The 288358-nt window shown below is 46.4% G+C and overlaps 5 protein-coding genes across 5 annotated transcripts; 4 read left to right on the top strand and 1 right to left on the bottom strand.

The window, feature by feature from the left end:
• Window positions 1–69272: 69272 nt before the first annotated feature.
• On the top strand, window positions 69273–142857 carry LOC144930932 (integrin alpha-11-like). The gene is made up of 7 exons (XM_078854707.1): window positions 69273–69349; window positions 90832–90943; window positions 132878–132987; window positions 137336–137427; window positions 138872–138986; window positions 140876–141003; window positions 142849–142857. The coding sequence occupies exons 1-7, from the start codon at window positions 69298–69300 to the stop codon at window positions 142855–142857; spliced, it is 618 nt and encodes a 205-aa protein (XP_078710833.1). The 5' UTR covers window positions 69273–69297.
• Window positions 142858–142974: 117 nt separating this feature from the next.
• ITGA11 (integrin subunit alpha 11) lies at window positions 142975–218025 on the top strand. The gene is made up of 25 exons (XM_078854706.1): window positions 142975–142983; window positions 143839–143987; window positions 145248–145392; window positions 147084–147249; window positions 148031–148101; window positions 152346–152490; window positions 155467–155615; window positions 159533–159673; window positions 164179–164382; window positions 167382–167512; window positions 169738–169904; window positions 173083–173225; window positions 176036–176146; window positions 178124–178209; window positions 180501–180708; window positions 190209–190307; window positions 193724–193800; window positions 196600–196689; window positions 203390–203480; window positions 204448–204561; window positions 206153–206239; window positions 208485–208595; window positions 209952–210047; window positions 213469–213582; window positions 216811–218025. The coding sequence occupies exons 1-25, from the start codon at window positions 142975–142977 to the stop codon at window positions 216880–216882; spliced, it is 2976 nt and encodes a 991-aa protein (XP_078710832.1). The 3' UTR covers window positions 216883–218025.
• Window positions 218026–228711: 10686 nt separating this feature from the next.
• Window positions 228712–241174, bottom strand: FEM1B (fem-1 homolog B). The gene is made up of 2 exons (XM_073304449.2): window positions 240210–241174; window positions 228712–231758 (listed from the first exon to the last, which is right to left on the bottom strand). The coding sequence occupies exons 1-2, from the start codon at window positions 240455–240457 to the stop codon at window positions 230123–230125; spliced, it is 1884 nt and encodes a 627-aa protein (XP_073160550.1). The 5' UTR covers window positions 240458–241174; the 3' UTR covers window positions 228712–230122.
• An 8611-nt stretch (window positions 241175–249785) lies between these two features.
• CLN6 (CLN6 transmembrane ER protein) lies at window positions 249786–267055 on the top strand. Its single transcript, XM_073304448.2, has 7 exons — window positions 249786–249956; window positions 253133–253247; window positions 254251–254349; window positions 257265–257453; window positions 257560–257615; window positions 260561–260683; window positions 263759–267055. Exons 1-7 carry the CDS (start codon window positions 249874–249876, stop codon window positions 264045–264047), a joined length of 954 nt encoding a protein of 317 aa, XP_073160549.1. The 5' UTR covers window positions 249786–249873; the 3' UTR covers window positions 264048–267055.
• Window positions 267056–270005: 2950 nt separating this feature from the next.
• Window positions 270006–283872, top strand: CALML4 (calmodulin like 4). Its single transcript, XM_073304446.2, has 5 exons — window positions 270006–270134; window positions 270235–270265; window positions 275439–275579; window positions 276984–277172; window positions 282488–283872. The coding sequence occupies exons 1-5, from the start codon at window positions 270132–270134 to the stop codon at window positions 282583–282585; spliced, it is 462 nt and encodes a 153-aa protein (XP_073160547.1). The 5' UTR covers window positions 270006–270131; the 3' UTR covers window positions 282586–283872.
• The last annotated feature ends 4486 nt before the right edge of the window (window positions 283873–288358 follow it).

Below are 288358 nucleotides of genomic sequence, written 5' to 3'. Positions count from 1 at the left end.
CCCCTCCTTACCATCATCTTGGCTTCTTCCACACCTTCACTAGCCAAGCTGGATACTTAGTGTTGCTATTCATATAATATGGGACTTCTTTGGCTGTGCAGGTCACTGCATTTATCTGACTATTCACTCTAACCATTAGTCCCCCCAATGCTCTAGAGGACTGATCAAATGCTGGTCACCAGAAATCCTACTGGCTGGGGGCTGCTAGGCTTGAGGTGAGCTGATTTCTAGCATCTGGCTCAGAGCCCCTCCCATTGTTGTGAGGCCTGACAACATAGGCTTAAATTTGAGGTCTGGAGTGTTAGTGGTTTTCCTCTTAGCTGCTTACTCTCCTCAGTAAGATGGTCACCATCTGTAGGAAATACCAGCTGGCAATAAAATGCACAGAACTGGTTTCTTTGCTTATGTAAACCGGTGTAGCTCCATTGAAGTCAGCGTAGATCCACTGACTTCAGCCACCTGAGATTCCAAACCTTAATTGCCCGATGTATTTCCTAGCTCATTCATGGTGAGAAGGGAATTTTACCTTTCCAACTCCTCGGCTGAGTGAAATGGGAGCAGAATTTTTGTAAACCTTAAATGTTGCTAAATTTAAACTTTCAATAAAAGCCTTTGACAACTCTTGAGTCCAAAGGTGAGATCCAGTACCCCAACAAACACTTCTGTGACGGAGGAGAGTACAAAGACCTCAAACTGCTCCAGGGTGGATTAAAAACAGCTCGATAGCATCTGGCTTCTGTCTGTATACAGACAGAATAAAATAACCCTGTTGACTGGAGAAATTGTGCTCTGGATTTCTACCCACTGCAGCCCTCTCCTGGCTTCATTGCTCTGCAGCGTCTTGTCCAAACAACAGCTTTTGTTCTTGCCTACTCCAGCACTGTTATGCCACATGCTTTTGCATGCCTCTCTCCTCAGCACACTCTCAGTAATCCTCATTCAAAGGCCACACATGGATAGCACCATTAGCAAGTATTTGAACTGTGCAGGGGGATTCCAGGAATGCTGAACGGAGCTGAACAATGCTGATCTATTTATTTTTTTTAATGGTGATCCCTGCATTTTGCTTAGGAAAAGCCCCTCCCTCTTGCTAGAACAAAGATTGTATAGCTACTACCTTGGTCTGTTAAATTCTGTCCCCACTTTTATATAGAGACAGGTAAACAGAAGTACTCTTCTGTCTCTGCAGGTTTACAGGCTGCACCCCTCACTAGTGTCTGTTCCCTCCCGATAGGGCCTTAGATAATCTGGCGACCAGGGCCCATGGAAGTGCCTAGGTAGCTTTGAGAGTTCCGCTATTGCAATCCTAGTGAAAGGTGCAATCCTGACATGCTGTCTTGACGCTGAATGTGAGAGTTTCCAGGACCATGTACCGGGGCAGTGCAAGGTTCCCCAAGTTACCACTCACGTCAAACTAACCGTCTGTGCTCATATGAGGGTAACTTATTCGGCCCATTCAGTCCTGACCCTCTTGGCCAAGCCTGCTATGAAATTGCCAGAAATGGCTGGTGTTTGATGAAATGGGTCCAGACTCAAACGTCACCGAGTACGAGTAAGGTCTCCTGCTGGAAAAAGGTATAAATCTAACTGGGAAACAGAGCTATGGCTGCAGTAACAATGACAGGGGGCTTGACTGGTGAGCTGTGCCTGGATGGCAGAAGGACGGTGCAGGAAGCAATGCAGCTGAGCCCTGACAGGAATCCTGGATTTGGGTGGGGCGTGGCTGGCTTGTATGATTTAAGAAGTGTTTTCCAACTCTAGCTTTTGGTTAGTCTATGAATGTCTGGCAGCATGGCCCAATCCACATGTTAAAGGGAAACTTGAAATTCCCCTCCCACCACCCCCTGAGATATGAGCACTCTCCAGTCTCGCTGAGGTCAATGGGAGTTGCAGGCTCTCTAAAAATGAGCCATGTTTTCACGGTGTGTCACACGGGAGGAGGTTCTCGTGAACAGTGACCCAGGTCACATTCTCCTCCTCTGAAACTTTCCTGCTTGCCGGCAGGATCTCTGCCACACCTCACGAATACAGTCCTGTCACTCAGAAAGGGATCCTGTCTCTTGGAAAAGCACCTGTCGGTAGCTGGAAAACAGTGCTGATGAAATAACAATAGTGACTGTTTGGGGCGTTATAGAAAGGAGCAGTAAAAGCAGATGTGAATGGAAGAGCTCAGTAGTTGTAAGGAGTTGTGTGTCTATATACTAAAAACTATGTTCTGAACACCTGTGAAGTGTCCCTAGCCTCTGTTTGCCAGAAGTCGGGAATGGGTGACAGGGGATGGATCACTCGATGATTACCTGTTCTGTTCATTCCCTCTGGGGCACCTGGCATTGGCCACTGTCGGAAGACAGGACCCTGGGCTAGAGGGACCTTTGGTCTGACCCAGTACGGCCGTTCTTATGTGATGTAGAATTCTACCAAAATTCAGCTCCATGTTTGTAGTGATCCCTAAACCAAAAGCATGAAGGGCCTAGTCCTGTAAGGTTCTCCACTCCACTGCCATCCCTGGGAATGGTGGTGGCTTGCCATGTCATAGAAGCAGTGTTTTGGGGATGGGGGTTAACAAGTCACATTGGATGATGGAAGAAAAGGGCACTGCTCAAGATTCAACCGGGGGGCCTTTGGCCTACTCTGCTTAGTAGGATACAGTTTGCTTTCCCTCGTGTGGCTGGTCAGCTCTGACTTCACTGCCTTCAAGTCCCTTCGAGGAGGCAGATGCCCCAACATGGAGCTAGCTGGGTGCTTGGAAGGGGGCCATGGCTGTGATTGCGTGAGTGGGGGCGGGGGAGGGAGGAAGCATATTGGAGGGGAAACCTCCTTGTGTCCCCCACCCCTGCACCAGGTACAGTGCAATAGGACCCTCTGAGTTAATCACACGTAACTGTTAAAGCTGAGACATGACTATTGGCAAATCGCCACGCCCCAGCAGCACAGATTCCTCCACCACACCCTGCCCCACGTATTTGATTTGTCTGTAGGGCTTTTCCTTAGCCCTCGTCACCAGCTCTCCAGTTCTCTCCCCAGTGCAGTGTTCAATGACTCTGGCTGTGTGGCTCCCACAGTTCTCCTGTAGGGCAGGCAGCTGGCCGTTACTCTCGCCTCTGCTCTGGGAATCGAACAAGCTGTTGGGAGGAAGGGTATGAAAGGTCTGGTGCCCTCTGGGGCTGCGGTGAGCTCATGTGACTGAGCAGCAGCTTGGGGAAGCCGGCCCTGCTCTTGGAGCCAGGGAGCTGTTTGCATCACTGGTCATGAGCTGTTTCCTGCAGTTGTCAATGGATGCCCTGAGGCAGTTGGCACTGGCCTGGGTCAGTTAGGGTATGGGGCTGGATGCAGCAGGTCTGCTCTGCTCTTGGAAATTCCCATGTTCCTGTGAACTCCACTCATGGCCCTCAGGAGGAACTCTGGGCAGGGGATGGAGGCCTTTAACAGGGATGTTCTAGGGTCTTTGCCAGACCCATTCAGGCTACTTGGGTAATAACACTTGTTACAGAAGCAGCCAATTGCAATTGTTTGCAACCTGAGCCCAGTTCTTAAAAACACAAGGGAGAACATTTTGTCAAACAGCTAAGCCCCATTCAGCTTCGGGAGTACTTGTGAGCTGTTTGCATCAACTCTTAGTTGACTCCCACACAACTCGTCTAAGGAAGTCTGACGATTCTCTTTCTGCTCCCGCAGCGGATAACTGAAATTCTTTCCCAAGCCAAAGGTCAGATAACAAAGCCTTGGCCTGCATGAATTTCAGAATGGCTAAATACTTTGGCTGAAATTTACCAAATGTTCACAATTCCCAGCCGGTTCCCTGATGGAAAACTGGAGCAAACTGAGCCTGGTGCTTCTCTTGTGACAACATTTGTGAATCAGCTTTTGTCTGTTTGTTCAGTTCTAGGGCCTGACTAGGCTTCCTTACTGGGTGGCTCATCTGGCTGCATATTCAGCATGTGCTCGCTCTTTCTCTGGGGCTCTGGGCACTGCCATCCCAGTTCCCACCCTCCCAAAAGCCTTACCCTTTGTCTGCGGACAAGCTGACTTCTAGGGGGATGTGTGCCGTCCTTTAGTGTTTGGGAGCCCTCTAGTGTCCAACTATAATAGTACAATGGTGCTGGGTTCTTTAGTTAACGCACAGAACTCCCTCCAGCTGCTAGACAACACTACGCCACTCCAGCAGCCCTCCAGTCCAGACACGGCTTACACTGTGCCGTAAAATGACCCACTCGAGCAGTGCCTGGAGTCTTGCGCCTTTGCACTGTAATTTCTAGATGAAAGAGTAAAATTACATTCTAGCACTTTCATCAAACTGCACAACCCAGTGTATCCTTCAGTGACACAGTGTGGCAGAGCTCTGGTTGTTGTTGTTTTTTTGTTGTTTGTTCATGAGTTGGTGGGAACATACAATTTGTCTGCAGCAGCCATTGAAGCCGAATGGGAATTTGTGCCCTTAAATCTGAGAGCAGAATTTGGACCTAATTATTGTTCGAATAATATTTTCTTTTGATGTCGGACAATAAAAACCGGCTCTGAGCACCTCACCAATACGTCTCCAAATACACAGCTTGAGCGGGGTCTCCCTTTCCCTAAACAGCAGGGCTTCATATAAACTCCTAATCCCAGAACACACCTAATGCACCTCAGACACTGTGGTGATGAACACAGTATAAGAACCTCAACATCCCTAATTGTCCCTCTAGGGCCTGGTGGAACAAATATGGCCCTGCAGTCCACCTTCAAAGCCAACAGATTTTGGACGTGGGGCAGGAGACTATAAATAGACCATCCCTTCCACCATCAAAAGATGGGTTTTTGTTCCTGTAGGAACATTCCATTCAAACTTTGCTGATGCTTGGCTGGGTAACCGAACACAGGTTAAGGTTTTCAGCAAAAACGTGCTGCCCCAAGCCCTGGGACTCTGGTTTCCAAACTCGGAGTCCCGCCTGCATGAACTGGCGCCATGTAGCTATAGGCCCTTGGCTTTAGTTGCTCAGTCATTCACTTGTTAGTAACCTGGAGCAGCAATGGAGACCATCCTAGGTTCACATCCGTGGACCTCTTAGTAAAAGGATGGCAAGCCAGAGCTAAATCATGCATCAGAAATTCACTGGCATGTATTGAGGAAATAGTTCACCAGTCGTCCTAAGAAATATAATAAATCCATTAAACAACGGAGCTATTTCTATTTCTGAAATCTCTGCTACGTGGTTAACCCTTTGCTATAAAGGCACATTATCTTGCCACCCCCAACCTGAGAGAACTCTCTAAATACCCTTCTCCCTCTGTAAAAAGCTGTCTGCTTCGTTTCTAAATGAGATTTCCATAGTTCATTCTGAACTATGTCAGCCTGTGGAACTCCTTGCCAGGGGATGTTGGGAAGGCCAAAAGTATAACTGGGTTCAAAAAAGAATTATATAAGCTCATGGAGGACAGGTTACTTAGGGCTATTAGCCAAGATGGTCAGGGATGCGATCCCATGCTCTGGCTGTCCCTAAACCTTTGACTGCTAGAAGCTGGAACTGAACAACAGGGGATGGATCATTTGATAATTGCCCTGTACTCCGTGGTGCAAGTGGTAATAATTTCTTGCCCGTTCCCTGCATTCATGGGAGGGACACAGGGCGGGGCGGGGGGGCATGTGGCCTCCCCATGTGACTCCTCTCTGCCCCCAGCTCAGGGCCCCCCTGCACTCTCCCCATCCCCTCTCCATGGTCCACATCCATCCCATGTTACTTGGCGGAGGGAGGGCTCTGACTGTCCTCCTCCCGCTGCGCCAGAGACTTCTGCTGTACAGACCCCAGGCATGACTCAGGAGATGCAGCTGCGTGGAAGGGCTGAGGTCGGGCTCCTGTGTCTTTCCGGTACACTATACCGGCTGTAAATCCCTTCCTGGTACGGTGCACCGGATTGGACCGCCCTACCTGCACCACGGCCTGTTCTTTTCATTCCCTCTGAAGTATCTGGCACCAGCCACTGTCAGAAGACTGGATACTGGACTAGATCAACCACCGGTCTGACCCAGGGCAGCCGTTCTTATGTTAATGATCAGGAGACCTAGTGGGACATACCCAAACAGGGATCTTCCCTACAGGAGAGTGCTGCAACTAGGAGAGTTGCTAGCTAGGAGTAGCTGACTCGCTCCATCCAAGGTCACAGACCAGAGAGCAGGGGAGTCAGACAGATAAAAGAACCAGCAGAAAGGTTTGGAAGCAGCAGTGGCTGTCCGGACCCTGTGTCTGCAGTGGGGAGCCCAGAAGAGAACCAGCTCAAAGAGCTGGCTGTGGGCAGAGTCAGCTGAGTAGCTTTTGGAGAAAAGCTCCTTGAATCCAAGTGGCCAAGCACAACAGAGCGCCTGCATCTGGCATGAGGAGAATGGAGCCAGGACTTTACATATATTAATGTTCCTCCACCGCTCTCCACACCCTCATGTTCTAGCCCTGGCTTGCAGCTTAAGCTCTAATCACCAACTGCTAATTGATTGTTAATGAGCTTGCTGGTAGGGGGCAGTTCAATGTGCAGTCACTCAGCTCTTCAACAAGTTGTCCGAATTCATCTGGAGCTGCAGCTGCTGAACCTTAACCAGCAACCTCCAAACAGAAGCCTTGTTGAATACTTCTTCTCCCTGCACCTTTTTCATCAGGCTTCGATCCACAGACTCTGGTGGGCAAACGGTTTCCCCCGACGCATCGGGAAGTGCTTTACATGAGTGGAGCTGGCGCGTCATAAAACCTCAGATACCAGACCCTACTATGGGAAGCTCGGCTTAAAGCTTTTATGTTAAATAGATCAGCTGACGCCGGACTGCGTGGCTGGCCAGGGTCGGGGTCCCAGGGCGGTGTTGCTAATGGAAAGCACACGCAGTGAATAGTTTCTTTCCCATTAAGAGCCTGATTCCTCCCAGGGACGCAGAGAGAGGAATTTTCTTTGGCATGCTGTGTTTGGGGGCGAGCACCACGCTGGCCTCCGTCTGGGGCCATGCTGCACAGCTCAGCTCCTTCATGCCCCATACGCGGCTCGCAGCACATATGAAGACGGGTGTTGAGTAGATTTCCAGCTCTTGGAGTGACGGATGCTGCGACTAATCCCCACTTTGTGCTAAAAATGTCTCTGGAGCTGCAAGGCCCAGATCCCACATTCAGGGATGCTTTGCCAGCTGTTGTGCACTGGGTGTCCTTGTTTCTCCCTGAGGCGACTGACTCACCCACCAGTCCTGATGGGAGTCATCTAGGCCCTCTCTAGGGCATGGAGACAAAGCCCTGGGGCAGGCAGTGCTGCATCCTCCTCAGTGCTGCAGAAGGCCATGTGTCGAGAGAGGAAGGATGGTTTAGTGGTGAGGGCACTGACCTGGGACTTGAGACCTGGGTTCCATTCCCTGTTCTACCACGGGCTTCCCAGGGGAACTTGGGAAAGTCCTTTAGTCTCCACAGGCCTTCGTAAGCTGTATGTATAATGGAACGTACTTCCTTTCCTCACAGGGGTGCCGTGAGACTAAAGCCGGAGGCACTCCGATACTACGGTAATGGATGCTGGAGAAGTGCCTTGGATGGAGAGAGGTCCTTTTCTCTACCCCTCATTCCACGCTCCGTTTCCTCCTCCTCCCTCTACTACACAACTGCTAAACTTTGTCGCTCCCCTAGAGGCCCTGGCTGCTCGAACCCATTCTGAAGAGCCCAGGAAGGAACAGGAATTGAGACCGCCTTAACTTGCAAAATTTGGACCCAGACTCTCCACAGGCTCCCGGCAGAGGACAGATTAACAGCTGAAGCTCAGGTTCAACTCATTACATACCTGTATCCTCCAGAGCAGGCGGCATTAGAAGTGTGTCGGCTGCAGCAGGCTCACCAGATCTGCTGGCAAATCAGAGAGGGTCTGGGGAACTCCAGACTGAGTTTTAGTTGCCCACCTCTTCCCTTTCCAGTCCCTTGAAATGCCTCCCAAGGACAACCCCGAAGGGTTGATCGTTATCGTTAGAGCTGGCTGACCAATGGAAAACCGGCTGTGTGAAGCTGTTCTCATTTTGGCGGACTAGAAGTGGTTTGAATGCTTTCTAAATGATATTTCAACACTTCAGAATTTTAAATTCCTCCCCCCCCTTCTTACCTGGCTTTTTGCCACGAAACGTAATAATTGGAATTACAATATAATTCCAACTATCTAATTTCCTTTGTCCAGAAATCCTAGTTATCCGAATCCGCAGTGTGCCCCTGTGTTCGTTAATCACATTTCTGTTTATCCAAATGTCCACTTAGCCATAACTGTTGGGTGCCCCCAGGGTCACTGGGAAAATGGCAGGAGTGTGTTATATATACCAAGGAGGGAGGTTCCGCCTTTTTTTCTTTTTGCTGCTGTGTAACTTTGCCAAAGTCAGGGAAGTCTTAAGTTAAGGTGGTAAAAGAAATTTAAAGGAGGCAAGGGGAGGGAGCACATTTTATTGCATTCAGGGGAGGAAGGGAGAGTCAAACTCAAACCGTTTGGGATTTGACAGCCTCCCCCTTGTGAAGTTTTTGTTTTACTTCCCCCCCCCCCCCGGTCCAAAAAGCGTTTTGAAAGAATAATTTCAAACCCGCCCTTCCCCTCCCCCACTATTTTCAAAGCTGGCCTATGCACGAGGCACAGTGTCTCAACCCAGGCATTGATCTAACGCTGAACTACAGGCCATAGTGACCCAATGATCCCAGCAGTGAGGGGCCTGTAAGGTGTTACACCCTCTGTAAGATCAAAAGCTGCCGGCCAGCACACCTCACAGCGTGAGGCATGGCTCCATTCTGTTAGACATTAGCTGGCAAAGAATCACAGAAGATTAGGGTTGGAAGAGACCTAGGAGGCCATCTAGTCCAACCCCCTGCTCAAAGCAGGACCCACACCAACTAAATCATCCCAGCCAGGGCTTTGTCAAGCCGGGCCTTAAAAACCTCCAAGGATGGAGATTCCACCACCTCCCTAGGAAACCCATTCCAGTGCTTCACCACCCTCCTAGTGACAGAGTGTTTCCTAATATCCAACCTAGACCTCCCCCACTGCAACTTGAGACCATTGCTCCTTGTTCTGTCATCTGCCACCCCTGAGAACAGCTGAGCTCCATCCTCTTTGGCATCCTCCATGCCACTGATGTGTCGTGGGCAGGGCGGCACCTTGGAACTAGACAAATTTACTTCACTCCAGATCTGCTATGAAGAGTTTCAGGCCAACCATTTTCTCCCCTGAGTGTGGATTCTGTGAGCTCCTGGTACCCCAGATCTTTGTGTTGAGAGAGCTGTGCACGCGTTCATGCAGGGTGAGCAAATTCTTGTACACTCAACCTTGAATTGTGCTGGTGATATTTAAAATTGAATTAAAGAGCGAGCCCAGAAGAGAGAAAATACACACCGGCTACCCCCCCACCCCACCCCCACAGCCGCTGCATTCAATCAGGCTACAAATGCTGGAGCTATCAGACTGCTGCTCCAAAAAAAAAAAAAAAAGACTTGAGGCACTGCCATCGTGTGGCACGTTTGAGGTATAACTCCTCAATAACGTTGCTGATAAGCTGGGCGGGGAGAGGGAATTGGTGCTTTGGCTCAAGTTTTGCCCAGTGCAGCTCAGCTGAGTTTGACGGGGATGCAGGGTGTAATTCTGGGTTGAATCTGGCCCTTAGAATTTTTGAAGCAATTTCTATTTCCAAAGCTTTGTACAAACGAAAGCCAGTGATGTGAACGAGCTCTTCCCTCTATCTATTGAACTAGGGAGAAAGGACCTCAAGAACAGAGCTGATTTGCATAGTACTTTGCCTAGGTGATCAGCAGACAGACCAGCTTTGCCAAAGTGATAATTTTGGGCTGGTTTTGGGGGTTAAAATGCACCCAAGTCTCAGATGCAGGGGTAATGAAATCTTATCCTTCTTGTATGACTAACGGGCAGCAGAACTGCACTTAATACACCCTCCGGGGTGGGGGGTGTCCTATCTATAACCTCACTTGCTAAGCCAGATCCACGTGAAAGTCAGAGGGGAGGGCAGGTGTTCCTACATAGAATCATAGAATCATAGAATATCAGGGTTGGAAGGGACCCCAGAAGGTCATCTAGTCCAACCCCCTGCTCAAAGCAGGACCAATTCCCAGTTAAATCATCCCAGCCAGGGCTTTGTCAAGCCTGACCTTAAAAGCCTCTAAGGAAGGAGATTCTACCACCTCCCTAGGTAACGCATTCCAGTGTTTCACCACCCTCTTAGTGAAAAAGTTTTTCCTAATATCCAATCTAAACCTCCCCCACTGCAACTTGAGACCATTACTCCTCGTTCTGTCATCTGCTACCATTGAGAACAGTCTAGAGCCATCCTCTTTGGAACCCCCTTTCAGGTAGTTGAAAGCAGCTATCAAATCCCCCCTCATTCTTCTCTTCTGCAGGCTAAACAATCCCAGCTCCCTCAGCCTCTCCTCATAACTCATGTGTTCCAGTCCCCTAATCATTTTTGTTGCCCTTCGCTGGACTCTCTCCAATTTATCCACATCCTTCTTGAAGTGTGGGCCCCAAAACTGGACACAGTACTCCAGATGAGGCCTCACCAATGTCGAATAGAGGGGGACGATCACGTCCCTCGATCTGCTCGCTATGCCCCTACTTATACATCCCAAAATGCCATTGGCCTTCTTGGCAACAAGGGCACACTGCTGACTCATATCCAGCTTCTCGTCCACTGTCACCCCTAGGTCCTTTTCTGCAGAACTGCTGCCTAGCCATTCGGTCCCTAGTCTGTAGCTGTGCATTGGGTTCTTCCGTCCTAAGTGCAGGACCCTGCACTTATCCTTATTGAACCTCATCAGATTCCTTTTGGCCCAATCTTCCAATTGGTCTAGGTCCTTCTGTATCCTATCCCTCCCCTCCAGCGTATCTACCACTCCTCCCAGTTTAGTATCATCCGCAAATTTGCTGAGAGTGCAATCCACACCATCCTCCAGATCATTTATGAAGATATTGAATAAAACCGGCCCCAGGACCGACCCTTGGGGCACTCCACTTGATACCGGCTGCCAACTAGACATGGAGCCATTGATCACTACCCGTTGAGCCCGACAATTTAGCCAGCTTTCTACCCACCTTATAGTGCATGGTGGCGTGGGTTCTGTTTAAAGGTTTCTGGGTGGGGGTTTAAGCTGGTTCTGTTTCTTAATGTTAAGAGGAACACTAAATATTGAGCCCATCCCTTGATGCTGCTACACCACCTGGCAGAAGGGTTCCAGAAATATTAACACACAAATACTGACTAAATATGTAACACAGGTTTTTAAAGAGTAGCTTCTGTAGTCAGATGAATTTTTGAGAGGCAGGTAATTTAAGGATGGATTTGCCAGTTTCACAAAACATCAGATAGGAAATTGCACCTGGTGGTTACAGCGGGAGCGACAGAGATCTAATTTTGTAACGTCTATTCCTGGCTTTGCCATTGACTTACTAGGCAATGCTTCTTGGTGTCTGTTTATCCAAGTGTGTCATGAAAAATACTTCCCTCACAGTGGTGCTGTGAGCTTGCTGGAGTGCAGTGCAAGTGATTTTGAATATTGTTAGATTGGTAGGTAGATGAAGTTGGCGAACAAATCCTTTGCTGATCCAGAGCAGAGGTTAAGCCAGAGATTTGGTTCCAGCCAAGTGTAGGTCCGCCTGAGAAGTAGACAGTATGTCAGTGCAACTGATGTGGTTAAAAACAGGGGATTGAAAAGCCCAGATGCATGCTAATGGAGAAAACAGAATTCTCTGGGAGGAAAAATAAATGGTTTGGAGATGCTGCAGCCAAACAGTGCACGCTTAACTGAGATAGAAATACAGTGTGCCATCCAGCAGTGTAACTGGAAACTACCAAATCCCATCAAACGGGCTTCCCCTCAGCAGAGGAGTAAGCGCTGCATTGTAAGCACTGTTTTATCCAGTCTGTCTGTGCATTGTCACTGTGTAGATTTTGCTCCAGTTCTACCTCTTTGCATCAAGGTAGCGCTACCCATGGGTTTATGATACCAATGCAGTTGCCCCAGAGAGTTGATGGACATCAGTTATTTGGTGACTTCCATGCCCTGCTGCCAAACAGTTGGTGGCAAGAGACAACGGCCAATGGACAGTCTGGCTTCTGTATCCTGCACACCCTACGCACTGCTCAGCCTTTGTTCCTTTCCCATTCATCTGAAGCTAGAGCCACCAGCTAGCAAGGGACCATCCCAGAGAGTTTCTCACTCACCACCTCCCCTCCCTGCTCCTGTCTGGCAGCGTTTATAGAACCCAGCAGGGGAGCTGGGCCAAATTGCTTGATGATCACTTTTTTCTGTGGTCAAAAAATGCAGATTCAGGTCAACGGAAACATTTCACGGATTTGTGTGGACGTCAGCGAATTGTTTCAGTTGAAATGTTTTGTTTTGACTTTCTCAGAACAAAATATTCTGGCTTCAAAATTACCTTTAATTTTTTTTGTAAAAAAGCTCTCAGTTGAAATGAAAGCTTCAGTTTCAGGTCAAATGAAATACTTGGCTGGGCCCAAATTACCAGTGAATCAAAACCTGCACTACTCACAGATGCCTCCTCGGTAGCCCCGGTGCTGACATTAGACTGGTGGTTTCCGGAGGGTGGGTGGGGCAGTCACAGGTGCAGAAGGAGGTGTAAATCTCACTTCACGTTGTGCACTGCACCCTGGGGACCACTCAGATTCCTTCGAGAATGGCTGCAGTGGCCTGTGTAGCATGCATCTCTTGTCAGCTGATCCAGGAAGCTGTCTGGTGCTGCTTTCACTTGTAGCCCCCTCCCCCCTTCCCATGCAGTCAGAAGTCGGATCCTCCAGGATAAAACTACAAGTGCTAAGAGAAGGTGAGTAACTATGATGTATGTCCATGAGCCTCTCCGTAGAGCTTCTGAAGTCCACCATACTCCTCCGGAGAAGCTCATGGCTCTTCATGAGGTCTGCCGTCCATCTCCTTCCTTCCCTTCAATAAGCATTTAAAGTACTTGACTGTCCCACCCAAGCAGTCAGCAAGTCTGGTATTCCCCTGCTAGCTGCCTCTAAATCAAGGGCTGTACTGCCTTTCCATGCCCAGTGCTCACTCTCCTTTGGGCTTCTCTGGCTGATCAGATGGTGCCTGAATGAAGAGAGCAAGGCCCTGCTGGCATGATGCACAACAGGGGAGTGATGGCCTCGTGGGGACTCGCTGCAAGCTGAGCTTCTAACCAGGTCCTGCCTCTCAGCCACCAGCCCAAAACTTGGGAAATCAGCCAGGCTCCAGGTGACTCTCTACCTGACAGTAAAGACTAAATAAGTCCCTGCTGCATGGGGCTGCGGCACCCATGCTTGTGGACTCTGTATTTCCAAGCCTGCCCTTGAGCATCCCAACTGGGGTTTACAATTGCTGGACCTGGATGTCTCTGTGGCTTGAGGTGCAGCCAGACTGTAAAATAGCAGGGCCAGGACCTGAGTCGCATTAAAGGCGTTTCTTGCCAGTGGGAAACTAAAGCTGGATTGTTCTTAGTGAAATTCCAGGCCATCCAAGTAGAACTGGGTGATTTTAATAAACTAAACTGAACCTCCCTAATATCTAACCCTGCCAGCACTAGCAGATGACATTCTCATTAGCAGATGTTCTTCCTGCCACGCTGGAAATTGCCCACTTCATATCCCACTGTATGCTGCTCTGCACAGAGGTACTTTGAACATAGGCCTATGCAGGGTGCATGACTAGTCCTAGCCAAGTTTCTCTTGAAGAGTCGCTCAGGCCTGGCCTACACTAGCAATCTAGGTCAGTATAATTATGATGTCACTCAAGTGTGTGGGAAAAATCCACACCACTGAGCGATGCAGTTAAATGACCGAAGCCCTGCTGTAGTCAGCCCGAGGTTCACAAGAGATCCTGCCGACCTACCACCTCCTGGGGAGCTGGGTTACCTGCGCCAATGGGAGAACTTTTGCCTGCAATAAATGGTAGGTGCAAAACTAGAGGCTTTTATTTTATTTATTTATTTAGACCAAATGCTTCGTATTTTAAATGGCTGCCTGTGTCTCTGTAGTTTTCTGATGTCGAAAGCACTTATGTCCAGCCCCACACGCTAGGAATGTCTAACATGCAATTCCCAAGCAATGCAGACCCTAATCAAACCTCTGGAGGATTCTAATGGCATCTGTTATAGAAATGTTTCTGATATCAGACTCGGATAATGCACATCCCTTTGTGGTGACTCATGTTCTAAGCGCATCCTTATGTAACGTCGGCTCTGCCAAATATTTCTGAGAAAAGCACTGTAAATTGCCATTTTTTCTGTTTCTCTTCCTTTTTATTTTCAGCCTTTTTTCCTTGCTTCTTCTGTAATTAAACAAACTCCAGAATTCAGACAGGAATTTTATCATGGGTCACCCACATGCGAACTTGCCAGATCCCTTCCGCACCTGCAAACAATGGAGAGCAATGTAACAGTAATCTAACCTTCTCTCTAATCACTATCCTGGGTTATCTAGGTCTCTTCTTTGGCACCCATGACTGTAGGAGTGTCCAGCACTTCCACCAAACAAACTAAAGCAAAAAGGAGCCCAAGGATCAGATTAAGTTCTTCCCTTTTCCCTAGAAGGCTTCATTTTAACCTCACAGGGCCAAATCTTGGGATGTCTACTTGGTTTCATCCAGGTCTCACTTGTGCAAATTCCCAGGGCCTGGCCCATAATCTACTGGCTCCCTTTACAAGTTACCCAGGTAACCAAGAGTCTACCCTCCACCAAATCCTATGGAGTCCCAAGCACCGCTCCTGGCAGAGGGGAGCCCTCAAGCATTGTTCATACCAGCAAGTTAAAAACATACCTATTACAAAAGGCCTGTAAAGTAGGTACACTAAATTGGCTGCTAGTCCTTGCTCCAATGGCTGACTTATTGGCTGTGAACGTTCATATCAGTTTTACTTAGCCTGTGCACAGTGGTGTTGCTGAGGTATAAAGGCTCTTTCTGAGCATGAGAATGAGATGAGTACATTGTAATTCCCTTTCATTGAATTCCTCTTTCAAGCACCTGCTGATGCTACTTGCCCAGCACTGATGGACCAGAGCAGGGCTGATTTTTCTGTGAAATAGACACACAAGGTGGGTGAGGTTATGTCTTTTTATTGGACCAGCTTCTGTAGGTGAGAGAGACAGACTTTCGAGCCACATAGAGCTCTTCATCCGGTCTGGGACTGGTACCCAGAGCATCACCGCTAAATGCAAGGTGGAATAGACTTAGCATAAGTTGTTAGCACCTATTCTAAGGAGCTGTAATGGTTCTCGCTTGGGGGTTGGTTGGGAAGCATGGCCTAGTGGGCAGGGCCCCAACCCATGACCAGCAGGAGGACTGTTGGTAGGGGAGCCCGGGCCCTTTCTCTTCACTGGGCTCCGACCCAGGGCCGTGTGGGGCTACCAATGATCCAGTCACCAAGGCTACTTAAAGGCTGCCCTCCCTGGGCCACTTCCTGTCTCTTCACCCCCAGCCAGCTCAGTCCAAGGCTTTCCCCTGCTGGGCGAGTCCCAACCAATAACATAAGAGGGGATTGCCAATGTCCGGTGTCCACAAGCAGAGGAGAGGGGGATGAGTCCTCCCTTGCCTCAGGGAGGGCCCTTTGGGGCAATTACGTCAGAGACTTCGGCCTTCCCTCTGCCGTCTACTGCTGGAGCCACGGGTTACAGGTCTACTCTCTTCCAGACCTGCCCCCAAAGGAGCGGTTTCCCTGCCTTGTCATTCCCCCACCAGAGGGCGCCTTTGCTACAGGTGGGGCAGGGTGGGCCCAAAATAATCCCTTAACCCTTTGTTGCCCGTTGTGGGGTCTGTGGCCAGGGAAACACGTTCCTCAATTTGGGATGTTTAGCATCTTGATCTCCCTCTTTGGTTTCAGCTTCCAGGGACTCTGACTGCACTGCAGCATCTGGGAGGGTGACGGGCTCTCAGACTCCTCTATAGTAGAGACCACACTGAAATCATCCGATGAAGTGAGCTGTAGCTCACGAAAGCTTATGCTCAAATAAATTTGTTAGTCTCTAAGGTGCCACAAGTCCTCCTGTTCTTTTCACACTGAAATAGTCTCCCGGAAACCTTCCCAGCTGCCATCACACGGGCAATTTGCAATCCCATTGCATCTCTCTGGAAATGGCAGCAATTGCATACCCAGTAAAGCGATGTCAGGAGAGTATTGAGGTATTTTGGCTGCCTTTTAATATCTTTTAATAGCTGGAGAGAGGAGGAGGCGTTGTCCCCATGCAAGCCGCCAGTTGCAGACTCCTTGCAGATATTGTAGTACAATCTTCGCCCCGGCAGACACAATTAACAGCAGGCTGATAGACTAAACATCTCCCAGCAAGGAAGACGTTTCCCCTGGCAGCAGGACCATGTGAAAACCCTTTGGACTGCTCTGTTCAAATAAGGCAAGAAGGCAGAGTGTAGCAGCTAGAGAAGTGAGGCTTTAGACCTGGTTCGTTCCACCGTCAGCCAAATGTTTGCCTAGAGGCAGCTTTTTGCAGAGGAAGGCTGAATTTTCTAAGCCGTGTGCAGCGCTTTTTATAGACTTCCATCCGGACTTGGATTCAATGCTCTGAGCAAGCTTGTGAGATCTGCTGAGATTGTCTAGCCTGGGTATTAGGAAGTTGGACTGATCATAATGGTCCCTTCTGGCCTTAAAATCCACTGAATCATTTCCAGTTACTCCTGTGAAGCCTCCAGTTGCATGGAAATACACAGCCCACAGTACAGGTAACCTCCCAGTTTCAGGTTACTAATGCACTGAATGAAAACACCCTTGTCAACACTGCTCTCCAAAATGGCAATGCTAGGGCTAGTTACCCTCGGAAAGATTCGATTTTTAGCAGTAGATGTTGATTTTTACCGTACACACACAAACCAATCAAAACTATTTCCATCAGTGGTCATCAGAATGTGCAGACAGGCAAAGCAGGGAAAATGCTGCTTGAGAACATAGTTTGATTTAAGGCTAATTACTTTGTATATTTTGACAGGTGAGGTTGACGATTTGTATATTAATGGTTATAAAGCTTTAACTTTTTAAATCTCAGTGCCTGCTGTCATTAAATTGTCTGTGCCTCCCAATTTCCCACAGCTGTGAAAATTTAAAATTGAAAAAATGCTTAAAAATAAGCACTGATATTCATCAAAATTATGAAAATATTAAAAACTTTGGGTTTTGCTAAAGGTGCAGGGTTGCTAGCCTAGAAGCACCAGCCGCTGCTCCAGAACTCGCTCCGCCAGAGTTTGGTGTTGAGAACATTGTAGTTTAACTCTCCTCATGGCATCAGGTGGTGAAAGGAGGGCAGATGGTGTGTCAGGGCAGTGAGTGGTTTATTTCCCAGACATCTCATGAAATTCCTACTGGGTTCAAAAAAGGGTTCCTGGAGGATAGGTCCATCAATGGCTATTAGCCAAGATGGCAAATCCTTTGACTGCTTGGTGCTGGGACTGGAAGACAGGGGTGATCACTCAGTAATTGCCCTGTTCCATGGCCCTAGCTACTGTCAGGAGACCAGATACTGGACTAGATGGACCATTGGTCTGACCCAGTCTGGCTGTTCTTATGTTCTCCTCAGACAGAACTCCAGTCTGTCTGCTAGCTGCTTGGGTTATTTCCAGGTAGCTCAGTGAATCTCTGCACTGGAGCAAAAAATAAAAAACATACTTCTATTGTTTTGCTTTTTCACCACAGAAATCTTGGAGCATTCTCCTGCTCTGGAAAATATTCTGCCCTCTTTGAAGTTGCTACATTTCTCTAAAATGTTGAATTGCGAGGGTTGAGCTGGTGACTGGTGTATAAAGGTGAAGAATAAAGTTCCTTAAACAAGAGCAAGACCCGCTGGCCCTCCTCTCCGGAAGAAAATCCTTCAGTGTGGTCTGCTCCCTCTGTCCCGGGATGTGGGAAGATAAGATGGGAGTTCTTCAAAGTCTCCTTTCAAGAACCCCAACAAAGGGGATGAGGTGGAAAGTGACTGGCCTACTTCATCTTCTCACTATTTCATTCACCAATTAAACCCACTGCTGTAAGGTCAAACTCGGCACAGGTAACTTCATTCCCACATTTTCTTATTTATTCAGTCCAACCTCAGCCCAGACCTTTGAGATGTATCAGTTAGGTCTTTTTGTTTGGACTTATTCAATTTGTCTGTCTGGTTCTCTTGCACATATCTGGAACATGCATTTTTGAAAATAATGTGATGTACTTTTAATCATCCATTCCCAAGCAGGCAAAAATTCTAGGCCCAGTTGTCACAACCCTACTCAGCACCTCTGAGTAGTAGGCCCTAAATCTTGAGCATTATGTAGCACCCCTCCAGTTAACTGAGCTTTGTCCAGAGAGGCTCCTTATCTCCTGACCCCATGCATTCATAGCACAAAGCAGGATTTGGCCACTATGTTCCTTGATATGGTTAATTGTCTCTCAGCCGTGGATAGCTAATGATCAATAGGGAGCTAAACTCATGGCTCCTCCAGATCTCTCATGGCAATTTGTGAAGCCCCAAGAGAAGATAGAAAATCTGAGACAGATGTTGGCTATGGGGCCAATATGCAATTTCTTTATCTCTGTATTGGAATATAATAATTGCTATACTGGGTCGGACGCAAGGCCCATGTACTTTGGTAGTTTGTTCTCTGACAATAGCCAGATTCAGAGGAAGGTGAAGGAACTCCACAATAGGCAGATGTGGGATAGTCGCCCCCAGCCTCATCCTGATTTATAGTTAAAGATTGGCTTGAGGCGCAATGGATTGTGGACCTATTGATAATCCTAGGAACGGAGGCCTGTCTCCACAGAATGGGCACAACGCAAGATTCCCCATTCTGCCCTACCAGTGCGTCCTCTACGGGGAACGGTCTTTGCTGTACCCATCCCGTCCCGGCTTTGATCTCTGATGACACTTTGTCAAGGTTCCTCCCCCACTCTGAACTCTAGGGTACAGATGTGGGGACCTGCATGAAAAACCTCCTAAGCTTATCTTTACCAGCTTAGGTCAAAACTTCCCCAAGGTACAAAATATTCCACCCTTTGTCCTTGGACTGGCCACTACCACCACCAAACTAATACTGGTTACTGGGGAAGAGCTGTTTGGATGCGTCTTTCCCCCCAAAATACTTCCCAAAACCCTGCACCCCACTTCCTGGACAAGGTTTGGTAAAAAGCCTCACCAATTTGCCTAGGTGACTACAGACCCAGACCCTTGGATCTTAAGAACAATGAACAATCCTCCCAACACTTGCACCCCCCCTTTCCTGGGAAATGTTGGATAGAAAGCCTCACCAATTTGCATAGGTGACCACAGACCCAAGCCCTTGGATCTGAGGACAATGAAAAAGCATTCAGTTTTTTTACAAGAAGACTTTTAATAAAAATAGAAGTAAATAGAAATAAAGAAATCCCCCCTGTAAAATCAGGATGGTAGATAACTTACAGGGTAATTAGATTCAAAAACATAGAGAACCCCTCTAGGCAAAACCTTAAGTTACAAAAAAGATACACAGACAGAAATAGTTATTCTATTCAGCACAATTCTTTTCTCAGCCATTTAAAGAAATCATAATCTAACACATACCTAGCTAGATTACTTACTAAAAGTTCTAAGACTCCATTCCTGGTCTATCCCCGACAAAGGCAGCATAAAGACAGACACACAGACCCTTTGTTTCTCTCCCTCCTCCCAGCTTTTGAAAGTATCTTGTCTCCTCATTGGTCATTTTGGTCAGGTGCCAGCGGGGTTATCTTTAGCTTCTTAACCCTTTACAGGTGAGAGGAGCTTTCCCCTGGCCAGGAGGGATTTCAAAGGGGTTTACCCTTCCCTTTATATTTATGACACACTTGCAACAAGAAATAGCTTTCTTAAATTCTTTGGGTTTATATTAAATCCATAAAAATAAGGGTCCACTCTATAGCCCGCTCTCCCGTATCATGGAATTAGTATTAGAATTAGTAGGGGAAGCAAAAGCGGTTGGGAACCTGAAATGGTTGAGTTCAGGATCCTGACACAAGGAAGAAAGGAAAGCAGCAGAACTATGGACTGGACTTCAGAAAAGCAGACTTTGACTCCCTCAGGGAGCTGATGGGCAAGATCCCCTGGGAGAATAACATGAGGGGGAAAGGAGTCCAGGAGAGCTAGCTGTATTTTAAAGAATCCTTATTGTGGTTACAGGGACAAACCATCCCGATGTGTAGAAAGAATAGTAAATATGGCAGGCGACCAGCTTGACTTAACAGTGAAATCCTTGCTGATCTTATACACAAAGAGGCTTACAAGAAGTGAAGATTGGACAAATGACCAGGGATGAGTATATAAATATTGCTCGGGCATGCAGGAATGGAATCAGGAAGGCTAAATCACACCTGGAGTTGCAGCTAGCGAGGGATGTTAAGAGTAACGAGAAGGGTTTCTTCAGGTATGTTGGCAATAAGAAGAAAGTCAAGGAAAGTGTGGGCCCCTTACTAAATGAGGGAGGCAACCTAGTGATAGAGGATTTGGAAAAAGCTAACATACTCAATGCTTTTTTTGCCTCTGTCTTCACGAACAAGGTCAGCTCCCAGACTACTGCACTGGGCAGCACAGCATGCGGGGGAGGTGGCCAGCCCTCTGTGAAGGAAGAAGTGGTTCGGGACTATTTAGAAAAGCTGGATGTGCACAAGTCCATGGGGCCAGATACGTTGCATCCAAGAGTGCTAAAGGAATTGGCGGATGTGATTGCAGAGCCATTGGCCATTATCTTTGAAAACTCATGGCGATCAGGGGAAGTCCCCGAAAATTGAAAAAAGGCTAATGAAGTGCCCATCTTTAAAAAAGGGAAGGATGATCCTGGGAACTACAGGCCGGTCAGCCTCACCTCAGTCCCCGGAAAAATCATGGAGCAGGTCCTCAAGGAATCAGTTCTGAAGCACTTAGAGGAGAGGAAAGTGATCAGGAACAGTCAGCATGGATTCACCAAGGGAAAGTCATGCCTGACTAATCTAATTGCCTTCTGTGATGAGATAACTGGTTCTGTGGATGAAGGGAAAGCAGTGGACGTGTTATTCCTCGACTTTAGCAAAGCTTTTGACACTGTCTCCCACAGTATTCTTGTCAGCAAGTTAAAGAAGTATGGGCTGGATGAATGGATTATAAAGTGGATAGAAAGCTGGCTAAATCGTTGGGCTCAACGGGTAGTGATCAATGGCTCCATGTCTAATTGGCAGCCGGTATCTAGCGGAGTGCCCCAAGGGTCGGTCCTGGGGCCAGTTTTGTTCAATATCTTCATTAATGATCTGGAGGATGGTCTAGATTGCATCCTCAGCAAGTTTGCAGATGACACTAAACTGGAAGGAGTGGTAGATACGCTGGAGGGTAGGGATAGGACACAGAGGGACCTAGACAAATTGGAGGATTGGGCCAAAAGAAATCTGATGAGGTTCAACAAGGACAAGTGCAGAGTCCTGCACTTAGGACGGAAGAATCCAATGCACCACTACAAACTAGGAACTCAAAGGCTAGGCAGCAGTTCTGCAGAAAAGGACCTAGGGGTGACAGTAGACGAGAAGCTGGATATGAGTCAGCAGTGTGCCCTTGTTGCCAAGAAGGCTAACGGCATTTTGGGCTGTATAAGTAGGGGCATTGCCAGCAGATCGAGGGACGTGATCGTTCCCCTCTATTCAACATTGGTGAGGCCTCATCTGGAGTACTGTGTCCAGTTTTGGGCCCCACACTACAAGAAGGATGTGGAAAAATTGGAGAGAGTCCAGCGAAGGCCAACAAAAATGATTAGGGGACTGGAACACGAGAGTTATGAGGAGAGGCTGAGGGAACTGGGATTGTTTAGTCTATGTAAGAGAAGAATGAGGGGGGATTTGATAGCTGCTTTTAACTACCTGAAAGGTGGATCCAAAGAGGGTGGATCTAGACTATTCTCAGTGATAGCAGATGACAGGACAAGGAGTAATGGTCTCAAGTTGCAGTGGGGGAGGTTTCGGTTGGATATTAGGAAAAACTTTTTCACTAGGAGGGTGGTGAAGCAATGGAATGGGTTACCTAGGGAGGTGGTGGAATCTTCTTCCTTTGAGGTTTTTAAGGTCAGGCTTGACAAAGCCCTGGCTGGGATGATTTACTTGGGATTGGTCCTGCTTTGGGCAGGGGGTTGGACTAGATGGCCTCCAGAGGTCCCTTCCAACTCTGTTATTCTATGATTCTATGGCAAAAACAGCACATTAAAATAGGCTACGTTTCCTGAATCATCACTATCGGATTGCAGTGAATGTCCTGTAGGCACAGAGCTGTCAGAACTTCCTCTCTCAAGCACATTTCCACAGGCTGAAGTGGTGGATGGTCCCTTGCCAGCCTTGGCTGGCTGCAACATGGGAGACTTCTAGGCTCAAAGCTAACTTGGTAGAATCGTGGCTTCTCTTTTTAAAAAATGTATTACGATTCTAAACACTGAAAGATGCATGTACACACCTGTCCCTTTAAGAGGGAAGAAGCCCGTGCACCTGCTACTGGGTAGCTGAACCCCAGTTTGGCTTAAGCAAGGCTACCTGGGCTTTAGAGGGGAGGAGACCTGGAGAGTCCAGACCTGAGAGGAGTCAGACAGGAAGCAGCAAGGAATTGCTGGATTTGCTTGGGGGAGTGCCTCAGGAGACCCAACAGAGCACAGTTGTTGCCCAAAGCTGGGAGCCCCTGACAAGCGGGAGCCTGGGGCAGCAGCCCCTAGGGAAAGGGGAAGATCCAGCCTGACTGGGGGAAGCCAAGCCTGGAAGCAAGGGAATTTGCTATGGGAGGGTGGATCCCCCTTAGCATGGTAGGACTCAGGCAAGGAGGTGTAGGGAGAGGAACCTGCAGAGAGATCTCGGAGAGAAGAGCTGAGTGAAAGGCTGCGGGCAGACTGGTAGTTGTTGGGTAGGGGTCTTGGAGAGTGAGACCCAGGAGCAGAGGCCAAAGAAGCTGGGAACAAAGTGCTGCGATTGCCTGTGGGCAGGTGACTTGGCGGGGGTGTCCCTGGAGAAGGGACGGGGAAAACCTCTTGTGTCTTTAGGTGTTTACTGTGGGAACTGGAGAAAGGTTTCATTACAATGTTTGTGAGGAATTACTGCACTGGTGGATATGAATAGAGTGTGCCCAGAAGCAGGCTTTGTACCAGAGACTGAGACTATTCCTTTCTTGGGCAGAATAAAGGGGAAACCGAGGCAGGTACCTGCTCAAGACAAGGCCACCCTATGACAACCCCCTAGTGGCTAATGCAGAGGGACCATGTAGATGGTCAGATAGCAGCCAGTCTGCAGAGTTTTGAGATAGTCTCAGTGGTCAGGTTTGTGCCATGAGGCAGCTGTCAGGATTGAATGCAGGATGGAGGGAAGGAGGAGGAGTGACTGATGTCTGAGTGGCAGGTGTGTGAGGCCCTCATTCTTACAGTGAGAGCCATCCATCAGATGGCGGGAGCTGAAAGTATTCCCAAAAGCAAGAGGAATCCTCTGCTAGGGGCTGGGTTGGTCTGCACAGCAAATGGACAGCCCTTAGTCAATACAGGTAAAGGATATGGGAGTAGCTATAGTAGTTTGCCATTCAAAATCTTGCAACATATGGCTTCCAGTCTGTCCATGGTGAAGGCTTGTCAAAGCTGAAGTTCTCTGGGGCATTGAAGAGCAGCATGTTGATGAGATCCTGCAACATTTTGTTGCTTTGTTCCTTCTGTTTCTGTTCTCAACTTACTTCTGACGCCATGTCATGTCCTTCTGTACCAGATGTGGACTGGCTACAGAGCTTGCTTATACTCAACAGATGGGTTCATCAAAGATTCTTTAATGATCTGCTAGGAATGGCTTTAAATAAAGTATTTTACACTGTCACCTAGTAGCAGAACAGTATAATACAGTTTTAGCATTCTATTACAGGGGGCCCCCGGTATATGTCAGGGTTGCGTTCTTGCAGCGAAAGATACTGAAACGACAGATACCAGGGAATTTTTCGCCATAAGAAATAATGGTCCGCCTGCCTCTTCCTACCCCCCCGCTTCCCTTCCTCTTCCTGCCCAGTTTTGCCCCCTCCTCCAAGCGTGCCCTGTCCCCGCTCTTCCCCTTCCCTGCCAGCACCTCCTGAATGCTGCAGCAAGCACCCAAAGAAAAGCCACACAAAAGGTGAAATGATGGATATGCAGATCGGGACTGACGTGAATCAAAACACATTCCCCAACTGATGAAGGACGGATACGCGAAACAACGGATAAGGGGGAGACATATACATAGAGATTGAGTGAGAGAAACAGACAAGGTTGGAAAATGACCTGACTTCAGTTAAGGAGCAAGAAGAGGTGAGTGAATTTTGTTTGTACCAGAGGCTGATCAAACCAGAATAATCATCATCTCTGGATTAAGATCAGGCAGTAGGTGGACGGGAGCCATAGCTTTGACACCGACGTTCCTGTGGGGGCTGGAACAGTGGTATGGAAAGCAGTGCTGCACAAAGGTGGCTTAGTTCACACCGCACGCTCCCATGACAGGATCCAGCGCCAGGGCAGGCTTGCTGCCCTGGCAGCCCCTTCGGAACTGCTGGCTTGAGAGGGAATAACACCGGCTTTCAAATAACTGGATTGTCTGTGGTTAAAGTCAACCTGCACCTTAAATGTAGGAAAGGAAATGAGCTGCTGATGAGGGGGAGAGGAGGAATGCAATTAATTAGGATATTTTTTTAAAAAAAAACTTCTGTGGCTATAATTAAAAGCCTTGTCACTGCTGGTGACCTCTTTGGGTATGTCTTCATACTGCCGAGTTCTTGAGTCCTCATTGGTGCTGTGCTCCCCCGGGGGGTGTTCAGACTTCTGGGGCCATATCCCATGGTCCTTTGTGCTGGAGCAAGCTGAGCTGCTCCAATTCTTTCCTAGTGAATTGTGGGAACTTGTCTGTCCTTCAGGAGATTGGGGGAGGGTAGGGTTGGGGAATTGTGGGAAGGCATTGGAGGACCGTCAGCATTCAAGGAGTTTGCAGTGAGGATGCAGGCTAAAGTGAGCAGGGTACCACCCTCAGTGAAAGTGGCACCCAGGCGCTGATCTGTATCCCCAGCTCTGCCGGCTAGCCCAGGATGAAAGTTGCACTAAAGTCAGTGAGAGGGTTTTTGTGTGTGGATGGGCAGAGGGTTGGGGACAACACCCAGGTAAGAGCTGGAGTGAAGACAGATCTCCGATGTTGGCCCTGACACAGCATTGCAAGTCAAGACTCTTATGCTTATCCCTACAGAAAAGACACCCAGGTACCTTCAGCCTGGGTTAATGCTACTGTAGATTGAAGGAAGCAACAAAGTGAGAATGAATAAAAGGCTCCCCAAGAGCACGATGTGTGCCCCTTCCCTGTGACATGCTGCCTCAAGCAAGCCTCAGGTGCCTCTACAGAGCCCTAGCAGGGAGATTTTTTTCTAAGGTCCAAATGGGAGCCAGGTGCCCAACTCCTATGGACTTTCAGTGGAAGGTGAATGATGCAATGCACCAAAACCAAAATCCTAGTTCCTAAAAAGAACAAAGATTGAGTCAAAGAAGCTGCATCCCGTACTCCTGGCTCTTAACCGAGGGGGACTTACTCTTCCTCTGAAACAAACGTGCAAATAGCAAAGGAAATTTCCCTGCTTTTGAGTGTCTGCTGTGGACTGCTCCCCATGAAGGAGAGACATGAGACATTAGTTTTCTGAGATCTTCTTTGTTTTGATTCAAAACACTTTTTCTGTAATCACATCAAGATGCTCCAGCTTCTTTGCCAGTGCAGCAGGAAGCATAAATCGTTGTATCCTACTCGACTTCACTTCACGCCCTGCTTTTCTGCCCGAGGTCATGGTGCTGCAGGCAGCCTGTCACGTGAGGAAGGACAGTGGGATGGTCTCAGAGTCCCCAAAGTGCATCTGTGGCTAGTGCTGGGAAATCTCCACTCCCAGCACACTAGCAAAAGGCCCAGTCCCAATTGGCTGGCACGTGCTGACTTTCACAGCTGTGCAAAGGATGTTGCTGAATGCTTGTGTAAGTTTGCTGTGCAAGCATGTGTGGCAAGCCCAGTGCACCGCCAGCTGAGGCTGCTGCAGGGACCTGTTCTTCCTCTTTGTTACAGTAATCCTTTATCTCTTGTTGCTGTCACTGTTTGCTGCGGGGAATATCTGTCTGGTTTTCAACTCTAGTAACGTAGAAGTTATCAGCACGTAGGGCTGACTTTCTCCGAGACTGCTGTGTACAGAGAGTTGGTGAGAATTGGTGGGTCTGCACCAACCTCTTTCCAACATGTCTCTGTTCTATAGCAATTAATGGCTGGGGGAGGGTCCTGCTGAATGCAGTCTGCTTTAAGCTAGCACATTGCAGTAGACTCCCGGTCTCATCCTTGGCGCTTTTCATCTCCTGGCACTGCTGTGGGGTGAGAAATCTGAGCCATGTTTTACAGATGGGGGAACTGAGGCAGAGAGGTGCCAAGGGAACAGAAGGAGATAGCACCAGAACCAGGATTAGAATGGAGGCGTTCTAGCCTGTCTTCTGCTCAGGCCACTGGAGCTTTCTCAAAACTTAGTAGCCAAGAGCATCTCCCTAGCTGGGCAGTCTGCACAACCCAGTTCCTCTTTGAACCCTCCACTGCTCCCCCTTCCATGCGACGGCAAGTTCAAGCTCCATGGCACTATCTTCAAGACCCTGCATAACTTTGCCCCTACAACACAGCAGCCAGGTAACCATGGTCAGACTGAGGTAGAGCTGACCTGAATTAATGTGATCTATTTAAGAACACTTCGCCAATTCAGCATACTCAAGTGGTGCACAGAGCTGGCCTATAACTATGTGGTCTTACGTATGCACTCACTAGGGCTTCCCAAATACTCTGGAAAGACTGTCCCTTTGCTAATGGGCTCAGTGTCTAAGGTCTGATTTCTAGTCCCTATGTTCTGCCCTCCTGCTCCATCCTCGATTTGTTAGCCTCACTTGAGTGGTGCTATTCTTTTACAGTGGTGCAAGGTGAGAGGAGAATCCACTTTAGGAAGCAGCTGACAGCACGTCAGTTCTACACAATTAGGGCTTCATTTTTCAGGGATAATTAATTTCATTTTGGGGGTTTATTTTTAGTAATTGTTTTAGTTATATCCAAAAATCAGGATTTTCTGGGCTTTCTCTGACCTTATACATTACTAGTTACAATAATCTATATACTATAAAGAGCAATCTCTTTGTACTGTTCCCTTGGGCACTTTCACATAGCGCTGTTTCAAATAGCACTAGGTTTAAAGGGCACGAGGGAACCTTTAGTGCACAGCAGCAGGGTACATGGACCAATTAATGCACAACACCTAAATGCGCTTTAGAAATACCATCCCCAGAGTCCCCGTTCTTGCTCTGTGTAGACAAGCCTGTAAATACAAGTAACTGTTTCTGACGTTTTCCCAGACTTTCACTTTTTTCTTTTTAAATTCTACGGATGCTTTATTGGTGTGTGTTTAAAACCAAGAATCAGAAGCCCTATACGTAATCAAAGATGTACACTGAGTTGTGTACAATGTTGTGTACACCGTATGTCTGTGTGCACACATGTGAAATACCAGAGTTATGTGCCCAAACTTTCCACAATGTGCCTTACATGTAGATTATTTGCTCGCTGTTGTGCAGATCAGTTACTGGAGCCTTAGCATTTTGGGGGCTGACCCAGAATAAGATTCTTGCTATGTCCCTCTCCCCACAACCTAACTGGTTCCTTCTCACCATGACCACATGGATACATACAGGGCCGGCCTGAGGATTGTGGGAAAGGTCAGCAAGAGAAGGCTTTGGGGCACACCCCAAATTTCACTGACACCGAATCTCGTTGGGAAAATGTCAACAAAACATTTTGTCGGAATTTGCTGATTGATCGAAATCCAAACGACCATGCTGATTTTGATGAAATGCCACCAGAAGCTGCACAGGGTTCCGATGGAATCCTGTCTGCCTGGTTTCAGGCTGCTGCCTCCCGGCTCTCTGGGGAACCTGGGCTTCCAGGCTCCCAGCTCCTCAACACCCCACCTAGTTACTCCACCCAAACCCATCAACTGTGACCCATCAGCTGAGCCCAAATCTCGGAAAGGGCCAGCCCATGTGACCAGTGGGATATAGTGAAACCCCATTCCTGGCAAGCTTGTCTGGAGAGAGCTGCTTTCCTGAAAGAGAGGTCCAGAGTCCACACGCAAAGCATGTGGAGGCTGAGGGCTAAATAGCTGGAGATTCCTTTTTTTAACACGCCTGCCTGTAGTTTTTTATTCACTGTCCTGTAGGAAAGTACCTACTTCTTAGCTGTTTTCACTGGTGATTTATTTATAGCCAAAGGTAGTTGGCTGTCCTCACTTCTAAGCTATGTGCTCCGGGGTAGCTCTAAATAATAATGCCCTCGTTTTCAAAAAGTGACTACCTCCCATGAGCACTTGCACCTGCCGCTGAATCACAAGGGAGCTCTGGCTACTCAACACCTTTGAAGATCAAGCTAACGCAATACCTTCCAGACCAGGGGCTGTATTTGTACCTGCCTCTTTGTGCCATTCCTGGTGTATCTTACTACTTGTGAATATTACACCAGGCTATTTACCTTGCTCTTTAGTGTAGAGCCCTCTGCATGGCTTCTGCCCCTTCACCCTGTCTAGGAATTCTACCAAAAAATCCTTGCCTCTTTGAACAGAACATTGCTTGTTTGCTATCCTGGTATTCTCACTGATGGGACAAGAAGAGAAATCGATAATGCAGGCTTGGATTCAGAAAACCTCCCACTCCTCACCATACGCTGCCATCTGCAAAGTTGTTTTTTCCCAATGGTCCTTTTCCCCCAGCAGTCATCGTATCAGCAATGTATCATGGTCTGGGTAATGCTGCCAGCCCTGCTGCAAAATTCATCCTGACCAGAAGTTCACACTTTAGTCTCTTAAATCTACCATGCTCTGCAAGCAACATCCTCTGTGCCAGTGAGCCAAGCCCTCAGGGTGCCACAAAGCTTTCCAAATGTTTTTACTGTTTCTTGCAGAACAAGAGGAAGTAGTAAAGGCTCTGTCCTGGAATGAAAGCCTTGGTATTGAGACGTGGCTTGTTTGCCTAGGCAGCCTCTTTGTTTATCGGTCAGTGTAATACGAAGAAAATAGACTCTTCTTTTTGCCACTCATTGGAAAGATCCATTAGAATAATCAAATATCAATGGTGCCACTTGCAGGGAGAATTGCTCTATAGTGTGTTTTTCGTAAATCCCGATTCAATATAAAATCCAGATTTAAATGGAAAAACTCTGCAATTTGGGGGGCTCAAATATTAGGTGTTGTGAAAATATTTTTCTAAATCCCAGGCAAAGGACTTTGAAATAAGACCCTGATACAGCAAACCACTTAGGCCCAGATTTGTAAATACATTTAAGTATTGCTGCATTTTGTATTGCAATGCCTAAGTCTCATTTTCAAAAGTGACTTAGGCAGTTAATGAGCCTAATGAGCAGCAATGCCTAAATACCTTTAAAAATCTGGGCTTTAACCACTTGCTTAAATGTTCAAATGTGTGCCAAATTCACTGGCATTTAAGCATATATGTGAAGTAAAATATGCTTTGCTGACTAAAGGTGGACTGAAGTGTATGCCTGATGTGCAAGGATTATTCATGATAGGAGCTAGCCTCTTGTGCAAGATGATGTGATCCTGGCTGCTACTAGTAGCTCTAGTAATGACTGTCACTGTCAGAAATAAATCATTCATGGGAGTCGTCAGGGGCCAGAAGAAAGGTGAATGAGGCTCCAAAGTATCGAGATCTCAAGCCAACAGCGTTCTTTTGCCGTTCATACAACCATGCCCTTTTTTTATCTGGTGTGATGATGTAGATCGTGAGTGTAAAGTCCTTCTACAGACTTCCAAATTTCAGTAGAGAGGCAAATCTCATCCAGATAGAGGAGGTGGGTCCCATGCAATTGGTGATAGGTTTTTGCCAACCAGCTGCTTCTGACCTGGGTTCAATGATATATGGAAAGGAAGTTACAACAAAAAATGTCAGCACAGTGAAAATTAGAGTCTGCACCAAACTCCTTATTACAGTGCAGGTCCTTTGGGATCTGCTGCCATTTCTTTATTTAGATTTTTATTCACAGCACTGATATTGGTAAGCGTCAGAAAGATCTGAGGTTCTGTGTATTTGGCATTTCAATTAGACATAACAAAATCTGCTTCAAATTTGCCATTGGCATATGGGTAGCACTTTAAGCAAAGAGTAAGAACACTCAGGTGAATGCAAAAGTCATTCCAGCCATATGACTTAAATAGTGTATTAAATTGATACAATCAGCTAAGTCTGTGCTTTGAGTATTAATCTAGGAATACTCCTAAAAATGTCCCTTTGCATAAGAGCAAATTTCACCTGAAGATGCCATCAATGTGGATAAATAGGCTAGTTACCACTGATGATGTCTTCAGTGTTTTGTCTTCTAGGTCATTCCAGCTGTGCCACAAGGCACTACACTAACGTTCTTTCTTTAGCCACATGGATCAAGTTGTTTTCTTTCTCAGTAAAGAAGCACTTTATTGTGAGTAGGTAGGAAAACTAGTATTCTAATGTTCTTGTGAGCTCTGTTTTCTTTGAGAGAGAGACAGGGTTTCTGCACAATTTCTATGATGGGTTGTTCTAATCAACAATAATTAGAACAGGTTGATTACTCTTTGTCAAATAGCTCTGGGTAATAATTAGCACTAGTATCAAACTTCTGATTTGAAAACGTTAATAGAGTTGGTCAAAAACTAGGAAAATGTAAATTTTTATAAAAATTTCCTTTTTGGTTGAAATTTTGAAATGCAACAGTTTTCACTGAAATTGCAAAATTTTGTGTTTTTCTCCTTGATATTTAAAATTTTGATGAAAGATGTTAAAATTAAATACAGAAAACTCTGACAGCTCGACTAATTAATCCTTACAAAACTTGTAATGTAGATACTTGAAACGTTATTGGTCTTTCTGTTCAGCGGGGGAAAACTGAGACACAGAGAGGTTAGATAATTTACCCAAAGTCATAAAAGGAGATGGGGAAGACCAATTACAACTCAGGTGTTTCTGGCTCCAAGCCCCAATTCCCAGATCACTAATCATAGAATCATAGAATATCAGGGTTGGAAGGGACCTCAGGAGGTCATCTACTCCAACCCCCTGCTCAAAGCAGGGCCAATCCCCAACTAAATCATCCCAGCCAGGGCTTTGTCAAGCCTGACCTTAAAAACCTCAAAGGAAGAAGATTCCACCACCTCCCTAGGTAACCCATTCCAGTGCTTCACCACCCTCCTAGTGAAAAAGTTTTTCCTAATATCCAACCGAAACCTCCCCCACTGCAACTTGAGACCATTGCTTATTGTTCTGTCATCTGCTACCACTGAGAACAGTCTAGATCCATCCTCTTTGGAACCCCCTTTCAGGTAGTTGAAAGCCGCTATCAAATCCCCCCTCATTCTTCTCTTCTGCAGACTAAACAATCCCAGTTCCCTCAGCCTCTCCTCATAAGTCATGTGTTCCAGTCCCCTAATCATTTTTGTTGTCCTTCGCTGGACTCTCTCCAATTTTTCCACATCCTTCTTGTAGTGTGGGGCCCAAAACTGGACACAGTACTCCAGATGAGGCCTCACCAATGTTGAATAGAGGGGAACGATCACGTCCCTCGATCTGCTGGCAATGCCCCTACTTATACAGCCCAAAATGCCGTTAGCCTTCTTGGCAACAAGGGCACACTGCTGACTCATATCCAGCTTCTCGTCTACTGTCACCCCTAGGTCCTTTTCTGCAGAACTGCTGCCTAGCCTTTGAGTTCCTAGTTTGTAGTGGTGCATTGGATTCTTCCGTCCTAAGTGCAGGACTCTGCACTTGTCCTTGTTGAACCTCATCAGATTTCTTTTGGCCCAATCCTCCAATTTGTCTAGGTCCCTCTGTATCCTATCCCTACCCTCCAGCGTATCTACCACTCCTTCCAGTTTAGTGTCATCTGCAAACTTGCTGAGGGTGCAATCCACACCATCCTCCAGATCATTTATGAAGATATTGAACAAAACCGGCCCCAGGACCAACCCTTGGGGCACTCCACTTGATACCGGCTGCCAACTAGACATGGAGCCATTGATCACTACCCGTTGAGCCCGATGATCTAGCCAGCTTTCTATCCACCTTATAGTCCATTCATGCAGCCCATACTTCTTTAACTTGCTGGCAAGAATACTGTGGGAGACCATACCAAACGCTTTGCTAAAGTCAAGGAATAACACGTCCACTGCTTTCCCCTCATCCACAGAGCCAGTTATCTCATCATAGAAGGCAATTAGATTAGTCAGGCCTGTAATCTAATTGTAAAGGGTTGTAAGGATTAGATTTTTGATCGGTAAATGTTAAGAAACATCTGTTTCATCACGTACACACACGGAGAGACTGACAAAACTACGTCCATTGATAATTGAAACTTACAGCTAAGTAAAAAAGGTGCTGCTTGAGGACTTTAGTCAAAATCCAGTGATTTAGACATCGGAAGTCGGCATGTCACAAATGGACTATGAACATGTCACATGTCACAAATGGACAAATGAACGGATGGCCAGGATCCCCTGGGGGACTAACTTGAAGGGGAAAGGAGTCCAGGAGAGCTGGCTGTATTTCAAGGAATCCCTGTTGAGGTTACAGGGACAAACCATCCCGATGAGTCGAAAGAATAGTAAATATGGCAGGCGACCAACTTGGCTTAATGGTGAAATCCTAGCGGATCTTAAACATAAAAAAGAAGCTTACAAGAAGTGGAAGGTTGGACATATGACCAGGGAAGAGTATAAAAATATTGCTCGGGCATGTAGGAATGTTATCAGGAGGGCCAAATCGCACCTGGAGCTGCAGCTAGCCAGAGATGTCAAGAGTAACAAGAAGGGTTTCTTCAGGTATGTTGGCAACAAGAAGAAAGCCAAGGAATGTGTGGGCCCCTTACTGAATGAGGGAGGCAACCTAGTGACAGAGGATGTGGAAAAAGCTAATGTACTCAATGCTTTTTTTGCCTCTGTTTTCACTAACAAGGTCAGCTCCCAGACTGCTGCGCTGGGCATCACAAAATGCGGAAGAGATGGCCAGCCCTCTGTGGAGATAGAGGCGGTTAGGGACTATTTAGAAAAGCTGGACGTGCACAAGTCCATGGGGCCGGACGAGTTGCATCCGAGAGTGCTGAAGGAATTGGCGGCTGTGATTGCAGAGCCACTGGCCATTATCTTTGAAAACTCGTGGCGAACCGGGGAAGTCCCGGATGACTGGAAAAAGGCTAATGTAGTGCCCATCTTTAAAAAAGGGAAGAAGGAAGATCCTGGGAACTACAGGCCAGTCAGCCTCACCTCAGTCCCTGGAAAAATCATGGAGCAGGTCCTCAAAGAATCAATCCTGAAGCACTTGCATGAGAGGAAAGTGATCAGGAACAGCCAGCATGGATTCACCAAGGGAAGGTCATGCCTGACTAATCTAATCGCCTTTTATGATGAGATTACTGGTTCTGTGGATGAAGGGAAAGCAGTGGATGTATTGTTTCTTGACTTTAGCAAAGCTTTTGACACGGTCTCCCATAGTATTCTTGTCAGCAAGTTAAGGAAGTATGGGCTGGATGAATGCACTATAAGGTGGGTACAAAGCTGGCTAAATTGTCGGGCTCAACGGGTAGTGATCAATGGCTCCATGTCTAGTTGGCAGCCGGTATCAAGTGGAGTGCCCCAAGGGTCGGTCCTGGGGCCGGTTTTATTCAATATCTTCATAAATGATCTGGAGGATGGTGTGGATTGCACTCTCAGCAAATTTGCGGATGATACTAAACTGGGAGGAGTGGTAGATACGCTGGAGGGGAGGGATAGGATACAGAAGGACCTAGACCAATTGGAAGATTGGGCCAAAAGGAATCTGATGAGGTTCAATAAGGATAAGTGCAGGGTCCTGCACTTAGGATGGAAGAACCCAATGCACAGCTACAGACTAGGGACCGAATGGCTAGGCAGCAGTTCTGCAGAAAAGGACCTAGGGGTGACAGTGGACGAGAAGCTGGATATGAGTCAGCAGTGTGCCCTTGTTGCCAAGAAGGCCAATGGCATTTTGGGATGTATAAGTAGGGGCATAGCGAGCAGATCGAGGGACGTGATCGTTCCCCTCTATTCGACATTGGTGAGGCCTCATCTGGAGTACTGTGTGCAGTTTTGGGCCCCACACTTCAAGAAGGATGTGGATAAATTGGAGAGAGTCCAGCGAAGGGCAACAAAAATGATTAGGGGTCTGGAACACATGAGTTATGAGGAGAGGCTGAGGGAGCTGGGATTGTTTAGCCTGCAGAAGAGAAGAATGAGGGGGGATTTGATAGCTGCTTTCAACTACCTGAAAGGGGGTTCCAAAGAGGATGGCTCTAGACTGTTCTCAATGGTAGCAGATGACAGAACGAGGAGTAATGGTCTCAAGTTGCAGTGGGGGAGGTTTAGATTGGATATTAGGAAAAACTTTTTCACTAAGAGGGTGGTGAAACACTGGAATGCGTTACCTAGGGAGGTGGTAGAATCTCCTTCCTTAGAGGTTTTTAAGGTCAGGCTTGACAAAGCCCTGGCTGGGATGATTTAACTGGGAATTGGTCCTGCTTCGAGCAGGGGGTTGGACTAGATGACCTTCTGGGGTCCCTTCCAACCCTGATATTCTATGATTCTATGATTCTATGACTAGCAAATGAAGAGTAAACACCTGTATGATTTGTTATTTTAAGGATATTTATGTTGTATATTTTGACAATTTGTATTTTAACACTTCATAAAGTTTTCACTTTCGGAATCTCAATGTCTAGAGTCATTAAACTTCTGAGCCCCCCCCCGCCATAATTTCTTGGGACTGGATGAAAATTTAATTGATTAAAATGATTTAAATTAAACATCCACATTATCCATCAACATTACAACAAATTCCACCCAGTCTGCTTGAGTCTGCCACTGCTTCCAGCTATGGGGCAAAGTCCTTTGCCCCTACTGACTGAGCCTGATCCCTTTAGCACTGCAAGTCCTGGGCTCAAACACCACAGTTTAGCCCAACTGGGGCCAGGTATAAACTGGTCCCCCATGTGAACCATGAACTCTGGCAAGCCTCATCTGCTTGGGCTGGGTTCCCCCTGTGTGGAGGAAGTATGTAACCCCTAGCAGGAGAGTGTGTGTGGGGGTCTCTGTCCCGTTCTAGGGGCTGTTCCCTGTAAGAGGTTTAGGAATCACAGAATCATAGAATATCAGGATTGGAAGAGACCTCAGGAGATCATCTAGTCCAACCCCCTGCTCAAAGCAGGACCAATCCCCAATTTTTGCCCCAGATCCCTAAACGGCCCCCTCAAGGAATGAACTCACAACCCTGGGTTTAGCAGGCCAATGCTCAAACCACTGAGCTATCCCTCCCCGCCAGCCCCCGGAATTATAACAGACAGCATGGCTGATGTACCAACACCGTTCCGCTAACGGGGTGCTGATGTCAATTGGGCAAATCCAGCCAGCCCTCCTCTTCTCCTAGCAGTACTGTGGGGGCCAGCAGGGGCTGCACGGCCCCGCCCTGGGCGCAAGGCAAAGGGTGGGTCAGTGGGGCTCCGGCACTGCTCCTCCCTTTCTGTTGCCGCAGTGTCACCAGCTCTGGTGACTGTTGTCCAGAGTGAGGTGATTGTGGTGCCAGCAGGAAACGGTCACGTGCTGACCGAAGTTCCGGCCTTCACGCCTGCGTAGCCCTGTCCCTGGGGAACCCTCGCTGGGGGGCTGCTCTCCCCCAAGCACCAGGAAGGCAGCCAGCCAGGGCTGCTGCAGGAGGCAGAGCTCTTCTCAGTGCCTGACGGGAGGGGAGGCATTTGGGGTAGGGGCAGGGGAGAGAAGGGAACAGAGAGCCCAGGAGCTCACGGGGGCCCTGTTTCCTCCTTCCGCCCTCCCCACTTAGGACCAGTGGGCCAGTCTATTCCTTCCTCCCCTTCCCTGCAACACCAGGCGTGGGAATGGGGCAGGGGTGATGAACACATGGAGCTGCCTCCCAAGCCTGGGAAGGGGGAGAAAAGGAACCTGCAGCAGCTACTCCCCCCACCAGGCCTGGGAGAGGGGAGGCAAAGAGCCGCAGGGGAGCCGAGGGGCAGAACTGAGGAGTGGGCTGGGAGGGTGTATAATTAATTGCTGGGCAGGGGGAGGGGAATGCAGAATGAATTGGGATGTTGGGGCTTAGGGGGATGCGGGAAGCTCCGCACCATCAACCTGGGAGAGCTCCTGCAGCAGGAATTAAAGTGGGGGAGCTGGTGCGTCTCACACGGCAGAGCAAACCAAACCCTATAAACTTTTTCTAAAACAACCTCCTGGTTGTGGGGCCAAGCCCATGATGGGGGGGGTACTATTGCCCCCGAGGCCACCTGCTTGTTGTAGCTCGTCTGGTCCAGTGCTTCCTGAGCTCCTCAGCCTGAGAGGATCCCTGTCTCTTTGCCCCTGTGCATCTGCCCAGTTCCCAAACTAGCTTCTGGGGCAGGACATTGGCAGGGCGACTTGAGCCTAAATGAGGAATAATCTTAAACCTTCCAATCAGCGTCTTGTGTTACGGTGCTATGCAGTGAATTGCACGGCTCTCCCATTCTGCACCAGATTCAGTGCTCCTAGTGACCTCCTGTGTCTGATAAATTAAACGCCCGTTTGAACGCGGCAGGCCATGAGTGTCACTTGAAAAGTGTCCACGAAAATCATTGCTTAAGTGAGCATATAGTCGCTGCATTCACTCAAAAAACAAAAACAAAACAAAAAACCCCACAGCTGCTGAATTTGAAAGTGTGCAAAGTTTTAATACAATAAAAACACCTCCAATCATTTGGGAACCCTGTGTTTTAGATCAGGGCAGGTTAACTTACACTCCAAATTCTCCTGGCATGTGGCATGGATTTAATCTGGCATTCGGCAAAGATTTCATATGGGCCCTGCAATGAATACCCATTGAAGGTCTGGAAGAAGATATAAATAATCACATTGTAACACGTATGATTTGGCACCCAAGGCAGCTCTGTCAAACTGTGGTCAAAGGGAAATAGAATTTTGCTAGCAGCTATTCTAAAGGGCTGATCTAGATGCATTCCAGAACTGCTCATTTATCCAGACTTAGCTTCCTTCTGTTGAAATTCTTTATTTTATGCAAGCTGTTGATTTTTGCTTTGAAAATTTATTTGACATTTTGGTTTCGGGAAGAGGGAAAAATAATTCAACAAGCCAACTATAAATTCCATCTGCCATTGAAAAATGGATGGAATGGGACCTGGAAAACAATGTACCCGGGAGAAATATCAGTGCTGAGAAAAACAATAACCCATAGAATAAGGTTTGTTCATATAAAAGATTAAATATATTATGAAGATGATTTTCCTGCCCAGAATCAGTCAGAGAAATCTTGGCCTGTTTCTGCATATTTTGCTGTGATTTTCAAAAAAATTCTTTGAAGAGAAATTTATCAGTGAGGATATTGTAAATCTACCTTGTGCCTGCAGTTGCTGCCGTATTAAGTAAAAATAGGACTGACAGGTTTAATAACTGAACCAGAGATAAAGAGCAAGAGAAACTTAATCCCTTCCAGTCACACTGAAACCTGCTGCAAATACAAAACCTCCTCTCCAGAATCATCCAAAATGGCACGGAAACTCCAACTAGAAGCATAACCAAAATAAACACCTAGGAAACTGGAAGGAAACGTATTTGCTTTAAAATGTCCATCATGCAAGGAATTCTACCCGACTGCCGTCTGTGCAAACACCATAAGGCTCTGATTAGCCACATCAGGAGCTGGGTGTCAGCATGGATGAAGTCAGCCTCCTTCCTTTGCCAATTAGTAGCAAGATTGATTTTCATCTCAAGGTACCTCTCTGAGATACTGCCATTGCTGAGCAGTGTTTGAGTCGCACTTGCAAACTTGCGCACATGAATGAAATCTGTGCTGGACATTGGTGTGACTCCAGAATCTTCAGTAGATTTAGAGCAGGGGCGATGTTGGCCCATTGTCTCTAAACCAAAAGAGGCACCATTTAGTGTAACCGCGTGTTCAAAGAATTTGCCTATTTATTTTGAGTACTTTCGTTGAAAATGCCTCAACATGATAATTTCCCTTCCCCTCAGCTGTGACCATGTCTCCCATTTGCCTAAATCTCTGGTTTCCCCTCTTCCATGTACATTTCAACCGACGGCTACTCCCTTTCAAAGTTCTCTGTGACAGATCTTCTGTCACACGCATCTCTGCCCTCAGCTCCTTCTACCCCACAGGCTCTGCGTCATCCTCAAGGAGGGCTCAGTCGAGCATGCAGAGACACTTTGTACCTGCACCAGCAGGTAAAGCAGAGGAAGCTAAACAGGTTGCATCCATATAGTGTGATTAAGCTGCTACATTGCAGCAGTGCTTTCTTGATTTTGCTGCATGCTTTTCAAGTTTGAATCCAGTCCTCTGGTTTATTTTCTCGACAGCGTTTTTTTTCTTGTGTGGCTCAAGCCCCAATTAGCCAGTGTTGTAACAGGACGTGCTAATGTACGCGGCTTTTGTGGCATTAGCATCCCTGGAATAATGCCTGCCCTAGGAGGAGCACCAGCATTCTTCACAACTCACCCACTCCATGTAACAACCTTCCCAAACTGTCCTGATTCCAATTCCCATAAACAAAAGCTGTAGATCTAAAGTGCTGTGGAACGCGCCAAGTCCTGAAGGGTCTGGAAACCCTGGAAAGGATGTTTCATTTGGAAAGCCCCCTCCGGTGTCTTTATTTCTCCTTTGTGATTTCCCCAGGTTAGCCGACAGGCTGCCCCACTGATAAGTGAGCACTCACGTGCCAAAATCAATCCACCTGTAAATCCTCTTTGGAGTCAGCTGCTGCCACATGCTTTGGTGAACAGTCAAGAGGGTTTAAATAAATGGCCTTCAGTGGCGTTGGGTATGCCTTTGATTATAGCGCTTTTCAAGTGTTTTACAAGTCTAAAAGAATGGAAAATGCCTCGGATTGACAAGTCATCTCAGCTCCTAGCCAAGGAGCTCCACTTCTAACGGCATTTCTAAGAATCCTAGAAAAATAGGGGGGCAGTAGGGAAAGCTTGACAGGGCCAGTTCAGAGGCCAATTCATTGCTCCTTAGACACGTGTCACTCTCATTAGAGAGAGAGAGAGTTGGATGGAAGGGCATGACAAATGAAGGCTAGAAACCCACAATTAATTGGTATCAAAAGAAAGAGGGTGAAACATGTCCCTCGTCATTTATAAGTAGCTTTATATTGCAGCATCCAGCATTTGTCTATAAATTCTCCTTGTTAGGAATTACATTTTTAGAAGATGTAGGGCCAGAGTCTCACCTACTATAAATCAGGATAATTCCATTGTAGTCAGCAGAATGGGGCCAATTTACACCAGCTGAGCATCCGGGTCTCTTGACTTCAACTTTTGATATTTATGAGGGCAGCTTGAGTTACCTGTAGCAGAAAGTTTTCACCTCCCTCACGAAGATGCTGACTGAGCAGTTGCGGCTCCCACTGGCTGGAATTGGAGTTGTGAGTGCTCAGCACCTCTGAATCAGTCTGCGGATCAATGCTGCCTCAGGCTTTTTGGTCTGACACTTGAGATCTTTAACATAGTGTCCGCTGCTCTTAACTGCTGTTTTTGTGATTTTTGGATACCCTCCCCATATTCACTGATCAGAATTGGGGGGAGAGAGGTGGGTAGAGTTGGCTCTAGCCTGTTTGGACTGAATCCAGTTTAGGAAGTGAAAGCTGGAACCTTCTAGTGGTGGTTTGATGGGTATCAGTTCAGCTCACAGCAGACAGGTGTCAATCCACCTGTAAATCCTCTTTGGAGGATTACAACACAAAGAGCACCATCCCATTTGGTACTAATTAGCAACCTTGTTGGTAGCTTCAGCAAAGAAGCTGTAGACTGAATGGGCAGGAGCTCTTACCCCTACTGGTGCTACCTGCTGGCCATGGCTGAGGCAATTGGGAGGACCTAAAGCTCAAGATTCAGCTCTAGATTTGGTTCCAAACTTACCCAAAGTTCAGAGGTGGGTGTTTTTTTTTTTGGTGAGTCTATGGTTTTGATTCAGCCTCTTACTGAGTGTAGAGTTGGGATCTGGCGCTGGATTCCCCAGAGCGAGGCCCATTTCTGCACCTTAGTGGCTGAAAGCTCTATTTTCTCGCTGAGATTTGTCTTTAAAGGTCACTTTCTGCCACACAAGTTACGACATTTCCACACGGGTAGCAGGGTTCCCAAAACAGTTCAGAGAAAACAAAACTTGTCCTAAACCTTCACCCAGAACTGTACCTGAAACTCTTTTCCAGATAAGCGGATTCATCTTTCTTCATTTGCTTGTGTCTCTTGCAATTTCCTGTTTTGTCTAGGATTAGAAGTAGCTCTCTCCAAGTCAAGCCCTATCATATTCTATTTAGGTTCTTATCCCATGTTCATCACTGGGGCGTCTGGGAATCCTGCAAGGATTCTCACAGGCAAACACCAAAAATACCAGAGATCCCACAAGAGGATTTCTTCTCAAAGATTTCCTGCCCAACTTCAGATTTTTTCCATTATGTGTCCTAGAGGTTCGTGTGTCTGCACTGTAGGGTACAGAGCTGGAGTTTTAATCCCTTCACAAAACTCATGGGTGTTTGTATGTGGGGTTTCGCTTTAGTCTATTGAAATTACAGTCCAACACAAATTTGGTTCCGGGTCCTGATGGGACCTATCTTCAAGGGAGTTTGGATCCAATATGTTGGTACAGGCCCATCTTTAACATATAATATGGTAATAAAGAGGGGCTCACAGTCTTTGTTGTGAAAAGGTTATAAAAGATTCCTCTCCGACAAAATCATCCAGATTAAATGTGAGCCTGAAACAGACTGCCAAATGCTACAGAAGAGAAACCAATCTACTTGGTCTGGCTTGATTTTTATAACAGACCTAAGTTCAGACTGCAACAGAGCAATAATTTAGAATTCTTGTAAATGGCTTTCAGGTGTGAGTGGGTAATGTAACATAAAATATCATATTGAGTGAAAGGAATGACTTTGCTTGCTTGAATGTATTAAGAATACATCAGCCTTAAAAGAAATCTATACTTTAATCCAAAAAACGTTCCCAATTTACGTATCAAACATCTTTGCCTTTAAATATTTATATATGAGAGGAGCCTGGAAAGAATCTAGATGAAGCAATTTTATCCTGGAGAGGTCTTTTGTTATGCATTTAACAGAGTTTCTGAAGTGGAGGACCCAGGGTAGCCCAGGGCATAGGACAGGGGAGGGCAAACTATGTCCTGAGGGCCGGCTCTGGTTTGTCAGGGCTTTCAGTCCAGCCCGCGGGATTGCCAGCTCCATGGTGCAGTGGGGCTAAGGCAGGCTCCCTGTCAAAAAATGTGCACACCCTTGGCACAGGACTTAACAGGGATCAGTAGCATCTTATGGTCCCATGGAACAGATCTGAGTAGGGCTGGGCAAAATCTTTCCGGTAAATTTGTGGAGAGAGGTATTTTTCAGGACACTGAAACTATTTGTAAATTTGGGTCGAATTTGGCAAATACTTTCAGCTGGAAAAAAACCCTGAGTAATGTTGCAATGGTTTATTTCAACATCGTTGAATAGAGATTCAAAATCTTTCATTCAACCTGAAAAAAAATTTTTTTTTTTTTTTTGGTTTTTCATTTTGGTGAGGAAAACCAAAACTAGATATTTTTGCTGTGAAACTAAGTGATTTTTTTTTCAGTTTGGCCACTGAACCAAAAAATCAGTTCTTTGCTCAGTTCTGTTCTTGAGATCTGGGTTCTATTCCTGGCTCTCCCACTGACCTGCTGTGCAGCTCTGTGCCTCAGTTTCCTTCCCCCATCTTTTGTCTTGTCTAATTAGCTTGTAAGTCCTTTGCAGCAGAGACCGTCTTTATTGTGTGACACTACAATGGATCTCAGCTGTCTTTTGCGGATTTTGGCTGCTACTGCAATACAGATAATAAACACTTTATAGATCCTGGAAAATGTTTTTATCCTGCCTGTTTTCCTGTGAGCATGATACAAAGTAAATATAATCCTCATTACATTAACATCAGAGCTCTGACCCACTGGAGGTTTTGTTCTTCATTATGTAGGGCACCAGGCTGAACATTTTAAATGTGTAGTGTTTGCACAGCATCATTCGAATGTTTTTTTTTTTAAATAACAAACAACGAAATCTGCCTGTGGGAAGACTATCCTCAGGTAGCCTACTTGGGAGAAAGAACAGGAGGACTTGTGGCACCTTAGAGACTAACCAATTTATTTGAGCATCAGCTTTCGTGAGCTACAGCTCACTTCATTGGATGCAACAGACTTTTCTTTTTGCGAATACAGACTAACACGGCTGCTACTCTGAAACCTACTTGGGAGAGTCTAGCTTAGAGGAAACCAAAAAAGTGTCTACAAAAGAAGTATTCTTCTCATAACGGCGTTGCAAAATCTTGTTTTCGTAAAGTGCTAAAAACAGAATCTTGCCAGGGTGGAAGTAGCGATGATTCTGCCGTGTGCGGGTCTAATGAATCTCACGTGCACTGCAGGAGAATGAGATGCCATGGTACAAACAGTAGATGGTCGCAGCAACAAAGCTTCAGGTGGACAGTTACCCAAATGCTTTTCTGCTGTTCCCATGTAAGTGTACGGGCAGCGGAGAGAAAACAGAGCAATAAGGCGGGACGGTTATTTATTTTTAAATGTTTAAACCAGAAATTTTTTGAAACCACAGTTTCTTGGAATCTAAGGTTGCCAGTTAAGCACCATTTTTTCTCCTACAAAATGTGTGGACTGGGGTGTGTCAGCCCACGGCATTTAAAGAGACTTGGCTTAAAACCCAAAACTTAAGGAAACCCCAGTTTACAAACTGGTTTCAAACTTTTTAAATTGGGATTGCAAAAAAATTGCAGCACTCTCACAAGTGTGACTTCTTGCCAAGATGCTTACAGGTAACTACACTGAATTCAAGAGCCGAGAAACTCTTAGACGCGTCATAAGCCCTAAGCCCAGCATCACACGCCCTGTGGTTTAGAGATCTTTAAGTGCTGATTTTTAATTATAACATAAAATAAGAGTGAGATGGGAGGTGCCTTTGGACCGCATAAAGAATCTCATTTAGGCTTGAAAACAGAAGACAACTTTGTAAACTGTAGCCAGAAAGATTGATCCATATAACCTGGGTAGGAAGTGCATAATAATTGCATTGTGTGACACTGTGCTAAACTTGACATGATTTTATTTGGTTACTGTAGCTAACTGAAGTTGGCCTTTAGTACATACTGAATGCTGGCCCTCACAACAGGTACTGCACAAAGCTGGCATTCAAAAAAATCTACTTGTCTATGGAAAGAAAGAGGGGACTTGAGCTATGCTTCCTGTCCGATTTATATATTTTATGAAGGCATTCCTTTACCGTGGTGATGCATGCAGCATAAATACCTAGAGAGACCCGCATCATTTTTCATCTACAGTATAACTTGGAAGGTACTAAATTGACTGTCTGGTTCTGATTTTTGATACATGAACCTTTTATGATAGTATTTGATCTTCAGCTTGTTTAACGGATGCCTGAGAGGTAATAACTGTCTGCATCTATTTGCGAACACGGCTTCTGAGCACCAGCGCCACAGAAGGAGAGGAATTGGGAGTCATGGCACAGAACTGAGCGAAGGACGGGTTAGGAAAAATAGCAGGAAATGTTTTCAGAAGGTGAGAGCTAATAGACTGTGTCATAGCCTGCCAAGGGAAACAGTAGAAGACCAGGGCCAGACTAGGTTTGGCAAAATGCTTGATAATATGTCATAGGCTTCAATGCTACATGGGCCCAGAGGGTATGTCTGCCCCGCAATGTAATCCCAGAGTTAGTAGAAGTCAAGTTAGCAGAGTTTGTTAACCTAGGACTTGAGCATCTATACTAAATTGTAACCACAGGTTAGGAGCTGTTGAACCCTGGAACACAACCTGAGGCTCCAGTTCTACACTACATGATGTGGGCCCGAGTCCAACCACCCATATCCCAGACTGTGCTCAGAGTGTGAAATGATGAGTGGGAAGAATAGTTTACTTACAGTTAAATCATTCAGTTTTGCAACTGGACATGTAGAGCCAGCGTGGATGGGCACAGGTCTATTGATGCCAATTGAGCTGTGCCCTGGTGACATTCTAACTTTCGTCCTGTATTGCGGGATGATGCTAAGTGTGCCGTCCCACTCTCCTGTCTCCACCAGATGCGGTACAGTGGCACATTTGCACCGGTGCAGCTGTGCCAATGTCGTGCGGTAGTGTTGAGCTGCCCATAGTGGTATAACAACCCTGTAGTCGGGACTAAGTCAAAAATCTGTTCCTGGTTGTTCAGCCCTCCGTGTAACAGTCTGCGGGAGCTCCAGTCTTTGATTGTTAAACAGATATTTGTGTGACTCACGAGTGGTTTGTTCAAAGTGCCAAGAGACTTATGATGTTGTGACTTTAAAAAGAATGTATAGAAGGAGGTGAGGTCGCTGGTCTCAGATACAGAACGCTGTACTTTGTGAATGTGACCTGACTCGCTTTGTATAGGCTAACCATAGCTCCAATGGCGGGCTGAGTAATTCGTTTCCTGTTGGTGGGTTTTTCCTTCATAGCAAATGCTTACATGAGATATTGTGTGACAACCGCAGGTCTCCCCACTGTTCGTTTTATATAGAATGCCATGCGGGAGGCCAAAATGGTAGGTAGAAGAGAGAGAAAATCTGGTAGACCTGTTAGTCTAGTGTCTCTAGTTAAAAATGTGGACGGGATGTAACTTGTAGGGAATTCCCAGGCAGATACAACAGCAAGAAGCTCTCAAAGTCAGCTCAGAGTTAGTTTTATTTGAAGATACTCCTGTCATGGGGATGTCTTTTCAACAGCTTTATGGATTGGAGAAAGAAAGAGGAACCATCTGCTTGATGCGGTAATAAGTTGTTTAACCTTGGAATATTTCTCATTTGGCATCACAGCACTAGTCAAAGGCATTTGTTTAAGAGTTTGGGGGTTTTGAGGGTTTGGGGGATGGTTTTGTCCACTGAATTGGAGAACTTAGCTGGCTCTTGGTTGTGTTTCCTGGTCTGTGGATGATACTGTGTCTCAGATCTGGATTTTTAAAAACATGGGAATTTGTTTCTGTGGAAAATGATAACTTTCTGATGGAAAAAAATGAAAACTAGGCAAAAACAGAGAAATGTTCAGGCATTCCGTTTCTCAACGAAAAATTGTAAATTTCTATGGAAAACAGACACCTTTCATGAAAACATTTTGTTTACTCAAAAACCCAATTTTCCATCAAACAGTTTAGATGGAAAATTTTCAATTAGCCCTCATCTCGGATTTGTGAGCAATACTCAAGTTGAGAATGATTTCTTTGATCCAAAACAAAGTAGGCTGTCTTTGAGCAGGGTTCAAAAAAGAACTAGATAAGTTCATGGAGGATAGGTCCATCAATGGCTATTAGCCAGGATGGGCAGGGATAGTGTCCCTAGCCGCTGTTTGCCAGAATCTGGGAATGGGCGACAGGGGATGGATCACTTGATGATTACCTGTTCTGTTCATTCCCTCTGGGGCACCTGGCATTGGCCACTGTTGGAAAACAGGACACTGGGCTAGATGGACCTTTGGTCTGAACCAGTGTGGCTGTTCTTATGTTCTTATATACGTGGTACATTGCCAGGATGGTTCATGTGTATTTCTTTACATCATTCACACTGCCGTTAACCAAGACCGTGCGTATAATTCCCCGTGCGCTGTCCCGAACATATATATACTCCATTATCTTACATCTGAAAGGCACAACATGTTTCAGTACTTCCTGTGTATCCTGACATTCAAAAAGCAATATAAGTGTACGAGTGGCTTGTCCTTTTCTTTTTAAACAAATATCAGCTGCATTATCAATACACTTTCATCCAATAGCTCATCAGTTTCTTTAGCAGAGCAGACATCCGGGAGAACATACATACGTGTGTGTGTGAGAGAGAGAAAGAGAATTTCTCCTGACAGTGGGCCTAATCCTGTTCCCAGTGATGTCGATGCCATTCACTTCAATGACAGCACAATGAAAATCATTTTGCTGTTCTCAGACGTGCACCTGAAATTCACTGCCACGGGAAAGCTTTTGTTGTTCTAAAAAAACCAAAAGAGGGGCAAAGCTAATTGCCTTACCTGGCACTTACAATTATATTTACAAACAGGCAAGAGCTTTTCAAAAAAATCCATAAAAAGCAATGAGTGAAATTGTTCTATATCTATCTCTGTGTAGAACATTCTGTTCTGGACACTGAAAGCTATGAATATGAAACAAATCATGATTTTCTCAGCATGTGGCAAAAATGTTCATTATTAGCATCCTTGCCAGACAGGCCACTGCCAACTCATGTGGGTAATTCAGGCCACGTTTCCAGACACATTGTCTGAGACAAAAGAGAAGATTGGTCTCATGGGGAAAGGGTGGGGTTTTCAAGAACACCTAAATGACTTACGAGCATAAGTCCCATTGAAAGTCTACAGGAATTGTGCTCCTAAATCACATAGGTGCTTTTGAAAATCCCAGAGAGTAAGGAAATCTATGTTCTATTCCAGAATGACCTTGGACCAGCCACCGGGGACCATATTTTCATGAGTGCCTACTAATTTTGGATGCCACTGTTTGGAGGTGTCCCATTTAATGCCTCAGGTTGGGCATCCAAAAACCATGACTCACAGGGTCATGAAAAGATTGGGAGAAGTTGTGGGACTTGCATGATGTTTGTAATGGGGGGAGGAGGGGCAGGGCTGCACTATAACTTCCACCCAAACACCCCTCAACTTTTGGAGTGTGTTAAATCTGTATCGAAATTATGAAAAACGGCTCTTCTTTCTTGTGGGTTGACCCAAAGCCCAGGTTCCAAACATCCCTGAACTTAAGTGCCTCAGAGACGTGGATCTGATTCGGCTGCTGTGACCCAATCTTTGGTTTGGGAAGCTCTTTCGGATGCTTCGTGGGAGTGCTGTCGAAGTACAATGTGTTCTTTACGTTACTACGGTGACACCTCGGAATTCTCAGTGTGGTTATTTTTTTGAAGTGGATGTTGCCTGTTCTGGAGAAATGACCACAAGTATTTGATCCCTAATCTGCCTCTGGAAGAGTCAGAATTCTTGGTAAACGTCAAATGTGGGCTTCGTTTACAGGTCTGACATGTACTCCTGCCACTGCACATTCCAGAGCCTTCCGATCGCAGCTTGCTTGGAATCTAGTAGAACAAAGTTGGGGAAAAGTCTGGGTGACTCATGCTTTAATATTGGTTTTGGGTTTTGTTTTGTTTTTAATCTCCGTCATTCACCATATGAGAGGTCAAATCAGATTTCCCATATTATTTTCTTAAGTTTTCAAATCCATTGCCATAGCGACTGTTTTGCCCTCCTCAAAGCTGTCATTAAGACATGACATTGCTTTCCTCTGGGAAAGAAAAATGGCTCCTTGAGCTCATTGTAAAGAGCGCATATGTATTTTTTTAACCTTTCATAGAGCTCTGCTCAGCAAAAATTCCAAATTCCGTGGCTCTGGCAGTGCACAAGAATCCCTAGTTCAGCTAATACCAAACTTAATCCCCATCCAGAGACCAGGAGCTATGTATCTTGCCCGCAGCATTTGTAATCTTGCCTTCTGCTTTAGCTCCCAGACTGCAATGCGAAGAGAAGCCACATCTGTCCACTGTGTGCAGTGTGCTAGGTGTGAGCATACCTACCATTGCTGGGCAGCGACTTCCCCAGCTGAAGCTAATAAATAATGAAGTCCGTATTCCTGCAGGGAAATGGGAACCATACATAAGAGTGTGTTTCATTGTTCCTCGGTTTGGTGGGACCAGTAAAACTTGTGGTTGTGCACTGCAAATGGCTTCCTCTGGGCAGCTCTTTACATCAGCCCTTAGCAATCCCCGCCAGATGGGAACAAAGGCCTTTCTTCATTTTGCAAGCCCTGCATGTGAGACACATTCCTGGGTGAACAGCAAGACACCCCCATGGCTGTGATAGTTGGCACATCTACAGCACTTGCCTCCAGGGATTGTGGTGTGGTTGTCCATGGTTAATGGCTGTAGTCAATTTCCATGCAGTGCTGCTTATGTGGGATTAGGATCAGGCCACGCTGGGGCATGGAGGGGTTGGTTACATTGCTTGTCACTAAACCCTACAAGTGTACACCAGCAGGGAGTCTAGAGATGGGGGAAGTCACAAGAACACCTGTATTGTAATAAGTGATCTGCAATACGGAAAAGATTTGAGAGCCATTGCTCTAAAATACACATCTTTGCTAATCACGCTAGTAACATCCCCTGGCTGTCATTCATGGGGCAACATGATTTACCCGCCTTCTATTCATTGCCTGACCTTAGCTGCGAGGTACCGTGTGTTCTCAGTATAGGTAAAGGTGAACGTGTCATCCAGGAGCAACATGTGTGTAAGCAGTGTCAGGATGAGCTCCACCCTGACATCTGGTGGTGAGGTGTGGCAAGTTGTGGAAAAGAACTTCAGGGGCCGATCTCATTTGCATAGGCACACCCACCACGCCTAGAATGAGACCATAGCTGCCCAAATGGTCACTTTGGCTGCTGTGGGATCCCCAGTGTCTCTGTTATTGGGGCAGGAAGAATAAATTGTTATTACCCTGATTATGGGAACTGTGCTTGGAACTGTACGTGGCCTTTTGTTATGATGGAGGGATTCACCATCAACTAAGTAGCACTCGCTAGGCAAGGGTCATGGGTTCCAAAACTGTGTGAAGGGAGAGAGGCTGGGGACAAGTATTAATACTTGGTGGTATGGGCCCCTTGTTGAGGGCCTTACATGCTAATTGCACTTCCTCCTCTCTCCACTGTGGAATATCAGAGCTAATTTTGATTTCATTAGAAGTCTAGTTATAGGCTGCTGAGCTCACTTTGGGCTGACAGTACACCAGCACTGGGGCTCCCCTACTGCAAGCTGAATTTACCTAAGAGCTGAAATCACTGAGTGTTGTGTTAAGCAGTGGGGGAGCCTGAAGATATATTGTGGAGCAGTTTGCGGGACGGCTGGAGTGCCTTGCGGACTGGCTGGTGAAGCAGTTCGACGCGGAGCAGTTTGTGGATGGCAGGAGCTGCTTGTGGGCCGTGGAGCTGAGCGAAGGAGTTCGTGGGACGGCTGGTGGAGCGGAGCTGAGCGAAGGAGTTCGTGGGGCGGCTGGCGGAGTGGAGCGCAGCTGAGCGAAGGAGTTCGTGGGGCGGCTGGCAGAGCGGAGCGCCGCTATGGAGCTATGGGGCGGTCAGCTTCAGATCATGTAAGGTGCCTCTTACCCCCGTCCCATTTCCACCCAGGTTGGGAGGTAAAGCTCCGCAGATAAACTTTCGAACTCTGGGGCTGCTCTGACCAGGGACAGAGACTTTTTGGGGCATTGGACTTTTGGGACTTTGGGTGATTTGGGGTTGCTGGACTCAAGAACCAAAGGGAAAAGGGCATGCCCCAATTTGCTTGGGGTGGGTTTTTTTTGCTCATGGGTTGTGTTATGAATCCGGTTGGTGGTGTTTCCCCAACATAATGCCACATTGTTTCTCTCTGTTATTAAAAGGCTTTTGCTACACTCAGACTATGTGCTTGCGAGAGGGGAAGTATTGCCTCTTGGAGGCGCCCAGCGGGGGTGGTATATATTTGTCCCAGGTCACTGGGTGGGGGCTCGAGCCGGTTTGCATTGTGTTATTAGAATGGATCCCCTAGATATTGAACCCGGCCCTTGTTGCTGCCAACTCTGACGGGCAGAAGGATTACATGTGCAGCTTTCCTTTCGCTCTTCTTTAAAGGACAACAGACACCAAGTCCAGCTGAACCTGCTGCTCAGAGTGAATGCACGAGTTGTGAACTTGTGCGCTCCCCTGGGGTGGAGCCAAACCCGGAAACATCACGAGCCAAACCCGGAGCTCCCGTAAGCATGTGCACAGACATACGAGTGGTTTTGATGCACTGTGGATAAGTATATTGGGCCTGATTCTCCTACAAGTGTAATGCTAATGAAGTCAATGGAATTACTCTGGAGTGAGATCAGAATCAAGCCCATTGAGCTGAAAGTATGATAATGATATTTCCACCCTCTCACATGTTTCTGAGGAAAATTCCAGTGCGAGTTAAAATAGTACCAGAGGAGAGAAGAGCTGATGATGAATAGTCTGGAGGAGCCAGAGGACTCATGTCATGTTTCTTTTGAACAGGTTTCCACTTTCTTTGTCAGACAGAATGGAAAGTGATTTGAAACATTTCTCTTTCCCTCCTTGCAAATTATTTTGCGGACTAAGTTACTTTACTGTCACATTTTCCCCTTCAGCAGGGTATGAATCAGGCTCTCCTTTTATGTTCTGTGATTTTATGAACTGCCAACTGCACAAAGCCAGTCTGGCATCTTCTCTTACAGATCCAGCTTGAAATGGCTTTCCCATTTGTATTTGGGACTTAACTGTGCATGTTGCTTCGGTAGAATTGAACTAGAGGAAAGCAAAAAGAATTCATATTTATATTACACAGCAAATGCCTCTGTTCTGGGAGTAGTTTCTCCAAGCAGACGAAAGTCTGTAACAAAAATGTACAGCTCTGAATAATACTGCTGCAGAGCAAGAGAGAAAATAATATTCAGTAATACAATGTACATTTCCCCTACATTTTTATGATTTTTATGGGTGTGGTGATTAATTTCTTTTTTGTAAATTAAACTTATCTGAGCAGCTCTATGAAGCGTAATGATTTCCATTGTCGGTACTTAGTGGTAACAGTAATAGCTTTACATTTCGGGCAAAACTGCACCTTCAGTGGAAGGAGGAGAAGTCTGGCTTTCCTGCGCATGTGTTTCTGGTTCTCCTGCGTTCCTCAACAGTAACTCGCTCTCAGAACGAGGGGGTTGGGGTTTGAAAATGTCTCGGTGCATGGGGTAGAGGTTTGGAAGAGAAGAGCCCAAGCCTGTAAGGTGATTGAGTGCCTTTTGAGGGATCCTGAGCATTTTCAGTTCTCACTGAATTCAGCAGCCTGTACCTCGCAGGATCAGATACACGAGCATGAGACTGGACTGGGAGTTGGAAGATCTGAGTGCTGTTCTCATCTTTGCCACAGATTAACGGCTGGGCGACTGTGGGCAGGTCATAGGCAGGGTTCTTTCCAAAGGTCCTTTTCTGGGTGCTCAGCAGGGGATCTGGCTGTCCAGCTTGGGGGGCTCAGTGTACCAGGCCAAAGTGCAATGCCAAAAGGGGGTGCTGCTTTTTCTGTGAAAAATCTGCTCTTAAATTCCTCTCCCGTGATCCCACACCACATCTGTGGGCAGAGATGCAAATGGACTCTGGATCGTCTAACTTCCATGCTTGTGCTGTACTGACTAAGACATGCTTCCTGGCTGATTGTAAACTCCTCCTGACCAAGAACTGAAATGAACTACTGCAGGCCACGAAATGGAATTTATATCTGAGTAACCCAGAGCTAGCTTTTTCCCAGGGGAATTTTTAATAACCGATTTATTAGCAAGGCAGCACAGATGACTGTTGACTCAAAAGAAGAAATAAACAAAAAGAGACTAAAGAAAAAAGAAAAAATGCTGGCTAAGTAAACAAGTAGAAATTCCTCAGTAGCAAACACTTATTTTAAGGGTAACTGTGTAAACACGGCATTTGAAAAGATGCTTTAATAATGAGGCAACCCCTTGTCTAATATCAAAGGAAGTGCATAAATTCCCTTACTTTAATAGCAGATTAGCAGCTGTTTTGTGCATTGGAGAAAACAGCCCTGCATGAGCATTAAATATAACTTCCTACCAATGCTCACAGTAGAGGTTGGGACCAAGCTGCAAAGCTGAGATTTGGAATCGAATCTGAATCCGAACATCCACAAAGCTCAAGAGGGTTGGATCCAGGGGGCCTGTAGTTAATAGGTGGCCTTGAAGTTTTGAGTCTTAAGGTATATCTACGCTGCAGTTAAAAACCCACAGCTGACTCAGCCAGCTGACTGAGGCTAGTGCCAGCTGACTCAGGCTAGTGGGCATCAGGCTAAGGGGCTGTTCAACTGCAGTGTAGACATTTGGGCTCAGGATCCCGTGATGGGGGAAGGTCTTGGAATTTGCCCTCCAGCTTGAGCTTGAATGTCTACACTGCATTTAAACAGCTTCTTAGCCGGAGCCCAGCTAGCCCGAGTCAGCTGGCACAGGCCAGCCACGGGTGTAATCGTGATATAGACAGACCGTTAGTGAAAACATCAGTGGAGTGTCCAATCCTTTTCTAAGGTGTCTCTATCCTTTTAAACTCCTTCAAATCCACTGCAGTCCAAATTGTCCTTGGGTCATTATTGCTTTCAGATCACTGGAATTAATTACTCATTTAGGAAGCAGCATTGCAAAAAGTTTCCATGCCGAACAGTCAGATCAGAGGAAATGAGGTACAATGGTCACATTTTCAAAAGCGTCTTCCATTTGGAAAGCACCTGCCTCTTCAATAGATCCACCTTATACTTAAAATGCAGAATACCAGTGCAACTGGTAATCTATCAAATAGGTAGAAACTTGTAAGTTCATCCACAATACAGCACCTCAAAGTAGGAATTATTAAGTAAGCTGTCATTGTTAGGCAGAAATGGTTTTCCCATCTAATGAATATTTCTGAGAGTTCAAAAATGTTTACTGTCCAGAACACGGATGAGAAGTTGAAATCTCAAAAATTTTCATAAGCCAAAAGATTTTGATTTTTTCCCCCCATTTTGGTCAATCAAAATGTTTCATTTCAATAATTATGAAATGTTTTATTTGGATTTTGACTTTTTTTCTTACCTCTTTTTCAGTCTAATTAGCTGAAGTGTCTAAACAAAACATCATTTTGAGCTGGAAACCTGGCATTTTTTTGTTTCGAAGATGTCAAAACAAAACTTTTTGACAATTTTGAAACTTGTTTCAATACATTTTTGAGTCAGGAGATTTGTCGAAATCAATCCTGTTTCACAAACAATTTTCGTTTCAATGAATTGGCATTTTTCAACTGCAACAACAAAAATAGCTTGTGCTGAAAAATTCCTGACCCAGCTCTACTTAGAGTAGGATCGAGTGTCCTCTACTGACTACAGCAAGAGACAGTAATTTTGATTCTATTCCTACCTCTTCCCCAGGTTCGTTTTTGACCTTGGGCAAATTTCTTAACTTCTCTGTGCCTCACTTTGTCCACCTGTAAAATGGGTGTAATAGTAATACCTTAGCGTCATGGAAATGAAAATGGAAAAGACTTATTCATTCATTTAGTCAATTTTCTAGCCAGTGCGGGCTTATTTGGTCTATACAGTCCCTTATGGTAGGCTGGGTCAGAGCTTTATTAACTCAGGTTGTGATGTAATTTCAAGATCCTTAAAGAAAAGTTGCTTTTCAGAATGCAAAGTACTTTTATCTGCAGTGGATGTTTATGTCTGGAGATTACAGCTGCCTTTATTGCCAAGACAACTTAAATTTGCTAGAATGTTTCTCAAAACTGTTGCAACTTTATTTTAGTTCTTATGGAAGAACATTCTTCAGTTATCTGCAGGGACTTCCTGGCTTTGGCCCTATGCGTATTGCAGCATGAGGCCTTCTGAAATAGGGAAGTCGCATGCCTGTTGATTAATAGTGCTGGTGCTTTCCTACCTGTTATTAAAAGCTTTAGGCCATGGGGGCGGGGACTGTTTCAAATGATGCAAAAGTAGAGGGCTTCCTGTTAGGAGAGAAGCATTTTGGCTAAGAGACTAATAAATAAAGCTGATGTGCTGGGAGTCCAGTGCCAGAGGAATTCCAAACAGAGCAGGTTCCAAATCTCTGTTTTCTTGAGGTCAAGTTGCTTTTTAAGAAATACTGAAAAAGCAAATCGTCCTGAGCAGCACTGCTACCTCAACAGAGTTTTCTCTTTGTTCCTTCCCAGTGTTACAATTACACGTCGAGTATGTTTTCTGTCCTCCAAGACAGCTTCTGGAACTGGGCGCTGGTGCGGAGTGCGGCTCGGAGACTTGCAGGCCCAAGACTTCTATCCGAACGATCAGCCTGTTTGCAGGGAGGAGGTAAGTTTTACTACAGTAGCACTGTGATGCCATCGCTCAGAGGTAGATTCGCTGCCTCAGCCAGCCACAAAAGAAGCACTGGAGGGATGCTATTGTACAAGTCAGCCATGCTAATCTATCCTCTTGGCCGCGCTAGCTCCAGGCTAGGTTCACAATCTTCGCCTTGCTCTCTATAGTGGTTCTGCTGGAGGGTCAGGGCCCTCTGTGTTGCTATTTTCTAATCAGCACTGCAGCTTTGCAGACTAATTTCCTGCCATTCGGATCTTATTGTCTACATTAGATTTGACATGAGAAGAGATTCCAATAAACAAAGAGAGAGGGAAGGGATATGGGAGCATAGGCTACAACAGCTGAAGATCAGGAGACATGCTTAATATTCTGCATACTTCTTGCTAGATCCTCTTTGGAGTTTTAAATAAATGAATGTAACGTATTGGGATTGGGGACCCAGAATGGTTATGGTGGGAGTGGGGACCAAGGGGCAAAGCCAGGCCTCTTTATTTGCAGGTGGTGAAGAAATAGTCCCCAGTTATGGATGCACTTTATTTTTCATTCAAATCAGACAACAGAGTTTCTGCTGAGACTGCGTGTGTAGGAGTCAGGGGGCCTGTTTCTCCTTCGTCCATGAGTAGAGAGTGGAGGTTGGTGCCCTCTTGAAAAGAAACAGTGGCTGCGAATGGGAGCGTGGTCTCACACAAGCGCAGACGCTGGATGCTGTGTTAGGGAATACCCACTCCCCTGCACCATCAGTGTGAGCAAAGGCTCAGGGAGACACCATGAATCTAGCACATGGTAAAGACAAACATGCACCCGAAGGCTGCAGGAATATGCTGCCTGACCACGGCAATGCCAGCATTCATTGGTGCTGTGACAGCTGACTGAAAAGCATGGGAGCTTAGCACGGAGTTCTAGCATCCTGGTGGTACAGTGGAAATAAATGCAACTTTTTGACCATTCTGCACAGAATACAGAATTCCATAAGGAGATGTGTAAATTTACTGTACGCATGGGATTTGTTTCCATTTTTGTATTCCTACAGTGCTCCTGCTGGGGACATTTGGTTTACTATTTGAATATTAGACTTGTACAGCTTAAGATCCACCATTTCCTGGCTTCATATTAAATTGATAATCTCCGGAACATTCCATCTTTGTACAGCGAGATCATGTGTTGAATCCTGACCAGTTTCACTCTTTGAAGAATTCCAAACTACTGGACAGTTCTGGGATAGTCCTTGAGTATTTAGTTTAATCCTCAAAATGAATTGTGGTGGGAAAAGTCCATATTATCAAACAAGTTGAGGGATGGCTTTTAAGAGTAATTCAGCTGCATTTCATTTTAGTTAGAGATGATCTGAACAGCAAAGCCTGGAGTTGTGTCTGAACTGTCACAGAGTTCCGGGGGTGAATTCAATGACAGTTCTTCATGATTGAGTCAAACAAGATTTGATCTGGAAAGTGATATTTTGTTGGCTAGTGAGTGGCAGGAACTCCCTTCCATTAGAAGTGCTAACATGCTGTGTACATTAGTCCACAGAGTTGACAGCTAATTTAATGTTGCAACTCCTTTCTTAATGACTATGGAGATACAGGGCTGCCAATGCATATCAAACTATGCCTCGTGAGCCAGACACCCAGGCTTGGCCTTGAGCTAACAGTGTCTATGGCAAATGAATTTGACAAATCGTTCATGTGAACAAAATTGATCCTGTGCACTGTTCACAGTGATTCAATTATTCAGTATCCAGTATTTGCACTTCAGGCTGTGTGATTACTTGGCTAGGTCACCTGCTGTTGGTTTTGCTCTCTGATTTGATGATCTAATCTTTATAAATGGCTATTGTAAAGTACTTTCATTTAGTCACACAGCCAATTCTATTTCATGATTAAACAAATTCATTCTGTTGACGTTCATCTCAGTGAAGCTTCACGCACACGGATAGTTCTGCAGAATGAACCAAAAAAGGGTCTGGATGTCACCAGATCAAAATAATATTCAGAATTCACAGCCCTACCAGTGAATGCTTTCCCGTGCTATTCACCCAGATTTTCATGGAGTATTTAATTGGTTTGTGTTCTTCTGCTGAAGGGCCAAAGAAGGTTGGTTTGGGCTTTAAACCCTCATCCTAAGTGTAGCTGGAATCCATTTCCATTTTGCCTGGGCCATTAGAGTTTTTAGGTAACGTAACCCTTCTGCCTGTGGAGCCAGCAACAACAAGAGGCACCCCCGGATATTAAACCAGGCCCTTAACAAGACAAAGCAGAACCAGCTTGAGCCACCATCCACGAATCTGGGAAAAGTAGCCTCCGACCCCAGGCGAGTGCTTCCCCACTTGCAAGCCCTGAGACTGCGCAGAACAAAAGCAACCGTTTATTAAAAGGGAAAGGGAATCCTGCATTAACTTGGGAAAACATGGCAACCACCATCTGAAAGCTGGTGCCCCGAAGCAAACGCCCACCCCACAATACGCTGGGCGGTGTCCTTTGCCTCCGTTTCCCGCCTTGTGGTGTGAAAGTCTGACGACCGCATGTCCCTTTCATACATCACTCCCTCTCCCTCCGCCATGCCCACTCACAGGCTGTTGTCCTGGGTCAGCGAAGGCCAGAATTCAGAGTACGTTCAGGTGGGTTTGCCGTCGACCCCCCCAGAGGAGGTGCGGGACACACGCCGAGCAATGCCTCTTCTGCCACCGCCACTGTACTCCCCCACAGCTTGCCACAGCTGTTGCCACACAATCTCTACCATCGCTGGGCACTTGCTTCTGCCGCCGTTCAACTCTGCCACTCCTGCAATGCAGCATCCCGAGGGTCCTCCACTTAGCCCAGCTCCTAGAGATTTCCCTGGGGAGCAGGGAACCTCTCAGCAGCTGCCTCTTCGTTCTTTCAGTGCAGCACTGTCTGCGCACTCGGTCTAGGACTCAGTCCCTAGACCCACTCATTAGTGATTTCAGTTCTAGTAATCGCTGAACAGAAACAAGAACTTTCAAATGAGTCAGATCAGCTCTGTCTTTAAACAGTGGAGACGCAAGGGTCAAACAGTGTCTAGGACGCTTCAGGTTCATGTAGGAACATCTGTCCCCACCCCCTCTCATTTTCACTGTGATTGGGCATCCCTCCCTCCTCCTGCTTTCCAGTGAGGTTCGGTTTAGGGTGAGCCCCTCAAACCGGGCAGGCTAAGTCCATTTTGGCTGCCCTTTACTCATGCAATAAGGGTAACAACATTTCATTACCCCTGCAGTCAATGCTAAAGTGAATTGTAACCCAAAGACCAGCCAGAATCGATCACTTTGGCAAAGCAGCTCTGTCTGCTGAACGCCTCCGCGGAATAGGTGTGTATATGCAAACACGGTCTGCTCCTGAGGTCTTTTCCCTCAATTTGTCCCTAGGAATCAGGGGCTCATTCAGACCCTCCTTAGAGTAACATTAAAAAGGTTTCCATTCTGCTGCATCACTGTTTTTACTATTGTTACAATGAGCAGCAGTCACGCTACTGAATCAACGTTCAACAAACCAACTCTTAATTCATTTGGTAGGATCAGTATCTGCACCTGACTAGCCATCTCAATGTACAGCACAATATGCAGAGATGAACAGCAGGAGACCATTATCCCAGGATGGACCAGTCTACTCCAATTATTGCAGGTGTATTTTGGATGATATTTTTGTCTTTCCTCTCCCGGTGCCTGGCGTTGCTTTCCTGACTGTGGGGCTTCCCCTACATCCAATAGCTGAATTGCATTCAGTGCTAGTAAACTACAGGATTTGCTAATGGATTGCATGTTCTGAACATGATGCATTGCATAGCCACTGCTAAAATTGCCATTAAATCACAATTGATGCTAACTTCATGAGAAACACCTGCATAGTAACCTGCATCACTGATCTCCCATTAACTCCCAATTACTATATGATTAGTTTTATCATTTTATGAAAGCAGTCCTTACAATGAAGAATGACTGCATGTTTCTGGTGCAGCTGATGGTTAAAATACCTCAAAAATATCCCCACAATAAATTCCAGTTATTCTGACATCTGTATTAATTTACTGCAGCCTTTTTGTTTTCATTCCTAGACTCTGTGTCTTTACATTCCCTGTATCCTAGTTTAACTCTTCAAAAACCCAAAGAACACAAGCATCCAGCATATCAAGCATCAATTGTGAGGACGTGTCTGCAGGAGGAAAACCCGAAGTTTAGGAAAGAAATGAGTGGTTGTGAAAAAATGTACAATGAACTTCTGTGACCCTCTGCTAGCTTCTGAGTATCTTGAATGGAGGGAAAATAAGATCACTCAAATCCATGAAGTTGGTAGACGTGGGCTTTCTTCCGACTTGAGATGGGCTGGGGTGGGGGTCTGTGTTGAGCTCTGGATTCATTCTAGGCAAGTTTGGCCTGGGAGTCAGGGCCGAGGCATTGTATATAAATCAAAATTTTGGGACTTAAAATTAGTCCTTTATTTTCGTAGGGACATCTATTGAAGTCAATTTCCATTGGGCAAGCTGTGTGTGGTTTATTGAGTCATTCATATTTTTAGTAATTATATATTAAGAGCCTAATTCTCCCCAATGGGCGAATTCAGGATTAAGGGCTGCAAAATTGACTCCTTAGTAAATGAATTAAATAAAGCCAAATTCTGCCCTGTTACACTGGTGTGAATCTAGAGTCTTTCCACCTACAACAGAGACTGCAGCTTTACATCAATGTAACTGAGAGCAGCATGTTTCTCCTGGTGTTGTTTTAGCATATTAACTGGATTACACACTACTTAATTCCAAGAAATTAAGTATTCATTCCCTTGATGAAAACCAATTCTACCTAATTCAGCTACATGGATTTAACATAAATTATTGAACATTTCTTGCAGAAAGGAAACATTCTTTTACTTTTGAGTGGATAAAACACAATATCATGGACCAATTCATGTTAGCAGCAAACGATGAGTCAAGCAATTAAAATGAGCCCCAGCTTTAGGGGTCGGGTATAGCCTTGGCAATGCTGAAATCTCATGAGTTTTCTGCTATTGTGGACAAACAATCCAAGTAACGGCTGGTGTCATAAACTTTTGTTTGTTTCAGATGGGATCTGGTCCCCTGTTCTGGCCTGGAACTGAAACCTTCAGTTCAGGTTCAGATCTACAAATTTGTTCGATTTATATTTCACAAATGACCAGTGTGACTCCCCCAACCAAGGGAGGATGGAACAAAGTAGTTAGATGAGTTACTTTAATTTTTCTGCTGCCTCCATGCTTTTTGACTACTCACCATGGATTTTTTAAGGCTCTGGTATTTCTTAACAGAAATGTAGTGGGGTAGGTAGGCAGGGCCTAGCACAAAACTTGGATTCAGATTTTTAACACCAAGGAGTTTGGAGGGTTTTTTTAGCCTGTTAGAGAATGGCCAGTTGAATTTGGGGGTCAGACCCTGAACCCCGCCAAAGCTCAGAGGAAGGGCTGGCTGAAAACTTTTCATCAAACCTTTTTCCAATGGAAAATTAGGCTTTTGAGAAAAACCAAATTTATTGCAAAAACTGTTGGCTTTCTGCAGAAAAATTAGAGTTGTTTTTCTCAAGACCAAAATCTTCATCTTCCGCCAAAAAGTTTCAGTGTTTGGCTGAAAATTTTGGGTCTTGTAAAAACAAGAAAATGACAAAAACAACCCCTCCACACACACCAAAAAACCCCACAAGTTAAATTTTCTGCAGGAGAAAAAAAAAACATTTTCCAGTCAGCTCTGTTCAGAGGTGTTTAGAGCCAAGGTTTTATTTCTGGCACGTCTCTAGCTGTTGGTGGGAGTTAAGGGACTGAGTCAATGGCAAAGCCTCCAAGCGAGCGTATCAATTTATTGGGCCCGTGGTTAACTTGGGGGAATGACTCCAAAAAGCGCCTGCAATGTGCACAGAACCTCTCATTCTTGTCATCTGGGAGCCTGCTGAGAACCGGGAGTGGGTAAGCCCCCAAGGGGCTGATAAGAACAAAGGGCATGAGAATAGAGAATGCAGGGGGGACAGGAAGTCATCAGCAATAGAGGAAAAGAGGGAAAAGGGAGCCTTGGCAGAAGCTCATATACTATGGTCAAGAGGTTGTCATGGGCAGTGCATGTAAGTAACGGATGAAGCTACTACTGCAGAGCTACTGTGCAAGTATTATCTGCTTTACCGTAGCACCTGGTAGCCCCAGTCAAGGACCAGGACCCCACTGGGCTAGGCACTGTTCAAACACAGAACAAAAAAGACAGTCCCTGCCCCACGGCGCTTCCTGTCTAACAAGAGACAATCGCCGGATATAGACAGTTGTAGTCTGAAAGAAATCAGCGGAATATATGAGTTTGGAAATGTAGCAGCAGAATAAATCAGAAGCCTAATCTGTTATTCAAATCTAAAAGCCTCTACCAGATGTGGCAGCCCAGTATGGAAAGAAAGAAATACACGCAAGGTTCACAGGAAATATATGGTAGTACATTTCTATTCTGCCATCAATAGCGCTAGCTTGTGTTAGAGATGAACTCCCCACCCCCGTCTTTTTCACTCTGTTGTAAAAGAAATAAATTGTACTATCACTGTAATTGCTTGTACAAAGCCAAAAAAAAAAAAAAGTGGCAAAGCTTTTCCTAGTCTAGTTCCAAACATCTGATGGTTTTTGTTAGGGATCAATTGTTTCTTTCCACAATCAGTTATTTGTGCGAGAGATGTTTATACCCTCTCTATCTTCATTTCCCACAACGAAATATTGCTATCAGCTCACAAATTTTCCTCCAAAACGTATAAAAATGTTGAGACTCTCCAGCGTTGCCGCTGCTGCTTTCACTAAGGATCATAATCAACTGCTGCAATTTAAAAAACAATCAGCTCTTTCTGTTTAAACAATAAACTTTGGCAGAGAGAGAGCACATCCGTCTGATGGTTGCATCCTCTTCTCCTTGTTCTCATACAAAGAGGCGTAAATCTAACCCCAGCCGCTGGGGAGATGCATTCAGCTCAAATTTGGCTCTGCTGTAGTGAAAAAAAATTGGAAATGACTATCTGGCCTAGATTAAATAGACCGCTGACTAGGACAATGATCCAGCTACAAAAGAGGAAGATAGTTCTTAATTTGCACCAATTTTTTCCTCCTGTGGGATTAATCCCATCAGATGACTAGCAATGAAAACCTTCTTTTGCAGTGTCTGTAACCCAGGATAACCTATGCTGTTTAATTTTCCAGATGGGTACAGTGCCATGTCACCATAACAGCTCAGCTTTTCTGAAGTGATTTCGTTTCCAGGTCCCTCCCTTGTCATTATTTCCTTCTCTCATTTCCCCATAGATCGTTTCAGCGAACAGTTGTTTACATTTTCAAAGTATTACATCAATATTATCACAATGAAGCTTTATTTTCCTTTGAACTTCTGGCATTTCTAGCTCCTGCCAAGAAGATCAGCAATATTAAGATGTCTGAATGTGATTTCTAATAACACAGCAAAAAGGACTCCTCAAACCAATATAGCCATATGAATCACTGTAAAATGCGAACTATGCAAACGCTGGCTTTTCAGCAGATCTACCAAATAAGGCTACATCCTGCATTAATTGATGAATCATTCTGAATAGTGGATAAACTTGGGAGATTGGCAAGCTTCTTACAGCCAATTCACAAGCAGAAAAAGTGACAAAATTTATCTAAGCAACTTCTTCACCCCGCTCTACCTAAACAATTTGAGAAAAAGATTCTCTTTGCCTTCAGAGCTGGTTTTAAACTCAAAACCTATGAGGATCAACACAATCATCTCCCACCCTTTCCCAGTTATTGGGGTCAACATGAGGTAACGTGGCTTCCTCAGATGTTGAATTAGTCTGTATGATAAGAGAAAAGGCTCACAGAATTGCTCATCTGCAGTACCTTTTGGTGACAGATTGGAGTGTGGTATGATCAGGCCTGCTCACATGATACTTACATTCCCATTCAAATTATTAGAGCTGCAAAATTGGGGGAGAGGGGGAATTTATGAAAAAAATCTATGTATAGCACACAAAATGGAATAATATTTATTTTCTTTAAAAAAAATTTGTGAAATATCTTTTACTCCCCCCCTTCCCTTTTTATTTCCCTTTTTGCTGTGGGGTTCAACACAATAAGTAGTGTCCATGGGGAGTGGGCATTCTTTACTTTTTACTTTTTCCCCTCTGTAACTTTTCCAACCTTCCTCCTCTCTCAAAAAGTTCCAGGGTGGTAGAGTGACCGAATTCCATTGTTCCTTTTGCCACGTGTCACTTTTCCAAAGTTACAGAACATCCAGCTGAGAGGGCAGGTTCCTTGTGCGGAGACTGGGAGGGGAGCTTGTTTCCAGGAAGTTCATATCAGATGAGGCTCCCCAGAACATCTATGAATCTAGACCCCAGTTTGTGCAACTGTGACTCTTGTGAGTTAGGAATTGTCACACCAAGAACAGAGTGATCTGCAGCAACCTTTCTGAGCCATTTATACTGGGCCAAAGTGAAACGCTTTTTTCAGCCCCTTTTCTGAGCTCTTCTCTATTGGGAATTCCCTGCAACGGCAACCACTTTAAACAATGGGAGACCCTGGAAATTTCTGCTTCCGCTGCTCAGTTTCTAGAGGCAATTATCCCAAAGCTTAGCTATTATCTGAGTTTTCCATAAAGAGTGTTAGCATCATTAATGAGTATGATGTGAACTCTGGGAAAGTGCTGGATTTTTCCTCTGTCCTGAAAGCAATGAATGTGGCCACCTGCTCCTGCCTGGAAGGGCCTAAAACAGCCCTGGGAGAGGGCTGGGGCAGGGGAAAAGCTGGGCTCATTGGCAGAGCCGTCATAGCTGGGGGCCATGCCCCAAACAGATCCAGCGAGCCTTATGAAAGCCAGGAACAGAAGAACTCCCTCTCTAGCCCTGAGAGGGAGGGACCTGGCTGTAGAGACGTGAATAGAGGACCTAGTTTGGAGCAGGGCTGGGGAAAGGCCAAGGGAGCCGGAGAGCTCCAGCCTAGGAAAGCCCCAGGCTGCAGGCCTGGGAAGGCCTTTTAGGTATGGGGGTTGCAGGGGCAGCAACGGGTAGGCAGAGGCAGCAGGTCCAAACCCCCTTGCCTGTGATGAGTGGCTTATATTGCAGTCTGCCCCAGGGAGCGGGGGCTAGTTGGTGACTGGCAGTAGCCTAGGACTGAGGTGAGGTGGGGATAGTGGGTGGTGGTTCCCCTGGGAGGGGGAGACCCAGACCTGTGGGGTACTGCCAGGGGGCAGCACCCAGTTGAAGGGGCACTGGGGTCCTGGGAGGGACACGGGAGTCAGCAGCAAGGCGAGACACCAGCCAACAGAGGGCGCTCTGGAGGCTGGAATGCTAATTCCCTGAGACGACCAGCAGGAGGTGCTGCCAGTGAGTCTGAGCCCGGTTACAGGCACCCTTGGCACCAGTGGATAGTTAGGCAAACTCTGGGAACTAGAATGCAGTCCATTTCATCAATAGGCATGTCGTGTGAGATGCCAGGTGCAGAATTACCGATGTACTTGCCATTCTGTCATGATTTACTGCATTTATTGAACTCCTAGATATTGCCAACTTTGTTTGAGAGGTTCCAGAAATACAGAGGATGGTTGTTTAGAAATCTTGGCAACTTTTACATGCTAATTCACAGGGAAAATGCTATATTGATTACATTCCCCCCCCGAAATGATTCACTGTGAACAAGTGGCTGGAGAAGTCAGCGCCTACTGCAGAAGCTCATTATGAAAAAACAACTAAAATCATTAGTGGAGTACAACCTAGATTGCTTAGCAAACTGAATTGGATTCATATTTCTAAATAGGGGTCTGGTAATGTATTTGCAACAGAATCATAGAAAGAGGGCTGGAAAAGACCTCGGGAAGTCATCAAGTCCAGCACCTTGCACTGAGGCAGGGCCAAGTCCAATCTTTGGAAGTTTCCAAGTGCTTCCATGTTGCACATTGGACAATGTTATTGTGAGGGTTTTGTTGGCCAGAGAGCTCACATTAATATGCCCGCTGTTTGCTGTGCAGGGTCCCAGTTACACAAACAGAGAGCTTGGGCCGTTTGCCATCACAAGCTACAAACCCTGCCTTTCCCCACATGACAGCTGATGTACCTGAATATATCTCTCCAAGTTTCTTTCTGCATATGTCACCTTGATCCCACAGTGAGTACCGTAGAGCGATTTATGGAGACATTTTTATAATACAGCTACGTTGTCCACAAGAGAATCTGAATTCGGATGGAAAATCTGTACTAGATTTGGAAGAACCTGGTTGACAAGGCGTATTGGCTAGTGATTCACCTAGGGGACTGAAAGTTGTTGGTTTTTCGTCCTGGCTCGGCCTCGGGCTAGCTTTGGGACCTTGGGCAAGTCACTTTGGCCTAAATTGTGTCACGAAGACACAGCAGTGTGTTGCTGTCCCACCCCAGGACCATCCTGAAGAAAGAACTGAATATTAAAGAGCCACAATTTCCTGCTTGCACTCCACTTCCTCTAGCCTGTGTCAGCAATAAATTAGGATACCACCTATGCTCGCTCAGTTGCCCAGACTGGTGCTTATGCTCTACCCACTCATTCCCAGCGGGAAAAGAGTAGTGGGTGCACAATGCCCGCTCATTCCTGCATGCCTAAACCAAGTCCAGGTAGTCTATTTAGGGAGGTTCTTCTCCCCACTGCATCCTTCATAGCTGCGCAGCCCAGGGCACAATATAGCCATTAATGTCTATGTACTCTGTTTACCCATCCGTATCATAGAATGTACCTAATTGTGAGGATTAACTGATGTTTCTAAGTTCTCTGAGATTCTCCAGTAGCTGTCACTAAGTCAGAACAAAATGTTGCTAGGCTATTTTAATATTTTCTAACTCAAGGTGACCTGGAATTGAAATCCTGGATTCGAAACCCCCCAAAGTTCACATCTGATTACAGTGGCAAACTTTGTGGCTTGGGCCCATCTTTTACTATCTATGGTTTTGATCATGTCTATAACATCCAACCTTACCCACCCCATTCTGCTTTAGTCCACAGAACAAACTTATCAGGCTGGTTTGCCTGCTGGCCCTTGCTGTTTGATATTACTGGAAGGAATGGGGAAAAGACTGCTCTTCTTTCTGGGTGTTACTTACTCTGCTGTATTTCTTCCTATCTCTAGGCTGGTCATAATTAAGACTTCATTGACCAGAGTAATGTCCTAGGATATGTGTGTGTGTGTGCAATTCTGTATATTTTAGCATTGCATGAATGAGGGGCTGTTTACTTAGATATCTCCCAGATGGGACAGTCACAGAAGCTATGCAGTGTTAGCACAGGTCATGGTTACTTTCTGGAGACTTTAGCTAGACTTTGTAGCCTCTCCTTTTGAGCTAATAGTATTCACCACTATCCATGTCAGAAACTGCCTCTGCCCCCAAAGCAGGAACATCTTACGATGAAAACCCTTCCTGAAAAACCGCAAATGTCCATCATCTTCCACATATGGACTTGCCCCTTGGTTAATAACAGCATTCACTGAAAACACACTTTGTGTAAACACTGAAAACTAATCACATTTGCTAGAGTCGTGGCATGTCACAGCTATCGTTTCTGGAGAAAGTACTGGAGGGAACTTTCCCATACTTGTTGTGTTTGGCTGTCATGTAGCGCGCAGACTCTCACCATATAAGACTGTGGCAGTGTGGAGCTGGTGCGTCCCCCTTTTCTGGAGAATTTAGATGATGACAGCAATTAATTACTTCTCATCTCAAAGCCACAGTTTGCAGCAAGTACATTACTGCCCCATTTATCTAGTAGTTGGAAGCAAATTCCAGATCTCTCAAACAGCTGTCCAGTTTTGAAAAGACCTAACACCGGTGGTTGGTGGAGAAATGCTGGCCAGGCCATACTGCACAATGCCTGTCTAGCTTTGTACCTGGGAGGGGTTGAGAACTGAGTGTCCTGTATCTGGGAGTACAGGTAAATTAGGTTAAGTTAAATGGTGGTACAGGGGAAGACCTATGAGGAAGATATGGTTCATTGAAATTAGTGCCCTCTCTCATGTTGGGCCAGATTCTGCCACTTTTGCAGTGAGGAATACCCTGCTCTGCAAGTAGTCCCATTGATTTCAGTGGGACTATTCCTGGAATAAGTTGTTAGTCAGTGGCAGTAAGGATTGTCAATCTGACCCATTATCATCAGACTGTATTTACTTTCGGTACACATTTGCTGCACCACTCCGAGGTGTAAGGTGATGCACACATTCTAGTGGCATTGAAACCAAGCATGACTGCAGCTTTTTGGACATTTGGGGCCGAACATCTTGTAAACAGGCAGATTTCAATCTGCTGAAGAGCCCAGTTGCTCTGAAGCTACAACTTAGAAGGAAGTTCTCAGTTAATTTTACCGTTCAAGTCACTAATAATCAAAGGGTATCATTTTTTAAAAACTCCTTTGAATTTATTCAAACCTTTTGGGAAATGTTCAGAATACAAAGTAGAGAGACAAGGCCGGTGAGGTAATATCTTTTATTGGACCAACTTCTGTTGGGGAGAAAGATGAGCTTTCGAGTCACACGGAACAGTTCTTCAGGTCCTGTGTTGCTCGAAAGCTTGTCTCTCTCCCCAACAGAAGTTGGTCCAATAAAAGATATTACCTCCCCCACCTTGTCGCTCTAATATCTTGGGACCAACACGGCTATTACAACACTGCAGAATATAAAGTAGTGCGATGTGACTTGCAGTTTTTCCATACAACTGATTAAATCATAGGTGTGCTGGTTGGTAACAGTGATGTTCCCAGGGGACTTTTTGTTGCCACTCAATAGTAACCCATCTTCCTTCTCTGAGCATCTTGCCCAGTAAAATATGGGACATCCTTCGACTTATGCGTGTATTTTACTTTACTTGCTGTGTGTAATCCCGCTGACTTTACAGTGTTTAAAGTTAAGCATGCGTGTAAGCCTTTGCAAAACTGGGGATTTACTGTGGAGCATTTTACTGGCCTGCGTCAAATATACATGCGTCTAAACCACAAAGTCTGCTGTTCTGAGACCCTTACTGGGATCATGGCTTGTAATGTTGCATTTTTATTTAAATTGAATAGTTCTTATCCACTGTTGTCTTTTGTACTTCAGTTAGTCCATGGTTAAATTTCCTATGTACTTGTGTATAATTTTGTATTTTAATACTTTCCTCTGTTTGTTACTCCCCAAAAATAATGATTACAAAATCATATACTACAAAAAGAAAAGTATTGTTTCCCCTCAGCTTTTGATCTCCCTTGAAATTCTGATTTTTTTTGGTCGAAAACTGACATGGGGAGAGGCAGGTGGGAAATTCAGGAAGAAAACTGAAAATGTTTAATTTTATCAAAAAGCACTTAGCGCCTGGAAAGAACCGGATGCAAACCAATTAGAAGAGCATGCACACATTTGAAATGTTCTGGATGCTGCTGCTGCTTTGATCTCGGTTCAAACATTCATCCTCTCCAGTCTGGAGTCCCCAAATGTGCATTTTCTGTGGAAAGAAATCAGCTCTCCCAAATGTTCTGCTTCATCCGAGAATGTCTGGAGCAGAGCTTAACTTCTTTCTTCAGATCCTGTACCCAGTTTGAAAAATAGCCAATAGACAGAGATAAGTGTCTGACATTTGGACTAATTTCAAAAGGTGGTTGTGGTGGTTGTTAAGTGGGGTGATTGAGAGGGAGGAGGGAATTATTTAGGCCTTGTCCTCTCCATTTTCTGCTTATAAGGACTAGCTCTCTGTGGGTGGAACATCCCTTTCAATATCTCATTGGTCAGCAACACGACCCATTCTGCTGGCTGGTATTGTGCTTTACCAGAGTTCCTACTGTGCAAATGGTAATTCTGGTAGTAGGTTGGTACAGAAAGGAGAAAAGCATGCAGCAGCGGCAACACGAAGAGCTGACATGATCTTATCACTCTGACACTGCGCCAACCCCCCTGATTTGTATTCATGTCTAGTCTGAATGCACGGCCAGATCCAAAGCTGCTATAAACAAGAGCGACACTGATTTACACTGGCTGACAATCTGGCACTCAAAGTCTGGGTCTTAATATAAAAACCCCTTAGTGGGTTGGGACTTGACTCCCTATGAATGTTACCTAGATAGGTATAGCTACATCATCCCTGTAGAGCAAAGAGAGCCAAGATAATACTCCCCAGTGATGGGTGGTGGGACCCCCGCTGTGGAACTCCATGCCAAGGGAGATTGGATTGACCTTGAGTTTAGCTGTGTTCAGATCAAATAGTGAGGCTGTCTTTCTTGCTAAAGCCACCTCCACAGTCGTCATGACTCCTTCTACACCAAAACGACCACCTTCCCCAACACTGCAGGAGGTGGTCAGGGAGCAGAGCAGCCTTTGGATTTTGCCGTGCTTGGCTGCTGGAGGCAGCTCAGGTGCGACAGGTACCTCTGAACTGCCGTCGATAAGTCAGATCCGCCCAGTCGTTACTGGGCTGATGGTGACCAAGCGAAGCGGCACTTTGTGCACAGCGGAGGGGAGAATCAGGTCTTGGGGGATTCGTCTCGGAGGGTAGGGGGATGATCGTGGCTATTGGACAATTGTGAAGCCTTTATCTCTCCCGGGTCCCCTGTGAGCTTCCCAGCTATGTTGTGCTAGGTGCCTGGCTGGGAGGCAAGCACGGACTTCAGGCTGTAGCAAAAGTGCTGAATAACAATGAGACAAAACTTAGCCTGAACACTCGCCTGGCAGGCATTTTCAATAGAGACCTGCACTGTTCCAGGTCCAGCCAGGTCAGTCCCTCAGGAAGAGTTCCCTGCTAAGCCCTGGCAACCCAGCGGACTGCTCTCTCTCCTACCTACCAGGAAGCATAATGAGAATAGATCTTAACAGAAGGTAAATGCAATGGCTCAGACTGAACCCTGGTGTAACTCTCCAGTGGCCAGCAGGATCAAGAGCCAGCACTGATCTCGGCTTCAGCTGTATTATTTTGTCATCAGAAATGATTGTTCTGTGTAGGAAGAAATAATCTTTCCTTGCCATGGAAGGCATAAGTGCCCTCCCATTGACTGACTGCCTCTCGATGCTGCCCAGGCTGGGGTATCTGAGCAGGAAGTCTGGGGGAGAGGGGTCCTGGCAGGACAGGCAGTCAGGGTGGACTCTCTGCAAAGCGTGTCCTCTCTTCAATCCGCTCATGCTGTACCTCCTACAAGTTTAGCTTGTCCCTCCCACTCATTCCCAATGAGCAGCTTCTGGCAGGGAGCTGGGAAAGGCTGGGGATAAGTGGAAGCTTTTTTCAGAGTAAGGCTACCACTCTGGCTCGGTGCCTCAAGCGGATGGTAGGGGTAGGGTACCAGAAGCCTCTAGCACTCACATGGACTTCTACAGAGGGCTCTTTCTAGCCTGGGCTCTCAGCCTCCTACCAGGTAAGCTCCCTCTCCTCTCTACCATCTGCTGAGCTCTGGAAAGCTTCTGTCAGGGCTGAAGGCACCGATGGCAGCAGGCAGCTTTAAAAAGGGGGGAAATCGATTTTTTGCTTATGTTAGTAACCAAAGGAAAAACAGCCTGAGAAAGCCACCGTTGACTAAGGCCGTTGGTCAATTAGTGAAAGGTCTACAGTAAACGAGGAGGGGATTTTTCTCCAAAAAGTTGAAAGGGATAAAATCTTTCACTCGGCTCCTGAGGGATGACTGGGAATGACGGCGAGAAAACTCTTTTCAGTAAAGCACTCACAGCTCGTCATCTGGGCTACAGTTGCATGTGGGATTAGTTTGTATCTTTTTTTTTTCCTTAAGGAGAAAATGGAGAAAATACTTTAAAACAAAAATGAAGTCTCGAAGACTGTGCTAAGTTTGGGGTTGTAGTGGCAGCTTGTCTTCAGCCGCACAAAAGGGGGCTGAGCATGGGGAAGGTGTCAGGGGCTAAATAACCTCTGGGTGCTGAGATTTTAGGTGCTCATTTCATTTTAAGATGTGAGTTTGCAGCCTTCCTTCACATATGGTTCACTGTGTGGCTGCATAAGCCGTATTGAGTTACAGCGGGGGGGGGTGGATTCTGCTTATTGTTGGCCACATGCCTGTGAGTTTAAGTTCAGTTGTTACAGAAAGTGAGTCCCCGCAGTAGTCAGTTTTGCTGCCATTAGACTTCCCAGCTTTCCAGGCACAGCCCTACCTCAGGAGCAAAGGGGACCGTGACTCTGCTTTGCGCTTTAGAACAAAAGGAAATCTTTCTGCCAGCTAGGAAGAAGTTGCTGCTGTTGCTAACTACATTACACACCTCAATATGCTGCTAAGGGCCGCACTGGGGTCTCGTCTGCTACTGTAAACACTTCTAAACATCCTGAGGGAATGCGTACCTATTTTTTCTAATTGCACAAGTACTTGATGAGCTAAGGAAAGCTGCAAGGAAGCTGCCTTTCTTTTCCTAATACAGAACATGTGTCTAAGCCTTGCACGTGGACAAAATGTTGTCCGCTTTGCACACAACTCTAAGTGAGATCTGAGAGGTTTTCACTTTGGACAGCATTCTGCGGTTACTTGCTGCATTTCAGAGATATTACTTCTTACTGTTCTTTTAGACTATGGCAGACTTGCCTTTGAAAATAGGTGGATCGAGTTGCTCTGACATTTGGACAATAGGCACTATACTTGAAACTGCTTACGTGTGCTTTAAAGTCTGCAGCTTAAACTCTTTAAGGAGATCAAGTTATAGACTTGGTTTTATTTTGTATTTTTAGACTCCACTTATGGAACACTGTAACTTTTTGGATCTTTGCCTGCAGGCCACACAAATAAATTTAAACCTGACTATTTCATTATATGTACACTCCAGATACCATAGTGACATCTGCTGGTGATGACAGAACTCTTTAAGTACAGACATCTGTGGTAAACAGTCTGATGTTTGTTCAGACGGGCAGCAAAAAGAATAACTGAAATAGCAAGAGTCAATTTTTAACTCCCTCTAAAGGGTTCAATGGTATCCTTGGTCTGGCATTCCTGTACGTCTTGTCTTGCAGTTAACCCAGGTGGGGTGGGATGTGGGGGGACAGGAAACTGATGAAGGCTCATTTGGTTTTGTATGCTTGATGCACAAAGATAAGACCAACCTTAGAAGAATCATAGAAGATTAGGGTTGGAAGAGACCTCAGGAGGTCATCTAGTCCAACCCCCTGCTCAAAGCAGGACTAACCCCAACTAAATCATCCCAGCCAGGACTTTGTCAACCCGGGCCTTAAAAACCTCCAAGGATGGAGATTCCACCACCTCCCTAGGAAACCCATTCCAGTGCTTCACCACCCTCCTAGTGAAATAGTTTTTCCTAATATCCAACTAGACCTCCCCCACTGGAACTAGAGACCATTGCTCCTTGTTCTGTCATCTGCCACTACTGAGAACAGCTGAGCTCCATCCTCTTTGGAACCCCCTTTCAGGTAATTGAAGGCTGCTATCAAATCCCCCCTCACTCTTCTCTTCTGCAGACTAAATAAGCCCTGGTCCCTCAGCCTCTCCTTGTAAGTCATCACAGCTTATATCACAGCTGTGGAGCAGTAACATAGGCTGAGCGTGAAGCTGCAGGGTGGAACCAAATCTAAGTATGTATATGTTGAAATAATTATTTTATCCACATAGGAAGCCATCACATGTTCACAGCTGGATATTGTGTCATGATTTATGTTCTAGGTGTAAAGTGCTGTCATGTGGTGCCTTCTTAGCACAGAAAGAAAGCGAGGACTTTATTTAAAAAAAAACAAACAAACCTACTGCATCAAACTTACTTTGTCTCTTTCACCTTTTAAATGGCTGTTTTCAGGCATAATTGGTTTGTGGAAACTAAATATATTTACACTCTAATTATAAAGACATTGGAAAATGCCATGGCAGCCACTGGGGTATATCCCCTGACTTCACTGATGTTTATCCCTGGGATTGATTTGGCCTAGTCCATCTCTATATAACAGACTTTAAAACTACTTAAAGAACTCATTGTCCATATCAGTGTGTGTTCCTTTAAGTCAGTTCAGAGTTTTTCAGTGGTGGCATGTGTGTCATGTTACTATGGAGTTACTATGGTGATTAGCTAATGTAAATAAATAGCATTGGTCCAACTATTACATACATGACCAGAAGAGTCAGGCCACTTTCTCTTTTCAGCTGACTGCCACTCTTCCTGAGAACATACCTTCCAAGGAACTCCATGGAGTGTAATGTCTTGTGCACAGGCAAACAGAGTTTGGTGAACAGTGATGATCCACCAGGGACCATTACTTCATATCTGGATCTATGGAGAGCTAGTCTTAGGGCATACAAACAGTAACACTCCCTTCTCAGATGATTAGAAACAACAAATAGGGCCAGCTCCTGTTCCTAATGAATTCAGTGGAACAGAGATCAGGCCCACATTGGTTACTAACATTGTGGGTAAAGTGCTGCACATGGGCTTAATAGAAATGGCTTCTCTACGTACCTGCTGATATCAGCTGGCTCTGGATGTGCAGAGTCAATAGATCATGTTGTTGATCACTGACAATGCAACTTGCTGTGACAGGGAGAAGTTGTGTCAGTTGGCAACACTTCCAATTGCATAAATCAAAGACCCATTTGAAGAAAGCCGAGAAGGCTTTCCCTGATTAGAGAGTTTAGAAAATACCCAAAGAGGGGTCACAGTTCTGTCTTGCATGTTTGCATCTGGCTGGTTTTATCTGTATGACACATTCTGACATAGAGCACCACTGGAACGTTCATAGGTGGGGAAGAAGTCTGAATATAGATAGTAACCTTATCCAGTAGGGTGCTTGGACCTGTTGATAACCTCTCTTGTTATCTTTATTTGTTGCTTTTGTTATGTAGCTAGTTCTAGACTTGTGTAAGTGAGGGGCTCATGAAATAATAGAGCCAGGCATTTCACAAGGCTATCCCTACAGCAAATTAAGCACTGGTTTTGTAATGTAGACAGATGTCCATGGGAGAATAGGATGAAGCCTCCTGACTCGTCTTGTGGCCTAAGCTGAGTTTGAACCTAGGACATTAGGCATGCACTAGACTGCGTCTGGCTAGTGACCTAACACTGCGCCACCCAGCCTCCACGCTGCTTTATTTCACTATGAAAGATTTAGTCTAACTTTATATTTTTTGTTTTCCACTTCTCCCTCTACCCCACCTTTCTGTTAATCTGGGTGGCTAGAATGTCTGTTTCTAGCTGGGCAGCACATGTGCCGGGAAGGCCCTGACCCCACTGGCATGGGAACGGTGAGCTCTGTGACCATGTTAAAACATTGTTGTCCTAGCGAGCTTCCAGCATGATTTTCCTGACCAGTGTGCACAGGATTTATTATTCATCTGGGAAATGTGCTGGGGTTATTATAAAAGTTTGCTACAGAGTAGCTAGGGGCTTGTCTTCATTACATAACCTTATTGGGCTTGAATAAAATTATCAGAAGGTCTGTTAGCTGATACGATACTGACCACAATTTTGTGGTTAGGCCAGATCATATGCAGTATCGGCCCCCAGTGTTTTCAGCAGAGTTTAACCTGCCATGATGGTGAATTTGATTCTCTTTGGTCTACCCTGCACACAAAGTCATGGTCAGAATCATATCCTTTAACTTGAATGTACCCAGTTCTGATCAAACACACTAAGATTATTAATGTTGATAAGGCTTAGGGAGCTAGTCTATTATTTGGCTTGCATGGTACAGGGAAATCCCCTTTGAACCCTGATCGGCACAGATATGCAGCTGGGTCGGTGTTTACTTGGATCCCAAATGCAATGGGATACCTCTGCCAGTGCAGTAGGCATTAACTGGAGCACTAGAATTTAAATTTTTGTAATGACTTTGTCGTCCCTGCATCCCCAAGAATGATATTCTCGTGGCCCAGCATTTTAGAATAAAGTAACTTCTCTTTCGCTGCTTTTTGAAGGCCAATGAGCTGTAATTGGAAAGTGCTCCTACGGTTAATGACCTGTGGCTGCTTCCTAAAGATCTTGTGGGTAACCACAAACGTTACAGAACATTAATTTGTAATTAGAGATTTTACATCTATGCTTCTTATTACCGTGTTTTCGATCTACACCCATGTCAGCATCCATAAAGAAAACTCATTTTGTTCCCTAATCCCACATGCTGGACAATGGCTTTTAAAGAACTGGAGTCTGAGTTTTAGCCTTTTTTGCCTATAGTATATCAAATAGTTTAGGAGCTTGTTGGGCTCTTTGCTGACAAGATCTTGGATATTTTAATATTTTCAGCATTTTATTTCACTTGTAGGCGGTAATGGCTGGGTTTACTGCAAGGTGATAAATTGTAGTCAGCTAATTTCTATGTGTTGTCATCATTACTGCTGTGTGATTCATTGCCACTGCTTTCTAAGTTTTCTCCCCGTTTAGGGTTGAGTAGCAGTACCCACATGTATACTTTGCTACAAGGGATGCTGCACCTCAGATCTGGGCTTTAGTGACTGGGTAGGACCCAGAAGTGAAAATAGTCCATTGAGGTTCAAGTCCCAGACCAGGATGTTTGACCTCAGCATTCACCAGGCTTTGTCCAAACGTGAACTCCCCACCTGCCACGTGCACAGTCCTCGTCTCCACATCTCGGGAAAGGGTCGACCCTTGATTCTTTGGAGCCCAGTGGGATCTATCCTAGCTCACGTTGTTGTTCCAATTCTCCTCTTCAGAAGAATTTCCTTAGCTTCTTTTAATTTGTCAGTGTCCAGAATCCTCCAGCCCCTGAATCATTCATCTGCTTCAACGGCAAACTTGTGGGATCCCTCTCCCAGAAAAAAGTACCTGGGCTTGGGCCCTGCGGGGAAGAAAACACCACCAGGCTCCTCTCTACAAGTCCCTGTCAGAGGTTGACCCTCTTCCCCCCTCATCTCCACGGAGTGGGCAATGGTTAGCCCCAAACAGAGGTGTCTGCTAGAAGCACCAGCCCTTGCTTCACTGTTCCCCCTGGCATATGTAAGGGGACTGTTGCTCCCTAACATTCAGTGGGGGTGTTTTGGTTGGCTAGCTCCCAGTACTAAAAGGGGAAGGGTCTATGGGAAACCAGGACCCTGAGACTGATAGTCCCCAGGAACAATGGGGAGAGGCCAATGCTCCAGGTCAGCCTGAATGACAGGGCGCGCAGGCTAATCAGGGAGTCAGGAGGCCAGGGGGGTCCCGTCCTCCCTGTAAGCTGGATTTGCCTGGGTCAGACAGAGTGGGGCCGAGCTAAGGAGAAAGCAGGGCCCCAAGCTGAGCCGGGGAGCAGAGCTGGGCCAGATCCAGAGGGACCGGAAAAGCAGCCCAGAGAGAGCAGACCCTGTCCTGGGAGCAGAGTTGCAGCCCCAGAGCCAGAGGCACAGCCCAGAGAGAGCAGACTTGCCCTGACGTTCCAGAGACACTGTTTGTGATGTTCCCCGCCACAGAGCGGGGTGATGCGTTCCCTTTAACCTTTCCCATTTTTCCTTATTCTTTTTAAAATTAATTGTTGATTAAATAACTTGCATTTGCTTTAACTTGTATGTAATGGTCAGTGGGTCAGAGAAGTGCCCAGGGCAGAGAGAGTACCCTGGAATGGGGACACCCTAGCCCCTTTCCTAGGTGACTGCAGCAGGGTTGGGGGTCGAGCCCCCCAGGAATCCTGGGCCCAGCCTTGTTGGGGTTACAAGGACTCTGCCAGACAGGAGAGTGGAAGGGGAGTCCTCAAGGGCAGGGAGGCCACTGGGTAAAGGAAGTGGGAGCGAGGACTCAGATCCTTTCGCTAGCCCACTTCACCGGGGCCGTGCAGAAGCCAGGAAAGTTCCCCACAAGAGCGGGACTATTCCCCCGCTTACACATAGGAGAAGGCTCAGGGGCAGGAGGGCATCCCTCCCTACTGGCTATCTCCTGCCACATGCAAGGCCAATAGATGCCCTGACAGTCAGAGCATGAGCTAAGGTAGGGTTGAACACAGCCCCAGGCTAGAGCAGATGCTAGATCTTCTGGATGCCTGAGCTTGGCTCTGCCCTGGCTTCTAGACCCCTACTCTTCCCTTTCTCCTGGGAGCCACGCAGCATCTCCCCGCCGCACTGCTACTACGGCGCCCCCTCAGAGGGGTACCCCACTGTGGGAAGAGCTGTCCGAAAAGGTCAGCAGCCTCAGGCCACGTTAACCCCTTCACGGTTTTACCACTCGTTGTACAGGGAGGATCACTGTGTGTTACTCCCAGTGCCGCTCATTTCCTCTCCTTCAGTCCAAACTTCTTCCTACTCACAGAGAGCCCTTCCCCGGGCCAGGGCAGGCAGAGAGGGGCCACAGAAGCTGCTGGCATCCCCTTGTGCAGATGAAGTACCCAGGGAAGAGGGACTCAGCTGAGACACCTGTTAGGCTGGGTAGCTGTAGCTCCCTTCCATAGCCTTTTGCTTCATTCCGCATTTCTGTCACGCTCGGATTACGCAGGGACCGCTCTCCAGTTCCGCCCTGCTCCCACTACACGAACTTTTAAAGCGCTGCAGCCGCACCTGTTTAGCTTAAGTTGATACAGAGTTGTTATCACCGACACGCTAACCTCAAAACATTGCAACAGGCCACATTTTCATTAACGTCAAACAAGACTGCTCTGTAGCGCTGTCTAGCGAGTGGTGAGGTCTATGTTAGAACCAACATCGTAGCCGGTGCAGAGCAAACACCAGCTACCATCAATAAGAAGACACAATTTGAGAGGCAAAGGCTCAAGCGTTAACCTTCCTTTAGAAAAATCTAGCTCGAATAGCATCCTGATTCTCGAAAACCTAGCCAAGGGGTAACCCCGAAAACTGGCCAAATCTTACCTTCATGGTGTGTGAGCCACTGAAAAGTAAACCGAGACTGCCTAGTTTCTTTCCACTCATAGGCACAAGTAGGAGGGTGCCGTGGCTAGAGTGATAGATGGGGGCTTGGAAGCTGTGGATTCAATTCCTTGGTCTGCCATAGACTTCCTGTGACCATGGGCAAGTCCCTTAGTCTCTCTGTGTCTCAGTTTCCCATCTGCACAATGCGGATAATAGCACTTCCCCTCCACTTTAGAGGGGTTTTGCGAGAATAAATCCATTAAAAGATTGTGAGATGCTCAGATATTGCAGGAAAGAGGGTCACAGAAGCACTTTAGATAGATATACACATTGCATTTCTCCTCTCCTGTCTGTTCTCTTCTTATGAATCCTGCTCTATGAAGCCCTCAGAGACACACTGGGAGTAGACCTAGAGAGGACAGAACGCCTCAGTGTTGTGTGTTCCTTTAGAAGAAAGTCCTTCTGACAGAAGATGCAAAGCTCCAGTCAGAAGGGAATGGAAATGAAGATGGGGAGAGAGATTTGTGCAGGAGAACTTTTTCTTTCGGAGAAAATGGTAGCTTTTCTTCCCAGTGTTTCCCAGATGAATTTTTAATCTTGCATGCTTGAGTTTACGCGTATCAAGAGTTTGTACTAAAGAAAAACTCCAGTACGGACAAGACATATTTGAGGCTTCCAGGTTTGACAGCATTGCAAGCTAAACTTGTGGGATTTGGGCACTTATTTATGACTATGATGTCACTTCTGACAAGAAAATAAGGCGTTGTTCTTCAGATTGTTAACCGTCTCCTTGACAACCTTTCACAAGATTTGTTTTAGTAATTTAATCCAGTTTGAACAGTCTCAGATTTTTCTTTTTTTGCCTTAAATGCTCTCCTCAACATCTGCGTACATTTTTGAACAGCTTTCCCTCCAGTATATGACGAATTCCACTGACTTTGCCATCTATTTTGTAAATCTTTCCTCCAAATCATTTTCTGTTTTTCACCCCAGATGTGTCACCAGAATCTCACTAAAACTAAATGTTTATATGGGGTCTATGAACCTGAAAGATTCCTGTGCTATATTCATAGAGTATACCACCACTGAAATTCAGCTACCCATGGTTTGCAGGGAAGACCCAAATGGCCCGACAGCGTGGAGAGGGAATGTTTGTTGACCTAGGGTACTAGGTCATGCCCATTCTCTTACAAAAGTGTCATCTGCTCTTTAGATGCTCATCTTGCATCATTGAAGTCAATGGGATTTTTGCCCTTGACATCAGAGTCCCAAAAGCCATTCAGGCCTCTGTTTGTAAGCCTGTGTCTGAAAGAAACCCTCACACAGAGAAAGCCACCTGGTGGTCACTTCATCTGCCTGGGGAGGATGAAGAGCTGAGCTGACCCACTCAGCCAGTGTTTGACCCTGAGACTCCAATGAACCTGGGTGTTCCCAGCCCGATGCTCCTACCCCTAAACATCCCCTCTGACGTTTGCTCTTGTCCTGCCATTTTTAATGTCTGGGGAGTTTTCAGCTGTTGTTTGCGTCCGTTTTTTGAAGCTGGCATTTGTTGACCAGCCTGAGAGCAATGGAGTCCTTTGTGAATCTAATTTCTGACAGGCCAGGAGGAGTTTACATTGGAAAAGGCTCCACTGCTGAACAGTGAAAACTTTAGAAAGTTTAGTAATTAAAACGTATTCCAAAATCCATCAGCCACCATTTCTCCTTCACCAAAGAAAAATGTATTTTGTTAACTGACAAAAATGCCTTGACAGTGAAACAGGCGTGCCTGATGAAACGTAAATGACTAATCCCAAAAACAGAGGAGACTTTCTACCTACTGCCAAAGAGTCACCAGTGCCGTCGCTATGTTGTCAACAATGGTAGGTGTGGCTGGAATAAGCAGCAGATGGGGAAACTTTGAGTCTTAGGGAAGCAAGAAATACAAATTCCTAATGAATCAACTGCATGTAGCTCTGGGAGATAAGAGCTGAAATTGTATCTGATATTATGGGATTGATTCGGCACCACTGAAATCTATGGAAATTTTGCGTTGACTCATATGGGGACAGAAGCAAGTTCCATAGGGTACGTCTTCACTGAAGAGTTAGCCCGGGCTCTTCCTTGGGTGTTGCCCCTTACGACCCTCCTATCCACACACAAACCTTCTCACCTGAGTATGGGGTGCTTTTAACCCAGGCTGTCTGGCCCAACTGGTGATATAGGCTAGAGCCTGGTTTCTGCTTTCACTCTGCCCAATAATCAGTGAGGACACAGGTAAAATCTCTTGAGTGCCAATAGTCTTCCAGTACCTTCCCACAATTCCTCCTGTGTGCCCAGAAGGACAGACACATTTTCCAGCAATGCACTGGGAAAGACTCATAGAATGGCTCTTCATACCTCAGCACAGAGAACCAGAGGGTCTACCCCCAGAAGTCCTAGCTGGAATGCAGCACCAGTGAGGAGGACACAGTAACATGAGTCTGGCTTTGCTGTCTGGCTGCACACTTGGGCTAGGCTAACCCGGGTTCTGATCAACCGAGTTAACACACGTTGATAAATTTGATAGTCAATTACTTGACCACACTTTGGTTCATTATGAAATAGATTCAAGAGACTGACTCACACCTTCTTGTCAACTGTTGGAAATGGGCCACCTTGATTGCATTGGCCTCGATAGCACTACAAAAGTAATTTTCCCTCCCTTGGTATTCACCACTTCTTGTCAACTGTTGAGAATAGGCCACTTCCACCTTAATTGAATTGGCTCATTAGCACTGACCATCCCCCCCCACACACACACTTGGTAAGGCAACTCCCATCTTTTCACGTGCTAGAATATATATTCTTCTTACTGTACTTTTCACTCCATGCATCTGATGAAGTGGGTTTTAGCCCATGAAAGCTTATGCCCAAATAAATTTGTAGTCTCTAAGGTATCACAAGGACTCCTCGTTGTTTTTGCAAATAACCAGTATCAATCAGGTTGATTGCTCTAAGCCAATAACAATATAGTACAGGAAAAAGGTTCCATACTATATCAGTCTCTGGGAAACCAACTGGTAAAGCGGTGTTACAGCCACCTTAGGCAGAAGATGTGCTCCCCAAGTTACACCCCAATGCCTCCTTTTTACACCCTGCTTGTTTACAAGTAAAAGGTATTGCATACATCGTCTGAAACTAGACTGAACCAGTCGGCTCTTTGCTTTGTTTTTCTGGCATCATGGTGTACCCCTTATCTCTTTGTTCTGAACACATGCATTTCAGGCACCAGAGGGCGTGAAGGCACCTGCTAGGTTTGTACTAGGGTAGGACAATCATGTGGCTTGTCTTCTTCCTTTGGGGCATTTCTGGGTACAGGCCTGTGAGAGTAATTCCCATTCGGTTGCTATGGTAAAACACTCACCTGTCCGGATCTTAACAGCTTCCCTGTTTGCTCAAGCCAAAACTTACTTCAGTGAATGCAAGGGGTTATGGGATACTTAGCATAAGTGAGCAGGGTGATATAAAATTCACAGGCCAGTTTAAGCTATATAGCTGCTATAATATCGGTACTTAATGCTATTTATGCTTAATGCATATTAATATATATATGGTGGGGATAATCCATATTATTGATAGAATATGTACATATGATAGCCAGCATACATTAGTCAGTATTCTGACATGAAAACCTACCTTAAATGTCTCCCTAGCAATTTTCACATGAGCAAGAATTTGAACCCAGTGACCCTGATTCAATATTTCCTCTGCTGGGTAGCACACTCTCTGCAGCTTGGGAACTGCCATTCACCTCAGAAGTAGGTGCAGTTCAGTGGCGTGGTGCTTGGAACGCCTTTGGGGGTGAAAGGGGCTGTAAAGATAAAATAGCATTTTCTCCTGTGACAGTGAAACAAGGAGATGGCGTACAGTCCTCAAGTAAATATTGCTGTGATTGGTTTTTAACATGGTCTGTATTTGGGGATAGAACATGGATAAGGCTTTCCAAGTCCTAATGGAAAAGAATTAACTCCTCACTGTGTTTAATTTTGTACTGAATATTGGCTCCAGCCTAGCATCACTTTACAGTAAAACAGGTTTTATACAATCTCTCTTTTTCCCTGAGATCCTGCCAAGGCTGTCTTGCTCTGACAAAGACCAGACACCATCTTGGTCTCTCATTTTTGGTAAGGATGTTATAGGGTACCAATTACATATGGCACAGTTAACAGCTAATCAAAACATCCATTATAATTTCTTTATTCAATCCCATTCACCAACTACTGTCAAGGCAATTAACAATCACAATGACTTTTTCTGGATTCCTAACTTCAATGCCATACTTCTTCACAGTGTTCTTCTAATAAAAATGTATCATCAGGAACATGTTTTGGCTACAGATGTGCTAGGCTGTGATTGTGTGATGGAGTGTTTACCCCCACACAGGTTGTGAAAGAGTTATTATGGTCCTGAGAGGTAACCCAGTGGCTTGGGACAGACCTGGTTAGAGATAAAGCACAGCTGTGGGGAGAGCAAGTGCATTTCTCTCTTTCTCCTGCCCCAAATAAAGAGCTGTTAAAAGACAGAGACCTCAAAGGAGAGGAGGTGTGGTGTTTGCACTCTCTGGGAAGTAGCTTGGAAGCAGAGCAGGCTGGTGGGCTGTCTGGTTTCCTTCTCCTGGGGTGAGCTGGAAGCCTGAGTGGAGATGGGTTCTGGGGAGCTGTAGCCTGCCTGAATCCCTTAGCAAAGGGAGGAGTGTGCCAGGTGCTGAGCTGTGGGGTTGATTGCAGCACAGAAGCCTGTGGTGAGACAGGAGCACAATCTAGAGCAGCAGGGGCTGTTCTGAGGTGGTTGCCAGCTGAAGGTTTGGCTGATTTTATACTTCTGTTGGGCTTTGGTAAAGGATTCTGTGGTTCTGGAAGCAGCGGTCTGGCTGGAGGGCCAGGACTCTCCTGTGGCTGGAGTAGGCCCAAGGACAGTGGGTGGGCACTGAGGCAAAGGTATTGCAATGCTACATCTAGTTATAGGCTACAGCTGTTGTGGTGGCCACCTTGCTTCAGATTGTCTTTGACAACTGTTGAGAAAATGATTATAAATCCTAGTGTAACAAGGGCAAAAACCAGTTCTTCTCAGCGCATGGGAGAGGCAGATAGATCCACCTTTCATGCACAGCCTGGGCTCTGGCTCAGCAGAGTGTGGTGCAGGGCCAGAGATGGGAGGTGTGTTATGCTATCTTTGGGCTCACCCAGAGGGCCAGCTTGCCCCACGGAGTAAGTTAGTGGCCTCAGGCTGGTCTAACTTACAGACACTTGCACGTGCTTCCAAGGGGCCATTGTAGAAGCTGTAAGGTGCCACAAGCACTCCTGTTTTTGTAGAAGCCTGGGAGCACCAAATTACAACATGTTGTGACCACAGCCACTCCCCTGCTAGCACTCCCTGGCATGGTCCTTAAACCAAGCACAGAGTTGGCAGTGTCCGCTCTACAAAACCAGGGATCTCCTACCCCAGGGAAATCCAGGCAGCAGGTGTGAAATTCAGGGGAAAGGGCTTCACACACTTGTGATTCCCGTTAGGAAATAGGATTGGCAGGCACATCTCAGACTTGCCCTCTATGTGTAGTGTAATAATATCCATGCTTTAAGGACAGCCTGGCCACTCACTGTATTGCTTTGTCTGTCACTTGACTCATATGAAGATTCTCCCTCATGCTGGGTCCACCCTGAACTTAGGAAAAGTCCCTCTATTGCAGACCCTGCTGCAGCTCTGGTGTTGTCTTAAGGGTGAGGTGAGAATACAGAAGCCCATGCCACCTCTTCTGGCCTCCTGATGTCATGGCCCTGAATATAGTCTTATTTTTAAGACTAATTACAGAAGCAGAGGCCCATACTTCATGGGATGAGTGTGGCTTAGTGTGTATGTCACACAGAGCTGGTCTTTCACAGTGTTGCCAAGTATTGGGGATTTTTACCATGAGCTTTCCAATATTTTAGGCTTTTCTTAAACTCCAGATCCTGGAGTCTAAGGATTACATGAGAATCTCAGTTTTCATAGTTTTTGTTTTTTAAAAAAAGGTAATTTTTCAGCCTTCATGCGTGTGGAGGAAATCTTGAAACTGTGACCCTTAAAAGCTCAAACTCAGAACACGAATAAAAAGAACCCCACATCCATTATTTTAATCTTATGATTCTGGAGAGGCTGACTCATGATTTGTGAATGCATGGGGCTGGCAATGTTGTGTCTCACACAGGATTTTCCCAGAGATCATTTGCAATGTGAGGGGTCTTTTCCCAGCCCGAGTAGTAAAATGTAACCAAATTGCATCAGTTTCCAAGTCGGTCCCCCTGATTAAAATTTGTGCCAGTCTTTTGGGGGCTGGCTGGACCGTGCCTGGGGAGACGGCCAAGCCAGAGCATGTTTTTTACAGTTTGCACACGTGTTAAATTGCCCATTTTACACTTCTCCCTAATAGATTTGATGTACGCACTTCAGTGCTTAACGAAGCTTTAATGCTATTTTTTTGTTCTAAATTGCCTTTTATGAATAGTCACAATGGATTGATTACCTTTCTACTGCCCTGTCTCTCGGAGAAGATATGAGTGGTGGTTGGGACCAGGCTAGGGCCATATATTAGGCCTGTATGGGTATGTCTACACTGGATTGAAAGACTTGTGGCAGGGCCAGATCAGCTGACTTGCGCTTGCGGTGCTAAAAATTGCTGTGTAAGTGTTTGGGCTCAGGCTGGAGCCTGAGCTTTGGGACCCCTTCCCCTCATGGGACCCAGCTGAAGGCCAAGAGTCTCCACTGCAGTCAAACAGCTCCATAGCTTGAGCCCTGTGAGCCCAGGTCAGCAGACCCCAGCCAGCTGCAGGTGTTTAATTACAGTAGAGACTTACCTTATGTGCTAAGGATTTTGTCTTTAGTTGTTCTTTGGAATAACACAAAGCAACTATGTAAGAGCATCCTTCTACAGGAGGATAGCCAGGGACAGATTTTGTGCCCAGTGGTCTGCAAGATTAAAGGTCCATACGTGCAGATGCAACTGTATGCTTAAGTCCTAAAGCAAGGAAGGATGGTGCTGCACTCTTCCTATGTTATAAAATTGGGAAAAGTAGAAAACCAAGGGCCCAGCATGTCAGTCTTCAAAAGACAAAACTCCCATCTCTGTACACTGAGACCTTTATCTATGTAAGTCTCACTGGTGTAAAACTAGAGAAACTCTGTTGAAACTCAAGCATCCAACCTATGCAAAGGCAGAAGGGAGCTCAACTGTGTGTTATATCCCATCGAGCACTTACTCTGTTGACTACAAAAATATAATAATCTAGGGAGCTAATCTTCTTGAATGCAGTTTAGTTACTGACACACATGTACGTGGAGGTGGATCTTGCTATTTTGCATGTTTGAAACTAGGGATGTCTGAAAATTTTCCATCTAAACTGTTTATCAGTTTTCAATTTTTTTCATGAAAACTCGAAATTGTAATGTTTTCAGCTGAAAATTCTTTGAGTTTTGGTGTTTAGAAGAAAAGCTGACATTTTCCTGTGGCGAACAACTCCATTTTCCGACCAGCTCTCATTTAAACCTCATCCGTTAATACTGGGCCTGATTCTCCACAATCTGACACAGGTGTCAATTTTCCGTAACTCCCACATATAAGCCAGCAAAAGGAAAACGAGCCATTAACTGAGACTCTTAAAGCAGCCAAGGAGATTTGGTTGCCCCATTGCTGTTAAAATACCCCAGGCAGCTTTGAAAATCCCAATCCTTGCTTCTGTTACTTTTTGACAGAGTTTTTGATTCTACATTCAGGAGCAGATTCTTCTCTTGCTTACACTTCTGTGAATCAGGAGTAACTGCACTCTGCACTGAAGACAGTGATGTTACACCAGTGTAAATGGATCAGAGTCAGGCTGACTATGCTAGATCTTCTGTCTTGTTTTTTCTTCATGATACCTTTTGGATTATACTGCTATTGGTAATATTGCCTGGATTGCATCCAGCAGGTATTGGATAAATTGCAGCACTTCTTAGTTAAACTGGATATTGTTTTTAGCATTTAAAAAAGATTAGTCTAGCCATAAAATTTTGTATACAGTCTCCATGTCTCCTCTTCTGTGCTGTCTAGAATTTCTTCTAACTGGTTTTAAAGGGAGTGAGAGAACCTGGATTTGTGCAGGAAATGGCCCACCTTGATTATCATACACATTGTGAAGAGAGTGGTCACTTTGGATGGGCTATTACCAGCAGGAGAGTTAGTTTGTTGGGGGGGCTGAGGGTGAGAAAACCTGGATTTGTGCTGGAAATGGCCCAACTTGATGATCACTTTAGATAGGCTATTACCAGCAGGACAGTGGGGTGGGAGGAGGTATTGTTTCATGGTCTCTGTGTGTATATAATGTCTTCTGCAGTTTCCACGGTATGCATCCGATGAAGTGAGCTGTAGCTCACGAAAGCTCATGCTCAAATAAATTGGTTAGTCTCTAAGGTGCCACAAGTACTCCTTTTCTTTTTGCGAATACAGACTAACACGGCTGTTACTCTGAAACCTGGTTTTAAAGGGTCTTACCTCCATTTTCTTTGGCTAGACTCAGGAGTTTCTCTACTCATGAAGATCGGTTTCAGAGTAGCAGTCGTGTTAGTCTGTATCCACAAAAAGAAAAGGAGTACTTGTGGCACCTTAGAGACTAACCAATTTATTAGAGCATAAGCTTATATATAATCTTCTTATTATATGTTCCATTCTATGCAGCCGACTAAGTGGGCTGTAGCCCACGAAAGCTCATGCTCTAATAAATTTGTTAGTCTCTAAGGTGCCACAGGTACTCCTGTTCTTTCTGCTCATGATGTCAGTGTTGCAGATTAGTTACTATGGATACAAAGGAACAGATTTACACCTCACATTCTTACCTGTAAAAACACTTTTCCATCCTGCATTTTCATCTGAGGAACTCCAATCTCAACCTCTGGCTGAGCCCTTGTTTTCCATTTAAAAAAGGCTTGCCCCCCAGGACATGCTGTTGCCAAGTAGTCACCTTTAAAATGGTCATTCCCCAACCATTACCACAACATAGAATATGAGACCCTGCAGCTATTTTCTGCCCAATGGGGAACAGAAATTCTGTCGTATGCTAGATACCTCACTGGAGTAATGTTCACTTCTTTTAATTGTCCCCCCGAGGCTGCCTTTTCCTATTCAGTTCTCTGATCATATGCATCTAATGTAAAGAGATGCAGGGTCTCTTTTCAGGTGTTTGGGTGCCTACAGGTATTTGTGAGACGTCTTTCAGCAATAAAGAGTTCTGCAAAGGAACAAACGTTAAAATGACCGCATTAGGATGGAAGTCAAAGTGTGTGATGTGGCTCACAAAATCCAAGAACCAGGACTTTGCTGGTTTGAAGATATAGGAAGGATAGCACAGCAGGAGAGGGTGGTAGGAAACCAGAGGAAGCAATAGATGGATTGCATCAAAGAAGGTGGTAAGCAGGTGGACTTTAGTGCTGCCTCGGACAGATTAAGATGACAGATGCTTGGGATAGGGGGAAAGAAGAAATAAAGAGATCCACGGTGAAGATTATATTTTAAACAAAATCTCCTCTAGGAGGTGAGCAGTATGTATACATATAGGAGGTTGGCATTGCGTTCAGACACGAATCAGCCTGTATATGACTTGTGCAGCATAATACTCTTAGCAAGAGATAAACTGTTTCTTCTGGGCAAGAAACAATAAGCTGTGTGTCATCCATATCTGGAAGCCAGACCTCCAGACAAATGCTGCTAACAGTCTCACATATGTATTGAATGAGAGAGGACAAGATGAGTTTTCTCTCCAGGAATAACAATTGCTAAGCACAACACTTTGGGTCTTGACAAGAAATAGGAATGAGTCCATTTGCAAGCAGCCCTGTCTAATTCTCCCAAGATCTACAGATAGGTCGGCAGCATCTTACGATTTGATTATCAGAGGCAACAAATAGCTCTAATCGTATTAGCATGGATACTTGACTTTTTCATCCATTACTAGAAGGTCATCAGTCCTCCCCACTCATGCAGTCTATTTACCCATCTCCATACCCTGCCTGTCAAAGGGTCAAGGAGATCTGAGAGAATTGTCTGGGCATAGACAATCTTTTCCTCTAAAGGGCCGGTTAGAGGGTAAGTCAAGTTTCATGAGCGTAGGTGGAGCCAATGCTGCTTTAAGAGAGGCCAGCAGCTTGCCCTCCTAATGAGTGGTGGTACCAATCTGCATGAACCGTGGGCCAGCACCTCCTCCCTGGCCTTCCCCAGACAGAATGTAAATCTGGAACTCAAGGGGTGGCCCAAAGTTTCCCCCAAAACCTCGAGAAACCCAGAGAACACTACTGGCCAAAACTCAAATAGACCTGACGTAGCGCTTGTCCCTCCAAGGATCTAGACAGGTTGATCTGAATCTTCTCAGTGAGAGGAACTCAAATTAGCTAATAAAGTGACATCGGCACGCCTAACCAACCTGTCCATTGTTTGAAACAAATCTACTGAGATTTGTTGGAGGCAAGAAAACTGCTCTTGCAGTATTATCCAATCAGGTTTCAGTGATCCATGCAAAGGTGGGGCTTCAACTTCAAACAGGGGCAGCCCTGTGGACCCGTGACGTTGGTATACTCGGCATAAGCAATTGATCCTTGACGTTCCAGCCTCCTGAGAGAGGCACAGCCGAAACCTATAGAACTGATTTCAAACTTGGCTCGTATCTCTTTTATCCTTTTGGCAAGCGTCAGCGCCCTTCTGCTCTGCCCGCCTGCAGAACACAAAAGAAGAGTACACGTGGAGAGAGAGAGGAAGGATTTGATCTGATTCCGTCACGTTATGCACGGTGGTTAATGTTTTCCCTGTAGCACCTCCTCTGTTGCTGTGTCCCTGTGAAGTGCACGCTGGCTTAGAGTTGTTAGGGTGGCTCCATGGAAACAGCTGACTATGATCAGAAAGTCTGTCTGCCAATTAAGCATTTATCTTATTTAAAAAAAAACCCCATACTTTGTTGTAGTTAAAACATTGCTGATGGTGATGTGTCTTTACAAATGATAAAACCAAGACTTTAGATTCCCAGGGATGATATGGGTGCACACAGCATAATGGATGCACACAGCTAAGAGAGCGTCAGGAAATGTCAGATTATTCTTCCATTTTTATAAATCTTTGCATACTCCATTATGGATTTATACAGCAAAGAAATAGCCATTTACATTTGTATCTGTGCCTGGCCCCAAATTTCTGGATGACAAGAAATGCCCCTTAGGTTAGCAGGGCAAGCCAGAAATAGATTATTCACACTTTCTGTACAGAAGAAAACACTGGAGACCATAGTACAGCACAAATAAAAACCAGACCCCTTCATTTCACTCAGAGCAATTACAATTCTTGAACTAGATCAAGACGTATTTCATCATTCCTTTTCACAGTCTGGACATGGTAAGAGAGAGAAATTTTCACATCCCATTGTCAGTCTTCTTTCTATCTACATTCCAGCTCTCTTGAGCTCATATGCAGCAATAAAATAGGTCCCTAAAGAAAACCCTATAGCACACAAAGAATTTAGTGTGTTGGTTTATTTTAGTGACCACAAAATACCACCCATACAAAAATGTGTGTGCTGCCATATTTTGACCTTGCCTTTCTTAGACAGTCAAAGTTCTGAGGGTGAATTCGGTTATCATTGCAAGCTAACTATTTTTATTCTTTTTGATTGAGTTCATTACACTGCAGACATCCCACCAGGTTTGTATCATAGTAGTTCTTTGCTGATTTAGATGGGGACTTGGACCAAATGCTTATGCAGTGGAATACGGGGGAGGAAGAAATGATCTAAAACCTGGGCTGGCTACTTGGCTCTTGGAGCAAAGGAGAAAAAGGGCATTGTGCACCTGCTTACCACCTCCCCCATGCAGGTGACTGGGATGTAGGATGGGAGGGGCAGGGAAGGGCTGGAGCCTCAGTTATCTCCCAGTGTGCGAGTCTGGAGAGTTGAGCCACTCAAGGACTAGTACAGACCATCAGCAGTGCCAGCATCCTAATTCTTCTCCAGAGCCAGGTGAAAGAAGGGAGAGAACTGAGTCTCCGAAGCACAATGTCTCCTGGGGTGATGCAATTTTCACATTGTCCCTTGCTCAGGACTGTCCTAAAAGCACAGCTAATGCTATAAACAAAAATGCACTTTAAGCTGAGACTGGTCTGAGGCACAAAGCCGGGCCGGGCATGGAGATCCAAGCCGGTCCTGAACTTCTCCCAACTCTGCTGATGGTCACAGCAGAGGGGTTTGGATTCTGGACCAGCTGTACTGCAGAAGGGGGCCTCTTAGTGAAGACAGCAGGTTTAAGCATACGTTTAATAGACATCCTTTTTAAACAAACGTCTGAGCCTTAAAGATCACACGTTTCAGTGCTTCCAGTCTCCATCTCAGAGCATCCTTCCACCTGGGAGAGATCTCGCTTTAGAGTCCATCAAGACTGCTCCCTATCTGCTGGAGAGAGCTCGCTAGACGTTGGCTTCTTTTCCCACTGGAGCTACAACAGCCCGCTCCCAAAGCAAGACTGAATTCAGCCAATCCATTTGCTTCTCCTGGCAGAGCCTCAAACCACCATTAAACCTTCTGGAAGGATTGTCTAGGGGAGAGAGCACTGGTTTGGGATTCAGGAGATGACAGTTCAGTGCCTGGCTCAGCCACAAACTACTTATATGGCCTTGGGCAACTCACTTAATCCATCCCGTCTCTGTTCCCCCAGCTGTGAACTGGGGCTAGTTCTTCTCTACTTGACAGGGGTGTTGTGAGAATAATGACTCTGGGGCATTCAGACATTATAATTATGAGGACCATATAAACCCCAAGATAGGAATCCAATCTGTCAGAATAGTGACCCTGCATTTGGAGGGAGGTGGTTGAAAGGTGCAGGTGTGCAAGGAGGGTGTTCAAAGATCTTTTTTGTTGTTGTTCCTGATCCTGTCCTGTCAGCTGTGGTTTTCCAAGGTGACTTGCTCTTGCATGGCCTAGGATAAAAATGTGATTGTCTCTCTCCTATCTTTGCTTAGAGGCTGCCTTTGCAGCTAAGGAATTCCTTACAATGATTTCAGCACCCAGACGGGTTAAACATCTGTGCCGGCCCCAGATGGGCTGGAGAGCAGAAACAGGCGTCTTCCTTCAGACTTCTGCAGCTGTGACCTCTACACCCGAAACAACGTGTTTAAAACTAGTTCAGCTCCAGGTCAGCCAGCAGTCTATTGACGCGGCACCCTGCTGGGGAGCCAGGGTCAAGGCTTGAACTTGGGCCCTTGCTCCAAACAAAGGCTCAGCCCGTGCCTTTGCCCTTCTGCGTCAAGGGAGCTGACTGGTAACGGGGGAGCTGAGCTGTAAGAGCTCTGGCAATGCAAGGGAGCTAGCGTGCTCAGAATCTCCCAGGGTCAGACTCTGTGAGCTGCACTGTGTCCTTCCCGGATGTGTGATCAGGGAGATGCTGATGGTCCCACTAAGCGGTAGGAGAATAGAAGGAGCAGATTCCCTATAATCAGTGTGGGGAAGGGCAGGGGAATTCCATGCAATAATTATTGGGCTACAGAACATTCCTGCTGGGGCCTGGGGGAGAGGAAGGGGAAAGAACAGGACCATGTTAGGCAGAAATAATGCTCAGCAAATGGATAAATGAAGTGCAATGCCTGGGGGTAAACTCTGTCCCAATATCCCCTCACTCCCAATACCCAGTGTTCTCCTGTGGGTCAACAACCTGGCACACCCAAGGCAAGTCCCCACAGCAGCCCGCTGGGAGTCTGGGGAAGCCCTAAAATGGAGGCAAGGTGGACAGCTGAAAAAATGAGTTCTTAGCTGTGTGCCGCACAGGTGGTATCATAAGATTAAAAAACCTGGAAGCAGTTTTCCTGGCTAGTTTCTTCACTCATAAGAAGAAACAGAAGGCACAGGCTCACAATGGATATACCTGAGAATGAGATTTTTCCTTTCAAACAGTGTAAGGAGTAACATGCCTGCATTGTATTATTAATTCCGTGTGTTGGGTAATAGTTAGATTTCATGGTCCTTTACGCTGCAGGTCAGTGTCATTAAGGGAAAGATCTCCTCCTCCCCACCCGGGACTTGAACTGATTAGACCTTTTTTTTTTTTTTTTTCCCCTGCCTCAGGATTCTGCGACACCTTCAATATTGACACCAAAAGGCCCCGAATTATACCAGGCTCTAAAGAAGCGTACTTTGGCTACACCGTGCAACAGCATGAAATCGCTGGGAAGAAATGGTAAGTGAGTGCCTCTTGTCACTGGGGCCTAGCAAGAGGAAGGGGAGCCATTCTCTTAAAGCCAATCTATGCAAAACACTGTAAACTCGCTCCATCTCGCTAACGGCGTTGCCTCAGAGAAGGCAGCTTTGTGACTTGCTGTTCTGAGAGGGACTACGAGGCAAATTCTGCTCTCCTTTACGCTGGTGTAAATCTTTGACCTTCCCTAGCGCCTTCCATCTGAAGCGCTCCAAGTGTGATTCACATGAGAGGTTCTGTCAGAGAGAGAGTTTGTTTCCCTTCCATAGAAGCTGATGGGTGTCGAGTTTCCAGGTCCTGCTGCTGCCTGTCATGTGTACATGGCACTGACATTCGAGATGTACAGCACCTGGCTGCTTCCATTCCCATGAGCATTTCCTTCGATCCTCAGGTGGGCTCACACCTCTGGGGGGTTCTCTTTGAGTTTCAGAGTCTGGGACTCGGAGGGAAAACTCTAAAGCCTGGCTTCTGGTCAGAACTGTCAAGTTTTACCTAGTTTCCACCCGAATGCACATCGGCCAGGATACTTTGGGTCGGGTGTGAAAGATGAAACTTGGATGAAATTTTTATCTGGCTTTAGGTTTCCTGGTAAAAAGTTTCACGCCTAGCCAAGGCTGGAAAATGCAAGGACTGCCCAGGATAATACGATGATTCACCAGATGTTAGAGACGTCACTTAGTGCACGGCTAGAAGGCACTCAGATATTACAGCAATGAGGGTAGTATGGGAACCTATTCAATGTCCCAAAACTTCATTAACACCGAGTTAAGGTTGCCCAGGGGTGCCTAGCGCTCCTCCAGAATAGCGGACCTTAAATCTCTGAAAACCAGGATATGAAGAATTTATGGTACAGGCCTCTTCCATTTCCCCCCAATCCCCAAACTCCCTCTACTATGTCTCTTTCCCCCCCACTCCATTCCTCCCATCCGTTTCCTACCATTTCCCTTAATCCCCTTCCCTACCACTCATCCTTATTTATCCCATTCCCCTTGCCACAGCCCGAAGCCCCTTCTCCCCTCCCATCCCTGGACCCTTCCAAACGCCACACCCCTGTACAGCTCCCGCACCCCAACATGTTCTCCAGTGCCCCTCCATATTCCTTTGATTTGCACCAAAAAGTTATAAGACTCTGAACAGGTTAGGAGCAGCTCATGTTGGCAGGGGGTGGGTGTCTCTATGTACTAGGTCACCAGAGACTTGCTTTCCTTTGATCACACTGTCCTATTGCTCAGGAAAGAGGATGACATTATCCTAACTGCTTACTGGAGTTTTTCTCCTTGCCTGTATTGAAGTTTAATGTTCATTTCCTTGACAATGCTTCGAAAGGGAAATCTGAGTCTGTGTGTGGATTTTAAACTGTCGCTCTGATTGTATGTCACCGTGAGCCAGCCGAATACTGTGCCAACAGACTGCCTGGACACTCGCGCTTCAACAGGGCCCTAATCTTGCTGCGTGCGCGCAGCCCGCTCTTTTCGGCCTTTTGCTTTGGTACCTGCCAACCCAGAGTGACACCCCTTGCCTTTACTCGCTTTTTCAGCCAACCGGAAAGGGGCTGTGCACCAGCTGAGCTAAGACCCAAGCAATTGAGATCAGTTTGGGGAGGATCGGAGCCATAATTTGTGCTTTAGGTGTATGCAAAAAAGGTGGTCATGATAAAAGAAAGATGATGATTTTGTAAAAGGCGGGGTTGGGGCTGTATATTAAGAGCCCCTTGTTCAAATTGGACCACTGACCCTATCTGGCACCTCCATGAGGCCCAGCACATTTCAAGACAATCCTCATCAGCATGTGGATTTTAGAGCATTTATAATAGCCTACAGCCAAACAGAAAATGACTCTCAACCTTAACCAAAGCAGAGAGAGTGCTCTACTATTCAAGAGAATAAACCAGACCACACAGCGTATTGTCCTGCTGCTTTCTGGGACTCGTTGCCCAGCTATGCTTGGTGCTCCTCTCCCAGATGCTGCTCTCTGTCCCATTCTGAAGATGCCCACACCCAAGGAGATCACAGTCAGCGTGTGCATATGAGCTGGGGCAGCCAGCGGTTTGTGCAGAAAGTTTGCAGGGTGCAATGGGGAGGTGTCTAATGACTAGATAAAGATCTGAGGCTTTGGATCTAAATGCTCAGTCATCTCTACGTGTGAGGGTGGCTTTGTGCACACTTTCACCATGTTCATGTTGGGCTTTGCTGTCTCAGTCTGGGATGATTGCTCTGATTTATTAAGATATTCACATGTGAGAAAACCCACCAGATGAAAAGTCCTTCCCATGGCCCCCAGATCTTCAGAGAACCCGAGGGAATTATCTCTCTAGTCTCTTTAGAGGCACACGTTCTCTCTTACAGTTTGGCCTCACATGCCGTAGAGTTGGTGTAGTGGCTTTTAGGCCTCCCCCACTGCCGTTCTCATGCTCTGCCATTCCCTCACTCTGCTGCAATATGGCTCAGTGGCTTCTTTTCCTTGTGAGTTAATGAGAGGTTCTGACTTAACCTTGGATTCCCCAGCTTTTGTCATCACAGCCTTAACATATTTAGATGCAGTTTCTTTTCTGTTTAATTTAAGGTTCGTGATCTTCCCAGACAGGCTGTCCTGTGGTGAATGACGAGTCTGGCTGGATTTATGCCCTGATTGCCCTGAAGCCAAAGGGATGGCGTGTTTTCTCCCAATTAGTACCATATACTGCTTTAGTTAGAGACAACTGCTGGGGGCTGGAGACTTGTTAGAAACAGCAAAGGGTGACTCTGTGGTCACAAGACCAGCCGTAGGAGTACATGGTGGATCAGAGCTCAGGGCCGCTGCTTATGACACCAGAACTCCTAGCTGTGATTCTTCTGAGATGTTTGCAGTTATATAAAGCATGGGTGTTTCCACTCTGGCCTCTGGGTTTGCTCACCCTACAGGAGGGGATTGAATTCTGAGATTCAGAGAATGTAGATTGACGTTCCTGTGAGAGCCGGCATTTAGGGACTGGTTTGAAAGGAGAATGGAAGCACTATTATGCATTCACTGTTGCCAATTGAAAAGGAAAGTATAGGTATTTAACGGTGCCCTGTAAACTTAAAACTCTTGGCTGAGCCTTTCAAAACTGGGTGCCTGTATTTAAGACCTAGGTATTTTCCTACTGCTTACATGGGACCACCAGAATTCCCCAAATTACATTTGGCCCTAGCTCTACATTTTCAAAAATGACTAATGTTTTTTGTGTGTGAGCGCCCAACTTGAGACTCCTTATGGGGTGTGTCTTTCAGTGGGTGGGAGCTCAGCACTTCCTGAAAACCAGGCCCCTTTAAGGCATCTCAACCTGGGCAAAACCACTTTTGCAAATGTGGGCACCCATGAAAGCAGCCTGATGTTCAGAAGTGCTGTGTGCCCCCAGTTCCCCTTGACATTAACTGGATTGCTGGGCGTTGAGCCCCTCTGTTGATGAGAGTCCACCTTCTTTCCATGACGCCTGTCGGCCTGTCTTCCCTCTCCTTTGGGTCACTTTATCTATTTTGGAAAGACAGAAGAAATCCTCTTACATCCTGGTATCAATGTGTGGAGACCTGTGGTTTCCATCTGAGGTGGCAGATACTTCTACTGCAGGATTTTGGTGGCTGGCGTTCCAAGTGCCACATTTAAAAAGCTCATCCATCGCATCCATCTGCCAGCAAAGCCAGTGCAAACGAACAAAGAAATGAGAGTTGCCAGCTATTTCTGTTTACTAAGAATTAACGTTTCACTCGTCAAATTCCTTGTGGCTCAGGGAACAACAATGCAGCTAAGGAACCTGCTAAATCAACACCAACTGTTATTCAGCACGTCTATTAATCATACATTTTAAAATTAAACGTGGGGAAAGAATAAACTGCATTCCCCAAAAGCCACTGAATTGGGGATTTCACTGCCATTTGCAATTGTTTGGATTATTTTTTCCCCTCTAGGAGCAGCCAGGAACACTTCTCTTCATTAAACAAGAAAGAGTGAAAGAGAGGATACTTGTATCCACATACAGATCTCCTTATTGGGATGTAAATGTTGATATTTGCCTCCACGATGGTCTTTCCCCAACATTTTGGGGAACAAAAGACCCTCTGTATGCATGCTCACGGAAAAGCCAATAAAATGAGGAGCAAGCATAACTTGCTCAAATAATTGTGAATTATTTCCTGACTATTCATCTTGCTCGGGTAGAGGAATAGGTAGGAATTGGCCATGTTACAGTAACATTTTCTGTGCCCAGCACCTTCTGGTAGAACTTTAGTCCAACATGGCAATAGCCCCTTTTCTGTCATGATTCAAAATGCCACCAGTGTTTACATGTGAACTAGATCATACAGCCTTGAGTTAGGCTTGGATCAGAATTTCCTGATGATTGGAGTGTCCAGAATCCAAATCTTTCTCCTCGTGCCAATCTCTAATATAGCCAAAGCTGAGTATGAATCACAGTGCATGGTGTATTTCTCCCATCTGATCTCCTGTGGTAGGTGAGCCAGCAATTCTAATAAAACTTACAACCATAATCAATCTCGGGCAGGCTAAAGCAGTAATTTCTGCCTGCTAAGGCTGCATATCTCTGGCAATGCTGATCTTTAATCACGATTAAAGTCTTCAATCCTGATTTATATCCGTATGATACACTGCTAGCAATTGCAACTCTGACTGCTCCTGATTGCAGCACTCAGTCACTGTTGAGTGTACCACTAACACCTTGGCAACAGATACAGCAGGTGCATTGGTATATAAAACCGATAGACATCTGGTTTACAATGGCCTGAAGTAAGATACTTGTGTTGGAGTTTCATTCTACCATTTGCTGGCCAACTAGCCTAAGTCATGCCATCTGCCTTGTGGTGTATGTGGCGGGCGAGAGCTAGGATGAAGTATCTGTTTTCTGTCAAGTTTGTCCTCACTGGAGGTAGTCACAATTTTTCTAGATTTTATTTTAAGGCCTGAAGGAACCACTGTGATCTTCTAGTCCAACCTCCTGTCTAACACAGGCCACAAAACGTCACTTCCTAACTTCTGTCTGAACCAGCTAGAGTGGATCATTTTAGAAGAATGTCCAGTCTCTATTTAAATACTTTAAGGGACAGAGAATCCACCCTACCCCTTGGTATGTCCCTGGACTGTTTGCCCAGCCGAGTCACTCCATCATGCCCCCGTCCTCACCCCAAAGGGGTTGTAGCCAGCTGAACTGCAGGTGGGGCCAGGGCCCTGACCCTAGCTGGGCACCTAGCAGAGGCCCAGGGCTCAGTGTAGACCATGTTTATCAGTTCCAGGTTTAAATGCTGCTGCTTGGCATGTTCTCTCCAGTGCCCCAAGGCCTGCATCTGCCCTGAACAGATGGAATTCATCGGCAGGTGCTACATCTGTTCTCCCTCCCTGTCAGCCTCCAAAGGGCAGGGTTTAGCCCATGGTGTTTATCTGTCTGAAGGAGCTAGCGGCTATGTGGTGAAAAAGGGTCAATGTGCGATATAGAAGCAGGCTCTCCCTGGCAGAAACTCGTGATTTCGCTTTGCTTCTAAAGCAAATGGCAACGTGCTTCACACCGGTGTATGTCTTTAAACCACGGGGAGACTACAGCTGGCGTTGAACACAGCTGCTCGCTTACTGAGCAGAACATTGCCTTGAGAGCACTTGAGGCCAGTGTTCTGGGATCTGCACTAGCAGCTTATTGGTCTTTGGGTGGAGTTTCAGGTATTGGTTCTGACCTGGCTTACCTGAAGGATTGCCTCCCTCCTTGGTGGTGAGCAGCTGCGCTCAAGCTGGATCCCCTCTTATAAAAGAGAAGGGGCAGCTGGCAGCGTGTTCTCTGTGAGGGCTCTGGGACTTGCCCCTCTCCCCCAGTCCAAAACTGCCTGAACTTAGTGACTTAGCTCAATACAAAAAACACCTATTTGAGAGGGGTTTTTGGAGGGGCTGAGGGCCTACGTTCTGGATGATGAAGGGGGTAGATGGCTGGCTAAGTTCCTGTGGCATCTGTGACTTCACTGTTACTGAGATTTAATGAAAGGGCCAGATTCTCATATTGGTGTATGACAACCCTCCCCGCCCCCTTTGCATGCATGCACTGAACGCATGCACTTGGGGATTTGAGAGCCAAAAGGGTGTGCACACTTTCCTGTATTCCCACTCACAATCAGAACCTTAAACTAACACAGCAGAGTTAATTTTTAAGGGGGTATCATCCCAGCCACCTGTTTTGCAGGTGCAATTTTTGCACCCACAAGTGACTGTCGGTGAAAATGATGTATTCCAATACCTACTTGCCTGAGGTGGCAGCCTATCAGGTAGCTAGCTAGGGAGGTAAGTGTTATCATAGAATCATAGAATATCAGGGTTGGAAGGGACCTCAGGAGGTCATCTAGTCCAACCCCCCGCTCAAAAGCAGGACCAATCCCCAATTAAATCATCCCAGCCAGGGCTTTGTCAAGCCTGACCTTAAAAACTTCTAAGGAAGGAGATTCCACCACCTCCCTAGGTAACACATTCCAGTGTTTCACCACCCTCCTAGCGAAAAAGTTTTTCCTAATATCCAACCTAAACCTCCCCCACTGCAACTTGAGACCATTACTCCTTGTCCTGTCCTCTTCTACCACTGAGAATAGTCTAGAACCATCCTCTCTGGAACCACCTCTCAGGTAGTTGAAAGCAGCTATCAAATTCCCCCTCATTCTTCTCTTCTGCAGACTAAATAATCCCAGTTCCCTCAGCCTCTCCTCATAGGTCATGTGTTCCAGACCCCTAATCATTTTTGTTGCCCTTCGCTGGACTCTTTCCAATTTATCCACATCCTTCTTGTAGCGTGGGGCCCAAAACTGGACACAGTACTCCAGATGAGGCCTCACCAATGTCGAGTAGAGGGGGACGATCACATCCCTCGATCTGCTCGCTATGCCCCTACTTATACATCCCAAAATGCCATTGGCCTTCTTGGCAACAAGGGCACACTGCTGACTCATATTCAGCTTCTCATCCACTGTCACCCCTAGGTCCTTTTCCGCAGAACTGCTGCCTAGCCATTCGGTCCCTAGTCTGTAGCTGTGCATTGGGTTCTTCCGTCCTAAGTGCAGGACCCTGCACTTATCCTCATTGAACCTCATCAGATTTCTTTTGGCCAATCCTCCAATTTGTCTAGGTCCCTCTGTATCCTATCCCTGCCCTCCAGCATATCTGCCACTCCTCCCAGTTTAGTATCATCTGCAAATTTGCTGAGAGTGCAATCTATACCATCCTCCAGATCATTTATGAAGATATTGAACAAAACCGGCCCCAGGACCGACCCCTGGGGCACTCCACTTTGACACCGGCTGCCAACTAGACATGGAGCCATTGATCACTACCCGTTGAGCCCGACAATCTAGCCAACTTTCTACCCACCTTATAGTGCAATCATCCAACCCATACTTCTTTAACTTGCTGACAAGAATACTATGGGAGAAACAATACATCCACTGCTTTCCCTTCATCCACAGAACCAGTAATCTCATCATAGAAGGCGATTAGATTAGTCAGGCATGACCTTCCCTTGGTGAATCCATGCTGACTGTTCCTGATCTCTTTCCTCTCATGTAAGTGCTTCAGAATTGATTCTTTGAGGACCTGCTCCATGATTTTTCTGGGGACTGAAGTGAGGCTGACTGGCCTATAGTTCCCAGGATCCTCCTTCTTCCCTTTTTTAAAGATTGGCACTACATTAGCCTTTTTCCAGTCATCCGGGACTTCCCCCGTTCGCCACGAGTTTTCAAAGATAATGGCCAAAGGCTCTGCAATCACAGCCGCCAGTTCCTTTAGCACTCTCGGATGCAACTCGTCCGGCCCCATGGACTTGTGCACGTCCAGCTTTTCTAAATAGTCCCTAACCACCTCTTTCTCCACAAAGGGCTGGCCATCTACTCCCCATGCTGTGATGCCCAGCGCAGCAGTCTGGGAGCTGACCTTGTTAGCAAAGACAGAGGCAAAAAAAGCATTGAGTACATTAGCTTTTTCTACATCCTCTGTCACTAGGTTGCCTCCCTCATTCATTAAGGGGCCCACACTTTCCTTGGTTTTCTTCTTGCTGCCAACATACCTGAAGAAACCTTTCTTGTTACTCTTGACATCTCTTGCTAGCTGCAGCTCCAGGTGCAATTTGGCCCTCCTGATTTCATTCCTACATGCCCGAGCAATATTTTTATACTCTTCCCTGGTCATATGTCCAACCTTCCGCTTCTTGTAAGCTTCTTTTTTATGTTTAAGATCCGCTAGGATTTCACCGTTAAGCCAAGCTGGTCGCCTGCCATATTTACTATTCTTTCGACACATCGGGATGGTTTGTCCCTGTAACATCAACAGGGATTCCTTGAAATACAGCCAGCTCTCCTGGACTCCTTTCCCCTTCATGTTAGTCCCCCAGGGGATCCTACCCATCCGTTCCCTGCGGGAGTCGAAGTCTGCTTTCCTGAAGTCCAGGGTCCGTATCCTGCTGCTTACCTTTCTTCCCTGTGTCAGGATCCTGAACTCAACCAACTCATGGTCACTGCCTCCCAGATTCCCATCCACTTTTGCTTCCCCTACTAATTCTTCCTGGTTTGTGAGCAGCAGGTCAAGAAAAGCTCCCCCCCTAGTTGGCTCCTCTAGCACTTGCACCAGGAAATTGTCCCCTACACTTTCCAAAAACTTCCTGGATTGTCTATGCACCGCTGTATTGCTCTCCCAGCAGATATCAGGAAAATTAAAGTCACCCATGAGAACCAGGGCGTGTGATCTAGTAGCTTCCGCGAGCTGCCGGAAGAAAGCCTCATCCACCTCATCCCCCTGGTCTGGTGGTCTATGGCAGACTCCCACCACGACATCACTCTTGTTGCTCACACTTCTAAACTTAATCCAGAGACACTCAGGTTTTCTGCAGTTTCGTACCAGAGCTCTGAGCAGTCATACTGCTCCGTTACATACAGTGCAACTCCCCCACCTTTTCTGCCCTTCCTGTCCTTCCTGAACAGCTTATATCCATCCATGACAGTACTCCAGTCGTGTGAGTTATCCCACCAAGTCTCTGTTGTTCCAATCACGTCATAATTCCTTGACATCACCAGGACCTCCAGTTCTCCCTGTTTGTTTCCAAGGCTTTGTGCATTCGTATATAAGCACTTGAGATAACCTGCTGATCGCCCCTCATTCTCAGTATGAGGCAGGAGCCCTCCCCTCACAGACCTTCCTGCCTGTGCTTCCTCCCGGTATCCCGCTTTCCCACTTACCTCAGGGCTTTGGTCTCCTTCCCCCAGTGAACCTAGTTTAAAGCCCTCCTCACTAGGTTAGCCAGCCTGCTCGCAAAGATGCTCTTCCGTCTCTTCGTAAGGTGGAGCCCGTCTCTGCCCAGCACTCCTCCTTCATGGAACACCATCCCATGGTCAAAGAATCCAAAGCCTTCTCTCTGACACCACCTGCGTAGCCATTTGTTGACTTCCACTATTCGACGGTCCCTACCCAGGCCTTTTCCTTCCACGGGGAGGATGGACGAGAACACCACTTGCGCCTCAAACTCCTTTATCCTTCTTCCCAGAGCCACGTAGGGGATCATGTGTTATCATGTGTTGTTAATAAGGAATTATTAATCTTCTTGTTTGCAGAAACTGCTTCCTCTTTGAAGGCTTAAATTAGCTAATTTTAGCACTCAGTAAAGTTGTGCAGTCTGTTATCCCACAGAAAAGTCCTTTGGCAACTGGATGGTAGAACAATTCTGCTAGGTAGCTGACTTAAATCAAGCCTCCATTGATGGTGACCAGAAGTCATTGCCATCTGATGGCTATGTGTGAAATGAGCTGTGTATCTTAGTTCATTTCCTAGAGAGCAGAGATCACATCACAAAATCGGGGCAACTGCCACAAAATTGGCATCCTTAGTTGTAGCCTAGGCAGAGAAGTCAAGACCCAGGCATGGAAGAAGAAGGATCCTGTGACCCCTACAGGTATTTCCTCAAGGGCAGGACTGAGGCACAGAGACAAGTTGACTTGGCGGGGGGTAAGGGGGGGTCTCCATTTTCCAGGGCTGCTAATCTGACGTCTTTCACAAGCACTGCCTTCTCACTTATAGAGACACCTGCTGTGGGATAATAGATGAAATACTGTATTTGCGAGGACCTGATCCCAAGCCCATAGCAGTCAATGGCAGTCTTTGCACTGATGTCTGTGATCTTTGATTTAGGCCCTAATAGACGTTTGGTTTCTGCAAAGAGTTTTCTGATGGGTTGGTTCTGAGCTCAGGGACTTGTGTTTGAAGCTGCAGGTCTCAGAATTAGATAAGGAAGAGTAAATAAGATGCGTTTCCTTTAGCTTCCTTTCCCCGTTTGCTTTGGACACACTCCTTTTTCGAAAATCCTCACTTTGAACTTAAAAGTACATGCCCCCCTTAGCAAACTGTACTGTAACAGAATGCAGAGGGCATGCAAGCGTGTGGCAATCCAGATGTTAATTAGATACATAGCATATTGCTCCAAGCTGATGTGCCAAACTGCTCCTCAAGCAGTGTTCCTCATCTGACTGTACACGGGAAAGACTACGACAGCTGCTGGAAAAATCCACCATGGGTGGCAACTACAGTGAAAATGATTTAATTTTAAAAATCTCTTCTTCAGGGGTGACCCTGGTGTATTGGGGGGGGCGTATTTTAGCAGAGCCTGCCTACTGTCCTGTTCAGATATTAAGAAGCTTGAAAGAAGAATACCGTCTGCAAGAAAAGTTAGTGAGGCTCTTTCTCCAGGGGGAGCTCCACTTCTACCCTTGGATGCATGGCCCTTATTCCTATAGGGGTCATATTCTATCTCATGAAGTCAGTTGTTCCTAAGTAATTTACGCACTGCACTGAGCCTATGGCTGTATTTTGTAATCGTTCTATCAATGGCTACCATCTCATAACACAAGAAAAGTTCCTGTCTTCAGAGTTCCTACTCTCCAACTGGGTATTTATGATGACTAAATGTCCAGTCCCTGGTATCCTGCCCCTGTCTTTGCAAAGTCTTCCTTTGCAAATAACAGCCTCCCTCGTGCAGTTGCTTAGCCGGGTTCATAGAGTATAGTGCACGTCTCTCAGCTCTTTCATTTTCTGGCAGAGGCTGGGTCTGGCTCTTTGTTCACATGGACAAAATGAAGCAATTTACGCTCATTTCAGCAGCCATTTTGTCTCAAGGTTTTACTTATCAAAAAACTCCAGGCTTTTGCCTGATGGGGTTGAGAAGTATGATAATAAATGATCCATTAGTTGCTTAAAGCCTCAGACCTGTAAGTGAAAGACCAGTTGTTTGCTAATTATAAGGACTGATTTTTCTTAACCCCACCCCCGCCCTCAAGAGGTTTTTATCCTCGATCTCTCTTTGTGAAATAGAAGGTCTGTGACATTCCCCAGGGTGAACTGCTGTGTCCCCTTAGCTCTCCAGCCTGGAAAGCCTTTAACACGGCTTTGCTAGTGAACACCAACCCTGCAGAGTCCTCCCAGCTGAGTACATGAATGCTACGCCCAGCCATCCATGAATAGATACAGGGTGACACCCGCATATCCCACAGTCCCAGCCTTGCCCCCCAGAAATACGTGTCTTGTACTGTTCAGTAACTCACTGGACGGTACAAGCTCATTATTTTAGTCTGTCATTCCAACAAAGGGTAATAAATACACCAGCCTTGTTGACCTGAGTAGAGATGTCCCAAACACTTCAGTCAAACACACTGGTTTAGATAAAGCAGTAAAACAAATTTATTAACTAGAGAAAGATAGATTTTAAGTGATTTACAAGTGATAAGGCATAAAATTCAGAGCTGGTTACAAAAGAAATAAAAATATAAACATGCAAGCTAATTCCTAAATTTATCACAGCTAACAAATTTAAATAAAAAGCAAATAGGTTTCTCTTACCCAAAAACTTTCAGTAATCTGTACTGGCTGCAAAAACCTGCAGGCCAGGAACACTGCCCCCAGTTCAGTGATGAACCATTTGTCTTTCAAGTGATCTTGCTGCCGTGAGTAGAGATGGGGAGGAGAGATGAGGAGGAGATCTCTGTCTCTCTGTTTTATAACCACCTCCTCTCTTTGAGGATTACCCCCCCCCCCCCCCCCCCCGTCCACTTGGGAATAGGCAAAACAGTCCCCTGTGCACATGAGATTCAAAATGTCTTTCAGGTGAATTGCAAATTTCTTTGTTTACAGTCTCCCCTGTTGGCAAATGGTTGCTTCAGCAGTTAATAGTTTTCTAACACCTGTGGTCAGTTGTTTGCTGTCTCTGAGAAGCTAGTCTGGGGGCATTACCCAGAATTGCAACATATTTCAGTAACGAACATATAGTAAAATCTCATAGCTTTACACAATGTTGTTACACACTTTTTAACAGGACAATGATGTTCAGCAGATTATGAGTTTTCAAATGATACCTCACAAGGCATACTTTATGCAAAATATATCCTAAATGTACAAAAGTGGTGAACATGGGGTACAGGGTGTCACAAGGTCCTTGTAGACTGATAGAGAATGTTTCCTTGATTTTTTTTCAATATAAGGGCATATCGAGTGGGATCCCACAGGGGTCAGTTCTGGGGCCAGTTCCGTTCAATATATTCATCAATGATTTAGATAATGACACGGAGAGAGAAAGAGAGAGTAAAGTTTGTGGACAATACCAAACTGGGAGGGCTTGCAAGTGCTTTGGAGTATCGGATTAAAATTCAAAATGATCTGGACAAACTGGAGAAATGTCTGAAGTAAATAGGATGAAATTCAATAAGGACAAATGCAAAGTACTCTACTTAGGAGGGAACAATCTTTTGCACACATACAAAATGGGGGACTGTCTAGGAAGGAGTGCTGCAGAAAGGGAGCTGGGGGTCATAGTGGACCACAAGCTAAATATGAGTCAACAGTGTAACACTGTTGCAAAAAAAGCGAACATCATTCTGGGATGTATTAGCCCAGGGGTGGCCAACCTGGGGCTCCAGAGCTGCATGCGGCTCTTCAGAAGTTAATATGCGGCTCCTTGCAGAGGCACTGACTGACTCCGGGGCTGGAGCTACAGGCACCAACTTTCCTCTGCTTACCCCAAGGCCCCTGCCCTTCCCGCCTCCTCTCCTGAACCTGCTGCGCCCTTGCTCCTTCCCCCTCTCCCCCAGAGGCTCCTGTACACTGTAACAGATGATTGTGGCAGGCAGGAGGCACGGGGGAGGGGAGGGGAAGTGCTGACTGTCAGGACTGGAGGTGCTGGGGGTGGTGGGCTGATGGGGGCTGCTGATGTGTTACTGTGGCTTTTAGGCAATGGACATTGGTAAATTTTGGCTCCTTCTCAGGCTCCCCTGTATTAGCAGGAGTGTTGTAAGCAAGACACGAGAAGTAATTCTTCCGCTCTGCTCCAGGCTAATTAGATCTCAACTGGAGTATTGTGTCCAGTTCTGGGCACCACATTTCAGGAAAGATGTGGACAAATTGGAGAAAGTCTAGAGGAAAGTAACAAAAATGATTAAAGGTCTAGAAAACATGACCTATGAGGGAAGATTGAAAATATTGGATTTGTTTAGTCTGGAGAAGAGAAGACAGATGGGACATGATCACAGTTTTTGGGTACATAAAAGGTTGTTACAAGGAGGAGGGAGAAGAATTGTTCTTAACCTCTGAGGATAGGATAAGAAGCAATGGGCTTAAATTGCAGCAAGGGAGATTTAGGTTGGACATTAGGAAAAACTTCCTGTCAGGATGGTTAAGCACTGGAGTAAATTGCCTAGGGGGGTTGTGGAATCTCCATCATTGGGGATTTTTAAGAGCAGGTTAGACAAACACCTGTCAGGGATGGTCTAGATAATGCCATGAGTGCAGGGAATGGACTAGATGACCTCTCAAGATCCCCTCCAGTCCTATGATTCTATGATAATCATTTTATAGCCATTAATAGTTCATGATTTTTAGGTCTTGACCCAATGCCCACTGAAATCAGTGGAACGACTACCATTCACTTTGTCTCAGGTCAGGAACTGGAGTGAGCAGGATAGCAGGCAACGAGGGGTTCAAGGCAGGGGCAGGACAGAGGCAAGGCTGGGTAGCGGGCATGGGCAGCAGGCAAAGTGGTGGGCATGAGCCCTGAGCAGCCACCAAACTGCTGCTGCTGGCCCCTGCAGCCAATCAGGAGGCATGGCCAACCGGGCTGCCTGCTGCAGGCCACCTGTACTCCTGAGGCGGCCTGGAGATTAGTCTTGCCACTGGCCCTGAGTCCTGAGCTCCAACCCCTGAGACAGTTTGGTTTCTTAGCACTTGTTTCCAGTTCAGTGCGGGTCTAGAACGTTTGTCGTAGTCAATTATGTACTTATGTGGTTCTTGTTGAATTAATAAACTGCTGATTGGTTACGAATAACCAAGTGTCCTGGTGTGAGAAATACTGTCTAAAGCAAATGTAGACCTGGAAAGAACCTCACACTAAAATTAGTAAGATAGGGCTCCCTGGACTCGATCCATTTTATCCAGTATTGGCTACAACACTTACCAAACTGGCAAATGTAGTTGGTTAGATTTCAGTTTTAAAATCTAACTGGGACCATGGCAAAGTCATTAAATTGGCCCCTATTCATGCTTACATGATTCCTTCACACTCACCCAGACATGCCAAACCTGCGAAAAAAATGCAGAAATTGGGCTTATTTTTGGGTTAATTGGCTTGTGAGTTGCTTGTTGTCTAGTTTTTGGCTTTTATCTTGTTGCTTGTTTGGCTTGTAGCTTGTTGTAGCTTGTTGCTTCTTTTTTTTGATTGGCTCCCGGCAAGCAGGGGCAAGGGTGCACTGCAGGCCCACCACAGTACCAGACTGCACGCCGGGGGGATCTAGTCACATAGAGTGTTGGAGTTCTTAGGGATAGGCTTGTTTTGGCCTTGTTTTGAAATGGGATTAGCTTGATTTTTGGCTTACTGTGAAAGTCGGGGTGCTTATTTACCACATGAAAGTTGGCAATTGTGCACTTACCTATCTTTCAGGGGTGATAGTTACCTGCGTTGCACCTCATGTAGTTACTTCCAAGCAGTGTGGGGATGACTGGGGCACTCTGGAGGTATAAAGTGGCATATACTGCCAATTGAAATGTAATTTTACTTATGCTTCCAGGCCATCACCTATAGCATCATGAAGGAATTTTCACCGCATCTATCCAATGGTTCAGTAAAGCTACTCCATGTTCCTCAAGCCAACATCCAGTGTCTGCTTCTTTCCATGTCTTTGCAAGAATATAAATGGATATCCTGAGGCAAGATAAATAGGCAAAGGTATTTTTATTAAAAAAAAAACAAAAAACCACCATGAGTCACTCTGGTTAAAATATAAATCATTGACCAAACAAAGTGGCCATAGTATAAAACCGGCAGACACACTGTAGAGGAACCCTATTATGTGATTCATAATAATGGTGTAGGACCTCAACTGGCAGGAGGCAGATGAAATGGAAATGATGAAATGCAACCACAGCTTGTTGGCGAGGCGGAAACCAGACATTCGTTCCTGAACAACAGCCTCCAAAAGGTTCCATGAAATCTGCTGAAAGGAAAAGGGGTGCCAGGAAACAAAATGACAACCTCAAAAATGCAAGACTATCTAGGAGCAATTGCTATAACAACACTCCCAAAACTTTGCTGCCAAATACCAAGTGTGGAATCCGAGTACTTTGGCACCTACGCTAGTTTCTAAATATTTTAATGGTGCTTTTGGCCAGTTAGATGATTTTTAGGAGAATTTCAAACGTTATTATATACATAGATATGTATGCACATTTATATATATACCTATGGGTGTGTTTGTGTAAATATGTACTATGTATATTTTTGGTCAGGACTATTTTCTTAGGGCAGTGAGCCAGATATTACACACTTTCTGGGTTCTAACCATAACCCCCCATAATCAAAAGTTTGAGAGGAAAGACTCCAGAATACTAAATTCTAGGGGGAGGGGGAGGAGTTTGATTTGTAATACTAAAAAAAGGTCAATGTGTGGGATCAAGCTTCTCTGTTCATTGTTCTCCCAGACCAGCAAGTTAATGGCAAGCGTTTCCTCCTCAAAGTTTGGCTCCTTTTAAAAAAAACTCAATATCTTTCCACTGAGCGTGTGAACGGAATAAATAGCAGTGAGCTATCAAGCCTGACAGAATCATGTCATATAATTTTGCACAATAGCAATGGCTGAATTGCCACAACACTGTGGAAAACTCCTGCATGCAAGTTGTGCTTATGCTCGGTGGTGCTGGATCAGCGGAAATACCCAGCAATGGGCCACAGCGGGCCCTCATTGACGCCTAGGAATCTCCACCGAAGTCATTGGGGGTGCCTGGGTGTAGTGGAGGGCAGAATACACCTCCTTCCATATGGCTTTTGCCCTTGGTATAAAGTCGGTTTATATAGTTTTCAGTTGAATGAAGCCGAATTTTGTTAACAAGATATTGTTAAGGACATGTATAACTATGAGACCCTCACGTTGTAGGTAGGATGGGCGGTAGTCCATTCCCTGGAGGTGAACTGCACCTCATGGGGCAGGCCCTCCGCTAGTGTGAGTCGCTGTAGCTTCAGCTGGCGAAGCTGACCACCGTGACCGCTCGCGGGAGCAAAGGGTACGTAAAAATCCCATCACTAGGCATGGCTGCAACTGCTTGGATAAAGTAAGAAGCGCACACCTCCCCTGCCCCAACACACACACACACACACACAGATTCACACACTTCCTCCTGCCCCAGCACACAAACAGACCCACCTCTCCCCACGTACGCATACCCACAAACACCCAACACACACGGAGACACACACCACCCCACATGCACACGCTTGTGTGCACACATCACACACACATGGAGATGCACGTCCCCCCCCCCCCCCGGCACACATACAGTTTTGAGTCAAATACAAACTCAGTCTTTTTGAGATTCAGAAAAAAAGTTCTTAAAGGCCCACCTTGAAGGGAAAGAAAAGGGGGAATTCTTGTGAAGCCACAGCTCTGGTCTGTGGCTAAGGGGTGCATGGTGAAGTGCGAGGGCCAGAATCTCTTGTTCACAGAATATCAGGGTTGGAAGGGTCCTCAGGTCCAACCCCCTGCTCAAAGCAGGACCAATCCCCAATTTTTGCCCCAGATCCGAAATGGCCCCCTCAAGGATTGAACTTACAACTCTGGGTTTAGCAGGCGAATGCTCAAACCACTGAGCTATCCCTCCCCCCATTGTCCTCAGTGGAGTTACACCTGATTTACACAAGCAGGAATCTGGTCCAGTGGGTGAAATTTACTCTTGGGGCAAACCCACACACGAGCTAGACACCACTTCAGCCCATCAGTGCTGAAACTAGAGGTGCTGGGGGTGCTACTGTACCCCCTGGCTTGAAGTGGTTTCCATCATACACAGGGTTTACAGTTTGGTTCAGTGGCTGTCAGACTCCCCACTGTACAAATTGTTTCAGCCCCCCTGCTTCAACCCTCACTTTCCATCCTGTTCTGAAGGCTTAAGCAGGAGTTTTCATTGTGAGTTGAACCAAATCCTAATGTGTTTTGAAATTTTCAGTGAATCAGAAAATAAAATATAAAATTATTGCGGGTTGAAGGAAATGTTTTGTGGATGCCAAAAGGAAACACTTGTTTTGATTTCAAGACTTTGTTTACATTTAGCCCCCGGGGTGTAGTCTGGGAGTGTGGGACTGCTGTGCCCCCTGAACTCTCTCCAGCCTGGGCTGTCTCTCACAGGGCCTCGATAGTGACCAGCAGCAAACCCCGCCAGGCGCTGTGATCACTCAGCACAACTGCAAGTGGAGCCCCACGCCCAGCTAGATTGCATGAATGCGCTCAGAGCCACTCACGAATCACACAGAGAAAGGCACCAAAGCCAGATTGCTCCCAGCACTGTACCCCAGGAATATACCGTCTTGCACTTCTCAAGATGAGCAATACAGATTTATTAATTGGTTCACCACTTCATCAATCGATTGTGGACATACACCAGCCTTTGTCTTTACCAGTGAGTTTGTATGAACTGTGGGGCAAATCTGCTCAGGTTTGACAAACAATTAAACACATTTATTGACTATAAAAGGTTGATTTTAAGTGATAAGCAAGAAGTCAGAGTTAGTTACCAAAAGAAATAAAATATAAGCCCGCAGTCTTAACTCTCAATGCTATTAGACTGGGCAACATCTAGATTAAGCAGTTTTTTTTCACCCCACTGGATATTGCAGTCCTTAGTATACAGGTTGGTTCCTTAAACCTGGGCCAATCTCCTCTGTTGGAGTCTTGTCTTCTTCTCAGTGTCTAAGGGTATGTCTACACTGCCCACGTTACAGCGTGGCTGCAGCAGAGCTGTGACGTGGGCAGTGTAGACATGCTTTATCATCGGGGGAGAGCTCTCCCCGGCAATAAACAACCCCCACCCTGAATGAGGGGTGGCAGCTTTATTGCCAGGAGCGTGGTTCCTGGTGACAAAGCCTTGTCTGTACTGGTACTTTTCAGTGCTAAAAGTTTTTTTTCAGCCCCCTGAATAACTAAAGTTCTGAGGCTGAAAGTGGCAGTCTAGACCCAGCCTTAGTTGCTTGCACTGTAGGTGGGGGAAGGAGAAAGGCCAAGCATATGGCCACTCTGTCTGTTTTATACCCTCAGTCCTTGTGCTTGGAAAACACAAGTCCAGGCATGTCTGGGCGCATTGCTGAGGCTACGTCTACGCTAGAAACTTCAAAGCGCTCTCGCAGGAGCGCTTTGAAGTGTGAGTGTGATCACGCGTGAGCGCCAGGAGAGAGTCTCCCAGCGCTCCTGGTAATCCACCTCCATGAGGGGAATAGCTTGGAACCTGTCCACACTAGTGCTTTAAAGCACTCAAACTTTCTGCGCTCAGGGGGTGATTTTTCACACCCCTGAGCCAGCAAATTAGAGGGCAATAAAGTGTAAGTGTAGACAAGCCCTGAGTCTCCAGGCAAAGTTGAGCAATTCCCCTGGTGTGGCCTCATGCAGGTGAGTCATTGCATCCTAGCTCCCTTGCTGGACCATGGCTGTTGATGGGTTGATTGATCCCCCACCCAGGTGTTGGCTATTTTCCTTGCTGTTGCGTCTGGGGAGCTAATATCTGGCTGATTTCCTCCAACTTACAGCATGTTTTAGTGACCACCATACGACACAATTCTCAGAACTTAATAATACACACATATGGACAGAGAAATGACTTTCGGCAGATCATAACCTTTCCCCTGATACCTTACAAGGCCTGCTTTATACGTAAGATCACAATCATATATAAATGACAACTATGGGGGTTCCAGGATGCTCCCCCAAGGTACAGAATGTCACACACATTCCTTGTTCACCATCCAGAGGAGGCCCAGGAGACGTGCTGCTCAGCCACTCGGTGCCTCGCTCACCATCCGTCATCTTTCCTGCGCGCTCCTCCCATGCCTTCCTTTCACAGGGGTGTGTTGTCAATGCTGAGCAAAGGATTAAAAAGTTCCCTAGAGGCTTTGCTGTCAGATGTTTCAAATTAACCCATTTGTCTTTCATGTCTCCTCTCGGAAAATGACATCTCCTAACAATTGCAGTGCAGGCTCTGAAAAGAAAAGCAGCCTTTCGTCCAGACAGGTTAGACAGTGAAGGACTCTTGCATCAAATGTGTTTTTTTAATTTAAGGCGAGCCAGGGCTGATTCAATTACCATTGCTTCGTCGAGCTGCTTCATGCCTCAGGCCAAGGGAATGCCAGACAGAACTTTCCGCTTCCACACTCCAGACATATTTCTAGTCAAAATTGAAAGACAGGTGCCTCTCCCATCCCCCCCACACACTGGTGTTTAAACCAGAAGGGTATATTTTAGGTACTCTACACTGAATGGCAAGCTGGTAAATTAATTGGTATTGAGGGTTTGCTATAGTCGGCTTTACGCCATCCATCCTTCCCCCAAGTGTAGGAGGGTGCTTCTGCACATAGCAGGCAGATGGCCAAAGTGTGCTGCCTTCCGGCCGTCCCCAGCCAGCAAAGCAGCTTCTCAGGGACTTTTCTACCTGGTGAAACGGAGCGCAGCTCTTAAAGAAGCTGAAGTTACACCAGGGGTCAATTCAACCTTACATCAACTCCAGGATCAGGGCGGGGGAAAGTGTCTTAAATCTACCGTCCCCTCTACCCCAGGTCCTGTGCTGAGCAGGCAGGCCCTGGGTGCTTCACCCTAGGGTGCAACCTTCACACGTGATGATAGCGATGGCTGTCTTTACGCCTGCAGCGTCCTAAGTAAACTGGATTGATGTGGGAGGCTCCTCAGCCTTAGATGGCTCCAGCTTTTTAGTTGCAGAACCACTAGCTCCCTTTGACAATGTATCGTAACGATGCTGCACGTCATTAGCGAGCGAGCTCTTGTTCCAGCACTGTTTCGGTGCTCTGTAGAGGAGGACAGGTTTATATTCCCATTGGTCAGTGTCAGCAATTGTTGATCTTTCCCTCTTCCCAAAAGTCAACAATTTTTCCCCACTTCTTTTTAATCAAAATGGGCAGAAACGGGCAATTCAAAACATCTCCGTTGCACTTGTGACAAACTGGTGCCATGTTTTGCTGTCCTTTTGAGCTGGCACACAATACGAAACTATTATGCAATATTCTGATTGTGAATTATATTTGGGGCTTCTAAATCCATAATTAATCTTGAGTTACAGAGTCAAGTAACTTTTCAAAGCATAGCAAAGAGCGTCTGGTTAACATTTTTCACTCGTGCAAAGACAAAATTTGATAAAATGTTGAGGGTGGGAGAGTGGATTAAAGACCCCTTGGCAATAAGCCTCAATTTCCATAAAGAAAACAAAATCAAATCCTAACCATCCCATTAGAGTGAGTTGCACTGATGATGTGTTACTGGCAAGGTGGCCTTGTTCATGATCAAACACAGAGCACTAGCAGACTCAATCCGTTACAGCAGAAGAGAGCCAGTGGGCCAGCTTTTCAGTGCCTGCTAGGAACTAGCTAACAGAATTGCTTAAGCAGCCCTGTTGTTTGCCCCAAACCCAAGCCCTGTTTCCTTGCTATATACTTCACTGCTTATGGACCAGATGTCACCTAACCTTTGCACCAGTCTCCTTTGTTCCAAGTGAATGGGTGCAAGCAGCCTTCTCCCCTGTTCAGGGGCCAGTGCAGTTAAAATTCCTGCTGTCTCCTGACTGCTCCTAACAGAGGCCTTCTGGCCCTGTGTGTGTGCACTCCTCTGACTCTAATGAAAGAGGCGAAGCTGGCGACCCTGCTAGTCCCCAGCGACTGCTCCAGGAGCAGACATGACGTTTTCAGTCTGACTGTAACCGAAAAGGAGGGGGGAGAAGAGAGAAAATCTGCTCTGAAGATTTAGAGCCCTAATTGTGCTGATCTGGAAAAACAGCTAAAAGGCTCGCTCTTTCTCTACTACTGCAAGAGGCCGTCTTGGCTGCAGTCTTCTTGTGGTCTGGCTAGTACATGAGCGTGCTGATTCTTTTGGTGAAAGGGTACATGACTGCTCAGCATTCTTTAAATAGGGGAATAACATCTGCCCTCAGCTAGATCCATCCCAGGCTCCAAGCCTGTCCACCTGGCTGGAATTGCAGGGCAGAATCTGGCCATTGCTGGCTGGCCTATTTCCCATCTTTCCGTGTATATATTTTTTCTCTCTCATCTTTAGCCTTTCAGAATTGTTTCTCTCCTAAGGGGTGTATCGTTTTGTCGTTTTCAGCTGCAGAGGGGACATCAATCACAGCTGCCTTTTGGAGCATGCCCGATGTCAGTGTCTCGTCCATTTACCAGGCTGATTGATCCTAGCAAGGCTTCTTTACACGTGAACTGCCAACTGTCGGAGACCCACTCTGTGGCTATTCTCATACAGGAAAACACAGCCCTTGTCTTTGTTCAGATCGATTTACTGTGCTGAATATTCCTTTTTTTCCCTTCTCGGCTGAATATTCAGCACACACTTGATTAATAGAGAACAGTCAGCATCCTTTGGAATCCTATCACATCCTGTCACTCAGATAAGGATGCAGATTAGCACCTCCTAGGAGTCAGCCTGTAACATGCTGAGTATGCTCCATATCCTCAACTCTTGGAAATCAATGTAACTCCATTGCAGACAATGAAGCACTGAAGACCCTGAGGTCTGGCCATTTATTTTTGTGAATGATTTAAGTTTTGCAGAAGATCTCCTCAGAATGATGGATCCCAGGTTACGCAGCCCTGTAAGATATGGGTGCAGCTGCACACACATAAACCCCACCAGCTTTCAGAAGAGACCAGTTTATCTCCATCCTTAGTTACTTGGGGTCTGATTCTCCTCTCACCAACATACCAGTTTTATACCAGGATAACGCCACTGAGTTCTGGAGAGTCACTCCTGATTCACGCCCATCTCAATGAGCAGAAAAGCAGATCCTCAGGTCCCTGTTCACTGACTTGGCGGAGCTACTGGCTATAGCAGATTACCATGGGGGGACGGGGAGAACAGCCAGGCATATGTCACATACCACAGAGAGTAAAAGGGAAATACCTTAGGGGCTCTCTTGTGCAGGGCTGTCCTTACCCATATGCAAAGTACACAGCTGCGTAGGGCACCAGGAAATTTGGGTCACCCTGGTGCTCCAGCCCATGCTCCGGCTCCTCCCCAGGGCCCCCACCCCCGCTCCGCCCCGCCCCTTCCCAGCCCTGCCCCCACTCCTCTGAGGAGTGCAGCAGGGCCGGGGCTGCACTCACTGGCGGTGGGAAGTGCAGCAACCCAGTCCCAGCCATGCCACCGGTTTCCCCCTGCCCCCAAAGCCAGCCCCTCCCCACTCCGAGGAGGCCTGAGGCCCTCCCCCCTCCCACGGAGGCCTGGGGCCCATTCCTCCCCTGCCCAACCTCCCTTCCCCCCATGGAGGCCTGGGGCCCCACACCCCATACACCCCCGCCGGGGGGCTGCGTAAGGCCCCAGAATAGCTAGGGACAGCCCTGCTCTTGTGTGTGACATTCTGGCACATGATGCTGTCTTGGATTGCCTCTGCTTTCCCAGTTACAGATAGTATGTGGGTAATGAGTGGCTGGCTACCCTAGGGGGATGATGAGCAGCCCTGCATCCCACAGCTGTATCTTTGTGTTAATTCACACAGAAGCTCAAAGAATTCATTGATCGGGGGATATTTTCACTGTTATTGACCGTTGAACTCGGGCAAGGCAACTACTCCATCCCTGTCCATGCCTCCCAGATCTGCTATGGACTAAAGGACCAGTTGCCTGCAGGAGAAAAAAAGGGGATATCAAATTGTAAGCATTCAGCAAAAGGAAACGTGTTCTGGATTCTTCCCTAGTGAAACCGGCAGCAGCTCATGTACAAATGGGTGTTCAGAATATGCAATGGACCCTGGCTCTCGGCTTTCCATTTTTCTTCTGCTTTTGCCGCTGGATTGACAGTATTTGCTGGGCACGTCTGACTCCTCATCTGTATCTGCCTTCCACGCCTGCAGTTAGCTACAGGCTGTGTAATCTCTTGTGTCCTGGAAAGGCTTTACATGTTCCCTTTTAAGTGAAAGGCCGATTCAACATTAGCAGCCCAAAGCAGTTGAATCTGTGTTTTGCAGGTCTGCTGCCGCTTCTGCTGCATGATACCAGGCTGCCTTCATTCTTCCTTAGGCTCCTGAAACAAAAACAAATCCGTCTTTTCCTAGCAAAGTGCAAAGTTAGCATTTTTTGACACTCAAGTTATAAATTCCCCTGCTGACATATGGAGGCTCCGGGAAAGGTTTGTCCTGTTGCATCAGATTCCATTCGACTTGGCTGAGAGAGTCCCCCGATGGAATGTAATCTCCTGTTATTTGTGTCTGTGAGTTCCGAGACCACGTTCCCATGGGTCAGGCCAGTCCTCATGACTACATGGCTATCGTTGTGTTTCTTTTCAGTTCCAATGCTCAGAGCTCCGGCCCCACCAGCAGAACGTCAGTGAGGGAGTGTGATCTCCTCTCAAGCAGTACACTAAAAACACCCCCTAGTCTGACGGCTGTGAGGTTGTTCATTTAAAGGGCCAGGCTCTCAAAGGCAGGCATGGTGACCATTCCGGACCTGTGCATGTAGACTAGGGAGTAGGACAGTGTATAAGGGCCTGTTTGTGTGCCCAGAGTCTTGGCGGTGCCCGCCGAGCGCGATCCTTTGAAAACTGGACATTTGTCACGCTAATGAAAGGTCCGTTCTCAGCCTGGTGCAGCAATGGCCCTAAACCTCTTTAGTAACACTTCTGCCGTGGCACCATGGCAGGCCGAACAGCAGGAATGTGCTGCGGCTGCAGTTACACCCTATCCTGCACCACCCTTCACTCATGCAGTGTCGGTCAAGCAGCTAAACCCATGGGGTCCAAAACCATCTCTGTGGTAGGAAAGGAGGCTCCAGGCCCTTCCAACCCTCACAGAGGTTAGCTGTGGGAAGCCCATTATGTGTTCATAAAGTTCACATCTGGATCACTTAGTGCTTGGGACCTAATGCCGTGAATATGATGCCATGGACTTGAAACATTCAGGGGCAGCTGGGTGAAATTCTGAATCTTGGTTATACAGGAGGAGAGACTAGATGAGCAAATGGTCTTTAAAAGGTATGAATCTGTGAACCCTGCAGAATAATATTAGCCTCTGATAACAAGTAATGTGGAAAACCAGGAGTAGCAGCAGACCCCTCTGGAGAGGTGCTGGAGTCAGAGGTCAAGGTGTTGTTTCAAATCAGTGGGGGTGGCAGATGGAACCCCAGGCCGGCAGCAGACTGAGCCGCTCAGCCCGCTGCTGGTCTGGGGTTCTGTCTGCCAGCCCCTGCCAGCCGGGGTCTCGGCCACCGGCCCCACTCAGGCCTCTGCTGGCAGTGGATTCTGTCCATCAATGTTCAGCGAGCCCCTGAGACATGCTTTGCATCGTGTTACTTTAGGGAGCGCTACAGTCAGGTGGTTTACTGTAATGTCTGTTTGTTGTAATGCTGTAGAACATGTGCCTTATTGAAGCGGGGGTGCTGAAAATGTTGTTGCAAGGTCCCTTCTCACAGGCTGCCTGCCTAATCTCCGGACCAAAGAGGCTCAGATAAGCTTTGCAGTAGCATCCAAACCAAATCTCTGAACTTTTATGGCTCTGCCCATCACTAATTTGCAGAGGCTTTGACACTTAGTGTTCAGTCTGTTCAGTGCAACACTATGCCTTGTGACTGTAATAGACAGGGATTTCCCTCGGCATACTCATCAGCACTTTGTCTTTTTATATATCATTACTCTGCAGAAAATCAGAGTGGCCTTTGTGTGCTTATAGAAGAGGCTATGCGTCAGAATTGCTGGGGTCTGTTCCCAGATTTTCCACTGAGACAATGTGTCACTTAAGCTTCCAGAGCCTCATCTGTAAAATGGGTGTACTAATTCTTTCCTACTTTCCAGGCACATTCTGTGCGTTAATTAAAGTCTGTGAAATCCTTTCAAGTGAGAGTAAAACACTGTCAAATCAGATTTGCACAGGTGCAATGACTACACCTGGTGCAAGGCCTGATCAACATGGTAGCAAAGGTACCAGAAGCTCCTCAAGCCTTGTCTACACCAGGGCACCCACTGGCGTTGACACTAGTGCTATTCAGCCAGTGGTACAAGCAGTGGGGTTAATTTTGTTTTAATTCCTTAATATAGACACGGCCCTCAATTCAGCGGGCCTGATTCTGATGTCACTGGCAGCATTTTAAGTCAAGACTAACTCTGTTGTAGTCAAGAGAGTTAAACTGGTGTAAGGGAACTGGTATAACCATTCACTGCCGTTTGCAGAACTCCCATCACCTGAATATGCTGTTAGTATCATACCCCATTACAGGTGGATCCATTTTATCATATCTGACATTTCCCATTATATATATGTGTGTGTGTGTGTGTGTGTGTTCGTGCATCTGTGTGTGTCCACTTAAAAAAGAAATGGGTGGAGGGATTGCTAAAACAAGCCTGCATTGCCACGGGCTGAATTAGGAGATGTGTTGCAGGAACGTACTATATAATTAGAACTATACATTCCAGTCTCAAACCCACTGTCACTAAGAACATCTGTTTAAATTACAATCATGTTTATGTTTCCTTTTGGGATGAGAGGGTTTGTTATAAAACAGGAAAAACACTGATCATTGCTTAGAAAAACAAACCTAGGTCTCCTGTTGGTTGTAAAAGATTAAAGGAAATATTCTCGTGGGTGACTTCCATTAAAATGACAATCCTCTCACACCATTGCTAATGGGTTTTTCCAGAGAACAAAAATTGCTCATTAGGAAGGTAATGCGAGACAGTGACAGACTGCGGAGAGTATGCCAGAGGCGGTCCTGCTCCAAAACCCAGGGCCTGAGCTCTCTTGAATGGTGGTCATGTTCAGACAGGCTGACCCACAGAGTTCAATACATATCTCTTATTGCTACAGCATGTATGTGGTGTAGGATCCGACGGAGGAGAACTAAGATCAACCTATCAAAGCAAGGCTTTATTTCATTCTGTCATTCTCGGGACAGAAGAGTTCAGCACCAATGACCCCATTTTCAGCTGCTCTCAAACCAACTTCCAGTTTCATGCAGCTGCTTTTCCATGTGCAACTTCTGCATCATCAACATAAGTAGGCATGCAGCCATAGGACTGTTAGGTGCCCAGCTGCTGAATCTGCACACGGGCAATGAATGTGTCTCCATCTTTGTGGGCACAATCCAGTGCATGCCTGCTGAATTGGAGGCTTGGGCAGTAGAGTGCCTTGTTAATCCTGCCTGCATACCCAATTGCCCCTACCTACATGCTACATGCCCCTACCTACATGCTACCTGCTACATGCAGGTGTCAATGGGAATGCTGCACAGCGGAAGATAGAGGTACAAAAGGAGATGCAGATGATATTTTTAAAAAATGTAGTTGGCTTTTTTCTCCCATTGACACACACATGTAACTGCCACTGGCTTCACTGGGAGTGATATGCGAGCATTAAGGGGAATCTACAGACCCAGGGTTTGATTTTCTGGGCTGGATTAATCCTCTGGCCCCTATAAAATAGGGGAACCAAGGTTTGCTCTGCTATGATTTTTGCTATGCTGTGCTATGCTTTTCTAAAACAGCTACCTAAGTATAGCCAATTAACATGACTGAAGATACGGGTAATGCAGCCAGCAGTGTTCAGTATAGTCCTGTACATTTGCCAGACCAAAATTATGGGATAGCCACAAATAGTGATGGTAGAGATGCCAAGACACTCTAAACTCTGATCTTCAGCTCAGCACAAGCTGGATCGCTGCTTTCTAACCATCTGAGTCCCTCTCGGACAGATCATTCAATGCCAAAGGGTTTCCCTGTTCTTCTGTGTCTCTGACACAGTGTCTGTGTTTAGGTTTCAGATGGACATACTCCCTTGGACGTTTGGTTTTTTTGGATTGTCCCAGCTAGGCTTCCTGGAAAAGTGTTTAACCAGGATTATTTAGCAAAGGCTTTTCTGCAATACTCCTGCCATCCCAAGTGCTTGATGTTGTCTCTTTGTCAGGGCTAAGCTCTTCCCATATGCTCTCTGGGAGCCGAGTTTGTGTTGACAAGAAGTAACCCTTTGAGTGCCTGAATATAGGGCATCTAGTGTGAAATTCAGCACCTGTAGCAAGGGGCATTACAGAACTTTATCAGCCACGCTAATGCTTTGGGTCCCTTCTCCTTGTGCAGGGCAGCAAAGGAGAACCCTGTGGTCCCCACCCCAAACACCAGCAGGCACACGTGGGGCAGAAACCCACCCCACAGGAGGCTGATTCGTGTCACCGTGCAGTGAGCCAGTGGCACATCCTAATACTGTGGGAGCTGCTCTAGGGCTCACTTCTGCTGGGCTTCTGCAAGGATGTGACGGGGCAAGGAGGGAGCGAGACTCCTTCTGCCCTCTTTCTTCCCAGGGCATGTGCACAGGAGCATCCGGAAAGGAGCCCACAGATAGTGTGCGTGGTCACTGCAGGGTCCCAGATCTCCTGAGCTGCTGGACGGTTCTAGCTGAAAATGCTTTCGGGTAAAGTCCTAGCCATGCCCAGAGGAGAAGGTGGTATGCTGTGAACTGTAAGTGTCAGAGATTGGTCACGTTGGCTCTTGAGGGGCCAAATCCTGATCTGCAGCTGAGACATAGTTAGTTCAGGGGGGAGGGTTTTAAACTGCCTTTGAAGCCCCTGAGCTGGGGCCATCCAACCACGGGGCTGGTCACTCCAGCTGCCGCGGGCCACCCCAGCTAACGCCATGCCTGTGGTGCTGGGGGGCTGTTCTCCAGCCTCAGCTGTGTTTTAAAAGAAATAGACAATACTAACTGAACTTACTGTGACATTGGGAGGAGGAGCTCAAACTGCCCATGACCAGGACTGCTTGACCTGCACATGTTTTTGGGCAAGCCCTTTTGCTGTCTGTCACGTACACCCCTTTCTCCTCATGGCAAGGTGCAAACGTCTGGAATGTTTGGGTGTGGGTAGTAACTGCAGCACTGTTCGCCAGAATTAATCCTCACTATGCACAGTGACCAGGAGGCAGTGAGGCCAACAGCTTAGCAGTCCTTAGGTTTATTTAGTCCTTGCACATTTATATGGACAAGTGCATCCAGAGTTACGGTAGTAAGGATTTAAAAATATAAGCATTTAAGGGACTGAAATGCTCCTGGCTTCAGGGCATCAGCCGATCTCTAGCTATGGGGGTGAGGAAGATTCTTTCCCTGTGGGTGGGTTATCCCATCACTGACTACTACAGGGTAAGGCCAATGGATTGCATGACATTCCCAGGACCACCCAGAGAGCTGTTGTCAGATCTAGGTTTAGATTTTCTGCTCCCCCAGTGCTGCGCTCTGCCCTCGTTCTCAGATGAAGTGATGGACACCCTTGTTAAAGTTCTCAATTGTTTCTCTCCGATTGAATTTCCTGTCGCTTCTGGGGTTTTTTGACCATTGCTAGTGTACAGCAAGCATTTCAAGTCCATTCCCTCCCCACTTGCTAGCAAAGATCCCCACTCCAATTTAAAGTTTTCCATCACTACCCTCTCCCTCTCCTGACTCTCCATAGTAAGTAGTTTCTCCAGTTCCATCTTGAATAAATTAGCTGCAACTGAATTTGTACGGCAGGAGATTATGTGTTCCACTGATTGAAGCCCCCAGTGAAAGGAGTAGTTGCTTCTTTGTTCATTCTTAATTCTTGCCTTCCAAAATCACCAGCTAGACATACCTTCCATTCCTGATTTTTTTCAGTTTAATCAAAACATTTTTGGAAAATCCAAAAATATTGAGTTTGGTAACTTTGTCGCTACCTCCCAAAGGGCTTTTTTATTCCAATGGATCGTTCCTGTAGGAGATGGGCAGCTGATTGGATGCAGAATTCAAAACCAATAGGTTTGGTTAGATAGCAATGTGTGGATGGCTTTTAGAGGTTTCTAAAACGTTATTCGCTTTCGTGTTGGACTCATGGTACTAAAGCAGCCTGGCTGTACAGATGGAGGGATATAAAAAGTGTACCAATAAATACTGTCAAACTCTCTCGTACATTTTCTCAAAGAGATTTTCTGCAATCTATGAGGCACATACAGAATACATGACAAGGCAGTGTGGCTTCAGACTTGATAGCACTCATTTAAGGTGACCAGCATAACCAGTGTGGCCATCTGAAGCTCAAATCAGTAAAACCTGTAGATCACAACATTATCATGTATAATCATTTTTGCATCTGCCGTTCAGGTCACCTAGACAGCTAAGACCTGTAGCTGTCCGGCACTTGCCCTCAGGTCATTAGAAATCTGATGGCCCAGTCCTATACTGTTGAAGTGAATGGAAAAACTCTTTCTGACTTCAACAGCAGTTGGCCTGAACCCTTAGACCAGGGGTGGCCAACCAGTCGCTCCGGAGCCACGTGTGGCTCTTCGGAAGTTAAGATGCGGCTCCTTGTAGAGGCACCGACTCCGGGGCTGAAGCTACAGGCGCCAACTTTCCACTATGCTGGGGGGCGCTCCCTGCTCAACCCCTGGCTTTGCCCCAGGCCCTGCCCCCACTCCACCCCTTCCTGCCTCCTCCCCTCAGCCTGCCGTGCCCTCACTCCTCCCCTTCCCTCCCCCAAGAGCCTCCTGCACGCCACGAAACAGCTGATGGGGAGGGAGAGGGAGGTGCTGATCAGCAGGGCTGCCAGTGGGCGGGCGGCGCTGGGAGCCGGGTTGGAGGAGCTGATGGGGGGCTGCTGACGTGTTACTGTGGCTCTTTGGCAATGTACATTGGTAAATTCTGGCTCCTTCTCAGGCTCAGGTTGGCCACCCCTGCCGTAGTCCATTAAATTGTAGGTGTCAAATTGTCCCCTCAACAATTTGTACTCACAATTTGAAGGAGGAAAACCGGAGAGCAGCCTTTCAAAATTTGATCTGTACATGCAACATATGTATAATTAATTTCCACCAAAAACATTGGGTTTGGGGGGGTTTTGCGGTTACGGATAAAGATATAGGCTCAGGCTGAAAGTTGCCAGCAGCCTGCTCAGCCAGGAGGAGAGTGACTTTTTTTCTTTGCACAATTGAAAAACAAACCCGCGAATGAGCATTTGAAAAGAGTTTATCTTCTGAAGCCGCCTTTATTAGCCAAACAATGACCCAAGGCCCCATCCTGCCACCTTCGCTGGCAGCTTTGCCTGTCTAGGATCAGTCCCTAAGTCAGGATATTATAAATATCTACAAGGAGCGAGAGGAATTATTGAAGGTGACCCAAGGGTGCATAACTAGGATTAAAGGGGAAGTACATGCATCCGATGAAGTGGGTATTCACCCATGAAAGCTTATGCTCCAGTACATCTGTTAGTCTGTAAGGTGCCCCAGGACTCTTTGCCGCTTTTACAGATCCAGGCTACCCCTCTGATACTAGGATTAAAGGGGAAGCCAAGGGGAATGTAGCTGGAACAGCAGAAACCGGCTACGGAATACTCTGATGAATGTTGGAAATGTTGATGAATGGACTGCAGGGACCTGTTCTGCATTAACAGAGGATAGCCTAGTTAATCTAGGCTTGAACACATCCCAAATCTCAAAATAAAGCTGAGGTGAAATCTGGCCATTTGGGCTGGTTTCCCACTGAAATCATCTGCCATTTGAATTTCCTTGGGTTCTGAGACAAAACTGGCAAACCTGCAACTCAGCCCGGTTTCACAAACCTCCCCAGAGTTTCAGACTCAGATCCTGGAAGCAGGGGAGTGTCCTGTGGTATCGAGTACTACTGCAAACATGTGGCCGAAGGCCACCGCCACCACAGCCAGGCCACCAGGGAGTGGGTATGAGCTACTGGCCCATAAGAACGGCCATATTGGGTCAGACCAATGGTCCACCTAGCCCAGTATCCTGCCTTCTGACAGTGGCCAGTGCCTGTGGCTTCAGGGGGAATGAACAGAACATGTAATCACTAAGTGATCCCTCCCCTGTTACCCATTCCCAGCTTCTGGCAAACAGAGGCTAGGGACACTCAGAGCATGGGGTTGCATCCCTGCCCATCCTGGCTAATAGCCATTGATGGGCCTATCCTCCAGGAATTTATCTCATTTTTTTTTAACCCTGTTCTAGTTTTGGCCTTCACAACATCCCCGGCAAGGAGTTCCACAGGTTTACTGTGCATTGTGTGAAGAAGTACTACCTTTTGTTTTGTTTTAAAGCTGCTGCCTATTAATTTCATTGGGTGACTCCTAGTTCTTGTGTTATGTGAAGGAGTCAATAACGCTTCCTTCTTCACTTTCTCCACACCAGTCAAGATTTTATAGACCTCTATTACCAGGCCTCCCTTAGTCATCTCTTTTCCAGTCTTTTTAATCTCCCCTCACAGAGGAGCTGTTCCATGCCTCTAATCATTTTTGTTGCCCTTCTCTGTACCTTTTCCAATTCCAATATATCTTTTTTGAGATGAGGCAATCAGAACTGCGCGCAGTATTCAAGATGTGGGGGAACCATGGATTTATATAGTGGCATTATGATATTTTCTGTCTTAGTCTGTATCCCTTTCCTAACGTTATCTTTGCTTTTCTGACTGCCACATGAGTGGATCCCCCTTGGATAAGCAGAGGACCCTCCTTCCCCCATCCATATCACATGGGTGAGATTTTTCAATTAGAAGCCCAAATCCGACTGAAATCCAATGGGGCTTGTGCTGCTAAGTGACTTAGGGGCTTTTAAAAATCCCGCCCCCCCTGCCCATCCAAACCCATTTGTGTCTCTTTCTGCCCCTTCAATTGTCCTCCTCTCCCTTCCACCAAGCTCATTATTTTGCATAGATTTAAATGTTCCACTTGTCCCCATTCTGTGTAACTGTTGGCCCACAGTAGAGCTAGTCTGGAAGCAGAACCTGCAGCAGAGCCTGTCTCTGGGTAATCTAATGAGTGCAGCTGGCCTGTGGCTAGGCTGCTTGCTTGGTTGTAAGAGTCAGCAGACCAGCTCCTAAGCCCAGCTGTCGATCAGCGACTGCTTGAAGCATTCACCCTCAGCTGCGATAGCTGCTTGTTCCCAGCCCTGCTCTCATCTTGTTCCAGCCCAGATCCTGGCTTGGCCCGAGCCTTGCACCTGCTTTTCCATACTCCAGGTAACCTGGTTCTGACCCTCGGTTCCCATTCCGGACCTCAGACTTTGCCTCTGACACTTGACTCTGGCACCTGGACTCTGACTCTGAGCTCCGATTCCTGGCTACTGACTCCTGTTCTAACCACTAGGCATGACTCCTGCTCCAACCACTAGGCATGACCACCCATGTCCAGTCACATGACAGTAGCGTGTTGTTCTTTGTGACCCTTCTTGCCAGCTGGAGACTCAGAAAGGCCCATTTTGATCACTGCTCTAATCTCTCCAATGCACCATTTGCAGCTGGCGCGAAGTGCCTTATGCCAGCCAACCATTCGGTATGCTGCGATTGGCCCAAATGGAGCAGGCATCCTTTCAGGGCTCGTGCCATGTACCTGCAGCCCCAGGCTGTGCATTGAACTGGGCAGCCATCACACAAGTGCTGGTTGCTTCTCATTCCCAGGTTCCCTCAAGCCATTAAAACATGATCTGAAGGCCCTTGGACTCTGGACTCGGACAATAGCTGATGTGTGGCATTGCTTTGTGTGCCGGAGTTGGTCTCTGGAAAAACGAAATATTATCTTACTCTAAAGGAGAGTCTAACAGCTTTAACGGGAAACAAACAAAAAATAATTTTATGCATCGAGTTTTGCTGCCATGGAACAATTTACAGAGATGACAAATACAGTTGGTGACTCTCATTAGCTCCTTTTGTTGTTATTTATTGGTTTCCTTTCCCAGATGTGTTTTCATGCTGATTTGGGACAGGATCTTATTTTTAGACAAGCATCTAGTGCATGACTTCATAAACCACAATAATACCAGCAGGCTTCTAACCGACTTGAGAATGAAGGATTACATGATTGCCACATTCTAATAACTGCTCTTGTGAACATTAGTCTACATTCCTGTGTCTCCTGTAACTAAAACTCTGTCCACCTTTTAAATAGCCAGAAAAGCATTTCTTTAGCTGCCAAGTTTCCATGTAAGTTTGATGACTGCAGCTCAGTGACCATTTAAAGTTAATCCGAAGTGGAAAACAATGCCATTGTATTTCAGAGACTAAAATGCTATTTTCATTAGCTTCTGATTTTCATTACCTTTATTGTTGTGTCTGTAGATATTTTTGGTTTCCCTGTAGCTTCAAGCTGTGAAATTGACTGGGAGGTATGTGGAATGTATTGCTTTAGAGCCGTGACATTTTTGTGTTCGTATGAGAGACCTGATAGGCCTGATAGACAGTAATGTTAAAGTATGGGGCTATGATCTGTTGGTAGGTATTAGTTTAGCTGAGCCTTGAAAGGAAAGATCCTTCCAGTAGGAAAGTGTTTGAGGAAGTTAGGAGTGATCTGATTCTGGAGCTGGTTTTCTTTGGTGCGACTATTGCTAAGGCTACGATTTAGTCACGGGTATTTTTAGTAAAAGTCATGGACAAGTCACAGGCAATAAACAAAACTTCAGGACCAGTGACCTGTCCATGATTTATACTAAAAATACCTGTGATTAAACCTTGGAACAACACGGGGGGGACGGACACACGAGGGGGGCTGCTGCTGTGGGGGGGTACTCGGGGTCAGCGGCACCAACTGCTGGGGGCCACGGACTGTGGCTGCTTCAGCCAGTCACCCAGGGACTGCTGGCAGGGCCAGTGGACTTCAGCTGTTCTGGCTGGCCACCTGGGGACTGCTGCCGGGGCCAGTGGACAGCGTCTGCTCCAGCTGCCCTGGGACCACTGCCAGGGACCCCTGGAGAAGCAACTGGTGTGGTTGTCCCCAGGGCCGCTCCTGCTTGGGCAGCCCTGGGGTCAGCCACATTGGCCCCTGCAGAAGTCACGGAATCCGTGACTTCTGCGACCTCAGTGACAGACACGGAGCCCTAAGTATTGCTTTAGGAGAATGAATTTGTGTAAATGATGAACTCTGGGAGATGCTATTACATCTTGTTACTGAACTCTGTAACTACTAACAGAAAAGTGCCTTAGCTTTGTATGTGGAAGTGGAAGAATCTTTTTAAAGTCTCCAATCGCGGAAGCACGCCAGAGAACTTTTCATAAAGTTCTCTTTCTTCTTGGGAAGCAAAAAGATCTAAAATGAAAATATCTGCCCTTGTTCGTGGGGAATTCATTGGAGTGTGATTAAAAATTAGAAATGGACCAAACACCGTTTTTGAACCTCTTTCTTTTTGTAGGCAAGATTCTACTCAGCTTTTCCTTCTTTTGAAATTTGTCTCTTTGCTACCAATATCCCTGTTTTTTCACCTCCAAAGTCATGGCCTCTCTGCCCAGGCCCCCTCTCTAGCTGGATAGAAGTTTCACGGTACCTGGAATTTCCCAGTCCTGGTGTTGCATGGCGAGTTCTCCAGATTTCATTCAACTTCTGAAAAGTGTGGTTTGGGTTGAGTTGGAGGCCCGGTCTACGCTACAAAATTTTGTCAGCATAGTTGTGTTGGTCGGGGTGTGAAAAAAACACACCCATTAGCCAACGTAGCTACACCGCAAAAACCCAGAATAGAGGTAGCTAATGTCATTCAGGGAGGTGGTGCGACTCTGCCGACAAAACTCCTTCTGTTGGCGTAAGCTGTGTCTACACTAGGGGGCTCTGCCGGTTCAGCTATACTGGCAAAGCAGTTGTAGTATATAGTAGACGATGTCTGAGTTATTGATGGTGGTTCTAGATAGTTATTACTTTCTCCTAATTAGTCTCCTTATTAGCAAAGTGGCATAACACAGAATGTTTCATTTAAAAACCCCAAATGCTCATTAGACTTTTGGAGTGTCCAATTTGCTGAGCAACCCCATTTTACTGCAAGGGAATTAAAGAATTAGTTCTTGATGCCTTTTTGGAAACAATGTTGTTAAAAAAAGATAATCATTCCTGGTATAACACAAACCAGCTGTGCTGAGGCTAGTTGTTTTCCCAGCTGTTGTATAGCACCATGCAGAACAAAAGAGTTTCTGTTCATTTACAGATCTGGATGTGGAGTTGAGCATGTGCATATTTGAGCATCTTACTGCTGCTAGCTGAAACCACCTATAGAGTTCCTAACGCAAAGCTCTCCACATTTCCATAGCCGATACTCAGTGCTCAATATTTATTTAGGGTTTACAAGTTGGGATTGAAAGGTGTCACTTATCCAAGTGTAAGCAGGGGAATGGTCCCCTAGGAACGTTCCTGGCTTATACACTACCCTGGTGAGATGGGCTAGCGAAAGGACCTGAGTCCTCGCTCCCACTCCCTTTACCCAGAGGTCTGCCTGACCTCAAGGGCTCCCCTTCCACTCTCCTGGGTGGCAGAGACCTTGTAACCCCAACAAGGCTGGGCCCAGGATTCCTGGCTCGACCCCCAACCTTGTCGTGGTCACTTAGGACAGGGGCTAGGGTGTTCACACTCCAGGGTGCTCTCTCTGCTCTTGATGCTTCCCTGAGTTCCACTGATCATCACATATAGTTCAAAGAAGATACAATTTATTAAACAGCAAACTAATGAAAAAAAGAAGGAAAAGGAAAACACATCACTCCGCTTTGTGGCCTTGGGGACACCACAACCAGCCGCTCCAGGAATATCTTTTATTTGGACCCACTTCCATTGGTGAGAGAGACAAACCTTCGAGCTACAGAGAGCTCTTCAACCCATCTGGGAAAAAAGAAAAGGAGTACTTGTGGCCTCTCCTCATAAGTCATGTGTTCCAGACCCCTAATCATTTTTGTTGCCCTTCGCTGGACTCTTTCCAATTTATCCACATCCTTCTTGTGGTGTGGGGCCCAAAACTGGACACAGTACTCCAGATGAGGACTCACCAATGTCGAATAGAGGGGGACGATCACATCCCTCGATCTGCTCGCTATAGCCCTACTTATACATCCCAAAATGCCATTGGCCTTCTTGGCAACAAGGGCACACTGCTGACTCATATCCAGCTTCTCGTCCACTGTCACCCCTAGGTCCTTTTCCGCAGAACTGCTGCCTAGCCATTCGGTCCCTAGTCTGTAGCTGTGCATTGGGTTCTTCCATCCTAAGTGCAGGACCCTGCACTTATCCTTATTGAACCTCCATCAGATTTCTTTTGGCCCAATCCTCCAATTTGTCTAGGTCCCTCTGTATCCTATCCCTGCCCTCCAGCGTATCTACCACTCCTCCCAGTTTAGTATCATCCGCAAATTTGCTGAGAGTGCAATCCACACCATCCTCCAGATCATTTATGAAGATATTGAACAAAACCGGCCCCAGGACCGACCCCTGGGGCACTCCACTTGACACCGGCTGCCAACTAGACATGGAGCCATTGATCACTACCTGTTGAGCCCGACAATCTAGCCAACTTTCTACCCACCTTATAGTGCAATCATCCAACCCATACTTCTTTAACTTGCTGACAAGAATACTGTGGGAGACCGTGTCAAAAGCTTTGCTAAAGTCAAGATACAATACATCCACTGCTTTCCCTTCATCCACAGAACCAGTAATCTCATCATAGAAGGCAATTAGATTAGTCAGGCATGACCTTCCCTTGGTGAATCCATGCTGACTGTTCCTGATCTCTTTCCTCTAATGTAAGTGCTTCAGAATTGATTCTTTGAGGACCTGCTCCATGATTTTTCCAGGGACTGAGGTGAGGCTGACTGGCCTGTAGTTCCCAGGATCCTCCTTCTTCCCTTTTTTAAAGATTGGCACTACATTAGCCTTTTTCCAGTCATCCGGGACTTCCCCCGTTCGCCACGAGTTTTCAAAGATAATGGCCAAAGGCTCTGCAATCACAGCCGCCAGTTCCTTTAGCACTCTCGGATGCAACTCGTCCGGCCCCATGGACTTGTGCACGTCCAGCTGTTCTAAATAGTCCCTAACCACCTCTTTCTCCACAGAGGGCTGGCCATCTATTCCCCATGTTGTGGTGCCCAGCGCAGCAGTCTGGGAGCTGACCTTGTTCGTGAAGACAGAGGCAAAAAAAGCATTGAGTACATTAGCTTTTTCCACATCCTCTGTCACTAGGTTGCCTCCCTCATTCATTAAGGGGCCCACACTTTCCTTGGCTTTCTTCTTGTTGCCAACATACCTGAAGAAATCCTTCTTGTTACTCTTAACATCTCTCGCTAGCTGCAGCTCCAGGTGCAATTTGGCCCTCCTGATTTCATTCCTACATGCCCGAGCAATATTTTTATACTCTTCCCTGGTCATATGTCCAACCTTCCACTTCTTGTAAGCTTCTTTTTTATGCTTAATATCCGCTATGATTTCACTGTTAAGCCAAGCTGGTCGCCTGCCATATTTACTATTCTTTCGACACATCGGGATGGTTTGTCCCTGTAACCTCAACAGGGATTCCTTGAAATACAGCCAGCTCTCCTGGACTCCTTTCCCCTTCAAATTAGTCCCCCAGGGGATCCTACCCATCCGTTCCCTGAGGGAGTCGAAGTCTGCTTTCCTGAAGTCCAGGGTCCGTATCCTGCTGCTTACCTTTCTTCCCTGTGTCAGGATCCTGAACTCAACCAACTCATGGTCACTGCCTCCCAGATTCCCATCCACTTGATGATTACCTGTTCTGTTCATTCCCTCTGGGGCACCAGGCATTGGCCACTGTCGGCAGACAGGATCCTGGGCTAGATGGACCTTTGGTCTGACCCAGTCTGTCCGTTCTTATAACCAGGTCAGGCAGAGTCACCCTAGGACAAGGGTAATCCTCCAGTGGCCTAGAGCCACCTCCAGGGCTCCCGCACCATTCCCCACCCTACAGAAAAATAGGTGTGGCCACGACAACCTAGTGCCGTACAAATCCTTGGTAGTGGTTATGGCCTCTCGTAGCCATATGCAGCGGGGGTAAGTTAGAGCAGTCTCAGGGATGCTCCAACTTAGTGCAGATGGACCAGCCCAACAGAGGGCTGCACCAGGATCAGGGAAGTGCAAAGGTGAGAATTAAAGCATGTTTGCAGACAGGCACCCAATTGTTTAGTGGTTATTGATGATTAATTTCCAACTAATTACTAATAAAAAGCTGAGGGATTGTAGGGGTCTAGGCACAACAGAATCCAGGTTATTAAGTTTAATATCTGGGCAGGAACCGCAGGACGCACAACACCGACACTCCCACCGAGGGCACAGCGAGGCTTGAATCGCTTTTATTATCACAATTAGTAAAGATTCAAAAGTGGTACAGCAGTAATACAGGGCAAATGTGATCTCTTGCACCATCCCTCACATGTATACTCACACTCCTTCTTGGGGATCTGCTGGTAAGAGGCATAGGTCCTGCTCTGTCCTTGGCGTGCCAAATGAGTCCGATGGTCCAGGTCCTGGTACAGATCCCTCTTACACGGTGCTCTGGCCTATTATAGGGGCTGTCATGAACATTCATACAAATGCCCAGCCTCCCTTGTCCATATCTAACTTCCCCACACTAATTCTATAGGTTAGTATATGAATGAATCTAACTTATCACCATGTACGTCAATCCATTGCCAAGGCAAGTTCGCAGGTAAGCATTCACCAACATTTTATCCTAAAATATCCGAACCTAGTATCAGCTCCATGTTCCTGTGGTTACTTGTTATCATTTTGTACTAAATCCCCCCTTTAGAACACTGTTCCCAGTTCCCCAAAACTCAGGGTGGCTGTCGGCTATTTCAGTGATTCTTAACCAGAGGTCCAGGGCCCCCTGCGGGGCTGCAAGCAGGTTTCAGGGGGTCCGTCAAGCAGGGCCAGCATCAAACTCACTGGAGCCCAGGGCAGAAAGCTGAAGCCCCACCACCTGGGGCTGAAGCCAAAGCCTGAGCAGCTTAGCTTCATGGGGGCCCTGTGGCATGGGGCCCCAAGCAATTGCCCTGTTTGCTACCCCCTAATACCGGCCCTGGCTTTATATGCAGAATAACAGTTGTTGTGACACAGGTGGGCCGTGGAGGTTTTATAGCACTCTGGGGGGTCCTCAGAAAGAAAAAGATTGAGAACCCCTCGGCTACTTATCTATGCCAGCGTTCATAGGCCTCAAAGCCTTGTGCTGATGGCTTAAGCTCGTGCCCTACAGGATACATGCCTGCAGGTTTCTTGCATTACAGCTAGGTAAAATACAATGCTGAAGGTAGCTCTATGGGCTACAACACACACCTCTGGCCAGAACCTTGAGCAGATCAGAAACACACCCAGGGTCTGGCCCACAGACTTTCTTCTCGTTAGCGCATTTTAAACCCCAAACTTTTATTGGCATTTGCTTCGGCTTACTTGCAAAGATCTTAGGCCTTGGCTACGCTTGCAAGTTACAGCACAACAAAGAAGACCCGGGCGCACTAGCTCGCTCCCCGTCCGCACTGGCAAGGCACGTCGAGCGCTCTGCCTCCCCGGCTACAGCGCGGCTGGTCTCCTCCTTGGCGAGTGGAATAACGTTTGCTGCGCCCCCGCTGGAGCGCCGCGGCGCCAGTGTGGACGAGGTGCTGCATTACTGCGCTCTGATTGGCCTCTGGCAACGTCCCATAGTCCCCTTAAGCCAAGTGGCCACTCTGGTCATTGTTTTGAACTGGCTGCAGGAATGCGGATATGCCCTTTGAAAGCTCCGTTTGACAGCCGGCTGCTTATCTGCTCTGAGACAAAGCAACCATTAGTGTGGAATGCCGTGTGTGAGAGAGGGAGGCGGGGGGGAGGGGGGTCTGCTGCTGTCCGAATTTACAAGACAGCATGCTGACATGCTCTCAGCCCCCCAAAAACCCACTCTCTCTCCCCCCCACATACACACAACACACTCCCAGTTACACTTCACCCCCGTTTGAAAAGCACGTTGCAGTCACTTGCATGCTGGGATAGCTGCCCATAATGCACCGCTCCCAACGCCGCTGCAAATGTGGCCACACCAGTGCGCTTGAAGCTGGCAGTGTGGACAGACTGCTGCACTTTCCCTCCTGCGCTCTCCGAAGGCTGGTTTAACTCAAAGCGCTCTACATCTGCAAGTGTAGCCCTGCCCTTAGTTGTTGTTCTAGCCTTAGTCCAATATGTGTGGCATCAGCTCTTTGAGTCCTTCTTCTCCATTCCAGCCTGTCTTGAAGCAGTTGCTCAGAAACTGCACAGAATCCTTTGATATGGTACCCACCCATCTAGTTTTGGGTCTTCCAACCTTTCTCATACTTTCCACTTCTATGTTTAACACCTTTTTCATATATATTCTTCCAATTTTCTTTTCATGTGCCCCAACCATCTAAGCCTGATTCCCTCAGCTTTTCTATAGTTGGTGCCACATTGTCTCTTCCCCTAACTTGTTCGTTCTGAGCATGGTCCATCCTTGTCACTCCAAGCGTCCATCTCAGCATTTTGAAAGGCATTCTCCTATTGCAGATCGTTCCCCGCACATCTCTCCATTTCACCCATGCCTTTTCTGTTCGGCTTGTAAGTTTGTCATTGAATTCACCATTATCCTGCACTATATAACCTAGGAACCTGAACTTCTGTACCTTTGGTGGGACTGGCCCACCAGACTTACCTTGCAGGAAGACAACAGAACTGTATCATCGAGTCTACAGACCATGGCCTCCATTTTATTTCTTCTGATTTTCATGCCATTTCCTTTAAATACTCACCTCCATCTCTCTTAGATCTTACTTTCAAACAGAAATTATACGTGGTTATAATACTTTAATGTTCCCTGATGTGGTAGAGAAGTTAGATCAAATTACTTGTTTTGCTACTTGGTTGGATGCAGAGAATGATCACATCTCCCCTCTGGCTATTCAGAGGTGGAGAAAGCTTCCCCTGACATGTCATAACAATGTAGGAAATATTTAAGGGGAATGAGTTGTTGGTTCTTTTCCACCCAAGGTTATTAGCCTCCCAGGTTGTCTGGATGTTTGAACAACAAACCAGTCACATAGACTGGGGATGAATTCACAGATGGTAGTGAAGAGTGGAGAGTTATGAAGTCATTTATTGTGGCAATAATACAAATATGGTAGGAAGGAGCCATTAAAATGTCAATATTTGCCAGCTGCTGAGCTTGCTCTTTCTGAAAATCTCAGCCACTTGTGGGATTAGGGATCCAATTCTCATTACAAGTGATGGGCATCCATATCCTTTAGGCAGCTTTGAAAATGCTAGCCTCAATGCGTATACAACACAGAGTCAAATTCTACCCTCATTTATATCCATTGGTTTCATTTCACAGAAGGGGAAAATGGTTTCCTGAGTACTTTGAGGGAATTTGTGTCCACTGAAATGTTTTTTTCCACATAACAAAAAGTATTTCATTTAAATCCAGCTTTAATCATGTAAATCTTAGGGATGTTTCCTTCAAACAAATACCATACATGTTTCTTCTCTGCGTTAATTCGCTAGCGCTGTATATTGTTTCTTTGGGATTCTCAAGAAATGATCATTTGAACCATTCCTGGGTGTCTCTGATGTGGTGACTCAGGGTTTGGTGCTGAAATGTGTGTTCTTTGCAAGTGCCCGCTCATGTCTTGACGGAACATTCTCTTGTCCAGGCTGGTGGTGGGAGCCCCCTATGAAACCAATGGACAGTTGAAGACTGGAGACGTCTACAAGTGTCCGGTGAATGGCGAGACGAACGGCAACTGCACCAAACTCAACCTAGGTACCACACGCCCTGCCACTTACGCAGTACAGCTAGCCCGAGTGTTAGAAAATTATGAGTTAGGCGCACACAGATCATGAGATAATATATACAAAATCTTGTGATTTTAAACTCATATATAAAATAGTGTGTGTGTGTGTTTCTTTTTATTTATCTTCTGTCTTTTGAGCCTTTAAAGGTGCACTCCAGTCATGTTTTCAAGCTTTTCTCCATAATTGTGAGGGCGAGAACCGTTTTTTTGAAATGGCAGCTGAGATAATCATATAGTCACATGACGGCTGGAGCTGGGGCTTTAAGAAACACTAAATCTTGTGAGATTAAAATGCTTGAGCGGCCTCCAGAGGGAGCAGAATCAAAGAGCCAGACTGGTTCCAGAGGTGGTGCCTGTTCATTATTGCCCTCAAGTTTTGCTTTTTTTTTTAAACAAAAATCCTCAGCTGGTGGAAATCCGTGTTGCTCCCTGACTTCGGTGATTTAGGCCAGCTGAAGAGCCAACCCCATTGTTCCACATAACCTAAAATGAAAGGAAAAGTTTCCATCTTTGTAAAAAGCATCAGAGTGGCTCCCCAGCGGGTGTGGATTGTTCTGGGCCCAGATGGAGCTCTTTCAATTTACACCAGCTGTGATTCTGCCTCAGAGATTTTGGCTGGGAAGGATTTAAAACCTCCTCTGCCCTGTGTGTGGCCTAAATGGTATGTCCCTCCGACAGAAAATGAAACTGACTGGGAAACTGACTGCTCCATTTTCATCGTTCTGGCTGAGTGTGAACACACAGTATGAACAGTGAGAAGTTCGTCAGAATGAAAAAAACAATCCCTAGAGACAGGTTTCAGAGTGGTAGCTGTGTTAGTCTGTATCAGCAAAAAGAAAAGGAGGACTTGTGGCACCTTAGAGACTAACCAATTTATCTGAGCATAAGCTTTTGTGGGCTAAAGCCCACTTCATCAGATGCCTGCAGTGGAAAATACAATAGGAATATATATATATTTTCTGCATACAGGGCTCCAAGAGATCCAACACCTTCTTGTCAACTGTTTGAAATGGGCCATCCTGATTATCACTACAACAGTGTTTGTTTATTTTCTCCTGCTGATAATAGCCCACCTTAATTGATTAGTCTCGTTAGAGTTGGTATGGCAACCCCCATTTTTTCATGTTCTCTGTATATATATATATAGCTGTCTTCCTACTATATTTTCCACTGCATGCATCTGATGAAGTGGGTTTTAGCCCACAAAAGCTTATGCCCAAATAAATTTGTTAGAGTCTAAGGTGCCACAAGTCCTCCTTAATCCCTAGAGAGTTAATGATCAGAAGTGTTACCTATAACACCGGCAGAGACATTTGTTTATAAAGTATAGAGAGCCCGGCCATGCCCTTAATATTACACACACAGGGGAGACCCTCTGTATTTAGAGAGACCCCCACATCCCAGGGGAAGTCACCCCACCCTATCTGTCTTAGGTACTTATATGGCCCCATCAGCATAGTGTATAGGGCCCCATCAGCCCTCAGTCTGTTTATCCTCACAGCCCCCCAGGGAGGCAGGGCAGGGCTGTTATCCCCATTGGGCAGAGGGGGACGGAAGCATAGAGAGACTAAGTGACTTGGTCAAGGTCCTACCGGAAACCTGTGGCAGAGCAGGGAATTGAACCAGAGTCTTCCAACTGGCTAGCGCCCCAACATGAACTTCTGTCTAGAGCTGGTTGGAAAATGGGGGGACGGGTCTGCAGAAAATTCCAAGTTTTTGTCAAAAAACCCCAAATTGTTTTTTTTCTCTCAAACCAAAATATTTTTGGCTGAAAAATGACAAAAATTGAAACAATTTTAGTTTTCAGGTTTGGGGTTTTCTGACAAAAATCAATTTTTTTTTTTCTGAGAAAGTCCTTTGCCTCACAGGTTCTGTCTCCACTGTGAGTTGGGTGTGACTCCAGGCTCGGGTAGACACACTCGTGCTAGCTCTCATCAGGCTAGTGGACTAAAAATGGTTGTGTTAGTGTCACTGGGGTAGCCTGGTAGCAGCGAGCAGCATCATGGACAAGCCACACCAAGTCTGTACCCACGGGGGTCAGGCGGGTTTGAACTCAGCCTGGAGAGCTGGTTTCAGCACGCGTGGATGGCGGTGCGACCCCAGGTACACTATTTTTAGCACGTTAGCGCGATGAGCGAGAACAAGTACGTCTACCCGAGTTGGAATCAAACCCTGGCTCCTAGTATAGACATGCCCACAGGGTGGGTCTTGAACTAAAGATCAAAGCTGCTCTGGAAACTTTGGGTGTCCTGTAACGCACGTCAGTAATGCTTTGAACCCGCAGGATGAGAGTAAACTAGACTCTGAGTTGAAAGCGAGGAGACCCAAGTACATTTTGTCTTCCCTTGGTGCCCCTGGAGTAGTAGGAGTTGGGGACAGGTTCCCCAGCAATTTGGAGGCTCTGGGGAAGAGGTAACACAACCATAAGCTTTGCGGCATTGCCAGCATGTTCTCTGTGGGTGTCTTGGGGCTTGATGTGTGTACTAGTCACCCTGCCTTGCCCCATCTGTCCCCTAGCCTGCGCTTCTCCCCGGACATGGATCGCTGACCCCAGGGATACCGTGTACAGGAGACAAGGGGAGTGGTGACTAGAGGAGACATCAGCACAGAAGGTTTCCTCTGTGCATGGATCCACACAGAGAGATCAGGGCTTTTATTTTCATGTACAACAACCCTCTGCCCTTCATTTCCCCTCCAGCACTGATCCTGCAGAAAAGTTCAGCCCCACAATATTCATAGATCTATTCTCCTGCCCTCCAGAAGTCTAATGTGGTTGAGATTCCTGGCAGGGATGTTCTTGGCCTGAGGAATCCCCTGGTAGTATGGGACCAGCATAGCACCTCTTACACCCTGCATGCTTGTCCCTACCCTAAGCACCTGGGGTGTGGCTAGTGAAAGTAGGTTCTGACTGGGAGCCACTGTGTCCAGCTGCTCCCCAGATGCTGAAACAATCTGTTGGAGGCTGTTACCAGCCAGTTCGAGGTAGAGCAACCCTGAGGCTGATCTAAGTTGCACCTCAGTACTGTCCCAGTGACCACAGGATCAGGAAGGCATAAAAATGGCTTTGAGCCCCATCTCCATCTGTGCCAAGTGCAGGAGGGCCAGTCCCAAAAGTCCTGCCAATTATGTTTCCCAATTGTAATTGATTATGAACAAATACAATTCCAGTTACACTAGAAAATATCCTTTAAATTGTAGGTGGGCCGGAGGCATGACATGTACATCTGGCACTGCCCCATGTATGAGCTTTCTCAAAGTTCAAGGGTTCAGGAATCAAGCTTTTTATATGGGCCGAGTATTCAACCTACAAAGTTCAGCTCAGAGTCTGGGGTTTGGGATGGGTTATGGACTTGTGGTTCAGGCTCCTTCCCATTTAAAATCGCACAAGAGCCTTGAGAGAGACTGATACAAGGCCCCAGATGAAAGAAGAGGCCTCATGCTCTTCCCATTAATTGCTCAGTTTTTTCCTCAGTTCCCACCTTCAGGCACTGGGGCAAAGGTGGGAAGAACCGTCCTGTATATCACACTGTGTTCCAACTTCTCTGACGCTCTTGGTGAGCAGGCATAGGTCAAATGTGCACTCCAGCGAAGCACTGCCCACGTGACCAAGAGATGTAAAATCATAGTCACGTGAGAATTTAAAATTGCCAGACCACCCCTGTCAGGTTCGTTTTTGCACCCCCACTAACCATATGCTGCAGGCTGGAAGAGATTAAACGATTTCTTTTGCTGAAGCTAAAGGATGTTAACATTAACAGAATGAAAGCATTGCATTGTGGGACACTCTCAATTTTAAGAAATGGAATAAATTTGCAAATATACATCGGCAACTGCATGCATTTCATACCTGCAATGGGAAATTACTTGCTAGACCAGTTCAAAGGTTTTTCTAAGGCTTATCTAGTAGGAAGTCCAAGTTTTTAACTCATTATTTAATTCCCTAGAAGACTTTTTTTCTATTTGTCAGTTCAGCCCATCCAGGGATGTTCTGAGATCTTGGCTCTGTGGCAGTTGCATCTGTTGAGATAAAATACAGGCTCTGTGACATGAACAAGATAAAGATGTCTTGAGGTCCTTCAGCTGGATCTGTTCTTACACTTACTAGGATACTCACAGTGGCACAATAAAAAAGTGGGATTTTTTGGTTTGTGTTACAATTCTTCGGACCGCTTGTGGTCTGCTGAGGTGCTTCCTTCACAATGGTAGAGCCTCGGCCAGCTGTCCAGGTGTGACGTATAAAACCATTTCGGAAGCCTGTACACTAGCCGCACACTGCTGGATGATACAGCGCATCTAACCTTGGTATTCTTTCTCAAGGAAGAGTAACACTCTCCAATGTGTCAGAGCGCAAAGACAACATGCGTCTTGGCCTGAGTCTGACCACGAACCCCAAGGACAAGAGCTTTCTGGTAAGAAATAAGATACTGTCTATAAATAATTGGCACTTAATATGCAAACTGCCTGGTGCTTTTTTGGTATATTGAGTCTCTCTCCAGGATCTCTGCAGCCATGTTCCTCTCACTATTTGTCTGTCGTTTGTTTCATTAACTTAACCCCAACAGGATTGTTTTATCCAGTTATGAATATAAATGCAGGCCCTCTGCCTTCCAAGATAGCAGCAGCTTCTCCAGACTGCCAAAGTAAAATGCATTTTCCAAACACGTATAGTTAACATTTCACGTCAATATTCTGTTGACTTCATGGATCAAGCTTTCAGTCTTGGCTTCTATTACAGCATGCCTCCTTTTGTGCATGGAACAACGAAGCCTTTGCTAGTTGGCATTAAGGGGCTCATAGGGTCACAAAGTCTACACTACACACTAAGCACAGGCTCTTAATCAGGTTTGCGCTCAAGCTCCCCTTCTGTCCACACACAAATCAGCTTGACTCGGGTCAGCAAACACTCAGGACCCATGTCCGAGGAAGCTGCTAGTGAGGTGGATGGGTCAGAACCCGAGTCCCGCTGTGACTTGGGTCCAGCCCTGTCATTCTGCAGTGTGGATATAGCTCAAACCGCAGACCTGAGTCAGAAGGTCTATATAGTGCAGTATGGACATGTTAGCATGGCTGTGCGACCCAACTGTAAGCCCAGGTTTGCAAAGCTCAAACACGGGCTTGGAAACATCAAGTCCACAAGCCCGGGTCCCAAAGACACGGCTTTACAATGCAATGTAAACTTCCCCTTAGGTTCATGAGAAATGGATAATGCAAATTGGCTCCAGACATTCTTGCCTGGTATTGCCACTTCTGACTCCTGACAAGCTGTTATCTCCACACTGTCTGCTCTCACTGCCAATGCATACGGATCTAGATCCTTACATGACAAGGTGAGGATTTTTCTAAATCCAGCCCAAAGCCTGGAAGGGAACTCCTCCTACACAGAAGATATTGGTACAGGATAAAATGCTAGTACACCCTGCCATGAGCCCACATCCTGCAAGTTAAATCTGCCTTAGCATAACCCACAGACACCCAATCATCCCAAGAGTTCGCATATTTTAGAAAGGAAAATACATGTCACTTCCTTACTTAGGCCATTTGTTCCCTCTGTTTCTACTTTCTGCACCCCCTTCAGGATCTGTGCCACCCGTGGCAGTCTTCTCCACATGCGCACAATGGTCTTAATGGCTAAAGTCTTACCGTAATTTGCTCTGGAGAAACCAAGCAGTGTGCTTCTTCATGCAGGCTGAGCTGGCATTGGAGGTGTTTGGCGAGAATAGTCCCCGAGTCGTACATGGGTGCAGATCTCTGATTCTCTGCTGTTGATCTTTATAGCCTGTAAAACAGAGGCTAAATAAGTGGCAGTTTTTCAACCCTTCACTGTTGTTTTATTTTTCCCAATTTTCTTTACAGGCTTGCAGCCCTCTCTGGTCCCATGAGTGTGGAAGCTCTTACTATACCACAGGAATGTGCTCCCGGGTGAACTCCAACTTCAGATTCTCCAAGACCATAGCTCCTGCCCTCCAGAGTATGAGACGCAATCTGTTATGTAGCCTCTAACTCCAACCCTGGTTTTGAAGTTCAATAGAATTTTTGTTCTTTAATCGCTTCAATGCCATTGAGAAAACAAAGTGAAGTCAGGATTGAAAAGGAGGCAAGATAACAAAGGAAATGATTTGCAAAAGGCGACCCAAAGGAGATTACATGCACAGACATCTGGCCAACATTTTCCTTCTGAGTGACTCTTGAGGAAGACCTTATGCTTCGAAAACTGGAAATAAGGGTCCAGCATATTTGATCAGCACCCTTCAGTGCATTGGGAAGGGGAAAGAGGGAAAGAATTCAGGCATTGGCTGCACAAAACAAAGCTCATTTGCTGAACAGCTAAAAATGTTGGCCAGTATTTTCAAACCTGGGTGCGTAAAGTTAGCCACCTGGCTCCCATATGTAGGCACTAAATAAGTGTCCTGATTTTCATGGGCACTCCACAGATGCTGTTGGGTTCAGTGGAGGTTCTGGGTTCTCAGCCCCTCTGAAAAATCAAGCCACTTATTTAGCTGCCAACATTTACATCCTCTTTTGGGGTAATTTTGGCTTCCATCCTGTTGAACAGACCACTGACGAGCTGGAGTTTCTTTGGGTGATGGAGAGAAGTGAATTCAGAGCCTATTAATATTTTAACAGTATTTTTCTTTAAATTTCCCCTCTTATAATGTAATGTCGTAGGATGAATTTCTCCCATTGGTGCCCCATTTTTGTGCAAGTTGATGATGTCATTTCAGACGTTCTTTTCAATCAGAGATGCTGCTATGATCACATTGGGAAGTGTAACTGATACCTTGGAAGAAACTAGATTACCAAGCCTAACTTTATATTAAAATAATAATTGAACAAGCATGAAATATAAGGTCCTCCTCCATTTGAACGTGAGACCACTCAAGCTCCCTTCCCCGTGGTTTATGAGTTCACTAGATAGCGATAGATCTGAGTTCTCTTTTGATAGAATCATGTACCCTATGACTCATGGCATGCTCAGTGGTAGCACAAATCCATCCTTTGCTCCCCCAACAGTTCTCTGAAACACGTCATTAATTCTTATAAAATACGAGGGCATAAAAGAAAGCTATAAGGATAACACCTGACAATGGCACACTTCGGAAAGGAAACTGACCAATCCACAGCTCATTTGATCAGTCCTTCCTAATGTGTTGCTATTGGACAAAATCCTGAAGTCCTCACTTGAGTTTTTTTTTTTGGTCTTAATCTTTACTGTGGCAAAAGCTCCCCTTCTCTTTAGTTGGAGCAAATACTGATCTATGCTATTTACTGTGCACTATAAGTGGGTTGAGTTCTGTGTAACCATAGAAGGCCTGGTCCCTGCCCCAGGAAGTTACAATGCCAGGATCAAATTCTGCCACACTTCCACTGGGTGCATCACCTCCTGCTGGTGTTGATTCTGCATGGTGCGTAGGCATGTGCTTATCTCACACTGAAGTTAAGCATATGCTTAAGGGCCTCTTTTTGAGTTGCCCCCTTGAAATCAAAGGGATGACTCGCAGAGTAAAGTACTACTCAACATGAGTAATGGTGGCAGAATTGGGCCCTGAACATTTGAAGTAATCTAATACACTGGATGGAGATCCAAATCTGAATCGGAGCCGGCAATCTGAGGTTGCTTATGTACAATATTATTCTTAGAAAGTTCTCCAGCTCTCTCCTGCCAGAGCTAACCATGGGTGTGGACTCTCTCGATCTCATTTAAGTGAATGTGACCTGAAGGTCTTTAGGTATGATTTAAATCAGATTTTTCACACAAATCACAAGAGCAAGTACCTGACTGCAGGGAATAAAGCCATAAATTTCCACTTTGCAGTTGTTGCCAAGGTCTTTCAATAATATGCTGCGTATTTTCCACAGGATGCCAAACATACATGGACATAATCATTGTTCTGGATGGATCGAACAGCATATATCCCTGGGTTGAAGTGCAACATTTCCTGATAAACATCTTGAAAAAGTTTTACATTGGGCCTGGTCAGATACAGGTAAGCACATCCCTGGTCATTCTCTGCATTTATGTCTCTGTTCATCCTTGCAATACAGATTTTCCTGGTCTATTTCCTAGGAGAAATGTCCCTTCGGTGCCAATATACTGCAGCCTGGCAAGGCGCTTGCCCAGAATAAACCTGCAGAGTATGGATATGAAAGCTGAGCCAATGGAAATACTGCTCACGTTAATGTTCTTAACTGAAACAGAGAGTAAGGAGCAACCCACGCAATGAAATGAGAAGGAAGGAGGGTGGTTAAGTTGTGTGACCCTTAATTAGCATCGCTCTGCGGGTATGCAGTTTGTAGCAGCTGTGGAGGGTACTCCATCTTTTTCTTGCTGGGCCTTATTGGCTATCTCTATACAGCAAAGAAAAACCCATGGCTGGCCCGTGTCAGCCAACTCCGGCTTGCAGGGCTGTTACCCGCACAAAATTCTCTGTTACTCACACACTCAAGGGCACCCATCTTTACCCAGTTCCTAGGGTTCCAGGTGAAAAGCACCTAACTTTACCCTTCCGTGGGCTCTGGGCAAACACCTTTTCCCTGTGGACTCAGGGCTTAATCTTTTGCGAGTTTACAGGGTCTTTTACCAGTGAAAGAACCTTACACAGTAATATCCTACATAACCTCTATTTATTAACAATCACCAAAAACAGACTACACATGCTACACATACAATGCTCCCCACTCCCAATAAGATGGATGAACTTTTCTTGATGGCCAGTCAGGATCAGGTCCATCTGGGAGACTCCAGTTTCTGCACAGTGTCATTGGCAGAGTGTTGAGGTCTGGCCGCTCTGATCTTTAGGGCTGTGTCCTGGAGTTGGTTCCCAAAGAACTTCTTTTTGGACCCCAGATATATAGTGATATTTGGGTCCTTTTTAGCTATACCTTAACCAATCATTATACTAAAATGTTACTAACCAATCCTAACATAGTGTAACAAAGTTCTCTAACCAGTCCTATCCTACCATCTTAATTAATTTACACCTAGCAAAATTAATTATGTAACAGACAGAAACAATCAAAGAACCAGACAGAGACCATACAGACAAACAATAGGGAAGTGGGGACCATGACAAAACAGTAACGAAATGAGGATTTCAGAACCACAACTATTGATAAGTGATTACTTGACAGACAGGATGCTATCAAACTAAGTTTTCTTTACCTTAAGATCTGTTTCTTTATCTGGTGATAGTGGGGGCCATTAGGACGGGGTCTCCTTCTTAACACCCTGCTATTATATTGTTTTAATGTAATTTAGATGGAATGCGAGGATGTGGCTTCCTGCATCTCAGCCAATGGCTGCTGCTTGGCTGCTCTTTTAATCTGGCTGTAGACGAATGCCGTAGGCTTTAGGCCTTACAGTATGGCTGCAGACAAAGGCCTTATCCTTACAGGGCAGTTTCATTGCTGTGTAGACTTCTGGGCTCAGTCCAAAGCCTCAGATCTGGGACCCTCCCACCTCACAGCGTCCTAGAGCCCAGGCCCCAGTCCAAGCCTGAGCGTCCACACAGCAATGAAACAGCCCCACAGCCCAAGCCCCACGAGCCTGAGATGGCTGGCATGGCCAGTTGCAGGTGTCTAGCTGCTTTGTAGACGTACCAGTTGTGGCTGATGTCGGTACCTAGGTTTGTGACTGAGAAGCCAGTAAGAGAAGGGGGGAATACGACACAAGGATTTCAGCCAGTTCTGAATCCCCAAAACTGTACAAAGAGCCACCCTGTACATCCTCAACAAGAGAAGACACAGGTCAGCATTATGGGGCCGGGGGACCTGGTCTGTACAACTTAACACCTAGGTTCCCAACCACAACACCACCCCTCTCCCCTTGGCAGGACGTCTGAGCATGGGTGATAGCTGGCCAGAATATAGACCCACGATTATTGCTGGCTTTGTATTGTCAACTGTCATTTGGGGGGAAATATGGAGCAGAATTTGACTGAGTTTAACTGTGGGCAGAGATGACTGTGGTGAGAACATGCTGAAATAGAGTCTTCTCTGCCAGTTACACGAAAAAAGACGTCCTAAAGTTCCCCTTACAAAAGGATGGATTCTAGTATCTAACTCCCAGCAGAAATAGGGCTGAGAGCAGTTTGTTTGCCAGATCTTCTTGTTTGGAGCAGAACTTGTTCAGTGGCTGATCTATCTTCATGCACTTTTAATGGACTACAATTAATTTCCCCACTAACTTTGGCAGAGATGCTACTGCAAACTCTTTTTGTATTCGCTTATTTATGTTGTCAGTGCCAAACCTCTAGCAGTATAAAAAGACCAACAGCTTCCTGCCTTCCTTTTCCCTTGTGTGCCTCATTGTTCCCTGGGCTCAGAAATGGCAAGGCTGTTGGTTTTCCCTACACAGAATTAGGAGACGTTTGCAGCTAGTTTGGGGGCTATGCAACAGGTGAACCTGCAAAAAGGCTTCTGTTCTTGTGTGTACACTCACACACGAACGGCTATGTGACTGTGCTCCTTTTAAATGTCATTGAATTGTAAGGTTCCGTGATGCACATTTTGTGTGCAGGTCACTACATAGACCTACAGTATTATCATCACCGCCGTAGACATACCTGTTAGTCCAATTACTTGTAGCACAGAAGCAATGTAAGTATGGAAAAACCTGGTTCGTTGCAGATGGCCCCATTACTGCACACCCAGACTCCTAATCTCCACATTTCCAGTAAATCATACAACAGTTAGTTATATATAGCGATGTACTGTATATTAACTGAAATTATACTTGATCACTAAAACAGGCTCTTTGTTTCTCGGGTGACTGCTATGATGTGTGGTATTTGCATCCTTTGTAATGCTCCTTTAATTCCTAGGTTGGAGTTGTTCAATATGGAGAAGACGTTGTGCATGAATTTCATTTAAATGACTACAGGTCTGTAAAAGATGTGGTGGAAGCTGCTAGTCACATAGAGCAGAGAGGAGGTACAGAAACCAGGACAGCATATGGGATAGAATTTGCTCGGTAAATCACAAATACGGACTCCCATTTATTCTAATTACAGGTCTTTCTTTCTTTCTTTCTTTCTTTCTTTCTTTCTTTCTTTCTTTCTTTCTTTCTTTCTTTCTTTCTTTCTTTCTTTCTTTCCAGGTGTTGAAAAGTAAACAATAGTCCCTGAAGTAGGGGACATTTCCAGACAAAGCCATAATGATACTTTGTAACAGAATATATCCAGCTCTATTCTCCACTGCAGCCGAACCCAGGAGGAAGGAATCAAGGGTTGCTGTATGTCAGCGTGACATCCCCCGAATCCTGAAGCTGGCTGGGATCATTTCAGCCCCTGCCCAGTGGTCCCCAGGGGTGTCTTCCACCAGCCAAGCATTACCACCCTTGACATACCTCTATCCTGGGGCTGGGATAAGGGAGCATAGACCTGGCTATTGTGGCTCTACACTAGACCAGGGAAATCCCCAACCTGTTGATTAAGCTGGTTTTCTGCATGCTTTGTGCTGAGCAGGAGGAAAGGACTCAGGCCTGTTTATTTCAGGGATAGCTCTTTCTGAACCTAATCTGGGTTGCACTGTTCCAATACAGAGTCAAACTGGAAATATGAACTAGCCCAGAGGCTGGAGGAGTTCTGATCTGAGAGTGCAACCCGAATGCACCGCAGCAGAGCTTTATAAAGACCAGAACCAGCCTACAGTTCAGATCTTGTTTTTCCTTCTCCCTCTTTTGTTGCAGAATTGCAAGTGGTGTGTGATTAGTAAGAATATTGACCACTAACCCACAGCACGATCGCCCGTAATTTATAACTGAATTTGTGGGCACGTTTTAATACAAAGACTGAGCTAGATTCTGATCTGTTATATGACGTAAATCTGGAGCAAGTCCTCTGATTTAATGGAGTTGCTCCACAGGGAGATTACAAGTGGGTCCACTATGAGGAAATATTGCTTATTAACACCACAAAGCTTTCTGAGAATCCCATATTTTGTTGGATTTCCTTTTTAATTTAAGAACTCGCAGTCCATTAAAATAACATTTTGTGGTTTGTGAGTCGACCCTGGAGTAGATTCCTGTTGATCTGAATGGAATGAGAATCTTGGAATTTGTTCAGGTTAAACCAGAGTTCAGACAACAGAAGGGGTTTTTCATGTAAGTGGGACAGGCCAAAGTGAAACACACCCAGCATGGCAATGTATATTAAGGTATGTTCTGATCAGAAGAAACCTCTTGCAGCCAGCCTGCTGCTTTGCACAGCCCAACAGTTCCTTTTAATTTCAGCTCAGAAGCCTTTCAGAAAGGTGGGCGAAAGGGAGCGAAGAAAGTGATGATTGTAATAACCGATGGGGAATCCCATGACAGCCCGGACCTGGAGAAGGTGATTGAAAACAGTGAGAAGGACAATGTCACCAGATATGCTGTGGCAGTAAGTCACTCTCCTATTTAACAATACATTGAAGGTCTTCCATAGTGACCCACTAAACTTGGCATCTGCCCCAGCTTCCCCATTTGTGAAATGGGTACAGACAGGTAACAATACAGAGGCATTCTTCTTCTTTGCCTTGTCCCATCAGTCCGGGTTGGCTACTCTTCTTCTTCATCCCATATGAGGGTGGAGGCCAGAAGATCCCCCCTTAAGGTCAGAAACCAGGCACCTCTACTGCCCTGACAGAGAGGCAAGGGGCCAGAAGTCAGGTGCACTAACAGCTAGGCTGCCCAGCCCTCCAGGCCCCCATCCCAGTGCACTTCTCACTGTGATGTTGCACTCCATATGTTTTATGGAAATATGCTAATGAGTGTGAATATAATGTAACTGGAATTTGCTTCATGCAAAAGGTCTCTTGTAAGGTATCATTACAAAGCTTATAATCTACTGAGTGTGTTTGACCTATTTGTATGAATGTATCATTCTTGTATCTGAAGCTAGAAATATGAAGTATTACTCTGAAGTCCTATTGTAACTATGCAAGGTGTGAGCCATTAATGGTGGCTTAGAATCTTGATAGCTCCCATTAACTAGGACAGTTGGTTGTGAATGGCTCAGTTTACTCACAAATTTTCCTGGATATGTGCAGGCCAACCCTGAAAGAATGGAAAATGAGGTCTTACAGTGACATGTGATCATGTCACCTGGTACTAAAATCCATCTTAAACCTGGTGCTTTTCCATTTAGAAGGAAGGGTGGGAACCCAGAGAGAGACAAAGGATACCCACCTTGTGCCAAAGATATAAAAGGGGGTGAAACAGAACAAAGGGGGCTGCCAGTCATGAGAAATCCCCTAGTTACCACTTGAGCTGAAACTAACAAGAACTGTACTAGGGGAAAGGATTGGGCCCAGACTAAGAAGGAGTCTAGTCTGTGAAAGAAGCTTTTTGGAACATCTCTGAGGGTGAGATTTACGTGTATTCAGTTTCTTAAATGTAGTAGGCTTAGACTTGCATGTTTTGTTTTATTTTGCTTGGTAACTTACTTTGTCCTGTCTGTTATTAATTGAAAGCATTTAAATCCTGCGTTTTATACTTAATAAAATCACTTTTGTTTATTAATTAACCCACAGTAAGTGATTAATACCTGGGGGAGCAAACAGCTGTGCATATCTCTCTATCAGTGTTATAGAGGGCGCACAATTTACGCGTTTACCCTGTATAAGCTTTATACAGAGTAAAATGGATTTATTTGGGGTTTGGATCCTATTGGGAGCTGGGTGTCTGGGTGCTGGAGATAGGTAACTTGCTGAGCAGTTTTTGGTTAAAGTCTGCAGCTTTGGGTGCATGGACCAGACCTGGGTCTGTGTTTGCAGCAAGCTGGTGTGTCTGGCTCAACAAGGCAGGGTTCTGGAGTCCCAAGCTGGCAGGGAAAACGGGCTCAGAGGTAGTTTCAGCATGTCAGGTGACAGTCCCAAGGGGGTCTCTGGGACTGAACCCGTCACACTCACTTCGTGATCTCAGCCTGCAATTGAATTGCAAGTACAAAATGCAGGGACCAATTTTATGGACGTCTATGGCACCTTTGTAGAGGGAGGCTTCCCTTTTGAAAACCTGGCCCTTGGCATCTTGGGAACGCTATGTCCATTATGTGGAAAAATTAGAAGACTTATTTTTGTTTTTCACATCCAGGTTTTGGGGTATTATAATAGAAGAGGAATCAATCCATCAGCATTTTTGAAAGAAATAAAATTTATAGCAAGTGATCCAGATGACAAGCACTTCTTTAATGTCACAGATGAAGCAGCACTTAAGGATATTGTGGATGCACTGGGAGAGAGGATATTTAGTTTGGAAGGTGAGTGATGTACATTTCCTGCATTCTAACAGGTTTATAGTGTTTCTAACTTCTGCATATTCCTACAGACCATCTTCACTTTTAGGATAAACCTGCGTGTTGCCTTGCCAACCCAAACATTTGACCTTCTGACTAGAATGGAGTCTGCTGGGCATTTTCCTAACATTAATCACATCATACTTTGTAAATTAAAACAACTGCATTTGTCTAATTATGTGTTGAAAGACATTCCGTGCACGGAACATCGCGTGCACCTCCGACACAAGAGGAGCAGCAACAATTCCCAAATTAAGGTTGCCAAACATTTTCCATTGTGAAAAAATCTTTGCAACCTTTATTCAAAGATGTTTAATGCTTCCAGCAGGCTTTTGAAATTTGGCAGGGGGTAGTCTGGCAGTCAGTCTGACCCCATGAAAATCCATTCAGATTTGGCCATGTTATAAGCAGTCAAAAGTCACCATATTCTGGGTGTGTATAGTATATATTGGAATGTAAAGTGCAATCATCTAAACCTGTATGGACACCTGGGAGAAAATGAGGCCCTTCTATAGAGGCAGAACGTGCCATATTTATTCACTGGGCTAGATCCTTGGCTGGTGTGAATTGGTGGAATTCTCTTGACTTCAGTGAAGTTACACCAATTTACACCAGCTGAGGAATTGCCCTTTCCTGTTCTGGAGTGACATGAGGAGGTAGTAATTCATTGTGCCTCATTCCATTCGGTAACTGGCCATCTCCCCTAGGACAGGGCTTTAATTGAAACACTTCTTTTTTATTCTAGGTACCAACAAAAATGAAATCTCCTTTGGACTTGAAATGTCTCAGACTGGATTTTCATCACACATTGTGGAAGTAAGAGAATAGATTTGTTTTTCTCTCCCATTCAAGTATTTTTTTGCAGGTAACTGTCCTATGGAAAGCAGATATGGTGGCTTTTGGTTTTTTGGTGTATGAATCCAAGTTGCAAATACATGGCCCAGAAGTCTCTGATGTGCCTTAGGGCCTGGAGATAGCTCAAGGTCTTGATCCCTGAGGAGGAGTCCATTTTTCCTGTTGTACATTGATACTAACTCCCAGAGTAAGTGTCCCGAATTTTTCCAGTGTGTTTCCATTTCACTCTTGATGGAAAGAGATGCCATTCAAGAGCTGACACACTGATTTTTAGGAATGTGTTGGGTGAACATTGAAATGAAAATCATTTCTCTCTGGAGCTGATGAGCCAAATTCTACCCTGGCACAACTCCAGCAAAGCCGAAGGGAGCAGTGAGTGCCAGGTTCCTTGTTAGCTGGAATCAGCGCTGTGAACCGATCTGACTCTTCCCTGGAACGTGGGTGGAAGTCCCAACTTTCCAGAATGTTTAGCTGATGTTTATAAACACAGTAAAACATCTTCATTGCTCTCATCTCAAAATGGGAGGGCAAATGAATTAATTGCCTCAGGATATATATATATATTATATAATAATATATATATATTAGTTATTAGCTTTAGCTGGAGATGGGCAAGCAAACATTTTATAGAAGCTAGTGCTGACAGTTGAAATAGACAAGGCAAAGGGTGGGGGGACAGGGGGAGAAACTGCTGTTATCCTCACAACAGAAGCATAAGGGATTTGTCCCAGGGCACAGGGGGAATCTATGGCAGAGCCCAGAATTTGAACCCAGACCTCCTGCATCCATTCCTTTCCAAGGGTGGGCTGTTTGTCTGAGCAATCACTGCAATGGCTAGCTCACATGGCAGCATTACCGGTGTCCCCTGCATTTTCACATCTGACTAGTGCTGTACTCTTCACCCTGTGAGAGCCTCTGGCATTCCTGTCTCTCCCCAGCTGGGACCTGCACCTCGACAGGGTACTGCTGCCTAATCAGAGGGACCCTCACTCTACAAGGGATGCAGGTTGGGGGGTGGCTTCCCACTGCCCACCTGTGTCACGCCAGCCACAGTCTGACCCCCTTGCCATTGTTCCTTCTCTGGATGGGTCCAGCCCCTTTCATGTGACAGGAAGCAGAGGAGGAGGCCCTTTGACACAGGAGAGTAAAGGCCATGCATTGTGCTCAAGCTGCATCCAAGACTCCATCTGCAGTCAGAGGCTGATCCAAAGCCCAGGGAAGTCAGTGGGAGCCTTTCCTTTAAGTTCCTATAAGTTCAGTGGACTTTGGATCAGCCTGAAATGAGGGTGGTTCTGGCTTTAAAAACCCAGCCCAGCTTGAAATATTCACAGCCATCCAAATGCACGAGCAGGGTTGAGCAGTTAAACCAGGCAGTGTATTATGTGGGCCACTTGTTGTATATAAACTTGGCGATGGAAACACGACTGCAGACACAATCTCAGATGTTACCCAGAAAATGTCTTTCTCCTGCTCTGTTTCCTCTCTTTGTTTTCCATCCTGCCTTTCTCTGCACCTGCTAACAGCTGCTGTCCAGCACCCACTGTACTGCCAGGAGGGTAGCTGAGGACCTGCCTCTGTAGCCAGTGTTACTTCTCCCCCAGAAGAATCAACAGCTTTTAACCAGACTTCAGCCTTGCTTTGTTGTTTGCTTGAGGACAGACTTTTTCAGAAGTCTTGCCAGAGCTGAAAAGATTGCAGGAGTTGGCACGTCTGAGAATATTTCAGTCACTAACTTGGCACTTGGATTTAATGCACGTGGCTTACCTGCTTTTAAATGCTAGATGTTTTTCTAAACACGTCTAGTACACTACTGAAATGCCATGTGACAAGGTGCAAAAGACAGTGCTGCTAGGATCAGTTGGACTCTTGGAAATGAAAAGGTCATTGAAAAGACAGGGCTTGATTGGAAATATTATTACAGTAGTTTTAAAAATATACTTTTCTGTGAATGTTTTGGAGACTTGCTTCCTTGAAGCTTTACTTGCTAAGTTCATCAGTCTTTCTGAAAATGACAAGTATGATTTGTGGGAATAACTTTTTCTTGGTTTTCCTATAACCTATAGTGAGTCATCAAGCCAAATAAATACACTGCCTAGAAATTAAAATTTCAGGAAAACTTTAACAACAACAACAAAAAAAGCTGATAAATTTCCTATTGGGGAAAACAACTAATTAGATTCTTCTTGTTACACTCATTGATTTCAAACATCTGGCTTTAACCAGGATTTGCCGATATGTCCCATGAGGGGAATAATCATTTCTACACGGTAAGAAATATTTTAAACAGAGAGAGGGGCCCAAAAATTAACCTTGAATCCGCCCCACCTGTTCCTTCTGAACCTGTGTGTGGCAGAGCCGAGGGAGTCCATTTGAATCCCCTTATCTGAATCTGACATTATGGATTTGGTATGAGGTCTGATCCAAAACTGAGCCTGCTTTCCTGTTCTGGTAACATCAGCTAATCTAAGGCGATTTCCAGTGCTTGGGGTCAAAATCTCAGGAGACCAGATGGGGAGATTTCAGGGCCATCAAACCAAAACTGTAGTCCTAGTTTGACACAAAACCTAGACTCAGACCCTGACCTGACCGTCTCTCACATCCAAACACTGCACCCTGGGCCCGACGTCAACAGTTATGGATGGAGCCAATTCGAAATCAGATGTGGAACTGAAGTAGTGATGGCTCCCATGTAAATCACTGGCTAAATCCTCATTGATTTTACTGGGAGCGGGATTAGGGCACATGGGTGGGACCGGGGCACTGGTGCGGTTTAGTGGCCCAATCCCATTGTCTTTCAAAGGCAAAGGGATGTGCTGCTAAGTCATTGAGACTCGCTTGAAAATTCCACCTTAAATCTCTACAAGGACATGGCCCGGGTTTTACTTAGCCTGTGTATCACCCCACTCCCTGCTGGGTCTCCTTGCTATGGGAACCTGGAAGAGTTTCCATGCTGGATGCACAAGTCAGTGCGATCTACTCCTTGCTGTTTGCAGTGAGTGCAGTGATGTTATTTGAGGAAAGTTTGAATCCCAGTTTGCCATCTGCTGTGAAATGAAAGGTAACTGAGATTGCACTGAAGGGCTGCTTTATTTCATTATTTTTAGCACTGGATCAGGATGCTCTTAGTCAGACTTTGGTTTTAGCCATACTTATGATTAAACTTCTGCAGGGCTGAGGACAGGCTGGCTGCTGCAGCATGTTATTAAATGACTGAGCACGGAGGGCCGCTACCAGCACTTCCAGAGCTGATTGTTCGGGTTCGGTCAATAATGGGTCAAATCCCTGGGTCCAGCTCTGCTGTGCTGGGCACAGGACCCAAAGGGGATAAGAAAAGTTGCTTTAAGTCACCTTTGTGCTTCGCCAATCCTGGAAGCTGGCTGGGGGCCAGTTTGAGGCCCGATGTAACTTAGAGCAGCCCCTGGCACAACCCCAACATGCCCTCGAGGGATGCGGAGTCATTGACACTCAGAGCAGGTTGCTGACTGCTGGAGCAGCATAAAGCAGCTCGGACCCATCGGGCTTCCTTGCTCTCTGCAGTCTGCGCAATGGGATGAGGACACTTGATGAGCCAGGTTTAACAAAGGTGGCAGGCTTTGATCCTGCAAGTCCTTGTGCCAGGTATAGCAGGGTGCTGCGCTCCGGCATGCGGGGGCAGAGACACGCAGGCAGTAGCGGTGTTCAGCATTGGGTGTCCTTCTCCCCGAGCAGGCATGAAGCTGCAGCTCCTGGTGCCCCCACTGCCTTATTCTCAGGTGCACTGGATAGAAGAGGGGGTGGGTCGAAGTGGAGAATGGGTGTATCTGAGTAGACTTGGCCCTGAGTGCAGCAAGTAGGGCAAGCCGTGACACGCCCTTCTGTGGCCAGCTGCTGCTACCAGGAAGGATAACCTGGCCACGTCGCAAATGCTCTCATTGGTTCAGGGTAGGATTCCCTGGTGCTTCCAGACAGGATCCTCACCTAGCGCTTGGGTGCACCAGTGCCAGGCAGGGTCAGGCTTCAAATGCATCTTCAAAGCAAGCCCAAGTTCAGCCCCTTTTTGGCACCGCTTCACTGTTGCTGGGTGATTTCGTATCTCAGCTGGTTTCCATCTGTCGTTTGCTCGGTCTGACTTGATTCACGAGCTGGTTGGTGTTTGCACTGAAACCACCTTCGGCACCCACGGTTCCAGATGACAAAGGGCTCTAAAGCTTTTGTGTTCCCCGCAGGACGGGATTTTGCTTGGGGCTGTAGGAGCGTATGACTGGAATGGAGCGGTGCTTAAAGAAACCAGCAGTGGAAAAGTCATTCCTCATAGGGAATCGTATCTCCAGGAATTCCCGGAGGAGCTGAAGAACCACGGAGCATACCTAGGTAAGAAGATCACACAGAGCGGGTCAGTTTCCCAAACTAAATTCATGATTTTTGCCATTTTTAGACCATTTCTGCCAGGCCAAAACGTCTTACCATTATCTAGCTACTACCTGGTTTCTGTAGTACCCCACTGTACAGCCTAAACCTCTTCTTTGCTAAGCGTGCTCTGAATTCTAATCAGTGGCACAATCACTCTCCACCAGGCTGCTTTTAGTCCCAGAAATACCCCGGGCTGGACAACATGTAACGCGCCCCTTGACTAAACTCTTCCTTGCAGGGGGAGGCACTAGCGTATCTGTTGGGCACACCTGCTGCATGTAAAAGTGTTCAGGTGAAAATTTCAGCAAAGTCCCTCCAGGCCGGATTATCAGGGGCCTCTTGCAGGTGCATGAGACTGGGGAAGGGATGCAGCAGCTCTGTTCACCCAACCCTTTGGACTCCCCTCTCAGGGGCAGCCACAACCCTCAGCCTGCCTTTCATGAGTGCAAGGTGTGAGAGAGGCCAAAGGGAGAGCAGCTGGTTGGACTCACTGGCTGATGGCTGCCCTAGGCCAGCTCTGGGGAGCCTGTGCTGTATCCCCTGATAAACATGGGTAATGCTTCTCCGTGCAGCTTCCTCTCCAGCCTGCTACAAATCCCATATGACGCGGCCTCAGTATAGACTGCAAATCCTATTTCTGTTCAACTGTCTCTAATATGTCTCCTTCTTCCATAATGATAAGGGATATTCGTCAATATTCATCAGTAATTCTCCCCAGTCTGTTATTACTGCTAAATGCGTGCCTGTCTTTCTTCGTGATCTGCAATCCCCTCACACGTATATAGTGATAAATAGGCTAGCGAGTACCTCTTGCATCCTAATGCTGTTTGTTTGTCTGTCAGGTGTCACTTTTAGCCATTCATAGGGAAGCCATTTGGGGGTAGTTTATCTCTTTTCTAGGTGACATCTAAAGTACCTGCCTAGCCCAAGAACAATGTAATCATTTAAACAGGGATTTACCAGACATTGGAGGTGCTTGTGTAATTACTTTGATACTCAGCCAACCCTGATCTATAGATTTCATGGCCACACTTTATATCAAGGTTACATGTATGAAGCATATTAATAAATGATTAATAGACGCTATAAGCCTTGCGTGAGTGTAAGTGTTGCAGACTATTATAATAACGTCTTCTACCGATGGGCTAGATCAGTGGTTTTCAACCTGTGGTCCGTGGACTCCTGGGAGTCTGCAGACTGTCTAAGGGGTCCACAAAAGATTGTTACCATAGAACAGTGGTTGTCGATTTGTGATCCACAGATCATGTCTAAGCTTTCCAAAGGGGTCTGCATCTCCACTTGGAATTTTTTAGGGGTCCACAGATGAAAAAAAAGTTGAAAACCCCTGGGGTGGATGATTATAAACACCTTATTGATACATTGGTAGGGTGACCAGATAGCAACTGTGAACAAACGGGACAGGGAGTGGGGGGGGGGGGGTAATAGGCGCCTATATAAGAAAAAGTCCCAAAAAACGGGACTGTCCCTTTGAAAATGGGACATCTGGTCACCCTATACATTGGACTCTATAACAATTGACTAAATATTTATTAAAACATATTAATCACCTATAACCCCTTTATAAACTATTGATAAATGTACCCGTAATATACAGTGTGACCAGTTTCATTAATGAAATCTAACCCTGCCTTCCTGGCTCACACGGTAGATTAGTTTAGAACAAGAGTTATAGATTCTGTGGCTAAAGTAAAGCCAATCACTGGGATCCAGCTGGATCATTCAGGAGGGTATAATTCAGCACCTTTGTCTGGTTTCATGTTCTCCATTTGTATATAGGACACATCCATATTTAACAATAGTCACTGACCTCCTGGAGTTTTCAGGTCATAGGTGCAGGGTTATTTACTAAAGTGTTCATGAATCTAACATTCTCTATGGAGTCACAACTTTTTATAGCACTCATTATTTTGGCATCAAATATCAGTCCACTCTTTTACACTTGTGCAGTCTTCTCAGACCTGGTTTGTGCTCTGCTGGGAGGATGCCTTATACAGCACCATACTCAGATGCGTGGAATCATGCATCAATGTTTTGTATCCAAATACAGTGTTGTGGTTTGTATCATTTTACGTAAACCGTGCAGTAAGATGGCTATCAGGAAATGTAATGGACTTACCGGCTACTGCAATATTATTCTGCATTCGACTTGCTAGCAGCACCAAACCTTGTAAATTCCTTGTGGTAATCTGAATTATCAAGGAGATGGAATGAAGGGCCTGAACAATAAATTCTGGGCACTTCAAAACATAAGGTTAGAGTTGTCAGGTTTGTTTGAATGACTTTATCTTTTGAGAACTCTTGGTTTCCAGTTTGCTGATCTGGGAGGCAGCTGGAGTTGGGTTGGCAGCCTGAAACAAATCAAAACCAGATTGTCAGCCAACAAAGTTGCAATAAAGGAAGAGACTCAAAGAGTGGAGTGAGCAATGAAATGATAAGCACTGCTGTGGACAAATTCAGACTGGAAATACAGCATAACTTTTTAATAGTGAGAATAATTAATCATTGGAACAATTTTACCAAGGGCCGTGGTGGATTCTCCATCCCTGGCAATTTTTTAAATCAAGACTGGATGTTTTTTTACAAGATCTGCTCTAGGAACTATTTTGGGGCAGTTCTCTGGCCTGTGCTATACAGGAGGTCAGACTAGATGATCACAATGGTCCCTTCTGGCCTTGAAATCTATGGTTCCATCTGTCTATTCAGAGCCAAACGGGAAAAATCTAATCAGGACACTTATTTTCCTTCTAGAAAACACAATGTGCAATTAATTTAACAGCTTTCTGGAATCCAGATTTGTCTGTGTCATTTGTTACATGTATTCAGTACAGTATTCAGCCCAGGAGGTCATTCCCATGTTGGTGCTGCTTGGAGCTTCATTTAAAGATTGTGCTCACCTTATATGTACATGTCTTGTAGGTTACACAGTCACCTCAGTGACGTCTCCAAAGCATGGAAGGATTTATGTAGCAGGAGCTCCCAGGTTCAACCACACTGGGAAAGCAATTATTTTTACAATGCACAGCAACAGAAACCTAACTATTCACCAGTCTTTGAAAGGAGAACAGGTAAAACATAAGGGGATGCATGGTTCAGATCTATGGGGCAGACTTCTGAAATAGGCTTGATTGAATGCATTACTGTATATGGCTGTTATCATTAGTCCTCAGGTCCTATGTATATTTCTCATCTATCTGACCTGATGGGCAAAAGGTCAGATCTTCATCTGATGTAAATGGACTCCATTGACCTCAGTAAAGTTACACCCGTTTACATCAGCTGCAGATCTGGCCCAAAGGCTTTGTTACACATTTTGTGGTTTAAAAAGCCCTGTAACCGCTACATTTTATTCTGTATTCTTTACATTTCTGATCAGGAGATTTGCTCGTTTCCCCACTTCACTCAGTGGAAACCTACCACTATTTAGTTAAGCAATATTGGTAGCTTCTGGTTCCCTCCATGAATTCTGGAGAAACAGATTTGGGTGCTCTCTCTGTGGTCTTTGTCTCCCTCTCTGTGCAGATTACTTCTCTGTTATGTTGAAATGAAAGCTAGATATTTTAACAAATCCATCGCCAGCTAGGGATTTCCTGGCTGTCACCGTGCTGGCAACTCTGACTTCCACAGCTGTAGCAGGGATAGAACTCAGGTCTTTCTATTTCAGACATGTGTGAGCAAAAGGAGGGGTTTATTTTTAGTTGTTTCAAACCCAGGACCTTTGACACACTATTGTGCAGGTTGGAACCTATCCAGTAGAGGGCAGCGGTGTACACGTACACACACCCCACCCACCAGCAAATGCGGTATAATATGGAAAGAATCCTATTCTGTGCATAAAACTTACTAGAAGGTTGCACCCTGCGTTGCGTCTGCAGGCCAAGCTCATTTAGGGTGATAGCAGATAGCAAGTGTGAAAAATTGGGACGGGGTGGGTGGTAATAGACACCTATATAAGAAAGGTTTCAGCGTAGCAGCCGCGTTAGTCTGTATTCGCAAAAAGAACTGGAGGACTTGTGGCACCGTAGAGACGAACCAGTTTATTAGAGCATGAGCTTTCGTGAGCTACAGCTCACTTCATCGGATGCATCACGGAAGCTCATGCTCAAATAAATTGGTTCGTCTCTAAGGTGCCACAAGTCCTCCTTTACTATATAAGAAAAAGCACCAAATATCTGGACTGTTCCTATAACATCAGGACATCTGGTCACTCTAAGCTCATTGCACACACCAGAGGCTCCTTGCCTACCTCCATTCCCCTCCCCCACCCATGCTCTGTGTGCCACCCTCCCATCCCCCTCTACTTCAGGGACTCCTTACAACCTCACCCACCCCCTTCCTCATGCTAGGGGTCTGTGTGCCCCCATTCCTTCTTCCCCCATTCTTCCCACCACCCTGCGTGCGATCCGGTGCCCTCTCCCTTCCCCTCACTGTTCTTTGTGTCTGGGAGCTAAGTCTTGCAAGGTGCCAGGGTGTTAAAGTCTTTGGGAGGTGGAGGGGGGCAGAGCTGAGAAGGGGAGTTCTGTTGGGCTGGAAAGTGTTAATAGCCACCATCAAAGGCTTTTCTGAACTATAGACATTCCAGAGGAAGTTGAAGGTACTAGCTCTGCCAACCAGCCTTCAGGGGATCCGTGGCCCCGTTTTCCTCCTTCTGGTTTTCCCCCAGAATCAGTAGAGTTCTGATCACTGATGCCTAGAGCATTCCCTGAAATTTTGGAATTGATCTGGTGCCGCATTCTGAAGTTATCGCATGACAGACAGACAGACAGACAGACGTCACTGGGTCGAGTGTCAGACCTTGCTTCTCTCGACCAGTGACAGTGACCCCATGGGGATGTCTACACAGGCACAAAAACCCTGCGGCGGGGCCATGGCAGGCCCGGGTCAGCTGGCTTGAGCTTGTGGGGCTATAAAGGCTGTGTAGACATTCGGGCTCAGGCTGGAGCCCGAGTTCGGGGACCTTCCACCTTCACAGGGTCCTTAGGGGTCAGCCTGAGCCTGAACGTCTCCACAGAAATTTTTCAGACCCAGAGCCCCAGCCCCCCGAGCCTGAGTCAGCTGTCCCGGGCCAGCTGCGGGTTTTTTATCCCCACGCAGGCACAGCGAAATAGACTCGCAACCTCCTTCTTCTCCAAATAACCTTCCTCTTTTATCTTATCCCTCTGCCTCCTTTTTATTTACATCACCTCCACACTCATGCTACATATAATGCTGCAGCTTTGGCTCTGACTTAGAGCACCCTCCGGCCTCATGCTAAAAGCAGCTCCCTTGCATAAATCTGCTGGACCTTCTGTTGTCTGTCTGCCCTCTTATTCCAACACAGGGCCTGGAAATTCATCAGACACCATTGTTCCCTCCCCAGCCTACTTGGCCTGCTGGGATGCATGAAACTTCCATACCGGGGGTGATATTCACCACTCTGCAAAGGGCCAGTATCAGGCATTAAGTTCCACTGAAGCCTTATTTTGAAAGGCCTATACGCCGCATATGCTGTACAGAGCAAGCTCCACCCTGTGTGAGTTTTGCCCAGAAGCAGAAAAATGGCCAGGCTGGTTCTGCTCATGTAGAATAGTTACACATAAGCTGCTGTTAATCGTCTCCAAACAAAAAAAAAATCCAGTCCGATCCCTGGCACCTGAGCAGAAAGCAAGAGTGAATGGTACTGCTTCATGCACCCAGAATTCCAGAATATTGCCCACATAAATTCTCTCTGTCTGTGGTCCATATAGAGACATGCCTAAACTGTAACATTCCCATCTGGATACAAGCTTTCCCAAAGTTTCGGGGGGGAATTGGACTCAGAGTTTTGATCCATCCCTAGTTATATGATGTAGCAGGTCAGTCCGATGACCAGCTGACCTAGTGGTCTGGCACTAGCATTCCCATTTCTGCTAGCCTAGGCGTCCCCGAGGGGGCCCCAGTCCAGGTGTGTGCAGTGGGCCTCGATCCCACCTGAGTTCTCCTCTCCCTCCCATTGGGGTTCCACTGCTATAGAGGAGGAGGGGGACAAGGTGGGAGACCCAGGCCCACTCACTCCACCAGGTCCCAAGCCAGGGCCCTAAGGGTTTGACAAAGTGTCCAGACCAGCTATAGATCTACCCCAAGTGACGCTTGCCCCTGGGACACTTCCTACCATGCCCCTGGCGCTCTTCTGTTTGGGGCATGGTCGCTGGCTTAGAAGACTCCACTCGATAATGTCCTGTTCAAAGGACTCTGTTTTAGGGCTTTCAGCTCCCAAATTGTGGGGGCAAAGATCCCTACTGCTAGAGCAGGCTTAACAAAGCTGTAGTCACTCCCATCCCAGCTCCCAGCATCAGCCTTCTTTCCTAGTGTAGCCTGCAGCACCTTCCCCCCACCCCGCCCACTTTCCTGAGCTACCTGTGTCCTCTTCAATTATTCTTCCACCTGGTGCATACCCTGCACCAGCTCAGGGTGGGTCCTCCCTGGCCCAGGATTGCTCTATTCCATGCCCTGGTTCAGTGTGGAGTCTGTAGAGGCCGTATGGTCTCCCTTTGACAGTAAAGGGCTGATCCATTCAAAGGGGCTTGAGGAAGAAACAGTGAAGGGGTGTCTGATAGAACGGGGGCGATCGCCCAGCATATACAGTCTGCACAGGGAGGGAATTCTGCAGGGCAGAAGAATGAAGACGCCATAGGCTTGGAGGGAACCTTTCAGCTGAAATATACACGTATACCTACATTTAAACAATCTCTCCTTCAGAACCTAGTTTGACAGGAAACTAAGAGAACTCAACAATGCCAGAGAAAGGAAAAGAGTCTGATCATTAATCTTATAGCATTCAAATTCTTTTCCTGGAGATCTGTCTAGACAACAAGTTAATGTGTCTCCGTTCAGAAGACTGAAAATTCCTCTCACTCCAAGGGTGTCATCCCTGAGGTATTCAATTCCTTAGAAATACAGGGAAGGGTTGGAATACGTGGTGTTCTCGTTTACATTCCAACCATTTTCTCCTTTCCGGCTCTTTCAGATTGGCTCCTACTATGCAAGTGAAATAAATTCCATCGACATTAATGGAGACGGGAACACAGATATTTTGTTGATTGGTGCCCCCATGTACTTCAGCGAAGGCAGAGAGAGGGGGAAGGTGTACGTCTACGTTTTAAAAGAGGTAATTAAGCTGTGATCGTTCCATCTCTGCTCCTGCCCCAGAAGAGGCTTTGGAATACCCTGCATTTCAATTCCCCTTCCTCAAACTTGGCTACCCTCTGACATGGTCCTCACCCTGCCCTGGGCATTCTGCCGGGGTGTGAGTACAGACCGTGTCTGGCGTCTTCCAGGGGACAATGCAGCAGCTCCTGTGGGAGAACGAAAACATGCCAGCAAGGGGAACACTCCCATCACGACTCCCATCCCCAGGAAGTTGTGTGAGAGCATGCAGAGGAGCACAGACAGAGCCAGTCGATCTGCTTCCGCGGAGAGACCGATGCTCTTGACAGAAGCCCTAGCTCTGCTCAGACAGACGGCTCTGCTCAAAGGGACAGTGCCCAATTTCCCTGGATGGCCAGGTTGATGGACAGAGATGTCTGCTCTGCTTGGACACTCCGGTTCCATCTTCACTGAAGCTGGAGTTGTAATTTCCAGCTCAGGTCAAGAAACATGCAGTAGCTTTCATGTCATTAGCCAGCTGAAACTAGCAGCGTAACTGGGGCAGCACGGCTGGTGGCTCAGGCTAGCCACCCAAGTAACTACCTAGGAGCTCGGACAGGACTGTAGTCAGGTGGCTAGCCCATCCGCCATGGCTACGCTGCTGGATTTAGTGCACTAGTTCAATCAGAGCTAGTGCGGATATGTCTACCTGAGCTTCTGTGTAGATATACCTACATGTACCCTAAGACAGGCAAAGGTGTCCTCTCTGCTCAGCTGGACAGAGGTGCTTTTTCCATTCCGAGAAACAGACAGGGTGCAGCTCTGCTTGGCCAGACAAACTTCCAAGGGCACCTGTTCTGCTCAGATGGATGAATGGAGAGGTAGATTGGGCCCTCAAAGTAGGTAGCACATTGCACATGGTGTCCCATTCGGCAGTCTTGCCAAAAATACCGAGCGGGTATCCCAGGCTGGATGCAGGGCCATGGCACATGCATATCCGGCTTGTCCAGAAGTGCAGCCAAGTTGCCTTCAAAGATCACCTGGCAACTTTTGTCACAATCCAAAGGAGACACAGAACTTGCAAGCCCTTCTCAGCTGTGGCTGCTACTAGACTTTGAGCGAGTTTGCCTCTTTTCCTTGTTTATAAACCATCCTGGTTTTCTGATGCCAGTGAAGGGAATCTAGACTATACTAAAGTGCAGCTGTATTGTCCCAGGGTCCCTTTCAACCATCGTCCTTCCAAACATATTCACAGACCTTGAGGACGGCAATACCAGAAGTTGGATTGCCTTTCCCTTTGGAAAACATGTCTTCTGGCTACTGGCCCCTTTGTCCAGCTCACACTCTGGGGATAGGCGTCTGGGTCCTGATCGAAACCCCATTTTAATCCAGGGAAAGACTCCCATTTCTTCAGTGGGTTTTGTATCAGGCCCCTGGGGCACTAGGGTCTTTTTGCCAGACCATCTCCTGCTCCCAGTGTCTTAAGGATGGCCCCATGGAACATGGATGGCATTTCTTCTGCCTTGTCAGCATTTTCTCATTCCCAGAGTCCTGGTGCCTCTCGAAGGGTGCTGCCCTGCCCTTATGGAAAAGCCCTACAGAATCCAATAAAGAATGAAAAGTTTTCTTTTCTTCTTTTAAATCATCCTATAGATTTTAACAGAAAATGATATGCCTGCAGTGGAAGCCATATGATTGTTCAGATGGTAACAAGGGTTCCAATGAGCTAGAAAAAGGATCGCATTCCTTACAGACTCCATGTTTCTAGACTTAAATCCCATTTTGTTTCTATAGAACCTTTTAAATATTATGGGACTTTCCATCAGAGCCTGTTCAGTCTTGGCCTGTAACGTGCGGGGCACGCTCAAAGATTGCAATGGTATAGGCTAGGAGGAAGGGACTGAGCCGTCTCATCATTAATGAGGAAGTGATTGGTGCTGGGCCAGGGCTTTTGGGCGTTAGGGCTCTGGTATCACCTGATACCAGGTGCCTGAGAGGAAAATACAAATGCCGTGATGCTGGCAGTTGACGGCACTCAACACCTCTATGAGGACGCTTAGCATCTCAGAGGCTGTGTGCTGCTTTTCCACATGTGTATTTGGTTGCAGAACTTTGCCTGTAGCAATGGGTGTTTCACAATCTCAAGCAAACCTTTTATCCAATTATTCAAGCATGTAATTGAATGAGAAAGGGAAAAAAGACATCAATGTGAGCCTTCGCGGTGGCATTTGCTGGTTCCTTGTTGCTTCGTTGTGGGAAAGGTTCTTCTAATAACATTTCAGAATTATGCTGTCTTCCTTGTTTGGGAAATTGTTTGCAGATTGCACTACCTCTGTTATGATTTCCTCTAGGATTCCAAACTCTCTGAGGTAATGACCAAAAATAGTCTCCGTACAAAGGAAGAGCCATGCCTTCTCCTACTCCTCCTCCTCTTTCTTGGACATCCTTGTAGCTTTCACAAGATTTAAAATCTTGGCAGCGCTGAAAAAAGCTGTAAGCTCAGTCTGTTTTTTATTGGCAATGCAATGGTAACATTAGATCTCCCACATTGGCACTGAGTACGTCTTGAGTACAGTAAACAGGGAAGCGCTGTTCAGGATGAGATATGTACCTGTTAGCCGGAAAGCTGATGATTTCTGTTCAGAGACGCACAGTAGCAAATGTTGCATTATTTCCATAAACCCAAACTACGATTAGCAGGAAGTGTCGCATATGCGTGGTGACTTTATGTAACCTCCAGGAGGAATGTTACATTTGAAAACAACACTTGAAAAACTCCTTTTGGTCTCAGTTTGCTTTTGGTTTATGACATAGGGAAGCCAGTAAATAATTGGTTAGGAGGATTTTGTAACAAATGTCCTCGGCTCCCAAAAAAAGCCATGTGCACTTCCTGCTCAGTGACAACTATAAACAGAGGCACTGTCCCTAGATTTTAACTCTTGAAAAGTGGAGATTGGGCGTTACCGACGGGAGGGTTCCTGGCAACTGAAGTCGTTCTCTCTCACTCTCCATCAAATGCCTGAAGTAGCTGGGTTTCAAGACCCCATTCAAGGCTCACCTGTTGGGCCCATATTTCCTTGGCTCTGGGTTGAGACATCTTACCTTAGGTTGGGTTGTTTGATAGAGGTTTGTGCAATATGGCCAGTTGATTTCCTTTTTTAATGCAAACAGCGTCGCTAGTGGCCACAGCAATGGGGGTGCCTAAAACTGAAATAATAGCAGTAATGCCGAGTAAATAAACAGAACTAATCTGACAAGTCAGGCTCTGGGAAATTGCAGGGGAAATTTCAGGCAAAATATTCACACAATTTTCTTGACTTGCTTTGGTGCCCGTGGTATTTTTATTTTTGGGGAATGTTAATGAAATCAGCAATTTGGCAATGCTGCTTGTTTTCACGGTGCAGTTTTGCTTGAAATGGGCTGTCACTCCGAAATTTGATGACCACAGCACCTGTTTTGAATTTGCAATGAAATGCAAAAACATTCAGAGCTGGAGCCAGCCTTTGCTTACACCTTCCACCCCAGGCTCACAGGCTGCAATATCCAGGGATCTGCCCAGCTGTGGAGTCCCCAGCCCCACCCTGACCCCAAAAAACCACAGTGCACAGGGCTGAAATGAGCCCCCAGCATGCAGGGCTCTGTTGTACACAGTGGGTGAGCACATGCCCATGCTTCTGAAATGCTGCGTCCCTCTCACAGCAGAACAGGGGGCAGAGTTTGCCTCAAGATGAGCAGATCTTACAGCCATATAGATACAGAATAATATTTGTATGTGCAGAAAAGATCTCAAAGCACCTGACAGATATTAATGAATTAAGCTTTACAACACCCCTATGAGGAAGGTAGGTGATCTTGCCCCTATTTTATAGATCAGTCAGCTGAGGTAAAAAGAATCTAAATGGCTTACCAAGATGTTGGAGCCAATGTTTGGTTGCGCCAAAACAAGAATCCAGGGGTCCTGATTCTCTGTTCTGACCAGGAGTCCATAATGCTTGGTGTTCTTAGTTACAAGGGGCAGCCATTTCTGTGGCACTCTTTCTTTCTTTCTTTCTTTCTTAGCTTAGGTATGTACGTGGCCCCCCTCACTACTATCTGAGCACCTCACGATCTTTGAGATCTTTTCACCTCACACCACTCCTGCTATTATCCCCATTTAACAGATGGGGAACTGAGGCACAGGGTGACAAAGTGACTTGTCCAAGGTCACATAGAAAATCTGTGTTAGAGCAGAAAATTGAACACGCGTCTCCCAAGTCTTGGGCTACTGCTCTAACCACTGAACCATTCTTTCTATCTACCTAGGGCTTTTATACTGTGCCCTGTCCTTCCACATGAAGTCAATAGCAATAACAAATCCCCTAGTCATGGATTTTCTGGCTCATCTCCCTTTGTGGAGTACAATCACTATTTAGGTTTGGGGGGGGGGTTCGTTCTGTGGGTTTTTAGGGAGTTGGTTAATTGGTTGTGTCGTGATTTGGGATTTTTTATTCCTCCATCTTCATTGCTGTTTCTCCTTCCCCTTTGAAGGACCAGTTTGTTTTCAACGGAGCTCTGAAAGATTTGCAGAGCTACCAGAATTCTAGGTTTGGCTCTTGCATTGCCTCCGTCCCTGATCTGAATCAAGACTCCTACAATGATGTCGTCATTGGTGCTCCTTTGGAAGATGACCACCAAGGAGCAATATATATCTTTCACGGCTTCAAAGAAAGTCTCCTGAAGATGTATAAGCAGGTATGGTTTCCCTTGTCCCATGGTTTCCCCGCCAGTGAATTTGAAGAATTGTGATTTTCTCCCACTTTAGGGCCCCTGAGAGTGGTATATTTAGTGGAAATGAGAATCAGGCCCTGAAAAGGGGAAAAATACGCTTTGGAATAGTTTTTGGAAATTTGACAACATTTCTGAGGTAATAGTGCCTCAGATACTCACAAGCCAGGAGTGATCTCAATTCATCTCTTCCTACCCATTTTTTCCATATCCATTTATTTCACCCTTGAGTATCACAAAGACGTTAGCAACAGGAGAGGGCTAACATGTTTAGTGTTCCTGAAAGTGAGAAGTGGCAAGAGATAGTAGTGTCATATCCTCCCTTGGTCAACCTTTCCTGAGCAAGGTCTACTGCTGATGCTATCTCATGGGCAGGGGTGGTGTCCCTAGCCTCTTTTTGCCAGAAGCAGGGAATGGGCGACAGGGGATGGATCACCTGATGATTACCTGTTCTGTTCATTCCCTCTGAAGCATCTGGCCTTGGCCACTGTCAGAAGACAGGATACTGGGCTAGATGAACCTTTGGTCTGAGCCAGTATGGCCGTTCTTACGCTCTTATGTTCTTATTGTGTTACCAGAAATCAGCGAGAGAATTAAAACGGAAGTCTCCCCACTACATTTAACGTATGTCTGCCCTGCAAGCTTCTTTTGGTGGCGGGTAGCGCACGTACGTGCATCGCGCCCCTCGCGCTGGCACAGCCGTGTAGATGGTGAGGCATGGCTTACGCAAGTGGAGCAAAGACACTCATGAAGGGGGTGAGCGTATACCTGGGTACATACCCTGCACTGCTCTCCGCTCACTCCAGCCGCGCCTTCCTGGCTACACTGCTATTTTTACCAGTGCAGTGTCCTGCTGCCTCCCTGTTCCTGGAGTCTTTCCCCACCAAAGGAAAAGACTCCGGCAGTGGGGAAAGGCTCTGGCCTAGGAGTTTCCCCACTACCTCCTCCCTGCCAGAGCTTTTCCTCGCCACAGGGAAAGGCTCTGGCATTGGGGAGCGGCGGACGGCTTTCTGCACTGCTTCCCCACTGCCAGAGTCCATCACTGACGTGTAGCTGCACATCGCAGTCTAGGCGCAGCTTGCTTTTCCCTGCGATGTGTGGCTTCACCTACTGCACACGAGGCCGACATTGGTGCGTAGTGTAGGCACAGCCCGGGAGTTAGTCGGCAAGGTAAAGTACACCAGAGGTCACTGGCAAGAGTACTTTTCAGAGAGAAGCTGCCATATACAAGAACATGGACTATCACATCACCGAACATCTGCTGTCTCTATTAGCACTTGTAATGCTTTCGCCTAGCTATCCAGTATTTTCTGTGTTTGGAAGTTAGCTTGTTTTTTCCATGAGTCACTAATTAATCAGAGAATCTTCTTTTGCCCAGATCGTTCTTAATGTCGCTTAGCAGGCTCCAATATAAAATCTTTCTCCAATGACAAAATCTGGAGGTGAAATCCTGGTGCCACTGAAGTCAAAAGGAGTTTTGGCATTGACTTCAGTGGGCCAGGATTTCACACTCGCTGTTTAATTGTTCCTTAATGTGACTGTAAAACTGGTTCCAAGATATTTCCTTCACATTTCCATGCTGAAACACATGAAATATGAAAGATGTATCAAAAAGGAATGGGATTTTGTAGAGCTTCATACAGTGGGACTGGTTTTGTAAATGAAACAGAATCATAGAAATGTTGGGGGGAAATATGTGGAAGGGATCTCAAGAGGTCATCTGGTCCATCCCCCTGCACTGAGACAGGATTAAAGTAGACCTAGACCATCTCTGACAGGTGTTTACCTTGTTCATAAAAGCCTCCAACCTGTTCTTCAAATCCTCAGTAGAACCATCCTCAAGAGGTAGGAAAAATGGCACAGCCGCCCACTTAAACTATTTTCAGTGGAAAGTTCTAAGAGTGATGCCGCTCAAAAGCAAAGGTACTGTTTTCCCAACAAATTATCTACATTTCTTTTCCTTCAGTCATTTGAAAGTGACTCACGTAGCTCTGAATGCTCTAAAGCCCATGGTTAGTTCAGTGACCTTGACTGAACGTAACACATAAGCGTGATTACTCCACAGGATCCCACTTCAATTTCTAGATCCCCTGACTTGCTCAGAAAGAAAGAGAGCAGGGAGCCTGTTTTGTAAAGCCATGAGCTCTATGTGTTAGCGACTAAGGCCTGACTGACATAGACACAGGATCATTCTCTTGCACTGGCAAGTGAATTTATGTGCATTCACACCCATGTGTACCCATCTTCATGCACATATACTCACACTCATGCACCCACACACATGCTTGTGCATGTTCCCACATACAAATGCATACATGTGCTCACACGTATGTTTTCACGCACACATGTTCATGCTCACAAATATACTTTCATCTTTACACACTGCCATTCGTGCTAGATTCCCAACAAATGAGTCTGAATGGAGGTCTGAAGGTAGTGCACCAAACCCACAAGGGAGTTCATCGCCTGAAGTGAGAGATCCTAACAGCTAAAACCCACGCTGGAATACAGTACTGGAATGCAAGAACTGCTGGGGAACTGAGTCAAGAAGTCAGAGAAATGACTCGTTCAATATTAGTATTGTTGGAGTGAGCGAAAGGAGGAGGACTGGATGCAGAAGACTCCATTCAGATGGTATCACACTACTCAGTTCAGGAAACTTAACACATTCCACCAGAGATATGTGTGAAGAAAACTTGGTGCCTGCTGGTGGGACAAAGTAACCAATGGTGACGTGTTACAAAGGACTGGCCAACAGAGTGCAGAGGCAATGGTTCGAGAAAGAAGGCTGAAGTGGTTTGAAGTGGATATGTTGAGTGGATGTCAAGAAACGGGGCATTAGACAGACGGAGAGGGAAACGCCGGCTTGTCTCATGAGTGACAAGGCACAAGAGTATAAAATAATAGTAATCGTAATAGAATACTCAAAACGAGAGTGGATTTCTTTTTTTTTTTGTGCGTTTCAGAGAATAGCAGCCTCAGACCTTCTTCCAGGCCTGATGTATTTTGGATGCAGTATCCATGGACAACTAGATCTAAATGAAGATGGCCTCATAGACCTGGCAATTGGCTCCTTTGGAAGTGCTGTGCTCTTATGGTAGGTTATGCCTCCGGGTTCTGTTACTGCCTTCTTACCAAAGTTCATTGAAATATGTTGTCATTTAGGGGAACAACTGATTCTCCAGGAATCTGACCAGTTTTATACCCTTAAAAAGCGCTGTAATATTCTACAGTAATGATCCAATATACTTAGGCTTGGAGAATTTGATTTTTTTGTGTGTGATTTTGACAGATATCAATTTTTTTTTTTGTATTTTTATCAATTCAAATGTATTACAGTTATGCAAAATTATGGGTTGTCAGCATTTTTTTATTGGTATCCATTTACATTTTCACAGCAGTGGGAAATTATAGGGGAGGGTCAGACAATAATTACTCAATGACAGTAGTCATTAGGATTCAAAAAGTTAAAGCTTTATAATCCTTAAACCACAAATTGTCAATAGCATATGTCAAAATATACAAAGTAAACACAGTTCAATCAAATTTTAGTGAGTTCTCGAGCAGCATTTTTCTTACTTTGCCTATCTGTAAATTTCAGTTATTCTTGATTGAAAGATTTTTAGGTTTTTTTTATGGTTTGTGTGTGTACAGTGAAATCAACACTTACCAATAAAGATTTAATTCTTCCAAGCCTAAATTTCCTCAGAACCAGCAGGGTTCTGGACCGTTCCTGTAGAATGGTGTTGGAAATGTAGCTGTGTATGAAAAGATGTCAAAACATCACTGAATTTCTTAATTAATTCCCCAGGAGTTTCAACCAAAAACCAAACTTCATGTTGTTTCCCAAAGCTCTCTTGGTTTTATTTAATTAATAAATGAATACATCAAAGCCTTAATTAATGTTCGGAAAGCACCTTGAGGGCAGGTGGACAGACTCTCAGCTGATGTAAATTACCACAGCTCAGTGGAGCTGCATGAATTTTATACCACCTGGGGATCTGTCCTGAAAAGTGCTATCCACTTGCAGAGGACCAAATTCTTCTCTCAGTTGTGAGCATGCAACTCCATAGAAGCCAATGGGATTGCACAGGAGAACTTGGCTGTACATTCATTAGTGTTATTCTTCACCTACCAGTCTGCAGTAATTTCCTCTCCTGAATTAGGGTGACCAGATAGCAACTGTGAAAAAACGGGACAGGGGGTGGTGGGTTACAGGCGCCTATATAAGCAAAAGTCCCCAAAAAAGGGACTGTCCCTTTAAAAACAAGGCATCTGGTCACTGTACCCCGATTCCCAGTTGAAGACTGATCATTGTACAATAGTAGTATGTCATCACTTGAGGCCATGCTTAGTCATGTGACACAGCCCTGCATAGCGCTCGCATTCCTTGCTGTTCTCCTGGTCACGTCTCCTCCTATCGCACGTCTAATTCATCACTTGAGCCTCTTCAAGTTCCTGAATTTCCTGCCGGTGCCTTCATCCTCAGTCACCACCTTGGAGTGTCTGTATTAAAGAGGGGTTGCTGCAGCTAGGTGGGGGTGTCATATGTAGGTAGGGTGACCAGATGGCAAGTGTGAAAAATCGAGACGTGGGTGGGGGGTTATAGGCACCTATTTAAAATGAAGCCCCCAAATATCAGGACTGTCCCTATAAAATCGGGACATCTGGTCACCCTACGATGTAGTCAGGAGGAGGCTGCTGTGGTTTGGGCTATGCAGGGGTGCGGCAGAAGCCCCCGTGCCCCAATCCCGCTCTGCTCCCTGGCAGCAGCGCTGGGCAGACAGGCAAGGGGAGGAAGCCCCAGCCCCCAAACCCAGGCTGTGGCCCGGGACTGGAGGAGCCCTGGCTTCCTGCCACGGCCTCAGGGCTGGGAGAGCTCTCACTCCCCACTACAGCCCCAGGGCCTTGGCGAGATGCAGGGGCGGGGGCAGGCAGAGCTTTTCCGGTCTTGGGGCCGCAGTGGCGGGGGAGAAATGAGCAAATGGGAGGCCACAGTGGGGGACAGAATGGAGCAGGACCATGGGTGGAACAGGGGCAGGGCCGTGGGGGAAAGGGGCAGAACCGTAGTGGAGCTGTGGGAGGGGCCGTAGTCAGAAGGGGCAGAATGGGGGCAGGACTGCAGGTGGAAGGTGTGAGGAGTGGGCCTTCTGACTTGCTCTGCTCCAGGGCCCCACAAAACCTTAATCTGCATCTGGATGGGATGCTTCACATCTTACTCCAGGGTGGGCCCTGCAAAACATATGTGTAGAGACCCATTTAGGTGTCCAAAGAGGAGCCACAGCACTGCGGTATAACTCGTGTACCTTGTTCCCACCCTAGGTCTCGCAGTGTTGTCCAGGTCAATGCCAGCATTAGGTTTGAACCCTCCAAAATCAACATCTTTAACAAAGACTGCAAGCGAAACGGGAAGGACGCCACCTGCATGTCTGCATTTGTCTGCTTCACTCCCGTCTTCCTCTCGACCCATTTTCAGACAGCAAGTGTGGGTAAGCGAAGGCTCCCGCTCTGATTTCCCCACTGCTCTTGTGAAAATCGACCTTGTCGGTTTGTCTTTACCTGGCCTGCATTGGTAAGAGCACTGCCAAGCTGCTCTTGTCTATTCGCGGGAGAGGAAAACGAGCTAAGAGCTTGTTAGGCGCAGGGTAGCGCTAAAAGCTTGTGCTCAGCCGCATCTGCCCTGGCCCTTTCTCGACCCAGACCCCACCCCTTTTCGACCTGCACACTGGCAAGTAACGGAGTAGATGTGCCGCGCCCTTTAGATCTACCGCTACTCAGTGCAGGGGGTTGCACCTAGAACGTAACCCTATTAGCATCTATGTGTAACCTCCGCTCACCCCTCCACTGGGGTGCAAAGTCTGGCAGTTCCTCCTGTGCACTCTGCAGGCACTTGCAAAATCCAAGCTTTGCCATTAGAAACCGGTGGAAATTGGCACATAAGGTGAGCAAGGGGCTCTTGTTACCAACAGTCCACGCAAACCCCTGTAGGTCACTGTGTTTGTAAAAATGATCCCAGTCCTCAGGGAGATTAGCATGGTCAGCTCTCACCATCAAGCAGAAAATGCAAGATGGAACAACAATTAATCGCTGTGCAAGTTTTATTAAAGAAAATAAGCGTAGATTGGAAAATGTGTGGAGGTTCTGGGGACTGTGATGTAGAGGGAATAGTGGGACCCCAGCCTCCCTGAAAGGAGGGTGCACAGCACAGTCTACCCAGCGCTTGTTCTGAGTGTCGTCGAATTCCTTCAGGATTGACCTCTGCTCTGATCTTCTTAAAGATCAAGAAGCAAGGCCGACTAGGCTGCAGAGTTAAGTCTCTCACCTGGCTACTGCCGTGCTCTGGGACATCCTGCTTTACAAAGGGAGTCCTCCCAAAGATGTGCTGTGGGAATTGTCAAGGTTCTTGTGGGTGAGAGTTTGCTGCCTTGGTCTTGCATCCGCACAGTACATCTGTGGGCCAGATGCCTACATACTTGGCTAACATCACAAAGAGCCTTTATGAGCTGGTCGATCCTGCTTGGCTTTAAAACACCGCTCCCTGCTATGACCTGGAGTCTTCACACAGGATGCCTAGGACTCAGCTAGAACAAAGAGGAAGCAAAAGCAGCATGGCCTATAATAACCCCCCAACAATGTATAGTAAAATGCTGCAACCAGGGCTTAGGTTATGCATGAAATCATGTCCCCAGTGAAGGCAATGGCAAAATTCCCATTGATTTCCCTGGGGCCAGGATTTTCCTCTATAATGATCAAGGCTGATATTCTGTGTGTAACTCACCCTGTAATTTTAGAGCTTGCAGAAGAGGGTGTCCCAGAAATGTGTTAGAAGGGAGAGGAGATGCAAAGGGCTATCTCTCAGCAGTACAGTGCTGCTGAGGGACAAAGGAAACAAGAGAAGAAAGAAGCTGAATTCTGAATGTGTTAGACTTTGGATCGTCAGTCTCCTTTTAGCATTGCACTAGCAGGGTATTTGGTCCTGGCACAGCACTAACACAGGCCATTTGGGGGTTTGTCGTGGTGTGGGGGAAGGGGGAGGATGTACAACAATATTTAAGAATAAAAATGCTCTCTCATTACGTATGTAAGGGATGGCGTGCAAAACAGAAAGGGTACTTTCAGAACCAGTGCAGTGCATTGTGTGGCTAGATAGCAGACAAATGTTTAAACAGCCTGTGTATTATTAATCTGTGTCCTGAAATGACCCTTTTATATGGTGGATTGTTGAAACAGGAATGTAAATACATCTAGAATGTCTGTTAAAAAGCCTAAAGTGGCTCCAGAATCCCAAATCCCTGACTCCCAGGTTCTCAGGTATTGCTGTTGTTCCTTTTCCTTGTGCGTTTCCCCTCTGATCTCACCACAGTTATCCATAACTTTTGTAACCTATAGATCAGATTACTGAAGTGTGCACTACAGGGGGCTACTCTTAGACACCTGAGAGCATCAGCTGGTGGAGAGTCCAGCTGCTTGTCTGCTTGATATATTCGTCACATGGAGCATATTAGACATGTAGTCTGGTTTCCAGTGCTATTCATGGGATTAATTTCGATTTGTTAAGCCCTTCATACCCTAGCCTGGGTCTAGGCTGCCTTAGAAACTACCTCTCTTTCTGACCATTGAGCTCGTCTTCTGCTAACAGCCCCTTGATTTTAATTCTGGGAGACCACTGGCTCAGTGGACTGTTCATGACTCACCACTCTGGAATTTACTTCCTCTGCTAGCCAGCCTAACAAAGCCTACACCTAGATGTCCATCTCATCTTCTGATCCTTGGCTGGAATGGCATGATTGATGGGACTGCCTTTGTGCTTTGCTTCCTCCCCTACCAAGGTGTTCATTGTAAAGATGTTGTGGTGATTCGGATGTACAAGAGCTGAGCTCCAAAGCTTGTAGATGGTGCATGTTACAGCGTTAGGCAGAAACATACATAAACAAATCATTTTGGGCACCAGCTGGCTGACACAATGGACAGGGTTCCATATGTGCAGATACAGTACGATGTGAGGGCTGTCTGTTTATATCTTACAACAGTGGTTCTCAACCAGGGGACCGGGGGCCGAGAGCAGGGTTCAGGGAGGCCACCAAGCAGAGCCAGCATTAGACTCACTGGGGTCAAGGGTAGAAAGCCAAAGCCCCACGGCCTGGGGCTGAAGCCCAGGGCCCTGAGCCCTGCCACTCGGAGCTGAAGCCGAAGCCTGGGCAATGAGGCTCCAGCAGAGCCCCTGTGGTGTAGGGCCCCAGCAGGCAATTGCCCTGCTTGCTACCCCTTGATGTCAGCCCTCGCTTTTAGATGCAGAAAACCAGTTGTTGTGGCACAGGTGGGCTGTGGAGTTTTTATAGCACGTTGTGGGGGCCTCAGAAAGAAAAAGATTGAGAACTGCTGCCTTACATGACCTGCGATTCGGCCAGCTTCTTAAAAGGGCAAATTGGCAACAACCAAAAGTTGCCTTCAGTCCTCTGAATTAGCATCTTGTTTTTAAAAAGGGGGCTTTGATAAGCTCTGCTGATGTCATTTTGACTCCATGCATTGACAATTCATAGATGTTCGTTTTATTCTGGTAGGAGAATGTTGATTTGTGCTCTAGGAAAGGATGGGGCAGAGCGGAGGCTTTGCCACATAAAAACATAACAGTAGAAAGAAATCAGAATCAAACATTTCCCTTTTCAGGATTAAAATACAATGCCACCATTGACGAACGAAGGTACACGCCACGGGCTCATCTGGATGAAAATAGCGACCGGCACACTCATAGGCTGGTCACATTGTCTGCAGGACAAGAACACTGTGACAAGCTAAATTTTCACGTCTTGGTAAGTATTTTCATGCAAAACAGAATCACATCAGGAAGCAGACATATAAACCAAGCGGAAGTGCCTCGAGTACATCACATGGCTGGAAACCAAGCTAAACTTTATCTCCAAGTCCGGATTTATTATTGTTGGGTTTGATGTGGTTAAGGATGAAATCCGCTTGAGAGAGCTGCTGAAGTTTTATAGCTGCTCAGTCTGCCATGTGAACCAGTAAGGGACCTGAACTCCTCCCAATCCCTAGTTATTTTTTCCTAAAAGCCTTTTATCATTTCAGTGCTGTAATCTACGGAATTCATACCGATCACGTTTGAGGACCAGTCCCAATGGTTCTGAACTCAGTACAAACACACCCGGTGACTTTGATTCAGGACCAAATGTTTTCATTTGGCTTCCCAGACTTTTTCACTTTGTGCACTTCTCCTACCAGTAGGCTCCTCTTGCTCTTGGGTTAGAAGCCAATTAAAGTTTCTGCATAGCAGAGCCCAGCCAAGAAAGAAATATGATAAAACTGACCAAACTAAATGATGGGAAATTACTCACAAGTGGAGATAGATCTTAACAAAAGCCTGGATCCATATACCCTCAGATTTTGGGGAAATTTGGATTGTGATCTTGAGCTGAAATTCACAGTTAGCCAGGCCAAATCCCCAGACTCAAACTTCTGTGAAATTTGGGGAAGTTTGCTTCTGAAGTTTGAATCTGAGTGAGTGATTTGCATTCATTTCTGCTCATAAGTTTCTCTCTGGCATTATTTTCTAGAGCCAGATATCCAAAAGTCACACACACACATATAAACATCTGCACCTTTGTTTCTGGTCCATTAAGTCAAGGGCAGCCAGTATGTCTCTCTATACGCAGTTGATACAGTTTGGGAAATCTGGTGTGGTATAAACAATCACTCTTTGTGATGATCAACTGTTTCAAAGCGGATGTTCTGCACTCCTAAGTACCCCTTTCACTTCTACACACACACACACACACACACACTCCCCTCACATTTTATTTGTATAGGTCAGGAGGCATGCATGCAATCTCAGAGCAGTAAGAGGCTGTGTTTGTTGTCTCACCTCTGTAATGTCCTTTAGCTGTGAGATAAAAGAAGACGAATGCAAAGTCTGTTAAACTGTGATACATTTACTTTGTAAAAAATTGTTCCACCATGGTTCGGTTTGTGTTTTCATTGCACCCAACTATTCCTGTGGAAAACATCTTCAAATTTTTAATGATGTATTAGAGAGGCTACAAAAGCAGAAAACCCAGTAATAATGGGGGATTTCAACGATCCTCATATTGACTGGTTATATGTCACCTCAGGAAGGGATGCCTAGATAAAATTTCTAGACACATGAAATGACTGCTTCTTGGAGCAGCGTGTCCTGGAACCCACAAGGGAAGAGGCAATTCTTGATTTAGTCCTAAATGGAACACAGGATCTGGTCTAAGAGTGAATATAGCTGAATCACTTAGTAATAATGACCATAAAGTAATTACATTTAACATCCTTATAGGGGGGAAAATGCCAAAGAAACCCAGCACAGTAGCATTTAACTTCAAAAAGGAGAACTACACAAAAATGAGGAAGCTAATTAAATGGAAATTAAAAGGAACAGTCACAAGGGTGAAATGCCTTCAAACTCATGGAGACCATTTAAAAACACCATCAGAGGGGCTCAAATTAAATGTATACTCCAAAATAAAAAAACAGGAAGGAGGCTGAAAAAGTGCCACCATGGTGAAGAGCAGAGTAAAAGAGACAGTTAGAGACAAAAAGACGTCTTTTAAAAATTGGAAGTCAAATCCTAGTGAGGAAAATAGAAAGGAGCACAAACCCTGGCAAGTCAAGTTTAAAAGTGTAATAAAACAGGCCCAAAAAGAATTTGAAGACCAACTGGCTAAGAACACAAAAACTAATAGCAAATATTTTGTTAAGTACCTCAATGTTGATAAATGCAAAGTAAGGCACATGGGAAAAAATAATCCCAACTATACATACAAAATGATGGGGGTCTAAATTAGATGTTACCACTCAAGAAAGAGACCTTGAAGTCATGGTGGGTAGTTCCCCGAAATCATCAACTCAATGTGTAGTGGCAATCAAAAAAGCTAACAGAATGTTAGGAACTATTAGGAAAGGGATAGATAATAAAACAGAAAATATCATAATGCCACTGTACAGAGCCATGGTATAACTCACAGCTTGAATTCTGCATGCAGTTCTGATCACCCCATCTCAAAAAGATATAATAGAATTGGAAATGGTGCAGACAAGGACAACAAAAATGATTAGGGATATAGAACAACTTCCGTATGAGGAGAGATTTAAAAGACCGGGATTGTTCATTTTAGAAAAGAGATGAGTGAGGGGAATATGATTGAGGCCTATAAAATCATGAATGGGGTGGAGAAAGTGAATGGGAAAGTGTTATTTACCCCTTCACATAACACAAGAACCAGGGGTCACCCAATGAAATTAATAGGCAGCAAGTTTACAACAAACATAAGGAAGGATTTCTTCACACAACACACAGTCAACCTGTGGAACTCATTGCCAGAGGATGTTGTAAGGTTCAAAAAAGAATTAGCCAAGATGGTCAGGGACACAACTGCATACTCAGGGTGTCCCTAAACCTCTGACTGCCAGAAGCCGGAACTGAACAACAAGGGATGGATCACTCAAAATTACTCTGTTCTATTCATTCTCTCTGAAGCATCTGGCACTGGCTACTATCAGAGACAGCATAGTGGGCTAGATGGACCACTGGTCTGACCCAGTATGGCCGTTCTTATGTTCTTATTTTCTCTGCCTCTAGGACACAGCAGACTATGTGAAGCCTGTGACATTTTCAGTCGAATATAGGCTGGAGAATCCCGACCACGGTCCCATGATGGATGATGGCTGGCCAACTGGATTTAAAGTCTCTGTACGTAATGGTCACTGCACTTGGCGGAAAGTACTCTGCGTGGGATAGCCCCCTGCAGAATCAGTCTGAGCAATAGTCTGCACTAATTATCTATAGCACCTTTCACCCAAGGATCTCAAAGCTCTTTATGGAGGTGGCTAAGGTATATTCTCACCATTTTATAGATGAGGAAACTGAGGTGCAGAGAGGCTGTGTGAGTGGCCTAAGGTCACATAGGGTTTGTCTGTACTTTGAGCCGGCTACTCTTAGTTTTAGCCCGGGGATGTCTCCTCCCGCTGCAAATCACATCCCCAACTCGAAGTGTAGACATGCAGACGGCCAGCCGGTGATAGAGTCATAAGGAGAAACCAGGTCTCCTGACTCTCAACTGCTGGAGCACGCCTGCTCCAGTAAATCTCAGTGATATCCTACCTGCACAATGCATATTTGTTATTCCTTTCTCTGTGAACCATGGCACATATGAGAATCCATGTTATTGGTATCACTTAGAGCCTTATCCTCACTCACATCAGAGCCAGTGGTATTAAAACCTTGTCCCCTGGCTTTGACAGGAGAAGCAAAATTGTCAATGGTTAACCATAAAGGGCTGGATTCCATGGTCCAGCAAGTTCACTTTGTGCCACTTCGGCCTACATGGAGCAAAACAAACCTAAGCACCCAGTGAGTGTCACTGGCAGATTCCCCTGGTACAGGGGAGATTAGTGCAAAGCTGGTAGGAACAACTCCATCACCTCCCGTGCCAGAAACTAGCCCCCTGGCATAAGGGGAGGAAAGGGCACAGCCATACAGGGGGTGTCATAGGAACAGTCTCTGCTGTCCCTATTCTCCAGTTTCCCAAGGGATCGTGTAGCAGTGGCATAAGTTAAAACCACCCCCTGGAGCCAGGCAGCTCTGCAGAGAATAGAAAATCAACTCAAAAGTGTGCAATACCAGTACGCTCCCCTGTTGCAGAGCCAATCTGATAAGAGCAGCCCTGGGGCTCTTATGTTCAACTATTACCCTGTGGAGATATCATTCTAAATCTTTGGCAGGTAGCTAAGACTTATGGGTCAGGGGGTTTCCCATGCACGTGCCTTCCATTTCACAGAGGGACCCATGGCTGTGTTTGCAAGAGGTGGGGTGCTAACCCCAGATCCTAACCGAAGTGCCTACACTCTGCCTATCCCAGATCCTCCTGTAATTCCAGCTGGGTACAGTATTCTTCACTTCCTGTCCTAAACTCTTGTGTAACATTGCTGCACTCTGCTAAACCACCGACACGTTATACCATGAAGGCTGCTTCTGTGGGAGACAAAGTGACCCCTTGAGTATAGTTTGTAAAGCACTTTATGGTCCCTCACAGCAAAAGATGCTGTAGACATGTTACACTATTATTATAATCTCTAAACATTTTGGGCTAGATCCTCACCTGGTGTAAATTAGCATAGTCCAGTTGACGTCAATGATGGAGCCACACTGATTTCCGCCAACTGAGCATCTGCCACGTAGAGTTTTAAAAATCATAGTAGCAATAGCTTAATTAGTGTGAACAAAGGAGGCAGAGAGAGAGAGAGAGAGAGAAAGAGAGAGAAGGTAGCTGATAATGGAGTGTATATTCCAGGTGAGCTTAGACAGAAAGCAGGAAGTCTTTGAAAGTCGGGTGTATGGTTTGTACTGACGTTTGAAATATTTGTGCTCTAGATTGGAATTAAAAAGCAAAACCAAAGCAATCTGAATGATAAACTTGGTGGTCGGCTAATTTATCCCTTAACTCAATACTTTTGCACCTTTACCTTTCCAATGGGCAGATGATCAAGAATCTCTCTTGTATTGTTTATTTTTATTGTATTAATTTTTTTGTTGTTTTAAAGCATTTAGTTTGTGGCTTTGATTGACTAAAAATCGCAACCGTGGGTGCACAGTGCATGAAAACTCTGCTCAGCACATGCTGTGCACGTCAAAACGCCGTTTGGATTTCTCTTGCCATTTCCCCTTAAGGTGCCTTTCTGGAATGGATGCAATGAGGATGAACACTGTGTCCCTGATCTGGTCCTTGATGCTAAAAATGATATTCCAACTGCCACGTGAGTAGATAATCCAGATTAAATTGTCCTGCTAACCAGGAAATCATGTCACGAAATGCAGGGGATTGCTGAAATCAGATCACAGGTTTAGCTTTCCTCATTACAGATTTGTATATTTCATTCATTTTCACGCTTTCTCTTTGATTTTACTTGTATTTTACAGCCCCTAGCAAAGTCCAGTAAATTAACTTCCCTTCCTCCCTCCACTCCCCAGCCCTATTGCCTCCCCTACCCCCAGTCTGGCAGTGCACGCCCCACCCAGGAGAACACCTCTTCCCGGGCACACATGTGCAGTGTGTTGGTGATGGACGATACAACTAATGTCTCACACTATGGTGACAAGCCCCAGGGAAACCTGTCCATAAATACACAAAAAATGCTGCTCTCACCCACTTGGCAATTATGGGTTTGATGACTACAGCAGAAACAAGTTTACATTTAGTGTCCTGGGGTCACTTACAAAATCTTCCTAGTAAAGGTTCTCTAGGAGGAGAAAACCTCTCGCTGCTCTCTTTGCAGTTTGATTTTGGTTCCTGTAATATAATAATTAGTGACTGTGATTCCCAGGCATGTTTGGGCCTAAAAGAGTCCTTGTGCTTGGAGTAATTTTAAACATTGATACTGGGAAGATAGAGGTGTAGAGAATATTTGTGTCCATACCTAACGCAGCAACTGTGTTCAGAAACCATGCTCAGTAGTCGCTAGGGGAGTAGTCTACAGCAGCGGTTCTCAAAATGTAGTAACCCGAGGACCCCCATTTTGATTTAAAATTTTTTGCGGACCCCCAAGCCAGCTTCTAATTTTCCCCGGGGGGGCTCAACCCCTGCTCAGCCCCAAGCCCCGCCCCCACTCCACCTCTTCCCCCAAGGCCCCACCCCTGCCCCTCCTGCACCCCTGCCCCTCCTCTTCCCTGCCTCGTTCCACCCCCTCCCCCGAGCATGCCCCATCCCCACTCCTCCCCCTCCCTCCCAGCGCCTCCTGCACACCACTGAACAGCTGTTCCGCAGCCGGCAGAAGGCACTGGGAGGAAAGGGAAGGAGTTGATCAGCGGGGCTGGCAGTCCGAGACATGACTCGTGTCCCCTGGAGCCAGACATGACTCACAGAGCCCCTGGAGTACCCTCATTCTGCGGACCCCAGTTTGAGAACCTCTGGTCTACAGCATGGTTTTTGTTAGCATGATTGTCTATAAGTGTCCCAATGCTCCTAGAGAGAATTTTCACTTTCACAAGTGCCCCTTGTGGCAGAGCAAGGGATAGCAAAAGTGGGCTTTCAAGAGGGGTCTTCTCCAGATCTCCTTGGCTTCACAGTGTCTTCTGTTGAGGACCATTGGTGAGAAGAAATACTGTATAGGAAATGCACGTGCACACTAATGAAATAGAAACATGATTGAGTTGCTATTCTTTCTTCAAAGCTTAGAGGGTTTTTTTATCTTGCCAGAGCTGAGCTGAATGTCAGTAAATAATGCATCCCAGCTACTTCCCCTCCAGTGGCAGGGGATGTTCCCTGTCCCCACTATACTGGACTCTCCAATTTGGAACTCATTCTTTTCCTCCCTAAGGCATCTGGCATGTAGCAATCTACCGCCCTGTAAAGGAGACTTCATTAATCCTCCAAATGCAGTGATGCACAACTTGTTCATCTACATGAAATATGCTTGCAAGCCTGTCAGCCCTGATTTTCAAACAGGGCCTCTGATTTCTTCGACCTGCAAAACGGTTATGCGTGCAGCAGTACATACAAAAACCCCTATTTTGGTTGAACCGATATGCATTTGTGTACCCAGGTTGGTAGCTGAGTATCAACGTTCATGGCCAAATGCAAGCGTGCCTACAGTTTTGCTGACATGCTAACATTTGCACACATTTTTAGGGGCTGGTTTAAAGGCATCTGAAAACTTAGCCCATACTATTCGTGTCTAATACATTAAGCACATACAGCTGTTGTCCAGAGCGTCTCACATTCATTCTAATAGCTGGACGCAAAGACAGCATCTCCAGCGTGCTTATGTACAAACTGATCACTATGTTTATTTAACCAGCTTAAATGCAGTAGAAAAGATACACCTTCATTTACCTAACTGGAGCAGCTCAGAGCTTAACTTCCTGTGTGTCGATGCAAACTAATCGTGTGAACTGCCTCCTATGTCCGCAGATAAGCTCTTGGGTGTATAAGGAGCCCCTGATTATATAAGATCTTATGTGCTATGTGTTCTCCAAAGCTTTCACAGATGAAGTCCTCTGATCACAGTGCCAACCTGGCCGCTGGTTTAATGCTGTGCTTTTCTTGCAGGGAGTATTGCAGAAGAGTACTGAGAAAGTCACCATCGGATTGCACCGCCTACACACTATCTTTTGATACCTCCGTTTTTATCATAGAGAGCACGAGGAGGAGGGTGGCTGTAGAAGCTACGCTGGAGAACAAAGGCGAAAATGCATATAGCACCGTCCTCAACATTTCCTTCTCAAGAAATCTGCAGTTTGCTAGCTTGATTCAGAAGGTAAGAACACCTTTAGAGTCTTCTCCGGTTGGCACTTGTGTTGGGAGCAAGTCATTGCCAGTAAAAAAAAGAAAAAGAAATGGCCATCAGTGGGCCTGGGCCTGCACCAGTGAAGCTAATGAGGGTTTTGTCATTGACTTTAGTGGAAATTAAATTGGGCCACAGAAAGAGGAGTCATTAGATTGTAAGGGGGAGGTATTTCCAAAGTAGTGTGTGTTATTCAATGCAGTGGCTCAACACTATTCTGTTGCATTTCCATAGCCCCTTCCACACTCACTGTACACAGATTAATTTAGCCTAACAACTCCTCTGCTCCAGTGAGGTGGGATTGCCAGACTGGATCAGACCCAAAGTCCATCTTGCCCAGGATCCCATCCCTGACAGTTGCCAACACCAGATACTTCAGTGGAAGATGCAAGAAACTCCAAAAAAGGCAATTTATGGGGAATGCTGCCCCTTATTATTCTCTCCAGTGAGCATTCTCTTGCGTGTGTCAGCATTGAATTTCATCTGCCCTTTTGCCGTGTCCCCTTAACATTTTTTGAAGCCTACTCTAGTCTTGAGTAACCAGCAAGATTCCACACCATCTGCAGATATTGCCATCTTGCTGTTCACCCACTTTTCCAGATCATTAAGGAATATCTTACAGTACCCCGGTCCTTGTGCAGAACCTTGGGACACCCGCCCCTCCGCTGCCATGGTGAAAGTGTATCATTTATTCCTATTTGCTTTCTCTTAGCCATTGTCTAATCCATCACAGAATGTGACTTCTCACCCATGATGACTTAGTTTAATAACCTCTCATGATGGACTTTGTCAAAAGCTTTTTGGAAAGTTCATATAAATCATATTAATTATTTCTCCTTTCTCCACCTTTTTGACATGCTCAGAGATTCTAGGAGATTAGAGGCATGATTTTCCCTTACAGAAGCCATGGTGGTTTGTTCCCATCATGTCACATTCATCTAGTTATTTTTATAATTCATATTACTCATGGTTACAGAGGATTTAATTATTGTTTCAACCAATTATCTCCATTTTGTAGACAAGGAAATTAAACACCGGGAGTGAAATTCCAGCATACACAGAGGGCTCAGCACAAGCCTAATGCAGCACTTTAATCACACTTCGTAACAGGCTTTCCATGGGACAAACGTGTACCCTCAAGGACAAACATGGACCTCAGGCTGGCCTCTATTTAGACAGCATGGCCTAATGGATAGGGCACTGGACTGGACTGGGAGTCAGGAGACCTGGTTTCTATTCCTGGCTCTTCAGTTCCCATCTCTGTGCCTCACTTTCCCCATCTGTAAAATGGGATAATGATACTGACCTCCTGTCGGGACGCTGGTTCCAAACCCAGGCCCACTGGATTCTCAGCAAGCAGCCTTGGCCATCATACCTTTCCACTAGGTCAGACTACCAGGGAACTCACAGATGTGAGTGGGCCGGCTACCAGTGCTCCACGGCCTGCTTCCTGATTGGCCACGTGGTCTTGACCCTGACTGGCTGGTGACCTGATATAAACTTCCTGCTTTCTTTCTGGCCATGTCTGAGCAAAACAAGCCATTGCCTGCTGCTAGCTTCACGGACCCGCCTGACCCTGCCTTGCCGCCCCACCTCCTCCTGACTTGCTGCCTCACCCCACCAGCCAACCCCTTATACCTTCCTCTTGGATTAGATCTCCTGGCTACCAGACCTTTGTGTGGACTCCCACCACTGATCTGGTCTGCCCTTCGATCCACCGGACCCCTAGGCATTACACCTCCTTTTTAAAGCACCGGGGGATCTCCTGATGAAGATCTCTAGATAAGATTCTTAGTACTTGATTTCTCCTTGCAGAACTGAAAGCTGTTCTAAAAACTCAGGGGTTTAAATTAACTGGCCTAAATTTCCCTGTTCTCTGTGGCTGAGCCAAGAATAGAATTGAGAGTCCCGGACTCCCAGTTCTGTGCCTTAACCCCACGACCACATTTCCTCTTAATCACTCCCTCAGATTTCCTTCTTCCTTTCCTCACTTTCTAAGAGGAGAAAGGTCAGGAGAAGGAGAGTGAAGAAGTAGTCAGATGATCTTCCAAACCCTCCCAGTGGCTCTGGGATGCTTCGCTGTAGCGAAGAAAGATGGGATTAATCCAAGAGCATTGCATTACTCATCTGCAAGACATTTTCTCCTTCTTAATGTCTTGGCAGTGCAGCTGTCTGGTGCTCCATGCTTCCTGATGTTCAGCCTTTACACACATATCCCAGATCCTGGCCTACATGTCATCCTCAGAGTCGGGTGCACAGTGAACCTGGTATTCTTTCACACAGTTCTCACTCTAACTCCTGAGACGTAGCTGGTTAAGTATGCATTATAACAGGGAAAACACTGTGTCTCTTTACTTATCAAGGCTAAACATACATGGGAAAAATAGATGCAGATCTTATTTCTGTGGAGATCTCGGGATTGGAATCTAACATGACAATAAAACCAGGAGAGCTGTCAAGGGCCTAAGCGGATATAACCAGATGATCTCAAACTCAGCCCAGAACCAAATCATTTTTGAGAGCTAATGAAGCCCTATAACCTCAGCCGTGCAGAACACAATGCCATCCACAGCCTCAGAAACAACTCTGACATCATAATCAAAAAGGCTGACAAAGGAGGTGCTGTTGTCATCATGAATAGGTCGGAATATGAACAAGAGGCTGCTCGGCAGCTCTCCAACACCACTTTCTACAAGCCATTACCCTCTGATCCCACTGAGGGTTACCAAAAGAAACTACAGCATTTGCTCAAGAAACTCCCTGAAAAAGCACAAGAACAAATCCACACAGACACACGCCTGGAACCCCGACCTGGGATATTCTATCTGCTACCCAAGATTCATAAACCTGGAAATCCTGGACGCCCCATCATCTCAGGCATTGGCACCCTGATAGCAGGATTGTCTGGCTGTGTAGACTCCCTCCTCAGGCCCTACGCTACCAGCACTCCCAGCTACCTTCGAGACACCACTGACTTCCTGAGGAAACTACAATCCGCTGGTGATCTTCCTGATAACACCATCCTGGCCACTATGGATGTAGAAGCCCTCTACACCAACATTCCACACAAAGATGGACTACAAGCCGTCAGGAACAGTATCCCCGATAATGTCACGGCTAACCTGGTGGCTGAACTTTGTGACTTTGTCCTCACCCATAACTATTCCACATTTGGGGACAATATATACCTTCAGATCAGCGGCACTGCTACGGGTACCCACATGGCCCACAGTATGCCAACATTTTTATGGCTGACTTAGAAAAACCCTTCCTCAGCTCTCGTCCCCTAATGCCCCTACTCGCACTACATTGATGACATCTTCATCATCTGGACCCATGGAAAAGAAGCCCTTGAGGAATTCCACCATGATTTCAACAATTTCCATCCCACCATCAACCTCAGCCTGGTCCAGTCCACACAAGAGATCTACTTCCTGGACACTACAGTGCTAATAAACGATGGTCACATAAACACCACCCTATACCGGAAACCTACTGACCGCTATTCCTACCTACATGCCTCCAGCTTTCATCCTGACCACACCACACGATCCATCGTCTACAGCCAAGTTCTACGATACAACCGCATTTGCTCCAACCCCTCAGACAGAGACAAACACCAACAAGGTCTCTATCAAGCATTCTTACAACTACAATACCCACCTGCGGAAGTGAAGAAACAGATTGACAGAGCCAGAAGAGTACCCAGAAGTTACCTACTACAGGACAGGCCCAACATAGAAAATAACAGAACACCACTAGCCATCACCTTCAGCCCCCAACTAAAACCTCTCCAATGCATCATCAAGGATCTACAACCTATCCTGAAGGATGACCCATCACTCTCACAGATCTTGGGAGACAGGCCAGTCCTTGCTTACAGACAGCCCCCCAACCTGAAGCAAATACTCACCAGCAACCACACACCACACAACAGAACCACTAACCCAGGAACCTATCCTTGCAACAAAGCCCGTTGCCAACTGTGTCCACATATCTATTCAGGGGACACCATCATAGGGCCTAATAACATCAGCCACACTATCAGAGGCTCGTTCACCTGCACATCCACCAATGTGATATATGCCATCATGTGCCAGCAATGCCCCTCTGCCATGTACATTGGTCAAACTGGACAGTCTCTACGTAAAAGAATCAATGGACACAAATCAGACGTCAAGAATTATAACATTCAAAAACCAGTTGGAGAACACTTCAATCTCGTTGGTCACTCGATGACAGACCTAAAAGTGGCAATTCTTCAACAAAAAAACTTCAGAAACAGACTCCAACGAGAGACTGCTGAATTGGAATTAATTTGCAATCTGGATACAATTAATTTAGGCTTGAATAAAGACTGGGAGTGGATGGGTCATTACACAAATTAAAACTATTTCCCCATGTTTATTTCCCCTTCTCCTCCCCCCCCCCCCCCCCGCTGTTCCTCAGACGTTCTTGTCAACTGCTGGAAATGGCCCACCTTGATTATCACTGCAAAAGGTTCCCCCACACACACACTCCTGCTGGTAATAGCTCACCTTACCTCATCACTCTGGTTACAGTGTGTATGGTAACACCCATTGTTTCATGTTCTCTGTGTATATAAATCTCCTCACTGTATTTTCCACTGAATGCATCCGATGAGGTGAGCTGTAGCTCATGAAAGCTTATGCTCAAATAAATTGGTTCGTCTGTAAGGTGCTACAAGTCCTCCTTTTCTTTTTGCAGATACAGACTAAGATGGCTGCTACTCTGAAACCTTAGATTTTAGTGAAAACTTTTCCATTTTCACTAGTTATGACTGAGACCAGCAGCAAAAGAAATGGCTATATATGTTGATAAGAAGAAGTTCCACGATTACATCAAAGAAGATGAAAATGTAATGTGGGATATAAACCTCCATGCTCCAGGGCAGAACCACTTACTAACTGCCTGGGATCAGGAAGAAGCTGCTCCTACTCTGTTCTATTCCATGATAGTGCGTCACAGGGAATCCTGCACTTTTCCCTGAAGCCTCTGGTACTGGCCTAGGGTGTGGGATAAAACGGACCCCATGTCAGATCCAGCCTAGCGATTCTATGTCTGTAATAAGTTTGTCAATGCTTTTAGCTTTTAAGCTTCTAAGGATGTTAAATCTTTCATTGTTAGAATACAAAACGATTTTTTTATTTGTAAGTGTCTGAGCGCACTCAGATGCTGAGGAATTTGGTTCCGCCTTTGCTTTTGCACGCCTACCACTTTAAAAAATATATTCTCCCAAGCTGAGCATGCTGGTGGCCAAGTTTCAGTCAGTGATGAATTTTTACTGCTGAGTTATAGCTCCCCTGAAAATATGGGCTTACAATGGAAACAGAGCCATGACTTACAGCTGGGCCAGTCGATGCCACTCTAATACTGCTTTGCAAACGCTATGCTGACTGGAAGCTTGAAGGCAGCGCATGTGTTTCGAGTATTTGGGACATACAGGGCTCTGTTGAAAACCAGCTTTGCTCAACGAAACAGTCAGAGTCTGGGAATGACACACACAAAAAAAGACCTCTGATTTATAAACTTCATAACCACATCACCCACTTTGTCATCCTGCATGTGTGTGTGTTGAGAGAGAAGCAGCTTTTCCACTCGCATCTTCAGGCCTCCTCTTGATGAATGGAAGATCTTCGCCTTTTATTACAGAACTCTAGCCACTCGAGTTGCATCTCTAGCCACTGCAGTTGCTGCTGACATAGGTTCAGAAGTGAACTCCACGGGGCTTGTGTTTTCTGGGGCACGTTCTCCTCCCCTGAGAGCCCTAAGCAGGATGTCCTGTCACTCCCAGCGCCTCCCACTGATCTGTTATATCTTCCTAATACAGGTGGTCTTTGAGCAGTCAGGGCCTGAGCCCCCCTTGGTGCATGCTTGTCCCACAGACTGAGGCCAGCGAGGGCTGTGCACATGTGGAAAGGCAGGACTTGGCCTGACGGCTGTCAGGGTCCATTGTGACAATACTCAACACAGCCTCCTGACAGGAAGATGAGAGAAATGGGTGTCAAGCTCCCGCCCCTCCCCCCCAACAGAAAGGAGACCCACCTGAACTCCAGGCCACTTTTGGCAGGTGGACCCGTCCGTTTTCAGTAGCACTGTTGAGAACCCCAGCTCCAGGGAACCCCACAGCCGGCTCTTCGGCACGGTCCAACCCTGCACTCCTCCTTGCTGTTTTTAGCGAGCTGGCTAGATTAAAGCTAGCGTGGGTATGTCTACATGGGCTGCAGATGACAGGCCCAGTCACCATGCAGACGTAGCTTCAGGGCATGTCTGCCCTTCGAGCTGGGGCCGCAGTTCCCAGCTGGAGGTGACGTGCGCGCATTAGCTGGGATCGAGCAAGCGCGCTACATGGAGAGTTGCAGCAGCATGAGTGGCAGGATCCAAGAGGGGCTAGCTGCCCTGGATGTGCCTAGTGTCTCAGCCAGGAACGTACTGCGGGCGGCCAGCCTCTCCCACCCTTTGCGCCCCTGCAGCTACGCTTTGCACTGATCAAAGCTAGCGCACGTGTGTCTCCCCAAGCTGGGAATGCCACGCTCCCCTCAGTCAGCCTCAGCTCTTCACTGCCCTCTCACCCAACCCCTCTTCCTTTTCTAGGCCCCTGGTCCTGGAAAGGCTTCTGTTCCCTTTGAGCCCTCTCTCTGCAGAGGGAACTCCACAGAGTGATGGAACTGAGCCCCAGATCTCCTCCCAACGTTCTGCTTTGGGTGAGGGCAGCAGTTCATTTACATCTTTGGGGATGCATTTCTTGTACGTGTTTCAAACATCTAACTACCCTCCGCTTCCTGGTCCCTCCAAAGGCCCAGACTGGAGAAAGGAGGGACTCACTCCTTACCATGGCCATAGGTTTACCTTTCCTACTTGGTTTCTTTAACAAGCCCTTTTGATCCAACTTCACAGCCACCATAAACACGCACACACAGGCATGCGCCAGGATACGTGACAGATAACCCAGATATTTCCCCATTCATCACCCTCCATCTATCTAATGGTCTTCTCGCACTCATCCTCACGCTCCCCAAGCCCCGCCCTTTGGCTCCCTTCTTACTCCCTTTTCGACTGATTTTGCTTACATGAAAGGCCTGTATCTTTTTATCACTGGTTCTCAAACAGCTTAGCATGCCCTGCCCTTCCCCCACCTCTCCAGTCACTATCACCTCTAAGAAACCTGAGCCAAGCGATCATTCAGCTGTCATTTCAGCATTGTGTCTAGGCACTGGAGAGCTTTGAGCCATCATTCTGGCTGGGAGCATAGTAACAGTCTCAGAGTGGATGACACCATGTGTAAGCCCTCCAGTGTGCGCTCCGAGCAATTCCTGAGAGAGACCTCCAAATTCTGCTTCATGGGAAATCTGCTGATCTTGCTGCGAATTCATTCATCCACTAAATGACTTCATAACCATTCCGGGTATCAAATAGCTCCCATTTGGTGGTTTAAAAGTTGTGCCAATGGAAAATTACGGGACATGTTGCCCACAAAATCAGAAAAATGTAAGGGTCCGCTGTGTGTTTTCTGATACATTACTCCAAATTAACCAAGGAAAACTGTTATATGAGGTAACAGAGTAAGCGCAATGCAGCAGCGCTTAGAGAAAACATTGTTCCCAGTTACGAAAGCTCAGCTCCACTAATGTGCTCCTTGCTACTGTTCATGACAAAGACAAATCAACTAGAGTAATAAGTAGCTCCTTGAGTTTCCAGCCGAACTCCGGGATTGTACTCGATGCTGTACAAACACACAGTAAAAGCCAGTCTTTGCCCCAGGGAGCTGAGAGGCCAAATAGACAAAGGATGGGAGAGAGTGTAAGCAGTGCCACTTGACAGATAGGGAACGGGAACCAAGGCAATGCTCCAGGTCACACAGGGAATTTGTGGCAGAACCAGGCACTGGACTCAGAGCTCCGGAGTCCCAATCCAGTGCCTTAGCTAGAATGACATCTTTCCTCCCTATACTGCAGCATCACTGTTACAAGCTGTATTATTTGGAGCATTACTGTAGGTCATGTTTTTGAAGGAGCATTCCCTTGCTGACAGTATCATTAAATATAGCAAGTTTATTTTATTTGTTGTATTATCTTATTATTCCATTGTCTGATTCATTATTGGGACAGAGATCATGCAATCTCCTGGACAAGCCATATTGAACTAAGTTAAAGTGTCTTCAGAGGTCATGGCTTTAAAATGCAAATGTTGGGCTGGTATGTAGCATCTTTTAAGGAGGAGACAGGACTTAGGTAAACACTGGGAAGTGCCATGTGCTTCCAAGGACTCTTGAAAACAATGGAGCAGACAGTCTGAACTTTTAGCTGAGCAAGGTTCCCAGGAAATACTTGGGATGAGGGCAATACAAATGTCTCACTTCAGGGCCATCCTTTGGAAGCTGCACCTTGAAGAGAAACCCATTGTGTGGCTCATTACCTAGTCACAGTCTCTTCAAAGACCCAAGCTGGCTAAAGGAGGGACTCAGTCACTCATGGGGGAGCTAGTTCCAAGCAAAAGCTGTTCTGAACTGGTGACCACAGGAAACGCTCCTGGGTAGGTGTTGGAGGCCTAATCACCAGCCAGAGCCCTGGTTGGAGTTAGGGGCTGATCTCCAGGAAGCTTTTTAGCATGCGGGTAGGTTCTTGTATTGTTTTTAATGTGTTTTCTCTGTAATGGTTTTACCTTAACACTAAAAGGGCTTGCTTAGAAAGAGCTGTGTGATAACGTCTAACTGGGCCATTGCACTGTCTACTGCCTCTGAAGAGAGAAGAGAAGCAGGCCTGCTTAGGCAGGCTGCCTTCTGCTGGGAATGCCACAGTATAGTCAGGGGACTGCACAGCCTGGAAATACCCTGGTCGGGTGGGACCCTTGTCTCCACTCAAGAGAGTTGACCACAGAAGGGGAATACAGGTGCAATTGCCCTGACTTGTGATGATTATTTACTATTTGTATTAAGATAGCACCTAGCTGCCCCAGTCAGGGAGCAGGACCTCCCTGTGGCAGGGGCTATACAAACAGAACACAAAGATGCCCCAAAAGAGTGTACATTCTAAGTCGGTCAATTATCACTAACATGGTCACCATATAATAAAGTAAGTTGGGCTATTTCTTGTTATTTCTCTAGCACATTTGATCATAGAAAATCTATTCTTATTTGTGATTATTGGTCCTAGAATAATCTGTTTTATTTGGTCTTTTTCACTCATCTCTGTATCTAAAATCCCAGAGTAGGATTTAAAGCAAGAAATTTGAAATTGGCTTTTAGAGCAGCCTGCTCTGTGAATGTGATAATAGTTTAACACAACTGCACTGGAAGAATGTCTGGCCTTCAACAACTGTGGTTTCCCTGTTTTTAGAGCCTCAGTTCGGATGTCTTCCAGTCCGGGTACACAGCCGCAAGGAGCGTGTTGGCTACGAGAAATGTGCTGTGGGTATCTCTGGTGTTTCTGGTAACCAGTTGTATTCCATTTCAGGATGATACAGACGTCAATATTGAATGCATGAATGAAGAAAAGCGCCCCAACAAGAAGGTGTGCAATGTTAGCTACCCCTTCTTCCGAGCCAAAGCAAAGGTAAAGATAGTTTCTGTTATTCGACCTGGCAAGTCCAAATGAAATATCCTGCCCAGGGGGCACTCCGACCCCTCCTCTGTGGCCGCAGAAAGGCTGCTGGCAGCAGAACCCCGGTGGTGCCACAAAGTGGGCAGGGGGCATGGCGGCATTTAGGAATGATGAGCAAAATTATTCAAAGGCTAGTATTTGCTTTCTTTTCTATTTCAGAATGCCGCCAGTGTTAGGGGACAATAGGTCAGCTGAGAGGTTTCAGCAGCATAAAAGTTGCATTGAATCCTAGCAGATCTTCAGGCAGCCAAATTAAAACCAGTCACATGGAGACAAAGAATTTGACTTTAATCCTTTGGCACAGTTTAATGTTGGCTTTCCGATCTGCAGCTGGTAACTTCTCACCAGAGTTCCTGCCTTACAAAATGAGTCACCTTTAACTGGTTAGGTAGAGCAACCTAAATTCTTCTCTCTTTCATTTCAACCGGACCCTCTGCCCCCCATTCATCATACTGGAGATGTTCACATGAATTTGTGCAAAAACAAAGAAGAGAGAGAGACAGAATGAAGGAAACCTCACTAGTATTAGTTTGGTGAAGAGCGTGTCGTGGTTAAGTGTGTTTTCACTGGGAGCAATTTCATGGTTAAAGGTCATGGTTAAGGATGTTTTCACTGGGAGCAATTTCAGATAAACTCTTCGGTATCATTCTTTTTAACCCTATCAATTCATTTTAGTTCTAGATCAGCTAATATTTTAGAAACACGGATCAAACATTTTAATGAGCGTTAACATATTTAGTTAAAAGCCAGTTCATTATATATGGGCTCAAAGACACACCTCACTTGTTGTTATTCAAATAACACTAGCACTAAAAGGGTCCAACTGAGATCAGAGCTAAGCTCTGCACATACCTGCAATGAGGGAATCCTTGCACTGAAGATCTTACAGTCAAAGTTGACAAGACACAGGGTGGGAGAAAGGAGGTATTGTTATCCCTATATGACAAATGAGGACAGGAGTGGCAGAAGGTCCCTAAAAGTGGGGGAGGCCAGGTGCCTCCCTCCATTGCCCCTGTACCACCCCTTCTCCCAGAGCCCCCACCCTCCTGCTGTTCATTCCCTTGAGACCCTGCCCCCACCCTGCCCCTTCCCCCGAGGCCCTGTTCTCGCGTTGCCTCTCCCCCCACTAAGCCCCTCCCCCCACTCGCTCCTCTCCGCCCCTTCCCCCCGTCGCTTGCCTTTACCGATGGTAAAAAGTGTGCAGGGGGGCATGGCCCCCTGGCTCTCCCTGTTCTGGCACCCTGGATGGGGAACTGAGGCACAGAGAGATTAAGTAATTTACCCAAGGTCACATAGCAAGCCTGCAGCAGATTCAGGAAGTAAACCCAGATCTCCAGTCCTGTGATTTTACCACAAGTTCCATTCTGACAGCTGAGTATCCCTGGACTTGGAGGTTTTCAAAAGCCAAAATGAAATCCCGATTTAAATGTTGCAATTCTCAGAATGAGCTGAAGGAAGATTGTGGATATGATTTTGCATCTGCAGCCAAATTTCACATCTCCAGTGTTTGTGGCACATTTTACCAATATGAATATTTTTCTCTTCTGCTAAACAAGGAACAAACTGCTAAGTTATCTTACAAAATAGAACGAATGATCTGGATGATGGGATGACACTAAGCTGGGAGGAGTGGTAGATGCGCTGGAGGGTAGGGAGAGGGTCCAGAATGACCTAGACAAATTGGAGGATTGGGCTAAAAGAAATCTGATGAGGTTCAACAAGGACAAGTGCAGAGTCCAGCACTTAGGACAGAAGAATCCCATGCACCGCTACAGGCTGGGGGACGACTGGCTAAGCAGCAGTTCTTCAGAAAAGGACCTAGGGGTGACAGTGGACGAGAAGCTGGATATGAGTCAACAGTGTGCCCTTGTTGCCAAGAAGGCTAATGGCATATTGGGCTGCATTAGTAGGACCCCTGCCAGCAGGTCGAGGGAAGTGATTATTCCCCTCTGTTCCACACTGGTGAGGCCACATCTGGAGTCTTGTGTCCAGTTTTGGGCCCTCCACTACAGAAGGGATATAGACAAATTGGAGAGCGTCCAGCGGAGGACAATGAAAATTATTAGGGGGCTGGGGCACATGACTTATGAGGAGAGGCCGAGGGAACTGGGCTTATTTAGTCTGCAGAAGAGAAAACTGAGGGGGGATTTGACAGCAGCCTTCAACTACCTGAAGGGCGGTTCCACAAGGGATGGAGCTCAGCTGTTCTCAGTGGTAGCAGATGACAGAACAAGGAGCAATCGTCTCAAGTTGCAGGGGGGGGAGGTCTAGGTCGGATATTAGGAAACACCATTTCACTAGGAGGGTGGTGAAGCACTGGAATGGGTTACCTAGGGAGGTGGTGGAATCTCCATCCTTAGAGGTTTTTAAGGCCCGGCTTGACAAAGCCCTGGCTGGGATGATTTAGTTGGGGATCGGTCCTGCTTTGAGCGGGGATCAGACTAGATGACCTCCTGAGGTCTCTTCCAACCCTAATCTTCTATGATTCTATGAATTAGCATATATATCAACTCCCTGTATGTTATGTTAGAGGGAAAATGGGGTGACAGTCTGACGTGTTGGAATATAAAGAAGCAGGTCATGATAGAAGCTTTCCCAGTCTCAAAACAATATATTAGTCTGAAACCTTTGCCTGTCAGAAGCTCGAAAATGATGGATGTGCTTCATTCACCTCTCTAGAATTTAAACCTTGCAATAAAGCCATCTTGTGTGCTCGTGGCCATAAAATAAAATGGAGCAGCCCGATTCCTCATGACCTACAGGGGCTAAGAATGCATCTGCGTGGCATCAGGTAGTTCTGGTCCTGCGAAAACAAAGACAAGCTGGAAATGGAAATTTGGCCCTGGGAGCGGGAGTAGACTTCTAATATTATAATCAGCTGTGCACCGATCCCAGACAGTTTGAGGTCTTTGCCACGTTTTTTTCAGATCTGCCATTAATGACATTTTATTGTTGTTGGAACATCTCTTTGGCACTTATTGTCCCCCGTCGGTGGAAACAATGCCTCAGATGTGAGTTAACTGTATGGCACAGTGAGCCTGATAGGCCTTTAACAAAAAGGATTTTTTGTTCTCTATTCTAAATAATAGTAATAATTTTAAACACACACACACACACACAAACCACAAAGTCAGTAGCTGTTTTCTCTGGAAAGATATGGCTCTGCTTGAGACCTGCCAACCTCTCTTGTAACATTTCATCAGTGATCTTTCTCCCATGCACTTTGTGACTGGCTGGAAAATTATGTTCTGCTGCGATAGGGTTATCAGGAAAGGACAGTGGCAGAGGGGAAGCTCGTGTCTGCGACAGCTGGATAACTTTTTATTTATTTAAGGTGGTTTTTCTCAATCTGTTTTTAATCTCCGCAGGTGGCTTTTCGCCTGGATTTCGAATTCAGCAAATCTATTTTTCTTCAAAGCATGGAGATCTATCTAACTGCCAACAGGTTAATGATCGCATTATTTCTCTGTTCCCTTTGCACATATTTATCACCTTTATTTTCTAACTAAATACAATGCTGCCTGCACAGATCTCGTCTTAGAGCGCCTGTCATCTTCTCCCTCCTATTGCAGCTTAACTGTCGATGGTTTTCACTTCTCCCCCTTCATCCCCATGCAATGGCAGCCTGAGATTTTTAATTGGAGGGAGTTTGGAGGGCACAGATACTCTACGGCTTTGTTCATAGTTGACAAGAGCCTGCATTTCAATCTTCAGTATCTATTAGCATCATGCAGCAAAGCTGGCAACCTCTGCTCTAGAGGCACCCTGGGCATAGCATATGGAAATGAAATTACCTTTGGCTGTTAGAAAATATGTAGCGCTGTACTTGTAAGTCATGGCTCGCTCGCTCGCTCGCTCGCTCTGTATAGATGGTTTGCTTCAGCTGCCAGCAATATTCCCGGGTGTGTGGATGAATAGAAAGTGACACTTGCCAATGCTTTTCATTCAGCTACTTTCACAAACACAAACACTCCCCGTAAAAATACTTTATGCTTGTAAAGTTCTACTCACCCACTTGCCCAGCATGAGTAAATTATTTTGACAGGCAAGTAAAATCTGATTAGGGTTTTGTTGGTTTGTTTTTGTTTGTTGTTTCCCGTATCAATCATCATGGCAAAGGGCAGCGAAGGAGATTTTGTGCCTGGTCTAGTAAATGTACATGACAATTTTGCAAGGCTGCTCTGTGCTCTGAGGAGGGTTTGTGTAGCCGAAATTCACTGCCTTGACCTGGGAAAAGTTACTAAGGAAAATCTGCTCCTGTTGGCTTGTTCACCAGTAACATTTTTCTATGACTTCCGCACACATTTACTAGGCATCTTCCAGAAAAACACCAGAGGGCAAATTCTGACTCATCCGGAACTGGTTTCCAAGGATATGTTTACATTGCATTGTAAACTCGGGTCTGTGGGACCCTGGCTTCTGGGCTCGGTGTTTCCAAACCCACGCACCAGTGTCTACACTGTCTTGTAAATCTGGGTTTACAGTTGCTGGACCTGGGTCTCACAGCCATGCTAACGCGTCCATACTGTGCTACTGGACCTTCTAACTGGATCCTGCAGCTTGAGTTGTGTCCACACTGCAAAACGACAGGGCTTGGACCTGAGTGGCAGCAAGACTCAGGGTCCTATCAGGATGCTAGGAACTGGGTCCTATGTGCTTGCTGACCTGAGTCAGACTGATTTGTGTGTGGATGGAAGTGGGGCTTGGGCTCAAACCTGAGTCAGAGCCTGGGTTGAGTGTGCAGTGTAGACATGGGTGCAAATCAGAGTCTGATCCTGTACCCACTGAAGACAATGGGCCTTTTGCTGTTGATTTCAATGAATGCAGGTTTAGAGCCAGACACTGTACAACTGAATGAGTGTGTTGCCCCCAGAGGCAACCCAGTTTCTTGAACCTCAGTCAAATAACCTAGGTCTGCATGGAACATACCTAACTTGTATCATGCCCCTACCCTCTAGGGCCCATCCTCTAACACCACACGACTTATAAACCAGCTCTCCCACCATAGATGCCTTCATACCAGTATAACTGCGTCCATTCTATAGAGTTGTACTGATTCAACTAAATCATTTTCTACCAATTTAGTTACATCCTTAGATACATTAGAACTATCCTTATTAGCAGTCGCTACCAGCTACTTCCTATGAGAGAAGATGCTTACCTGTTGCAAATTCTGTCTTCTACTCTAGGCAATCACACCCCAAAGCAAAATAAAACAGAATGGGAATTGTGAGGTTATATGCTGGACTGAGACTCTGAAATGCCAGCAGAAACCAGGCAGGAAGAGGCCTAGAGAAAATTTTAGGCAGAAGCTTGACAATGAAACAGAGGAAGAGAGAGAGAGAGAACATAATTTCCCTTATTCTAATAAAGTTTCTTGTTCAATGTTAGAAAAAAGCATCTGGTCCTGTGATTCTTTACCATTTTCACAAAAGAGTGATGGGGGACGAGTTTCTTTTTGGACACAGAGTGCTGCTTGTTAGAAGTTCAACAGTTATTCTTTAAGATGTTTGCGTACCACTTTCCCAGCACAGCTGCCATAGTTATACATGTGCCCGCGATCTCACTGGCCCTGACTGACTCTCATTGCTGTCCTAGGTAATTGTCAGATTTGTGGCAAACACCGTGTGATTTAATTATTCGCTCATCAGGAGGCTTTTACTATGTTGTTAACCAATTGTAGTTGATAAAATAATAATATTTGGTTAGTCATTTTGCTGTGAGAAGTATAAAATGAAACAGTGAATTCACATGACTGTGGCTCTTTGGGGTAATGTTGATTGCTAATTTGGCTCCAGAACCACTGAGGTCTGAGTATCCCTGCTCTAGAGTTTAGGCGGAGCTTAATTCTTTGCGGAGTTTGTGAATCATGCCATGTCAACAATAAGTGCCTTTTTATATGATCCTATCCCACCTGCCCTGCCTGGTGTAAGCGCCAAGGTGAAGGGCCTCTGTCCCCTGCCAAAATAGGCACAAGTAATTGCAGAATGTTGTTAATCTCATTCCCCTGCCTTCCTAAAAATTGATTGCACAAAATCAAAGCAGTTCCCTCTATTTTTTACCAACTCTGACAGTTCGTACGTGAAGAGATGGGCCCTAAGAAGGCCTTGTCAGCAGCTAGGGGCCATCATCCCATTTGGACTCTGTGCTGTGGAGTCAGCAAATTAATCCTCACGCCAGGGTGGGCTGTTTCCCCCGCTGTGTGGAGTGGCCTAAATGCTGTTTTCCTTTGCTTGGCTTCCAGTGACAGTGAAGAACAGGAAAGTACCAAAGAGGATAACGCTGCTCTACTGAATTTTCACCTGAAATACGAAGCCGACCTCCTTTTCACCAGGTTTGTGGTCATTGTGGCGGGGGGTTGATGAATCGGTCGCTGAGCAAATCTGGCCCAAATCCTGCAGCCCTTGTTCAACCATGATACCCACGACTCCCAGGGGTCCGTGTTTCCCTGCCTGGGGGGAGGACGCTGAGCTCATGGTTTGCCTGGAATTGTTCCATAGAGATGGAAGGGCTAAGACTCAGCTCCCTAAACTGGAGTCAAGGGTCTCCATGGGAAGGCTTCTTGCCTCTGCACTTCTGTCCACACGACCTCAGCTCCTCTGCCCCGCAAAGTGCTTCCGGGTGCTGGGTGTGGGGAGCTCCACAGCAGGGAGGGGTGTCCTGGGCGAGGCGCTCTGCAGGTTTGAGGGGAGAGAATCTGGCATGGGGGTGGCCAGCCCATGGTGACCACCTGTGTTAGATGGGAATGCTGGAACAGGTACAGAGAAGGGCTACTAGGATGATCCGAGGAATGGAAAACTTGTCTTATGAAAGGAGACTCAGGGAGCTTGGCTTGTTTAGCCTAACTAAAAGAAGGTTAAGGGGAGATATGATTGCTCTCTATAAATATATCAGAGGGATAAATAGCAGAGAGGGAGAGGAATTATTTAAACTCAGTACCAATGTGGACACAAGAACAAATGGATATAAACTGGCCACTAGGAAATTTAGATTAGAAATTAGACGAAGGTTTCTAACCATCAGAGGAGTGAAGTTTTGGAATAGCCTTCCGAGGGAAGTAGTGGGGGCAAAAGATCTATCTTGCTTTAAGATTAAACTCGATAAGTTTATGGAGGAGATGGTATGATGGGATAACATGGTTTTGGTAATTAAATATTCATGGTAAATAGGCCCAATGGCCTGTGATGGGTTTTTAGATGGGGTAAGATCCAAGTTACCCGGGAAAGAATTTTCTGTAGTATCTGGCTGATGAATCTTGCCCATATGCTCAGGGTTTAGCTGATCGCCATATTTGGGGTCGGGAAGGAATTTTCCTCCAGGGCAGATTGGAAGGCCCTGGAGGTTTTTCGCCTTCCTCTGTAGCATGGGGCACGGGTCACTTGCTGGAGGATTCTCTGCTCCTTGAGGTCTTCAAACTACAATTTGAGGACTTCAATAGCACAGATATAGGTGTGAGGTCTTTTTTAGGAGCGGTGGGTGAAATTCTGTGGCCTGCATTGTGCAGGAGGTCAGACTAGATGATCATAATGGTCCCTTCTGACCTAAATATCTATGAATCTATGAATGAGGGGAAACCACATGAAACACAAGGGACAAGGCCTTATTTTAAGGGCTTTTTAGGGAAAAACCATTCCCCATAGCGTATCATGTCTTTTTTCTCTGAAGTGTACATTTCTACTGCCCTCAGGTATACAATGCAATTATCAGGAGCTTCCACTGAATGTTTAAAATGGTACTTGTGATCAGGTTTAATACATTTCAATGCATCTTCAAATAAGGGACGGGTGGTTCCCCCTAGCACAAATCAATGAAATAAGGGACCGTCCCTGAAAATAAGGGCCAGGTGGTCAACCTAGGCTAGTCCCATCAACAACAACTACCAGCCTGTAGAACGGGAAGACTACGGCTACCCTTGACTGGCTTCCCTGAGCTCTAGGAAAAGAGGGGAGCATGCCACAGAGGTGTGATGGATCCGCAAGTGCGGGCACCACTCTGCATTTTTGCCCTGGGTTAGAGCAGCAGGGTTTGTGGCTGCTCTTGGAAAGGCGAGAGAAGAACACAGGTTGGTTTCGAGGCCTGGCTCCTGGGTCATCCTGGCCAAGCTCTCTTGCAAGAGAGGATCCAGCTCAGCAAGTTGTCGGCGCTGCGGTGAGGGTGTCATAATGCGGCGTAACAGAACAGGCTTGGGAGGCAGGAATGGCTGACGGCTACCAATGCCGAGAAAACGAAGGGCTGTCGCGAGTGAGGCCAGAATGTGCAGCTGGCGGCGGCTTTGGACACCCGCTCCTGTGCGCACAGCTGCCCTCTCCGGCCAGCCCAGATGTGCGGGTGTTTGTGCAGCTGCTGCCGGTTGCACATGCAGAGAGGGACGTGCAACAACAGAGGCTGCACACTCTGCACGTGGCATCCGAGCCGCCAGTGTCCAGTTGCAAGCTTTCTCTGTGATACCATCTCACCACGCAGTGCCTTTGGGCGTCAAGGAGCCCCAGTGGGGTTGGGGTCGCCCCCTACCACGCCCTGGTGAAAAGCCTGTGGATAATGAATGGAAATGCTTGGAGGAGGGTCTCCCCACACCTGCCTTCCTATGGCCTAATCCTGCACCAGACTAGTCAATGGGTGTGTAGGCATTGCCTCAATGGGGGCTTGGTCAGGCCCTTAAAGCGGGGTGGAACCGGGGCGGATCTCTGTGAGGGAGCTGTGGGAAGCCATGGGTGGCCATGGAGTTGACACAGAGGCACAGATACCGGAAAGGATCCCCAGCGCTCCTAGCTGAGCATTTACCCGGCGCTCATCACTGCAGCGGGTGAGCCCTGCAGGACCCAATGCCTGTACCATACAAGGTCAAACTACCTCCGCTACAACGATCCAAGCTTTTGTGAGCTGCGGCCCTTGGGCTGTTACCGTGGTATCTTCCCTTTCCTCAGTCACGTGGGGCGGGAGTTCGCCCTATCAGCAGCGCCTCTGTCGCTGCCTGCTTAGATTTGTTTGAAGGGCATTCCCTGAGCCTGTTTGGAAAAGAAGCCCCATCTGGCGTGGGCTGTCGTCCACGCTTCAGAGAAATCTGCAAAGGAGATTTTTGCTGTGGTGCTAGTCTGGACTGAATAACAATGGTACAGACGCAACTCCGTTTGGTAGCATCAAAGGGGCTACCCGTTCAGGGCTCCGGGCTTTGGGTTTTCTGCTTGCCAAGAGAGTGCTATAGCGTTACTCCTGACTGGAGCGCGATGCGGCCATTACTTCATCGCTCCAGCGCTGCATAGTGTACGTCTGAATCGGGACCCTTTGCATCTTGCCGAGAGGACCAGGCTTTCCCTACTGATCCAAGTGCCACCGAAGCCAGGCAGCTGTTCCACTTGTTTCAGAGGGGAAACGCAGCTATTCCCATGTGAGCAAGCAGGTCACAGATGGACAGCAGTAGTTTGCCGTGGAGGAGTTAACACACTCTTACTGGGTTCTTCTTCCCAACAAGTCATTTCAATTAGGGTTTCTGGGGTATTTAGATTCCTACTTTCCACCCGTATTTTTCCTCCCAAGGTGAATCTCTTTCCAGTGACGTCATTGTGCTACATTATCATTTAAAGATTACAGTCCAGTTTTCTTCTACTGTGAGGCGGTCTGGAATACAGATATAAATGAGGCCAAGGTGATAACTCACCGACATTCCAATGCAATTCATTCTTCCAGCCAAACCACCCAGAGCCCTGCTAAATAGATCTCATGCAATATTTCATAGCAGACTGATTAGACATATTCCATATGGCATGTGGTTTACACACAGGAAGGGAAAGCAATCTAAACAGAAGTGATTTGTATATTATTTAAAATCTGGATTCTGGGTGTTAAATGTTTTTAATTCATGTGTTGTCGAAAAAGACTAACTCACACTGTGATAAATACAGTATAAATGAGAGGAAAAGATTAGTTTGCACATGAAAGGAGATGTAATGTGAATGTTCATTTCTGAACACACACGTTGATTGCATTCATAAGAAGGCCACACTGGGTCAGACCAAAGGTCCATCTAACCCAGGATCCTGTCTTCCGACAGTGGCCAATGCCAGGTGCCCCAGAGGGAATGAACGGAACAGGTAATCATCAAGTGATCCATCCCCTGTCGCCCATTCCCAGCTTCTGGCAAACAGAGACTAGGAACACCATTCCTGCCCATCCTGGCTAATAGCCATTGATGGACCTATCCTCCATGAACTTATCTAGTTCTTTTCTGAACCCTGTTATAGTCTTGGCCTTCACAGCATCCTCTGGCAAAGAGTTCCACCGGCTGACTGTGCGTTGTGTGGAGAAATACTTCCGTTTGTTTTAAGCAATTCCTCATTGTAAAGTATGGGTGCGATGCCCAGGACCGGCCACAGATTACAGCTATAAACGCGCTGAGGGACAACATTTGTGAACTCTTTGTGTCAACGCTCAGCTACCCCGCTTTAGCCCAGGAGCACTGGGTGCAGCTCAGCAGAGGGAGGGGCAGAAAGGTGACCACCCAAGTGCTCCCTGATCTGGGCCAGTCTCCCAGCATAAATCAGAGCAGTCTTCAAGGTGTTCTAATGTACAGTGGCTGCAAATGCCTACAAGGAGTTGTTGTGGCAGCCGGAGGCCTAGAGAAGGCCTGGAGTGACCTCCAACCCCTGCAATAAGGGTGGTGTAGGAGTTACTAGTCTGGCTTTGTGCCGTGGAATTTTTCCTATGGCAAGCCGGCTATAGGGCCGCTGTGTGCCAGCAGCCCAGTGTAAACAGCCATGGCAGAGCTCCCCAAAGGTGAACACCTTCTCTGTTTGACTTGGGTTCCATTAAAGCCCTGGCCACGCGACCCGCTTTTAAAATTCACTAGCCAGGTTTACATTCACGTGCCACAGGTTTGAAACCATGTGTAGCCCAACTGGCAGGGATGTTCACTAGAGATCATTAAAATGGGCTTCGGGAGAGAGCCGTGCGGCTCTGACAGGAAGGATGGTCTAGTGGATAGGGTGTTAGTCTAGGAGTTCTGGGTTCAAATTCAAGCTCTGCCTAAGGTTTCTGCTGTGATCTTGGCCAAGTCATTAAGGGTCTGATTTTTTAATGTATTTACGCATCTAATTCCCACTGAAATCAATGAGAGTTTGGCACCCAAATATATTTTAAAATGTGCCTAAATAGCTTTAAAAATCAGAGCCTACTAGCCTCTTGTGAGGATAACACTGAAGATTGTGAAGCACTCAGACACTATGGTAATGGGCACCAGATAAATACCTAAGGGTACATGTACACAGCAATAAAAAACCCGCAGCAGCACATCCCAGAGCCTGGCTAGCTGACTTAGGCGGGGGAAATGTGGGCTGCGGGGTTAAAAATAGCAGTGTAGACATTCAGGCTTGTGCTGGAGCCTGGGCTCAGAGACCCTTCCCTCATGCGGGGTTTCAAAGCCCGGGCTCCAGCCAGAGCATCTACACTGCTATTTGTAGACCCACCCGCGTGAGTCGGCAGACCTGGACCTCGGGACTCTGTGCTGCGGGTCTCTTATTGCAGTGTCGCCCTTCCCTAAGATAAGGCGACATGGTAACCCTACTTTAAAAGCAGTTTCACTGACATAACCCCAGGGCAATTTGGATGTATTTGCTTTCCCACATTAGCCAGCGAAAAGCCACTGCCTTGCAATGGAGCATTTAATCCCCTTTACTGCGGCTCCCGTAGAAAAGCATTATTTTACGTCGTCTCGATGACAACTTAACTATTTTCCGAAAGGGCTCAGCTTTCCACTACTGCAGACTAGACTTGAGCTTTGGTTTTCAGTTGAGAAAAAAAATATGAAGGAAACATCAAACCGGAGTCCTTCGGCAATAATGCCACTGTGCTCTCTAACGCTCAGTGGATACATGTAGAAATCGAGTGTAAAAAGCAATGAGGTGACGGGCATTTCATAATGTTTTAACACACAAACCTGCGTGTTATTAAGTATGTGTGCGTGTGATTTCTTTAAGAGAAAAACCACTTACTGGACACAATAATGTTCCTAGCATGTGTTACCAACCTCTGATGTGACTTCACATCCCTGTGTCTGGAATCTTAGTCATAGGATTTAAAATAGCTCACCCCCCATCAAAAAAAAAAAATTTGTGCAAGAGAATGTGCAGAGGATTTTATGCAGCATGTTAAACCAATGTGTCTCCTGGGTGTGAATGCAGAGTTCAAGGAGAAAAGTGAGCTAAAGTTCAGATGACAATTTATTTACACGATTAGCAAAATGCAGCATATATAAGTACATTCCGTGGCTGCCCCCTATCCGGGCTGTAATTTCTACCAGATTTTGGAATCTTTCTGCGATTTCTTATACTCCAGCCAGTGGGGCCCAGCAAGCAAAGTCACTTTATTCCTTGTGATTTATGAGACTGTTTCTTTTCACTCCAACAAAGATGCAACTGCCAGAACCACCCCACGAGCACCGAGAACAAAAATGTTACTCTCTGGTCCCACTAAAAAAGGAGGAATCTTTTCAAAGCCATTGTAAGTTACTTGTTGGCCAAAGGCTTTCTGCCTGTGCCCCAGTACGCACACACCCCAGTGAATGCAGAGCTGCACACCGGATAGCAGAGATTCCTCAGCTGTGGTCTGTGGCAAGCTGGCTGGTCACATGGCGCTGGCTCCTTCCTGGGGGTTCAGCTTCTAAATAGTTATTTGATTAGTTGATTTATATTTATACACCATTGATATCAACGTCCAGAATTCTTGCCGTATTGGGCCCTGCCTATATGTACTAGCTAGAATAATTAACTAGCTTCCTATATTAAAGTGATACAGATTCTGCCAGTGAATTTGCTGCTGATGAAACTAAAGTCTAGCACACCAAGGTGCCAAGGGAGCCTGTCCACACGGTCCTGCCCGGGCACCTCACTCTGACCCGGCCCCTGCCGGCCCTCGAGCGTTTAGCACCGTTAAACGCTGGGTGCTGTGGCTCCTGGCTGATGAATGCCGGGTGCTAGAGTCCTCTTGTTTCTGATTGGTTGTTTTGCTGAGACGTGACACGCCCTCATCCGTTGTCACGACAGGAGTTCGAGTCTGGACTATTATGAAATCAAGTCAAACAGCTCCCTGGAGAGGTATGACAGCATCGGCCCTCCCTTTCATTGCACATTTAAGGTAAGGCAACATTTTCAAGTGATGGGTCAAAATACTTGCCTTGTGTAGGCCCATGGATCAATCTTCAGTTAGCCAGGGCGCTGCCTGGGTGCTGGCACCCAGCACAAGGGGGACTGTCCTGGCGCACAGCGCGCCAAGATCAGGGGAGCCCTGGCTGAGCGTTGGGCCACCTCTGACAAGGCTGCGTGCTCCCAGGCAGAGCAGAGACTCAACCTCGCCATTAGTACACGGTGCCCCTTTCTGACCTGAATGGCTCCTTGCAGCTCGCCATGTCTGTCATCGCTGAAAGACGTGAGAAGCAAAGATCTGGCAGGGTAAAGCCTATAGCCTGGAGGAAGCTGTGGCTACTTCTCTCTGGAAATGAGTTCTCCCTAACCCAAGGGCCCTCCTTCACACCAGCCCTTCTGGCTCCGCGCTGCTTTTGGGGCAGATTTTCCACGTGCTGGTTTGGAAAGCCTGCTCCCCACTCGTCCCAGCATACTTCTGCTCCCCCACTCGCCAGGCTTCAGAGCCCAGCCTCCTCCACAAGCCGTAACATCGGCAGGGCTGTTTGTAGTCGTGTCAGCCCAGGGTGGGCAGCTTGCTGCCATGGGCTGTGTAGACACCTTCTGTGCTATGGTGACCGTCTGCAATGTGGGAAGAATAGCACTTCCCTACCTCTCGGGGGTGCTACAAGGACAGTCAATTAATGGTGACCAGACATCATGGTAACAGGGGCCAGATAAGGTCCTAAAAGAGAGAGATGATTCATTTTACTACCAACATACCCTCAGTAAACAACCGGTTGCCTCACCTGATAAAAAACGTAGTGTTCCAATTTAGGTCCATCTCACAACAAAAACCCACCAGTTATCCCTGAGCAAAGAGCTTACAACTGACAACTTGCTCTTTCTCACCTGGTACAAAAAGGTAATGCTCCTCGAATGCTGATTCCCTGCGTTAAAACAGTCTCTTTTCCATGTTACAGCTGCACAATCTGGGGTTCTTTCCTGTCGACGGTGTGACTATCAAAATCACGATCCCAGTAGCCACAAGAGGAGGGAATCGCCTTCTGCTGCTGACCGACTTCATTGTGGATCAGGTAGCAGTTTTGATTACTTCCACTTTTGGAATGGTTCCAGGAGCTGCCCTTTGAAATATTTCCTTTATAAAGTCTCTTACCAGCGCTACTCTGAGCTTCCCAAATGCTTAACCATTTCCACTCAGTCCATGGGGATTCACAGTAGGCAGCGAGATGAGGCTATAGACCTCCGTCCCATATATAGCCAGGGGACATACTTTCATGTGCTCTAGAAAGTTGGTAGATGCTGTTATATTCATATCCTGGTAGTGGGTAATTATTTTCCTTCTGTCAGTTCACCTTAAGTGTTAATAGTCATCTTCTCGCTTATCTGAACCCAATTATTTAACTCTTTGGCTCTTCCGTACACTCATGGACTTCTTCCTTCCACATTCCTTTGGCTGGGAAAGTGGAAAGTGGTAGCAAGCCACCGGTTTAATCCGCGCCTTGCAAGGACTAAACCTCCTACTAGCATTTAATGACTTCTTGCTGGTCTTGAAATGGTTATGTTTTGACTGGGACATCTGCTGGAACCTGAATAACCACAAAATGGTGAGAGAGTTCAGGGGCAGATCACTGGGCACCTTGTGTATAATTTTCCCTCTGCAATGGAGGATATTTCGCGCGCTCTCTACGAAAAGACAGCCTTGGCTGAGAGACAGTGTGTCAGTGGATATTTTAGCTTCAATACCTGTTTTTGTAGTCACAGCCCTGGCACGCTTGCCCTGTCACACACACCAGCACACGTGGACAGACGTGGATGTCCCAGTCGGCGGGAGGTATTACTGATATAGAACATATGCTCTTGGGAGGACACAAATTCATCTTCCACTTTGGGACTATACCTCCCACTGCCACCCCGGGATGAATTTTTGTTAGTAGAAAAGAAAAAATATTCCATGATCCTCGACAAACCTGTGAAATTGAATTCAAAGCCACTTGTGGGTCAAGCTCTCCCAAAGGGCTTACTCATAGCTGGCTCATTTCAGTGAGACTGTCTCCAGCAAGGAAACAGCTCCTGGAAATAACTCTGTGAACTAGACAGGGTTGAGGAGAGCTGTTAACCTTTTAATTAACCTTTTAATTAAAAATATATTAAACGTGTTAATTAAAAATGAATTGCTAGTAGTGAAAGCCACATGCTGTCCATTATAGCTTGGGTTTCAGATGCTCCTTCTTAACTTCTGATTTCAGGGCTAAACTTTCCATGCCTGAAGATCTGTGACATTTGGGTACCTAATGAGCTAAGAGACTTGTTCTGTGGCCACAACTGACCATGTTGTTGTTTTCAAACAGTAGCTGTCATTAGAGAATAAGTTTGTGTCCATGTTCAGATGTGAATAGATAACAGTAAAACTCTGGACTCATTGAGAGAGAGCATTTCCATGCTTTATTGCTCTCGACACGTTAGATTAGAGGAGAAGGTTTAGATAGAGAACCCAGCCTTCTGTGACACTTGTCACAGACCCATCCATGGACTCTGTATAGTGGAAGAGCAAAAATAAAACTGCCCTGAATATGGAAAGCCATGGGGTGTGTTTGTTTAGTTCCTTTGGGTCAGTTTTAACATGAATTTCTTTATGTTTAACTGAATTTCTTTTGCCCATTGAAGGAAAATACGACATGTAATATCTGGGGAAACAACACTGATTACAGAAGGACACCTGCTGAGGAGGACCTTTCCCGTAACCTACAACTGGTATGCCATTTGCATCGGCTTTTGCCTACCCTCTTGTCTGGGCTCTGTCTCCAAGGCACTCCTGCTCTGTCTTTGTGATTGATACATGTCTCCAAAGATAGCATGACCCTTGGGCTGAATGAAAGAAAGAGCAGAAGGGAGAGGGTGATCCCGTATGCACACAAGTTCTGGGGAAGGCCTCCTGGCTGTGAGAAATGTGCACTGTGTAATTGGCCAGGGTCAGTGTCTCCATTAAGGCCAGCCATTATTCAGGAGGTCAATGTCCAGTCCACCCACAGACCTTGTCTCTCCCCTTCGGAGGCACGTGCCAAAAAACATCACATTGCTGACACAGCAGTGCTCGGCTGCTGGATCAGGTGCAGTTTGTGAAAGCCGTTTTGATGGTGACAAAATGACTCTTTCCAGCGGTGTGTTTGGTTTTGGTTAGAGATGGGCTCAAACTGAAAATACCAATCTGGGTCCCAAACCTCCCACTGCCTGGAGGCTTTGGTTCAGCCCATTGCACAAATCAGAACTGTCCGCTGGCTCCATCTTGTCTTCCCCGTCACATGGGAGCTCCTCACTCTCTCCTCCTTCCAGACCCTGCATGGCTCTGACCTAGCCTACTTTCTCCTCTTTTCTGCTCTCAACTTTCTCCTCCTCCTCGTCAGCGCCCTTTTGTATCACTGCTCAGCTCCATGTAACCACTGTGGAATTAATCCATCTCCTCCTCACCTCGCTCTGTAGGGTTTGTCCACTTAGGGAAGGGATCTCGTTTGTTCTGTATTCCGTATATTGAAGGGCAAGCTGAACCTGATCCAACCCGCCTTGAAACTAGCAACATTCCCATTCGCTTCAGTGAGAGCAGGCCCAAGGCCCTTTATCAACAAATAACACAGTGTGTTTTGTACAGCACCTGGCACAGCAGGGTCCCGATCCTGAATGGGGCTGTTACCTGCACAAAATTCTCTCTTACTCAAACACTCTAGGGGCACCCACCTTTACCCAGTTTCTAGGGCTCAAGCATAACCTTCTGCGGGTTTGCAGGACCTTTTACCAGTGAAGAAGCCTTACACAGTAATATCCTTATCTTCTATTTATTAACAATTACCAAGCAGAATACACATGCTAAGAATATGCATGCTAAGCATGCAGTGCTATGCTCACCAATCCTGATCAGGCAGGTGGACTTTCCCTGTTGGCCAAGGTCATTCTCATCTGGATTCTGGTTGCTGCACGTCACGGTCGTGCAGAGGATTCTTAGCAGTTTGGATCTTAGGCTGTGTCTTGGAGGTGAGTTCTTCTTCTTCTTCTTCCCGGTCTTTCCCTCTTCCTTCTCTCCTGGTCTCCTTCTTGGACCCCAGTTTATATAGTGAAACTGGAATCCTGCTTAGCTATACCTGAACCAATCATTATCCTAACATTTTACTAACCAATCCTAACATAGTGTAACAAAATTCTCTAACCAATCCTACCCCACCACCTTAATTAATGTATTATGTAACAGACAGAAACAATCAAAGAACCAGACAGAGCTCATACAGACAAACAATAGGGAAGTGGGGACCATAAAGATAAAACAATAAAAACATGAGGATTTCACAACCACAGCTATTGATAAGTGGTTTCTTGCCAGACAGGATGCTATCAAACAAAATTTTCTTTAACCATCTTAAGATCCGTTTCTTTATCTGGTGATGGTGGGGGCCATTAGGATGGGGTGTCCTTCTTAACAGCCAGATATTACATTGTTTTAATGTCTTTAGATGAAATATGAGGATGTGACTTTCTGCTTCTTAGCTAATGCCTGCTGCCCTGCTAACATGGCTGCAGACAAAGGCCTTAGGCCTCACAATATGGTGACAGGGAAACCACCTTATCCCTACAGGGCCTTTGGGGCCTGTGGCAAGACGTAGCATAAAATAATAATAATGAAATGGCAACATTCAGAGTCTGGGTCAGATTTCACTCCTCCCTCTTCCATGCACTGAATCCGAGACTGTTCAGATCCAGGATTATGGCACAAACCCAGGCTCTCAATGCTGCTGTTTGATTTCAACATTTTGGTTCTTGTTTATGACCAGAAAATATTTCCGCCTCCCTTTTTCTCCCCGAGCGTGAAACGAGCCAATCAGAGCTGGGCTGCAGTGTCTTTTCATTAGTACCGGGGAGATATTTCTTGAATTATGCACTATCCAGAAGGAGAAGGGAAGCCTGGCCACATGTGACGGTAACATCAGCGACATGCAAACATCTGCTTTTTCAGAACCACAGTAACTCGGACGTCGTGTCCATTGACTGTCATGTGAAATTAGCATCCAATGAAGAAATCAGCTTTCACTTACGTGGCAATCTGTGGCTGGAGTCGCTGAAAGCAGTAAGTACAGCAACCGTCACTGTGCCGACACCGCCATCAAACAGAAAGAGCCTCACGGCGAAGCGTTACAGGGCAAACAGATTGGTCTTCTCCCGAGCTTTCTGCCTGTCCCAGGGAGCACAGACGATTTATTCAGCTACAATTAACCCTCCATCCTAATCTGAAATCTCCTGAGGCACCTCACCATGGAGAATGTAATACTGAGCCTTACACTGCCCGTTTCTTCTTCAAAGTGCTTTGCCATCGTTACCTAGTTAATCCAACACCTCTGTGCGGTGGGTAGAGGCTGAGGTCCAGGGCTCACCTTATGGCTGGTGTGGACTGGCCCAACTCTATGACGTTAGTAGAGATTCCCCTTCTCGCCCCAGATCTGAATTTGTCCCATAGAGACTAGGGGACACTGATGTCAATAAAGCTCTGCTGATCTACACCAGCGGCCGGTCTGGCCCAAGGCCACGTAGGGAGGCTAAGAACTCAGAGCTAGCACAGGGGTTACAGCCCAGTTCTTCCTGAGGTTCTTCCTATGCCCCACCCATCTCCGCCGTTCTGTGATGCCCACGTGCTAATATTCATTCCCCATGATGCAGCAGGTCAAGGGAGGGGACACCAGATCTCATTTGCTTCACCTTCAGCCTAGCCGCCGGGCTCATCAGCCAGGGCAACTCGGACAGCCAGATTGGTCCCTAGCCCAACATTACAGCCCCTCACGTTAACTGGCAGGGTCCAGCCTCACTGGGACGAGTCCAGGAGCCTGGGAACCTGTCTCGGGGAATGTGCACTGGGGCATGTTCTGGGGGTGGCATCGAGGCAGCTGCTCAGCATTTGGACTGTGTCTGAGGAACAGCACAACTGCCTGCAGTTGGGTCAGCAATGAGCCACAGGGCCTTGCACCGTGACATCTCCAGCAGGGGCTCATAATGACCAAAAGCTGTTGCCATCTGACGGCCATTCAGAGGCCTGTATTACATGTTTGGTGGTCTCAGGCCATATCCCAGTGGACGGTGCCCACCCCACAAGACCCACCGTCGCAGGTGTTGACATTCCCCTGCTAAGACCGAACTAGCCTCTGGCCCTTAAAGGTGGCTCCTCTAGATTCTGATGGGGCACATTGGCTGGGCTGAGGACACTTGTCCTGTCCCAGGCAGAGAGCCAGGGAGTCAGTCCCCAGGGCTCTCGTCCCAGCCCCGTACACCGGCGCCAACCCAGCCCTGCGCTGCATGGCATTCGCGCCTCTAGCAAATGGTCCCCTTCCATTGCAGCTGCCCCTTTGGGACGTCGCCTGACCTGGGCTCAGTGTTACATTCTAGTCTCACGCTGGGCCTGGTGCCGATTCTCACCATTGTTCTGTCTGTGCAGCTGAAGTTCAGATCACTGAAGCTCACGACGAATGCAGCTCTGCAGCGACAGTTTCGCAGCCCCTTCATCTTTCGGGAAGAGGACCCCAGCCGCCAGGTGAGCTGCTTTAGCTCTTGAAAAAAGAACAGGAGGACTTGTGGCACCTTAGAGACTAACAAATTTATCTGAGCATGAGCTTTCGTGAGCTAAAACCCACTTCATCGGATGCATGCAGTGGAAAATACAGTAGGAAGATAGATATATACACATATATACACTGCATGCATCCGATGAAGTGGGTTTTAGCCCACAAAAGCTTATGCTCAAATAAATTTGTTAGTCTCAAAGGTGCCACAGGTCCTCCTTGTTGTTTTTACTGATACAGACTAACATGGCTGCTACCCTGAAACCTTTAGCTCTCGACTATACTCCCCAATGACGGGAGCACAGATATTTGCATTAGAAGGGAGGGGATGGAGAAAGCCCTAAGTGGGGCTGGACTGCATCAGGCTACCGTGGAAAAGAAATCAGAGCAACTCCAACCCAGCCAGGTGGGCAGGCTGGCCAGAGAGAGCTGGTGATTCAGAATAAGGCAGATTCAGGTGCCACCTTTCCCTACCCCTCAACCTTGGAAACCGACAGGACTCTCAGCTACCGGGCTGAAATCAGGGGAAGCTGCAGCCAGAGCTGCCATAGCCCCGGAGCTGAGACTGGCCATTGATTTCACAGGGCCCAGGGCAGACTGCCAGAGTTTTCCCATCCCCCAGATCAGCAGAGGAGGAAGCTGGGGGTGAGGCGAGTTACACACATTCCCATGCACACGCGCCCACCCTCCCTACCCCTGGCGACTGGAGAAAGGGGAGAATTAAGGTCTGTGAAAGACCCTCAGGTGCTCAGATACTGATGAGTGTCGTACAAAACAGACTAGAAAAGAAAAGAACATTGCAGCCATAGCCGAGTCCAGTGTATCTGCCGGAATCCCTCGGTTTATTTAGCCGCTTACAGGCTGCACGTGCCCTTTTATAGGTATTTTCTTTGCTTTTGTCAATTTGCACTTGAGCTGACATTTTTCAGGCACTTTGCAAATGGCTTTTGCTGGAACCAACTCCCCTCCACTCAGCTTTCCAGGCAGCAGGGCAGGCTGGGGAATCTCTGGTTGTTTCACCCTCGCAGCCGGTTTCTCTGAGTTATTTGGCCATCCCCACATTCCCGTGGAGCCCAAATGCACCAGTGTCTCTAGGACACAGCAGCTGGTGGCACAAAACAATAATGCCAAGGGGCAAAACTGGATCAAGTGCCCTGCCCCAGAAGACCCAGGGGCCTGGCAGAGGGGAAATGAGATGGCCAGCAACGGCAGGGATCAGTTCACGCGTGACACCGTGTGGGTCCATCTACGCTGCAGTTAGCAATATGATTGCAGCGCGGGCTAAACAGCAGTGAAGGCTCAGTGGCCTGGGCATCACCACTGGCTGTTCGAGGCCACCCGGATCCCTGGGCATACACGTGCATGGCTGCCGTGTCGTCACTGCTGGTTTTAGCCGTGCTCGCAAGAGTAAAGCTGTCATGGGTATGCTGGCCACAGCTGCCGTTGCCCCTTTATTGGCAGCGTAAATGTACCCTCAGAGATGGGGGGGGTGCAACAGAGGACTCCACATAGTCCAGGCGAGGCCACTTGTAGCCACTGAGACATGCAGTGTGTCCTAAAAGCGGCCCATCAGGGACTCCGGTGGGTCTCTTCCAAAAGGCAGTTCCACAGACAAGCACCCTTGGTGGAGGAAGCCCGGTCCCCAGACTGGGACTGCCAGGCAGGGCAGAGGGCCCAGAGCGATGCGCAGAGGAAGCGGGGCAATGAAGTGGCCTCCAGAGAGACTGTTCTGTTAAAAGGGGCTTTACCCAAACAGCCATTGTGTGGCGGCTGGTTCATACTGGCTGAACTGCGTCTCCGGGGCTGAACGGCTGGAGAGTGTGGGAATTCCCTGATCACTAGGCTCAGGGCCTCATCCGCGGCCTTCAGCAGGCTTTGGATCAGCCCCACGGTTCCAGCAGCAGACGCCAGGCTGCAGTCCCCTGGCAGGGGAAGATCTGCCTGGAGCGGAGACATTGCTGTGCAAGCTGCCCGTGCTCCCTGTTCCCACCAGGCCCAGAGCCCCGGCAGGGCTGGTTGGGAGGCTCCGTGCCAGGCTCCCAGGAGATGGAATCACTCAGTGTCTCCTTGGCAGGAACAGGCAGTGGAGCTGGATGATCCACGCCAGCCACCAGAGGGTCCGTGTGCTCTGTCAGCCTTCAGAGCTGCCCTCCCCCGGCGGTTGGCGGCAGCAGCGTTGCCATGTGCCTGCCCATGGAGAAAACTCCAGGGTGGCCAACTCTCATGATTTCATTGCAGCTCTCGCAGCATTTGGCGGTTTTCTTAAACCTCCAGCTCCTGGAGTCCTGTGATTCCGTGAGAATCTCAGCTGTCATTGAGCAAAACCAAGTAGGTGTCAAGCCCTCATGGTCGCAGAGCAAAGCTTGAAAATGTAGCCGAAAGGGACGTGTTCGTCCAGCGCTGGAGCGTTTTCCCACGTGACCCCTTGCCCCATGGGGTTTGTATGCAGACCTGTCTGAGGCAGAGCCAGACAAGCCAGACTCCTGCTCCCACTAGGTCACCGCGTTCCCCGCTGGGCCCAGAGAGAATGGAGCGCTGCTGCCCTCTGCTGGCTGCAGGCTTCATCTTCTAGCCAGTAGCCCTGCCAGCCATCCTGGGCTGCCACAGGCCCTGCAAAGGGATTAGAGAGATGTCTGTCCATCGCAGGAAACTCCATTGTTAGCCTGAGCCTCGCTGCCTACAGACACCCACATTCTAGCACCGGCAGCCAAGTGACAGCAAGAAATGTTCAGTCGTTCTTTAAAATCTAAGGCAGGTGAAAAAACTGTGTTTTATTGCATTCCGTGTCAGGCCCTGCCTGCAGCCCCCGTGTCCCGCTGAGTACCATAGTCCCCTTTCAGTAGGGCCCTAAGTAGGGCAGATACAGCCTGGCAGAGCCGTGTGCCTGTTCCCAAGCCTGAGCCTCTGTGATCCTGTTACCTCCTAACTGCTGCCTCGAAAGGGGTGGACTGAGGTGCAGGTGCAGCTGGATTTGAGATGAAGGCCTCGTCTACCCTGGGGATCCCAGCTATCTGCACCCACCCGCCAGAGTGGCTGCACCGATGCAAAGCCCTGGTCCACAGGCAAAGCTGCAATGTGCACCAGTGAACTGGACAGTGCAAGTTCTGGCTCTAGGCTAGGGGGTGGCACCAGTAAGCTAGTCTGCCAGCTGAAATCAGGGCATGTGCCAGGCGCAGAGAAGGCCTAAAAGTGGCATGCAGGGGGGCAGAATGGGGGGGTGGAGGGAAGCACTCTGCAAACCCAAGCACGTTCGTCTCACACAGCTCCCACCTCAGCAGCCCCCACCAGCCTCCGGGGAGGATGCCACAGGGTGTGGCCTGGCCACAGGCAGGGCTGTCGATGTGCTCAGCGTTGGTGCTGACGAAGGGGATTCTGATCCTATTCCTATTGCAGATAACGTTTGAAATCTCCAAGCAAGAGGAGTCCCAGATCCCGATCTGGATCATCCTAGGCAGCACGCTAGGCGGGCTCCTGCTTCTCGCGCTCCTTGTCCTGGCTCTGTGGAAGGTAAGGCCAGTTTCCAGCCAGCACTCGGGGCAGACACGCCTCGTGCGGCTGGGACAAGCTGACGCCGTTTCCCTGCACTGTCATTATTCCTTTGTCATCGACCCATCGACATGAAGGCCAGAAGGGACCATTGTGACCTCTGACCTCTAGCATGACGGACCATAGAACTTCACCCACCTCCCGCCTCCTTCTTCCCCTTGATTCCGTTTCCTTTGGTGAAGATGTTGTAGCCTCTTCCTTCTCCCCAGAGCCAGAACCCAGCCCCACCCCACCCCCTCAGGCTCTGTGCATCCCCCTGCACAGCACACTTGGGTTTGATAACTCAGGGCTGTAAACTAAAACGCCCTCCGCTGGAAGTCAAGGGACTCCTCCAGGAGGGACAAGCCTCAGATGCAACTTGAGTTCCCAATATGACCCCAAAACATCAACCAGCCTGCAACCCGCACTGCTCGGATGGCTTGGAAATGGTCACAGTCAGGCTCAATGCCCGGTGCCCTGGAAGGGAGACAAGGAAGCCCCCAGTGCCCTCCACATCACTTCCTTGTCCCCCTTCTTTCCTGTTTGTGGCGAAGGCAAAGAGAACAGCCCACTCCCTAGCCCAGCTTTAGCCTCAACTCTGGGCGCAGATTGGGTTTCTCACCTCCAACTTGAGCTTCTGGGGCTGGGAGCAGGGCCACGCAGCACCCCAGGGGAACAGGCTGAACAGCCATGTAAGAGGGACAGGGTCACGCTGTGTAAAGAGAGAGGAGCAGAGAGGCTGGTCCCTGGCTGCCAGGGATTTGAGCTGACAAACATCATCGAACTGAGTGGCCAAATTGCAAGCAAGGCAGAAGGCAGCGCTGTCGGGGAGTGAGACCGAAACCCCCGGAGGTCAGTGCCAGCTTTGTGAGCTGTGCAGACCATTAAATACCCCCGGGCATAGTGAATTGCACTGGGAAACACACTGGACATCGGGAAGACAAAGGTCCCCTTGCCTGGCATACCCAAGAAACCGATCACATGGGATACGCCGGGGAAAGGGGACAAAGGCCCAAGGCCCCTGATGTTGTGCCCTGGAGATGAAGTCCCTTCCTGAGCCCGTGTTTAGGGATGGGTTTAAGTGTCTTCTCAGAGCTCGCACTGTGCATTGCAGTTGCTCTTCCCAGCAAATCTTTGATAAACCTACACCAAGTTTTGTCCACAACTAGGGCATGACTGAATAGATTGCACTTCCCGAGAGGGCCCCTTCTCAGGCAGGTAAGATCGCTGGTTAAACAGATGGGGTGCGGGCAGGCAGGTTTTGCTGCTCGTTGTCAAGCTGGAGTGGGAGGTTGGGGCAGGCAGAGCACATCCAGCCAAGGCTGCCCTGTCTTTGCTCCAATTTTCTGAGTATGTCAAAAATCCTGCTCCCATAAGTCTATGGCAAGACTGCCATTCATTGTAATGGGACCAGGATTTGCCTGTGTGGAACAGGGGACCCTGGCATTTACAATTTACATGTAAACGTTTCAAAAGAGCAGTAATCTGGGTTTGTGGCTCGACCCATGAAAAGACATAAGATACCCAACACCACATCCTGGGAGCTCTTGCCCTTCGAGCACCTACAGCGTGCATTATTGCTTTGTCTGAAAACCTTTGAACACTTGAGGTGCTTCTTCCCCCGCCCCCAGAATACAAACCAGGGTTCACAGCAGCAGTGAATAAATGGAGATTCTTTTTCTGAAAGCTTCAGAGAAATCCTACAAGAATTTCTCACTCTCAAGCAGTGAGACTCCGACAGAGGCTCGGGAGCCGCAAGTGGCTCTTTAATGTGTCTTCTGCGGCTCTTTGCAGCACATGATATCAAAACACCGTGACTTAATTATTAACCAATCAGGAAGCTTTTACTGTGTTATTAACCAATTGTAGACAACTTGGTCAGTCATGTTGCTGTGAGAATAATCTATACAGTAAAAACTGCGTTATCCGCACTTCACCAGCCGGGAAGCTCTATTAACCGGCATTTCTGATATCGCCCACTACAAAGCTTCAGTCTCGTAACTGGGACTAGTCCGCTGCCCAGGAGGTTATGCAATTGCACATTGTGCACTTTTATGTAAACGAGGCAGAAGACAAGCAAGCTGATATCAGGGCTTTATTCAGAAAAGCAGCTTCCAGGGTGTGTCATAGGGTCATTACACAGTCAGCCCAATCTCCTACACCTGCTGCCTCTACAATAATAACCGATGTTGATAATGACGACCCTGAGGCACTGCAAGATCCTGAAGTGCCTTCTCAATCATCAAAGATTCAATTATGTTCAGTATCGTTTTAGTGTTGTGTATTTTTAGTGACCTGGGTGTATGCCACGCAGCCCATAGTGATATGTAGTGGCCTAAGATAACCTACTGGATCGAAAACTTTACCTGCGTACACCTAAGTGCTTCAAGAAACCAACCACTCTGCCGTGCAGTACCAGTACTGGATTGGTGAATACCGGAATACCGTCCTGGATCTTATACTTCATTCATTTGATTGTAGTCTAATGCTTTGAAAATTGGTATTCCCTTGGTAAAGTATAACTCTCCATTAACCGCAATATTTGATTAATTGGCACCCCTTATTCTCCCAACATGCCGGTAACAACGCTTTTCCTGTATATATTAAATGAACCAGTGAATTCACACTCCTGTGGCTCTTTTGGGTAATGTGGATCACTAATTTGGCTCCTGAATTACTGAGGTCTGGGTATCACTGCTCTAAAGGAACAGGAACGCTCAGGTGCCACACCATATCTTGTAAAAAGCACATTTACTGATCGACTAACACGTTAAAACCAAATGATGAAAAACGAAAACCTCTCTGCCACGAGTGCAGGGGACTAGATGACCTCTCAAGGTCCCTTCCAGTCCTGCCATTCTATGATTCTACTCTCTGCCATTGATACTTCTGGCATTTCAGTCACCTTGGACAGATGAATCAGTTTCCCTTCCTGCTTTTCAAACACCAGCAGGTGCTGCAATGTTTCAAGGAAATTTAAATGCGAGCCATTTGAAAAGTTTTTTGCTGAATTTTTCTTTAATGTCAAACACATTTTTGTCATGATAAAATTTTCCAAACCCTTTTTATTGCCAACAAATGTAAATGTGGGCCCTTCACTGCCTGACAATATCCCTCTAAAAGAAATGCACTTCAACATAAGCCGCTGAAGTAATGGTGGGGTTGTGTTTTTTTTTTTTTTTTTTTTTGTCTTTTCTTTAATTCCTACAGCTTGGATTTTTTAAAAGTGCCAGTCGCAAGAGAGATACAGAACAGGAGCAGAATGCCAAAGTATTCGAATGAGGCTTCCCCAGCGAGAGCCTGTGAAGCTCATCTATCTATCAACGTGTTCATATTAATTTACAGCTTACGGAGTATATGTTTGTCTTGATGCCGAGGGATGTGGGTGTGGAACTCCGTTTGCATTGAGATGAGAATACACCCCTTTGTGTGACGTTATCTAAATAAAACCCATTCGGTGGCTATATACCACAGGAGCACAAGCATCAAAAGGTACTTCAAACTGGTTTTAAATAGCTCTGTTCTGCCTGGCCACAGGCAGCTATGCATATCTGAGAGAGAGAGAGAGAGAGAACTAAGGGCAACAACAGACTAGGGGTGGTCGTTATGATTAATTTTTTTATGCTGGGGATTGCAAGTTTAATGACATGCTACAGATCTAAGAAACAAGCAAGCCAGAGTAATTGCGAGAGCTGTGAGATTAGGGTGAAATCTCAGGAGATTTACAGTAGCTAATTTTCATGTATAAAATCCCACTGATTAATTGCACCTCCTGTTCTTGAACTTCTTAATCTGCATTAGGGATGGGATTTGAGAGACGTTCTAGCTGAAAGACGTAGAAAGTCCAGTTCCCAACTGTTAAGCTGTAGCAACAGTAAACCTGCATTTATTCTTTGTTCATTGAAATGGCCTCACACACTGTGGGTAGTGAGTGTTCCAAAATAGTTTGAGGGAATGGACCTTGTGCAGAGCACTCTTTTGAGGCTGCTACTGCTACTAAACAATACTTTTGAGATACCTCATATTAAAGGTTAACATTTGGATTATTCAAACGGGGCGGACTTGTCAGTAAAATGCCACATGTGAATTCCCCACCTGCATGATTTGCCTGAGGAAATAAGATTTCTCCAGTGAGGAAGAAAGAGACGAAAAATCCTATCCAAATAGTGAACAGATACATTGAACAAGTTACACATTTGTTAAATTCATGTTGTGCATCAAAATTTAATAATGCAGGGTTCAGTGGAGCTCCCACTGAAGCAAAGCGGAGCTGGCTCAGGCCATTATAAAGCCACAGATCCCCAAGTGTTTTACATTTTCTGAGTGGAGCAGTTTAACGGAGAGATTTTAATTTGCTTTCTTTTTAATGCACTGAAAACAGTTAATAGCAAATTAAAGCACCTTAATGCAAAACTTCAGTGTCCAGCTGTATATACTTATTCTGAAAATATTTACCTGTTTAAACACAAAAAAAATCAAAAAACCAGTTTGAAGTGTTTTCTACAAACTGTGCAATTTCAAAGAGAAAACGTGCAACAGGAATCGGAATGTGTATTATAATTGTATATACTTTGTGTAATGCAGAGATGATCAGTGCTGTTTGACAAAAATCTTTTCTTTTGCATAATATAATTATTTATGCTAATATTAACTTTATGATTGAAAAGAAAGAAAGCAGATGCCCACCCGATGTGTAATAAAGTCTGTTAAATACTGTTTTAGTATTTTTTAAGGTTTAAAAATTCATAGTTTCAACTACCATTCTGTGCTAACCCATTTTCACCAATTATCATCTAGAATTGGACTGAATTGTTCACGTGCCTTTAGCATAGAGTGGAAAGCGGGACTATGATTATACTAGTTCTGCCTTTATTTATTTTTAAAATGAATATATAGAAGCCTTCTTTTAAAGGGACACTGTCAGGTTGAAAAAACTAAATGTTTACGCTTGCAGCATGAGTAGGGTGACCAGATGTCCCACTTTTAAAGGGACCGTCCCATTTGGGGGGACTTTTTCTTACATAGTCTATTATCTTCCCACCCCCATCCCATTTTTTCACAGTTGCTATCTGGTCATCCTAAGCATGAGTATCCCATTGTGGGCCCATCCATACACATGTTGCAGGAACAGATCCTTTGGGCCTTATCGTTGTGTTAAAACTTTAGGTTATTTAAACTGAAAAACAAATCTAATTGACTTTTCTTGCGTTTTGCATTTCTCAGCTTGAGCAAGGGAAAGTCTAGTCAGTTTCATTATTTCTAGTCATTTTTACTTTCATGTTCTCCTGCACTAGCCCAAGCCTGTAATGGGGATGCAACTGCTTCAGGGAGTTGTGTATTTACGTCTGTTTCCACTGGTGATTTTAAACAAAGAATGGGACTAGCTATGTTAGTTTTAGGCTTTGTGAATGATTAGCATGGGGGTGCCTGTTTTACAAAACTGAATGGAGATTTTTGACCTGACATTGTCCCTTGAATTCAATATTAGATTGGGAATAGCAAATGTTTCCCATCACAAGAATGAATTTTCTTATTGAGCTGCCTTAACTAAAATATTGGCCATTGTACATCGTTTTTTTTTTTCCCCTTCTCTGAGTAATCAATTTTCAGAAATCTTGCAAAATAATCATGTTGAAAGTATTTAAATGGAAGGCTGTGTAAAGAACATTGAAGTCATCACTTCATCCTCACACGACCTCTCTCTTTGACCAACATCAAAACCAACCAAAAAAACCAACCCCAACAAACAAACAAACCAGTAGCTTGTTCATTTCAGATGTTGGTGACGAGAAAATTAATTTTCTTTTTCAAATCCAAAACTTTAGCTTATCATTAGCATTTCCCCCATATTTTAAATAACGTCAATCTACACGAAATAGAAAATACCTCTAGGTCAAAATTCACTGGGGCCTGATTTTGCACCATTGAAGTCAATTGGCACTTTGCCACTTCGTTCGGTGGGCACAGAATAAGATCAATAGTGAATAAGCAACAGTGTAAACAGAATACCCAGTATTGCTGTGGGTTGGGGTCTTTCCACTGGCAACCAAACGGATGAAACGTCGCGACTTCGTATTAATTCTGTTCCTTAAAACAAAAGAAAATGATCGTCCGATCAGTTCTTGCGTATACTATACTAATAATGGGAAAATAAAAGCTTTTCTGATGTATTCCACCAGTCTCATAAAGAACAAAAAGAAGCGCTACCATCTTCTTTGGGATTGCAAGATGTCTGGCCAGTGCCTCATTCTAATGAGCTGCATCTGAAGTTCACATTGCTCGTGTATATAGGAAAAGTTTCGCTGGCAAGTGCTAGTTACATGGTTAGCAAGTTTCCAATTTGATGAACATGCTTTGCCAAAACTTGCCACTGCTGTAAAATATGCAAACAATGTGCTTGTACACAGGGTATGTAAATATGCTTTGAAATGTGCAGCTCTACTTTGTAACACTGAACTGCTGGGAAATACAATTTGAAGAGTTGTGTACATGGTCTTAATGTTCAGCTTTGACTATTTATTTTTTCACATTTTCTTCTGTCGTGGTGCTGCTGAAATCAACTCAGCAAGAATTGGGCTGTCCCTGCAATGTTAGCAAATAGAATTTGGTTTCACGCCGCACCTTTCGTTCTCAAGGTGTCTCAGAAGCGCATGGAATGAAGTTACTGTTCAGAGACCAGTGGTGGAGACAAGCATAGTGATGAATGAAGCAACAGCTCATAACCTTTGTACGCCAAGGCCCCAGTTCTCTGGTCTGTTTGAGCAGGCACACAGAAGGGGCATCGAAAGGGCTTGGGTGTTTTTTTGCATTGTCCTCAGGGTATGTTAGAGCAGCCTTAATGCTGCTCTAACCTAGTTTTGAGTGCAGAGGCACCCAGGGGGCTGGTGCGTCAGCTCAGAGTACCTGGAGCACAAGGCCGTTCCAGCAGTGCACCTCGCCACGAAAGCCCCTTTGCTAACGGGGGCGATCTGCTGCTTTTACGGCCTTTTTAAGCTATTCGAGCAGCATGAATGGGCTAGAGGGCAAGTGCATAGGGCCCTTGCAGCCTGTTTTACAAAGGGTTAGGAATGGTGGCCAAGTTCAGCGGGACCCACGCCAAAAAAGTGTAGCCCCAGCTCCAAACTGGTGCCCTCTTTTCTGTTTAATTCTACGCGCCTTTTTTGTTTGGTTAAAAACGGCCATACAGAGTCAGACTAATGGTCCATCTAGCCCAGTGTCTTGTGTGCCGACAGCAGTCACTGGGTGACCCTTGGTTCTTGTGTTATGTGACGGAGTAAATAACACTTCCTTAGCCACTTTCTCAATGCCAGATGGTTATTTAAAGCTGCTGCACACCAAGGTCACCGTTAGCGTTTAAACTGTTAGCTTTTCTCTTAAAACCCAAGCCAGCAAATGCTGAAGTTCAATGCAAATGCACAGTGTACCCCAGCGGTAGTAAGCAGCAGGCCGTTGGAGAGGTGATGGCAGGCTTTTCAAGCACAGCTCCCTACCCCTCCCCCCCCCGCACCCCTTGCTGCCTGGCTATTGTGCCCACTTTGGTTCTGACTCTCCAGCACTGAGCTGGGTGCGTGCCGGGTGAACCCAGACTGCTGGTCTCACGTTCATAGGCAATGCAGGCTGCCCTAGCAGGCCTTTCTATGTCTCCTCCTACTCTGTGCCGGTGTGTCTGGAACCCAGCCAGGCCTTAGCAAGCTGGCTTGTAGCTCCATTATATGAGTGTTTTACGCCTACATTCAGTGCACCTGGAGCTCTCCGGAGGCAGCCGATCATAGTGCCTGGGGGGGGGCGAGGGAACAAAGGCCTCCCTGCCACCAAGCCCCCCAGAGGGGCCCGTCTGCTTGCTAGGGATCACCAGCCAACCAATGACCTGCAAGCTGCTGTTTGAGAGAGCAGGGACCGGACCCTGCTTCGCCCCAGAGAGTGCCCTAACCACAGCCTACAGGGGCATTCGCCTGCTCTTGCGGGCCCAAGGACTGCTCCAGCTTGCCTGGAAAGGGGACCAAACGTAACACAGCCGCTGGCCCCAGCAGGCCTCCAGCCCCTGTGTAACCTGGCGCACGTAATGAGGGCTAGCTCGCTGGGACCCCAAACCAGAGGGAGGCACAGCCATAGACACTAATCCCCATCCTGTAACAGGTTGCCGCAGCTGCTGGGCACCAGTGAAGCAGGGTAACGTGTCACTGTACAGCAAACCTAAAGCAAGGGTTACGGGCCTTGGAAAAAACCCCAGTGTGCGCGGGGACTCCTGCAGTGGGCCATAATGTCTGGCAGCGGGCCAGTGGCCACATGGACCCTGAGCCTGGCCTGCACAGCCAGCTTTTCGCCAACCATGGATGGCACATCAACTTCCTTCAGGGCAGCTAGACCCCCGCCCACCTGAGCCCCGAGCTCCCCACCGGCCCCAGCTGCCCTGAACCCAGGTCACTGCCCGGCCTGCCCCAGTCACGCCGGCTGCCCCGACCCCTGGGCCAGTCCAAGCTGTCCCAGGCCCTGGGCGGGGCCCATACCCTGGGTTAGGGGAGGCTTAGCCTGCCCTGGCCGTTGATACCCACCGCCCCTGCAAACATAGCCACTTGTCACACTGTCCACACAGGCATATCGCCTTCGTCACATGGCCGGGGGGGGGGGGGGGGGTAAATTTGCGAGCCTGCCTAGTTGGTATGTGGAAGGAGCTGTTGCATTTAATCATTGCCATGAACCAACAGGCCAGAGGGGGGGCAAAATGTTTGCAGTTGACTAACAGCCAACTAGGCCAGGGCGCCACGCTGTTCCCCACCCACGCGCCTCTCCCCTGCCTCGGGACTAAATTTGTAATCCAAGTAGAGAAAATGGTTCCCATTTGTAACACAGATGCTCACCATGTGTCATCACTGGGCTGCATGGTGGTGGGAAAAAACCCTCCAGGCCTAGGGTTTGTCTACACAGGGCCTTGGCTACACTGCAATTGCACACCCACCAGTGGCCTGTGCCGGCTGGCACAAGGGGGCTCTTTGCAGCCGTTCACTCAGGCTGCAGCTGGAGCTCTGGGACCCCTGGGGGCACAGCAGGGGTTGGGTTGGGGTGGACACTGCAGAGTAGCAGGTTTGTGAACTAATTTGCCCTTAGTGCGTCTGAGACCGGGGGGGGGGGGGGGGGGCACACGGCTGTAAGCCGCCAGCTTACACCCTGGCCCCAGCCCTGGTAGACCGGGGATGGAGCTGCGCCGTTTACAACAAGCCCCCCCAGGAAGTCACTAAAACTAGCACGACACCAGCCTGGCACCGAACCACCACGCAGCCAGCTGCAGTCGAGCAAGTCGAGCCCTGCAGTCACTGGGTCCTTGCTGGTGCTCCTGGGCACAGCGGGCCAAGCGCTGGCTAGCGATGGCCACCAGTGCATTGCAGAGGGGCTCAGTGCACCAGAGGAGACGCGACTGAAGGGCAGCTGGGCTGATTCGAGTGTGCAGCCTGAGCCCTCTGTCAAGGACACAGCAATGCACTGGGCAGCCCCGCTCACATGCTAGACCAGGGGTGGCCAATCCAGGGCTCCGGAGCCACGTGCGGCTCTTCAGAGTTAATATGCGGCTCCTTGTAGCGGCACCGACTGACTCCGGGGCTGGAGCTACAGGCGCCAACTTTCCAATGTGCCGGGGGGTGCTCACAGCTCAACCCCTGGCTCTGCTTCCCCTCCGAGCCTGCCATGCCCTTGTTCCTCCTCCCCAGAGCCTCCTGCACAAAACAGCTGATCGGGAGGTGCAGCGAGTGGGTGGGAGGCACTGGGACCTGGGGTGGGGGGAGCCGATGGGGGGGCTGCTGACGTGTTAATGTGGCTCTTTGGCAATGTACATGGGTAAATTCTGGCTCCTTCTCAGGCTCAGGTTGGCCACCCCTGTGCTAGATGCACCAGAACGTCTGGGGCTCGGGAAATCATTCTACCCCCCCCCCTTCCTTGGCCAGCGACGCAGCATCCCAGCGCTGGGGTAGGAGGGAGGCAGATGTGCTGCTTCGCCCTGTTCCAGCCCCGTGACAGCATTTGCCCCTTGTTCCCAGCACAAAGTCCCCCTTCGCATCTCTCCACACTGTAATCATCTCCCTCCCGTCCCGTTCAGCTTGCGCCCCCCTTTCTTCCTCGTCCTCTGCAGCTTCCCTCTCTCCCTCCCCCCGGGCACGGGGGGGCAGCTGCTCCTCCCACGGCTGTGCCCCTTCTGCAGCGCTTCCCAGAGACACCCCTGAGAGCAGCAAACTGGGCTTGGGTGACTGCAGGAGACACAGCAGTAGACAGAGGGCCTGGCCTGGCCCGCAGCTTCCCTAGCATTTGGTGGAAAGCAAAACAAAGGAACTACCCCGTCCCCTGGCCCTCCCCGTGAGAATGGCCCAGGCAAAGGAAATAAACCACCCCTAAAATGCTGTGGTGGAGCCCCTTCTCTGAGGGTGTCACTGAATGAGAGTGATTTTTAACTAAGCCGGGCCGGGAAGGTGGGCACTCAGCCCTGCCGGAGCTGGGGAGGGCATGGCTGGATGCTGGGTATCAGATCTATACCTAGCTTTGTATTCAGCCTCAGCCACCGCCAGTTGATAAGAGCTTCTCCATGCTTACTCCTCACAGCTCTCTTCAAGGGCAGCACCGCCCCCTTCAGCAGCTGCTAATGGTGCCGACTCACCCCCAACCACACTTGAGGCTGAGCTGGGGCAAAAACCTGGCTGCAAGAAATGGTCCCAGGATGCTTTGAACATTTTAATTTAAGCATCTAATAGAACAGCTGATTTAGGGGGGCTGGAAACCACCACCCGTGCGCCCTGCTGTGATACTGGCCCTTCAAAGGTTCCAGTCCCGGGAACTCGAAAGCACAAGAGTCTCTCAACAGAAGCTGGGGTCCTGGCTTTTCACTGGCTGAGTCGAGCAGTGGGTGGCAGCGAATGAGCAGCATCCATAAGGAAGTGTCTCCCGTTTGAAAAAGGGTTGTTTTAGGGAACTGGTTTCTTACCTCTAACCTTACCCTGAAACGTATTTCTGCAGCTTAGCTGTATTTATCCTCGTACACGTTTTCTTTAGAAATGCCCGTTTTTCACAGTCCAGCATTTATTAAGGGGTAACAGAACCGCATGCTGGTGGCTAATAACACCAGCGTGTGCCTTACTGGAGCATAATACAAACCCTCTTGTTTCTTAATGTTTAGTCGTGGTGGTGATTTTAAGAATGTCAACACTTCTATCCATTCAAATCCAAGCATTCACTTGCAGAAGATATTTAACCCAAGTAATATGGATTCACAGCCCTCATCTGAAACTGGGGCCTTGTTTATGGACAGAAGTTGCAACAGTTTAGATTACAGCAGTTTAGTTAAACCAGTACAAAATATAATGTAGACACCCTTACTTCAGTTGTAGAATGCCTTACTACAGGTTAGCTCACACTTGTTCCCAATCCATGTAAGAGGGCACACACCACATTTTGGAGTGGCTTAGTAGATTTTAAATCTCACTTTTTGTTAAGTCTTTTCAGCTTTGCAAGTAGAGGGGCTCTGCGTTGAAACTAAAAGGCAATATTACCCATGAGAGAAAAGCTATGAACATCGGCCCCACTTCTACAGTCTGCAGCAGCATGCAGCTGACTCCCCGCTCAGGGCCTTCCCCATGTACTAGCTGTAATAGGCTCTGGTGCCTGAGGAGGTGCTAGGTAAATGTAAAGGGCAAAGGATCAGACTCAATAGGAACTATTGAAACCACAAGCTGAAACTGTTGATCCAAAATTTTATGTTTCCTAAAAACAAAATGCATTCTTTATTAAAAGATTCCTATTCCCCAATAACTTTTCCTGAGCTATCACACCTTATCCACCAACACTAGAAATGTAAATAAGTAAGGACTTGAAATGTGATAAAATGTGAGTCACAAATCATCAATAGGCCTATCACAAGCTGCACTATTTTACAAGCACTATTAAATTAAAAGAAACAGTCACAACAATGCACAATAGAATGACGCCATCATTAGAACAATCAATCCTTGTGAATTGTTGGATTGCTGCAATACAGTCTCTCTCTCCCCACTTAGGAAGAGTGGATGGGAAGAAGTATTGCTGACCCCTAGTGTTCAAAATTGATGAGTCAGGCCCATCCAAAAATTGTGAGATTGCATTAAAATTTTATATATATATATATATATATATATATATATATATATATATATATATATATATATATATACACATACACACACACACACACACACACACACTACATTTGGGATCCTTCCCATTTCCTTCGACTGTTTGGGCCTTTAAGGTGCACACAGGTCACATTTTCTCCACAACCATGAAGGCTAGAAACTTACCTTTATAAAAAATGAAAGCTGAGATTGTCACATAATCACATGCCTCCAGGAGCTGAGACTTTAAAAAGCATTTAATAGCGTGAGACAATAAAATTGCAAGAGTTGGCAACACTAGGTCGGGCTCTACTCAACAGTTATGAGGATCAGCAGCTCAGGACCACGGTTTTGAGCTCAGCTGACTCAAAACTAAGAGCATGGTGGTTGTGAAAGATCAGAGATGTGTATCTGTCCCAGCTCTGTTGCACTCCCGCTCTCATCATGAACAAGTATTTTAGGGGAGCCATCTCTCTCCATTGGTATCTGAGGAGTTGAGTGAATGGCACTCTCCAAATGACATCCAGGAGCCTTCAGTGAATACACCCAAAAGTTTGCTTGATATCTACGCCACCTCCGGTTGACTGACAGCAGCATTCTGAAAGCTTGCATCTCTGTCATACAAACTCTCTAAACCCAGAAACATTTATAATCAAACCTAACAACTACAGCCCTTCAGTCGATCACTTTCCGAGAACGAATGTAAAACGCCTTTTCCTGGTGGAAGGAATGTATACAGGAGCTCAGGGTGGATTTTTATAAAGACCATACACAGTCTGCATAAAGCCAAATGAAAAAAAAATAAGTGCCTCAAAACGTTCCCCAAAATCGCTTCACAAATAAGTTTCTAGAGTAGAATGTCTCCTGGATGCCTCTGTGTCCATCATGCCTACAGCACCCTTTGGCCAACATTTCTGATGCTGTCAGTTGGTATCCAATGAACCATCAACAATTTGGCTAAGTCTGAGGGACAGCTATGGGTAGTTTCGGTGTGTATCATCCATCAGTGTGTATCGTCCTCTCCACCAAAGGTATCTCCAGCCAAGTCAGCTGCTCTAATGTGAAGCTAAGTGGGCCTGATTCTGTAAGAGCTTTCAGATCCCCCTGAAGGCAACATTAGTTGAAATCAGTTAACACTTCATATGGCCATTACCAAGACCTAGGGCTGCAACCAAAAGGACTGTCTTGCAAACTGAGTATGGCATCAGGAGTCACGAACTCCACTATAGACTCACTGTGTTAGACCTTGTGCCTTACCCAAAGCCCGATGATGTCGATAGGAATCATTTCATTGATTTCAGAGGACTTTAGCTCAGACCGTTCAGCACTGTGCATCAATTCCCCAGTCTATAAAATAGGGCTAATAACACTTGCTCATTTTTATACAGTGCTTGGAGAGCCACATGAGCTATATAAATGCCAAGTCGTATTATTGCTCTTGGATAATGGCATATTTTCTCTGCAGCTTTCCACATACTGAAGTATGGGCGAAGGACCCTAGAATAGGATGCAATGGAACCAAAGGTGGAAATTAGCAGAACACAAATTGCAAACTGAGATATAAGACCACCACCCTTTCCACCAGAACATTTGGGGTAATTTTGTTTTCTATTACATAGCAGAATGATTTGTGGAGGAGTTTCATGTAACTAACAATTTCATCTACAGAAATCTCAGGCATGTGTTTGTTCCAAGAATGGTTTTATGCAGATATTTCACAAGAATACATCATGTAGATTATTTTACACATCAGAATCACATCCTGAGGAAAATAGTGCAAGGATGTGCTGTCTTAATTAACAGCACATAAACTGTAACCAGTGCCTTTCGAGCAATTCATAAAGCAGTCAACTGTTAACTACTGCCTAGCTATTTTGCCAGCAGCATGTCACACACACTATTAGTATAGAACCAGTGTTCAGTCCTCTCTTCCCTAGTCAACTGGGTTTCAAGAACTCTTTAGTCTTACATTAATTATACACATTATAAATGTGTACTGAGGTGTAGCAAAGTGTCCAAATAACTTATTTGATGTAGATGGCACCTTATAACAAGAGACTGAGTTTTTTTTCCCCAACACACACACTGATTCATCTATCTGCTTATTTTAGCTGGTGTTAAAATATATCAGCCACCACTAACTTTACCACCATAATATGTAGCATCTGGTATTTGTTCTTCATGTACTCCAGCAAGGAAGGGCTTGAGGCTTTAGCTATAATGGACATCTTACCGCAAGGTGCTGAGAAGCCATTGGCCTCAGGGGGCTTGAGGACATTTGTCATCCATTGGATCAGACTCAAACATATGAGCTTTAAAAACTTTCTGGCAACAGTAAGTTAAAACCCCTTGTGGGTGTCTAAGAGCCAGGCTAGAAATCTTCATAATAAAATCTTAGCAAAACAGAAATTTAAGATTATGTGAAACTTCAGATTGTTGTTTCAGAGTAACAGCCGTGTTAGTCTGTATTCGCAAAAAAAAGAAAAGGAGTACTTGTGGCACCTTAAGAGACTAACCAATTTATTTGAGCATTTGATGCTCAAATAAATTGGTTAGTCTCTTAAGGTGCCACAAGTACTCCTTTTCTTTTTTTTCAGATTGTTGGTACATTTCAGATGGGCAGAGGAAGACATGCAAAGTACAAAATTACAGGAACACTATCACCTTCCTGCCTATTCCGTGAAAGGTTCTGTGGTGCTGCATTTGTTTTAAGGCCGTAGGTGATTGAGTTTGGCTTTGTCATCTTTCCTGAAACACTGAATTGCAACTGTTGGTTTTTCACACTATGGTTGAAACTACATGAGATACAAATTACAAACACATTTCTCATTTGAGGATTTTGTTTTCACTCTGGCAGACTGAGAAGCTTGCAAGTTAAAGCTTTTTCCTTTTCAAGAGACACACAACAGTCTATATTTACAGCACTATACAATCTGAGCAGCATTGTTCTGGTTGGCACTAGCCAAAAATTAGGATTACAAACTAATTTCACATTCAGTGTTTATTTATTTGAAATACAAATGAAAACGTGTGCCCAGATCTTGCCTGAAGTTCTACTCAGATTGTTTTAAAAAAATACAGAACATTATTTCATTGTCTGACAATTAAAAAGCCCTGTTTAAAATAATAAACAGAATTTTCAGTAGCCCATCAAAACAAGTGACATTTTACTGCTGCAACTTCTGCCAAGGAGAAGTACCTTCTCAAGTAACAGATATTATACAATCAGTTACTTCTCATCATAAAAGAACATTTTATTTATAGGATGATTTAAAAAAACAATTTTACGATAAGTTTTCATAATGAAAGGAATAAAAATCATGAAAAAATTTAAACTGAGTCAGGGACACAAATTCCATGCTTATTGGAAAGTTGGTTCTGATCATCATCATCACCACCACACTTAAAGGAAGACACCTAGGCAAAGGGGAACCTTCGATGAAAGACTGCTCCATTAGGAAGACACAGCATTTGGAATTCTGGAGTGCAGTTTTAAAAACTGAGTCAAAATGTTGAATGTTAAGCATTAAAATGACAAAAAATTTAAAAGCGATTTGAAATGTTAGGGGCCATGAACATACACACACAATTCGTTTTCTAGGTATCTATGCATGATATTTATAAACGAGTGGCTTGTTGCGTAAAAAGAAATTTGATTGACATTTGGACAGATGTGCTAGAATAAATGAAGACCATGATTATTCAACAATTACTATCTCAGTATATTCATAGAGTTGAATTTAAACCTGTATTTCCTAATAGAGCCTCCCCGTACTCCTACAGCTATCGATAATTGTGGCTGACATTTCAAAAAAAGAATAGGAATCGTTTAAAATGTTACTGATTGCTTCAGTGTTAACTGAATGGCATAAAAAGGTGGTAAGAAATGAGAGCCCTGGATTGCTCTGTATATTGGGACTTATCACCAACTACAAGACACTTTTAAATTCTTTTTTTTCCTTCCTTGTCCCAAGAAAATTTTAAATCTACACATTTGCAGCAGAGATAATGTGGTGGCACGGGCTTTTTAACAGAAACATCTTTTGAAGTGGCTGTTTAAAGCATTCTCAGCTGTAACTCATGAATGAATGGGCATATTTGAAACAATATTTTGTGCTTGTTACATTTGGTGTTTGTTTTCATTTTGTTTTTTAAAAGATTAAAAATAAATTGGCCCATTATCAAAAAAGAGTGACTACCTTTTCAGACACCAGATTGTAGTTACATCCAAGCAATGTGGCTTTTTTCCAAGATCTGTTTGAGAACAGAGGCTGAAGACTGAATGCAAAGGGGAAAAAAAACACAAATGTGGAGAAAACTAATCTATGCACATGTTTTCTATTGTCTGTGATTTAAGTCTTCTCCGAGTAGCACCACCTTGAAAGATTTTATGTGGCCTAATGAAACTCCACAAATTCTTCCAGAGTTCTGGGGATCTGCTTTTGGTAGCTTATGTTATAGATCCGTACTGCACGGGCAGCCAGGCACTTGAGGCTCAGCTTCATTTGAGTTTTAAGGAGTATTTCAGACACCCCAGTTGTACTTTTATCAAGAGGAGTCTTCTTCTGCTTATTTGTCATGTCTGTATGAGCACCAGCCTCCACCAGACTAATGATAATCGAATGCAAAGTCAAAAAATCACTGATGGGTCTGTTGTACTGGACAATGATGTGAAGTGCACTGTTTCCTTCGTTGTCCACAGCATTCACTTCAGCACCACAGTCTAACAGGAGCTTGGTGACAAGTGCATTTGGAAAGCTGCAGACGTCATTTGTGTGGAAGTCATCTACTGGTGTACTGGAGTTGACAGCATGATGCAGCAAACTGGACCCATCCCGAGTTCTGGGATCAAGATTAATCAAGTTATATATCTGCTTGTTGATTCGAGATTGCTCTTCTTCACCGCACTGAGTCTTGGTTGAGATGCACACCAAATACAAGAAGGTAAAAATATTGCATTCGTAGTTGTCCATGGCTGTGTGGATGTCTGTGTCTTGGTTGCTTTTAATCCTGGACATTCCTTGTTCTATTTCCAAGACACTACACCTCAAAACACTTTCTATGTCCTTGGCTTTAACAGGCTCATTCAAGTGTATCATCTGAGAGAAGACTTGAGCAAACCTCAAGAGATCCTTATGGGTATTCCTATTACCTTTCTGCCTCAAATGCAATGCATGAAGCCATAGTTTGATACACTGTTCAAACTCCATGTTATCTGCATAAACAGCCCCACGATAAATAATAGGATGCGAAACATCTATATTGTCCGAGCCCAAAATTCGTTCACGCACTATGAGGCCTTCCATGTGAAGGGCATCTCTGTCCTGCCGAATAGATTCTAATTCCTGAGGAGTTCTGCATTCAGTTCTGTTTCCATAAGCTTCGATTTGTGGAAGAACCTCTTTCTCAATGATGTTCTCACTGTCTCTGTACCTCTCCAGCATTGCTAAATATAAATAGTTATAAGTCTTCATTATATCATAATTTTCCCTGTCATTTGCGAACGATGCACCCAGAAGTTCCAAAGCTTCAATTCTACTTTTTCTGTCACAATCCGCATGAGCAAGAAGAAGTTCAACTACATCTGCCTTACAGCTCTCAGCAGCTACTTTTAATGGAGTCATTCCATGGCCATTCACCATCATTGCAGATTTCCATTTGACCAGCTCTCTGACAATCTCTAAATGGCCAGCTTCAGCTGCGAAGTGTAATGCCGTAGCACCACAATGTGCCTTGGCATTGGGATCAGCATGTTGTTCTAAGAGATATCTCACCACATCTGTGTGCCCCTTGTAAGCTGCAATCATAAGGCAAGTGTTGTCATACTTGTTGGCAATACTGATGTTAGCATTATTTTCCACCAGGTATTTCACTATGTCCAGTCTGCCATCAAAGCATGCAGCCCGCAGCGGAGTTGAATTGGTCACAGTAGTGTGGTTCACATTGGCTCCATGACTAACTAGCAGTTTGACAACTTCAAAGTGTCCGGCTCCTGCTGCACACCAGAGAGCTGTGGCTCCATCAATGACATAACTACAAATGTAAAGACAAAAGACAGGCAGTTAAACTGCTGCACTTTGTAAGAGATGTGAGTAGTCTGCAAGAAGCATGTTACCAATATCCCAAGTTTATATTCAACACAGGCAGATATTTTAGAGCCACTCCCTTTTTATACTTGAAGATATTTATCAGCAGAGCCAAGACAAAATAAGGCAATTAGCAAGTGCACAGATGTCCAGAAGAAAAAAAGTTAGAGAGAGAGATTTTCGAAGCAGTGCCAGGGATCAAGCCACATGACCCCATTAATATTAACAGACTCGCCTCTGTTGCTTTGAAAATTTCCTCTAGGGCTTTATTCCACTGGCCCACCCGGTCCCAAGAAGCAGAACTAGAAAAAGGAGAATTATTGTCTTCTGTGATAAACTGACATGCAGGAAAGGAAGGCGAACCTACAGATCATGGAATTACAAAAGGAGAATAAAATTCAGACTTAAAAAGAGAATGTCTGATGTTTTCTCCACTTCACTAGGCCACTGGAATGGCACTGGAACGTGGAAACGTTTATATTGCAGCAATATGGATGCAGACAGTATCTCAGACTTCACTGGGAAACCAAACCATGGCAAAAGGACAAAACCATCTTTCATTTCAGTTTGTAGACCTGCGCAGGCATTTTCCAGAGTTAAAACTGAATAATAAAACACCAACGTGATTTAATAATTATGCTGCAAATGCACATAAATAACTTTGCGAGAATACTCGCATGTGTATTTGCATACTCAAGTGCTCAGATGACACCCAAAGGGACAAGCTTCAGAGTTTTGGTCTAAAGACAGTTCTTAGGGCTAGATTCTGATATCGTTACTCAGCATGAGCAGTTTCTGACTCCACAAACAGCCTCTCTGAAATCAATGGAGCTACTTTTGTAACAAGATGTGAGGAAGGATTTCAAGCCCTGGCCCTACAACCAAATGTCTTGTTCATGAACAGAGGTGCTTTCCTGGCGCACCAGGGGGACACATACACAACACAAGAATTTGGGGAGTAGACAAGTGGGTGTTATGAGCCAGGCTTCCTTAGTTTGCACTTTGGCAGGGATTGCAGGCACTATCAGACTCCCTAGCACAACTTGGCAGTCAGGCTCACAAGAATGATGGGAGATATAGTGAGCACAAACAGTAAATGCACAGCAAACCCCCCAGGCCCTAGCCTGGCTATCCTCATGCAGAGAGGCATGAGAGGAAGTTTAAACAGGCAGTGAATCAAAATGACGTATCCCTGAATCTGTGCAAGGAAGAAGTGAAAGGGCGCAGCCATCCCATAAACACACAGTGATGTAGAGAAGAAGAGACTCCTCAATCCAACAGCAGAGTGGTGATAACAGCCCTTCCCAGGGTGGATAAAAATCAATGTTTTTTTTTTAATTTAAAAAAAAAATCCGTTTTTAATTTAAATCAGATTTTTTTGATAAAATGCTTTTTGAGGAAAAAACAATCTAAAGATACAGTAGTTTTAATTAAGATACATTATAGCTCAAAGATATCTCATTATGGAATAGGGATTATAAATTCTAATTCTATCGTATAAGACCATATATTCATGTAATGTTTAAGAAAAGTTTTGTAAATGAGTTCCAATAGTTCATGGATTAGGGACCCAATCTTATGTAATTCCAGGGGCTTCTGTATAGATCATTTAGGTTAATCTTTCTATCTAACCAATGGGACTCATTGCTAAATCTAGAAGATACCATCAGAGATGCTTAGTTTTGCAGTTCTCAAACTGTGGATTTGTGTCTCCAGAAATAACATGCTTGTTAACAGCAAAAATGTTTTTAAATAAATAAATAGAGAGAGGTGAGAAAAAACAGACCTTGACCCTATCGTCCCTCTTCAAATTTGTGTGTACAGAGTCAATCCCTTACCTCTCTCTAAAAGTGAAAAGTTTCAAAAAGTTCAATGAATAGAAGATTTTTGGGGGCGGAATAGATCTGGACAAGGAGAAGAAGTCTGGAGATAAATGTGAAAAAGGAGGGACAGGCAGTAGAAACAAAAGGAGGAGTGCTAGGCAGAGACGGGCTCCACCTAACAAAGAGAGGGAAGAGCATCTTCGCAAGCAGGCTGGCTAACCTAGTGAGGAGGGCTTTAAACTAGGTTCACCAGGGGAAGGAGACCAAAGCCCTGAGGTAAGTGGGAAAGTGGGATACCGGGAAGAAGCACGAACAGGAGCGCGCGAGAGGGCAGGGGTCCTGCCTCATACTGAGAAAGAGGGACAATCAGCGAGTTATCTCTAATGCCTATACACAAATGCAAGAAGCCTGGGAAACAAGCAGGGAGAACAAAGTCCTGGAACAGTCAAGGGATAACTCACATGACTGGTTTCAGAGTAGCAGCCGTGTTAGTCTGTATTCGCAAAAAGGAGTACTAGTGGCACCTTAGAGAGTAACCAATTTATTTGAGCATAAGCTTTCGTGAAGCATCCGATGAAGTGAGCTGTAGCTCACAAAAGCTTATGCTCAAATAAATTGGTTACTCTCTAAGGTGCCACTAGTACTCCTTTTCACATGACTGGAGTACTGTCAAGGATGGATATAAACTGTTCAGGAAGGACAGGCAGGGCAGAAAAGATGGAGGAGTTGCATTGTATGTAAGGGAGCAGTATGACTGCTCAGAGCTCCGGTATGAAACTGCAGAAAACCTGAGAGTCTCTGGATTAAAGTTTAGAAGTGTGAGCAACAAGGGTGATGTCATGGTGGGAGTCTGCTATAGACCACCGGACCAGGGGGATGAGGTGTACGAGGCTTTCTTCCGACATCTCATGGAAGTTACTAGATCGCAGGCCCTGGTTCTCATGGGAGACTTCAATCATCCTGATATCTGCTGGGAGAGCAATAAAGTGGTGCACAGACAATCCAGGAAGTTTTTGGAAAGTGTAGGGGACAATTTCCTGGTGCAAGTGTGGAGAAACTAACTAGGGGCAGAGCTCTTCTTGACCTGCTGCTCATAAACCGGGAAGAATTAGTAGGGGAAGCAAAAGTGGATGGGAACCTGGGAGGCAGTGACCATGGGATGGTCGAGTTCAGGATCCTGACACAGGGAAGAAAGGAGAGCAGCAGAATACGAACCCTGGACTTCAGAAAAGCAGACTTTGACTCCCTCAGGGAACAGATGGGCAGGATCCCCTGGGAAAATAACATGAGGGGGAAAGGAGTCCAGGAGAGTTGGCTGTATTTTAAAGAATCCTTATTGAGGTTACAAGGACAAACCATCCCGATGAGTCGAAAGAATAGTAAATATGGCAGGCAACCAGCTTGGCTTAACAGTGAAATCCTTGCTGATCTTAAACACAAAAAAGAAGCTTACAAGAAGTGGAAGATTGAACAAATGACCAGGGAAGAGTATAAAAATATTGCTCGGGCATGCAGGAGTGAAATCAGGAAGGCCAAATCACACCTGGAGTTGCAGCTAGCAAGAGATGTTAACAGTAACCAGAAGGGTTTCTTCAGGTATGTTAGCAACAAGAAGAAAGTCAAGGAAAGTGTGGGCCCCTTACTGAATGAGGGAGGCAACCTAGTGGATGTGGAAAAAGCTAATGTACTCAATGCTTTTTTTGCCTCTGTCTTCACGAACAAGGTCAGCTCCCAGACTACTGCGCTGGGCAGCACAGCATGGGGAGGAGGTGACCAGCCCTCTGTGGAGAAAGAAGTGGTTTGGGACTATTTAGAAAAGCTGGATGAGCACAAGTCCATGGGGCCAGATGCGCTGCATCCGAGAGCACTAAAGGAGTTGGCGGATGTGATTGCAGAGCCATTGGCCATTACCTTTGAAAATTCATGGCGATTGGGAGAAGTCCCGGACGACTGGAAAAAGGCTAATGTAGTGCCCATCTTTAAAAAAGGGAAGGAGGAGGATCCTGGGAACTACAGGCCAGTCAGCCTCACCTCAGTCCCTGGAAAAATCATGGAGCAGGTCCTCAAAGAATCAATTCTGAAGCACTTAGACGAGAGGAAAGTGATCAGGAACAGTCAGCATGGATTCACCAAGGGCAAGTCATGCCTGACTAATCTAATTGCCTTCTATGATGAGATAACTGGTTCTGTGGATGAGGGGAAAGCAGTGGACGTGTTGTTCCTTGACTTTAGCAAAGCTTTTGACACGGTCTCCCACAGTATTCTTGCCAGCAAGTTAAAGAAGTATGGGCTGGATGAATGGACTATAAGGTGGATAGAAAGTTGGCTAGATTGTCGGGCTCAACGGGTAGTGATTAATGGCTCCATGTCTAGTTGACAGCCGTTATCAAGTGGAGTGCCCCAAGGGTCGGTCCTCAGGCCGGTTTTGTTCAATATCTTCATAAATGATCTGGAGGATGGCATGGACTGCACACTCAGCAAGTTTGCAGATGACACTAAACTGGGAGGAGTGGTAGATATGCTGGAGGGTAGGGATAGGATACAGAGGGACCTAGACAAATTAGAGGATTGGGCCAAAAGAAATCTGATGAGGTTCAACAAGGACAAGTGCAGAGTCCTGCACTTAGGACGGAAGAATCCCATGCACCTCTACAGACTAGGGACCGAATGGCTTGGCAGTAGTTCTGCAGAAAAGGACCTAGGGGTTACAGTGGACAAGAAGCCGGATATGAGTCAACAGTGTGCCCTTGTTGTCAAGAAAGCCAATGGCATTTTGGGATGTATAAGTAGGGGCATTGCCAGCAGATCGAGGGACGTGACTGTTCCCCTCTAGTCGACATTAGTGAGGCCTCATCTGGAGTACTGTGTCCAGTTTTGGGCCCCACACCACAAGAAGGATGTGGAAAAATTGGAAAGAGTCCAGCGGAGAGCAACAAAAATGATTAGGGGACTGGAACACATGACTTATGAGGAGAGGCTGAGGGAACTGGGATTGTTTAGTCTGCGGAAGAGAAGAATGAGGGGGGATTTGATAGCTGCTTTCAACTACCTGAAAGGGGGTTCCAAAGAGGATGTATCTAGACTGTTCTCAGTGGTAGCAGATGACAGAACAAGGAGTAATGGTCTCAAGTTACAGTGGGGGAGGTTTAGGTTGGATATTAGGAAAAACTTTTTCACTAGGAGGGTGGTGAAACACTGGAATGCGTTACCTATGGAGGTGGTGGAATCTCCTTCCTTAGTTTTTAATGTCAGGCTTGACAAAGCCCTGGCTGGGATGATTTAGTTGGGGATCGGTCCTGCTTTGAGCAGGGGGTTGGAGTAGATGACCTCCTGAGGTCCCTTCCAACCCTGATATTCTATGATTCTATGAAAAGTGAAACTGTTTGAGCAGCATATTCCAGAATAAAAAAATTCTGAGGTCTTTCTGAGCGTAGCCTTCATTGATTTGAGATCTACCATACCATTCTCTCACTAGAAGGGAAAACCTATAATGGCAGCAGGCCGTAAAAGAGACCCAGTTTGGGTCTCATCTATCTCTGAGTTGTGAAGAATATGTATGAAGGTTTTAACAACCAACAAGAATGCACTTTTATGTAGAAATCCATGATTAAATCGAGTCTTCCTGATTAGTGATTTGATTTAAATCATTATTTAAATTAATTTGATTTAAATCAAATCCACCCTGGCCCTTCCTAACATTGACTGGGAGCAGGAGTCCCTCCTCCACCTCAAAAACAGGAGAGACCCCCCACACACACACACCTCCACTCTACTCATTCTCAAGGAATTTTACTTTGAAAAGAACGATAAAAAAGAAGCATTCTTGGGTTCAGCCTCTCTCCCTCAGTGCCATAGAGAGGAATTACTCTTAGCTTCTCTGCTGGGCTGGTGGAACGGCCTAGATATAGTACCTACAGGCCATCAGTGGACAGCCAGATGCAAGTCAGCAGCCAGTACCCATTATGTTCTCTCTCCCTCTCTTCCTGTATCTGAAATAAGCTCTTCCTTTGCATACAGGCAGCATAAAGAAAGCAAATCTGTGAAGCCTGAGTTTTCTCTTAAGGCAACTTTAGCTTTATGGATACGGTTGGGCAGGAGATTTCAGCTTTTTTATTTTAAGAGCCATTTATGGGTGCACACATGTTGGAACACACTAGAACAACATTGCAACAAGAAGTTTTAAGAACAAGGGCGGTAACAAAGGTGAAGAAAGGACGATTCACTCAAGAACACAGAATCAAGACATTCTGAGAGGTAACCTTGGTTGATTACAAGTGTTATTCATAATCTAGTAAAATTTCAGCATATCGTATTCATTCCATGCTAAATTAAAATACATCAGTGCTATGGTTCTAAAAAGCTGAGGAACTAAGATTCATTTAGAAAGAGGCCTCAGGCAATAGCTCTGTCCACACTACACAAAACAAATCCATTTACAAATATGATTTAACACACAGCTATAACTGCATAAACATGTTTAAATAATCCACTTTAACAATAGAATCAGAGCAACCACAATACTCCTCTGATGAGCTCTGAAACCCATAGACTCTTGGGTCAGGTAACGTCGTTTTCTATAAACCAGGTAGTTGAGCAGCCAAGAATTTTAGCTTACTTTTGAGAAAAGTTTCTTCTGCACCTGCAGTCTGTATGCACTTAGCTTGCTGGTGTACTGCTGTAAAGTCCACAACTATCCCAGTCTAAATCATAAGATTACTCTGTATTCCCAACTAAGGAAGAGTAAAATGGCTGACAAGATGCAGGAACTGAGTTTGTGGGAACTCTAGCTCCTTATACAACCTTGTCCAGAATGCTCCATACCTCAAGACTAAATTCTTGTGGCCCCAGCAATCAGAGTTAAAGTAACCTTTTAAAAAAATAAATTACCATCACGTAAAATCTGAATGTCCAAATTAGAAATAAAACTTCATTAAAATGTAGATATCAATGAGGCCAAAAAAACCATCTCCCATGCCTTTAAACAGCCAGAGTAAGCAAGGTAGAGGGGAATTTGTGCTTTCACTGGAGGTTTTCAAAGCACTTTTAAAACATTTAAGTCTCACAAAATCCCTGTATGATACATATACAACCAAAAGGGTCCTTTTTCTGATAACTAATTACATTTGGGCTGAGAAGGGACCTACAGCATATTACAAATGCAGCTATAGCATCTCATGCTGTGATCCTGTCACATCCCAAAAGCTAAGCAAGGCCAACTGTTGGTGATTGTGAGATCCAGCTGCTGCAGGAAGTGATGATGATGTTTCAATTTTGGCAGTTCTCTTTCCAGTGAAGTATTAAACTAGTACCACAGCATTTGTCAGAGGGTGCTGAGCTGCTGGGGACATGTCTTGCAAGAGAAGGAAAACTGACCCTTTGTGACCAGAATGGTCCCATAGCACAACTTCCAAGAACAAAATTATTAACCAGAGTGTTTTGGCTAAATCCCAGCTCAGGTGATTACACTCTCTCTCCCAAAACTCCCCATGCAGTTTCAGTTGAATAGTGTACTTTTCTCCCCTTCCTGTCCTACACTGTTGTGTGTGGTTGAGCACCCCCTTCAAAGAATACTGCACTTTAGTGTTGGAGAAGTGATGTCTCCTGTATGGTTTATATAATACAGTAGTTTGTAAAAGGTTTTGGGATGAAATGTACTATACAAAAGACTAATACCATTTTGTGGAGTAATTTAGAGAGGAATCACTGTCTACCTTATCTAGAACCAGAGGCATTAAAATTATATCTAGAGCATCTGAAAAGGAGGATGGTTACATACAAGTAGAGCATCCATGTGGCTCACACCTTCCCTCTCTGAGGGCATGTCCTAAAGCTCCATGTGACCCATGGTAGCAGTGATGTCACAGAATAATACATTCTGGTACATCCAGAAAAACAGCCACTTGCCCAAGGCAGAGGCAGAGTTTTCCCGGGGGAGTTGTGGCTAGCCCATTAGATTCTGTAGAAGGTAAGACTTTCTTTAAACAAAAAAAATACATGCTTTGCCCACGTAGTTGGGAAGATAGCCTTGCAAATGTGAACTGAGGGAATGACGACTCCCTGAGTCTACACACAACTCCTGGAGCACTGCCACTGTTAATAGCTTTCCCAGCAGAATACGGGTGGGGGTGGGGGGAACCCTAGTTAGTTTCACAGCCACTATTCCGAACCTGGTAGGAAAGTGCTGTGTGTTCCCCATAATCACACAGAGAGGTTATGTCTACAGTAGAAACATTACAGGGGTACAGTTGCATCACTTGTAGTATAGATGCTTACTACAGTGATGGAAAGGTTCTTCCATTGCTGTAGTAAATCCATCTGTCCAAGAGGCGATAGCTAAGAACTCTTCTGTCGACTGGTGTCTGCAGTGAGCATTAGATCAACTTAATTACAGTGCAGAGGGCGTGAAAATTTTCACAGGTAGGTAAGACAATCTAACTTTGTTGTGTAGACCAGCCCAGAGTCTACTTAGCAAGATCTTTCAGCGTACGTTTCTGAGATAGCTCACTTTTCATCCTGGCTTTGCCATTCCCCTTTGAAAGAGGTAGGAGTAAAAGACATCAGCATCGTGTACGTACCCATCGAAGCGGACCGTGCCAGTCTGATGGGTCTGCACCCGGTAATGTTCTAGCAGCAAGCGCACCACCTTGGCATGACCGTTACGGGCTGCGATGATAAGGGGCGTGGAGCGCTGACCACCCTGCTGGCTGACGTAGCTCAGCAAGTACCTGATGTCATTCTCGGAGCGGTTGAGCAGCAGGGCAGCCAGGGTCAGCACTCTCCCTTCACTGGCCGCCTTGTACACATAGCCGGCCAGGCCTTCCATGGCCTTCTCCTCCTCCCAACTTCTCCTCCTGCTGCCACCGCCACCTTCAGGCCTGCCAGCTGCAGCTGGTGCCAAGGCCAGGGAAGTCTCTTCCTCCTCCGTCCTGAATCGGTCCACGGCGGGGGGCACATGCGGGCAGGCCCTGACCAGAGCCCAGCTGGCCCCCTCCGGGTCAGCACCAGCGCAGGGTGACCCAAGTTTCCACCACTACCCACAGCCCCCAGGGCGCCCTGTCAGTGCCACGTTCTCCAGCCCCTCAGAGTGCCACGTGCCATGGCGGGCGGGCAGCCGAGGGCAACCACCGCTGTGGGGCTCGGCGCCCACTCCCCCCGACAGGGCCACGCGGGCTGGGGGGCAACGAGCCCCCCCAGGAAAGCTCCCCAGGTGGGGCCTGGTGGGGGAGGGACCCAGGAGGGTGGCGAGGGGGCGGGAACCCCCCGTTCGCTACAGGCCCCCAGAGAAGGCCTGGGGGAGGCAGGGACCCAGGAAGGGCGGGGGGTCCGGCCCTTCCCCTCGCTACGGCGCCCCGACCTCGCTACGGGTACCCGGAGGGACCCTGGATGGGGGACAGGGACTCGGAGAGCGGGAGCTCCCAGGAGTGACAGGGGGGAGCCCCGCCCTCCCAGCTACGGATCCCCGCAAGGGCCAGCAGCCGCGACTCTCTCAGGGTGTCCTGGGCCGCTCCCCTCCCCCGCCCGCGCTCCTTCTAGGCCGCTGAGATTCCGGAAACAAAAGCGGAAGTGGCCGCGTCCTCCGCGGAATCCCTCCCGGCCGGGAAACCGCGACCCGAGCAGAACCGTTCCGGGGAGCGGGCCCGCGGCAGGACCTGGGGCTGGCGGATGGGACGGAGGGAGCCCCCATCCAGCAGCCCTGGCCCCTCCCCAGCACAGGGCCATGGCCCCCCACGGCGGGGTCCCACAGTCAAGCTAGACAAGACAAATAGAGTTGGAGGGAGACTAGAATCATAGAATATCAGGATTGGAAGGGACCTCAGGAGGTCATCTAGTCCAACCCCCTGCTCAAAGCAGGACCAATCCCCAATTTATGCCACAAATCCCTAAATGGCCCCCTCAGGGATTGAACTCACAACCCTGGGTTTAGCAGGCCAATGCTCAAACCACTGAGGACTTGCCCAGGGCAAGAGTAACAGAGCTAGAACGGTTTCAGAGGAGCAGCCGTGTTAGTCTGTATCCACAAAAAGAAAAGGAGGACTTGTGGCACCTTAGAGACTAACCCGTTTATTTGAGCATGAGCTTTCGTGAGCTACAGCTCACTTCATCGGATGCATACCGTGGACACTGCAGAAGATATTATATACACACAGAGACCATGAAACAATACCTCCTCCCACCCCACTCTCCTGCTGGTAATAGCTTATCTAAAGTGATCACTCTCCTTACAATGAGTATGATAATCAAGTTGGGCCATTTCCCGCACAAATCCAGGTTTTCTCACCCCCCCCCCTTTTTTCCAAAAACCACACACACAAACTCACTCTCCTGCTGGTAATAGCTTATCCAAAGTGACCACTCTCCTTACAACGTGTATGAAAATCAAGGTGGGCCATTTCCAGCACAAATCCAAGTTTTCTCACCCCCCCACCCCCATACACACACAAACTCACTCTCCTGCTGGTAATAGCTCATCCAAAGTGACCACTCTCCCTACAATGTGCATGATAATCAAGGTGGGCCATTTGGATGGTCTATTACCAGCAGGAGAGTGAGTTTGTGGGGGGGGGGGAGGGCACGGAGGGTGAGAAAACCTGGATTTGTGCTGGAAATGGCCCAACTTGATGATCATACACATTGTAAGGAGAGTGGTCACTTTAGATAAGCTATTACCAGCAGGACAGTGGGGTGTGAGGAGGTATTGTTTCATGGTCTCTGTGTGTATAATGTCTTCTGCAGTTTCCACAGTATGCATCCGATGAAGTGAGCTGTAGCTCACGAAAGCTCATGCTCTAATAAATTGGTTAGTCTCTAAGGTGCCCCAAGTCCTCCTTTTCTTAGAGCTAGAACGAGCGGCCAGGACTCTCCCTTCCCCGCCCAGCACCCACTCCACTAGCCCACGATGCCTCAGGTCGGCTTGCCTTGGCCCTGGCCTTTTCCAGGGAACTGATTCTCTTCAGCCAAAGCTGCTGGTGTCCAAAGACAGACGTGGAATGATAAACTGCCACTCCTTTCGAAACCAAAATCGTGCTGAGCAATGGTAACAGGGCCGCCCAGGCCCCAGTCCGGTAGCCAGCGAGAGCCCCATTGACTTTAATAGGGATCTGCCCGTGCTCAGTGCTCAGTAAGGGGTCTGGGCCATAATATGTAAGCATGCTGGGATCTGGTGGGATGACAGACACTATATAGATTTAAGTTGTTAACAAGAACAGAGACCCAATGCCTCTTGATTTGGAAAGTCCCCCTAAGCCTCCTCTCTCATTTTCCAGGTGAGGAAGGCCCATCCCTCTGGTGCCAGGCCATTGCTTTCCGTCTTTGCTCTAGTTCACCTCTATTCTCCCAGCTTCTCGTCATCTACAGTCTGGGATCTTTGACTTTGCATTGCAAAGGCATGCTCCTCCAGACAACTTCTACCTCCTCAAACAGCCCACTTTTGCCAACTCTCTTTTAAGTAACTTGACTATGCCACAAATGCAGGTGATAGCACTATTCAGTCATACAACTTCCACTGCTGAAAGTGTCACAATGGCTTATCCTCAGTAAGTATAACTGTTTGAAAGTGTACAGGAATCAGAACGGCCTCTCCTTCCCAACCTTTCACTGATAGATGTGTGGGAACATGTCTCTCCCTTTCTGTGCTATATTTGTTTGTAACTATGTGTTATCCATGTCCTTTAAGCCAAGGACTAGAATTCACTCTTCCTGCTTGTTGTGTAAAAAACAGAATTTTCCAATGATCTTTATGAAATTCTGTCCAGACGAGCCTTGGATTTTCCCAGTCTCAACTTGTACCTCTGTTCAAAGGCATAATTCAACTCCCATTAGTATCAGTGGGAATTTTGTCATTGACTTCAATGGGAGTGGGACTGAGACCCAAGTGTCTATAGGTGTAATTCTGCTCTCCATTATTCCTGATCCACCATGAGCAGCTTCACAAAGGTTGCACCAGTTAAACAGGGGGGGAGGGAGGGCGGAATTTAGCCCCATCCCTTTACTTGTTTCTCCCTTTGGTCTACCATACTCCCCTTCTCCAGAAGCTTTTAACGAATATGTCTTGTTGTGACCAGTTATTTGTTATAACTAGCTGACACTGTAAGTAAAGTGATCTACTAATTGTACTGAGGTCTGCTACATGCCATTGTTTTAAGGTGGATATAGTAACAGCAAAATTAATAGTTAATTTAAAACCATGCAACTAGACCCGCTGCTTTCTGTGGAAACTTCTCTACAAGCTAGTCCATCCATTATGTATGGGAGCAATGGCCTAATTCTGCCAAAGGCAATTGCCAAAATAGGTACTGTACTGAAGATACAACAGCAAAGTGACACAGTACATCGTGTTAAGTTGTTGGGTCACCAAGGATCAGCTTTAACAGGCACATAAACACATAAGCTACAATACAATAATACTGGCTCATGTTACTGTCGTAAATTGAAACCTCTTGTCTCCATTATCTCAAGAATTCCCCTCATTTTGGGTCTCTGGACTTTTTAGAGTTATACATCCAAGGAGAAGGAAATGCTAAGTCACAAGCATAATCAATTCTAAAGATCCCAGTGAAGGGGTGATCCTGCGAGATGCTGAGCCCTTGCAACCCATTGATTTTAATGTGTGCTGTGGGCATTCAGCACCTGTATTAGACAATGTGGGTGTGGCATCAGATAATCGAGGGATACATTTCAGTGCATCAAACCACACGGCTCATTGTATAGGCATGTCCCCTAAATACCAATACTTTTATATTCCTGTGAAGGTCTCAAAGCACTTTACAAAGGAAAGTAAGTATCATTACCCACATTTGACAGCTTCAGTTCTGAGGCAGAAGGTCCAATTCACCTTTGCCCTGCTCCCTGTGTTATCGTTAACATCAGCGGAGAGTGAGTATAACTCGCTACCATTCTGATCTGGGAGCATTTTACACTGGTGTAGTGACACCACAAAGTGCAGGACAACAGTGAATTGGCCCAGCATGAATAAGGGCCAGATTTTTAAAGCTTTTTAGATGCCTAAAGATGCAGATAGGACCCTAGTGCGTGTTTTGACTCTTCCAGTAGCCTAAGGACTTTTTAAAATGCCTCTAGATGCCGCGCTGTCTCTTTCACCACCTCGGTAGCATTAAACATCTGGCCCTAAGTTACTTGGCCATGGCTACAGCAGGTCAGTGGCTGAACTAGGAATAGAACCCATCTCTCTCCTGACTTCTAGTCACATGCCCGCTCCACTGAACTACTCCATTGCCTTCTATGACTGATGAGAGAGTCTCCTCTCCCTTACCATAGACTGAATCAGGAACAACGTGTGGGGGGGAAATATGTGAAATGGGGACAGTGGAAAAAACTCAGCGTGAGGATTCAAAGACTCCATATGTGCTTTCAGCCTTGTCCTTCTTTAATCTCTTGCATTTCCATAGTCTTACTCCAGAGGATCTCACAGTGCTTTATGACAGGTTTCAGAGTAGCAGCCGTGTTAGTCTGTATCCGCAAAAAGAAAAGGAGGACTTGTGGCACCTTAGAGACTAACAAATTCATTTGAGCATAAGCTTTCGTGAGCTCCAGCTCACTTCATCAGATGCATGCAGTGCTTTATGTTTCACAGCTGTCTTGTGAGAGCATGAAGGATTAATAACTTTGTTCCATATGTAACACCAACAGACCCCGGTCATCGGTGAGTGGAATCAAACCTGGGACCTCTGGAGCTAAATGCATGAGCTAAAAGCCACTTGGCCCTTAGTTAAGGCTGTAGAGCAGACTCATTAATCTCTACGTGGTCTTGGTGCCACTAGAGGGGAGAGAGCACCACACCCAGGAGGTGTGTGGATTACACATAGATTATGAAAATGAAGCACACGGAACTTGCCCATGGTCACACAGTGAGTCTGTGTCAGGAAAAGATCGCAGATCTCCTGACTACCAATCCAGTGATGTATTTTAATTAAGGGTTGTGTTTGAAATAATAATTAAAAATATGATAAACTGCTCATTTGTGAAAATCCCTATTTCTCATGCCATTTTCATAGCTGAAAATCATTTTCCCTCTTTGGATCTGACTTAAAAAGAGATGAGGGCATATTGCATGGACAATTAGTGTTTGGTCCAAAAGGCAATTAAAGGGTTAAAAGATTGGGTGGTGGGGGGGTGTCCTATTTTAAAAATAGCAAAGATTATCTGACTGTACTTTGAAGAGGGTATATGAATAAAATAAGCTGCCCAGATTTGCTGCCTGGAATATGGGGACAGCGCACATAGGGGGCAGGACATGAACTCAGAGGATTTGCAATGATTTACCTTCTGCTCCGATAAGCCGAGATCACAGCTTCTCGCCTAAAACAGTATTGCGGATCCTGAGTCAGTCTGTTCCTCTAAGGCCCCAGTCCTGCCATGAGCTCCATGTGTCTGTGTGGCGTTCATTACAGGCCCAGGGACCTAGTGAGCATGGCCAGTTACTGAGATCCCGGACCTCAAGAGGTGCTGATAATAAGAGATTACATGAAGCTAGCTAATATACACAGCAAATTAATAGCAAACATTGTGGTTTGCTCCTTGGAAGGCCCAGTGTTTCTCACCCCTCCCCACCTCATGTTCAAGTCTCAGCCTCAATCTTGATATCGGGCAGGGTTAATGCCCTCTGGAGCCTTTCCACCCCCTTGAATCAGCCCTTCAAGGCACGACTGCTGCCAGATCAGCTCGAGAATTCCTGCTGAGCTGATTTCTCAGCACTCACCCTCCCGGCTGACCTGGGGGCTTTAGCCGACCTACAAGGTAAATGTCTCCATGCATGCCAACTGCTGGTAAAGTCATTACAGCCACAGAAGTAACACACTGTTTGTTTTCAGACAGAGTTTTTTAAAGCCCTTTGTGTTTGGCAGCTGAATTGCTTTTGGAATAAGCTCCTTTACACCACAGCATTCATTCACTCTTACAATTCCCAGTGGCCACAATCCCGATTGACTCCCACTACAGCGTGTTCTCCATTGACTTGGTCCTGTGGTCTCATGTTATTTCTTTCTGAAAATCTCCTCTCTGCAGCTTTGTTGGCATCTGCACTGCAAAGGGCTCTGGGGCACAAGCAATAAAACAAACCAAGTGAATGCGTCACTTCCTAGCCAGTCACACTCCGCTACAATGGGGCCACCTCTCCCCTCCCCATTCATGTACAGCGCTCATTAATGGCCATGCGATATGCACACCCTAGCAGTCCAGTGACCTCATGATGACAACAGCTGATTCAAGTTTAAGACTGGAGTTGTGTTGCTGATCTTTGCTGCCTTTTATGGGGCGGGTCCCCCCAAGGCACCATCACATGTACACAGGGACTACTCAGCAGTAGTGCTCATATTATGAAGCAAAGCAAGCTTGAAAAAATTAGCTCCATCTTAAGACCATAAGAACAGCCACACTGGGTCAGACCAATCGGCCACTTAGTCAGGTATCCTGTCTCTGACAGCGGCCAATGCCAGATGCTTCTGACAGTTGGAGGTTTAGAGACACCCGGAGCATGGGGCTGCATCCCTGACCCCATCTTAGCTAATAGCAATTGGTGGACCTATCGTCCAGGAATGTATCTAATTCTGTTTTGAACCCTGTTATATTCTTGGCCTTCACAACATCCCCTAGCAATGAGTTCCACAAGTTGACTGTGCGTTGTGTGAAGAAATACTTCCTTTTGTTTGTTTTAAACCTCCTGCCTATAAATTTAATCAGGCGATCCCTCCTGGTTCTTGTGTTATGTGAAAGGATAAATAACACTTCCCTAGTCACTTTCTCCACACCATGCATGATTTTATAGACCTCTGTCCTATCCCCACCCTTAGTTGTCTCTTTTCTAAGATGAACAGTCCTTGTCTTTTTAGTCTCTCCTCATATGGAAGCTGTTCCATACCCCTAATCATTTTTGTTGCCCTTCTCTGCACCTTTTTCAGTTCTAATCTGGTTCAAGCAATCTACATGGCCTGTTCATCAGAGGCTACCCTTCAGAGATTTAGAAGCTAATATTAGCTAGTTTTGAAGCACTTTACAAACCTTAAGTTATCCTTCTGACTCCCCTTAGGGGTAGTTAGGTATAATTCCCATTTTATTGACACACAGGCTGGGGCTACACTAGCGCTTTTATCTCTAAAATTGTCCAGTTGTCAACCCTCGTATAGCTACACCCCAATAACAACAGTGGGAGCTCTGGTATAGACAGGGCTATATGGCTTACGCCCTGGCATCATCTAACTCAGCTCACAGAAGCACTACACAGCTTGGCAGGAGAAACAGTGGAAATTGTAGGGAAAAGTCCTAGTGTAGACAGAACCATAGAGAGATTACTGGACGTGCTCAAACCCAGTGTTGGAATCAGAATGCAAGAAGTACCTTGTTCCCAGTCCACATTACTTAGTCCTGCATTCTGCATGTGCCTCTACCGTTGTGTATTTAATTGAGCTTGTTTGTTCATTTTCCTCTGATGCATTAGATAACAACAGCCCACTGCTGAAAGCAGTTGACCAGACTAGATGGATCAATGACATGTTGTGACATGGGAACACTTCTGTTTATTTACTACATGACAATTTCTTTGGTTCATTTAAAAATATAAGCAAATATAACTTCCTGCTTTCTTAGTCTTTCCTAATCTTGAATTTCTGAATGAACGGAGCTTGATTTATACAGCGTTGTTGTAGCCACATCAGTCCCAGGACATTAAAGAGACAAGGTGGGTGAGGGATCTTTTATTGGACCAACTGTGTAGCTCGAAAGCTTGTCTCTCTCACCAACAGAAGCTGGTCCAATAAAACAGTGTGACTTGTAGTTTTAATCTGAAAAGTGATTAAAATGACATCATGGGGTTCTCTATTTATTGGCTCTCAAGGTCTCATATCTGCTCGATTTACGGTTGAAAAAAAATCCCCTAATTGTCAGCCCTGTAAATTCCACCTGGGGTCTGAATTTCAAGTTGCGCTCAAGCCAATGACATGAGTCAGAACAGAAGCCAGCCCATTCTCTCCCAGCTGTACTGTATAGCTAATATTTCCAGGCTAACAGGAGAAAGAAGTAGTGAAAACAAAATGTTAGTCAGTACAACAAGCAGCTATGACTGAAATGACACAAAGATTAAATATAGTGAGCGGAAGCTACCATTTTTACACAGACCCTCTTCAAAGCAGACCTGGATTTCAAGATGAAAATTTCAGCAGATTTCTGTACACCATAAAGGCAGAAAATATTACAGCCTTACTCTGCCCTTTTACAAATGTAGATTAACTAGTTGAGATTTGTAAAGCCCTATGAGCATGAAAAGCACAGCGCTATGTAAGCATTAGGTGTTATTATCCCACTCTGCACGTCTGGCCAGGGGCATGGCTGGCAGGCAGATCTACAATTGGGAAGCACACAGCAGTGCTAAGCAGCCAGCCAACTCTGGGTATGATGGGGTGATGACAGATGATCATTTTAGTTAATTCAAGTTTTGTTTGTTTGTTTGGAAAATCAAAGTAGTAGACTATACACTCTCTAGAGCAGGGGCTGTGTCTTATTGTGGGTATTTCCCTGCTAGGTTAGTGACAATGTACAACGTTCCCTAGCAGTTTTCTTCTTTGGAAACATTTCTGACCCATCCGAGCACAAAATGTTATTTTCAAACCAGATATAAACTGGTGCTAGAAACCCTGATCCCAAAGATCCACCTACGATAGACAAAAACAAGGAGAAGTCCTCGCGTCACCTGAGAGACTAAACACATTTATCTGGGCATAAGCTTTCTTGGCGCCAGGAGGACTCCTCCTTGTTTTTGCTGGTACAGACTAACACAGCGACCACTCTGAAATCTAGGCTCCAGGCACAGTTTTGCAGTTGGCAAAACAGCCTCCCAAACCCTGGGCCACAGGCAGGCGCGGTCAATGAGAAGTCAGCAGCAGAGGACATTTACCCCGGGCTCCTGCCACCCCCAGGCTGCAAGGCGCTGGACAAAGCCCGGGCAGGACAGAGGGGGCCCGGCCCACGCTCAGGCTGGCTCCGTGGTCGTGGCAGAGCCAGGGACAGGACCCAGGAGTCCTGGGGTCCAATCCGAGCGCAGGCAGCGGCTGCATTTCACCCCCCCCCCCGGCTTGCCGGCCAGCCAGCGTCCTCCTCCCGCCCTCCTCCCCCAACGCCGCCCCGCCTCCCGCCCCGTCACCCTCCCTCTGGGGCGGGGGCCGGGCGCAGGGAGCCCCGGGCTGCAGCCGAGGCCGATGCGAGGGGACGCGGAGCGGCCAGCGAGCCGGGCACATGCAGGGCTCGGCGCGGAGGCGGCAGTTCCCGCCGGCGGCCCCGGGCTCCCAGCAGCCGCGCGGGTCCTTCTACCAGGGCAGGTGAGCGCGTCCCCCGGGCGCCCCGGGAGATGGGCCGGGGGAGCCGCCTGGCCGCGCCCCGCGGGGGAGCCGGGCGCCGCGCGGGGGGAGCCGCCTGGCCGCGCGCCCCGGCAGCCGGGAGAGCCGCCTGGACCGGAGCCGTGCGCTGCGGCTCCCTGGCGAGGGCAGGTTCCGGAAAGCCCGGGCGCCCGGCTCGTTTGCACGGGAGGCGGGGATCAGCCCGCTCGGTGTGACGGGGCAAGGAGGCCCGTGGTTGGGGCGCGCCCCGCCCCACGTACCGCCCCCGGCTCCAGCCTGCGGGTGCCGGTCTGCGCCCTGCTCGCTGCTTCGGAGCCGCGAATCCCCCTTCCGCTCCGGCCCGGCTCTCTCGCCCCCACCGCCTAAGCTCTTCACTGCCGCAGTTGTTGCCCCCGTCTCCCTGCCCTGCTGCTCCTTGCGGCGCGGCGACTAACCGCCCGGGCTCATGGTGCAAGGGGCTAAGACAGCAGGGTCTGGCTCGCAGAGGCGCGGGCCCCGCGTGCACTTTATTCGTGGGTATTGAATCAGCAGCTCTCTCTCTAATCCCCAAGGCCTGGCTGATTCCTCCAGGTCTGCACGGCTCCCAGCTTGCCTAATCCACCAGGAAAATACTCTCCTCCTCCCGGCGGAAACAACGCTCCCTTCCTCCTAAAGGGCCCTAGATAATCGTTCCAGCGTTCCCCCAAAATACGCTCAGACACCCTCAGGAAGAGCAGCCCCCAGCCTGTCGCAGGGCCAGCCTAGGAATTACACAAGAAACAGGAAAGGAGTACTTGTGGCACCTTAGAGACTAACCAATTTATTTGAGCATAAGCTTTTGTGAGCTACAGCTCACTTCATCGGATGCTGTAGCTCACGAAAGCTCATGCTCAAATAAATTGGTTAGTCTCTAAGGTGCCACAAGTCCTCCTTTTCTTTTTGTGAATACAGACTAACAGGGCTGCTACTCTGAAACAAGGAACAGGACAAACATTCCCCCACCTTCTGCTGTGCAAAGTATCAAAAGTAAATCTAAAAGGGCCTTTTGCTTTCCCATCCTCTTGTTCTGTCACTGTAGTGATCTGTCCACTCCTGTCTTTTTCTTCCCAAATAATAGTCACCGTTACTTGTCTGTATATATTAAATCCTACTTTCCTTGCACCAGAGATCTTAGGTAGAAGTTTTAAAAGCATCTATGAGAATTAGGAGCCTAAGTAGTCACTGGTGCCAATAAGATTTAAGTTCCTAAACTGCTTACTTGCTTTTGAAAATTTCACGCTTTACCTCACTTTTTTACCTTTGAAGCGTCCTGGAGGCCTCCGGCACTATGTGGGTAATAAATCTCTTATACAGATACCGCCAGTCAGGGGAACACTCAGGACAGATAAATTTTGCAACAAATAAAAGAATCAAGCCCAAGGATCCATACTTCCTTTGTGACACTAGATCTGGGGCACAGAAGAAGTGTACATATTGAACTCAGCAAAGCATCTCCTCTCCGGCTGGAGAACGGATGAAAAGGATGGGCCATTTTATTAACGAAGACCTGATCTACCCTAGGAAATTAGCGGCAAAGAGTCCTGGGGCACCTTATAGACTAACAGACGTATTGGACCATAAGCTTTCGTGGGTGAATACCCACTTTGTCGGCTGCATACACGAAGTGGGTATTCACCCACAAAAGCTTATGCTCCAGCACGTCTGTTAGTCTATAAGGTGCCACAGGACTCTTGGCCGCTTGCACAGATCCAGACTAACATGGCTACCCTTCTGATACTAGGAAATTAGATCAGGATAATAGTTAAAAAAAAATCCACATCCCTGAGTAACCCAGTTAAACTGACCTAACCCCTGGCATAGACAGCTCTAGGTCGACAGGAGAAGTCGCCTCTCGGGGAGGTGGAGTACCCATGCCACTGGGATAACCCTCCGGTCAGCAGAGGTGGTGTCTTCACTGAAGTGCTACCACAGCACCACTACAGCCTCTTACGCGTAGACAAGCCCAAAGTCTCACAGGACCACTGGCTACTGTAAAGAAGAAAAAGCTTTTATAACATTAGATTTCCTTTCCAATACCATCACTCTTTCTGTACTGCAGCTTGTTTAGAATATGTCCCTTTGTAAGACAACTGTCAGCCATTGTGAGCTGGACGGCTAAGAACTAAGCTTCAACGTTAGATAATATTTTAGCATTTGATCTCTCAAAACAGTCTCAAGGGCAATAGGTTTCAGAACAACGACATTAATGTAAAGCTGCTGTTTACCTCTAGGTGCACAAAGGCCTGATCTAGCTGTCGCATTCAAGGGGAAGACTCCCGTTACTTCAGTGGGAGTTGGATCACAAGGCATGCTAACGGGAGTTTGCACAGGCAGACGGAGAGAACAATAACCCCTAAATTAGAAAATAAAGGTGGACACGTTTCCAAAGTCGCACCATTTCTTTTGCCATTCGTGTGGCATTGGGCTGCAAAGGAGGAGAGAAATTGCTGGGGGAGTAAGGCTTTGTCATGCAAAGTTTAAAAATAGTTGTATTTCGTTCAACACTTAAAATAAACACATTCCCCAAAAAACAGCATACATACTTATTTTTAGCCAGTAATTTTTTTTTCACAAGTGGTTGTTGCTTTTGATGAATAGTGCTTTGCATTTCTGTACTGCCTCTCAACCAAGGATTTTAACCTTTGCTTGTTTCTCAGAGCGCAGTTCAACAGAGCTGCTTTGTCACACAGCAAAGCATAAGAGAAGCAGTGGGGTCCAGGGGATAGGACACTGAACTGGGTGTCCATACACCTGGGTTTCAGTCCCAGCTTCTCCAGTGATCTGTTGTGTGACCTGGGGTTAGGTGCTTAAGTCAGACATTTAGGCACCACTGCTCAGCTGGTGCTCAAAGTCTCTTAGGCACCTAGGTTTCTGCTGGTAGGCATCGCAAAGCCACCTAAGTCCTGATATTGCCCCCCATCCAACAAGCTGCTTGGAGCTCTCACGCACACGTCTCATCCGCAGCAGGAGTCTCAAAGCAGGTGTTCCCCTGCCTGCTCTTCCACAACCCGTTCATATCTTATTAAAATGGAGCCTTCTTAAAGTGCAGGACTAAAGGGTATTTTCTTCCCATTACTGTCAAGAAAGTGACCTTCTGGAAACACAAAGGGCTGAGGTTGTCTCTCCTGTCTCGTTAATAGGCATGGGTCAGCCAAGAATGAAGACACGTTTAAGACTTCTCAGTTTCATTTTGACCTGTGGTTCTACTTCACTCTACAGAACTGGGTGTTGGACTTTGGCCGTCCAATAGCTATGGTGAGTAGGACAGCTTAGCTGGCAGTGCCAGTCAGCTGAGGGCAACACAAAGGGTAGGAGGATGTAGAAGGAAGAGATTTTGAGCAGTCCAAGGAGCAGTGGGTAAAATTAGTGGAACTATGTTAGCTAAGCACAGAGAATTATCCCTGCACACTGGAACCCCAAGGTCTAAATCCTACTTCTGCCAGAACAACTTAACTTGCATCTTCTCTGTTCTCTAGGGATGGTCTCTGATTGCGTATCATTGTCATCATGATGCTATTGCTGTTGCCCGAGTTTCAATGACTGGTGCTAACTATACTGCTTACTTGGCAGAGCAGAAACCTCAGAAGTTTGGTCTTATCTCAGTACCAGCTTCCCTGCATCAAAATTAAATGGAGAGGCTGGCAGCATCCGTCACTAATACACAGTACATTGTGCCCACCTCCAGGAACTGCCATGTCTGAGAGCAAAAATCCCATCTATCTATTATGGCTGACTGGTTTTCACTTTCAAGCTGTAATTTTTTTGTTGGGCTACATGATTGAAGATGACCCCAGTGCCGGGAAGCCTGCAGAGTGTATTAAATAAGCAATGGATTTGGAATGGGCGTCTTAACAACCAGCCACACAAATTAGCTTTTGGCATTGTTGCAGGAGTAAGTGGATAAGGAGGAGAAAGAGCAGTGTGTTCTCATCTTATTTCAAAGTTCCAGTTTTATGGAGGCTTAATATAAATCAGAAAATATCTCTGGAAAATTGATAGTCAACTGGGTTTACTTCATTAACAGCTAGTCAAAGCCAAGACAGTCAGTTGGCTAACACATCAAGCCACAACTGGGATGTGACTGCAGACCAAAACTCAATCTCTTTCTTGTAATCACTAAACGTTCAGCCAGTCACCGTGGGCTGCAGATATAAGTTATAAATATCATGCAATACTTGTATTTAAATCCGTTGCCTGCTCTACTTACAGGCAAGGTATTTGAAGGTTTACTGACATTTTGTTTTTCTTCTCTCCTCAGATTATTCTACCTTTAGAGTGGTTTCCATTAAACAAACCTAGTGCAGGAGATTATTTCCATATGGCTTACAATGTTATCACACCATTTCTTCTTTTAAAGGTAAACCTCAAAGCATGGATGTTACATTTTTGAAACAAACACTGGGTATGGGCAAAACCACCAAAGACAAGAGGTTTTGCTGCAGGAATTCTTGAGGGAGAGTATGCATAACAACCCTGCTCAAATTCAGAAATCGCTTGCCAGGACCCAGTTCCACCCAGGGTAGGACTACTCTGAAATGCTTATGGGGGGAAAAATGGCAGCTTTTAAAGAACAAGATGTTAACCAGCCTGAGGTAACTGTAAAGTTCATTTGTCTTCTGACCTGCTGAGGCTAGAAACATTTTTAGCGGTTGGGTAGAAATGTTTTCATTGTCAGTAACTTGTCCAAGCCCTGGGCCAATGATCAGGGACGGATTTGATCCTTTCATTGCTGTGTGGGGGTAGCACTTCTCATTCTTATTAATTTCCCTGCCTATCATGAACTGTACCTCCAGGTTGGTTTCTCCTCTGCCTGTTCATAGGAACATACAAAGTGCCGCACTGTATCAGACCCATGGTCCCATTGAGTTCAGTAGCCTGTCTCTGACAGTGGTCAAAATCAGAAGCTTCAGTGGATGGTTTCATAGATTTAAAGCCAGAATGGCCCACTAGGATTAGCTCTAGTCTGACTTCCTGTATAACACAAACCAGAGAGTTTCATCCAGTAATTTTTGCATCAGCCCAATAACTTCTAGGTAAACTTAAGGCATCCAGTCTTGAGTTAAGACTTCAGGTGTTGGAGAATCCACCATATCCAGAGGTTAATTGTTCCAGTGGTTAATTACCCAAATGGGGAAAAGTTTGCATCTTATCTCAAGCCTGAATTTTTCTAGCTTTAGCTTCGAGCCATTGGATCATATGTCTTTGTCAGCTACAGTAAAGAGCCCTCTACTCTCAGAAAGCTTCTCCCAATCAGAACACGCAAGAAGCCCTGCAGTAAGCAGCTATGAACATTTTGTGCTCACCCTTACTAGTTAGAAATTGAATTATGCCCTGGAGTGAAAGGTTTATCCCTTCCAAAAAAATTTTTTTGTAAATCCTTACCTTGGATATTGTCCAATCCAATGTCCAATCCCTTTCTGAATCTTGTTAAGATCTTGGCTGCAATGATATCTTGTGGCAGAGAGTACCATAGGGTAACAAAGCATCAGGTGAGAAAGTGTTTCCTTCCATCAGTTTTCACTTTTTGGCCTTTCAATTTAATTGGATATCCTCTTGGAATTTTATGAAAGGATGAATAGGAATGTCCAACCCAACATCTCTAGGTCATTCATTATTTAGTATACTTTTATCATGTCTTCTCTCATTTGTCTTCTACAATACAGCCCCTATCTTTTCCATCTGTCTTCGGTTGGAAGATTTTTGCTTGGCTCTTATCCGTGTTGCTCACCTCTGAACCCCTCTTTCTGACATTCATTAAGTCATTATAAAAAAATCAATTGAAAGCTAAGCTTTGAAAATAGATTGTCTTGATTATTACTATCTTTTGAAAAACTTCTGCTAAGAAGCTTATTATTGGCAGCAGAGAAAAGGGCAGGCAGAAGACCATTGTAGCTGATTTTCCAAGCTAGGAAGGAGAACACAGCCAGAGCTATGGAGATGATCAGCTGTGTTTCCATGTGAAGCACCCTTATCAAAACTAGTCTTGAGAACTGACCTTTGGTGTTTAGCTCTTCAACCAGCACTAGAGAGAAGCCAAGAATGCTTTCGGTCAGGAGGTGAAATTGTTCCAAAAGTCAGTCGGATTTGCAGCCACTCCAATGTTTTTCTTTAGGCCCTTGATCCCAGTCTCCCAAAGCATTGAAGGTCAAATTAATGCAGTCTGTCTAGAAGCCTCCCTGCTGTGGAAGCCACCGATAATCCAATTCGGGGCATTCGTGCTGCTTTGACGTCTCTGTTACTGAATTGTCCTTTCTGGGGTGAAATTCAGCCCTGGGCAGAGGACCTGCACAAGATGCTAGTGATTGCCCCACCCCAGGGATTGGGCCATAAGAGCTTGAGTAGAATACACACATGGTCATGGGCAGGTTCCCACGCAGAGGAGAATTTCACCCATAAAGTTCAGCTTGGCTGCTGGTAGCAAAGGGTTATTGAATTCACCAAGCAATCTGATACGGTGCTTTGATTTTTCCCTTACATTAGTGCAGAGTAAAGGAAGCTTCACCTTCAGAAACAACTAATAACCTGAAGTATAGAGAAAAATGAGTCAAACTCCTCAGAACACAGTTCATCAGAGAGTATAGTCCAGCAGACGTCTGCACGAATTGAAGGAGGAGTTAGAGCATCATACGGTAACTTGGAGCCTTGCTGGAGGTGACACTCACCACTGGAGGGCACAAAGAGGCTTTCAGACAGAATCATTATGCTGCTCGGAGCAGGAACGACAGAAAGCCACAGCCGTTTTTCTTCTTAGGAATCGTGCTTTTGCTCATGGCTGATGAATAAATCAATAGCTTTGCGTACTATCTTGGATCGTTGACTTAGTTGCAGTGCGGGTGCAGTTAAGGATGGGCTGTCAGGTTTGAGGCTAAAAATACGGTGATTTATTTACAATTTTGATAGGAAAAAAAAATCAATACAACCCATTTCTTTGGTCCCCTGAGCTATCTGCATCCCTGATACGGCAATAGGGGGAGTTAGGAAACAGCTTCTCCTCTGGGTAGTGGATTCTATAATTGTCCAGCGGAAGATGCAAGGAATGCCTCGGGGGAGCATCTGACAGGATACAGGGCTGGACGGACCATGGCTCTGATCTGCTAAGGCGACATGCAGTTTGCAATGTTGTGTGGAATAACTTGCTTGTTGGGGAGGGGATGGACAAAGACTTAAAGTTGGCATTTTACAGTGGCTAGACTCGATCGTGTTTTATTTCCCCTCTGTTTCTATCTTCTGCTTCCTGGTTCAGACACCCTTAACCAGCCCTTTGAATTGCAGCTCATTGAAAGGTCCCCTAAGACCCTGCCCAGATCAGTGGTCTACGTCAGCATCATCGTGTTTGTCATGGGAGCGAGCATCCATCTGGTGGGCGACTCCGTCAACCACCGTTTGATTTTCAGCGGGTACCAGCACCATCTGTCCGTAAGAGAGAACCCAATCATCAAAAACCTCAAGCCGGAGACGCTGGTAAGGACGCTGGGGTGTGCAGCAGCATTGGTTTTAAGCTGCCTGGTTTTGTATACTACGGTAACGCCCCTGCATGCCATTCTAACCCTGCTTCATTCCGTTGCAGATTGATTCTTTTGAGCTGCTGTACTACTATGATGAATACTTAGGGCATTCCATGTGGTAAGTGATGTACAGCGCGTCTGACAGCCGCAGAACGTGGCAGGAGGTAAATCTGTTCTGTTCGCAGCTAGTAGGATGCAGAATAAAGCGCACACTCTAGGAGACCTGGGTAGGTACATTCCCATAGCAGGTGCCAGTAGCACAAGCCATCCCTTTGGAAAACTGCCACCGCCATTTTCGCTTTGTCCCTGTCGCTATCCTTCCCGTCCACAATTCCAGACCACTCTGTGTTCTTGACAGCAGGAGGACTGTTCAGAGCCATGCTATTTTCTATATAGGATGAGCACTTGGGGCCCTTGAAACGGGCAGCTGTGTAGGGCTCTTAGGACGAGGAACATCCTTGCAGGCACCGGTCAGGATTCTGCAGGCTCAGTGTCTCTCGTCTTTTTCCTCTTTTAATGTTCTTCCACTCCAGGGGTGTCCTACTGGGGCATGTCTACACTGCGGTTAGACGCCCGTGCCAGCTGGCTCGGTCTCGCAGGGCTGTTTAACAGCAGTGTAGACATCCAGTGGAGTCCAGCCTCTAGGACCTGCGAGGGGTCCCAGAGGTCGGGCTGTAGCCTGCGCCTGGCAGTCTGCACAGCAATGAAACTGTCCCGCAAGCCTGAGGCGGCCGGCACAGGCCTGCTGTAGGTTTTAATTACAGAGTAGCCCTACCCCTTCGTGAGTAAGGTTGGAATTTGCTCCTTCAGCTGGCCAGAGGCAGTTGCCGTGGAACAACACAAGGACTATGCATCTGCAGTAGTCGAGTCGCTGCCGGGCCCGGGAACTAGTGCATTTCCCGACCCAGCTTGCCCTGTGTCAGAGTTATTGCCGAATGGTGCGGAGCCTCCACGGCTTCGCCCAGGCAGCCGGGTTCGCTCAGCATCAGTCTTGGTTTTTCACTAGGCAAATCTAGGACCAAACAGGCTCAGTAACAGCAGGCACAACTGCTCAAGGAGTTGCAGGTCCTTCCTCAGCACGACTAGATGACCTCTCAAGATCCTTTCCCGCCATACGCGTCTGCTGTTAAACCCTCTGCCTACCAGTGCTACAGCCCCTGAAGGCATGAACCGATCGACGTCTTAACTCCAAAATGAAACTCCCCTATGTCCGTTCATTAGTGAAACTCCCTGACCAATTTTTCCTTAAGCTAGTTCCCATCTCTTATGCCATATAGACTCTCAGTAACCTCACTAGCAGCTCCCTGGTAAGGCTTGCATCCATCCGCTCTCAAATCAGTTGTGTTTCAGTTCACATGATCACAAACAACTGCTGGCTGTTATTAGAGAAAGGACAGGACTGCTGAGTAAAACTGTGACTAACCCTTGCACATGGTGCGAATGGGGGTCTTGCTGTCTTCAAAGGAACACAGAAATTCCACAAAATCCTCCACGGTGCAATACGTTTTGGCTGGCACTGCAGTAGCAATAACCTTGCCTGAGCAGCCCCCCGCCCAGGGCCAGTTGCGGGACCCAGGCTCCCCACAGCTGCCAGCGTGGCTTTCCTCAACCCAGCTCCGGCCAGAGGGGCGGCTCGGAGCCACAGCCCAGTCATGATACGAGCCAGGCAGGCATCTGTGGGGAGCCGCAGCAAACCGTCCATCTGCCCTGGGCGTGGGGCCCGAGCAGCCCCTGTCCCTACCCCCCAGGCCTTCCGCCCAGGGCAGGTGGAGGATCCGCTGCAGCTCCCCACAGCTGCCCACCTGCTCTTAGCGTCAGAGCCCTGCACAGATACAAAATGCATATCCGCATCCACGCTGGTGTCCGCAGAAATGGCCCACGGATATAAAACGGATTTGCGGGGCTCTAGATATGAGCAGCCCCCATTCCTGAGAGAAACAGTCACTGCTCTGTGTGCATTTTGTCCTGGCAGTGGATTTTAGCATGGACCCCATAGTGTCTCTACTGCAAAAATGGCGTGAGGCCTCCTTGAACACTGCAAATATAAATACTTTCACCCACAACCCACGTCCCTGCAGTACTCATTAGGGCTAGATCTGTGAAACAAGCAAAGTCAGTTTGTCTTAAGGAACACAAGTCAGCTGGCCCTTAACTAAGGCTCATTCAGTCTGTTTAAACCCCAGACTGGCTCTGCCCAGCGATGCCCGGCTTTTTAAATGCTGTCTTTCCAAGTGGCCCAATTTTTTAATAAAGTCCCTACGCATCCTATCAAGCCAGACGGTGCAAAAAATGCAAGTGTCAGATGGGGAACTTGGATCACTTACTAATCAGCAAACTCTTGCTTGTCCTTTGAGAGGCAAGGACGTCTATTTTCCTTTGAAAGCACTTTGCACACACCCCATATACAATAACTCAGTGCCAGGCGTAGCCAGCACTTTGCATCTCTTATCCGCACAGCTGTAATCTTGTGGCTACAGCGGTGACCACAACAGAGGGGGCTGTAGCATTACAATCAACACAGTGGCATGACCCTGAATGCAGACCACGCCTTCCCATTGGTGCAGTGTTTCCAGCTAGCCACTTCAGCACAGGCCTTGGCCAGTTCGCGGGTTTACCAGAAGTGGCCCCCGTTAGCCTCACTCAATTTCATTTGCCAAAAGGATTCCTAGGTTTGGCCCAGGGAACTAGCTGATGGTAGCCAGAGTCTGAGGCAAATCTGTAGCTGCAGAGTAAAGGGTTTCAGCCCTTGCAAGCTAACTCGGCTTTGGAAGGTTGTGAAAAGCCTCAGAACTAGGTTCAGACTCTGACATAGAGAACGGCTCTTCAGCCTTGGCTCGGAATAGGCCTACCCGGCTGTTTTTAGCCCCAGAGCGTGAGCCCCACCAGCCCAAGACTGTAGACCCTGGCTCTGAGTGGTTGCCTTGGGTGTTTGTTTGTGGGGGGGGGGCTGCAGTCTAGACGTACCCTGTGAAAGGAGTCGTCCCATGTCTGTCTCAAGCCGGTGTGCTAGAAGGGGTTTTTCATTACTAACAACCTGACCACAGCTTTCTTCTCCTGTCACAGGTATATTCCTTTCTTTCTCATACTCTTTATATATTTTACCGGCTGCTTCACACCCATTAAAGAAGAGAGCAGAATGCCATTAGCCGCCTTGCTGCTTATGGGGCCAAGCAGCCTTTATTACTGGTAAGTTAGCTAAGCTCCATGTGCAGGTAAGGGACATAGAAAACTAGCGGATGTTTGAATAATGATGCACGTGACTAGATGGCTCAGAGAATAGGTAATGGGAACCAAGCTGGTACAGTAACTTAAGTAACAGCTGCATAAGACCACCTCTGTATGAGACTGTGCCCCTCAGAGCAGGGTGGGAGGCACGCTGGTGGGTCTCACATCAGCTATTCTGGGGACAGAGGCTCTGGGACAGGCACTGTCCAGCAGTTCAGCTCTCTGGTGGGAAAAGCAAATTGGTGGGTGTGGTGGGGGAAGTGAAAATTCCTTTACCATGAGATGCCATGGAGAAGTTGGCATTCCTGGCAGACAGAGCTGGCCTGGAGGAGCTTAACAAATGGCTTAACATCCAGGACCTGCTTTCTGCATCAGAACCTTTGCTTTGGAGCTAGCGGGCTGTCAGTCACCTCTCCTTCCTAAGGGGCAGCTTACATCACCACATGGGATCAACAATACAGCATCTCTTACACACACACACCCACTCACCCCCCAGCAGGGTCTGGCTGCCCTGCCGCTGGGAGTGAGCCTTGCAGCCCAGCTAAACAGACTCAAACTAGCACAAGAACAATAGCTTGGCCGTGCCGGCTCAGGCTAGCAGGCCTTTGGGGCATTAGGTGGACTTGAGAGCCCGAGCAGCAGCCTAAGTCGCAGTGTCCACACTGCTCTTTTTAGCACGCTAGCTTGAGTCTGTCTAGCCAGGCTGGGAGACCTGCTCCCAGCTGCAGTACACAGGTACCGGGAAACAATGCCCACGACTACACCAGACTTTCGGGTCAGCAGCCGATCCCAGCCTACACCGTAAATCTGCCTGGTTAGCATGAAAAACACTGAATGCTACTTCACCATCTCACCATCCCCTAGGAGTATTCAAGTGAGATTATTATGATCTCTCGACTTCGGATGTTCAGCCTTGATTTTATTTGCCGTATGCACAATCTGTAGAGCCTGGAGCACACTGTGTTCCATGCAACTTCTAGGAATATTCACCTTTCCTGTGCAAGTCTATCAACAATATTTAAGTTATTTATAATAATGGAAATCCCCTTTTATCAGTCATCTAGGCTTTTTAATATATAAATACAAGTCCTCTTCATCTGCATGCTGCTTTTCTGCTCTGCCTCCTTAGCTGGAATAGCCTTTGGAGAAAGGGCTTATTTATTTCCCATTTTCATTATTCTCTTTCCAAATGCTTTCCCTGATGGCGACCAAAGAGCTTGTCATTTGTCTTCAGAGATTATGTTCTCTTTTATCCAGATCTCTGCCCCCTACCAAGACTGTATTTCATACACTAAATTAATTTTTTATAGTCAAATCAGCTTAATGGTTTAGCCAACTCTCAGTTACCCCATTCTAATTTCCTTTAACTGCAATTCCTGTTCTTTTATGTATTTAGGAATGGAAAAGATTTAAAAGCCAGGGGGAGCTTAATTCCTTCGCTTCTCCCTCCTCTCAGTTCCCTTTTTGGTTCAGATCTCTGTAAGCAGTAACCCATTTTATCATTCTGGTTTGGCTCTGTCCTGCCTGTCCCACTGTGATCTATTAATTAAGAGCTGTTCTATAAAGCCTCCAGTTAGTTTCCAATTTTCCTGATTCACTTTGCTGGCATCTCTAAGTCTCTCCTGGATCGTAGTACACAGCTTCATATTGATTCACACCAAGAACCAGGGCATGACTAGATAGGAGAGATATGGAGCACTATAAATGCCCCCACAAAAAAGTTGGATTTATGGCATTCATGAAAAATGCCAGCCACCCCTTTTAAAAAACAAACTTCTACCTCTCATGGCCCAACCTCTACAATTGCTAATGCCCTGTCTATCCTGCAGGCTTTGCACTGATGAGACCACAGCAGTGCAAATCCTCAGTGTATTCATGATGCACCAGTGCAAGTCTGGTGCACTGGTACAATCTGCTCTGCTAAATCACACTTGGGCAAGATCTGTTTGCACAGGTGCAGCACATCTGCATCAGGGTTTGCATTGGAGTGACTACCTCACAATGTAAGTACTGGGGCCTCGTGGATTGAGAGTAAAACTGGGACTCAGGAGACCTGGGTTCTATTCCCAGCTCAGCTACTGGCTCGCTGGGACCTTGGGCAAGCCACTTCCCATCTATGTGCCTCAGTTTCCCCATGTGTAAAATAGGGTGAACGGTATATTGTAAAGCTATACAAGAGTGAGGAGATATTTATATTATACTATAGTTACACTGGTGCCAATTTCCTTAGTCTAGACAAGTCTCAAGTGTAAAGTGTCCTATTGAACCTCAGCTTCTGCCCTGTGTGTTTCACTCTCACTCATCCCTCATGTTGAAGCTAGAATCTAGTCAGGTGGGAAGAGAGATGGCCAGTTTTAAAACCACATTCTGAACAAGGCGGGCAAACACATTGAGTTACTTATGGTACCAGTTACAACTTTTGGTTATTAAAATGGATTTAAAATATATAGTTTTCTAATTTTCACATTGAGAATTACCCTGACAACTGACAAATGTAAAGACGCAGCCCTGCAGCTAAGTTTCATTTTGGCTGAACAAATGCGTTCTAGATGCGTAAGGCGGAAAGAGTTTTAAAATTTAACTTTGAGAATTTATGCGGCTCGGACTCTCCCTCACCTTGGCCAATGAAAGTCAGTTACTGTCAAGTTCCTGGCGTTGCAATGGCTGCATGAGGGAATGTTTATTTGAAAACATCTGTTCATGTATGAAATATAGGGAAGAGGCATGAGGCAGTGGTCTGAGAATGAGACTAGGAGCCAAAAATACTCCACTCTGATAGATTTCCTCTGGGGAAATCCCTTAATCCCCTGCCTCAGTTTCCCCAGCAGTACATAATACCAGTTACTCACCGTGAAGTTTAATGTTGGTAAAGGGGAAGATTTTCCAATGGTACAAGACACAGGTAGCTGCTCAGGTCCCACTGGAAGTCCCAAGCCTCCCAGCAAAGTGCTTTCCATCCATCAATAGCTATAGGCAGGCTAAGGATTATGATTGCTGCGTGGTCAGAGAGGCACAAATGATATTTTTGCATTGCAGGTATCTTGTGACAGAAGGTCAGATTTTCATCCTCTACATTTTTACGTTCTTTGCCATGATGGCTTTAGTCATGCACCAGAAACGGAAAGGACTGGTCTTGGACAGCAACGGATTCTTCCTCTTCTACTCTTTCATTATTACATTGGTCTTAATTGGTGCTTGGGTGGTTTGGCTGTGGAATGACAAAATCCTCAGGAAGAAGTATCCTGGCGTCATTTACATTCCAGAGCCCTGGGCCTTTTATACCTTACACCTGAGCAATCTCCATTCAGCAAAGGAAGGTTTTTAAGCGGCGATATCTTCGGAGCGGTGGATCTCTCGTTTTTCCTAATGTGGATGTGTTTCAAATCAGTTACTGACTGTGGTAGCTGGACCGCGTGCTGTACGCGAACCCAACCCGGGGGCAGGGCTTTGTTTGAATTGGAGGGGAGGGGTTAAGTCTGCTGTGAAATACTTACCCTAGTGCGTTGGAAGTTACTTTCCAAAGCTGCCATTCTACACGTTCTAGTTTGCATTCAGTGCCGGTACATAACTGACCTTGGCGGGAGCACTGACAGACTCCAGTCGGTATCCGAACAGACTGCACAATGGCATGCTCCTGTTGTACAGTAAAACTTGTCCTGATCTAGCACACGGTGGGGCATTTTCCCCCAGTCTTTGGTAAAGGGCCAGCCTTTCTTTTCTGAGCTGAACGGGGGAAGTGCTCTCATTCCTGGACCTCTGGAACATGGCATGCAATGACTTTAGAGCAGCGGTTCTCAAAGTGTGGGTTGGGACCCCAAAGTAGGTCGCAACACCATTTTAATGGGGTCATCAAGGCTGGCGTTAGACTGGCTGGGGTCCAGGGCCAAAGCCCGAGCCCAGCATCTGGGGCCAAAGCTGAAGACTGAAGGCTTCAGCCCTGGGTAGCGGGGGCTCAGGTTACAGGCCCCCCTGCCTGGGGCTGAAGCTCCAGTTTTGGCACCCCCACCCCCAGCACGGGGTGGCAGGGCTCAGGTTTTGGCTTTGGCCCTCCCACCCAGGACAGCGAGGGCTTGGGCGGGCTCAGGCTTTGGTCCCCCCTCTTGGGGTCGTGTAGTAATTTTTATTGTCAGAAGGGGGTCATGGTGCAGTGAAGTTTGAGAACCCCTGCTTTAGAGAGACCTCCTCCTCTGAGCCTGGCACAGCTGAGCGATCCAACATCTTGGCATGGATCATTGAATTCATCCCCTCCTCCCATACTACGCAAAGGCATCATGTAAGGGGCTGCACGGGGCTTGGAGGGGGCAGGGCAGTTCAGCCTACCCTTGGTGGCTGCTCTTCCAGCCTGGAACAGGGACTGCAACTGTGAGTGCCACTTACATCGGGGGTCATGGGCACTCGTTCGTGTATTTTGGACCCAAGGCCACAGTCTCACCACCCCGATCCATGCACGAGGCTCTCCTGTTGTGCACGGTTAATGTTAACTGAGAGAGAGAGTGAAACTAACCATCTTTGCACCTGTAAGTTACACATTCCTCAGCTGCTTTAAAGCAGAGAACACCCCCGCAACATGAACCAGGAACCAAAGAGCAGATGTGTTTGGCAGCTCACTGCGTTTCTGATCACAGGTGCTCAGCGGGTTAGGATTTAAGGGATAGCACCCCTTTGCCCCCTGGGTCCCGCTGCCATGCACGGTGACTCTCGTGGGCTGGCTTTAATTCCTCCTGCCCATTGTGGATTTAGACTTTGCGACTGTGCCGAACACTCAGGGAGGGAGACTCGCTACCAGCACAGCAATGAGGGGCAGAAAGGATTGATCAGACCACCCCGATCTAGTCAGGACTGGGGGTTAGGGGGCCTGCACAAAGGGTTAAACACCTCCCTGGGCGAATGACCTGGCTCACAAACCCTTCCCTCGCCCAGCTATTTCCACCCCACTCACACTAATCTTTCCCCCCCAGCCCAGCTGTTCCCCACATGCTTGTACTCCTGGGTCTTTCCGCTCACTCCTCTCCCTTCATCCTCTTCCCAGGCAGGGTAGGAGCTGGTATCTGGAGTGGTCTCTTTCTCAGGTCCTCCTGGACCCTGGCATCCCCCAGAGGGGAGGGGAGGGGGCTGCAGGTCCTGCCTGGTATGGGGACTGGTGCAGTAGCTGGATTCTATCTGCACCCCTCCCCTCTCCCACTGCTGCCTGCTTACTCTGCAGGTGCCCTTCAGCTGTTCCTCACTGACAATACGTCACTATAGGCTTAAAAATAGTACCGGGTTTGAGGAAACTCCTGCACCGTAGCCGTCTATAACCTGTCAGGATAGTCACAACGACATTAGCAGGCTGAGTGTGTCGCTTTTGACTCAGTGACTCGATATGCTTCTCGACTCAGTGAGAATTTAACAAATTCCCGTCTCAGGACAGGACCGGAGTAGCCAGGGATCTTTTAATCTCCCCTCCCACCCAAACTCCTACCTTTGTTTCCTCACTCTCAGGTTATACAGTATTAATGCAGACTTTGATTTCCCTTCCTGGAAACGTTTAACTAAATAAAGCAGGAATGACCCAGCGCTGCTCGGTTTTAACCTACCTACAGCTGAGACGGACTTCAATGCATATCTGCCAATTCTTCAGCATCTCCCCCTGCCTGGCAGCATGGCCCAGGGCTCTCCAAGCCTGCCAGGTTCTGATCGCCATCTGTGTCTGCTGGTAGCAGCGAGGCTTGGCGACCTTCAGTGCCGCGCAGGATCAAGACCAAAGGGTGTCTCTCTGCAGCTTCTTTGCTCCACAGAGCTCAAGGGAAGACTCATTTTGCTGGCGGGGCAGCTTGCCAATAACTCTGTGATGTGAAGCAGGCAAACCTGCAAAGATAAGAGACGCTGGCATCAGTTCTTGTACCTGGCAGCTCCCTGGTTCTGCGTTTCTTTTCAGGCACCCCAAAATGGGACCTGTTCAGTGAACATTCAGTTGCATTTGCAGTTGTCCAGCACAATCTAATGACCCCTTGAGTGGAAAGTGTCTAGGCAAGTGTAGAACGTACTGGACTTTGGTGACTCACCCACGCTCCTCCATTATTTTTGCATGCTACATCCAGTCTGGTGTCTGTCGCACCTTATGTCCTTTGTAACACAACTCACTAATTCTCTTCTGATACTCAGGTAGCAAACAATGCAATAGGTGTGCAGAATCTTTTTGAACTAAAGCTGGTTTTTACCTCCTGGAATTCTTTGGCTAAATCCTTGTTATTTATATCCGTCACATCGTATTACACCCTAGTGTGGCACAACCCAAGTGTAAATGAAGTGTTCTTCACAAAAACCCCAAAATAAAAGCATTTGTGTATGGCTGGAAGTAGTTATTGAACCAGTTCTGTTCTTTATGGGAGGTGGTTGCCCAACTGGTTGGAAAAAGCACACACAGTGGTGGTTCACAGTCAAGCGGGAAGGGCATATCGAATGGGGTCCCCCAGAGATCGGTCCTAGGTCTGGTTCTATCCAATATCTTCATAAATGATTTGGATAGTGGCATAGAGAGTACACTTATGAAGTTGGCAGACGATACCAAGCTGGGAGGACTTACAAGTAGTTTGGAGGACAGGATTAGAATTCAAAATGATGAACACAAACTGGAGAAATGGTCTGAAATAAGTCGGATGAAATTCAATAAGGACAAAGGCAAAGAGGAATAATCAATTGCACAAATACACATACAAAATAGAAATGACTGCCTAGGAAGGAGTACTGCAGAAAAGGATCTGGGGGTCATAGTGGATCACAAACTAAATACGAGTCCACAGTGTGATGATATTGCAAAAAAAAGCGAACCTCACTGTATTAGCAGGAGTGTTGTAAGCAAGACATGAGAAGAAATTCTTCCGCTTTACTCAGTACTGATAAGGCCTCAACTGTCCAGTTCTAGGCACCACACTTTGGGAAAGATGTGAACAGACTGGAGAAAGTCCAGAGGAAGGCAACAAAAACTATTAAAGGTCTAGAAAACATGACGCAGGACGAGAGATTGAAAAAATTGGGTTTGTTTAGTCTGGAGAAGAGAAGACAGAGGGGACATGATAATGGTTTTCAAGTACATAAAAGGTGGTTACACGGATGAGGGAGAAAAATTGTTCTAGTTAACCTCAGGATAGGACAAATAACAATGGGCTTAAATTGCAGCCAGGGTGGTTTAGGTTAGTCATTAGGAAACAGTTCCTAACTGTCAGGGTAGGTAAGCACTGGAACAAATTACCTAGGGGAGTGGTGGAATCTCCATCGTCGGAGATTTTTAAGAGCAGGTTGGACAAACACCTGTCAGGGATGGTCTAGAGAATACTTAGTCCTGCCTCAGTTCCAGGGATTGGGCTAGATGATCTATTAAAGTCCCTTCCTCTCTTACCTTCCTATGATTTTAAGATCTTTGGCCTAAAAGAACGCAAGGGCCCATCTACTGTACATTGTACGTATAACCAAGCCAGAGGACTAATTTGCAGCACAGCTGGAACTGGCCTAAAGATTGGAAATGTGCCGCAATCAAGCAAATATTTTGTTACTAGGTCCCAGGCTCAATTGTAATTGTAGCATAGACAAGGTCCCGGGTGGCTGGGCCTCGTCCCCACTCATTCATTGTGCAATTGCCAGATTTTTCTTTATAAAGCATTGACGGCATCCGAGGGCCTGTCCAAACGGGCGAGATGACACCATTCGTGCACTGAGAGTCTTACAATGTAAGTGGGGAACATATAGGCAAGGGGAGAGGCAGATGCTCAGATTCACTCTTTTGCAGGTGAAGCACCAAAGCATTTCGTATATTCAGCCCCTGCACACAATGCTGTATGTAGCCTGACGTGCTCGGAACATCAGGCTTCTGAGGGTTCCTTTAGACTGGTTTGAAAACCTGAGCTGGATGGATAAAGACCAGCCACATTCGAGGTCTTAAATTCCTTATCACTTCAGTGTAAAGGGGCGGGGGGCGAAGGGCGTAGCGGAGAGGCAGTTGAAAATGTTGCTTACATTTTTTCCACAAAAAACTGATTTTTGAACAATATGAAACGGCATCTCAGACAATTTCTGTATCCTTCAAACTCCCATTTTTCCACAGATCAATTCAAAACCAATCATTTTAAATATTGGATTTTTGCCCTTCTCCGGGCTTGGAAGAGGACAAAACATGGGAAAACTTGCATTTTGATTCCATCCAGTTTGAACAGAAACACATGTTTGGTTTCAAGTTTTCATCAAAAAGTTGGGAAAAAACAAAAAATTGAACATTTTTGTTCAAAGTAATTCCTGTTTTTCAGCCAACCCTGAGACTGTAGCTTTGTGTGTTTCTTTACAATGTATAGTAAAGGCCTGGACATAGATCCACCCCTTCCCTCCACTTTCAATATTTTTTCTGACCCCTCCCCCCGATATTATATTTTTATATTTATATCTATCTATCTTCTTAGGAATATATATCTATGGGTTTTCCTAAGCAGAGAGCTGGGAAGGGGACTTTCAATCCTGAAGAATGTTTGCTCCCAGTGGTTTCATTAAATAAATATTAAAACTCTCTGGTCTGTTTTGAACAGTCTCAAAATCACCTCCCCTTTCTCTGATGTCAAATCTACTAACTCTCTAGACTTCCACAGAGCATTTAGGAGCAGATAAGACCTGCCACCTTTGCAATGTTTAAAAAAAACCCAAAATGAAGCACATCTTTCAATCCTCCTTTATACACCCTAAAGGCAGACAAGACTAATTCTAGTCACCTTTTGAACAACTGGCCAGTCGGGATATAATCATCATCATCATTTACAGAGCAAAACCTGTTGCAATTTGCTCATAGAGCACTCAATTCAAAAACTAACTTCCTCTCTTGCCCAGCAGCAAAACCCTATCAAGAGTGAATTATATATAAATAAATACCCCCTTCTGTCCCTTCTAAACAACCTCATTAGATATTAGTGATTCTGTGGGCTTGTCTCTAAGTGTTGGTATTTAAGCACAGCATGAGGTGCATTGCACTCTATTGGGGATTACCAAGCCTTTTATACTCAACCTGGAGTTGTTTCATTATTGAGTCTGACCTAAGGCTGAAGGCGACCGCAAATTAGACAGAGGAAGAGTCTGCCCCGGGTTTCCTGCTCCTTTATAAACGCTCCTTCAAGAATTCTGAAATTCTAAGCTTGTGGCAGGAGCAATCTTTTGATTAGAACAGAGTGTGAGTGCCTATCTGATTAACAGCTGTTGCTGGTAGTTGGAATCCAACCCCCAGCATGGATCAGGTCTTGTATCCATGGCAGCAGGGTATTTATTACAGTTCCTACCACTCTCCACCCAGGATTGGCGGACTTTAGCCCTTAATCATATTGAAAAGTAGGAGAACACAGGGACTGACTCTCTGACCAGCTGAAATAAAACAAAGGGGGGGGAGATTCCTTAACAAATGGTGAGTGACAAACGTTTTTGATCTATTTGAAACCTACCTTATTGTGCTACATTCAGAAATTGAACATTTTTTCCTCCCCTCCTTCCTTTTTCCGCTACAGGCAAAATTTCTGTCCCAGGATCAAATTAATGGTACGTACCGTTGCTTTTTAATGAGCAGGATCAGTTTAACAAGTTTACCGCTAACAGCGTTTCTCATTAAAGGGTCTCATTCTGGGGAATTTACTTCGTTGTTTAACATTCTCATAATTCTTGAGGTGAACTGTCTCTGCTAGCTAATGTTTTTTAAAAGGGAACATTAGATGCAGTCAGCCGGAGACGTCCTCTCTGCAGTTGGCTGCTGGGGGTGGGGTGGGGTGCGGTTTGGGCTAGCAAAGGAAAGGGAGCAAGAAACTGGAATATCTTACAAACCATTTGTATGTATCGTTCTTAAAAACTAAGAATGCTGGATTTCAGGGGGAAAGAGGTTTAACTCCCCGCCCCCAACCCTTTAACATTACATCTCTGGACAAATAAGGGAGAGAATATTTGAAGCAATAATTGGAGATACTGACGCAGTACTGTAAAGCTTTGGACCTTAAGCAAACCCCTAGAAAGGCAGGGGAAGGCTGGTTTGTTGAGCAAAGCACGGGACCGAGTCAGGAGAGCCAAGTTCTAATTCCCACTTCTTCCTGCGTGACCCTTGGCAAGTCACTTACCAACTCTCTGTGTTTCCCTCTCTCAAAATGGCCACAGCAGCGATCTGCCTTATTAACCACTTGGAAAGAGCAGCGGGATCCTTGAATGGGAGGCAAAATAGAAACCTTGGTTTGATGATATGAACCCGGGGTGGGGGAGCAGGCCCAGGGATTGGAGGGTGCTGATTTGGAGAGGTAGTAGGCAGACAGCTAAGACAGGGGATACCTGGGCGGGGGGGGCAAATGGCATGCGGCAAGCAGCTGCCACTGGCCCTGCACAATACCAGCCGGCGAGGGGGATCGGAAAGGGTGGGAGAAAGTCAGGGTAGGGAGGAGCTGCAGAGCCAGCTCTGAGACGTGCTGGAAATCTTTCATCCCTGAGCCAGTCCACCCAAGCCACTTAGTTCTTCACCCTGACCCACCAGGAAAGCACTGGGGGCGGGGCACACAAAACTTTGGCCTTTGAGCAGCATCAGTTGATCCCAAGCTGTTTACCGGAAACATCTTTTGAAAGGAGAATCACATACAACTAGGACAGGCTTCCTTACACCCCGGGTACAGGCTCCTGCCCTTTGGAGCCCATCTCTTAGCTGGAGCTGGTCTCAGGGAAGGTACCTCCGCGGTATCGTCCACTCAGCCAGACACAAAACTCTGCACTTTTACTCCAGGAAAGAGCTCGTCACAATCCAATCCCCATCACGAGCACTTACGGGATAGAAAGAGGTTGGGCTCTACATAGCCCCTGGCACCCTCAAGGCACTGTACAAATTACTAAGTCTAACGCTGGCGTGTGTCAGGGCCGAGTAGCCAACAGGGCAGCCTACAAGCTCCCATTGCCCAGGACAGCGGGATCTGCTGCTAAGGTTATTTTTAGAAAACTATCTGGAGTTCAGAATGCAATTCACAAAACACAGCAGAACTAATGTGCACACGACAGCAGGCCGGTCAGTGGCGTCTCCTCTAGGGCCGGCAGCGGTCACCCATTCTGTCTGCAGACTGGCCAAGGTCAGTAGAGCGCAGTCTCAGGGCAAGGCCTCCAAATGCTTGTGAGTGCAGTAAAAAGAACTAAAGAGGACGCTTTTCCACCAGTCCCCCATTGTGTGACGCACCTTACGTTTCTCAAAACAATGACCCAGCACCAAGCACATTGCTGGCATTGTCTCTCGGGGTGAAATCCTAGCCCCACGAAGTCAAGGGAAGGTTAGCCATTCACTCTAAGAGGGCCAGGATTTCACCTCTAGAGACCAAGCAGGGTCTGGGCTCGCCTTTGGCCTGGGATTGCGTGGGCTACCCACCTCCTTGGGATGTGCTAGACCATTGCTGGGGGCCTGACTAGCATAGCCCCAGTGTAAAACCTACCTCAGCTCTTCCTTCTCCTGGGAATAAATGGCATCCACGCCAATGTTCAAATTCAGAAGGTACACTGGAAAGAGCAGCACGGCCCATCGGCCACCCCAAAGCACACACACAGCGAGCAAGTTTCATAGTCCCCACAAGGCACAAGAGTCTTCATCTCATCCAAAGGACGGGCGTTGAACATGGTGCATATCCTCCCCGTCCCCACAGGACACCCCGGCCACATGGGCACGAGCTCTGATCCTGGTGAGAGACTTGAACAAAGGATGCTCCAGCCCAGAAGCAAGAGTGCTACCAAACGAGCCCTACAGACACTAATTATTGCTGCTGGAAAATTCAGCAGGGGAGATTTTTGACAGGGAGTCGCACCTACGCACCCAGTCAGCCCATATTTAAAAGCCTGGTTGCACAAACTGAAAAAGCACTTGACCCTAAACGAACAATTCAATGGGTGCTGAGGTGGTCTATATGTAGTAGGCAAAGGCAATGGGTCAGTGGTTGGACGGAGGTCTGGGAGTTGAAAGCTGGCTTCTACCCCCAATCTCTGCAATGGACTTGCTTTTGTTCAGTCTTTGCATTCAGATCAAAATCTGTCCAGCTGCACTCTACAGCCCTAATTAACAGCAGAGAGTAACCAGCCCGCGAAAACCAACATACGGACTTATCTAATTGCACAACAGAAAGCACCGAGATCAGGCTGCTGGAAAGCAATAGGGAAGCTCGCTTATTGCTAAAGCAATGGCCTGCTCCATACTAGTTAAAATCCAGACTCACTTTATTAGATAAAGGAGTTGACCTTTCGAAATTCAGGATCCATCTTCACCAACAAATTGACTGTTCTTTAGCCTAATCTATGGAGACAGGTCCTTATGGTCTCAGTCGTCTCAATGAAATCAGCTACTAGCCAGATCCTCACAGAGCTGGGGCAAGGTTTTAACCATCTTCTCACACCAGCCATCTATTTTCTATGACTCCATGGCTGTGAAGTTTTCACCTTTACTCCAGCCTCTGTCATGGAATCTAAATTCTTATTTCTAGCCCTTAAAGCTGTCAGGGGAACCTTTGAATGCAACCGACACAGTGAAAGTCTGCCAGAGTCTCCATACACAACAAAGCTGAGGAGAACTGCTCCCATTCATCCCAGGGCAGCGTTAATCTTGAGTTCTGTTTCCATCATGAGGATATTGGGAAGAGGGTGGGGAAAAGGTTAGCAAGACTAGCGTATATATTTGTTTTGCCGTAGCCTTGGTCATGGGCCAGGATCTCATTGTGGTAAGTGCTCTACAAACAAAAAACATGGACCTTACCACAGAGATCACCCCTACCCCACAGAATTGTATTTTGGCTTGGTAGTAGGTCGCAGCGTCACGACTGATTTCTTTCAGTACAATTTAAAATGACATCACAGCACGGTGTGTCTAGTTCCCTATTTTCCCTTTGTTCATTTCCTTAGGCTTGTCATCCAGCCATGGGTCCTTTGGGAATCGGAGGGAAAAGGAGTCAGGGAAGTGAGCCGTTTGTCTCTGTAGGTTTCTCTTAGTTGTTCAGAGAATGTCGGTCAATTGTTTCAACACCACCGTCCTCTTCTCATTAGTATTCCACCCAGTAGATTTAGACAGTTAAGTGTTTAAAAAGCTATTTCCCAAGCAGAGATCCTTTGCCGCTCTGATGAATGTTTAGGAGCTCAAGAACTCCATAGCTCATTAGTCTGAATATATTAAAGGAGGCTTGAGTTGCTAGGGCTCATGGAATTCACTGTTCTGTACTACTCCGAACAGGGGTTTGTTCCCAGGACCATCTAGAGACTCCCTAATGTCTCACCACTGTTACAGGGTCATAGAATCATAGAACTGGAAGGGACCTCAAGAGGTCATCTAGTCCAGTCTGCTGCACTCATGGCAGGACTAAGTATTATCTAGACCATCCCTGACAAGTGTGTGTCTAACCTGCTCTTAAAAATCTCCAATGATGGAGATTCCACAACCTCCCTAGACAATTTACTCCAGTGCTTAACTACCCTGACGGTGAGGAAGTTTTTCCTAATGTCCAACCTAAACCTCCTTTGCTGCAATTTAAGCCCATTGCTCCTTGTCCTATCCTCAGAGGTTAAGAAGAACAATTCTTCTCCCTCCTCCTTGTAACAGTCTTTTGTGTACTTGAAAACTGTTATGTCCCCTCTCAGTCTTCTCTTTTCCAGACTAAACAAACCCAATTTTTTCAATCTTCCCTCGTAGGCCATGTTTTCTAGACCTTTAATCATTTTTGTTGCTCTTCTCTGGACTTTCTCCAGTTTGTTCACATCCTTCCTGAAATGTTGCGCCCAGAACTGGGCACAATACTCCAGTTGTGGCCTAATCAGCATGGAGTACAGTAGAAGAATTACGTCTCGTGTTTTGTTTACAACACTCCTGCTAATATATCCCAGAATGATATTTGCTTTTTTTTTTTGCAACAGTGTTGCACTGTTGACCCATACTTGGCTTATGGTCCACTCTGACCCCCAGATCCCTTTTCACAGTACTCCTTCTTAGGCAGTCATTTCCCATTTTGTATGCATGCAACTGATTGTTCCTTCCTCAAACAAAGTACTTTGCATTTGTCCTGATTGAGTTTCATCCTATTTACTTCAGACCATTTCTCCAGATCATTTTGAATTTTAATCCTATCCTCCAAAGCACTTGCAACCCCTCCCAGCTTGGTATTGTCCACAAACTTTATAAGTGTACTCTCTATGGCATTATCTAAATCATTGGTGAAGATACTGAGCAGAACCGGACCCAGAACTGATCCCTGTGCGACCCCACTCGTTATGCCCTTCCAGCATGACTGAGAACCACTGATAACTTCTTGAGGTCCCTTCCAACCCTACATTTCTGTGATGGGAGCTAGCTGCACTATGAGCCACTAGAGAAGCTAGAAGGAAAAGGCCATCCACCACTTTGACCACAAGTTCAGGAGCTGAATTTAAGGACAAGCCTCAACAGCTCCTTTTCTCTACTCCCTTCTCCTCTTTGGAAAGGTCTAGTATGTATGTGTACACACACACACACACACACACACACAGAGTGTTCAGGTAGTCATCTGATGCTTTAGCTACAAGGGTTGATGAAATGCTGGAAGAGCTAAAACTCTGACCAAGTCAATTGGTCATTTTGCAGGTTTAAATAATCTAGCTGCTTTTTCCTCCTGACTAGTAGACTGCAGGGAAATTTCACTTTCAAACTAAGGCAATATTGGATGGCAACACACACTGTTTTTTGTTTTTAAACTAGAATTCAAGGAATGCTTTTCTCTATACGATAAGAAACAAAAAGGCAAGATAAATGCCAGTGACCTGATCACAGTGATGCGGTGCTTGGGAACCAGCCCAACTCCGGGAGAGGTAGAGAGACATCTTCAAGGACATAAAATTGGTAAGTAAAATAAATCTGGACTGCGAGGATTATTAAAACAAGGCAGGTGACATGTAGAGCTCTCAATCTGACAACAAACAAGTGAAAAGTAAGTCTAAAATGTTCAACAAGGAGGACCCCACCCAAACTAGCAGAAGAGGAAGAAGTTGGACATGATGGTATTTGCTAAGACTCACTTTTTCTGCTGTTGAGACGCTATAGTAATAAAAATGAGCAAGGCAGGAATCTAGGTAGATTGGGGTCTAAGATGAGACAGCCTAGGCAATACAGGGTAACCAGAACTTGGGCACAAGAGGGGTCAGAGGTGCTGGGTGATGGATAGGAAGGGCACATTTAGAAGACTTCACAGACAAGTCAAGCACAGGTATCAAAATGGTGCCCTAAGGACATCAAGAGGAGTGGGGAAAGGAGACATGCTTAAGAACCCTGTGCTGTCACAGTTGGGTGGAGCTGCAGCCCTCCCGAGATCAGAGAGTCCCCTCAAACCAGGCTAGGAAGGGAACAAAAAAAGGTCATTTTCAGCTCCAGATGTTTTATTCAATCGTCTCTAAAAAGCACAGACTGGGGGGGGTCAAAGAAGAGTCATGAACTGAGGTGGTCTGCACCAACCCATTGTGGGGCAGGGGCTTTCCGAGTGTCTGACAAGGCTACAGAATTGTTATAGCTAAAGACCGGGCTCCTCCAACCACCGGGGGGGGAGCACCTATACCCGGATGAGCTGAAATGTGGTTCAGGCCCTTGCCCTGGGACAAAGGTTACTCCCCAGCCGTGCCCCCATGACGGGGCACGTGGCAGTGTACTCTGGCCGAGGCAGCACCACCACCAGTCTTAATGAGTCTTTCAATTCATACTGGGCCCAAGGAGGGCACCTGCCCCGAACGCTGGGCGCCCTTAACCCTTGTTTTAAACGCCCCTCAGACCCGTGAAGAGCCAGACTCTCAATTAATCCTACACGGCCCTGATCCTTAGCACCACGTGCTGGGACCCAAAGGCGTTGCCATTAGCTAGCACGCTGAGACGCCTCTGAGCTCGGTGGAATGCAGGCAAGCCCTGGCTAACGGCCTGAAGGTGGACCTCCCACCTCACCGGCATGGCACAGGCCACGCACCGCGTGAGGGTCTCAGAAGGGAAGCAAGGCAATTCCTAGTTCGTAAGATGAGGATTGCCAAGGAGTAAGAGCGCGTCAGTCTGTGGAACAGCCCTGCAAGGCAGGGCCTCAGTGAGGGACTAACTGCCTGGATCCGGTGCAAACAAACAAGAGGAGACAACGAATCTAGCTCAGGGAAGTAGGCCGAGCTCTCAGAGGAAAGGGGAAGAGCGAAGGCTGGAGGAGGCTGGGCTGATGGGGCGCGTATATGCCACTAGCTAAACAAGAACGTTTGTTGCTTTGTGTCACGTTTCCAGACAGAAAGGCAGAACTGGATTTTTCCACTTTCCTGACCATCATGTACAGGCAAAGGCAGCAGGAAGACCCTGAGGAGGAAATCCTGGCAGCCCTGGCAATGACAGACAAGCAGAAGAAGGGTTTCATCACCGCTTCTGAGCTGAGAGCGAAACTCACCAGGCTCGGAGAAAAGCTCTCAGAGGACGAAGGTACAGCATCAAAGGGCAGCATAAGTTCAACACCTTTCTAACCCTCCTCCTCTCCCTCCACCCAACCCCCACTGGAGTCAGAGATGAGATCACAAACACCTGTGGGTGGGTAGCATGTGACCTGCGTCCGCCAGTGATCTTCAACCTCAAAGGGCTGGGGCACACGCTTCATGGTAGAGCCAAGTCACATAGGGTCACAATCCAATCACGGCACAGCGTGCTGACGTTGCGTCATGAGGCTTGCATTATGACATTGCGTTATCACAACTCTAGGTCATCACACTAATGCCACACATTGTTGCAACATTAGGGTATCACTGGGTTGCTCTTTGCAGCTTCACACAGTATTCTTTTGCTTTTCTTTTTACTCTCTTCTGATCCAACTAGTCATCGGTACCTTTCCTACATGAGGCAGAAGAGGAGAGCCAACCCAAATTACAAGGGCCACATACCGCTCCATAGCCCCAAGCTAAGGTTTTGATCTAAATCATAAACAAGCCGCTGCCTTATTCTCCATAAATATTTTGTTCATCTCAGGTTAAAGCTGGCTGGAGGCTAGGAAGAAGTAGAGAGGCGTTACTCACCTGGCAGCAGATAGAAGCCACACTCTTGGGGGATCAAGCCTTAGGCCTACGCTTAAAATACAACCAAGGGAGCACAAAAGGGGGAAGGCGAACCCTGCCGTGAGGGGGCCTGATTACCCAGGCCCTCCATCGCCAGACGGGGAAGCAGTAAATCTGGCCAGACAAAGGAGGTACCTTGCCACAATCCTTAGTCAAAAATCTGCCCCCAGCAATTACAAGAGCTCTCAGGGGGCATCAAAAATTATCTGAAGAAGTTTTTATGGGACTGATTTTACCTCAGCCTTTTACAATCCTCTGAAAAGCTTTTTCTGCTTCAAATGTCATATGCATTGTCTGTGGACAGAAGCTTTTGGGGGGAGGGGGTCTAAATTTGAGAGAAATCAGACAAGCCATTTTTTGGAGATAGGCAGAGAAATGTGCCAAATGCCATCACACCAGGTAGCTCAAATGTTCATGGTACTTTATTACTCAAAAATGGATCCGCTGCACACTTCACATTTGGCTGCAGTTCTCTCAAAACTCTGGTGCATTTTGCCATATTCCAGGAAAGAGGCTCTCTAGCTTTGAAGTCACTCAATCCCTCTCTGTCGTGGTTCCTTGCTGTCCACTCTGCCTCGTCATCAGGGGCAGTTGTCTTCAGGCTCGAGCTGCACCGAGGGGAGTGGGGCAAGTCCTACGTGGTCTGTGGCTCTGGGGCCATCTAGCAGAGGCAAGTACGCCATAGTAGTCTGGGGCTCCTGTCCCTACCCTTGGGTGGCACGGTGCCCGACGTAGTCTCTAGCCCGCAGCCTCGCAGCTGGGGCTGATACCAATTAACGGGGCCGGGCTGATAACAGGCTGTAGCCTACGTCTCCAGGCCTCCGGCAGCCAAACACAGTCAATAGCCCAAGCCCTTTGGGGTGGGGCAGAGCAGGGAGCAGGCTTTAGCCTAAGCTTGGGGCTCAGGCAGCCAGCAAACGCACATCGTCTCAGGGTTCAGGTAGGGGTGAGCACCCACACAGTCTAGGGGGCTCCAACAAGGATTGAGCACCCAGCAGGCAGTCTAGGGTGCTAGCAGGGGTATTCACGAAGCACAGGCCTCCTGGCCTAAGATGGGGAGTCAGCCACCCCGGGGCTGGGGTGCCAGGGGGACACAGGCCCGCCCTACTCCACCGCGTTCCAGCCCAGGACCCTAACAGTGGCAGAGGGGTCTGGCACTGGGTCAGTGGGGATCCAGCCGCAACATGCCGACCCAGACGCGGTCATCCCTGTAGCTGGCCAGTTGTCGGCTGCCCCTAGGCTACTTCCTAACTCCCCGGGGTTTGGTATCTCTGGTCTCCACCGGTCCTCGGGCTACACAGCCGACAGTAGTCCCAGCAACTTCTCGTCTGGGTCCGTCCCGGATGCCTCAGCAAGGCAGGGGTGTCTGTCTCCTCTGCTGGCTCCAGCCCAACTGCGCTGCAGAGCCCTCCCTTTATACTTCCTGCCCCTCCCTTGTACGTCCGGTGACGGGGTGGGGTGGATTTGGCTCCACCCACCAAAGGGAGCGTAGTGCTCCCTCACTCTCCAGTCCGGAGGGAGGCCGCTTTACCTCACTACTGTCTCACATTAGGAACTTTAGAAAGACCCATCTAGAGTCTGGCAGATTTGGTAAGATTTGCTTAAAACCCAAGTCCACAGACTTTGTGTGCACATCCCCAGGCTCTTCACTGGCACAAGAACTGCCCTTCTTAATGCTAATGTGGAATTTAAATTTAATGGGTACACTCCCTCCATTTACCAGCATTAACTAAACCAGTTTTCAGGGAGATGTCTCAGCAAGGCAGTGCCTCTTTACATAGCCCAGTTAGAGTATTCTGGAATAGCAGCTTATACACATTTTTTCATCTAAAACAGGTTAGTTAAAACTCAAGTTATTGTTAAAGCTGAACAAAAAAAGTGAAAAATTCTGGAGGCATTAGCCAGAATTAAAAACATCCTAGGTTGTTCTGTACATCCTACGCACTTCACATTCATTTGAGAGCAGACACAGAGTTTGCCAGCCAAATTACAATGCACTATAGATTTTAATGAAGCAGGCAGTGGAATAAGGAATCCACTCAAGACCTTGGCTTGACACAATGAACTCTAACTTGTTAAGCTGCAATAAATATTTCATGCTGCAACGGACTCAATTTCAAAAGCCTCCGCTATGTTCAGTAACTACTGGCATGTGGCTTCATTTGTGGTGTTGCTTAAAGGGGGCTTTTAAAAGCCTTCATCTCTCCAGCAAAATATCATTTTCCATTTTCCAGACAGGAACGAACAAAAGTTACCGTGGTTCAGTATTCAAAATGCTGCTCTGCTTTGGCTGGGGTGGGGTTTGAAGTTTATCCGTTTTTCAAGGTGCATGGTTACCATGTGGATAGTTTCCTGTTTGAAAGCAGAAGTATTAGATCTCTTGATCACACAAAGAACAGTTACTTACCTTATAGTAACTATGGTTCTGCAAGATGTGTTGTCCAGGTGGATTCCACTCTTGTAGTCCTGGGAGGTAAGAGGGAACAGAGGCACAATTGGACCCACTCTGCTCTTGGGTTTGGGGGGGGGGCAGGTGTGGCCCCAACACACACAGCTGACCAAAAGGATCTGCTCCTAGGCCTACGGGGCACACGGACAACGACATTATGTCTGCACAGCAACTAGACACCCGCAGCTGACCCATGCCCCCTGACTCGGGCTCGTAGGGCTGTTTCCCTGCCAGAGCCCAGGCTTTGGGACCCTGTGGGGTGGGGGGTCCCAGAGCTCAGGCTCCGGTCCGAGTCTGGATGTCTACACTGCAATAAAACAGCCCCAAAGCCGGAGGGTTTTTCTTTGCTGTGTAGACGTCCCCCAAGAGCAGAATCCAGGTGGGCAATCCCTCCATCACACGGCATGGCTCCTTGCCTGCCTTCTTCCCCCAGAAATTACATGGACTCACCGTTTCCACAACGGTCCCTGTGCAGCAGTCTATTTACAGCATCAGCAGTGCTTTCTGGCCCTCTCCTCAGGACCTGAGGGGAACAGAGGTCTCCCTGCCTTGAGGCCTCTATGTAACTGGGCCCACCTCCCTCTCCTTGGTGCTTCCTTCCTGCCTCTTTATCAGCCTTGGGCTAATTGGCTCCCAGCCAGCCAGCCTTATTGTCTAAATTACCCCCCTCAACTTTCCCAAGGGGAATTAATGAACATCAGAGTGATCAGAGTGCGGGTTCACCTGTTCACCCCCTGCACGAACTGAAATTGTATGGCCTGTGGTATCCAGGGGAGACTAGACGATTTAATGGTCCTTTCTGACCTTAAAAAAAAAAAAAATCTATGGAACTGTCGCCCAAAACAATATCTGCCACAAAATCTCTAGACAGACAAGGTGGGGAGGGTAATATCTGTTATTGGACCAACTGTTTGTGGTGAGAGAAGCTTTTGAGCCACACAGAGCTACAACTAGACTGCATACAAAGTCACTAGATTTTTTAAATATTAATTTTAACACCTACAGAAGAAATAGGCAAGCAACTAGATTCCTCTTCCCTCCTGCCATTTGAGAAGAGAAAGATGTCAAAGTCTCCCGTAGTGATTTGGTACAATATGCCGTGTTGGTCCCAGGATATTAGAGATGCAAAGTGTATTAGGGAATATCTTTTATTGGACCAGCTTCTGGTGGTGAGAGAGACACGCTTCCAAGCTTACACAGAGCTCTTCTTTAGGTCACAAGGAGAGCTGTCTCTAAGCTAAAAAGCTCGTCCCTCTCACCAACGGCAGTTAGTCCAACAAAAGATATTCCCTCCCGCACCTTGTCTGTCTTGGTACAATATGACGTTGCAGTTGCATTTTCACACTGTCTCCTCTGTGAACATGTTTGACTGGCACTTTATTATTTGAACAGGACACTTGAAAATAGATAATCTATAACAGATATATCTACTGCCCATTTGAATTGCTTAATTTGGTGGGGAGGAGGGGGCAGCGTCCAATACTGAAGGTCAGAACATTTGATGTGTTGCCAAGACTTTTGCACAGCCATGGTGAAAAGCATCAGCATTGCATCACTGTCCCCCAAAGCCATTGGCTCGGCAATTTATCCCTAGCACACCGTTCATTATTGCATTGCTAGAGCTATATTATAACCAGAACTCTAAAGCCATCATGAAATTTCTCTTGGGTTCAAACACCGAGGGCCTGTCCATAGGACAAAATGGCACTGGCATTTCTAAGGTGTGAATTGAAGCCAATTTTGTTGGCTGCAATTGCAGTGCAATCCTCAGCATGGACACTTATTTTGGTTTGTGTGGTTTAGTTTAAGTCAATAGGGAATACGTTTAAATTAAACCCAAATAAGCCACTCACGCTGAAATAAGAGTGTGTCCGCACAGGGATTGCCCCCATTTAAAAATTGGTTAAAGTTAAACCTGTGAAAGTTTCCGATGTAGGTAAGGCCTGCGGGTCAGATCCTCACGTGGGGAAGTCAGCTGAACTCCATGGGCTTTAAGAGAACTACAGTTTATTGTCAGCTGAGGAATGACCCTCTGTGCTTGTGTTTCCCAGTAAGCGTCCACCTCTCCATGCCAAACTCTGAACTCAGTGTAGATCAGCCACTAATATTTCAAGTAACTAAATCAAATTTTGATTTAACAAAAGCCAGATTTTTAACAGTCATTTAAATAAAGGCAATTGAAGGAGGATGACACAGTACCTAAAATAAGTTGAACAGAGATGGTTACATTTTGTTATTTACAGTGGATGACCTTCTAAGAGAAGCTAACATTGCACCAAATGGGATCGTGAAATATGAAGAATTCATCCACACCATCACCCTTCCTCTTGCAGACTACTGAGTTTCAGAATGATGAGACTGCATCGATAGGGAAATAGGCAAGCTTTTCCAGCTTACATTTTCCTGGATCACTTTTGGGCTCACTGGAATCAGAACTGCTTGCCTTTAAGGAGCAATGTTTTGCCTTATTAGATGGAAGTATTTATGTTTGAACAGGTTTTTCCCATTGCAAGGCCCGGCCACACCTTCCTTGTCAGTTGGAATGGAGTGTTCATGTCAAACACTGGATGTATTATTTTAAATGAATTGAATGCCATGTTATATTGCATAAAGCTTATCATGCTTACAAACCCACTCATTAGTAATTAGCATTTTAAAAACACGTTATACTTTAATGGGGACAGTTTTTCAGAGTAAAATCAGCTACCTACCTTAATGTCACAGGGAGATTAATGTCACAGGGAGATGGTTGTTCTTGAGAGTAAAAGGAAGAAAGAACAGCTATTTGGCCTGACTCTGTGAGCCTGTGGTAGCCAACTATTCCCTGTGTATAAGATATCCTAGGGTGCTTGACTATGCTACCCATAAACCTTGGCAAGTTTGGAACGACCATGCATATCGCTCGCACCACTGCCTGGATACACACAACCCACTGATCAATTGTCTTGCCGTTATGGAGAAGCCGAGCCAACACGTCAGTGGGAAGGGGAGCTCAGGACCGTGTTGGCTATCTAGATGAGGACAGTGGTCAGGCAGATGTGAGTTCTTCCAAACAGAATCACAGCAACAGTGGTTACCGGGCTTACAGTGAACTGCGAGAAACAGGAGCCTTCCTATTACTCTGCAAGCGTGATAAGGGGTTCCCTGAGCAGCATAACTTTACTCATCCAGACTCTTGGGGAGTGGAGGACAAAGAGGAGCAAGATCTCCATACTACCATGCTTATGACCTTTTATTAATCAGGAAGCTACATCAACTTGCAACACCATAGGAAATCTCCATGAAGTTGGTCCAATAAACAATATTACGTCACCCACATTATCTCTCTGTGAAGTTAGACACCCACAGCGACTCCTGAGGGCTTTGCATAAGAAATCTCAATCCTATGCAGAAAAGAGAGCCGTAGTCCTTGACCGAGACACTGTGGGATAGCAGCCCAGAACATACTCCTAAAGACACTTCAGCAGTGTGGACACAACAATACAGTTGTGATGGCAGAACCATGTAGCCTGGTCAGGGCTGTAAACTAGGGTGATCAAACCCATTCAGTGGAGTGGGCTGAATTTCAGCTTTAAGTATGGTCCCTTGACCTGGGTGTAAATTTAGGACTACATAAACGCCTTGGTCCCCAGCAGATGTCAATGGGAGGTTGGCACAGACTATGGTCTTTATCTAGTAACTGAACTTGTAATGCTATCTCTTCAGTACATTAGCAAGATACTATACTCCCTGCTAGGATCACTGCTGTATCTGTCCATTGGTGCTCTTCCTCCCCACTCCTCCTTTCTTCCCTGCAGCAACTCTGCAATTCTTATCCTCCTCTCATTCCCTTTATCAGATGATCAGCAACAAAGTAGTTAATGTAGATACATTAGGGAATTAACTCTAAAGCCAAAGATGGGGTGGGGGAGATGTCATTGTTTCAGACCGCATGCAGACTCAGGAAAACTCAGTATATTGATTTCTGCTGTTCACATTTGAGAAGTTCTTTCTTTAGCTATTAAAGCCAGAAACTTACATTTTCAAAAAGTAAACACAGATTCTGCAGAACATGAATATTCCATGCAGGCCATCTAAACATGTCAAATGGGCTGGATCCATGTTTGACTTAGCTAGAACATTTCAGTTCATGAAAAATTAAAGAGTGCCCACAATGTTTAGGCCCTCTACATACAACTTTTACCCTGGGTTTTGTAAACAGAAACCTTGTTTGTGCATCCCCACCTGCCATGCTAACCACATCTGTATCAATATGTTCTAGAAGCTCTCTCATAAAGATTCTGCATGACACAGAATGTCCAGAGGACATGGACAGTGGCATCAGGGGCCAGGCACGCTGGGTTATATTACTGCAGAGCTGGGATGAAGGATAGGCCAAACCAATTATGTGAACATGGTTATTGGGTCCTGCTCCTGTTGCAAAACAATATGTTGAAGTGGTTACTGGGTGACAACTCTGTGAGAGTCTAGGCCTCAAGCAGGGGCAAGACACAGAGCCAACCAACCATGGTTACTAATCATGACCGCAAGATGACAACTGATGACAAGTAGGCACATCCCTAAGTCTGCACATAGCCTCATTAAAGGCAGTAGGGATCCATTCACAGAGTCAGCTGTGGGCTCAGGACTCTAGTTTTAGTCATATTTCATGTGTGGCCAGTGTTTAGAGCCAACCGTGTCAGTAACTGACCACAAAAACTTGGTTAAAAGTTGTCCTGTGGACAGGCCTGTTGGGTCTTTCAAACAGTAAGTTGGGCCCCAACGCTCTTGGAGGTAGGCATTTTTTCCCTATTTTAAATATGGAAAACAGACACAAAAGGGTGAAGTGACTTGCCCAAGTCTTGCAAGAGATGGGAGTGGATCCAAAAATTCTGTCATTCACCCCAGTGCCATCCCTTGTGCATTTCCCACTTTCATTTACTCACGAAGACTTGAGTTGCAGATTTTGCAGTTCCCATGCCATTATCAGCCATCATGAGGTAACACCATAATGAACTCAAATCCTTGCCTACAAAATACTTGAGAGGTGGTTTTATTTTTTAAGTCTTTTAAACAGCAAAGGGCTGTGTGTTGAGGGGACACTATCCCTTGCTAGGCATAAATCTGATCAACCTACCCTGTCACACATCTGTCTACAATGTCCACTCAATTTATCATCTTTGAGCTTTCCACCGTCCACAAAAAATACTCCAGGGACTTGTAAAAATTAGACAAAATCTTACCAGCAGCTTAACACTTAAGCACCCCTCCAATAACAAAGAGGGAGGTCCTGAAGATAGAGGGGGGAGAACTCCAGTAAGGAAATAGTTCTTGCTTTTAAATGTCCAAATTATGCCTTTTCTCCCCTACCATTAAGTTCTACAAATATCTTGACATTACAAGTGAGGACAGTCTACTTATTACATTCACTGGTCCCTTTTGAGGAGCGTGCCAATAGCTTGTTCAGAGCAGTGAAATAGGTTCTCTCATTTGTATTAGCTGCCAACTACCAATGGCTCAAGATAGCCATTTGACAATCTCTCCCATTGTTCAGCACATTTGACAACTGAAACAAATGCTTTCGGGCAGAATGGATATAAAAGGTGTTGATGAGGCATGGACATTGCTCAGAGCAAACACAGTGTATTAATCTAGAACGTGTTGTAACAGCTTGTTTCTACCAGCCAGGTATAAACACTTCCGAAGTGAAAACTAGACAAGAATGGGGACAGTGCGTTTTATATACTCTCACACAAACAAGACACCACTGAGAACTGGAGGAGACTGGTGCGCTGAATGCTCTACTTAAATTCAGATACAAAATGACATATCCCATGCTATGAAACATCATTTAGCAATGAAGCATGCCTGTGCGAATTACATTCCTGTGAGTTTCCCACTCCACAGGGAGCATCCAGCATTACTTAATTTAGAGAAGACAAGATAACTGATTTTTTTTTTATTACATCTAAAGATTTCTACATAAACAGGTAACATTCAATAGGTAAACAATTTTTTCCAATGCATGTAATAAATATTTTCACTTGGTACTTTTATACAAACTGACATTGGTCTACTATACATTTTTAAAAGCCATTTTACTGGTTTGGCATGCCGTATGGAAACGAAGAGAAATTTTAAGGCAATGAATCACAGATTTAAATTCACGGAATTAATGGTAACTTGTTAATATCCTGCTTATATACATTTCCCCTTTGTTAATTAAAACAACTAACAGCAGCGCTTTCCGGGACCACCAGCTATTCTCCCTTGTTAGAAATCTAAGCTCTGTTTAAAATGAAAAGAAAAACAAACACATTGATCAAACAAAATCCTTTCTGAATACATATTAAAATGTGCTTTACAACCCTGAAATGTCAATGCAGTGAAGGATTTTCTGTGATATGCTCTCCCCGCAGTTCTTCGCTTTAAATGAGAAGGCAGCTCCAAGCCAGTTCAATAAAAATCTACAAGCCATCCCACCCCTGAAAGGGTTCTTGAATCCTTGCCCTGAAGGGTAACGAACAGGTGTAGAATTGCTACAATGCCTATATGAATGAAAGCGCTAGGAAATATTTTAAACGCTCAGTATGTTAAATTTTAGCATAGTTCAGATTTTGTTTTGTGTGGTTTTGTTTTTTAAAAGAATGCATCCAATAATGCCCACAAGTGATTCAAAACCACTTCAGCCCTGCTACTGAAACAACAGCTATTTACTCAGATCTGTGTGTATAGACACATACACACATGCAGTAATATACGTAACAGACAGACACGCACGCCCCTGCCCCCTTTCAGTGGAAGAATTTGAGGACAAAGGAAACAATTGGTACCCCACAGCTACGGGTTACACAGATTCAGTAATGTACAGTCAGGTTAGCAGTACTGCAAACCAGCCAAAAGCAGGAGTTACTTTACGGCATGTTTAATAAATATGCAACGAGTGATTTTTTTTTTTAAACTAAATCATAAGGAATTCCTGGAGAATTCAGACAGACTTCTGCTCAGTAATGTTAACTGTAGTCAGATACAAAGTTCCGGCAAGTTATCAATCTTACAAAACCTCAGAGAATGAAACAAATAGTCACAAAACATACAGAATGAATACCACATAGGAGAATCAAAGAGCATTTGCTGTCCTATGTGAAACAATGAGATTAAAACATGAAGCTGAACTGAAAAGCCTTTCTGCTCTTATATACTGGTTTGGGGGATCATAGGCTGACCTTGGCTTTTGGAAGGTAAGCTAAGGATGAAAGATTCCCAACTCTTTTACAATATATTCACCACATTCAGTTCTCTAGGGTTGCCAAGGTTTTAATCAAACTTTTAATTTTGTTTTTAAAAGCAGGTTTTCAGCTCACCTTCAACACAGCAGAATCAGTATGAACACTGCCACCACTCAGATGTAAAATAGTCATGAACTCCCCAGAATTTCATTCTTTAATTTTCATTTTATTAGGTTTTATAAGGTGGGGCCACATCTGCTCTCAGTTACACTGGTGCGAGTCTGGAGGAATCAGTCACTTCAGATTTATACTAGGTATTACAGTGAAGCATCTGCTCTTTAATTACCAATTTAATAACCCAATGGATTTGCTAGACTAAAATTTATAAACTAGTTATATTCCTAATGAAGGCTTAAAAACCTCCATCTCAGACTGAATTTAAAAATGAAGTATTTCCTGTTTTCTCCTTCTATTTATTTATTTGAAACGGACATTTAATAAATTATAAAAGGGGTGTAAGGTGAAATATATCTAAATCAGCCAGATATGTATGGAATACACATGCATGGGAAAAACTATTTAACTCACTTTTAACTCACACACACTGATCTATAAATACATATATACACACACATTTACATATAAACACAAACAGTTTGTTTTCAAAATTCAAGTCAACTATTCAGTGGCAGAGGGATGCTGTAAAAACTCTAAAAACAATTTTGATGCCACATATTCATGTGAGCCTGTCAATTTACCATTCAACTGATCTTACAGCAATGCCTAATTCTACTTGGATTAAAGTAAGTAATTTTTTTTTTTAAATCAATGCAAAGTTTAAAGAGACAACTTTATATGCAAAAGGTGGCCCTTGTCAATGCTTGAACTAGCTGATATCAACTGTTT

The sequence above is a fragment of the Lepidochelys kempii genome, chromosome 10, assembly GCF_965140285.1.
Source record: "Lepidochelys kempii isolate rLepKem1 chromosome 10, rLepKem1.hap1, whole genome shotgun sequence".
Classification (NCBI taxonomy): Eukaryota; Metazoa; Chordata; order Testudines; family Cheloniidae; genus Lepidochelys; species Lepidochelys kempii.
This window is presented reverse-complemented; position numbering and strand designations above follow the sequence as displayed.

Bases quoted from the DNA above. Each gene is read 5' to 3' on its own strand.
- ITGA11 (XM_078854706.1), top strand. The intron at 164,383-167,381 runs GTATGGTTTCCC...TGTGCGTTTCAG, and splicing joins TCCTGAAGATGTATAAGCAG to AGAATAGCAGCCTCAGACCT. The intron at 169,905-173,082 runs GTAAGCGAAGGC...TTCCCTTTTCAG, and splicing joins TTTTCAGACAGCAAGTGTGG to GATTAAAATACAATGCCACC.
- LOC144930932 (XM_078854707.1), top strand. From the start codon at position 69,298: ATGGACTTCTACAGAGGGCTCTTTCTAGCCTGGGCTCTCAGCCTCCTA. The intron at 69,350-90,831 runs GTAAGCTCCCTC...CCCCTGCCTCAG, and splicing joins GGCTCTCAGCCTCCTACCAG to GATTCTGCGACACCTTCAAT. The intron at 132,988-137,335 runs GTACCACACGCC...TTCTTTCTCAAG, and splicing joins CTGCACCAAACTCAACCTAG to GAAGAGTAACACTCTCCAAT.
- CALML4 (XM_073304446.2), top strand. The intron at 275,580-276,983 runs GTAAGTAAAATA...TCACGTTTCCAG, and splicing joins TCTTCAAGGACATAAAATTG to ACAGAAAGGCAGAACTGGAT. The intron at 277,173-282,487 runs GTACAGCATCAA...TGTTATTTACAG, and splicing joins AAAGCTCTCAGAGGACGAAG to TGGATGACCTTCTAAGAGAA.
- CLN6 (XM_073304448.2), top strand. From the start codon at position 249,874: ATGCAGGGCTCGGCGCGGAGGCGGCAGTTCCCGCCGGCGGCCCCGGGC. The intron at 257,616-260,560 runs GTAAGTGATGTA...CTCCTGTCACAG, and splicing joins TACTTAGGGCATTCCATGTG to GTATATTCCTTTCTTTCTCA. The intron at 260,684-263,758 runs GTAAGTTAGCTA...TTTGCATTGCAG, and splicing joins CCAAGCAGCCTTTATTACTG to GTATCTTGTGACAGAAGGTC.
- FEM1B (XM_073304449.2), bottom strand. From the start codon at position 240,457: ATGGAAGGCCTGGCCGGCTATGTGTACAAGGCGGCCAGTGAAGGGAGA. The intron at 231,759-240,209 runs GTACGTACACGA...TTACATTTGTAG, and splicing joins GGCACGGTCCGCTTCGATGG to TTATGTCATTGATGGAGCCA.